Source organism: Papio anubis, chromosome 1, assembly GCF_008728515.1.
Source record: "Papio anubis isolate 15944 chromosome 1, Panubis1.0, whole genome shotgun sequence".
NCBI classification, from domain to species: domain Eukaryota; kingdom Metazoa; phylum Chordata; class Mammalia; order Primates; family Cercopithecidae; genus Papio; species Papio anubis.
Genome location: NC_044976.1, coordinates 217,420,640 through 217,678,884, shown reverse-complemented (window position 1 = coordinate 217,678,884; position 258,245 = coordinate 217,420,640). Strand labels below are relative to the sequence as shown.

General features: G+C 37.3%; 7 protein-coding genes and 7 pseudogenes across 7 annotated transcripts; 3 read left to right on the top strand and 11 right to left on the bottom strand.

Annotated features, from left to right (window-relative positions):
- Window positions 1-14,929: 14,929 nt before the first annotated feature.
- On the bottom strand, window positions 14,930-17,896 carry LOC103880215 (olfactory receptor 2T33). Its single transcript, XM_009195425.4, is given in 2 exon segments — window positions 14,930-15,781; window positions 15,783-17,896. Coding segments are annotated over 2 exon segments (960 nt in total). The 5' UTR covers window positions 16,385-17,896; the 3' UTR covers window positions 14,930-15,423.
- Window positions 17,897-29,376: 11,480 nt separating this feature from the next.
- Window positions 29,377-38,750, top strand: LOC110740357 (olfactory receptor 2L13-like). Its single transcript, XM_021932304.2, has one exon. It carries the CDS (start codon window positions 33,226-33,228, stop codon window positions 34,222-34,224), a length of 999 nt encoding a protein of 332 aa, XP_021787996.1. The 5' UTR covers window positions 29,377-33,225; the 3' UTR covers window positions 34,225-38,750.
- A 12,787-nt stretch (window positions 38,751-51,537) lies between these two features.
- On the bottom strand, window positions 51,538-58,550 carry LOC100999750 (olfactory receptor 2L8). The gene has a single exon (XM_031660452.1). The coding sequence runs from the start codon at window positions 57,924-57,926 to the stop codon at window positions 56,988-56,990; it is 939 nt and encodes a 312-aa protein (XP_031516312.1). The 5' UTR covers window positions 57,927-58,550; the 3' UTR covers window positions 51,538-56,987.
- Window positions 58,551-84,277: 25,727 nt separating this feature from the next.
- LOC101000084 lies at window positions 84,278-248,024 on the bottom strand (annotated as a pseudogene).
- On the bottom strand, window positions 95,135-97,111 carry LOC101001822 (annotated as a pseudogene).
- On the bottom strand, window positions 114,286-120,180 carry LOC101000442 (olfactory receptor 2L8-like). The gene has a single exon (XM_021932329.2). The coding sequence runs from the start codon at window positions 119,929-119,931 to the stop codon at window positions 118,993-118,995; it is 939 nt and encodes a 312-aa protein (XP_021788021.2). The 5' UTR covers window positions 119,932-120,180; the 3' UTR covers window positions 114,286-118,992.
- Window positions 131,392-135,138, bottom strand: LOC101000779 (olfactory receptor 2L2). The gene has a single exon (XM_003893639.5). It carries the CDS (start codon window positions 133,261-133,263, stop codon window positions 132,325-132,327), a length of 939 nt encoding a protein of 312 aa, XP_003893688.3. The 5' UTR covers window positions 133,264-135,138; the 3' UTR covers window positions 131,392-132,324.
- On the bottom strand, window positions 144,250-149,311 carry LOC101001126 (annotated as a pseudogene).
- LOC100998290 (olfactory receptor 2AK2-like) lies at window positions 166,784-171,489 on the bottom strand. The gene has a single exon (XM_009198660.4). It carries the CDS (start codon window positions 168,077-168,079, stop codon window positions 167,159-167,161), a length of 921 nt encoding a protein of 306 aa, XP_009196924.1. The 5' UTR covers window positions 168,080-171,489; the 3' UTR covers window positions 166,784-167,158.
- On the bottom strand, window positions 171,631-176,360 carry LOC116271799 (annotated as a pseudogene).
- On the top strand, window positions 193,059-194,706 carry LOC116275702 (annotated as a pseudogene).
- Window positions 202,539-203,477, top strand: LOC101002531 (olfactory receptor 2L13). The gene has a single exon (XM_031660460.1). It carries the CDS (start codon window positions 202,539-202,541, stop codon window positions 203,475-203,477), a length of 939 nt encoding a protein of 312 aa, XP_031516320.1.
- On the bottom strand, window positions 222,326-224,081 carry LOC101001484 (annotated as a pseudogene).
- On the bottom strand, window positions 245,514-248,852 carry LOC101002881 (annotated as a pseudogene).
- Window positions 248,853-258,245: the final 9,393 nt, after the last annotated feature.

Sequence of the window (258,245 nt, the reverse complement as noted above, 5' to 3'; positions counted from 1 at the left end):
CTTTCTGAAGTGAGAATCTCTTATCTGCTGAAATTCATGAGAAAGAAATACTAGGTAACATTTTATAATATTCATTCCTTACAGCTCCCACAGCTAGTCATTGTCTTTACAGTGAAATCGGAAAACTTCACCAGCTCTTGTGAAATATTATCCTGTTTGCATATGTAGTGCTTAGATAAAACCTCTTCCTTTCCTCTTACCTTGTTTAAGTGAAAACAGAATCAGGCATTTTACACTTAATTCCCTCAGATTCTACCGCTGGAAGACAGAAGGATGAATGGCTATATTTTATATGCAGAACCTTAAGTCACTAACCCTTAGATATTCCTCATTCTCCTCTAATTGATCTCCAGTGTCCAAGTTCCATGGGGGCTAAAACCTTGGTCACTTCACTTTACTTTGGCTGATTTGAGGATCATCTCAAATTCTGAACTTAAAGCAAATCAACAAACCCAATCAACTTTGCTGCATTCAGCTGCTACCCAGAATCAGACTAAAGAGGGGTGTATTTATGCAGCCAACAGACACATGAAACAATGCTCATCATCACTAGCCATCAGAGAAATGCAATTCAAAACCATCTCACACCAGTTAGAATGGCAATCATTAAAAAGTCAGGAAACAACAGGTGCTGGAGAGGATGTGGAGAAATAGGAACACTTTTACATTGTTGGTGGGACTGTAAACTAGTTCAACCATTGTGGAAGATAGTGTGGCGATTCCTCAAGGATCTAGAACTAGAAATACCATTTGACCCAGCCATCCCATTACTGGGTATATACCCAAAGGATTATACATCATGCTGCTATAAAGACACATGCACACGTATGTTTACTGTGGCATTATTCACAATAGCAAAGACTTGGAACCAACCCAAATGTCCATCACTGACAGACTGGATTAAGCAAATGTGGCACATATACACCATGGAATACTATGCAGCCATAAAAAAGGATGAGTTTGTGTCCTTTGTAGGGACATGGATGCAGCTGGAAACCATCATTCTCAGCAAACTATCGCAAGAACAGAAAACCAAACACCACATGTTCTCACTCATAGGTGGGAACTGAACAATGAGATCACTTGGACTCGGGAAGGGGAACATCACACACTGGGGCCTATTATGGGGCTATATAACTGGGTAGAATGAAGCATGGAAATAAGGAAAATGCTACACTCACTATTATAGTTTATTATAAAAGATATAAACGAAGAGTCAGATGAAGAGGTACATCTGGGAAGCTCCAGAAGAATCCCAAGCATACGAGCTGTGTCTGTGGAGATGGGGTCTGCCGTCCTCTGGGCAGGCAAATGTGTTTGCTAACTCAGAAGGTCCCTGAACCGTGTTGTTATGGGTTTTATTGTGGTTTCATTATATATAGATTAATGTGGCTGTTGGTAATTGAGTCAATCTCCAGCCTCCACCTCACCAGAAGTTGGGTCATGGGGCTTGAGATGGAGCAGGGACCCCTCTTAGTGACCTGCAAGTTCCTGCAAGTACAAAGATAAATGATAAGCTTAAGTTCTTTCAGAGAAATTCCAGGCACCTAGCTAGTCCTGTGAAATAAACACGCAACTTCATAAGTAAGAAGGTAATAATTGCCTAATACAGTAGTCAAGGAAGTTAAAAATCACAGGATGTTTAGTTCCATTAGAAAAACTAAAATAACATCTTCCATATGTTTATGAGTTGTTTTTCAGAAACATGGAACCCCACTAAATAGATCTACCGGCACATAGACCTCAGATAAAGGGAAACTGAGGACAGAACTCAGACCACCATGTTTTCTTCTGAATTTCTTCCTGAGAGGCCTGGAGAAAGTCACACCCATGGATGAGAGCTAACATTCTTTTCTGCTGACTTCAATTTTTTAGACAAAACTTTGCCTCATTAACCAAACACAAATCAGAAAATGTTTGACTCTAACTATGATGTGTGGGCCCCCACTTTGAGATGTCCCATTTTTTCAGGTAGAGCCCATATATAATGTCCATATACTGATTTATGACATTGCCTGTAACCTCTGTCTCCCTGTCTTTAAAAACTTACTGTAAACCATCCATCAGAGAGTTCAGATCTTAAACATTAGTTGGCCGTTTCTCCTAGGTTGGCCCCCTGTAATAAATTCCTCGTGTTCTCTTGCTGCAATCTGCATGTCAGCATTTGACTTTGCAGTATCAGGCAGGCTGACATACATTTAGTTTGGTAACATCTCTGTGGACTTGAGGTGTGCCGCTCTCAGGGTACATAAATGTGTTTGCTAACACAGAAGCTCCCTGAACCCTATTGTTTATTGAGTTTTTTAATTTTTTTTACTTCTAGTTTCTGGGGTACATGTGTATGTTTTTCATACAGGTATGACACGGGGGTTTGATATACCCAGGTAATAAGCATAGTACCCAATAGCTGGTTTCTCATTCTCTCTCACCTTCCACCCTCAAGTAGGCCCTGGTATCTGTTGTTCCCTTCTTTGTGTCCATGTGTACTTAATGTTTAGCTCCCACTTATAAGTGCGAACGTGCCGTATTTGGTTTGTATCTCCTTTGTTGGTTTGTTTAGACTAATGGCGTCCACTTCGTGTTGCTGCAAAGGACATAATCTCAGTCTTTTTATGGCTGCATAGTATTTCATGGTGTATATGTACTACATTTTCTTTATCCAGTCTACTATTGATGGGCATGTAGGTTGATTCCATGTCTTTGCTACTGTGAATTGTGCTGGAATGAACATACATGTGCAGGTTATTTTACTGTAGAACAATGTATACTCCTTTGGGTATACAAGTAATATTGAGATGGGTGGCTTGAGTGGTAGTTCTGTTTTAAGTTCTTTGAGAAATAACAAAGCTACTTTCCACAATGGTTGAACTAATTCACATTCCTACCAAGGGTGTGTAAGTGTTCCCTTTTCTCTGCAACCTCACCATCATTTGTTATTTTTAGATTTTTTAATAATATCGATTCTGACTGGTATGAGATGGTATCTCATTGTGGTTTTGTTGTGCATTTCTCTAATGATTAGTGATATTGAGCACTTTTCCATATGCTTATTGGCAACATGAATGTCATCTTTTGAAAAGGGTCTATTCACGTCTTTTGACCACTTTTTATTGGGTTGTTTGTTTTCTGTTAATTTGATTAAATTTCTTATAGATTCTGGATAGTAAGTGTTGTTGGATGCATATTTGCAAATATTTTATCCCATTCTCTAGTTTGTTGGTTTTCTCCTTTGATAATTTGTTTTGTGCTGCAACAGCTCTTTAATTTAATTAGGCTCCACTTGTTAATTTGTGTTTTTTGTTGTTGCAATCAATTCTGGCATCTTTGTTGTAAAATCTTTGCCAGGTCCTACGTCCAGAGTGGCATATTTCCTAAATTAGTTTTCAGAGTATTTATAGTTTTATGTTTTACATTTAACTCTTTAGTCCATCTAAAGTTGATTTTTGTATGTGATGTGAGGAAGCGTTCCAGTTACAATCTTCTGCATTTGACTAGACAGTTATCCCAGCACCATTTATTAAACAGGAAGTCATTTCCCCATTGATTATTTTGGTTGACTTTGTCGAAAAGTCAGATGGCTGTAGGTGTACAGCATTATTTCTGGGTTCTCCATTCTGTTCCATTGGTCTATGTGTCTGTTGTTGTACCATTAACATGCTGTTTTGATTATTGTAGCCTTGTAGTATAGTTTGAAGTCAGGTAATGCAATGCCTCTAGCTTTGTTCTTTTGGCTTAGGATTGCCTTGGCTATTTGGGTTCCTTTTTAATTCCATAGGAATTTTAAAATTGTTTTCTCTAATTTTATGAGGAATGCCATTGGCAGTTTGACCTAGGAATAGTATTGAATCTGTAAATTGCTTTGGGCAGCATGGCCATTTTAACAATATTGAATTTTCCTAACCATGAACATGGAAAGATTTTCCATTTGTGTGTCATCTCTAATTACTTTGATCTGTGTTTTAATCTCTTATTGTAGAGACCTTTCACCACCCTGGTTAGCTGTATTCTTTTCATGGTCATTGTGAATAGGATTGAGTTCCTGGTTTGACTCTTACCTTAGCTGCTATTGGTGTATAGAAATGCCACTGTTTTTTGTACATTGATTTTGTATGCTGAAACTTTGCTGAAGTTTATCAGATCAGGGAGATTTTGGACAAAGACTATGGGGTTTTCCAGATATAGAATGTTACCATCTATGAAGAGAGATATTTTGACTTCCTGTCTTCTTGTTTAAATGCTTTTCATTTTTCTCTCTTGCCTAATTGCTCTGGCTAGGACTTCCAGAATTATGTTGAATAAATGTGATGAGAAAGGGTATCCTTGTCTTAAGTTTTCAAAGAGAATGCTTCCAGATTTTGCCTATCTAGTATGATGTTGGCTATGGAGTTGTTATATGTGGCTCTTATTATTTTTGAATATGTTTCTTTAATGCCCAGTTTGCTGAGCGGTTTTAACATGGAGGTATGTTATGCTTAATATCCAAGGCCTTTTTTTGCCTTTTTTGCATCTATTGAGATGACTATGTGACTTTTATGTGTTGAATCAAATGTATTGATTTTCTGCTTATGTGATGAATCACATTTATTGATTTGTGTATACTGAACCAATCTTGCATCCCAGGAATAACCCTACTTGATTGTGGTGGATTAGTTATTTAATGTTCTGGTAGATTTGGTTTGCTGGTATTCTGTTGAGGATTTTTGCATTTATGTTTATCCAGATACTGGCCTGAATTTCTCTCTTTTGTCTGTGTCTGTGAGGTTTTGGTATTAGAATGATTTGGGTCTCATAGAGTGAGTTAGAGAGAAGTTCTTTCTCCTCAATTATTTTGCAATAGTTTCAGTTGGATTGCTACTAGCTCTTCTTTTACATCTGATATAATTTGACTGTAAATCTTTCTGCTCCTGGGCTTTTTCTAGCTGGTAGGCCTTTTAGTATTGATTCAATTTGGAACTCAATATTGGTCTGTTCAGGATTTCCATTTCTTCCTGGCTCAATCTTGGGAGGTTGCATTTTTCCAGGAATGTATAAATTTATTGTAGGTTTTCTAATTTGTGTGTATATAGGTATTCATAATTATCTCTGGGTTTTTTTTTAATATCTTTGGGTTTGGTTGTAATGCACCCCTTGTTATTTCTAATTTTGTTTATTTGAATTTTCTCTTTTAGTCTAACTAGCATTCTATCAATCTTATTTATTCTTTCAACAAAACAATATCTGGATTCATTGGTCTTTTGTATAATTTTTTGCATCTCAACTTCATTTGGTTCAACTCTGATTTTAGTTATCTCTTGTCTTTTGCTAGCTCTGGTTTTGGTTTGCTCTTGTTTCTCTAGTTCCTGTAGGTGTAATGTTAGGTTGTTAATTCAAGATCTTTCTAATTTTTTATATGGGCATTTCACACTATAAACTTGCCTTTTAACAGTGCTTTAGTTGTGTTCCAGGGATTCTGGTTTGTTATAATTTTGTAATGAATGTCTTTGAACATTCTTTGTTTTTTGGAGGGGTGATATCTGTAGATGTTTATTAGGTCCATTTAGCCAAGTATCAAGTTCAGGTCCCAAATATATTTGTCAGTTTTCTGCCTGGATGATCTGTCTAACGCTGTCAATGGGGTGTTGAAGTCGTCCCCTGTTATGTGGTTATCTAAGTCTCTTCCTAGGTCTCTAAGAACTTGCTTTATGAATCTGGATGGTTCTGTGTTGGGTCCATATATATTTAAGATGATTAGGTCTTGATGACCTGAAACCTTTACCATTATGTCTCCTCCTTCTTTGTTTTTTTGTTTGCTTGTTTTTTAATCTTTGTTGGATTGAAATGTCTGTTTTGTCTGATTTTAAGATGGTGATCTCTGCTTTTTTGTTTTGTTTTGTTTTCCATTTGCTTGGTAGATTTTTCTTCCACCCCATTATGCTGAGCCTATGGGTGTCATGGCACGTGAGATGGATCTCTTGAAGACAGCATATGGTTGGTTTTTGCTTCTTTATCCAACTTGCCACTCTGTTCCTTTTATTTTGGGGCATTTAGCCCATTTGAATTTGGTGTTTATATTGAGATGTGGGTATTTGATCCTGTCATTGTATTGTTAGCAGCTTATTATGCAGACTTGTTTGTGTGGTTGCTTTATAGTGTCAATGGTCTCTACTTATGTGTGTGTGGTTTCTTTGTTTGTTTTGGTGGTCAGTAATCATTTTTCTTTTCCATATTCTTGCATATTTAGCACTCACTTCAGGACCTCTTGCAAGGCAGGAGGTGACAAATTCCGTTTAGCCCAGACAGTAATTTTTTTTAAATTTTGGGTGATGTATCTTGCAGTTCTAAAATATCCATTTCATTCTTTTTTCAATGTTTTATTTATTTATTGTGATGCTTTATTTCTTTGTTGAGTATTCTTATTTATTTATTTCAGCTGTGTTTAAACTTACCTGCTTTGTCATTTTTATGATATCTCTACTAAAATCTTTGTGAGAGAAATTGAACACCTATATTTTCACCATCAATCTCTTGTTAGTCATGATTTTCAGGATGTCATTTTCTCATTTATTTGTATAATAAGCTATTTTCAATTGTATTCTGGGCATTTCGATCATTGCGCTTTCAACTTTGGATCTTATTTAAACCATCTATTTTACTCAGTCTTCTCTGACACCTTACTGCTGGAAGAAGAGAGCTGTCGCATGGTTACAGCCCGGCAGGAATGCAAGCCAAGGTTTTCCACATAGTCTCTTTTGACATCTTGTGGCAGAGAGGCATCTCACTACTGGCCCCAGATGGTCTCCACTCACACTTCTAGAGGTAGCCTTTGTACCAACCAGAGGGTAGTGATGCATGTATATTAATAATGGACACTGATATATATTATTTAGTGTAATTTCTCATATCATGGTATCAATGTTTTGTTAAACAACATGAGTCAGGACACGTTCCTTCCTATTCTATGTTATTAAATGGTTGTGTAATATTAGTAGTGTTATTTTTCCCTTATAAAATTGATTGAGTATACTGCTGAAACCATATGGACTGAGATTTTTTGTTACTAAATAATTTGATAAATTACATGCTTATCATCATTATTTTAGATTTGTTTTTGAAGACTTTTCATTGTGATTTTTTCTTTTACCCTTCTTTTTATCTAGAAGTTTTTAGCCTAATTGAAAAAATACAAACCTCAAATATAATATAAAAAGTAAAAACGTCTGGAAAAGTAGCAGAAGACAGAGTACAGTTCAAAACAAAATGCATTGCATTCATTTCTACAATTATATTTAAAAGTTTAAAAATAAACATTTTGATTAAACCAAATAAACAAAAAAATTTTAAATAAACATTTTGGTTAAATGAAATAACAAAATGCATAAAAATAAATATATGAAAATCTATGCAAGATGTTTCTGTTTGATTCCATAAAAAGTTGCTTAGAAATATTATAGAAAAATTAATATGTAGATAACATGTTTTGACTAAAATATGGTACACTTAAAAGCCACAAATCTCTCTCAATTGATCTATGGACTAATATAAATAATAAATCTACAAAGCTCTAAAAAATAAGATGCTACCCGTTAATTCTTGAAGTGTATAGTTTTTTGTAGAGAAAATACATAAGAAAAGCCCACTAATTCTATAGAACAAAATTATACATTGGACTTTACAAAAATTAAAACTTCTACTGTGCAAAATATGCCATTGAAATAATAAACAGGCTAGCCAAAAGGAAGGAAAAAGTATTTATAGTACAGATGTTTGACAATGTAGTTTTGTCCGGAATAAATAAAAAATTTAAAACTGAATGAAATAATAAAAACAAAAATATTTTGGCCAAATATATAAAGATACTCTTCTTAAAATAGCATATATCGATGACAGGTAAGCATCTAAGAAGGTGCCGAACTTCATTATTCTCCAGGTAATGGAATATTTTTAAATGACATAAAGAACCACAACTAGAAGGATTAAAATTAAAAATATTCAAATGCCAAATGCTAGTGGTGATGGAGAGTAATACGAGCTCTCTGTCATCACTCACACTAGTGGGGAAGAGGTAAAATGTTTTAAAAAAGGAAGAAGTCAAATTATCTTTCTTTGTTAATGATATGATTCTATACCTAGAAAACCCCAAAGACACAGCCAAAAGGCTCCTAGAACTGATAAACAACTTCAGCAAAGTTTCAGAATACAAAATGAACATACAAAAATCAATAGCATTTCTATACACCAATAACGTTCAAGCTGAGAGCAGGAACAGAAAACTAAATAGTGAATGTTCTCACTTACAAGGGCAAGCTAAACATTGAGTACAGTAGGATACAAGCATGGGAACAAAAGACACTGAAGACTACTAAAGAGGCTAAGGAGGGGGAAACATGGGGTGAAATATTACCTATTGGTGCTATGCTCACTATCTGGATGACAGAATTTGTACCCCAAAGTTAGGTATCATGCAATATAACATTTAACAAAACTGCACATGAACCCCCTTGAATCTAAAATAAAAGTTGAAGTTATAAATAAAAATAAAAATTTTAGAAGACATAGAAGAAAAATCTTTATGACTTGGGGTTAGGCAAATAATTCTTGGGCATGACAGCAATGACATGAACCATTAAGAAAAACTGTCTAAGTAGGACTTCATGAAAATTAAAAGCTTTTGGTGTGTTAAAGAGAGATTAGGAGAAAATATTTACAAATCACATCTCAGTCAAAAGACCTATAGAAAATATACAGATAACTATATATTTCACAGTAAATAAAAACTAAATCCAATCAGACTATGAGTAAAAGAGTTAGACAACTCATGAATGAAATATATGTATGTCAATACATGCAAGTCATAAATGTGACAAAGGGCTATTCTCTAGAATGCTCAAAGAACACTAAAAGTCAACAGTGAAAATAAATGATAAAAACATTAAGAGACATTTCATTAAATAGGATAAACAGCTAAATAAGCAAAATAAACAAAAACACTAAAATGATTTCCAATATGTTTTAATAATGAAAATTAAATCTGTGATAAAATAAACTACATACTTATCAGAATAAAAATATTGATAATACCAAGTGCTAAAGAAGATGCAATGCAACTGGGTATTTCAAAAATTGCTGACGGGAATAAAAAATGGTACAGCTGGCCAGGTGCGGTGCCTCCCTCCTGTAATCCCAGCATTTTGAGAGTCCGAGGTGAGTGGATCACGAGGTCAGGAGATCGAAATCATCCCAGGCAATATGATGAAACCCCATCTCTACTAAAAATACAAAAATTAAATACACATTTATTATACAACACAAGGATGGCAATGATTCATTTTACAACCCCATGTTCCTGCATAGTAATCCTAGAGAAATAAAAACTTCATTCAAAAACCTGACATGAATGTCCATAGCAGCTTCACTTGTAATAGCAAAACCTGTAAATAACACAAATGTCCTTCAATACAAATGCATAAACAAACTTTGGTACAATTAGATACTAGAATGCTATTCAGGAATTAAAAAGAAGAAATTATTGACACATATAATAACCTGGATAGAGCTCAAGGGCATTGTACTTTGTAAAAAAAGAAAAATCGATCTCAAACATTCACATATTGTGTGTTTTATAACTATATCTGTATCTGTGCAGTGAAATTATAGTGATGTAGAACAGATCTTTGGTCTCCAGAGGTTAGGAGGTTTGGGGAGAGGGTATGACTGACTATTGAGAAATAACAAGAGGAAGTTTCTTTGTGGTAATAAAACAGTTCTATATCCTGATTGGGATGACAGTTACATAAATCTACACATGTGTAAAATTTCATAGAATTCTACAAACACACACACACAAAAAATACACGTAACAACTGGTGAAATTTGAATGAGTTAATAGTAGTTACCAATGTGAATTTTCTGGGTTTGATAATGTACTATGGTTATATAACATAGTATCATTGGGACAAGTTGAGTGAAGGGTATACAGGAATTTTGTGTACTTTTTAAAAATGTCCCAAAACTCAAACACAAATAATGGCAACAAAAAAATCCAATGCAAAAATTGTAATAATAAAGAAAAAAGTAATCTTTAAGTTATATATTTTCCCTAAATTGAACTAAATACTTACTGAATTTCAATTTTAAAAGTACAGCACTTTTGTTTGTGAAATTACAAGCAGAATCTAAAATTTCTACAAGAATGCAAACAATCAAAAACAGAAAACTTGAAAACAAAAAGAAAGACAAAAAATAAGATAGGATGATTATTCTACCTAATATCAAAACATTTTTTAAGGCTACAAAAGTTAATATACTGTGATATCTGTTCAGTAATAGAAATATAGACAAAGGGTAAAAATGGTCAGTCTATTAATTGTCCCACAGAGATACATAATTAATAATAATACCTAATCTGCCACTGAGGCCTTTTCAATAAATAATGCTGGGTCAGTATGTAACGATCCAACAACACATATGCAAAAACTAATTTGAAAAGAATTATAATGTTAGCATAGTAGACTATCTTTATGACTTGGATTAGGCCAAGATTTCTTAAAGAAAACCAAAAGAAAAACCACGAAATAAAAGACTGATGAATTTATCTTCATACAACTAAAACTTTCTGCTCATAAAACATCTCCGTTGTAAAAGAGATGCAAGCCATACATTGGAAGATATTGGGCAAAATATTGATATCCAACATGCACAAGGAATTCTTAACAAATCAGCCAGAAGAGTCAGCTCTCCCTCCCCACCAATATGTTAGGATGATGATTTCCTTTGTGAAGGCATCGACTTGGAAGAGACAAAAGGAAGACATAAAGGGAACTAGATGATCTTTTTGTTGTAGTTACGCAGATACATACGATTTTTACATATGTAAAAAATTTACCAGCTGTACAATTAAGATTTGCATGAACGGTATTAAATAAATCTGTATTAATGTAAATAAATTGCACTTTGAAGATGAACGAATTCTTTTTTATTGTATTAGGTATTTATTTTAATTTATTAAAATTATACTTTAACTTCTGGGGTACATGTGCAGAACGTGCAGGTTTGTTACATAGGTATACATGTGCCGTGGTGGTTTGTTGGACCCATCAACCCATCATCTACATTAGATATTTCTCCTAATGCTATCCCTCCCCTAGCCCCCCACCCCTCAATAGGCCTCAGGGGTAATGTTTCCCTCCCTGTGTCCATGTACTCTCATTGTTCAACTTCCACTTATGAATGAGAATATGCAGTGTTTGGTTTACTGTTCTTGTGTTAGTCTCCTGAGAATGATGGTTTCCAGCTTCATCCATGTCCCTGCAAAGGACATAAACTCCTCCTTTCTAATGGCTGTATAGTCCTGTGGTGTATATGTGCCATACTGTCTTTAGCTAGTCTATCATTGATGGGCATTTGTGTTGGATTCAAGTCTTTACTATTGGAAATAGCTGCAATAAACATATGTGTGCATGTGTCTTTATAGTAGAATGGTTTCTAATCCTTTGGGTATATACTCAGAAATGAGATTGCAGGGTCAAATCGTATTTCTGGTCCTAGATCCTTGAGGAATCACCACACTGTCTTCCACAATGGTTGAACTAATTTACACTCCCAGCAACAGTGTAAAAACGTTCCTATTTTTCGACATCCTCACCAGCATCTGTTGTTTCCTGACTTTTTAGTGATGGCCATTCTAACTGGCATGACATGGTATGTTATTGTGGTTTCGATTTGCATTTCTATAAGGACCAGTGATGATGAGCTTTTTTCATATGTTTCTTGGCCACATAAATGTTTTTGTTTGAGAAGTGTCTGTTCATATACTTTGCCCACTTTTTGATGGGATTTTTTTTTTCTTGTAAGTATGTTTAACTTCCTGGTAGATTCTTGCTATTAGCTCTTTGTCAGATGGATAAATTGCAAAAATTTTCTCCCAGTCTGTAAGTAGCCTGTTCACTCTGATGATTCCAATAGGAAGAGAGGAAGTCAAATTGTCTCCGTTTGCAGATTACATGATTGCATACTTAGAAAACCCCATCGTCTCAGCCCAAAATCTCTTTAAGCTGACAGGCAACTTCACCAAAGTCTCAGGATACAAAATCAATATGTAAAAATCACAAGGATTCCTACACACCAATGATAGACAGAGAGCCAAACCATGAGTTATCGCCCATTCAGAATTGCTGCAAAGGGAATAAAACACCTAGGAATACAACTTACAAAGGATATGAAGGACCTCTTCAAGGAGAACTACAAACCACTGCTCAAGGAAATAAGAGAGGACACAAACAAATGAAAAAATATTCCATGCTCATGGATAGGAAGAATCAAAACCATGAAAATGGCCATACTGCTCAAAGTAATTTATACATTAATTGCTATCCCCATCAAGCTGCCATTGACTTTCTTCTCAGAATTAGAGAAAACTACTTTAAATTTCATATGAAACCAAAAAAGAGCCCATTTAGCCAAGACAATCCTAAGCAAAAAGGACAAAGCTGGAGGCATCACGCCACCTGACTTCAAACTATACTACAAGACTACAGTAAACAAAACAGCGTGGTACTGGTACCAAAACAGATATATAGAGCAATAAACAGAAGAGAGGCCTCAGAATTAATGCCACACATCTACAACCATCTGTTCTTTGACAAACCTGACAAAAACAAGCAATAGGGAAAGGATTCCCTATTTAATAAATGGTGCTAGGAAATCTAGCTAGCCATATAGAGAAAACTGAAACTGGACCTCTTCCTTACACTTTATACAAAACTTCACTCAAGATGGATTAAGGACTTAAGCATAAAACATAAAACCATAAAAACCCTAGAGGAAAACCTAGGCAATACCATTCAGGACACAGACATGAGAAAAGACGTCATGACAATCACCAAAAGCAATGGCAACAAAACCAGAATTGACAAATGGGATCTAATTAAACTAAAGAGCTTCTGCACAGCAGAAGATGAATAAATTCCAGTTGGAGCTGCAACATTATGTTTCTTAATGACTTAAAAATTACACATTAAAGAAAATATATAGGCAGTGTAAAAGAAACAGCCAGAAGGATTGAAGATAGCCGGTAATATCCAAGATCAGTTCAATGCCTCATCTTGCTTCTATGTCTCTGGGTGCTAGAGCCTCGTATATTTTAAGTAACTCCTCATTCAAAATTTTGTTTCTACCATTCATGCTCTTGTATAATCTGTCTCTATCAAGTACTCCTTCTTTAACTTTAGAGATTCATGAGAACCATATCAGCTCATTTTAAAACACACAATGGGAAATCACTAAGAGCTTCCAGAGACAATGTATCTTCAATATAAGTGTCTGAAAGTTAACCCACCATTTTGAAGATTTTGGAGATTTTGAAGATTTTCTATGGAAACCTTTATTAAGAAATTAAGAGTAGAAACATCTGCAAATTTAAAATGCAATAAGAAATGAACATATAATTTCTGAAATTATTTAAAATTGTTATTTTATATTTAATTTCACTGTGGTCAGATAACAAGTCTGAAATACCACTTCTTTGAAACATATTTCTATTTTTATAGGTATTTTGTGCATTTTTATTCATGTCTTACATTTGCTTGGAGATAATGTTCATTCTGTGTTTTTGTTGTTGTTGTCATTGCTTTAGCTTTCTCCTGTATATTAGGCTTAATTTTCTGGTTAGAATTTTTTATTCTTCCAAAATTTTATAGGACTAGTTTACCATTTTTTAGCTCAACATGTTTTAAAATAATTTCTCTGATGGTGAATGAAGCTGGTATGAGTAATGAAATTTCCACGACTACATGTGCTTGTGTAATTTTCATCCATTCTAAGAGAAGAGTTTTTAGGTGGTATAAAGGACAGAAATTATGTAGTTCTGTTCCTTTCTCACCCTAACACTGGGTAAGGAGATAATTAACAAGAGTAGCAAACTCTTAGTCTTAAACAGGTGATGCTCTCTCCTGTCATCCTCAAGTCTTCCAAGGAGACAAGAGTTTACTGAACAACCTTCTCTCGAGACATGGGCTCAGGATTTACATGCACTGGTGAAGGTATTATCTTAAATACATTACTGCTTTGGAAACTGAAGCTCTAGATGAAGAAGGAAACTCCTCTCACTTGTTCTAAAACAAGCCCCTTTTGAAATTCAGGATGGTCTGAAATGGCGGATTAACTTTCAGACACTTATATTGAAGATACATTGTCCCTGGAAGCTCTTAGTTATTTCCCATTGTGTGCTTAAAACTTATATTATTTCTTAAGTGTGTTTTACATAAAGAAAATATAGTCTTTATCATAAAACTCTCTAAGACAATGTGATATCCAGTCTCTGATTACAATTTGGCTTTGATAACCACAGCTTTCTGCCATCATTATCTAGCTTGTGTCTTTATAAATAAAACAATCTTTTTTTGTTTTGCAAACCCCAGACCTTTAGAAGGTGTCTCAAGTTTTTCATCAGAAATATCTCTACTCACCTATGCCTTGACAGAAGTAAGGTGACCCAATAATGTATAATGTTGTTGAGTGTTACTCAGCTTTGATAACTCACTGTTAGTAACTGTTAAGATTCAGCCTGATTATGCAATTCAGAGTTCATATCCATGGACCTACGTCCATAAGTCAAGGTAACCTTAAAACATGTGAAGAAAAGAGAACTTAGTTGTAATTTAAAGCAATTTTATAACACAATTACAGTGAGACTCTGGGAAAAGATAAATATTACTTAAATGAAAAATTACATAAATTTGAAAAGGTTTGCCTTTAAACACCAAATAAAAATGGACTGTGGAATAAATACAAAAGAAACGTGACAATATAGCAGTTACATTTTAGTTGTGGACTTCCCCTTTTTTCGTGCAACTATATTTTAAAATATAATTTTAAAATAATGTTATTTGTCTTTGGTAGATTCCTCTTATTTAGTTTTTTTTTTAATTTTATTATTATTATACTTTAAGTTCTAGGGTACATGTACATAACATGCAGGTTTGTTACATATGTATACTTGTGCCATGTTGGTGTGCTGCACTTATTTATCGTAGAGCATACACATCGAAAATAACACTCAAAATACATTATTGAACAGAAATAAACTATTCCAAGTTACAATACAAGCTCTGGGGTCACTTTTTAATATTTCCTTGCTGTGTGAAATTGGGAACAATATTTCCATGTGTTAATTTTTTTTTTTTAGAAAGTAGGAGATATTGTAAACAGTACTTATATCATGGGGTTGTTTTAGGATACAAAGTAATATATAGATTTTACTTCACTTGAAGAAAAGTACATAAATGCTCAAAAATGGTTTCTCTCAATACAATTGTCTCACTTCCTTCAAAATATCTTATTATATAAATGCATAAACTTAATTTTCTCTTCATGAATTATTGAAGGGAGAGATTACAATGTGTTAAAATGTTAATGAATTCAGGAACTTAAGACTCATTTGACACTAGATCATCTTGATCTGTGGGCCTCATTTTGCTGGTGTTTTATGTTTACACACGTCCCCAGCCACCATTTCAGGGCTCCCTTGACCTCACTGTTCCTCACACTGTAGATGAGGGGGTTTAGCAGAGGGGTGAACACAGTATAGAAGGCTGACACAACCTTATCGTGGTTCGTGGACCTATGAGATTTGGGTCTCAGGTAGGTAAAAATGGCAGCTCCATAAAAGAGTCCCACCACAGCCACATGTGAAGAGCAGGTGGCAAAGGCCTTCTTGCGGGCTTCTGGAGAGCGCATGTGGAGAACAGCGGCGAGGATGAGACCATAGGAGGACAGGATGAGGGACAAGGGCACCAGGAGCATTAACACAGCAGATGTACATGGCGTTTTCGAAGACTGAAGTGTCAGCACAAGCCAAACGCACCAGCACGGGGGCCTCGCAGAAGAAATGATCGATCTCGTGCGCCCCACAATACGGGAAGCTCAGGGAAGCAGCAGCCTGCAGGAGCCCGTCAGCTGCACCCAGGAGCCAACACGACATGGTCATCCTCAGGCACAGCTGCCAGCTCATGAGCATGGGATATCGGAGTGGGTGGCAGACAGCCGCGCAGCGGTCATAGGCCACGGCTGCTAAGAGGAAGCACTCTCCGCCCCCCAGCGTGGGGAGGAAGAAGATCTGCGCACCGCAGCCGGCGCGGGAGATGGCCTTATTTCCGGTCAGGTAGTCAGCCGCCATTTTGGGCACAGTGGTGGAAACCAGCATCATGTCCATGAGGGAGAGCTGGCTCAGGAGGAAGTACATGGGCGTGTGGAGCCGGCGGTCCCGGTGAATCAGGAGAATCATGAGGGCATTGCCAAACAGGGAGGTCAAAACAATGGCTAGAAGCATCATGAAGAGGACTTGGTGGGCTGTGCTGTGGTTAAAGAGTCCTAGGAGAATAAAGTCTGAGGTAGTATTTCTCATCTCCATAATTTCCACGGGTGTGATGGTGCAAATGGAAAAGTAGAGAAGGAAGAGGCTTTTATCATCTGAATAACGAGCTAATTTCCCTCTTTGATTCGTAGAAAATTCACAAATGTCATGGTTTGCATATTTGCAGGATTGTAGACCTCATCTCAGAAACAGATGGTCTCATTCAGGGACCTCCAGAAAGGCAGGGCCAAGGACTCATTAAATTACTACATCCACCATGTGAGCGTTCAGATGTGAGCAGACACAAACACACAGAAACATGAGCATCTTTGAGATGATACCTTGTCTGTGACTAATAACAACACTTCATAGATATGAAACCATTTTTAAGTTGTTTCCTGTTTTATACTTACTCCAAGTACTACTTACTCATTATAGTTACTGTTACTCTCTCCCAACATCTACCAACATCAAATATTCTCTCATTCTCTTATTCTCTCAGGGAAATAAGCAGAGATTATAGGACAATAAAACCAGCAAAATAGGCAAGGATTCTACCTAATCAAGCTGTGCCAAGCCTTGTCAGTTGCATTACTGTACTCCTATGTAGTGTATGCACTCCCCTTATTTTACATACTATTTAAAGTATTTCTCATGTGATTGCCACAGCCCACTGACTCCTTGACTGCAGACCTCCACTGCCTCCATTATAACTGTAAACCACTCTCAGACTCATTTTATTAATGCAGAATGCATGGATAAAAGAGCACTGGACATGGCATTAAAAAGTCCATGTCAAAAAATCACTACTCTCCAAACCACCATCGCCCATGTATACCTATGTAACAAACCTGCATGTTTGGCACATGTATCCCAGGACTCAAAATAAAATAAAAAAGTGTGCAGAGAAGCACCAAGAAAAAAAAAATCACTACTGTCTAGTCAGCTTTTTCCAGATTACAGTAGGTGTACCACTGCTAGTATGTGTCGTGATTTTAGGAAGGATGTGAAATAACATTTCTACCTGCAAAGTTACGTAACTTGTATTTGTGGTAAGAAAAAAAGTAAACATGAAATCATGGGAAAAAAAGAATCATTTCTGTCATTTTACATTATAAGGAGAAAGTTATATAACATTTTTGTTTCGTTTTGTTTACTTATATGTTTTAAACCAGTGGTCCCCAACCTTTTCCACCAATGGAGGTTGTGGGAGAGGGGATGTTTTCGGGATGATACTGTTTCAGCTCAGATCATCAGGCATTAGATTCTCATAAGGAGCATACGATCTAGATCCCTCACACGCGCAGTTCACAATAGGGCTGACACTCCTATGAGAACCTAATGCTGCTGATGATCTGAAGGAGGCAGAACTCAGTGGGTAATGCTCGCTCACCTGCTGCTCACCTCCTGTGCAGCCCAGGTCCTAACAGGCCACAGACTGGCACTGAACTTTCTAAAAAGGTTACTACAAAAAATTACATGAGTTTTGCACATAAAAGACTTTGAAAATAGTTTTTTAAGTCATATTGCATACTGAAACAAAATTTTTATTTTTAATTTAATTTTTTAGTTTAGATCATTTTATGTTGTCATTTATTCATATATTCAGACGCTTAAAAATCACAGCATAAAACATTAATTAGATTAGTGAGCTGAATACTATGTTGACATGACAGTGAAAGTCTAAGATTTGAAAATTCGTAGACTTTCTAAATGCTTATACTTTTTCATTCTAAATGGTTATACTTCTTCAGAATTGAATTCTCTTCTCTACAGGTGGAGGCAAAGAGTAAACATCTCTTTAATTTGGAACCATTGCTCTTTTATTTAACATTAAAATGTAACAAAAATCAATAAACCTGTATTATCCTAAGCTGTGAAAAATTATGATGTATAATATTGTTAGAGATTAGACTTTTCAGCACATTGTATCAGTCAGATAATTTAATAGAAAATTAGTTTTACTGCATTAATTCTTCTTTCAGGTATACAAAGGTATTCCAGCTTGATTGTTTTTACTAATTATCATTTTTGAATAAAGGATTTTTTGGCACTTTAAATATACAGCTATATTTATTTCTCAAGTGGAATATTTATCTCTCAATTAAAGGCTATATTAACTCAGCAAATTATAAGAATGTGAAAAAATGCTGATAAATATTTCTTCTTTAAGTCAATTTGTGAGCTGATATTAATTCTAAGCTACTAAATAGGGTACCTGGACTTTAAAAAAAAAATTTTTAATACTTTTATATTTTTATGTATAAAATACATATTTTTAATATATTTTTCCGCATATTTATATATACATTTCTATCATATATATTTATATTTATTTCTATTTGTCTTTCTTATCTCCTCAAGGCACTTTATTTAGAAATAGCTGAGGAATGTTGTGTCTATTAATTTCAAAACCTCGCCCTTTCTGAAGTTGGTAGGTAAACTGATTTTCATCCCCTTCCCCACATTCATACTTACTTGAAAACACCACAGGTCACTGTTCTGTACCATTAGAGTTCCACTCAACAGCCTCCTTCTCTCTTCTTTCTGACATCCTACCCTCCACAAAGGCAGTGTCTCTATGTCCACAAGCTATTGATATAACATGGAGAAATTATTGAAACAGCCATACTGTTCAGAGAAAAAAAAATCCTCTAATACAAGTTCAATCATTTGACCTAATTAACTACTTTATTCAATAATTTTTGACTTGTTGTTTCTGGGTGGACACAGACTGCTTCTTACATTTTCAAAACACCCTGTGGATGACAGGAAAACATTTAATTTGTGTGATTTGTGCCTGCAACTTTACAAAGGTTGCTTTGCAATTCAAAATTCATGTATAAAATGCCGAATACATAATAAATGAGTAATTTGAAATCACTACCTAAAATTAAAGAAAAATAATTATCAAACAAATTGACTCACGTTTGTAGTAGAGAATCACAGCCAGTGTGACATATATATAGGACTGAATCTTTCTGATGGGTTGAGTACAAATGTTTGCTTAACCTTAGTATTATGAATACTGCTTTGTACTTCTGGTCTCATGCTCTATTTAGTTAAAAATCTTGTGTGGTCACTGAAAGTTTCCAACAACCAAATACCTTCCCTGGAGCTATGCCACTTGGAAAGGTAAATCACCTTTGGGAAGGGAATACAGATTAAAGTGTTTCCTAAGGGTAAATGAATGTAATGAATTAATTTGGCACCCAAGTTTTGCTAAAAGCAAGAACAATCTGAATGGGAATGTGAACAGATATGTCCCTCTTAAGGATAGCAAGCACAATGAATTAGTGAAAAGAAAGTCTAGAACTCTGATCATTGATAATCCCTGAATATATGTGACTTAATTACCTGAAATAAATTTTTAAATTTTCTGAAATTGTATCATGACAATAATAATACATTTTATTTATTGACCATTTCTACATGCTGGTGAATATGCTCAGCATTTTACATGTATTTACATACATGTTATTTAATCTTTTAATTGTTTGTTCTATGAACTTTTACATTAATATAGCAATGTAAACAATGTTAATGGTTTTAAATACCATACTTATATTTAACTATCACAGGGTAGCAGAGTGGAAGAACTTTAATGTTCAAATCATAGATTTGTGGTTCTTAAAGGTTGAGGAACATCTGAATCACTCAGAATACTTAGGAATTACACTTTGAGAAATATTGGCTTTTATTAAAAAAAAAATCTGAAGGTGAATTTTGACTATTTTGAACTGGGCCACAATGCTTTGATATCCTGTAAACTAATTAATTCCCAACTTTACATGTTTAAATGTTTTTGTGTTTTGTTTTTAATCTCACTTCTATTTCTTACCCATTTCATGATTTTGGACAAAATGATCTTCATGTTCCCTTCATATAAAAGGTGCACAATAAAAATTGCTTACTTTGTAGCATTATTGGAAGGAATAAATAAAATATTGGTAAACCATCTGGGAGAGTATCTGGCCCACAGTATATTCTGTATCCATGTTCATTGATATCATTATTGTAATTGTTCTGAAATAAAAAACAGTCCCTGTAAGGCAGAGTAATGTTGATTCTGGCCTACATATTATGAAAAGTTATCTAAAATAAGGTAAGGGCAGGGTAGCCTGTTCTTTGGTGTTTAACAGTTCTGCTCAAAGACTATTTAGTGCTCTGGGTGAGTGCTTCTGTGTTTGATTCGCCATTTACCATAAATTAGGGTCCAGAATCTGTGAAGTTGTTATGTCAAGCAGACATGTAAATAATTTCTGACCATGCCATGTTAGATATCAACCAGTTTTATACTAATTGGAAACAAAACAAAAATAATGAATTTTTTTTGAAATCAAATTCACAGTGGCTTTTCCAATACCACTTCTCCAACTCTCACACCAACTAGGTGTCTTACTATTCAAGTTAATCCTGACACTGACTGGAGTCTGGAGCATCAAACTCCAGATGCTGCAGGAGTCAATCCCACAAGACTCCTTCCCTTCAGATGCCAGTCTTAAGTAGCGGGTATCCAGGTTACTTCCACCTGATTTGGATACAAACTTGGAGGATCCCACAACCACTCTGCTTCAGGTTATACAACTGGCTAGAACGAAGCATGGAAATGAGGAAAATGCTACACTCACTATTATAGTTTATTATAAAGAACGCAAATGAAGACTCAAATGAAGAGGTACATCTGGGAAGCTCCGGAAGGGTCCCAAGCACAGGAGCTCCTGTGCCACCCACTGGGCAAGTAAATGTGTTTGCGAACTCAAAAGCTCCCTGAACCCTGTCATTATGGGTTTTGTGGTGGTTTCATTATATAGACAGTAATGTGGCTGTTGGTAATTGACTCAATCTCCAGCCCCCACCTCCCCAGAAGTTGGGTCATGGGGCTTGAGATGGAGCAGGGAGCCCTCTTAGTGACCTGCAAGTTCCTCCAAGTACAGAGAAAGCTTAAGTTCCTTCAGGGAAATTCCAGGCACCTAGCTAGTCCTGAGAAATAAATGAGCAACTTGATAAGTAAGAAGATAATAACAGTCTAGTATAATTGCCGAGGAAGTTAAAATCACAGGATGCTTAGTTCCTTTATCAAAACTAGAGATAACATCATAAAATATGTCCATGAGTTGTTTTTCAGACCTTTGGAATCCCACTAGATAGATCTACTGGCACATAGACCTCAGATAAGAAGGAACTGAGGACAGAACTCAGACCACCATCTTTTCTTCTGAATTTCTTCCTGAAGGTCCTGGAGGAAGTCACACCCACGAATGAGAGCAAACATTCTTTTCTGCTGACTCCAATTTTTTAGACAAAGCTTTACCTCAACGAATCACAAATCGGAAAATTTTTTAATCTCCCTATGATGTGTGGGTCCCCCACTTTGAGATATCCCATTTTTTCAGGTTAAACTCATGTATAACCTCCATATATTGATTTATGACTTTGCCTGTAACATTTGACCTCCTGCCTTTAAAAACTTACCTGTAAGCCATCCATCAGAGAGTTCAGGTCTTAAGCATTAGCTGCCCACTTCTCCTTGCTTGGTCCCCTGTAATAAATTCCTCCCATTCTCTTGCTGCAATCCACATGTGAGCATTTAACTTTGCTCTATCAGGCAGGCTGACTTGAGTTTCATTTGGTAACATATCTGTGGAATTGGGGTGTGCCACTATCAGGGTGTGTTTGCTAACACAGAAGCTCCCTGAACCCTTCCATTTAGTTTTCTTTGAATTTCTAGTTTTTGGTGTACATGTGCAAGTCTGTCATACAGGTAAATTGTATGTCACAGAGGTTTGATATACAGATTATTTTGTCACGCAGGAAATAAGCATAGTACCCAATAGGCGGTTTCTCATTCTCTCTCACCTTCCACCCGCAAGTAGGCCCGGTATCTGTTGTTCCCTTCTTTGTGTCCATGTGTGCTTAATGTTTAGATTCCACTTATAATGAAAACATGCAGTATTTGGTTTGTAGTTCCTTTGTTGGTTTGCTTAGGCTAATGGCCTCCACTTCATCCATGATGCTGCAAATGCATTATTTCAGTCTTTTTATGGATGCATAATGTTTCATGGTGTATATGTACTACATTCTCTTTGTCCAGTCTACTATTGATGGGAATGGAGGTTGATTCCATGTCTTTGCTATTGTGAATAGTGCTGGAATGAACATACATGTGCAGGTTATTTTATTGTAGAACAATGTATACTCCTTTGGGTATACAAGTAATATTGAGATGAGTGGCTTGAGTGGTAGTTCTGTTTTAAGTTCTTTGAGAAATCACAAAACTGCTTTCCACAATAGTTGAACTTATTTATATTCCCACCAATAGTATATAAGCATTCCCTTTTCTCTGCAACCTCACCATCATCTGTTATTTTTAGATTTTTTTAGTAATAGCCATTCTGACTGGTATGAGATGGTATCTCATTGTGGTTTTGATGTGCGTTTCTCTAATGATTAGTAATGTTGAGTACTTTTTCATATGTTTATTGGCAACATGGATGTCATCTTTTGAAAAGAGTCTACTGATGTTCTTTGCCCACTTTTTAATGGAGTTGTTTGTTTTCTGCTTAATTTGTTTAAATTTCTTTATAGATTCTGGATAGTAAACTTTTGTTGCATGAATATTCGCAAATATTTTATCCCATTCTGCAGTTCGTCAGTTTATTCTTTTGATAATTTCTTTTGCTATGCAAGAACTCTTTAATTTGATTAGGTTCCACTTGTTTATGTTTTTGTCACAATCAATTTTAGCATCTTCATTGTAAAATCTTTGCCAGGTCCTATGTCCAGAATGGCATTTCCTAAGTTATTTTTCAGAGTACTTATAGTTTTAGGTTTTATGTAGAAGTCTTTAATTCATCTGAAGTTGATTTTTGTATGTGATATAAAGAAGGGTTCCAGTTACAATCTTCTGCATTTGACTAGCTAGTTATCCCAGCACCATTTATTGAACAGGAAGTCATTTCTCCATTGATTATTTTTGTTGGCTTTGTCGAAAATCAGATGGCTCTGGGTGTACGGCATTATTTCTGGGCTCTCCATTCTGTTCCATTGGTCTATGTGTCTGTTGTTGTACCAGTAACATGCTGTTTTGATTATTGTAGCCTTGTAGTATAGTTTGAAGTCAGGTAATGCAATGCCTCCAGCTTTGTTCTTTTGGCTTAGGATTGCCTTGGTTATATGCATTCTTTTTTGTTTCCATATGAATTTTAAAATTGTTTTCTCTAATCCTGTGAGGAATGTCATTGGTAGTTTGATCTAGGAATAGCATTGAATCTGTAAATTGCTTTGGGCAGTATGGCCATTGTAAGAATATTGATTTTTCCTATCCACGAACATGGAAAGTTTTTCTATTTGTTGGTGTCTCTCCAATTTCTTTGATCTGTGGTTTATATTTCTCATTGTAGAGATCTTTCACCACCTTGGTTAGCTGTACTCTTTTCATGGCCATTGTGAATAGGATTGAGTTCCTGATTTGGCGCTTACCTTGGCTCCTATTGGTGTATAGAAATACCACTGACTTTTGTATGTTGATTTTGTATGTTGAAACTTTGCTGAAGTTATTTATCAAATCAGGGAGCTTTTGGACAGAGACTATGGGGTTTTCCAGATACAGAATGATATCATCTATGAAGAGAGATATGTTGGCTTCCTTCCTTTCTGTTTAAATGCTTTTTGTTTTTCTCTCTTGCCTAATTGCTCTGGCTAAGACTTCCTACATAATACATAATAATACTTAATGTGTATGCACCTAACAACAGAGTGTCAAAATAGATGAGACAAAAACATATAGGACAACAAAAGAGAAATACATAAATCTGCAATTAAAGTTGGATACTCTTTTAGTAATTGATAGATCCAGCAGGCAGGAAAACAGTAAGAATATAACTGAACTAAACAGCACCATCAACCAACTGGATCTATTTCACATCTATGGACTACTCCATTCAACAACATTAGAATACATATTCACAAGGTACACCACATTCTGGTCTATAAAACAGACTTTCACAAATTATACCTGCCTCATAGTCTTCTTAGAAGGGTTACACTGGTTAAACCAAAACTTTATTGTCACTAAGAAATTGCAAAGAATCTCTCAACCCATTCTAAGCTCTCAGGGTTCATGGAGACACCATCACAGAGTAATTCATTACATCCTGGATTTTTTTTTTTAAATTGACCGCACCTACTGAAACCCCTTATCTATAATATCCATCACCACTCCAACTTGATAATGAGCAACTACCATCTCTGCAGAAAGAAAAAGATGCTCAATCTTTGGTCAGAGCCTCCAATTTTTCTATAGTTTGAAGAGTATGATTGAATCTTTGACAGCCATACTTTTCCTCTAAAGAATTTATGTTTCTGTGCAGATGAAGATGGAAATGGAAATGTAAAGAGGAGACACTGAGAGGGGCTGAGCCTTGTGCAAAAGTAGAGGGTGGGTTTAGACAGAAGCATGGTCACTTCATACACTGTCATAGGAAACAAGGCTGAGTATATGGAACAGAAGGAGGGAGGCTGATACAGTTCATGGAAGAAAAGTTTGAAATCTGATTGACTGTTTTATTAACAGGTTTGTTTATTTTTCCCAGAGGAGTCTAAGAGATGTGGAAGTGGGGTGAGGTTTGGGGAAAGCAGGAGGAGTCATGGATCACTAGTTTTTAGAGAAAGTCTGCAGAGAACAAGAACATACTGTGACGTGGCAAAAGGGCTGTGAGATTTGTGTTCATAAATCTGAGATGTGTTGTCATAAATTTGAGGTGAGATGCCTCATCGTGTATTGAGCTTTCCTCTAGTCACGATTCACTGCTGTGTGTGGATCTTACAGGGATGGTAACAGGCTGAGAATAGGGTTTGCCTGGGTTTGAGTTTTGCCAGGTAAATGCAAACAGCACCACATTGCAGCAGGGAAAAACATAGAAGTTACCAATCAAAGACTAACAAGAGCAATAAAAAATCTAGATGTAATCATAACTGATCCACTCTTCTTATTTAAAGCACTCGAATAGCTTCGTCCAGTTTTATACTTCGTCGTATTTGCATCTAGTATTTATTGAGTCTCATCTCATCGTCTTCTCCTAGGACAAAGGGTGCCAAGATAATTCAAGAATCCGGCATTACTTTAGTTCCAGTTCCCTTCATGTTGTTGCAAACGAAACTATTTCATTCTTTTGTTTTTATGGTTGAATAGTGTTCTATTCTGTGTATCTACTAAATTTTCGTTATCCATTATATTACGTGAAATAAGCCAGGCACAGAAAGACAAACTTTGAGCATTCTTACTCATATGTGGGAGCTAAAATTGAAAATTAAAAAATAATAAATATATTCGAATGACTATTATCAGAGGCTCGGTAGAGTAGAGTGGGGAATAAGCTGAAGATGGTTAATGGGTTCAAAAATACAGTTAGGATGAATAAGATTTAGAATGTAGTAGCACAATAGAATGACTATAGTTAACAATAATTTATTGTATATTTCAACATAACTAAGAGTGGAATTGGAATGTTTCTAACAGAAAAAGGTAATAAATGCTTGAGGTAATAGATACCCCAAATACCCTGATTTGCTGATTACACATTGTATGCCTATATTGAAACATCACATGTACCTCATGAATATATGCAACCATTAGATAACCACAATAATTCTAAAAATTAAAGGAAAAAAAAATGTGCACATTAATTTTATAGTACTGATTTCTTTTTTTTTTTTTGAGATGGAGTCTCGCTCTGTCGCCCAGGCTGGAATGCAGTGGTGCCATCTCGGCTCATTGCAAGCTCCACCTCCCAGGTTCAAGCAATTCTCCTGCCTCAGCCTCCCGAGTAGCTGTGACCACAGGCGCCTGCCACCATGCCCAGCTAATTGTTTGTGTTTTTAGTAGAGACGGGGTTTCACCGTGTTAGCCAGGATGGTCTCATTCTCCTAACCTCGTGATCAGCCCACCTCGGCCTCCCAAAGTACTGATTATTTCTAATTTCTGACATAAAATATAGCACAATTAGTGTCTTCAAAGATTAAAAAAAGAGAACAATAGAACACCAAAAATGTGCACTTTTCTAGTTAACCAATGTATGGATTAAAGTGGATAAGATATTCAAAAGTTTATTGAGCCTTTCCTCTGCAACAGACACTATGTAAACACTTGGCATACATCATTCTATTTAATTATAGAATGTCCCTCAAATTAGTCCACTTGTAAAGATTTGGTAACAGGCTGAAATCTTACGTAAGTTTCCCAACTTAGCTTCCTAATTAGTGGCATACCTGTCAGACTAGACTATTCTCTCTGACTCTAAATGCTCATTTTGTCACAGTATCTCTAAGAGTCAACTTTCACTTTAGTAGAATAGCTGAATGGATAAATATTTTCAGGTATCAGTTATCTATCCCCATCTAACAAGTAGAAGAGAGTGTTTTATCATAGCATAATTTAATTAATCACAATAATCAGTCATTCACCCTGGAAACTCACTAGACAGTAGACAAGAAACTGCCCCAGGACTAGTTCTGCTATTACTGAGTCGAGTACTTGTAAGTGGTTCCTGTACTTTTTAAATCCTGAGTTCTCTAACTTATATAATGAGAAAATTTCCATAAACAAAATTTAACATATTCTATAGCTTTGAAATCACATACTGGAATATTAAATATACCCCTCTTTTTTTGTATTATACTTTATGTTCTAGGGTACATGTGCACAACTGGCCTTGAGTTTGTTACATATGTATACATATTGCCATGTTGGTGCTGCGCATTAACTTCGTCATTTATTAGGTATATCTCCTCAATGCTATCCCTCCCCCCTCCCCACCCACGACAGGCCCCAGTGTGTGATGTTCTCCTTCTGTGTCCAAATGTTCTCATTGTTCAGTTCCCACCTATGAGTGAGAACATCACGGTGTTTCAGTTTTCTGTTCTTGTGATAGTTTGCTGAGGAATGATGGTTTCCAGTTGCATCCATGTCTAAAGGACGCTGAACTCATCCTTTTATGGCTGCTTAGTATTCCATGGTGTATATGTGCCACATTTGCTTAATCAGTCTGTCAGTGATGGACATTTGGGTTGGTTCAAGTCTTTGCTATTGTGAATAATGCCACAGTAAACATCGTGTGCATGTGTGCTTTATAGCAGCATGATGTATATAATCCCTTTGGGTATATACCCAGTAATGGGATGGCTGGGTCAAATGGGTATTTCTAGTTCTAGATCCTTGAGGAATCGCCACACTATCTTCACAATGGTTGAACTAGTTTGCAGTCCCACCAACAATGTAAAAGTGTTCTATTTCTCCACATCTCTCAGCACCTGTTGTTTCCTGACTTTTTAATGATTGCCATTCCTAACTGGTGGGAGATGGTTTTGGATGCATTTCTCTGATGGCTAGTGATGATGAGCATTGTTTCATGTGTCTGTTGGCTGCATAAATGCACCCCTCTTTAGTCTGATTCTGGGTAGCAGCTGAATGCAGCAAAGTTGATTGGGTTTGTTGATTTGCTTTAGTTCAGAATTTGAGATGATCCTCAAATCAGCCAAAGTAAAAGTGAAGTGACCAAAGGTTTAGCCCCATGGAACTTGGACACTGGAGATCCAATTAGAGAATGAGGAATATCTAGGGTTAGTGACTTGGGTTTCTGCATATAAGAAATATAGCCATTCATCCATGCCTTCCAGCGGTAGAATCTGAGGAATTAAGTGTAAAATGCCACAGTTCTGTTTTCACTTAAACAAGGTAAGAGGAAAGGAGAGGGTTTTATCTAAGCATGGCGGATAATATTTCACAAAGAGCTGGTGAAGTTTTCCAGTTTCACTGTAAAGACAATGACTAGCTGTGGGAGCTGTAAGGAATGAATATTATAAAAATGTTACCTAGTATTTCTTTCTCATGAATTTCAGCAGATAAGAGATTCTCACTTCAGAAAGAGTTTTGGTTTAATGTAGGGCCTGTTGATCAGCGACATAATCTTATTGATAGCCTGATATACTATCAGAATATAGTTTCATGCCTACATGCTTTAAATAATGATGTCACTGTAAAGCTGCTGCTTTTTTTTTTTTTTTTTTTTTTTTTTTTGAGATGGAGTCTTGCTGTGTCACCCAGGCTGGAGTGCAGGGTCACAGTCTCGACTCACAGCAACCTCCACCCCCCAGGTTCAATTGTGTTCTGCCTCAGTCTCCCAAGTAGCTGGGATTACAGGCACGTGCCACCACGCCTGACTAATTTTTGTGTTTTTGGTAGAGATGGGGTGTCACCATATTGGCCAGGCTGGTCCTGAACTCCTGACCTCATGATCCGCTCACCTTGGCCTCCCAAAGTGCTGGGCTTACAGATGTGAGCCACCATGCCTGGCCATAAAGCTGCTTTTTCTCCCAATATACAAATTGAAGAACTTCAGACAAGGTGAGTCATAGTAATATAATTGAATTGAGTTGATTTGGGTTAGCTTTATCCTAGAAAGCTACTTTGGAAATGTTGCTTTCCTATCATTAGGAAATGCTCTGCTGCACATGGAATAGACGGTTCCATCACAAATTGAAAAAGAAGAGTCAACTAAAAATGTAAAAGAAGGTAACATGAATTTGTTAGAGTTACACTATGTGCAGCTCTCAAACAATGTGACATTAATAAAGTAAACTTCTCCGGGCCTGAGGCCTCTCCATGGTTAACACAGGAATGGGCAAAGGACAGTGACAGTTACTAAGGACCTACTATGTGCTGAACACATAGAACTCTCTGAATTCTGTTTACAGTTGTCCTATACATTGTTGAGATTGAGGTAGCTGAGTCTATGACAGTTTACTATTGGTCTCCTGCTGATTGTCTATAAGAGTTGTTTTTTTTTTTTCCTTTTTTTTTTTAAAAATTTATTTATTATTATTATACTTTAAGTTCTAGGGTACATGTGCATAACGTGCAGGTTTTGTTACATATGTATACTTATTGCCATGTTGGTGTGCTGCACCCATCAATCGTCAGCACCCATCAACTTGTCATTTACATCAGGTATAACTCCCAATGCAATCCCTCCCCCCTCCCCCCTCCCATGATAGGCCCCGGTGTGTGATGTTCCCCTTCCCGAGTCCAAGAGTTTTAAGAAGTGTTCACTACTCATAACATTTGCAAAATAAATTCAGGACCCTACACTTGCTACACTTAGATTATTAGTTCCTGAGAAATGATATGCTTTTTAACTCCATAAATTTCAGCAACCTATCTTTTAGAATGAGAAAGAAAAGAAACTTTTTACCTGAGGAATAAGTAGCCTTTAAATTATCAGGCCCAGAGAGACATTGAAATGTGGCCACAGTCACATCTCACTCTTTCTTGAGCTAGGTAATCATCTCTTGAATCCACGTGCTATGGGGACTCTAGACTGACTTGTGGCAACCAACCATGAATTAACCTATCAATGCCTATACCACATATCCTATAGTTAAATAATGCATAACCAATCACTGATCAATGTTGTTTCTGAAACCAATGAGACTTACTGACAAACAACTTTAGAATTTGTCTCCTCTCCTGATTCCTCTCTTTCTTTACCTTAAAAACTTGGGTCTCTTCTTGTTCTCCAGGGTACTTCCCAAGGAAGTATTTCTGGGCTGAAGCCCTCAATCTTGGCCGAAATAAACTTTCTGTATTAGTTTTGCCTCAGTGTCATCCTTTAAGTCAACAAGAATGGCCAAGGCAGTCACTAATCTTAGATTCACCTGGTAGCTGCAGGAACAATATTTTCCCAGCTATAATGTAACCGATAGAGTGATGCTTCATGTAATTCTGGTGCATTAAATAAGGTCCCATGTCTAACAAGGAAAGCTGCTGGACATCAATAGAAATAGATCCTAAACTCAAACTCCAATATCCCATGACCTAAAAGCTTCAAGTCCCAGATTCACAGGATCCTAAAAGTAACTATTCTCTTCTATTGCCCAACAACATGCCACCTTTCCATTTTTGGAAACAAAATCATTACTGTAGTAACTACCATAGAACAATCTTTATAATACTCTGAGCTATAGTCGATGCAAGAAAGAATCAAAATGTCTCCCTTCAAAACAACTCCAGGATGGAACACATAAACTTAGACCCAAGTCAGCCTGTTCAGGGCTTGGTATTGGACACACCTCATGGGATCCTGCTGGCAGCTTTCTTCCCCTGGATTTAAACCTGGATTAAACAAAGGAATTCAGAAAGTACTCCAAAAGGCTTTTCCAATTTCCAGGGTGTGTTGGGCATCCCCTAAGGCCTGGGCACATCAGGACAGTTGGTCGCCCTCTTGGGGATGGGACAGCACCTGGTGAATCATTCTATCTCTACTGCCTCACTCAGTGACTACTGCATCAAAGACTCTCAACACATTAATCTGATAAAATTAATCAAATATTTGCTTGGAACTAAATTACTAGGACAGTTCTTACTGATAGAATGAAGCCACATTAGTTACAAAATCAATCTTTATCATGCATACCCTGGAAGTTAGAAAAGTCGTTTGGAGTACTTTTGAATTCCTTTGTTTAATCCAATGATCTCTCTGCTCTTTTATTTTTCTATATAATAGTAATCACTACATAACATCACACTGTATGTTTGAGTTTGTTGTTCTATTGTTTGTATAATCAACTCAATTTTAATTTCATATTCTAAAATCTTTTGTGTTTTCATCACCAAAGCACATCAGTAGCTAGCAGCACTGTCATAAAACATAAACTCAGTGAACACTTTTTGAGGAAATGAATGCATCATAACGATGGTTTTTGTATGTTTTTTCTGATCACTTTTTATTTCTAAGGCACGATAAGAAGCAGAGAATGCCTATGATCCCATTTGGCATCCAACTCCAATGCTACTGTGCACCTGTCATGTTCCCAACTTGTCATTGTTAGCGTTTGTTCCTTAGAGAGCTATAGAAATGAATTTCCATTTTGTTCTGTGGCAGGCTCTCTTTCACAATTGTATTCATGCCAGCCACGGTTATATGAAGTAACAGTTGAGTTTAAGTTCCTAAATGTGAATAATTGCAACAAACTGTGATTTGCTTTTGAACAGCAAAAGTTGAAAAATAAATAACCCAAGATGACTAATCAAATCAATATGCTGGGCAGGATGTGACATCAGTGTCTGCCTCAGACAGAAGAGCATACACAAAACATGGCCTCTCACTCCAAGCCCAGGTAAAGGAAGAAGTCACACAGATGTTGGAAATATAATTAGAGTTTATGCATACTTGGGAATCTGCATGAAGAGAAAAACAAACTGCCAGATTTGAGGTTGTGTAAAGAGAAAAAGAGAGACTCTAAAAGTTTGAGCCATAAATAAAAATTCCCAAGGAAAAGCCTAGGCATTAAAAAGCTAGACAAACTTTCTAGAAAGGGAAAATTATTTATTTTGGGTTGCTTGATTTCTTTATTCTCAATTATTAACATTTAATTTTGTTGTTTTATCTAATTAAATTGGAAGACATACTTAAGCCATAAATCACAATTATTCTGGTGCTCACACTGGCCTTTGCAGTTGAATAGACTTGCAGTTGCTTGACTCTGTTGTCATCTACAGTAATGAAAATCAGTCTATAATAACAGAATGTGAACATCCTCTCTAATCTCCATATGCTTCAAACTAGTCTGAAAATTGAAGTAGGCTTGATCTTTTACAGAAGAAAAATAATTACACAATTTAAGTTGAATGAGGTATTATACACATAGGAAGCCATTTGCCAAATAATTACTAAATTTGGGGTATTTAAATGACTAGAAATTTGAAGCAGCTACACGGGATCAAAATATAATTTCAACACTAACATTATATGAGAAGGTTATTGCTTACATCTCTAAATACTACTTTAAATATTTGAAAAAATGAAGATACTAATGCCTAAATTCACAGACTTTGTGTGGTAGAAGGGGTATAATAAATAATGTGAAAAATAGTTGAAATAATTTGTGGCACCTCAAAGACTCCTATATATAGTATAGATAGATAATAGGTAGATATTAACATACACACACAGACACACACACATATTTACATTTTGTAATATTTATTTCTCTGTTACATTTCCATTATGAGACTAGTTATTGCTTGCAACTGTGGCAAATACGATTTTTTTTAAAAAACCTATTATGGAATCTGTGGCCTTTATTATGTGCAATTTACTTACATGAAGAAAATAATATTGTTTGTGAATATCAGTGCATTTGATTTTGAGTTCTGTAGGTCTTCAAAACATGAAAACATCATTAGGGAAGAGAGAATATTTAAATAATATTTTACAAGTAAGGTGGATCTCATCGGACATACAAACCCTTACAGTTCAAGGAGTGATTTGGAGGCTGTGCACATTTTCAAGAAAGGCACAGAAGTGCCTTTCAGGAACATGAAAGGCAGATATCAAGGAGAGGAACAAGGTTTATCTGGCTAGAGTAGTGTCAGCTGAGGAGGAAAGACCAGAAATTAAAGATGAAGAAGAGGGCTAGGTAATTCAGTACTTACAATTTAAGCATATAGAAAGTTTCTGAGTCCTACATGCCAGTTTCTATTGTAATTATGCCCTATTAGATTAAAACATTGGGGAATGTAGGTATTCCTGCCTTCCTCAGTTCCTGTGACTTGTTGATAACTCATGAGTGATTTGGCTGGCCAGGAGTTATCTAGAAAGGAATGCTTTAGTTATTGTCCCTATCTTTGCTGCCTGAAGAGGTAGACTTTGTACTGAAAGACAACATATATATGTATGACATGCTGAGATGCTTACCAGAAACAACTGGAAAGGTAACATTCCATTCAGATATAAAAATTGATTTTAAAAAAACCCTGCAGTGTTAGTGAAGAAACAACTCATTCTAAACAAACATTGATAAACTCAGTTCCTTTTTGTTTTTCTGTTGTGTTTTATTTCATGTTTTCTGCTTTGCTTTTGTTTCTATTTCTCTTTCAACCATTACAGCAGAACGTTTTCATGGAGAAATGGAATCACACTTCAAATGATTTCATTTTGTTGGGTCTGCTTCCCCCAAATCAAACTGGCATATTCCTCTTGTGCCTTATCATCCTCATATTCTTTCTGGCCTTGGTGGGTAACTCGGCCATGATTCACCTCATCCACATGGATCCTCGTCTCCACACACCCATGTACTTTCTTCTCAGCCAGCTCTCCCTCATGGACCTGATGCACATCTCCACCACCGTCCCCAAGATGGCGCACGACTTCCTGTCCGGCCAGAAAGGCATCTCCTTCCTGGGATGCGGTGTGCAAAGCTTCTTCTTCCTGACTATGGCGTGTTCTGAAGGCTTACTGCTGACCTCCATGGCCTACGACCGTTATGTGGCCATCTGCCACCCTCTCCATTATCCCATCCGCATGAGTAAAACGATGTGTGTGAAGACGATCGTAGGCTCTTGGACCCTGGGGTCCATCAACTCCTTGGCACACACAGTCTATGCCCTTCATATTCCTTACTGCAGGTCTAGAGCTATTGACCATTTCTTCTGCGATGTCCCAGCCATGCTGCTTCTTGCCTGTACCGATACTTGGGTCTATGAATATATGGTTTTTGTAAGTACAAGCCTCTATCTCCTTTTTCCTTTCATTGGCATCACTGCTTCCTATGGCCGAGTCCTATCTGCTGTCTATCATATGCGTTCAAAGGAGGGAAGAATAAAGGCCTTCACCACCATATCGACACATTTAACTGTTGTGGTCTTTTACTATGCACCTTTTGTCTACACCTATCTTCGGCCAAGGAATCTCCGCTCACCAGCTGAAGACAAGATCCTGGCAGTTTTCTACACCATCCTTACCCCCATGCTCAATCCCATTATCTACAGCCTGAGGAATAAGGAAGTCCTGGGGGCCATGACAAGAGTGTTTGGGATATTCTTTTTCCTGAAAGAATAATCATGGCTTTCCCTATTCCCTTCATATTTCCTCTTTCCAAGTTGATTTGAACACGCTAGAGCAGGGTTGTCCTATAGAAATACAACATAATTTAAAATTTTCTAATAGGTACATTTAAGCAGTCAAATAAATTTAAATAATATATTTAATTCAAAAGAATGTTATAATTAATATTAACAATATTGATGTTAATTACATAGCATACTATTTCAAGAAATTATATGCAAATATGTTATACTGTATGTTTGTACCTATATTACTATTACTGTGATAATATTTATACTCATATATTGACATAGAATTTCTTCAGGTAATAACACAAATTTGTTAATGTTGCCTTTTACTCTGTTTGCATTCTAAGTCTTCAGTCTTGTGTTTGTTTTATGCTAGAGTGCAGTGTAGCTTGGACAAAGCATATCTCAAGTGCCTAGTCAGTGTCTACAGTGTTGGACAGCACAGCCTTAGAGCATCCCCAATCAGTAGTTTTCAGAAGTTATATATGCGTGTGTGTGTGCATGTATGGTGTATGCAAACATATTTTTGGTATATACAATATTGCTGATGAACTGAAAATTAACAAGTAAAACACTCATGCTAAGGTAGTGTTTATGTGTTTCTTTATCTGTTGGCTCATTTTTAGCACATGCATATTTATTGCAATTAACATTTGGAGTCCAGTTTATCCTAACATCCTTTAATAAAACTATTCAGGGAGAGCTTATCTGACTTACGATTTTGCTGATTTCAATAAAAACACTGAGATTAAATAACCTGAATATGAATATAAGAAGACCCCACATTTATATATACATACAAATTAATAAAATCACTATATAATAACTTTATCAAAGTTGTACTTAAAGAAATTATTTACATAAAGGCATGGAGACAGTGACAGGGTACAGACAACATGCAACATATAAAATGGATACTGGGACCTCAGGCTTCAGCTTTGATTTGTAAAATATATACATGACTTTGCACAGGATGAAATCCTATGTTACTATATGTTACTAAATGGAACGTTGTGTTTAACAAAAGTTTTACTACGGTTGTGTTACTAATTCACTTAAGTGACTTCAAATCTATCAATAGTTGGAGTTATAGAAGGGTTCTGATTTTTGTGGAAAAAAAATTGAAACTTATATTAATATACCCCTTTCATTTATTGCCCAAATTCAAGCTCCCAATATCCTTTTCTAGTTTCTTACTACCTTAAGTGTTTTCATGTCTTGAGTCCAGTTCTTCCTGAGAATATAGTGTACTCTTTGCCATTCGAGTTATTTCCCTAAACATACATTTGATCTTATCATTCTGTAATCTATGATTCCTGTTGGATTATCTAAATTTTGGAACCTTAAACTCATATCCCCGTGCTTTTAAAGCGTGCATTATGTCTCCCTTTACCTGTTTCTATCACTCACACTCAATACCACAGTCACTCTAGACCTCCCGCTTTTCTCTATAGCCCTCTATTTCCCTGCCCATCTGAACCTTATTACAGACCATTTCTCACTTCTGGAAAGTTCTGCTTTATATAGCTCATGACTATCAATCTGAATCCCACATAATCAGTAAACATAACTCAAAATTTACATCCCATCTTCTCTTATGCACAGTTGAGATCTCTTTCCCCCACACTTCTACTCCTGTTGTACTTATGATCACATTTTATTAACACTTATTCACATCTGTGTCTGTGTCTTATTTTAAATTGAAGCTCATAGAATATTTTAAAAATTATAATAATTAGAATTATAAGGCTAACCAATATTTAGTAATTGTAAATGCATTTCCCACATATATAACTTAACCTTCACTACAACACTATGATTCTGATATTTATTCCATGTTGAGTGAGCACTTTGAGGCTTGGTGAGGCAAAACAAACAAACAAGAAAAATGTCTTAGGTCAGAGAGCCAGGAAGGGAAGAACACAACTTAGAAGCCAGTTTTCTTTGAATCAGGCTTTGATTCATGTCACCCAGTCTCTGAACAAGATCCTCATCATTTTGGCCTGGATGTCCCCACAGAATGAAGTGCTATGGCATGCAATACAGGGGACATTTATTTGTGGTAATTTATTTATGTTTATTGGTATGCAATGCAAGTTTAAGGAACTAGTGTTCATGCCACATTACAGATCCAGGGAAAATATTAGCAGATAGTAGTTAACAGATCATTACTTAGAATTTCCTTTTACTGCTTCAAATGGGTTGTTGCTCATTCCGGGAGGCAGATTCTTCAGTCTGTGATGCATCTCACTCATTTTTTCCACTAGTATCAGGTTTTCTCCTTGAATTTAAAAAAAAACTATAATTTTTTTCTGCTCTGAATATGAGCACTAAAATTAATTTTTGTGGCTTGGTTTTGATTTTTTTTTTTGGAGATTCTACCATTACTTTGATATTAAGCAATCATCGATGCAGTAAATCCTTATTTACTAGAAAATATAATATGACCTAGTATATTCTGCAGAAATTAAACACATTGATCAATCTTTGTACAAAAACAACAGACCACAATTGTGAAAAGAAAACACCAAGCTAAAAGAAATAGCCTCCAGAATTTCTGCAAGAAAAGGCATTTGGAAAATTTTCTCCAAGCAAAAGCAATTAGAAGGCTGCTGAAGTTGATTCACCTTAATTAACAAGAACCATATCATATAGGAAGGGTTCAATACATACCATATTAATTTAAGGTATGTATTAATTAAAACTAACTTGATTTTAATTGATTTAATTAAATAAATTAATTATTAATTAACTTAAGGGATGTATCAAACCCTTCCTATGTGATATGGTTCTTGTTACATCAGGTGAAATGATGGACAAGCAGGTATAATCTTTTACCCTGTGGAGCCCACATGCTGGTGTGAGCCATAAAAACATTAGTACACACTATCTGGTCAGATAGTGGGCAGTGATGAATTCAGGGAGAAAAGTAGTAAATGAGTTATCACACAGAGTCACCAGGCCCCTCTGACATGACGAAGGGGCTGGCCCTGTCAACCTGATGGATAAAACCCACAAAGCCCTCCAATGACAGACAGGAGCACAGCAGGAGGCAGTGAGCAGAGAGGAGTAGGAGACATAGATCAGAGCCTTCTCAGGGCCAGGTGAAGGCAAAGAATCTGGACTTTATTCTAAATGTAGCAGAAGCCTTGCAGGGAAATATTTTCTCAAATACTAACACCCACAGCTACTTGACCAGTCAGTTGGTGTGAACTCTGGGAAAATACCTGAACATGTGGCAAAATGGGCCATGTAACAGTCAATACTTCCAAAGAGACACTCTGAGCTTTTAAAGGAGTCATTTGTTTTATTTCAAGGTTTAGTTTGATTCTTGGAGAGATACTAAACCTTAGGTGGCTCTAAAGAACCATTATTATTTACATCTCTCATTGTTCTCTTGACATATTTTTCTATGACATAGGAGGATAACTAGAATAAATGCTAATGTATCGCGTATTTCAAAATAGCTAGAAGAGAGGTTTTTGAATGTCCTCATCACAAAGAAATGATAAATGTTTAAGGTGATGATATGCTAATCATCCTGGTTTGATCATTACATAGTGTATACGAGCATCAAAATACCACATTGTACTCCACAAATATGTATGAATAACATTTTAAAGTGAATAAATAAAAGAAGCCCTTCTTGTCAAGAGGCCAAATACTACACTTTTCTGTTACTGTTCTTTCTTGATTCCTCTTCCAATTCCAAGAACAGATCAGTGACATCATCACAGAGGGAAACAGGAATGGGATCTTTTCTTGACACATCTTCATGAAGTGTCCAATGGCATTGAAGTTTTGATTTCTTTCAACTAAAAGATCCTAGCCCAAGAGAGAAAAATGATGTTGAAAAATTATATACTGCTACTTCTCCCAGACCAAAAACTATTGCAAGAAATTTTGTTAATTTTATTATTGGCTCCATTGTGTGCAATAGATCAGTAATACTTATTCCTCCTATCTAACTAAAACTTTCTATTCTTTGATCAACATCTCTTTTCCCACCCATTCTTATCCCCATACCTCTGGTAACCATCATTCTACTCTCTACTTCTATGAGTTCAACTTTTCTAGATTCCACATATAAGTGAGATCACTTAGTATTTGTCTTTTTTGAGCCTAGCTTACTGACTTAGTGTTATGTTGTTCAGGTTGATCCATGTTGTCAAAAATGAAAATATTTCCCCCATTCTTGAGGGCTGAATAGCATTCCATTGTGAATACATACTACATTTTCTTTATCCATTCATCTGAAGATGGATACCTAGGTTCCTTTATAAATTTGTTTTGTCCAAATTCCCCGTGTGTGTGTGTGTGTGTGTGTGTGTGTGTGTATGTGTATGTGTAAGTTCTGGGATACATGTGCAGAACCTGCAGGTTTGTTACATATGTACACATGTGCCATGGTGGTTGGCCGCTCCCATTAATGCACTGTCCAGGTTTTAAGCCCCGCATGTATTAGGTACTTCTCCTAATGCTTTCCCTCCCCTTGCCCCCACTCCCTGGCAGATGCTGGTGTATGATGTTCCCCTCCCTGGGTCCATGTGTTCCCATTGTTCAACTCCCACTTATGAGTGAGAACGTGCAGTGTTTGGTTTTCTGTTCCAGTGTTAGTTTGCTGAGGATAATGTCTTTCAGCGTCATCCATGTCCCTGCAAAAGACATTAACTCATTCCTTTTAATGGTTGCGTAGTATTCCATGATGTATATGTGCCACATTTTCTTTATCCAGTCTGTTGGGGCGATCAGACCCAACACCAGGCCATGGGGGCTATGAAGTCCAGCAGAGTCAAAGGAATGAGACAAGATAAGAGTGCATAAAGTAGGACCACAGGGCCAACGTTCGTATGAAGGCTGTGAAAACCCGAGCTCTGGAAGCCCGCACTATTTATAGGTGATCAAACAAAGAAGCAGGTGGTGAGGATGTAGGGGTTGAAAGGAAGTGGTGTGTTAAGCGCGTGATCTACAGCTGTGATGGTTTAGCATTTTCTTTGAAGCATATGGAACATGTCCTGCTATTAGAGACAATAGGAAACATGTTCTTCTCATTTCAGATACAATTGATCTTTGAACCTGGAAATGCTAGAAGCAAGGAGCCAGCAGGTTTAGACACATTCCAGAGGCTATGAGGTGTTTTATGCCCTGAGCCCTGGATTCCATCCACGCCACAAGGGGTTTTATGCCCTGGGCTTAGATTGTGGTGCAGCAGGACAGCCTTCTGCACACCACCCTTTGGCACTGAGTTTGGTGTTCCAAAGACCATGAGGGGTTTTAGACCCTGGACCCCAGACATGTTCCAAGACTCTTTTACATTATGTCAGACAGGCAAGCCCTGCCTCAGCTTTTTCCCCACCCTCAGCTTTTCCCCAAAACAATCTATCACTGATGGGCATTTGGGTTGGTTCCGAGTCTTTCCTATTGTAATTAGTGCTGCAATAAGCATATGTGTGCATCTGTCTTTATAATAGAATCATTTATAATCCTTTGGGTAGATATCCAGGAATGGGATTTCTGGATCAAATGGTATTTCTGGTTCTAAATCCATGAGGAATCACCACACTGTCTTCCAGTGGCTGAATTAATTTAAACTCCCACCAACAATGAAAAAGTGTTCCTATTTCTCCACATCGTCTCCAGTATCTGTTGTTTCCTGACTTCTTAATGATTGTCATTCTAACTGGTGTGAGATGGTAGCTCTTTGTCGTTTTGATTTGCATTTCTCTAGTGACCAGTGATGATGAGCTTTTTAAAATATTTTGTTGACTGCATAAATGTCTTATTTTGAGAAGTGTCTGCACATATCCTTCACTCACTTTTTGAAGGACTCGGTTTTTTTTTGTTTTTTTCTTGTAAATTTGTTTAAGTTCATTGTAGATTCTGGATATTAGCCCTTTGTCAAGTGGATAGATTGCAAAACTTTTCTCCCATTCTGTAAGTTGTCTGTTCACTCTGATGTCAATTTATTTTGCTGTGCAGAAGCTCTTTAGTTTAGTTAGATCCCATTTGTCAATTTTGGCTTTTGTTGCCATTGCTTTTGGTGTTTTAGTCACGAAGCCTTGCCAATGCCTATGTCCTGAATGGTATTGCCTAGGTTTTCTTCTAGGGTTTTTATGGTTTTGGGTCTTATATTTCACTCGTTAATTCATCTTGGGTTAATTTTTGTGTAAAGAGTAGGGAAGGGGTCCAGTTTCAGTTTTCTGCATATGGCTAGACTGTTTTCCCAACACCATTTATTAAATAGAGAATCCTTTACCCATTGCTTGTTTTGTCTGGTTTGTCAAAGATCAGATGGTTGTAGATGTGTGGTGTTATTTCTGAGGCCTCTGTTCTGTTCCATTGGTCTATATATCTGTTCTGGTACCAGTACCATGCTGTTTTGGTTACTGTAGCCTTGTTGTATAGTTTGAAGTCAGGTAGCACAATCCCTCCAGCTTTGTTCTTTTTGATTAGGATTGTCTTGGCTATATGGGCTCTTTTTGGTTCCATATGAAATTTAAAGTAGTTTTTTCTAATTCTATGAAGAAAGTCAATGGTAGCTTAATGGGAATAACATTGAATCTATACATTACTTTCAGCAGTATGGCCATTTTCATGATATTGATTCTTCCAATCTATGAGCATGGAATGTTTTTCCATTTGTTTGTGTTCTCTCTTATTCCTTGAGCAGTGGTTTGTAGTTCTCCTTGAAGAGGTCCTTCATATTCCTTGTAAGTTGTATTCCTAGGTGTTTTATTCTCTTTGTAGCAATTGCGAATGGCAGTTCACTCATGATTTGGCTCTCTCTTTGTCTATTATTGATGTATAAGAATGCTTGCTATTTTTGCACACTGACTTTGTATCCTGAGACTTTGCTGAAGTTGCTTATCACCTTAATGAGTTTTGGGGTGAGATGATGGGGTTTTCTAAATATCCAATCATGTCATTTGCAAACAGAGACAATTTGACTTCCTTTCTTCCTTTCTCTTGCCTAATTGCACTGACTAGAACCTTCAATACTATGTTGAATAGGAGTCGTGAGAGAGGGCATCCTTGTCTTGCGCCTGTTTCAAAGGGAATGCTTCCAGCATTTGCCCATTCAGTATCATATTGGCCATGGATCTGTCATAAATAGCTCTTATTATTTTGAGAAATGTTCCATCAATACCTAGCTTATTGAGTGTTTTTAGCATGAAGGGGTGTTGAATTTTATCAACGGCCTTTTCTGCATCTATTGAGATAATTATGTGGTTTTTGTCATTGGTTCTGTTTACATGATAGATTATGATTAATGATTGGTGTATGTTGAACCAGTCTTGCATCTCAGGATGAAGCCGACTTGATCGTGTTGGATACGCTTTTTGATGTGCTGCTGGATTGGGTTTGCCAGTGTTTTATTGTGAATTTTCACATCGAGGTTTATCAGGGATATTGGCCTGAAAATTTTTGTTGTTGTGTCTTTGCCAGGTTTTGATATCATGATGATGCTGACCCCATAAAATGAGTTAGGAATGAGTCCCTGTTTTTCTATGGATTGCAATAGTTTCAGAAGGAATGGTACCAGATCCTCTTTGTACCTCTTGTAGAATTCGGCTTTGAATCTGTTTGGTCCTGGGCTTTATTATTATTATTTGGTTGGTAGGCTATTAATTACTGCCTCAATCAGGACTTGTTATTGGTATATTCAGAAATTCAACTTCGTCCTGGTTTAGTCTTGGGAGTGTGTATATGTCCAGGAACTTATCCATTTCTTCTTGGTTTTCTAGTTTATTTGCATAGAAGTGTTTATTCTCTGATGGTAATCTGTATTTCTGTGGGATCAGTGTTCATATCCCCTTTATCATTTTTTATTGTGTCTATTTGATTCTTCTCTCTTTTCTTCTTTATTAATCTGGCTGGTGCTCTATTTTGTTAATCTCAAAAAAAAAAAAAACAGCTGCTGTATTTACTGATTTTTGAAGGGTTTTTCATGTCTCTATCTCCTTCAGTTCTGCTCTGATCTTAGTTATCTCCTGTCTTCTGCTAGCTTTTGAATTTGTTTGCACTTGCTTCTCTAGTTCTTTTAATTGTGATGTTAGTGTGTGAATTTTAGATGTTTCTCAGTTTCTGATGTGGTCACTTGGTGCTATAAATTTCCCTCTAAACACCGCTTTAGCTGTATCCCAGAGATTCTGGTATGTTGTGTCTTTGTTCTCATTGACTTCAAAGAATGTATATATTTCTGCCTTAATTTTGTTCCATTATTTCTTAACTAATGTAAATAACACTGCAATGAATATAGGAATGCAGATATCTCTTCAAAGTACTGATTTCGATTCCTTTGGTTATAGAGATTGTATGGTACTACTGTTTACAACTTTCTGAGGAATTGCCATATGGTTTAGCTTACATCACAACCAAGAGTGCACAAGGGTCTTTTTTACTCCACCCCTTCATCAACACTTGTTATATTGTATGTTTTTGATAATACCCATTATTATAATTGTGAGACAATATCTCATTGTGGTTTTATGTTTTCCCGATCATCAGTGATGATGAGCATTTTCTCATATATCTGATGGTCATTTGTATGTCTTCTTTTGAGAAGTGTCTATTTAAGTACTTTGCCTATTTTTTGATTGGGTTATTTGTTTACTTGCTTTTGAGTTGTTTGAGTTTCTTATGTATTTTGGATAATAAACCCCTAAAAAAGTGTAGTTTGCAAATATTTTCTCCCAACCTGTGGGATGTCTCTTTACTGTATTGTCTCTTTTGCTATGTGAAGCTTTTTAGTTTGAAACAATTCCTTTTTTTCTTTTTTTTGCTTTGTCACCTGTGCTTTGGGCGTCATATCCAAGAAATCATTGTCCAAACCGATGCTGTGGAGCAGCTCCCCTGTGTTTTCTTCTAGAGGTTTTACAGTTTCAGGTCTTACACTCAAATTTTAAATCCATATTGAGTTGATTTTTATATATGGTATGAAATAAGGATCCAATTATATACTTCTGCACGTGGATATATAATTTTCCCAACACCATTTGTTGAAGAAACTGTTCTTTTTCCATTGTATTTTTGGCACCTTTGTCAAAAATCAGTGTTCACAAGTGTGTGGGTTTTTACAATACATTATAACATGCATGTCAGACCTTTTATAATAGGTCTTGGGCCAAAGTGACCATTATTCTCTGACTGAGAAGTCCACTCACTCAAAGCACATAAAAGTGGGCCCATTCAGCATAATTATTCCTCACATAAGGTTAGCAAAGAGTGTTCTAGCTCCCTGAAGAATTATTGATTTTCACAGTCATATCTCACACATTCCATTTCCTAAGATTTTTGTTTTATTGCCACTTTCTTGAAGAGATATTCTTAGGCTAACTACTTAAAGAAGCAATCGCTCCTCAAACCCTCATTCCATAACTTTATTAACTGCATTAATTTTCCACAAGGCACATTTATCTCTCCAAACCACAGTATTTGTTAATCCACTTTATTGTCTATTTTTACCACAACATTTATTCATAGTTTATTTCACCAGTGCTTGCATCTAGCAAATAGTACAAACTCAATAAAATAGTTAATGAATCACATCATTCTGATCTAAGTAATTAACTGATAAATGGGCATGTATCCCATTTGGCTAACAACTATAATCATCAGGGTTTCTGACATTGGGAAATACATATGGTGACTGCTAGGTTGCTGAGAAGGGAAAAACATAAGCAAGAGCTTTTCTAATAATTGATCTGAAAAGAGATAATCAGAGTTAAGACACACATATATTTACGTACATGAAACAAAGATTTAGGCTGAGCACCATGAGTCACATGTGTTATCCCAGCAATTTGGGAGGCAAAGATGGGTGGATCACTTGAGTCCATGAGTCTGAGACCAGCCTGGGCAACCTGTCAAGACATGGTATGTTAGTCTTTTCTCACACTGCTATAAAGAACTTTCCTGAGACTGGGTAATTTGTAAAGGAAGAAGATTTAATTGACTCACAGTTCCTTATGCTGACAGAAAGAGAAGGGAAAGCAAGCACCTTCTTTACAAAGCAGCAGGAGAGAGAGAGTAAAGGGGAAAGAGACCATTATAACACCATCAGACCTCATGGGAACTCACTATCACGAGAGCAACATGGGGGAAACTGCCCTATGATCCAATTACTTCCCATTAGATCTCTCCTTCAACACCTGGGGATTACAATTTGAGATGAGATTTGGGTGGGGACAGAAAGCCAAGCCATATAAAACGGTCTCTACAAAAAAAAAAAATAACCATGCATTGTGGCACATGCCCATAGTCCCAACTACTCAGGAGGTGGAGATTGGGGGATCAGCTGAGCTTGGGAGGTTGAAGCTGCAATGAACCATGTTGGATACAGTGAGTTCCTCTTCAAAGATTCTGTTTGTTCACCTCCCTCATCCTTTGTCCTCTATTTTCAAAGCCTAACTTCCTTGCCACCTTGACCCTGGTTATGGTAAAAAACCTTCCAGCCATTCCCAATCTGTAATCCACTTCCATTCCCAGTCTGTAACAACCCACATCTGTTCCTTATTTGGCACCCTTAGTTGCAAAACCGCTCCTCCTGCTGCTGTAGCTCCCACCCCTGCTCCATATGAAGTAGCCAATTGGGATCAGCTTAGATTGTGCTGTCTGACTGCAGCCAATGGGGACTGGACACAGTAGCAGGAACTGACTGTGTTAGGGATAAAAACCCCTTCCCTTCTTTGTTCTGTGTGCTCTCACAGCGACCAGAAAAGCGAGCAGTACCCTTCTGCAAAAGTAAATTTGCCTTGCTGAGAAATCCTTTATTTGAGTGCTCATTTTCTTTGCACATCCGAGCTCTTCTTTCCAACAATTTTGAGGCTCGTCCAGGATTCCCATTCTCCTCTGGGAAAGGGTTTCTGATCCCCTCTCATGAAAAGACACATCCCACTGCCTTGCTGCAGTGGCTTCAGGAGGAATCAGGACCCACTCAGTGTGACGAATAAACCCGGACTCTCAGCAACACGGACAGAAAGGGTCTTCACATACCACAGGCGACCATGTAACTCTATGCACAGATCAATGTAAGAAACATCATGGGGGTGACAAAGTAATAAATACAGATAATATATCTATTTTATATATTATATATATGAAGAAATAGATCATTTTGGACTTGCAAATGTTCTAGTCAGAATATCACAGGGCAAACCCCAAAATTGGAGCTCGGCTCGGGAGACCACTTGGTTTCTTGCCTTCATGGAGGAACGAATTCAAGAGCAAGCCAGCAAAGTGAAATCAAGTTTATTGAAAAGTAAAGGAATAAAAAGGTGGCTACTCCACAGGCAGAGTAGCAGCATGAGCTTACCACATAGTTGTGGTTATTATTTTTTTATTATATGCTAATCAGGGAGTGAATTATTCATGAGTATTCTGGGATGGTGTGGGGAGTTCCAGAACTGAGGGGTCTTCACCTTTTCAGATGTTATAGGGTAACTTCTGGACATTGTCATGGCCTTTTTGAACTGTCATGGGGCTGGTGAGAGTTTCCTTTGGTATGCTAATGTATTCTAATTTTAATGAGTAGTGAGGACAACCAGAGGTTGCTTTTATTGCCATGTTGGTTTTAGTAGTTTGTGGCCAGCTTATTTACCACATCCTGTTTTATCAGTGCAGTCTATGTTACTTGTATCTTGTGAAACAAGTCCTGCCGAATTCTTATCTCAGGAATATTCAAGGACATTTTGAAAAATATATATGCTTGGACTGCGAGTCCAGATTTCAGATTTTTAGCATAACTGAGATATGCCTTTTTCTTATGTCTATGTTTTAGTTAATTTTTGCATAGTTATAAGTAATTAATATATGGCAATAGCATTAGCATAAAATTAGAAAAATATTTATAATGTGGGATGATTTTATTTCCAACCCCCATTCTTCAAATATGTACTCTGTCCTCTCTCTAGTATAAAAGGAGTTTTCAGTTCATTGTCTATCATTCCACAGAGACGTACATATATGACCATATATTATTTTTATTAATTGCTACACTGCATCTTACTTTTAAAAATGTTGTTATGGTGAAATGTAAAACACATACACACACAAAGCCATAGCCAAGATAACCACAAGGAAACAAGGTATTATAAATTGAACACCTGTGTAACCACTTGCCAGTTCAAGATACAGAACAAAGTCAGCACTCTCAGAAGACCTTTGCATTCTCATTTCCAAACAAAAAGTCCTCTTTCCATCTGTATGTAATTACCAGCATATCTGGTAGTAATATTGTTCATATTTTCATTTATTTTTAAGTTCCAAATAAATCTGTAAACATCATACATTAATTTTAAACTGCTTATTCTACTGACTTTGGCCTCTGGTGAGTTTTACGTTAGTGGGACACATTTGTGTCTCTCTTTCATTTTTATTATAATAAAAACATTTCATGTTATCTTCTTATTGCAATGCATTTAGCCATTTCAGGGTTGATGGGTACCTATTTGGATTCTATCACATCTTATGTTGTAACCCAGATTGCTGTAGAAATCTACTGGTTGTTCTGTGCAAGAGCTCTAATTGATTATATACTCAGGAACTGCTGGGTTACAGCACTAGTAAATTTCCAAATTTAATAGAAAATACCACACTACTTCCAAACAGTATGAAATTTGCACTCTATAGGAAGACATTGGAAGTCATAATAGCCAAATTTATCATCCACACAATTTTTGTGTATTTCTTTTATTATTTTTAATAATTCAGATACATGTAGTAATGTTGAATAGTGGTATTACTTTTCATCTCTCTAGTTTTTACAGTAAGGTTTAATACTCTGTTTTATATTAACATATCATCATTCATTAATCCATTCTACTCTAGGAATTTTCAGTTTCTGACTATATTGAATAATGCTGCCATGAATTTTCTTTTACATGCCTTTGGTACATGTGCTTAAACTTTCTCTTTTTACTAAGTTTATACATATATGTATACATATGTATATGTATAGCTGTATACTTATATAAGCACATATGTTACATATAAGCGTATATAATATACAATATATAGAAGGGCATATGTACATATACTTATTGAAGTGTATATATATACTTATTGAAGTATATATGTATATATGCTTATTGAAGTATATGTAGAAGTTATACATGTTTTATATATGATATACATAAGTTAATAGATAAATATTATCTATAAAAGGTTAATAGATAAGTATATTTAACATATGTGAGTATATTTAAAAGATATATACTTATAAGTATATATCATTCGTATATACCTAAATAAGTGTACATAAATATATATTTACATATATTTATATTATATGTAAGCATATTTAAGTGTTATATATGTACATATATATAAATAATTCATATAATTTAAATTACTTAGTGTGTGTAGATATATAATCTGTCTATCCATTAGGTAATTCTTCCAAAACATTATACAAATTTGCATCCCAGTAACAATATGTGAGAATGTGTTTGCCATTTTGTACTGAAAAACAGATTGTGCCCTAAAACATTTTGATAGTTTGCAAACATATAACTGAATATTTATTTCTGAGTGCCATTTACATTTTCATAAATGAGACAGAACATCTTTTTCTATTTTTTAGAGCTGTTTGTGTTTTATTGTCTGGGAAATGTTACCTATTTCACTATTGAGTTATTGGTTTTGTTTATACATATATATAGATAGATAGATAGATGTTTGGAACCCTTTATAATTCCAGTATAAATCTGTGTCTGTGCTGTGCAATATAATTCCATATTGTTTTAAGTTTTATGTATCTTTTGTTTTTCTTTATAATAATGACTACAATCAAGGATTGTTTAGAAATACTCAAATTTATAAATAAACCTTTTTTCAATGATAGATTTTGTATTATATTTTTAAAGATTTTTGAGCTCCAGAATTTTTTTTTTCTGATTTTTTTGAAAAGGTTGTCTTTTTATTAACAAGTCTAATGCCTATTTGGAGTTTATTTTCTTCTAAATCTTAATGTAAGCATTAACTTCATTTTGGTTGTTGTTGTTACTGGTTAACTGGTTGTCCCAACATGGTCAGCTGAACAAGTACTCTTCTCTGGCCGTTACAAATGTTAGTAAATGGTATATAATTTTAATTTTGATTACTTTGTAATATATTAAAATATATTTTCAATTCAGTAATAGTCTAATGTTTTTTACAGGACTTTTCTGACAATTTTTGCATGTTAATTATGCTTGTGATGAACTTTAGAAACAGCTTGACTACTTCTTGAAGTTATATATTCATATATTATTGTAATCAGATTAAATTTTTAAAGTAATTTTAATTTTAAAATCAAATTTATTCATATGCACTGTGTTAGTACATACAACTGAATAAAAAATTATGCCTCATTAAGTAGCACACATAGCCACACTGGCAATGGCTTTCTTCTAGCACCTTATCAACTTTTCACTCTATGTCTTTCTTCTTCTTTCTTTTCCGTTTTTTTCTATCCCTTTTTTTTAGAGACAAGGTCTTACTCGTGTTCCCCAGGCTGGAGTGCAATGGCTCAATCACTGTTGTTGGAAATAAGAGCTTGGAGTTGCAAAGAAAACGAGCACTCAAATAAAGCATTTCTCAGTAAGGCAAATTTACTTCTGCAGAGGGTGCTGCTTGCTCTTCTGGTTGCTGTTGACAGCACACAGAACAAAAGAGGGAAGGGTTTTTTTAAATCCCTAACACAGTCAGTCCGTTACTGTGTCTGGTTCCCATTGGCTGGAGTTGGACAGCGCAATCTAAGGTGATCCCGAGTGGCTACTTCAAATGGAGCAGGGGTCGGGGCTACAGCAGCGGCGGGAAGAGAAGTTTGGGAACCAAGGGTGCCAAATAAGGAATATATGTGGGTTGTTACAGATTGGGAATGGATGTGGGTTACAGATTGGGAATGGCTAGAAGCTTGTTTACCGTAACTAGGGGCAAGGAGGCAAGGAAGTTAGGCATTGAAAATAGAGGGCAAAGAAAGAGGGAGTTGAACAAGTGGAACCTTGGAAGAGGAGCTCACTGTATCCAACAATTTCCCCCTCTTTATTTTTATAATTCTTCCTCTTCAAATTTTTTAGCATGTCTTGACTCTGCTGTTCTGCTTGGTTTTCTTAAACTAGGAGCTTATCTGAATAAGAGGGGGGAGAATGAAAGGTTTTGGTGAGAGCTGTTTCCATAGTCTCTGCACTAATCCATGAATACAAGGTATAATGTAGCATCCTACAAGAACAAGTACACCTGTAACAATTGCAAGAAGTAAGGCCTTAAGGCCTTTTTATTTGTTCCATCAGAGGCTGTGTTATTAGGGATGGAATAAGGACAGACTGGTTGGTAAGCTCTTGGAAGGGCTGAAGCTCACTGCATCCTGTTAGGTCTCCAAGGAAGGCTAAATTTTCCCCCTGCCGTGAGAAACATGAGGTAAAATTGGCATCAGGAGACGGAGGCTGGATGCCCCTCGGGGGCTGACCTGCAGGGTGTCGAACTTCAGGGAATAGCAGAGAGAGAGAGAGAGAGAGCTCAGCAGAATTCATTACCCCAGGCTGTGGGGTCTTGGAAGAGCTACCATACAGCCCATGCCCAGTCAGCTGGAAGACAATCCGAGTAGTCATTGGGTATGGAAGGGGTAAAGGAGATATAAGAGGGTTCAATTTTTCTTAGCTTTAGTTTGGTAGGACTCTCCCCCAGAACAATGGTCCGTGGCTCTGGAGGTGGTGATGCCTTCTTGACTCGGATATGATAAGCCCATCCTCTTTATGCTGCAGTCTCGGTGGTTAGAAGCACTAGGTAAGGTCCTTCCCAAGCAGGTTTGAGTTTTCCTTCTTTGCAACTTTTGATGAGGACATTATCCCCAGGCTGATGCTGGTATGCTGGAAACTCTAGGGGTAGTGCCTGTGCTAAAAGACCTTTAGTTCTGAGGGAAGAGAAAGTGGTAGACCAAGTATGAATGTCAGCAGTGGGTTGTAAATAGGACAACCCATATAGCATCTCATAAGGAGCTAAACCATCTTTCTGAGGGGGCAGTTTGGATTCTTAACAAGGCAATGGGAAGGCATTTAGTCCATGGAACCATGTGTCTAAGACTAATTTGGTCAAGCGGCTCTTCAAAGTTTGGTTCATTTTCTCCACTCTTCCTGATGAAGGTGGGTGCCAGGGAGTATGGTATTCCCAGTTATGTCTAGTGTTTGGGTTAATTTCTTAATGACATGCGCAGTGAAATGAGTCCCATTATCTGAATCAATATTTTCTAGTCAAAATTTCTAGTCCAAATTTTTCCGCAGGTGTGAGCTACCCCGAAGGCGTACTTGGAGTCAGTATAAATAGCCCGTTCCTGGTTCTGCAAGTGTTTCAAAGCCTGATTTAATGCAAACAATTCACAAATTTGGGCAGACCAATTATTAGGCAATCTTCCTGACTTGATTTCTGCGAGAGCTTCCCCTTCAACTACTGAATAACCTTTGTGTCTTTTCCCTTCAATTACCTGGGAAGAGCCATCTAAAATAAGTGCTGCCCTGTTTTGAAAGGGGTCTCTATTAAATCAGACCTTCCTTTTGTGTGATAATCAATTAAATCTAAACACTGATGCTCAGGTCCTTTTAGATTTGGATTCCCTGTTAGGAAACCTGCTGGGTTAAGTGAATTATCAGTGGTTAGGGTTAAATCATCTCTTTCTCATAGGATAGCTTCATACTTTAAATCCTTGAGCCACTGATACTTTTAAATCAGTGAGCCATCTTCCTGCTTTCTGGTTTAAAATAGTTCTAACTTGATGGGGTGTGCTTACAACCAAATTTCCCCAAAGGTCAGCTGTCTGCTTTCTTCAGTTAACAAGGTGGTGGCTGCAATAGATGGAACACATTCGGGCCATCCACAGGTTACAGAGTCTAAAACCTTTGATAGGAAGGCTACAGGTTGCCGGTGGCCCCCATGTTCTTGGGCAAGTACCCCTAAAGCTACCCCTTATTTACATTATCTTGTCCCCCAGTCTGGAGTGCAATGGCGTGATCTCGGCTCACTGCAACCTCCACCTCCCAGGTTCAAGCGATTCTCCTGCCTCAGCCTCCCTAGTAACTGGGATTACAGGTGCGCCCCACCATGCCCAGCTAATTTTTTGTATTTTTTAAGTAGAGATGGGGTTTCACCATGTTTGCCAGGCTGGTCTCAAACTCCTGACCTCAGTTAATCCACCCGCCTTGGCCTCCCAAAGTGTTGGGATTACAGGTGTGAGCTACTGTGCCCGGTCGACTTTGACTCTTATTCTTAAAAATAAAATACATATATTATTTAGATATTAAAGAAAATTAATCTACAAAAAGAATAATATGAGCAAATAATTGCACTAAATATTTTTATTATACTTAGGAGTTTTTCCTGGGTTTTTTAAAAACATGCAACTATCTAGGAACAATCAAACTCAGCAATTCAGAGGAAGCCAATTAAAACTACCAGTGAAGATACAGTATAACTATATTTCTAACAAATCAGTTTATTAGGGGGCTGAATAGATATTTTAGTTGATAATGTGTAAAAGAAGACAATTCTGCTATGATACTGAGAGTTTCAGTACACTTTATGCTGGTAAAATTGCACGTTGAAAAGGTAAATAGGGCTAAACCATTCAAAACTTACAAGATGTTTAATCAGGAAATTAACTCTAACTTGTGAGAAAATTCGTAGCCCTGCTGAATTACTTGTTGCACTTTAAATCAGTGTCACATAGCCAGTGACTGCTCCCTGACATTAAGCCCTTCTTCTTCTCCTGGAGTTAATGCTTCTTCCTGCAAATTGTAGATACTTGTATTCATTTACTTTTAATAAAGTCTGTTGAATCAGTATTTCGCATCTGATCCCTGGTAGGGGATCTTCATTAATTAAGTTTTAGCACCAGGGAAATATCTTTGCAACTATCTAATTGGCCCTTCTAGCTTCACCAGACAGCTCACAATTATAGAATGCATAGAGGATACTGAAGGTAAATAACACACTACTTGTGGTAAAGACAAAATTTCTGTGAAATTTTAAGTTTCCTTAGGGAAAACCCTATCAAAAGTAAGGGCAGTGAATAGAGGGATGGAGGAAGACAAATGTATTTTAAAATATTTATCAGATAAAATTAAAAGGATCATATGATTGAATTTGTGGCAGTGAGACAAAATAGCTGAGATTAAGTCCCAAATGTCAAATTGACCTCAATCCAACATGTGTGATCCATGTATTCATCTTTGTATTCTCCTCAAACGCTATAAGTACCAAATAAGTATTCAGTGATTTATAAGATATTTCATCTGTAAAATAATTGTCTATTTTTTCTCCAGATTTTAAAGGCAAGTAAAAAAAATAGTTAGTAGTGGGGTTGAGGTAAATCTTACAAAAGAAAGCCAATTATTACTTCTATAGAAACCAAGGGATCACCTCCACCTTGCCCACTTTATATCCCCTGTGAGCCTTTCGCCAAGGTCTAGGAAACAAATAGATACGAGACAGATTAACGAGGGAAAAGCATATAAGTTTAATTCATTTTACATGTATATGGGAATCTTCACAAGAGTGTGAAGTCCAAATAAATGGTCAAAGCAAGATTTTTTTTATAATTTTAGCAAAAGAATGATAAATTGCAGAAAAAAGTACAGAAAAAAAGAGAAACTAGCTCAAAGCCATACATTCCAAGGGAGTCACTGGGAGGTATATGGGGGTGTAAAGATAGTAAAAAATGAGGGTTAATTCTGGTAGTTTATTTATTCAGGCCCACTGCATTCCTCCGGCTGTCAGGCTCTGGTGAAGGGCAGTTTTCTATTCTGATACAGAAAGGGTACTGGAAGAGTATCAGAACGTACCAGAGGCTCCTGGAGGAATCTTCAGAACTTGCTGTATGCTGAAAAGACAGGTGAGATAACCTTTCTCTCCAATGTTAACCAAAATTTCTCAAATGTTTTCAGCTCAAACTAATAAATATGCTGACTCAGCATATTTGTGGATGGTGTGTCATTCACTCCTTCACTCTACTCAATTATTTCACTATTGAACCACAGCTTGTTGTGATGTGAAAGATACTGTCCTTTATAGTAGAAAGAATACTCATGTCCCTTTCTATAAATCAAACTTTGCTAATGTAATACATAAGAAATTTCTAAATGCACACAGTGTGGTATGAAATGCTAATAGATACCGCATGCTGTAAAATTTGCATCTTCTAGCCTGAGGACATGAAACAATTAAAGAATGACTGTGAAGTGAAAAATAACCACAGCATAACATTTGGAGGGAAAGAAAACTGGCTAAAACCAGGCACAATGAACAGTGAGCCAAGGACTCTGTGAGGCAATGAATTCATTAATTTCCCCAAGAGGGATTATTATCCAACTTTCAAAATTATCAGGACTACATTCTCATAAACAATGTAGCAAGTGACAGTATATTTGGAAAATTTGACTTTTCTCCAGTATTCTTAATGACCATAAGGGGGAAGGAGTGGCCTCTGAGTGCAGATACTATGCCAGCGGGGAGGGGCTTATTGCTTCCCTGAACCAGAGCCTATGGGGGTAAAAGAATTTTGAAGTCATTTCTGATAGCCTTGAAATGCTCAGCATTCATTGGTGACCTCTTTATCCATTCACAGAGACATTGGCATGAAAAATAGGATTACCGTTGCCTATACAGGAATGTCAGTAGGTGGGACTTCAGTGATGCCATTTACCAACAAGGTAAAGCCATCCATATTGTTTTTCAGTAAACTAACTTCAGAGAGATGGAATGATTTCCCCAAGGCCATGGTACGTCACAGAAAATCACAGAGCTAGGTCTCCTGCTTCCCTCCATGAATCACCACCTGGAATGGGTAAAGGGTCTGAACTGGGCACCACTGCTCAATTCAGTCCTCCCTCAGGCTCTTTCCAGTAATAACAACTAACAAAAACAGCCGGCATTGTATCTCGGTCTATTCAAGCTTCTATGACAAAAATATCTTAAACTGAGTAACCTATAAACAAGAGAAATGTATTTCTCAGAGTTGCAGAAGCTGGGAAGTTTAAGACACAGTGACTGAATATTCAGTGTCTGGAGAAATCTTGCTTTCTGGTTCATAGATGGTGCCTTCTATGACACCATACATGGTACCATCTGCTGTGACCCCACATGGTAGAAGGGACAAATAAGCTCCCTTGATCCTCCTTTAGAAAGGCATTAATCTTATTCAAGAGGGTGCCATCCTCATGACCTAATCATTTCCCAAAAGGCCCCAACTCTTAATACTATGACATTAAGGGTTAAGATTTAAGCATATGGATTTTGGGAGAATACAAACACCCAGACCGTCTCACATTCCCACCACTATCCTAGACTGCATGATGTCATTCACTTCGTGCTCACTGTTTCCATCCTTCTCGGGACTGGCCTCATGGGCATATGCACAGGATTCCACACTCAAAGGGCTCCATGCATAGTTTCATGCTCTGCAGTTATCATTGGAATATTTAATAATTTCATCTCTGAGTATGCATGTGACAGAAGAGCTGGACAGATTGGTCACATTTGCAAGCAGTTTTGGTCCAGTAGTAGTGTGTACACAAGGGGGCACACACACACACACACACACATCTTGTAATACTTCCCAGCACCACAGGATTCCAAGGAGTGGCTGGGGTATGGCTGGGCTCAGATTGGTGGTGATGACAGAAGCAGTGGCACAGGTGGCCGTAGGGTACAAGTGTCTCTAACGGGGAAGGAAGGAGGTGATCTCCCTGGAAGCAGCGAGTGACTCATGATGGGAGGCCTATTTCCCCTCTGTTCCAGAGCCCCTCCCCATTGTATTCATGGAATATGACCTATCTGAGTGAATATCAGGACAGGAAATGCCAGGAAGCTAAGGCAGTAAACTTTGTTAGTAAATCATTACAAAATAAAAATACACACTGCTCATTGCAACAAAGCACAACAAAGACTTAGTCTGATTTGTAAAACAAGTTCAAAATTTATGTTTTAACTGCTACAATATGGCAAAACAAATATCCACAGCTTAGAAATAGAAATGAAATTTAAAGAGCATTGAACTGTGTAATACTTTACTGTTAACTGTAATCATGGAAGAGAACACTAGAATGTGTTTGTACAAATCACTGGTGAAAGAAAATGAAGAGGAATACAAATGAATGGAAAGAAATCTAATGCTCATGGATTGGAAGAACTAATATTATTTAAATGACCAAACTACAGATTCAATGCAATGTCTATCAAAATACTAATGACATTCTGTACATAAATAGTAAAAACCATTATTAAAGATTTCTATCGAACTATTGTATGGAACCCAAATAGTCAAAGCATTCTAGAATGAAAAGAAAAAAACTGGAGCCATAATAGTACCAAACTTCAACTATACTACAAACAAGTAATAACCAAAACAGAATGGCAATGGCATAAAAACAGACACATAAAACAGTGAAACAGAACAGAGAACGCAGAAATAAATCCATGTATCTACAGCTAACTGATTTTTTTATTTTAATTACTATGGATACTTAATAGTAATACATAATTGTGGAGTATATATGATGTTTTGATAAAGACATACAATGCATAATGATCAAATTGGGGTAATTGGGGTAACCACCTCAAATATGTCTTGTTTCTTTGTGTTGGGAACATTCTAATTGCACACTTTCAGTTATTCTTTAATACGTACAATAAATTCTACAATAATTATTGTTTACTATAGTTACTCTATTGTGCTACCAAATACTGATTCTTATTCATTCTATCTAATTATATTTTTGCAACTATAACCATCCCCACTTTATCACCCCTCACCTGTACCGTTCCTACCCTCTGGTGACCATCAGTCTTTTATCTATTTCCACTAGTTCAGGTTTTTAAAATTTTAGATCCCGCATAGGAGTAAGAACACACAAAACCTTTCTGTGTAACTGATTTTTGACAGCAGTACCAAGAACATTCATTGGGAAAAAGACAGTGTCTTCAATATACGGTGCTGGGAAAACTGGATATTTTTAGACAGAAAAATCAAACTAAACTCCCCGTCCTTACACTATACCAAAATCAACCCAAAACAGGTTAAAGACCTAAATGTAACCATTTTTATTACTGCTGGCACATTCCAGTCCTTGTTGTTGATCAAAATATACCTAATGTTAAATCATTTCCCGGGATTCATTCCCCTATAAAGAACATAATCTTGTCATAGGCCATCCAGAGTGGTATCAGGACTTAAGAATCCCTGATGAGCTCTCTGCTAAATTGCGTAAAAACAACTTCCCTAAATTGAAAGAATGGGTAACTGGTATGTTAAGTGTCTAAGATAAGAAAGATAAGACATCTTACAGCTTTCAATTAGATACACCAAGTCAAGAGACTTATTTTTTGTTTTGTTTTAGACATAAACAAAAAAGTAAATTTAAAATTACTGGAAAACAAATTGACCATAATGAAATTGTTATGCTGAGTGCCAAATTTAGACAAATTTCATTTCCATTTCTGCATGACCAAAACCAAAAATTCTCATTGACAACATATTAGCAAAAGTAGATGCTTTCAAAATTTATGGAAACAATGCCATGAAGAAAAAAGGTTGTTTAGAATTATGTGTGTGTGTGTGTGTGTGTGTGTGTAACAATTTTGTCCAGAAATCAGTGATTTTTTTTTCCTCTTACCTTGATTACTTTTAGCTCCTGAACTCTAGGATTGAAATAATGTTTTAATTACTATACACTGCTGGATGGATGTGTATCTGAGTCCTGGGGCCTTAAATAGAAAATGTTTCTACATTTTCACAGAGCAGAGTCTCTGACTCACTCGTGTCAGGGCCCCCATCACCTCCTTGTTTCTCAGGCTGTAGATGATGGGGTTGAGCATTGGGGTGAGGATGGTGTAGAAAACAGCCAGAACCTTGTCCTCTGTTGGAGATCGCAGGGATCTTGGACGCAGATAGGTGTAGACAAAAGGTGCATAGTAGAAAGTTACTACAGTGAGGTGGGTGCTGCAGGTCAGGTAGGCCTTCTTCCTCCCTTCTGCAGATTTCATGCGGTAGACAGCAAGGAGAACCCGGCCATAGGAACATGAAATACCAATGAAGGGAAACACCAGAAAGATGGTGGTGCTCAAAAACACTGTGCCCTCATAAACCCAGGTGTCCGTGCAGGCCAGAGTCACCATGGCCGGGACATCACAGAAGAAATGATTGATGGCCCTGGATTGGCAATAAGGAATATGGAGAATATATACAGTGTGAGCACAAGCATTGATAGAGCCTATGATCCAAGATCCTGTTATCATCAGCACACACACTCTTTTGCTCATGCGGATGAGATAGTGGAGAGGAAAGCAAACAGCAATGTAACGATCGTAGGCCATAGATGCCAAAAGTAGTGCTTCTGCACCTCCTAATGCCAAGAAGAAGAAACTCTGAATCCCACACCCAGTGAAGGAGATAGACTTGTTTCCATACAGAAAATCAGAAGCCATCTTAGGAACAATGGTGGAGATGTAACTTAGGTCAATGAGGGAGAGCTGACTAAGTAGGAAATACATGGGTGTGTGGAGGTGGGTGTCCAAAAAGATGAGAAGAATCATGGATAGGTTTCCAAATAGAGCCATTAGGAAAATGAGAACAATGAGGATGAAGAGCAAAAGGCCAATTCTTGATGGCAGGAACAACCCCAATAAGATGAAATCAGTTGATGTTTGATTGTAATTTTCCATGGGGATTTTATATGCTCTTTCCTGAAGGGAGACACAAGGATAAGTTAAGCACAGAAATCCATCTTTATCTGCAGCGGATGCATTTGAAGCCCCCCAGTAAATTCTCGAGACTGGGGTTGACACTGAGCCCTATATATATTATTTTGTGTCCATACATACTTCTGATAAAGTTTAATTTTTAAATAAGACAAGTAAGAGATAAACAAGAGTAACTTATAATAAAATAGAACGAGTATACAGTATAGTATAATACAAATTATCTGAATATGGTCTCTTTCTCTCTCAAAATGTTTTATTGTACTCAGCCTTCTTTGATCTGATTTTGTACCTGTTTTGAAAAAGAAATCTTGTTTTTTTACCCAGAGTTTCACATTTGATGAGACCAACATTTGTTACCAGATTTTTTTCTGAGAAATATATAAACTTATAAGAAAGATATCTCTATTACAACTTCAATAGAATAATATTTTACTGCCTGACACTAACTCAGATATAATCAAAATCAGATGTTATATTGAATACATATGCATAGAAAGTCAATATAAATGCATACATTTAGATTTATATTTGAAAAAAATAGTATTATCTTTATAGGAAGATATATTATCTTTATAGGAAGATATATTATCTTTCCATATTTATACTTTTATTTTTTTGAGTGACAGGGTCTCTTTCTGTTACCCAGGAGGGAGTGAAGTGGCAATATCATTGCTCACTGCATCCTTGACATTCTGGCTCAAGCGATCCACCTGCCTCAGCCTCCTGAGTAGCTGAGACTACAACCACGTGCCACCATACCTAGTTAACCTTTTTTTTTGTAGACATGAAGTCTTGCTATGTTGCCCAGGCTGGTTTTGAACTCAGCCTCACCAATACTCCTGTCTCGGCTTTGCAAATGCTAGAAGTGCAATCATGAGTTGCCTCACCCAACCCATGTTTATTCTGCCAGATTTACTTCTAAAACTGCAGCAGCCTCTCCGTCATTTTGAGAAACTTGAATGATGTTTGCACAATAATGCCAATTATCAATTATTTCATCAGTTATCATTATTTGGTTCATTTATTTAGAAATCCAGAATAAATCCTTATTGCTATGTCCCTTTAACCAAAGCCATGTTAATTCACACTCTTGATTTTCAACAGTCATCATTATCCATTCTCTTTTGCCTCCTTGCCTAATTTCAAAATGCTCTAGTGAAAGCAGACCCCTTACCAAATAGGTTACACATTTTGTCTTTTCCTTCTCTAGTGCTTAGATAACATTATAGATTGCTTTATGGATCCTTCAAAAGAATGAATTTTGAGGAAAGTTCTATCTCCTAAATAAAAACAGAAACTAGAATTCTGGCAAACTTCTGGGTAGAGGTGCGTTAGAAACTCTGCTCCAGATAGAAGACATCAGAGAACAACTTTGCACAGTATGCCTAAAAGGACTGGAGATTTTTAGCTTAAATATTAGCCTAGAGCCAAATACCACCAGAATTTTGAGCTAGTATAGCCACATATACGACTAACATTCACACAGCATGCATACACACAGAAATATGCATAATCACACATGATCATACTCATAAATACACTGAGATTATGATGATTAAAAAATGCAGAAGAATTGTTGTGATCAGAATTCATTATCTTCAGAGACGTATGATATGCTATGAAATCCATGAAATAAATATCATTTGCTATCTAAAAGGATGCAACAGGTAACAATAATGGACCATTGAAAAGTAAAAATATAATAAATGATAAAAAAAATTAAGTGAAAGTTTCGAAAGGCAAAGTAAGAAAAATGTATTAGAAGGTAAACAAAAGCAACAACAATATGAAAATATTGTTATTGAGGAAAGATTTTAAAAAGTAGGGAAATCATATTGGAGGAACAATATGTGCTTAAGGACTTTCTTAGAAATGCATTCAGTAAAATAATGAAGTTAATATTCTTAAAAAAAATTTCTCTGAAATGAAATATGTTAACTATCATATTCAAATGCCATGCAAATTCACAAAAATAAGTGAGAAATACTTTCCTGAAAAATATTATTTAAAAATGCTATTTCCTTGGAAAAATTTCCTAAAAATTCTAAATATTACACGCAAGACAAAATTGTAAAGCTTTTGAAATGAAAGTAATAAATATCAGAAGAAATATAGATAGATATAGAGATATCTATATATATCTCAAACCAGGTTTTACAATAGTTTATATTTTTTTGTATTGTAGCAATAAATTCTATAACATTAAATGATGTTGTCAACCCCTCAGTGCAGACATAAAGTGGAATGCAGTTCTGCTGTGACAGTGGGAGGAGTGTAAGGAACCTGGGGGTGATGATGGAGGAGGGAGCAGGCCACTATCCGTGGGAGCCTGTATCATGGATCAAGGAATGGAATTTGAGATATAGAAAATCAAGCATTAACAGATGAATGTATTGTCTGAAAATACATGGACAAATATGAGGGAAAACTGGAAAGATAATTTGATGTCCTTGTCTTTGGGGTCAGCAAGAGTTTGTTATGTTTCTAACATTTTACCCTGTGGTCTGTTGAGACCATGTCTATTCATTTGTTGCATAAAACATTAAAGTGATGTAAAAATTATGTCACAGATGGAATTTTAACCCACAGCTTCATCATAATAATGAAAGACTGGCAGTTTTGACTCTAAGATTTGCAACAAGATACGGAAGTCCACTTTCTCTGCATCTACTTAACACATTACTGAAAGTTCAGTCAAAACAATTAAACAAGAAAAGAAATAAAAATTATCTTAATTCAAAAGAAAGAACTAAAATTATTTCTATTTGCATATGACATAATTATATATGTAGAAAACTTAAGATAAATAATAAAATTAGCAAAATTACAGGATGCAGCATTAACAACGAGAACGTGTTGTAATTCTATACACTAACAAAGAACAATCTGAAAATTATACTCTGATTTTATTTACAGTAGTAACACAAAGAAATAAAACACTTAAGAATAAACCTGACCAAGGAGTTAAAAACTTTATACATTGAAGATGAGAAAATGCTGACTAGAGCTATTAAAAAAGACAAAAATAAATGGGAATGCATCCTATCTATTTATCAATTGGAAGGCTTAATACTGTTAAGGTGTCAACAATGCCCAAAGTCACCCATCAGTGTGCTGTATTCAAGAGACATGTCTCATGTGCAAAAACGCACATAGACTCAAAATAAAGGAATAGAGAAAAAGTTACCAAGCAAAAGGAAAAAAGGAAAAAGCAGGGGTAGCAATCCTAGTGTCTGACAAAATAGACTTTAAACCAACAAAGGTCAAAAAAGACAAAGAAGGGCATTACATAAGGTAAAAGAGTTCAATTCAACAAAAATTTCTAACCATTGTAAATATTTATGAAACCAATACAGAAGCATCCAGATTCATAAAACAAGTTCCTAGAGACCTACAAAGAGACTTCGACCCCCAAACAATAATAGTGGGAGACTTTAATACCCCACCATCACTATTAGATAATTGAGACAGAAAATTAACAAAGATATTCAGGACTTGAACTCAGCTCTGTATCAGGTAGACCTGATAGATATCTACAGAACTCTCCATCCCAAAACAACAAAATACACATTTTTTTCTTGGCATCATAAGGCATTTACTCTAAAACCGATCACATAATTGGAAGTAAAACTCTCCTCAGCAAATACAAAAGAACTGAAATCATAACAAACAGTCTCTCCAACCAATCAAATTATAACTCAAGGTTAAATCCCCCTTAAGGCCGGGCATGGTGGCTAATAACTGTAATCCCAGCACTTTGGGAGGCCGAGGTGGGCAGATTGCCTGAGCTCAGGAGTTTCTGACCAGCCTAGGCAACATGGTGAAACCCTGTGTCTACTAAAATCCAAAAAAATTTAGCCAAGCATGTTGGCATGCACCTGCAGTCCCAGATACTTGGGAGGCTGAGGCAGAAGAATTGCTTGAACCCAGGAGGCAGAGGTTGCAGTGAGGAGAGATCACACCATTGCACTCCAGCCATCAAAAAAAAAAAAAAAAAGCCCCTTGAAACCACACAATTACAGGGAAATAGAACAACCTGCTCCTGCTTCTGAATGACTCCTGGGTAAATAATGAAATTAAGGCAGAAATCAGGAAGTTCTTTGAGACCAAAGAAAGCAAACAGACAACTCATCAGAATCTCTGGGACGCAGATAAATCAATGTTAAGAGGGAACTTTATAGTACTAAAGGCACAAAGCAGAAAGCTAGAATGATCTCAAATTGACACCCTAACATCACAACTAAAAGAACTAGAGAACCAAGAGCAAACAAACCCAATAGCTAACAGAAGATAAGAAATAACCAAGATTGGAGTGGAAATGAAGGAGATGCAGACTCAAAAAACCCTTCAAAAAATTAACGAATCCAGGAGCTGGTTTTTGAATAAAATTCAATAAGCTTGATAGATTGTTATCAAGAAAAATAAAGGAGAAAAGAGAGAAGATTCCAATGAACACAATCAGAAACAATAAGGTAAATACTACTACTAACCCCACAGAAATATAAACAACCATCAGAGAATACTAACAGCACCTCTATGCAAATAAACTGGAAAATCTAGAAGAAATTGATAAATTTCTGGACACATAAACCCTCCCAAGACTGAACTAGGAAGAATTTGAAACCCTGGATAGACCAGTAACAAATTCTGGGCCGGGCGCGGTGGCTCAAGCCTGTAATCCCAGCACTTTGGGAGGCCGAGACGGGCGGATCACGAGGTCAGGAGATCGAGACCATCCTGGCTAACACGGTGAAACCCCGTCTCTATTAAGAAATACAAAAAACTAGCTGGGCGAGGTGGCGGGCGCCTGTAGTCCCAGCTACTCTGGAGGCTGAGGCCAGAGAATGGCGTGAACCCGGGAGGCGGAGCTTGCAGTGAGCTGAGATCCGGCCACTGCACTCCAGCCTGGGCGACAGAGCGAGACTCCGTCTCAAAAAAAAAAAAACAAATTCTGAAATTGAGGCAATAATAGCCTACCAACCCAAAAAAGCCCAGGCCCAGATGGATTACAGCTGAATTCTACCAGAGGTACAAGTGGAGCTGTTACCATTTTTTCTGAAACTGTTCCAAACAATTGAAAAGAAAGGACTCCACCCTAACTTTTTTTTTTTTTCTTTTTTGAGATGGAGTCTCACTGTCACCTAGGTTGGAGTACAGTGGCACAATCTCAGCTCGCTGCAACTTTCACCTCCCAGGTTGAAGTGATTCTCATGCCTCAGCCTCCAGAGTAGCTGGGACAACAGGTGCGCAACACCACACCTGGCTAACTTTTTGTACTTTTAGTAGAGATGGGGTTTCACCATGTTGGCCCGGCAGGTCTCGAACGCCTCACCTCTGGTGATCCACCTGCCTCGGCCTTCCAAAGTGCTGGGATTACAGGTGTTAGCCAACATGCCCAGCCTAGGCTAACTCATTATATGAGGCCAGCATCATCCCAATACCAAAACCTGGCAGAGACACAACAAAAAAAGAAAACTTCCTGTAATATCCCTGATGAACAATGTGATGCAAACATACTCAATATAATACTGACAAATTGCATCCAGCAGCACATCAAAAAGCTTATCCACCACAATCAAGTCAGCTTCATCCCCTGGATACAGAACTGGTTGTACATACACAAATCAATGAATGCAATCAGTCACATAAACAGAACTAAAGACAAAAACTACATGATTATCTCAATAGACACAGAAAAGGCTTTCAATAAAATTCAACTTCCCTTCATGTTAAAAACTCTCAATAAACTAGGTATTGAAGGAACATACTTCAAAGTAATAGCCATTTATGACAAATCCATAACTAATATCATACTGAATGGGCAAAAGCTGGAAACATTCCCCTTGAAAACGAGCACAAGACAAGAAGTCCATCTCTCATGACTGTTATTCAACGTAGTGTTGAAAGGTATGACCAGGGCAACCAATCAAGAGAAAAAAAGAAAAGGTATTCAATTAGGAAGAAAGGAAGTCAAATTATCTTTGGTTTCAGATAACATTATTCTATCCAGAAAACCCAATTAACTCTTCCCAATGCCTTCTTAAGCTGATAAGCAAATTCATCAAACCCTCAGGATACAAAATCAATGTGCAGAAATCTCAAGCAATCCTACATTCCAGCAACAGACAGGCAGAAAGCCCAATCACGAATGGGCTACAAATCATTGCTCAAGGAAATCACAGAGGACACAACCAGAGGGGAAAACATTCCATACTCATGGATAGGAAGAATCAATATTGTGAAAATGGCCATATTGCCCAAAGCAATTTAGAGATACAATACTATTCCACTTAAACTACCATTGATATTCTCCACAAAATTAGAAAAAAAAATAACTATTTAAAAATGATATGGAACCAAAAAATGGCTTGCATAACCAAAGAACAAAGCTGGAGACATCAGGCTACCTGACTGCAAACTATACTACAAAGCTACAGTAACAGAAACATATGGTACTGGTACAAAAACAAGCACATAGACCTATGGAACAGAATGAAAAACTCAGAAATAAGACTGCACATCTACAACCATCTGATCTTCAACAAACCAGACAAAAACAATCAATGGGGAAAGGATTCCCTATTTAATAAATGGTGCTGGGAGAACTGGCTAGCCACATGCAGAAAATTGAAACTGGATTCCTTCCTTACACATTATACAAAAATTAACTCAAGATGGATTAAAGACTGGAATGTAAAACTCAAAACTATAAAAGCCCTAAAAGAAAATATAGGCAGTATCATTCGGGAAATAGGCATGGGCAAGGATTTTATGACAAACACTCCAAAAGCAATTGCAACAATAGCAAAAATTGACAAATGGGATCTAACTAAACTAAAGAGCTTCTACACAACAATCAAAGCTATCAGCAGAATGAACAGACAACCTACAGAATGGGAGAAAATTATTACAATCTATCCATCTGACAATGGTGTAATATCCTGAATCTACAAGGAACTTAAGCAAATTTACAAGGAAAAAACAACCCCATTAAAAAGTGGGGAAAGGATATGAACAGACGTTTCTCAAAAAAAGACATACGTGCAGCCAACAAACATATTTTAAAAAGCACAACATCACTGATCATTAGAGAAATGCAAATCAAAACCATAATTAGATACCATCTCCTGCCAATCAGAATGTCAATTATTAAAAAGTCAAGAAACAACAGATGCTGGTGAGGCTTTGAAATAGGAATAGGAATACTTTTACGCCGTTGGTGGGAATGTAAATTAGTTCACCTATCATGGAAGACAGTGTGGCAATTCTTCAGAGACTTAGAACTGGAAATACCATTTGATCCAGCATTCCCATTACTGGGTGTATACCCAAAGGAATATAAATTACCCTATTATAAAGGTACCAGCATGTGTATGTTCATTGCAGCACTATCCACAATAGCAAAAACATGGAATCATCCCAAATGCCTATTAATGATAGACTGGATAAAGAAACTGTGGTACATATACACAGTGGAATACTATATAGCCATAAAAAAGAACAATATCATGTCCTTTGCAAGGACATGGATGAAACTGGAAAGCATTATCCTCAGCAAACTAATGCAGGAACAAAAAACTAAATACTGCGTATTTTCACACAGAAGTGGGAGCTGAACAATGAGAACACATTGACACAGGAAGGGAACACCACTTACTGGGGCCCGTTGTGGAGGGCAGTGGAGGGGAGAGCATTAGGGTGAAGAGATAATGCATGCTGGGTTTAATACCTAGGTGATGGATTGATAGGTGCAGCAAACCACCATGGCACACATTTACCCATGAAACAAAACCGCTCTTCCTGCACATACACCCTGGAACTTAAAAACAAACAGTAAAATAATTATTAAAAATAATAATAATAAAGTACACAAAGCCAAAAAAAAGTGGAATCTCTATCAAAATTAAAATGATAAATTTTTTTTTTTTTCAGAAACAGGAAAGCACATTCTAAAATTTACATGAATCTTAAAGGATCTTCAGTAGTCAAAAAATCTTGATTTTTTTTGGAAAAAGAACAAAATTTAAAGACTCACACAATCTGATTTTTTTTTCTTTTGAGATGGAGTCTTGCTCTTGTCACCCAGGCTGGAGTGCAGTGGCACTATCTCAGATGACTGCAAGCTCCACCTCCCGGATTCACGCCATTCTTCTTCATCAGGCTCCTGGGTAGCTGGGACTACAGGCACCCGCCACCACGCCCAGCTAAATTTTTTTGTACTTTTAGTAGAGACAGGGTTTCATCATGTTAGCCAGGATGGTCTCAATGTCCTTACTTCGGTATCCGCCCACCTCATCCTCCCAAAGTGCTGGGATTACGGAGGTGAGCCGCTGCGCCCAGACATACACTTTCTGATTTTAAAACTTACTTAAAGCTATAGTAATCAAAACAATGTGGCAATGGCACAAAGCCAGACATACGCTCAACGGGATAAAATAAGTCAAGAAATAACCTCTCACATACATGGTAACCTTTTTTCAAAAAGGAACTAAGTCCACTCAGTGGAGATGGAACAGTCTTTTCAATAAACGGTGTTTGGAAAAATGGATATTTACATTCAACATATTGAATTTGGATGTTTACACCATATTGAAAAATTAAGTCAAAATGAATAAAAAACCTAAATGCAAGAGATAGAAGTATAAAGAATAGTTGGTGAAAATGTCGAATAATAAAGGCACTCTGGAAAATGAGTGCTTCTCAATTTGCAGTGGAGTTTCACCTTTATAAACCCACCGTAAGTTGAAAAAATTGTAAGTAAAAATGCATCTAGTATCCGGATAAACTCATCATAATGTCAAAAATTGTAAGTCAAAGCATGTATGTCCAGGTATTCCTCAACTTACAATATGGTTATGTTCCCTATAAACTCATCATAAAGTCCAAAATCATCAAATTATTGTAAATCTGGAACCATCTGCATAGTAATTCCTCCAAAATTTAAACAAAGAATGAGTATATGATCCAACAATTTCAGTTCTGAATGAAATAAATAAAATAATAAATAAATTAATAAAATAAATAAAAGCAGACACCTTAACAGATATTTTTGGATTTTTTTTTTTTTTATTCAGGAAGTACATTCGTGGTTTGTTACATGGATATCCTGTGTGATGCTGAGGTTTGGACTTCTGTTGAATCCTTCTCCAAAATAATGAACACAGCATAGATAGGTAGCTTTTCAACCCTTGCCTCCTCCCTCACTCTCATCTTTTGGAGTCCCCAGTGTCTACTGTTCCCATCTTTATATCCGTGTGTACCCAATGCTTAGCTCCCACTTATACCTGAGAACATGCAGTATTTGTTATTCTGTTTTTGCATCAAACAAATATTTCTATTCCCATGTTCATAGCAACACTATTCACAATAGCCCAAAGGCAGAAGCAAAGCAAGTGATCATCTACAGAGAAATCAATATAAATATAGTATGTATATACAGTTTTTAAAAGTGAAGAAACTTTGACACATGCTACAACATAGATGAAACTTGAATACATTATGCTAAGAGAAATAAGCCCATCACAAAAAGACAAATATTGTATGAATTCACTTACATGAAGTACCCAGAGTAGTGAAATTCACAGAGACAGAAGTGGAATGGTGAACTCTGGAGGATGGGGGAAGGGAGACAAGGAGATTAATTGTTTAACAAGAACAAAGTGTTAGTTGGAGACAATGAAATGGTTTTGGAGATAGGTGCATGGTAGTGATGGTTACACAACAATATATGTACTTAATGACACAGAATTCTACACTTAAAAAGGTTAAAATGGTGTTTCTCTTATGCATATTTAAATCACTTAATAAAATCACCTAATAAAAAAATCACTTACATGTACTGAAACTATTCCAGTTTGGATTTCCAAATAAATTTTTTAAACATCTTGGCAGGTTTCTAAGCCACAGCACAGCAATTTATTTTCAATTATTTTATGACACCGGTAATTTTTGAAAGAAAATCTAGAAGAGCAAATTATTTTCATAAATGTCATTTGGAATCAAGAGGAGATTGGCATTAAGACTATTCCAATACTTAATAATTGGATTAAGACTAATCCAATACTCTGTAATATATATTACTAGGGTAGTTATTGGTAAGTAGAACATGTAATATTTGAAATTATTAACACAATTAACATTTCAAACATTTGTATCATTTGTGTTCTACATAGGACTCTCTATGACAAACTGTCCAAGAGATAGTTAACATTATTCTAATTTTAAAGAGAAGAAAAAATAACATAGAACAGCATAATAAATGGCACATCAGATCTGATAGTTAATGCCATGTTTTATGACTGCCAATGTATCATCTTTTTATTATCCATGTTCCAGGGTTCTAATATTCTAATGTCCTATTATATAATATTTAAATAAAATTAGGGGCTGGTTCCTGGCAGGAAAGCAGCCTCAGCCATGATGCTCCCGTTTCAATAATGTGAAGAAGATATTTTTTTCTTATGTACAAATAAATACAAATGGATTATTTCTGGCTCTTTCATTTTTGTATTAACAGAAATAGCTATAAGGAAGGTATTTTAGCCTACTAAGAAACATCTTCACTTGCTTTTACTTTTTTTTTCACTAAAAGTTCTGTATGCAGTCATCAGCATTAATGACAGAATACACAGGAGGAAAGAACAAGCAGAAAAATTTCTGGTCAAGATTTCAGAGTTAGTAGGACCCACAAACCTCAAACTTGAATTACGTCTCACATGAAAGGAAGGAGGGAGGCATGAACTTTCACGGACTATCTCCACACATTGGCACCTAGAATGTCACAGGATTCATTCCTTGATTCTGCTGGAGTTCATCAAACTAACTCTTCAGATTGGTATCGCCACTGGTATTTTATAGATATCAAAACTGAGATTCAGAGATTTTCAGTAAACTTCTCTAGATTCACAAACACACATACATATATGCATATATACATATGTACACACATATCTACTACAAATAAATGTGACATCTAGATAAATAAACATGCATTAATATAAACCTTTTAAAAATGTGTAGTGTAATTCATTCCTCAAAAATTTTTGGCAGTAAATTTGAAATAAGGCTGGTTCAGTTTTTATTCAGCCAAGACAAAAATAAAAAAATTAAATGTATTAAAACAAAAACTCCATATAAATGTTAAATTGAGAAAGTATAAGAAATGTAAAACAAGAAGTAGGATTTTGTAATAATTAATATTTACTCATTACAAATCTTTTTCTGTTTCCTCGTATCACCCAGTTTTACTGTACTTTCACTTTACCTGGCAACTATTATGTAAATTCACAGAAAAAATGGTTTCTCAGAAACTCTAAATGAAAGACATTTTCTATCTTGCTCCCAATGTAAAAGTTTCCCTACTGGAAGAATTCAGTTACCAAAAAACACCCATATACTCTCCTGTGTAAATCAATTTGAGGATGTACATATTCAGCATAATAATTACAATTCTCCAAATGCTGTCCAAGTTTCAAATGAATTACCTATTACTAACTATTGAAGTCAAAAAGCATCATTGCGTTGCATGGATCTCTTTCCTATCCTTCAATTTAGAGTTGAAAGTGAGATGAAGACAGTAGCGTAATTTAGTGATTCATATATTCAGAGAAGACAAAGACTTTTCAAACATAGTCTCATTATCACAAGGAAGAAAAACTGAATCACAAGATTTGAAGAGAGTTATTCATGACTGTGTAACGACCTAGTGACAGACTTGGGAACCAAGGAGGATGGTCCTCTTGAGTCCAGATACTGCAGTTTTCCACAGAGGCACAGATTTTACTCCCTATACTTTCCTCAGCTTTGATCAAAGCTATTCTCAAAGAAAAATCATTATTCATCACAAAATAAGGCTGGTCTCCTTAAAGTTGGTATGATCATTTGCATAGGTGCAGAAAACGTGAAGATTTACCAAAAACAAAAAACAAAAAAAGAGAAAAGAAAAGAAAAAGCTGGGGAAGCAGGGGCACAAGTTGGCTTTGCTTGAAGTTTTATAAGAAATCAGATTGAAGTTTTAAAAGTCTTCAATATCCAAGACACTCTTTATGGAGTTTTCCAGAATCTGGATTACTTCCTCTCTTCTGAAGCGATATCTGAAATATACTAAAGTTCTGAATCTCTGAAAATTCCAGAAAGTGATCTCCCTTACACATAGGGCTGGGAAACGGTAACACAGGTGATGGTCAGTTTCACTGCAACGGCTGAGAACTCATTGACTCCATGAGTCAGCCTGAATTCCTTAACACAAGCTGTCTGTACCTGAATCTGCATGTCTGTAGTAGGAATTATTTCACATTGATAACACTTGTCTAGAATGTCAATCAGATGACACAGAAGAGAGTCCTCTGGAGTCTAGACAAGGACGGCTCTCCACAGCATCCTGGCATGGAATCCTAAAGGAGATTCCTCCTTCCTTCAAGTTCCTCCACAATGGATTCTCCTAAGAAGAGACTCAGTACATAATGTTGTACTTAACTGACTTAGGAATAACTGATCTTATTTAATATTTACGCAATGTGTATTTGTAATTGTTGAGAAGGGTATGAAGTTGCAGAACCATAACTCTTTGAGGTGTAAAGGAGTAAAGAATGCAAAGTGAGTATTTGCTTGTGTGTACGTGTGCTTCCAAGTCACAACCTGCCATTGAGGTCCACGATGGTGCGTCAGCTCTCATAGATACACAGGTAAGTGGGCAGACAGACATTGCCGTGGCTAGACAGAAAGTGATTATGAAAGTGAGGATGAAGTATCCTTTGACGGTTGTTTTGGAATGAGGATGTGCTTACTCTGCTTCACTGTGTAAGTTCAAGGGACAGAGGCTCCATTTAAAAGTAAATCGAATTCTACCTCTTACAGTTACTAGAAATGTAAGCTTTTGTTGATGAACATCTGGCCCTGTATGTTATAATTACAACAGGGAGAAGAATCCATGGGTTGTTAGGAACTGTCTGTGAGATAGTGACTGTGTATTACTTGACTGGGTGTGTCACTGAAGAGAACCTGCAGGTTTCAGCATCTTCATCATTATCATTTCCCTCATCATCAACATAATCACTATGGCTTACATTCACACACTTGTTATCTGCCATGACTGTAGAGTAATATAGCCTGCACATTGTCTCCACATACTATGCTCATTGGCTTCTCACAAAAACTCTGCATGGTTGTTAAGGCAGATAGTTCTATAATTTCACTGGAAGTTTACCTTGTGTCCCGACAGAAAATAAATACATTGTAAAAGTTGAAAGCACAAAAAACTACAATTTGACACAAATTGGCTGTAAAAACAAAATCTGGATAACCACAGCACAGCTACTAATTATACGGTTACCTTCATTATTGCTTTCCAGAAGAACGTCCTCCTTTTAAAAAAATGTATCATTGCACTGCAGACCGGTGATTTTTAAAAAAATTATACTTTATGTTCTAGGGTACATGTGCACAACGTGAAGGTTTGTTACATATGTATATATGTGCCATGTTGGTGTGCTGCACCCATTAACTCGTCATTTACATTAGGTATATCTCCTAATGCTATCCTCCCCCCCTCCCCCTCCCCACAACAGGCCCAGGTGTGTGATGTTCCCCTTACCAGACCAGTGATTTTAACCATTCTCATTGTACCTTTACTTTAATGATCCTTTAACATTTTTATGCAAAAACAACACTAATACTTTCCAGGTATTTCATTAAAAACATGGGATTCATATAAGGTAAAATACCAAGTGAGAAGCAGCGATAAGATTATAATGAGCATCATATAATCACTCATCATTCATGGCAAAAGAAATCAAACCAAAATAGCACAAGACACCAGCCAAGTAGGAACGAGGAAATGCTGCCTCCTACGATCATTATTGTGAATGTGGGTTCTTTAATTTCACTGGAGCCCATAAAAGTATAGTCTAATATAATCTATCCCTGTCTCTTCCATTGACCATCATTTCCCTTCCCGTCCAGAAAACACATTTATGAATTAGCTTCAAAATCACTTTTGGTTGTCTGCATTTCATACTCCAAGATTTCTCTGAATGGTGTTACAGAAAGTACAGTCATTAGTGCTGAAATTCACCTCAATTATATTTCTGAACAAAGTTATCTCAAGCACTTGCCAGAGTTCCTTCTTCCCTGTTATCAATAAAAATTTAAAAATACAGTTATAATTAGTACCTTTATTATTTCCTCATTTCCAAACATTCACTGCCTTTGCTTAGCTGACAGCAGTCCTACAGTCATCATAGAAACAAATTCATGGTTTTTAAAGAAATGTATACATTGGTTTTTCATCCCTACATGTGAGATTTCAGAGACCTCCATGGGGATTCAGCAGCAATCATGCATGCACTCCTTCTTTACCTGGAGAATGAGATTAACAGTTGTTTTGCTGGTATTCACTGGAGACTGTCCAGTGAGACTTTGGACATTCTAGGCTGAGTCACTGATACAGAGGATGGCCTTAGTCCAACGTTCAGAAATGAATTCTGATCATGTATTTAGATGTTTCAATGCATGTCAAGGGTAAACTCAGTGGAGAAGGAAACAAATATATTTATTCATATTATGTCAATGTTACTGTGTTTCTAAATTTTATGAAACCCTAAAGTTTGAATGCTTTTATTCAGGCATCGACAATAACAATATGTCTGCCTACATTAATTTCTTTCTCAGTTTGGTTTATATTGGGAATTAGATTTAAACCACTAAAATAGAATGAGGTTAATTTAATAGAAACACATACGTGGTAATTATTAAAATATCACATACATGGGAGATATCTTTTAACACATTTTGGGTAATTATACGTGTTCGAATTGTTTCATTTGGAAATGCTCATTAAATTATAAAGCTATTTTATCCTATTAGATGACCTAATGATATTACTACTCTGTTTTTTAATATTTAGAAAATATTTATTAATTGAATTTTTATTCAGTAGAGTGCTTTAAATGTTCTCAAATTTCTTACTGTTTCTAGCAAATGAATTAATTATACCATCTACCTGAGAAAAGTGATATTGGTTCGTTTTAATTTTTTTGAGTTTTAAAAATATTTTTTAAAATATATATTAATTGACAAATTATACTTTGACATATATTGATATATATTTTGACTTATATTTATTGTGATATATATTTTGATATGTATAGGCTAGTCAGGTGAAGCAGTGGGAGTGGAGAAGGATCCAAGAAACCTGTAACTGGTTGTGATCAATTAGTTGTAAACACCACTACACTCCGACCAGACAATTAAATTTACTGATGCATGTATATGTTTTATAATTATCCAGTCAGCATAGTTAGTGTACAGTCCTGGCAAGGACAATTTCCTGAAAGTCAAAGTGTGCAGGTGTTTCAATATTCCTGCATTTGAAAAGCTGAAGAATTCCTTTATTAAGTTTACAACCATGACTTTTAACATAATAGGAGGAGCCATATCTAGTGCAAGCAGCGAACTATTTTCACATCTTCAAAAGACAGAAGACAAAACTTATTTGTGCTGAAAGAGGAGGTAACACTCCTTATTTGATGTGGTAAGACAGACTTCAAGGGAATTTCTGTGAAAGGAAAGACTTTTAGGTTTACCTGAAAACTACCCACTAGGGTCAAGTACGCAAATATGGTGGATGTGAGTCAGCAACTTCCTCTTGAAATACCCCAGATCTCCCTGAGAGTGTTCGGGAAGCAGGAATTGACTATTTCACACTTCTCCAGTAGAAAGCACAAAACCAAGCATAGAGTAGGTCAAAACTTGGTTATTCTGAAAGAAGAGATAGAATGAGGAACGTAAATAAAACTGAGCTGCTTATTTTACATTTTTGAATGTCTGTGTTCAGCGTATTTGAATTATTCATGAAATCACATAGATCTTTAATTTCATAATCATATTTACTTAATAAGAAGCCCCATTCTATATCCCAAAGATACAAGATTCAGATGATAAGCATTTATGTCAAATCTTTTGTAAAAGAGCAAGAGACAGTGGCACAGGCCTGTAATTCCACCTATGGGGAGACTGAGGCAGGAGGATTGTCACAGGCTCACAGGGTTCAATTGCCCATGGAGTGTTATCAGACCAAAACACCAAAACAGCAGGGGTTGCAGCGGAGAAAGTTAATAATCATAGGTCAGCTGAAGGAGGAAGAGAAAGGGAGCCTCAAATCAGCCTTCTGGAGACGCTTCAGGATGGCATTTTTAAGGGGTCTGGATGCGTGATGAGCTAAAGTGTGGGGCTTGCTGATTGGTGGAGAAGTGGGTGGTGACGTCATGAGAGAGGGAGATGAGGACGCTGCATCCTGTACTGAGTCCGTTTCTTAGACAAGTTAACTTTGAGCAACCACCGTTCTACTCTCTGTTTCTATGTATTCCATTTATTTTTAGGCCCAATATATAGGTGAGATCAGGTAGTATTTTTCTTTTTGTGTCTGAAAGCCAGTCTAGATTGAAGGACAGAAAAAAGAGAAACTGAGATTTGCACTGGGAGGCTACAATCTTGGTAACATAATTATTGTCCGCTCGTTTTGTCAGAGGCTTTTGAACCACAGCGACTCCACCTTGAGCGAGGGCTGGAAAATTAGCCTGGGACTTGCTGGGCTGCATTCCCAGAAAGATTGGTATTCCTAGAAAGTTTGGTATTTCTGGCCTCTAGATGTTTACGGTTAAGGAAACAGGTTGGCAATGTTTACTAAACAGACCCAGACTTGGGAGTGCCCAGATATCCCGATATTTTAAGAACAAAGGCCCAGACGGGTGGATCACGAGGTGAGGAGATTGAGACTATCCTGGCCTACACGGTGAAACCCCCTCTCTACTAAAAAAAATACAAAACACTAGCCGGGCGAGGTGGCGGCGCCTGTAGTCCCAGCTACTCGGGAGGCTGAGGCAGGAGAATGGCGGGAACCGGGAGGCAGAGCTTGCAGTGAGCTGAGATCCGGCCACTGCACTCCAGCCTGGGCGACAGAGCGAGACTCCGTCTCAAAAAAAAAAGAAAAAGAAAAATGAACAAAGGCATTCTTAATTTTTCTTTAAAGATAATAATTTTGATTCTTGAAAAATATACTAATTAAGAAAATTAATCATTTAACACAAACACTTGTAGCAGAGCACATCTCCCCACGATATTTTTTATTCTGTATTTAAACAAGTATTGTACCCAGGGTGGACACGTTCCTCCTCTTACTTTCGGGAATGCCCTACTCTGTCTATGGCGTTGCTGTTCTTTCACCACTTTTCCTTCTTAATAAACTTGATTTTGCTTTGCCCTGCGGACCTGCCCTGAATTCTTCCTGGCGCGAGATCCACGACCCTTCTTTTGGGGTCTGGATCGGGACCCCTTTGCAGCAAGTTTCACTCTTCACAGAAGAGTTTCTTCCATGTCAAGTCTATCTGCCTCTCTTGAGACTCCATTCAATGTCTGTCCAAATAGGGCCACCGGAATTTGTTGGCCTACTTGAGAAATACAAAACAAATCATGTCTACTCTTTTCTTCTCCCCTGGATATTTCTCCAAGTATCATGCATATAACAAACTTCTCACATATTCTATATCTCCTTCATATTGGCCCAAGTAAATAGATAAATTTCTGGCCGTGAGACTGTTGGCTCAACATATAGTGTAGAATTTATTTACCCGTCTTTATGTATCTGAACTCTCTTTTGACATGTCTCAGACAGCAAACATTTCACTGTCTCTGCTAGAACTCAAACACTTACTTCCCTACCTGACTTTCAGCTATGGCTACGGTATATAGGTGGAGAGTCTACATTGGATTTTTTGATCCCAGATTTTAACATGGGAATGGGTAGCTCAAAGCAGCAGGGCAGGTGCAAATCCTGTAAGGCTACAAAGACACCACAGAAACAAATTCACCAAGTTTGTAGGGCTATGAATGGCACCCAGAAGGAGCAAGAGTCGTGACCTCACAGAACTCATTATCAAGCACATTGGAAACTGCTCATGCTGGCAGATTTTCAGACCTTACTCACGTCCATTTTTTGGATATTTGGCAATCCTTCACTTTTTAAAAAAATATTGTATTTTCAGTTTAAATTACACTGATTTTGTTGTTTTTAGTTAAGAATCTTAGCCGGTAATATCAAATTTCAAATTCTATTTTGATTTAGTTTGAAAAACTTTAGTGAAGAGAAGATGAGGAGCTGGAGTAAGGTGGTGATTATAAAATATGGGAAAGAGAGCTTTAAAATATTAATGTAGACAAGATTGATAAAATATTATGATTAGTTGTACAATAAAAGAACAAAAGGCCTAAGTTAACTTGTAGTTACCATATTGTCTCATCATTTTATGTGACATGTGATTGTGTCTCTCACAGTGGAGTAAGTGCTTTGTAAGTACTTATCTTTTATTTTATTTTCTTTTATTTATGTGACATTAGGAAAATCTTTCAACATCAGGCAACTACTACCCTTTCTCATATTATTATGACATGCTCATGCAGTCCTAATGATAAGAAAATTCTATTTAATTTAAATTAGGGGAGAAGAAAAGTCATATACATTTGCCATTCTGTAAGTCAAAATTTAAATTATTCAGTACTCTAGTAAACTTTAAATGCTTAATTGGTATGAGTATATCCAGATCCATATTTGTACCTCCTATTCAAATGTTAACGTTCTTGTTTGAAAATGATTATTCCAATTGTAATACAGATGACTCTAGGACAACATAGAAATTAGGGTCACTGACCCCCATGCAGTAGAATATGCACATAACTTTGAACTTCCCAAAACCCAACTACTGATATCCTACTGTGGACAGGAAGCCTTATAAATAACATAAGCATTCAATTAACTCATATTTTGTATCTTATATGTCTTATATACTCTATTCTTACAGTAAAGTGAGCTAGAAAAAGAATATCTTATTGAGAAAATCATCAGAAAGAGAAAACATGTTTACTATTTAGGGAAAGAAGTTTGTCATAAAGTTCTTCATCATTGTTGTCTTCACGTTGAGTGGGCTGAGAAGAAGGAAGAGGAGGAGAGGTTGTTTTTGTTGTCTCAGGAGTGGTGGAGGCAGAACAAAATCCACAAGTAAGTGGACCTGAACAGTGCAAATCTGTGTTGCTGAAGGACCAACTGCATATCAGTCATTCACCACTGCTATCACTTGGATAATATGAGGCTCTTCTTACTTGCTCATTCTACCTTCCTTCTTGCCTCTTCTCCTCAGCGACAAAAGAGTTTCTCAGGAATGGGCTCTTCTGGAGAGCAATGGCCTTTCACTCAGAGAATGGACCTAAGCAGATAACCTTTATGAAATAATGGTGATCCTTTTAGGCACATGCCTAAGCAGGTATAAAAATAGTGGAGCAGAGGAGCTGATCCCAATCCAAGCTGAATAGCCCTGTTGATTTATGAGAAGAGTAAGTGGAAATAAAATTGTACAGAAGACAATGTCTTGCATGAAAATACCCATGGCTCCAGAGGAGGCAAATCTTGAGTGTGTTGTCATGTGACTGGGGAATGGTTCAAATAACCTACTCCACAATCAACTAAGTCTATTATAGTCTAAGAGGGTCTATAGACTGTAACTTCTATATAACTTCTGATAGAGAAACTCTCGTTTTTCTAAAGCCAAATTGGCTGCTCCACAAACATAACTATTTATCCTCAGGTAAACTTATTAGTAAAACATTAGGAAAAAGAAGAAGACATACACACCAGCTGAGAGTAAATAAAGACTATTTGATATTCAATGAGATTCAGTAATCGTAAATAATTTGTTATATTTGTCTTCTTTTAATACTAAGGAGATTAACAACTATATATAATTATTATGCTGAATAATATTATTAGTTTGGATCTTCATTGTTTTGATTTCTACATGTTAATGAAACCTTGTTGCCTACATTTGGTAGAGAAAACAGCATTCCATACCAAAACAGGATCTATGCCTCCAACCAACCCGCAGTTTCGAAAGTCAAGCCTGGAACCCGGAGCGAAAGCAAACAAGTATTTGACGTCATGTCGCGCCCCAAAGCCTTCCAAACGGGTCAGAAAACCCATTAAAAACAAAAACAAAACACACACACAAAAATAGATGTCTTTAGAATATGCTGCATTGCAATGCCGTCAAGATTCAAATTAAAGGGCGGAGCAACGCCGTATCAGGAACAGCTCCAGTCTCCAACACCCAGCCGCCGGGCTACCAGAAGACCGGGTGATTTCTGGTATTTTCAACTGATACTGTCTACTAGGAGTGATTCGATGACCGGTGCTGGTCAGCTGCCAGCCCGACCAGTGAGAAGTTGAAACAGGGCTGCAGGCATCACCACCTGGGAAGCACAAGGGGAAAGGGAATCCTCTTCCCAGCCAGGGAACTGGCATCACAACACCTGGAAAATCGGGTAACTCCCACCTCAATACCGCGCTTTAAGCAAACAGGCACACCTGGAGATAATATCCCACACCTGGCCGGGGAGGGTCCCACCATGGAGCCCCCTCATGGCTAGCACAGCAGTTCGGGCGACAGCCTCAGCAAGGCAGCAGGGAGGTTGGGGGAGGGGCCTGCCATTGCTGAGGCTTAAGTAGGGGTAAAACAGCCTGCAGCTCGAACTGGGTGGAGCCTACAGCAGCTCAAGGAAACCTGCCTGTCTCCCTGTAGACTCCACCCTGGGGACAGGGCACAGATAACAACAAAAAGCAGCAGAAACCTCCTTCTGCAGATCTAAAACCCACTCTGTCTGACAGCTTTGAAGAGAGCAGGATCTCCCAACACGGGAGGTTGAGATCTGGAGAAGGGGACAGACGCAGCCCCTTGCCTGGCGCGGGTCCCTGACCCCGAGTAGCCTAACTGAGACATCCCCACTAGGGGCAGTCTGACACCCTGCCACCACAGGGTGGGAGTACACCCTGAGAGGAAGCCTCCAAAGCAAGAATCAGACAGGTGCATACCCCGCTGTTCAGCAATATTCTATCTTCTGCAGCCTCTGCTGCTGACACTCCAGGCAAACAGGGTCTGGAGTGGACCCTCAAGCACCTCCAACAGACTCCACAGCTGAGGGTCCTGACTGTCAGAAGGAAAACTATCAAACAGGAAGGACACTCCACACCAAAAACCCCATCAGTAATGCCACCATCATCAAAGACCATGCAGATAAAACCACAAAGATGGGGAAAAAGCAGGGCAGAAAAAGCTTTTAAAATTCAAAAAATAAGAAGATTTCCCCGCAAAGAGCTACAGCTCATCGCCAGCAATGGATCAAAAAAGCTGACGAGAAACACTTTGACGAGATGAGAGAAGAAGGCTTCAGTCCATCAAACTTCAGAGCTAAAGGAGGAATTATGTACCCAGCACAAAAGAAACTAAAAATCTTGAAAAAAAAGTGGAAGAATTGATGGCTAGAGTAATTAATGCAGAGAAGGTCATAAACGAAATGAAAGAGATGAAACCATGACACGAGAAATAATGCGGACAGATGCAGTAAGTAATGCTTCTCAGTAACCTGACTCGACCAACTGGAAGAAAGAGTATCACGATTGAGGATCAAATGAATGAAATGAAGCGAAGAGAAACCAAAAGAAAAAAAGAAGAAAAAAGAAATGAACAAAGCCTGCAAGAAGTATGGGATTATGTAAAAGACCAAATCTACGTCTGATTGGGGGTGGTGCCTGGAAAGTGAGGGGGGAAAATGGAACCAAGTTGGAAAACACTTCAGAATATCATCCAGGAGAACTTCCCCAACCTAGTAGGCAGGCCAACATTCAAATCCAGGAAATACAGAGAACGCCACAAAGATACTCCTCGAGAAGAGCAACTCCAAGACACATAATTGCCAGATTCACCAAAGTTGAAATGAAGGAAAAAATCTTTAAGGGCAGCCAGAGAGAAAGGTCGGGTTACCCACAAAGGAAGCCCATCAGACTAACAGCAGATCTCTCTCGCAGAAACTCTCCAAGCCAGAAGAGAGTGGGGCCAATATCAACATTCTTAAAGAAAAAGAATTTTAAACCCAGAATTTCCTATCCAGCCAAACTAAGTTTCATAAGTGAAGGAGAAATAAAATCCTTACAGATAAGCAAAATGCTTAGGAGATTTTGTCACCACTAGGCCTGCCTTACAAGAGACCCTGAAGGGAAGCACAAACATGGAAAGGAACAAATCGGCACTAAAGCTATGGCAAAACATGCCAAAATGTAAAGACCATCGAGGCTAGGAAGAAACTGCACAACCTAATGAGCAGTAAAATAACCAGTTAATATCATAATGGTAGGATCAAGTTCACACATAACAATATAACCTTAAATGTAAATAGACCAAATGTCCAATTAAAAGACAGACTGGCAAACTGATAAAGAGTCAAGACTCCATCAGTCTGCTGTATTCAGGAGACCCATCTCAATAATGAGACATACATAGCTCCAAAATAAAGGATGGATAGATTTTACCGGGCAAATGGCAAACAAAGCAGCAGGGTTGCAATACTAGTCTCTGATAAAATAGACTTTAAACCATCAAAGATCAAAGAGACAAAGAAGGCCATTACATAATGGTAAAGGGATCAATTCAACAGGAAGAACTAACTATCCTAAATATATATGCACCCAATACAGGAGCACCTAGATTCATAAAGCAAGTCCTTAGAGACTTGCAAAGAGATTCTAGACTCCCATACAATAATAATGGGAGACTTCAACACTCCACCGTCAACATTGGTGATGCATCAACGGTGACAAGGGTGCGAACAAGGATATCCAGGAATTGAACTCATCTCTGCAGCAAGCAGACCTAATAGACATCTATAAACTCTCCGCACCCCAAATCAACAGAATATACATTCTCAGCACCACATCGCACTCCATAAAATTGACCACATAATTGGAAGTAAAAGCACCCTCAGCAAATGTACAAGAACAGGAAATTATAACAAACTGTCTCTCTCAGACCACAGTGCAATCAAACTAGAACTCAGGACTAAGAAACTCAATCAAAACCGGCCAACTACATGGAAACTGAACAACCTGCCCTGAATGACTACTGGGTACAATCTAAATGAAGGCAGAAATAAAGATGTCTCTTTCTTTGAAACCAATGAGAACAAAGATACAACATACCGTGAATCTCTGGGACACATTTAAAGCAGTGTGTAGAGGGAAATTTATAGCACTAAATGCCCACAAGAGAAAGCAGGAAAGATCTAAAATTGACACCTTAACATCACAATTAAGCAACTAGAGAAGCAAGAGCAAACATATTCCAAAGCTAGCAGAAGGCAAGAAATAACTAAGATCAGAGCAGAACTGAAGGAGATAGACACACAAAAACCCTCCAAAAAAAATCAATGAATCCAGGAGTTGGTTTTTTGAAAAGATCAACAAAATTCGACAGACCGCTAGCAAGACTAATAAAGAAGAAAAGAGAGAAGAATCAAAATACATGCAATAAAAATGATAAAGGGATATCACCACCTAATCAAGTATTGCAGAAATACAAACTACCATCAGAGAATACTATAAACACCTCTACTAAAGTAAATCCAAAAATCTAGAAGAAATGGATACTCTGACACTTACACTCTTCCAAGACTAAACCAGGAAGCAGTTGAATCCCTGAATAGACCAATAGCAGGCTCTGAATTGAGTGCGAATAATTAATAGCCTACCAACCAAAAAAGTCCAGGACCAGATGGATTCGCCAGCTGAATTCTACCAGAGGTACAAGGAGGAGCTGGAATTCATTCCTTCTGAAACTATTCCAATCAATAGAAAAAGAGGGAATCCTCCCTAATTCATTTTTGAGGCCAACATCATCCTGATACCAAAAGCCTTGGCAGAGACATTGGTCGAAAAAAGGGTGGAAATTTTGTAATCAATATCCCCCGATGAACATCGGATGCAAAAATCCTCAATAAAATACTGTGGCAAACCGATTCAGCAGCACATCAAAAAGCTATCCACCGCATGATCAACTGGGCTTCATCCCTGGGATGGTAAGGCTGGTTCAACATATGTAAATCAATAAAACATAATCCGCATATAAACAGAACCAAAGACAAGAACCACATGATTATCTCAATAGATGCAGAAAAGGCTTTTGACAAAAATTCAACAGCACTTCAGGCTAAAAACGCCAATAAATTCGTATTGTGGAACGTATTCTCAAAATAATAAGAGCTATTTATGACAAAACCCACAGCCAATATCATACTGAATGGGCAAAACTGGAAAAATTCCTTTGAAAACTGGTAATAAGATGGATGCCCCCTGTCACTCCCATTTCAACATAGTGTTGGAAGTTCTGGCTAGGGCAATCAGGCAAGAGAGAAATCAAGGGTATTCAGTTAGAAAGAAGAAGTCAAATTGTCCCTGTTTGCAGATGACATGATTGTATATTTAGAAAATCCCATCGCTCAGCCTCAAAATCTCCTTAAGCTGATAAGCAACTTCAGCAAAGTCTCAGGATGCAATTAATGTGCAAAAATCACAAGCATTCTTATACACCAGTAACAGACAAACAGAGAGCTAAAATCAGAATGAACTTCCATCCGCCAAATTGCTTCCTCAAAGAGAATAAAATACCTAGGAATCCAACTTACAAGGGATGTATGACCTCTTCAAGCAGAACTACAAACCACACTGCTCAGTGAAATAAAAGAGGACACAAACAAAATGGAAGAACATACCATGCTCATGGATAGGAAGAATCAATATCGCGGAAAATGGCCATACTGCCCAAGGTAATTTATAGATTCAATGCCATCCCTCATCAAGCTACCAATGACTTTCTTCACAGAATTGGAAAAACTGCTTTTAAAGTTCATATGGAACCAAAAAGAGCCCGATTCCAAGCATATTAGACAATCCTAAGTCAAAAAAGAACAAAGCTGAGGCATCACACTATCTGACTTCAAACTATACTCACAAGGCTACCAGTAACCAAAACAGCATGGTACTGGTACCAAACAGATATAGACTAATGGAACAGAACAGAGTCCTCAGAAATAATACACACATCTACAGCCATCTGATCTTTCACAAACCTGAGAGAAAACCAGAAATGGGGGTGCATATCTCACCACGCATGAAAAAGCTGGGAAAATTGGCTGCAGCCATAAGTAGAAAGCTGAAACTGGATCCTTTCCTTACCCTTATAAGCAGTGTTCACCCCTACATGGATTAGAGACTTAAATGTTAGACCTAATACCATAAAAATCCTAGAAGAAAACCTAGGGAATACCATTCAGGACATAGGCATGGGCAAGACTTCATGTCTAAAACACCAAAAGCAATGGCAAGAAAAGCCAAATTGACAAATGGGATCTAATTAAACTAAAGAGCTTCTCTGCACAGCAAAAAAGAAACTACCATCAGAGTGAACAGGCAACCCACAGAATGGGGAGAAAAATTTTGCAATGTACTCATCTGACAAAGGGCTAATATCCAGAACTTACAAAGAACTCAAAACAAATTCTACATAAGAAAAACAACCCCATCAAAAAGTGGGCAAAGGATATGAACAGACATTTCTCAAAAAGAAGACATGCATACAGCCAACAGAGACATATGAAAAATGCTCATCATCACTGGCCATCAGAGAAATGCAAACAGTTCACAATGAGATACCATCTCACACCAGTTAGAATGGCGATCATTAAAAAGTCAGGGAAACAACAGGTGCTGGAGAGGATGTGGGAGAAATAGGAACACCCTTTACACTGTTGGTGGATTGTAAACTAGTTCAACCATTATGGAAACAGTATGGCTTATCTCCTCAAGGATCTAGGAACTAGATGTACCATATGACCCAGCCATCCCAACACTGGGGATATAATCAAAGTGATTATAAATCATGCTGCTATAAAGACACATGCACACGATGTTCATTGCAGCACTATTCACAATAGCAAAGACTTGAATCAACCCAAATGTCCACCAGTGACAGACTGGATTAAGAAAATGGGCACATATACACCATGGAATACTATGCAGCCATAAAAAGGATGAGCTTGGGTTCCTTAGGGACATGGATGAAGGAAATTATTCTGTGAAGTGGAATTGAAGAATGAAAACTGGATAAATGGAATGGAACAATGGACTGGAAGGGGGACACATTGAATGGGGGGATGGAAGGAATGGATGGATGGAAGAATAGTAATGGTAATAATGGAAGGAATGGAAAAAGATAAAAATAAATAAATAAATGGAATAAAATAAAAGATCTGATAAAAGACAAATGTTCTAGATTAATTCCTTTGACATACTGCATGTAATAATGTTTTTCTTCACTGCTGTACATGGCTAAGATGATATGAACTTAGGTAAGCTTTGACTCTAAGACAGAACGCCATTCCTATTTTCAATCGGTGATTTTCCTAATCACTGTGGTCAGGGCCCCCATCACCTCCTTGTTTCTCGGCTGTAGATGATGGGGTTGAGCATTGGGTAAGGATGGCAGAAAACAGCCAGAACCCTTGTCCTCTGTTGGAGATCTAGGGATCTTGACGATAGTATAAGCAAAGGGGTGCATAGTAGAAAGTCACTACAGTGAGGTGGGTGCTGCAGGTCGAATAGGCCTTCTTCCTCCCTTCTGCAGAGTGCATGCAGTAGACAAAAGCAAGGAGAACCCAGCCAGGAACACGCACAACAATGAAAGGGAAACACAAGAAAGATGGTGCTGCTCAAAAACACTGTGCTCTCATAGACCCATGGAAAAATCGCAGGCTAGGGTCAACATAGTAGGAACATCACAGAAAAAATGATTGATGGCTCTAACCTGGTAATATGGGATACCGGAATGCATATACCGTGAGCACAAGAGTTGACGGGAGCCTATCATCCAAGATCCTGTTATCATCAGCACACACATTCGCTTGCTCATAATGCGGATGGGATAGTGGAGAGGAAAACAAATGGCCACATAACGGCATCGTGAGGCCATTGATGTCAGGAGCAGCTTTCTGCACTCCGCAAACGCCATGAAGAAGAAACTGAGTCCCAATAATCCAATGAAGCGATAGTCTTGTTTTCACGCAGAAAATCAGAAGCCATCTTAGGTCACGGTGTGGAGATGTAATTTTAGGTCGATGAGGGAGAGCTGACTAAGTAGGGAAATACATGGGTGTGTGGAGATGGGTGTCCAAGAAGATGAGAAGAATCATGGATAGGTTTCCAATTAGAGCCATTAGAAAAATGAGGACAATGAGAATGAAGAGGAAGAGGCCAAATTTCGTCGGTGGAAACAGCCCCAATAAGATGAAATCAGTTAACATTTGATTGTAATTTTCCATGGGGCATTCATACGATCCTTCCTGAAGGGAGACAAAAGGGTAAGTCAAGTACAGTAGTTCTCCATTATCCACAGGGGCTGCATTCCAAGGCCCCCAGTGAATGCCTGAAATTGCGGTTGACACTGAATCCTATATATACTATTTTTTATATCCATCAATACATGTTATAAATTTTAACTTATAAATTAGATGAGATTAACAAAAATAACTACAAATAAAATAGAACAATTATAACTACATAATGTAATAAAACTTATGTGAATGCAATCTATATTTTTCTTTCAAACCATCTTATTGAAAAAGTACTCATTTTTCTTGTGATGACAAAATGCTTCATGGGAAGACAAAATGTCTACATGATGAGATACAGTGAGGGGAATAATGTAGGCACTGTGATGCAACATTGGGCTATGACTGAAAACCAATTTAAAATTTATGAACTGTTCATTTGTGGACTTTTCCATGCAATATTGTCAGACCGCATTTGATCACAGGAGAAACCATGGAAAGCAAAACAGTGGATAAGGGGGGACTACTTATAGAATAGTAAGCCAATTGTTTTTAAAAATCCTTACTTTAGTTAGACTATGAATTAATTATACAATTTTATAACTCTTAAATGATGAACTAATCTTTCTTTTTAGAAAATAATCATATTTTCTATCCAGAGATTAATATTTGATGAGACAAATATTTATAACCAAAATTTTTTCTAAGAAATATATACATTTATGGGAAAAATCACTTGTCTTACAACTTCAAAAGGATATGAATGTTTGATGCCCAACACAAACTCAGATGCCATTAAGATCATATGCTATGCTTAAAACATACACATGGAAAGGTAAATTAAATGCATATGCTATGAATCTGTATTATAAATAAATTAGCATTATTTTTTCTGGATAATTGGTTTTTCTAAATGTATTTTTTAAGACTTACTTCTAAAACTGCCGCATCCTATGACTCATTTGGAGGAACTTATGTTTCCTTCTTGAATTGTCTTTGCATAATTCCAATTCAAACTTTCTCTAAGTCAGACATCATTATTTGGTTCTCCTATTTGAAAATGTAAAATGAATTGTTATTTTAAGTACCTTTTTCATGAAATGTAATTCATAGCCTTGATTTTGAATGTCCACCACCATCAAATGTCCATTTTCTTTTGCCTCCTCATCCAATTTCTGAATTCTCAAGTTAATGTAGACACTCTATCTCAATATCTATATGCCAAGTTCATTTTAGCTTCCATGTCTCTGCTCAAGGTCTCCCTAGATATGATGTATATTCTGTGTCTTTGCTTCCCTCATGTTTAGATTTCGTAGACTTTATGCATCCTCCCATTCATATGAAGGGATTATAAGTATATTTATCAATTTTTTGGAAGGATCCATAAAGTGTAATGTAATATAAGCATTAGGGAAGCAAAGACAATAAATCACTTTATGTCTTCAAAAGACAGGATTTGGAGAAATGACCATTCACTGAAATGGAAAAAAGGAAACAGCAACCTGACAGTTTTCTGGGTAGAGGTGGTTTGAGCATTCTTCTCCAGATAGAAGACATCAGTGGACAACTTTGCACAGGATGCATAAGAGGAATGAAGTTTTTAGGCTTGAAAAATATGTTAGAGCCAAAAGTCAGCAGACCTTTGAGGAAGTGTAACAATATGAAAGAGTAAGAGCCACACAGTGTGCAAACTCACATCTATACACACACACACACAAAGATGCACACTCACTTAAGGATCAATACACATATATGCACACTGAGTTAAAACTATCACAAACCTGCAAAAAGAATGAGTTTTTAAAATTAAGAATTCCTATCTTCAGGAATGAAGATGTCTATGACATGTTACAAAGTCCACCAAATAAATATCATTAGCTATATACAAGGATGTGAAATGCAACAATAAATGACTCTTGGAAATTAAAGATACAATAATTCTACCTATCCGTTAGCATGATATGTGTTTCCATAGGTTTGTTTCGTCTATGATTTCTTTCAGCAGTGTTTTGTAGTTTTCCTTATAGAGTTCTCTTACCTCCTTGGTTAGGTATATTCCTAAGTGGTTTAATATTTGCAGCTGATTTGTGTACATTAATTTTGTATCATGAAACTTTGCTGAATTCTTTTATCAGTTTTAGAAGTTTTCTGGAGAAAGCTTTAGAGTTTTCTAGGTAAACAATCATATAATCAGCAAAGAGGGACAGTTTGGCTTCCTCTTTACTGATGTGGATAACCTTTATTTCTTTTTCTGACTGCTCTAGCCAGGACTTCAAATACTATGTTGAAGAGGTGAGAATGGGCATCCTTGAATTTTTCCAATTCCAAAAACTACAGAAACCAAAACAGTATGGCACTGGTATAAAGCCAAACATGTATACCAATAGAAGAAAGAGAGGACAGGTGTGGTGGCTCACACCTGTAATCCCAGCACTTTAGGAGGTTGAGGCAGGCAGATTGCTTGAGCTCAGAACATTGAGACCAGCCAGTGAAACATGGTAAAATCCTGTCTCTACAAAAATAAAAAATAAAAAATAATTAGCCAGGTGTGGTGGCTCACACCAGTAGTCCCATCTACTTGGGGGCTTGAGGTGGGAGGGTTGCTTGAGCCCAGGAGGCAAAGGTTGCAGTGAGCCAAGATCACACCAGCACATTCCAAGCTGTGTGACAGAGTGAGATCCTGTTTCAAAAAAAAAAGGAAGGACAAGAAGAAGAAAGAGGAAACAGAGTAACAGTGTCAAGAAATAGATTGTCATATACACAGCAGTATTTTTTTTGGCAAGCAAACCAAGTTTACTCAATGTGGAAGGGACAGTCTTTTCAATAAATAGAGTTTGAAAAACTAGATACCTACATTCGAAATGTTGAAATTGGATGCCCACTTTACACCATATAGAAAAATTAAGTCAAATTAAATCAAAGACCTAAGTGTAAGGGGTAAAACCATGAAAGTATAGTCAGCGGCAAAATGAGATTGTATAGACTCTGTGGAAAATGATTGAGAGGCTTCTCAATTTATGATGGGTTTCATCCTGAAAAACCCATTATGAGTTGAAAATATTGTAAGTAAAATACACATTTACTATTGTGAAAAAGTTATCTCAATGTTAAAATATTGTTTAAGTCAAACCATTGTAATTTCAGATGCTCCTTGACTTACAATAGAGTTTTATGTTTTTATAAATGCATAGTAGAGACAAAAAATGGTCAAATTATTGTGTTTCTGGACCATCTGAATAGTAATGTCTTCAAAAATTAAACAGAATTAGTATAGGTTCCAACTATTTCACTTCTGAACATGAACTCAAAGAAACGAGACACACAAAAATCTACTTCTATGCCCACGTTCACAGCAGCAGTATTCATAACACCCCAAAGGCAGAGACAACGTCAGTGTCCATCCACAGAGAAATCAATAAAAAATGTAGTGAGTACACACAATGGAATATTATTCAGTTTTTAAAATGAAAGAAATTTTGACATATGCCACAACATAGACGAAACTTGATTACATTATACAAAGTGAAATAAGCCAGGAACAGGCAAATATTGCATGAATTTACTTTCACGAAGTACCCAGAGTAGTCAAATTCACAGAGACAGAAAGTGGAATGCTGGACCCTGGGGGACGGGGGAAGGGAGTCAAGGAGAATAATTGTGTAGAGAACAAAATTTTAGTTGGAGACAATGAAACTATTCTGGAGATGAATGGTGGGGATGGTTGCAGAATAATATAAATATACTTAGTGCCACAGACCTGAACAGTTAAAATAGTTTAAGTGGTGCAGTTAATCTTATGTATATTTAATACATGAGATAATATGTAGTATCTCATGTATGAAATAAGAAATAAAAATAATAAAAACATTTAAATGTACTGAAATTATTTCATATTTGGATGTCCAAATACATTTTAAGAAAATTCTGGCAAGTTTCTGAGCCTCTACAGAGCAATTTATTTTCAATTATTTTATGACCTCTGTTTATTTGTGAAGGACAATTTAGAAGGACAAATTATTTTTTATATGTATCATTTGGAAACAAGATGAGATCAGCATTAAGACTGATGCAACAGTTTGTAATTTATATTAGTAGTTTAAGTATTGGCAATTAGAACATGTACCATTTGAAATTACTAACACAATTAACATTCCAAACATTTCTATTATTTGTATTTTATATAGGGCAGTCAATGATAAACTTTCCATGAGAGTTATTATCCTAATTTTAAAAAGAGGAAAAGTAACATACATCAGAATATTAAATGGCACATCAGACCTCATATGTAATGCCATGTTGTAACTGAGTACCCTATTTTTTTTTTTTTTCCCCCAATCTCCCCTACCTTCTGCTTAACTGTTTAGGAATGGAAATCTATCCTTTACACTCTCCACCAGACACGTTCTACAAGGCAAGCTTATATGACTTTGCATTTGCTTAAAAGTTCTAGAGACGGAACCTTGAAGAAAATCAGGCACCCCCAAAACTCCCTCCCACTAGGAGCTTGCCTCAATTTACAACCAAGCTCTGCCTGTGATGGTGCCAGCCAGACCACCAGGTGGAAAATACATCAGAAGCTATAAATGACGAGTTGATGGGTGCTGACAAGTTGATGGGTGCAGCACGCCAACATGGCAGAAGTATACATATGTAACAAACCTGCACGTTATGCACATGTACCCTAGAACTTAAAGTATAATAATAATAAAAGAAAAAGAAAAAAAAAAGAAAATACATCAGAAGCAAGTCATTGGACCCCCATCTCCTCACCCCCTGCATGCCATTCAAGCTAAGACCCCTTTAAAAGACCCTGTCTACTGCCCTGAAAGGGGAAGCACTTCCCGTTCCGTCAGAAGCTTGTCCTGCTTCCCCTCAGCTAAGCTTGGAATAAAAAGTCTCTTTCTTTCTACCAGACTTTGCTCTTAATAGGACTTTGCAAGTGGTGAGGGGCAGGAGTGTGTTCTGTGACTGTAGTTACAATATCTCATGAACACCAATGTAGCATCTCTTTAATAATTCATTTTCCAGGGTTCTAATTCTATCATATAATATTGTTTTTAAAAAATAGAGCCCTGTCCCTAACGAGAAAGCAGTCTCAGCCATTATATATCTGTTTCAGTAATGTGAAGAGGATATGTTTTTCTTATGCAAAAATAAATCCACATGGGTTCTGTCCCTTAGTTTTTTATCCACCCAAATAGCAATAAATATTTTAAGCCTATTTAAAAACATTTCCACTTGCTTTTATTTTTGTAACTCTCCTAAAATATATATACCTAGGCATTAGCATTAATGGTGTTATACACAGGAGGAAAAAGTGAGCAGAAAAATTTCTGATGATATTTTCATTGCAAGTAGAAAAACCAACCTTCAACCCCAGTGATGTCCTGCATGAAAGGAAGGATACCGGCATGAACTTTTATTGACTATCTCCACATACTGGCACTTGCAATATGTCGGGATTTGTTCTGTGATTTCATTGGTTTTAATCCTAGTAAAAAGCTCTTTATATGGACATCACCACCAACATCTTAGATGACAAACATTGAGATTCAGAGGTTGTAAGTGAACTTCTCTAGATCACAAAGTAAGAAGCAGCATTAAGATTATAATGAGCATCATACAATCACTCATCACTCATGGCAAAATAAATCAAACCAAAACAAAACAAAACAAAACACCAACCAAGTAGGTACAAGGAAATGTTGCCCCCTACAATCATTATTGTGAATTTGGGTTCTTTAATTTCACTTGAGCCCATAAAAGCATAGTCTAATATAGTCTATCCTTGTCTCTTCCATTGACCATCATTTCCCTTCCCGACCAGAAAACACATTTATGAATTAACTGCAAAACCACTTTAGGTTGTCTGCATTTCATACTCCAAGATTTCCACTGAATAGTGTTACAGAAAGTACAGTCACTCGTGCTTAGATTCACCTGAATTGTATGAGTCCTCTTAAGCCCTTGCCGGAGTCCCTTCTTCCCTGTGATCAATAAAAATTTTAAAATACAATTATAATTAGTACCTTTCTTATTTCCTCATTTCCAAATATTCACAACCTTTGCTTAGCTGACAGCAGTCCTACAGTCATCATAGAAACAAATTCATTTTTCTGAGTAAGCCTAAAGAATATTGTTTAAAGAAATGCATATATTCATTTTTCTTCCCTATAGGAGATTTCAGAGACCTTCATGGGGATTCAGTAGCGACCATGATTCCACTCCCTCTTTACCTGGAGAATGAGATTAACAGTTGTTTTGCGGGTATTCACTGGGGATTGTCCACTGAGACTTTGAACATTCTAGGCTGAGTCACTAATAACAGAGGATGGCCTTAGTGCAAGGGTCAGAAATTAGTTCTGATTATGTATTTAGATGTTTCAAGGCATGTCAAAGGTAAACTCAATGGAGGAAGAAACAAACAGATTTATTCACATTATGTCAATGTTTTTATGTTTCTAAACTTTATGAAAACCTATAGTTTGAATGTTGTTATTCAGGCATCAACAGTAATAATGAATCTGCATACATTAATTTCTTTCTGAGTTTGATTTATATTGGCAATAAGATTTAAGCCACTAAAATAGAATGAGGTTAATTTAATAAAAACACATAAGTACAAATTATTAAGCTATCACATACTTGGGAGTTATCTTTTAACATATTTTAGGTGCTATGCATGTTCACATTGGTTCTTTACATTTGGAAATGGTCATTAAATTATACAGCGATTTTCTCCCATTAAAACAGATAATAAAATGTTGTTACTACTCTCTTTGGTTTATTAATATTTAGAAAATATTTATATTTATTTTAAGTAATTTAATTAAATTCTTATTCAGTAGAGTGCTTTAAATGTTATCAAATTTATTTTTTTACTAAATGAATTAATAATACAATCTACCTGAGAAAACTAATATTTCTTCATTTTTAATTCTGTTGAGTTTTAAAAGTATTTGAAGCAGTGAGAGTGGAGAAGGAACCAAGAAACATGTAACTGGTTGTGCTCAATTAGTTGTAAACACCACTGCACTTGGACCAGCCAATTTGATGTACTGACGTATATGTATGTTGTATAATGATCCAGTCAGGGTAGTCAGTGTACATTCCTGGCAAGGACAATTTCCTGAAAGTCCAAGTGTAGAGATGTTTCAATATCCCTGCATTTGAAAAGATGAAGAATTTTTTTGTCAAGTTTAAAACTTTGGCTGTTAACATAATAGTAGGTGCCATGTCTAGTGCAACCAGGGAACTGTTTTCACATCTTCAAAAGACAGAAGACAAAACCTATTTGAGCTGAGAGATGAGGTAACACTCCTTATTTGATGTGGGAAGACAGACTTCAAGGGAATTTCTGTAAAAGAGAAAGACTTTTAGGTATACCTCAAAAATACCCACTAGGGTCACATCACATATGCAAACATGGGGGATATGAGTCAACAACTTACTCCTGAAATACCCCAGATCTCCTGAGAGTTTTCGTGACGTAGAAATTGACTATTTCACACTTCTGCAGTAGAAACGACAAAACTAAGCAGACAGTAGGCCACGACTTGGTTTATTCTGAAAGAAGAGATTAGAATAAGAAATATAAATAAAACTGAGCTGCTTATTTTACATTTTTCCATGTCTGTATTCAGTCCATTTGAATTATTCATTAAATCACATAGTTCTTTAAATCCATAATCATATTTACTTAATAAGAAACCCCACTCTATATCCCAAAGATACAAGATTCAGATGATAACCATTTATGTCAAATCTTTTGTAAAAGAGCAAGAGACAGTGGCACAGGCCGGTAATTCCACCTATGGGGAGACTGAGGCAGGAGGATTGTCACAGGCCCACAGGGTTCAATTGCCCATGGAGTGTTATCAGACCAAAACACCAAAACAGCGGGAGTTGCAGGAGAGGAAGTTTAATAATCGTAGGCCAGCTGAAGGAGGAAGAGAAAGAGAGCCTCAAATCAGCCTTCTGGAGACGCTTGGGGATGGCATTTTTAAGGAGTCCGGTTGCCTGACGAGCTAACGTGTGGCGATTGCTGATTGGTGGAGAGTGAGTGGTGACCTCATGAGACAGGGAGATGAGGACACTGCATCCTGCACCCAGTCAGTTTCTCAGACAAGCTAACTTTGAGTAACCACCATTCTACTCTCTGTTTCTTTGCATTCAGTTTATTTTTAGGCCCAATATATAAGTGAGATCATGACGTATTTTTCTTTTTTGTCTGAAAGCCAGTCTGGATTGAACTACAGAAAGAAATGAAACTGGGACTTTCACTGGAAGGCTACAATCATAGTAACATAATCATTCCCAGTTTTTCTCAGCTTGTGAGAACCAATGTGAACCATGCTTGGGATTCTCTCCAGGAAAGTTCCACGTGAAAAAATATGAAACATTCAGGACCTCTGAATGACCTTCGAAGAGGAGGAGAGGTTGGTCTTGCTGTCTCAGGAGTGGCGGAGGCAGAAGGAAATCCATGTGTAAGTGGCCTGCACAGTTCAAGTCTGCATTGTTCAAGGGTCAACTGCAGATCAGGCATTCATCACCGCTGTGGTTTGGACAATCTGGGGCTTTTCTTTTTAAAACAATGTTAGATTTACAGAGGTAAACACGTTTATAATCTACTTTTTACATAGACACACTTATATTTGTCAAATGACTTTTAATGGATACACAGTGTATTTTAATTAAAATGCATTTTATAAAAGTAAAGACAAAACATAGTTTTATATTATTTACAATGAAAAGATAAGTTCAATGTTGTAAATATTGAATACATATTTTCTTGTATTTAACAGTCATTGTAATCTATCATCTATCATCTATTTTATTTTACATTGCTATAATAGCATTTTAGTTACATAATATTAAAGCCTACAGTTTTCTTTTTCGAATCAGATATAAAATTTTCTACATTGAGATTTTAATGGCTATCATTACAAATTCCTGGGCAAGGGGAGGGAGGGCATTAGGACAAATAACTAAAGCATACGGGGCTTAAAACCTAGATGGTGGGTTGACAGGTGCAGCAAAGCACAACGGCACGTGTAAACCTATGTAACAAACCTGCACGTTCTGCTCACATATGCCAGAACTTAAAGTGACATAAAAAATAAACAAAATAAATAAAATTAATACTAAATGAAAATATATTTTCTGATCACGTGATGTTACTCTTCAAATAAATACTTTTTATGCATTTTAATTATATTTCCAGAGTGAAGATTATTCTATTTGAGAGCAACAGAAAGAACTTTGGAAAAATAATTATAGAAAAATGTTACATTATGGAAAATTGTAAAATGCAGGGCTTTTCTCTTACTTGTTCATTCTACCTTCCTTCTTCCTCCTCTCCTCAGAGATTAAAGAGTTTCTCAGGAATGGGCTCTTCTGAAGAGCAATGGCCTTTCACTCAGAGAATGGACGTAAGCAGATAACTTTTATGAAAATAATGTTGATCCTTTTAGGCATATGCCTAAGCAAGTATAAAAATAGTGCAGCAGAGGAGCTGATCCCAATCCAAGATCTACCGACTTGTTGATTTAGAAGAAGAGTAAGTAGAAAAAAATTTGTTCAGGATAGAATGTCTTGCATGAGAATACCCGTGGCTACTCAAGAGACAAACATTGAGTGTGTTGTGATGTGACTGGGGAATGGTTCAAATAACCTACTCCACACTCAACTAAGTCTAAGTTAACTGTAATCTAAGAGGTTCTAGAGAAGGTAACTTCTGTAGAATCTCTTATAAAGAAATTGTTGTTTTACTAAAGCCAAATTGACTTCACCCCAGACATAAGTATTTATCCTGAGGTAAATTTCTTTATAAATCATTACTTTAGCAAAAAGAGGAGACACCAGTTGAGAGTAAATAAAATATTATTTGATATTCAATTAGATTCAGTAGTCTTAAATAATTTATTGTTATTTTGTCTTATTTTAATAATAATGGGAAATAATCAACATATAACTATTATGCTTAATGATATGATTCCTTTGGACAGTTATTGTTTTGATTTCTACATGATAATGAAATTCTATGCCCTTACAATTTAGTGGAAAATATATGATCTGTCTTTTGATAAAAAGAAACACAAATAAAAACAAAATAAATGTCTTAGAATATGCAACTATAATGTCAAGACTAAATTAAAAGGCAAATCTAGATTAACCTCTGTTTGACACACTGGACATGTAATAATGTTTTTCTTAACTGCTGTACATAGCTAAGATGATATGAACCTAGTGCTTTGACTCTAAGACAGAACGTATGTCTACATTTTCACCGAGAAGATTTTCTGAATCACTCGTGTCAGGGCCCCCATCACCTCCTTGTTTCTCAGGCTGTAGATGATGGGCGATATTAGATAGATAAGACAGCCACAGAACCTTTGTCCCTTCTGTTGGAGATCGCAGGGATCTTGGACGCAGATAGGCAAGCAAAGGGTGCATAGTAGAAAAGTCACTACAGGAGGTGGGTGCTGCAGGTCGAATAGGCTCTTCTTCCTCCCTTCTGCAGAGTGCATGCGGTAGACAGCAAGGAGAACCCGGCCATAGGAACACGCAATGCCAGTGAAGGGAAACACAAGAAAGATGGTGCTGCTCAGAAACACTGTATACTCATAGACCCAGGTATCCGTGCAGGCTAGGGTCAACATAGTTGGAACATCACAGAAAAAATGATTGATGGCTCTGGACTTGCAATATGGGATACGGAATGCATATACCGTGTGAGCACAAGAGTTGACGTAGCCTATCATCCAAGATCCTGAGCTATCATCAAAGCACAATAATATTCTTTGCTCCATACAGATGGGATAGTGGGAGAAAACAAATGGCCACATAATCCATCACAGGTCCATTGATGTCAGGGAGTAGCTTCTTGCACTGGCAAACGTCATGAAGAAGAAACTCTGAGTCCCACACCCAATGAAGGAGATAGTCTTGTTTCTACGCAGAAAATCAGAAGCCATCTTAGGAACAATGGTGGAGATGTAATTTAGGTCGATGAGGGGAGAGCTGACTAAGTAGGAAATATACAAGTGTAGTGGAGATGGGTGTCCAAGAAGATGAGAAGAATCATGGATAGGTTTCCAATTAGAGCCATTAGGAAAATGAGGACAATGAGAATGAAGAGGAAGAGGCCAAATTTCGTCGGTGGAAACAGCCCCAATAAGATGAAATCAGTTAACGTTTGATTGTAATTTTCCATGGGGCATTCATACGATCCTTCCTGAAGGGAGACACAAGGGTAAGTCAAGTACAGTAGTTCCCCATTATCCGCAGGAGCTGCATTCCAAGGCCCTCAGTGAATGCCTGAAATTGCGGTTGACACTGAATCCTATATACACTATTTTTTACATCCATCAATACATGTTATAAATTTTAACTTATAAATTAGATGAGATTAACAAAAATAACTACAAATAAAATAGAACAATTATAACTATATACTGTAATAAAAGTTATGCAAATGCAGGTCCTTTTTCTCAATACCTCGTTGTACTGTGCTCATTTTTTTTGTGATGACAAAATGCTTCATGGGAAGACAAAATGTCTACACGATGAAATAAAGTGAGGGGAACAATGTAGGCACTATGAGGCAACACTGGGCTATGACTGAAAACCAATTCATAATTTATGAAGTGTTCATTTGTGGACTTTTCCACACAATATTTTCAGACTGCAGTTGATCACAGGAGAAACCATGGAAAGCAAAACAGTGGATAAGAGGGGACTGCTTATGGAATAGTAAGCCAATTATTTTAAAAATCCTTAGTTTAGTTAGACTGTGAATTATTTATACAACTTTATAACTCTTAAATGACAAACTAATCTTTCGTATTTAGAAAAAAAATCATATTTTCTATCCAGAGATTAATATTTGGTGAGACAAATATTTATAACCAAAATTTTTTCTAGGAAATATATACATTTATGGGAAAAATAATTTGTCTTACAACTTCAAAAGGATAGGAATATTTTATGTCGAACACAGACTCAGATGTAATCAAGATTATATGTTATGCTTAAAACAAATGCATGGAAAGGTAAGTTAAATGCATGTTTGGATCTTATTATGAATAAATTAGCATTACGGTTTCTGGATGATATTTTTCTACACTTATTGTGTAAGACTTACTTCTAAAGCTGCAGCAGCCTGTCACTCATTTGGAGGAACTTTTACTTCCTTCTTGAATTGTCTTTGCATAATAATTCCAAGTCAAACTTTCTCTAAGTCAGACATCATTATTTGGTTCTTCTATTTTGAAATGTAGAATGAATTATTATTTTAGGTACCCTTTTCACAAAATGTAACTCACAGTCTTGGCTTTTAATGTCTGCCACCACTAAATGTTCATTCTCTTTTGCCTCCTCATTCAGTTTCACAATTCTCAAGTTACCACAGACCCTAGATATAGATATCTGAATATCTATATGCCAATTTCATTTTAGCTTCCATGCCTCTGCTCAAGCTCTCACCAGTAGGATGTGTATTCTGTGTCTTTGCTTCCCTAATGCTTAGAATCTCTGCTTGGCTGCTGTTGGTGAATAGGAGAGCTACTGATTTATGTAAATTAATTTTGTATCCTGAAACTTGGCTGAATTCCTTTATTCTAGGAGCTTTCTGGGGGAGTCTTTAGGGTTTTCTAGGTAAACAATCATATCATCAGCAAACAGCAACAGTTTGACTTCCTGTTTACCAATATGGATGCCCTTTATTTCTTTCTCTTGTCTGATTGCTCTGGCTGGGAATGGTGAGAGTGGGCATCCTTGTCTTGTTCCACTTCCAAAATCTACAGTAATCAAAACAGTATGGCATTGTTATAAAACCAGGCATGTTTTATAGAAGAAAGGAGAGGTCAAGTGTGTTTGTTCACACCTGTAATCCCAGCTCGTTGGGAGGCTGAGACAGGCAGACTGCTTGAGCTCAGAACATTGAGACCAACCAAAATGGAAAAATCCTGTTTCTACAAAAAATACAAAAATTAGCCAGGGGAGGTGGTTCACACCAGTAGTCCCAGCTACTTGGGGAGACTGAGGTGGGAGGATTGCTTGAGCCCAGGAGGCCAAGGTTGCAGTGAGCCAAGATTGTAGCCCCACATTCCCACTTGGGTGACAGAGTGAGACTGTGTCTCAAACAAGAAGAGGAGGAGGAAGAGGAAGAAGAAGAACAAGAAGAAGAAGGAGGAGGAGGAGGAGGGGGAGGAGGGGAGGAGGAGGAAGAAAATAGAGTCAAGAAATAGACTCTCCTATAAAGAGCAATATATTTTTGGAAAGGGAACTGAGTTTACTCAATTGGGAAGGGACAGTGTTTTCAATAAACAGTGTTTGAAAAACTGGATAACTACATTCAAAACATTGAAATTGGATGCTTACTTTACAGCACGATTAAGTCAAAATAAATCAATGACCTAAGTGTAAGAGCTAAAATGATAAAAGTATAGCCAGAGCCAAAATGAAATTGTATAGCCTCTGAGGAAAATGATTGAGAGGCTTCTCGATTTATGATGGATTTCAGCCTGATAAAATCATTATGAGTCGAAAATATCATAAGTAAAATATACATTTACTATCCTGAAAAAGTCATCTCAATGTTAAAATATGGTAAGTCAAACCATTGTAATTCCAGATGCTCCTTAACTTACAATAGGATTATATGTTCCTATAAATGCATATTAAAGTCAAAAAATCATCAAAATATTGTGTTTCTGGACCATCTGTATAGTAATTTCTTCAAAAATTAAACAGAATTAGTATATGCTCCAGCTATTTCACTTCGGAATGTGGACCCAAAGAAATAAGACCCTCAAAAAGATACTTCTATGCCCACGTTCACAGCAGCATTATTCACAACATCCCAAAGGCAGAAATATCTTAAGTGTCCGTCCACAGAGAAATCAATAAAAAATGTAGTGAGTACATACAATGGACTATTATTCATTTTAATCATGAAATAAATTGTGACACATGCTATAGCACAGATGAACTTTGATGACATTATGCAAAGTGAAATAAGCCACAAAGAGGCAAATATTGTATGAATTCACCTACATGAAGTACCCAGAGTTGTCAAATTCATAGAGACAGAAAGTGGAATGCTGGACCCCGGGGGACCGGGGAAGGGAGACAGGAGAATAATTGTGTGGAGAACATAATTTTAGTTGGAGACGATGAAACTGCTCTGGAGATGCATGGTGGGGGCGGTTGCACAACAATATAAATGTCCTTAATGCCACAGAACTGTACACTTAAAAGAGTTAAAATGATGCAGTTTATCTTAAGTATATTCACCCTAATTAAAAACATTTAAATGTACTGAAATTATTCCCTATTTGGAATTCCAAATACATTTTAAGAAAATTCCTACAAGTTTCTGGGCCTCTACAGAGCAATTATTTTATGACCTCTGGTAATTTGTGAAGGGCAATATAGAGGAATAAATTATTTTCATGTAAGTCATTTGGAAACAGTATGGGATCAGCACCAAGACTGAGCAGTAGTATATAATTTGTATTAGTAATTTAATTATTGGCAGATAGAGTAAGTACTATTTGTAATTACTAACACAACATTCCAAACATTTCTATCATTTGTATTTTATATAGGGCAATCTATGATAAACTTTCCATGAGACTTTTTTTTTTTTTTTTTAAGACGGAGTCGCCCTGTGGCCCAGGCTGGAGTGCAGTGGTGTGATCTCGGCTCACTGCAAGCTCCGCCTCCCGGGTTCATGCCATTCTCCTGCCTCAGCCTCCCGAGTAGCTGGGACTATAGGCGCCACCACCACACCCGGCTAATCTAATATATATATATATTTACTTTTAGTAGGGGTGGGGTTTCGCAGTGTTAGCCAGGATGGTCTCGATATGAATTTATTTTTTCCTTCTCCCTCACCTCCTTCTTGGCTGGTTAGGAATAAAATATATCCTTTACTGTCTCCACCAGACACATTCTACAAGGCAACTTTATGACTTTGTGTTTACCTAGCAGTTCTAGAGAAGGAATCTTGAAGCAAATCAGGCACCCACAGAACTCCCTCCCACTAGGAGATTGCCTCAATTTACAACCCAGCTCTGCCTGCGATGGTGCCAGCCAGACCACCGGGTAGAAAAGACATCAGAAGCAAGTCACTGGACCCCCATCTCCTCACCCCCTGCATGTCATTACTGCCAAGACCCCCTTAAAAGACCCTGTCTACTGCCCTGAAAGGGGAAGGACTTCCCATTAAGACAGAAGCCTATCCCGCTTCCCCTCAGCTAAGCTTGGAAGAAAAAGTCTCTTTCTACCAGACCTTGCTCTTGGTAATAGGACTTTCCAAGTGGTGAGTGGCAGGATATGCTCTGTGACGTTACAATATCTCCTGGACACCAGTGTAGCATCTCTTTGATTATTCATGTTCCAAGGTTCTAATCCATCACATAACATTATTTAAATAAAATTAGATCCTTGTCTCTAATGAGGAAGCAGTCTCAGCCATTATACATCTGTTTCAGTAATGTGAAGAGGACATTTTTTTTCTTATGTAAAAACAAATCCAAACAGGTTACTTGTGTCCCTTAATTTTTTATCAACAGAATTAGCTGTAAATATTTTAAGCCCATTTAAAAACATTTCCACTTGCTTTTATTCTTATAACTCTCCTAAAATGTATATACCTGGGCATCAGTATTAATGCTGTCATACAAAAGAGGAAAAAGCAAGGAGAAAAAATTCCGATGATTGTTTCACAGCGATTAGGAAAACTAAACCTTCAATCCAGGTGGCATCCTACATGAAAGGAACAATAACAGCATGAACTTTTATTGGCTATCTCCACACACTGGCACTTGCAATTTGTCAGGATTTCTTCCGTGATTCCATTAGATTTAATCCTAATAACAAGCTCTTCACATTGACATCACCACCGACATTTTATAGATGACAAAATTGAGATTCAGAGGTTTTAAATGAACTTCTCTAGATCACACACATACATAAACACATATGCACATATATACACAAACCCACACATACATACATAAGTTTATATACACACATACATACCTGTGCAAACATGTAAATAAATATATATGTTACATATATAAATATACATTTATGTACATGTTTTAAAAAATGTGTGGTTTAGTTTATCCAAATATTTTTAGGCAGTACACCTGAAATAAGGCTGACTCACTTTTTAATTATCCAAAACAAAAATAAAAGCCAGAGGTTAAATTTACAGAAATACATAATCATTATAAAAGCTAAGTAAATGAGAAATAATAAGATTTTTTATGTCACAAATAAGATTATTTTAATGGCTAAAATTTAAACTTCTGTTTCCTCATATTATCTGGTTTTACTCTACTTTCACTTGACCTGGCAACAATCATACATATTTTCAGAGAAAGAAGATTTCTCAGAAAATCTAAAAGAAGTGCAATTTCCACCATGTTCCCAACGTAAAAGTTTACCTATTGGAATAATTCACTTACCAAAAACACCCTGTATAATCTCCTGTGTAAATCAAGTTGAGGATGCACATATTCAGCATGATAATTACAATTCTACAAATGGTGCCCAATTTCCAAATGAATTACATATTACTATCTTTTGAAGTCAAAATGCATCATTAAATTGCATAGATCTTTTTCTTATCCTTCAATTTAGAGTTGAACATGAGCTAACGAAAATAGCCTAATTTAAGTAATTCAGATATTCATAGAAGACAAAGATTTTTCAATGATAGTCTCATTATCACAAGGAAGAATAGCTGAATCACAGGATTTGAAGAGAGTTATTCATGACTGTCCAGTGACCTAGTGACAGAGTTGGGAACCAAGGAGGACGGTTCTCTTGAGTCTAGATACTGCAGTTTTCCCTTGGGGCACTGATTTATTTTCCCTATACTTTCCTCAGATTTGATTTCTCAAAGAGAAATCATTATACATTACAAAATATGGCTGATCCTCTTAAAGTTGGTCTGATCATTTGCATAGCTCCAGAGAATGTGTGAATTTACCAAAAAAAAAAAAAAAAAAAAGAAGAAAAAGAAAAAGGAAGGGAGATAAGGGCACAAGTTGGCTTACTGGAAGTTTTATAAGAAATCAGATTGAACTTTTAAAAGCCTCCAACACCCAAGCCACCCTTTACCAGGTTTTGCAAAAATCTGGGTTGCTTCCTGTCTTCTGAAGCAATACCTGAAATATTCTAAAGTTCTGAAACTCTGAAACTTCCAGAAAGTGATCTTTCTTACTAACAGATAAGGCTAAGAAACGGTAAAACACGTGACAGGTTCAGTTTCGCTGGAACGGCTGTGAAGTCATTGACTTAATAAGTCAGCCTGAATTCCTTAAAACAAGCTGTCTGTACCTAATTGTGCATGTCTATAGTAAGAATTATCTCACGTTGACAACACTTGTGTAGAATGTCAATCAGATGACACAGAAGAGAGTCCTCTGGAGTCTAGACAAGGACGGCTCTCCACAGCATCCTGACATGGAATCCTAAAGGAGATTCCTCCTTCCTTCAAGTTCCTCCACAATAGTTTCTCCTAAGAAGAGACACAGTACCTAATGTTATATTTAACCGACGTAGGAATAACTGATCTTATGTAATATTTACACAATGTGTATTTGTAATTGTTGAGAAGGGTATGAAGTTGGAGAACCATAACTCTTTAAGGTGTAAAGGAGTAAATAATATAAAGTGAATATTTGCTTGTGTGTATGTGTGCTTCCAAGTCACAACCTGCCATTGAGGTGTATCTCTCATAGATAGATACACAGGTAAGCGGGCAGACAGACATTTCCGTGGCTAGACAGAAAGTGAGTATGAAAGTGAGTATGAAGTATCCTTTGAGTGCTCTTTTGGAATAATGATGTGCTTACTTGGCTTCACTGTGTAAGTTCACGGGAGAGAGACTCGGTTTAGTACAAAATCGAATCCTAGCTCTTACAATTACTAGAAATGTAACCTTTTGTTGATGAATATCTGACCCTGTATTTTATAATTACAACAGGGGGGAATAATCCAGGGGTTGTTAGGAGCTGTCTGTGACATAGAGACCATGTATTACTCGACTGGGTGTCTCATTGAAGAGAACCTGCAGGTTTCAGCATCTTCATCATTATCATTGCCCTCATCATCAACATAATCACTATCACTGACATTCACACACTTGTTTTCCACTATGACTGTAGAGCAATATAGCCTTCACATTGTTTCCACATACTATGCTCATTTGCTTCTCACAAAACCACTGCATGACTGTTAAAGCAGAAATAATATTTCTATTGTTTCACTGGAAGTTTATCTTGTGTACCAAAAGAAAAAATAAATATATTGCAAAATTTAAAAGCACAAAGCATGACAATTTGTCGCAAATTGGGTGTAAAAACAAAATTTGGATACCCATAGCACAGCTACTAATCATATGGTTTCCTTAATTATTTATAAGAGGGTCCTTTATTTTAAAAACTATATTGTTGCTCTAGAGACTGGCAATTTTAACCCCTCTGATTTTGTCTTAACTTTAATGGCCTTTTAATACTTTTAAACAACACGAGTTGTTTCTAGGTATTTCCTTGGAAAGACTGGATTCATATGAGGTGAAATAGCAAGTAAGAAACAGCAATAAGATTACTATAAGCATCATATAATTAATCATCACTTGTGGCAAAAGAAATCAAACCCAAACCAACAAAACACCAACCAAGTATGAATGAGGAAATGCTACCCTCTATGATAATTATTGTGAATATGGTGTTTTTTTAATTTCACTTGCGCCCAAAACAGCACCGTTTAATATAATTTAGCCCCATCTCTTCCATTGATCATCACTTCCCTTCCAATCCGGGAAACACTTTATGAATTAGCAGCAAAAAACACTTTGGTTGTCTGTATTCTATACTCCAAAATTTCTGCTGAATTTTCTTAACAGAAAGTACAGTTACTAGTGCTTAAACTTCACTTCAGTTCGATTTCTGAAATAAAGTTCTCTTAAGCACTTGCCAGAGTCCCTTCTTCCCTATGATCAATAAAAACTGTAAAATACAAATATAACCAGTACCTTTTATTAACTCCTCAGTTTCAAACACGCACCGCCTTGGTTGGCTGCCAGCAGTCTTACAGCCACCATATGAACAAAGTCATTTTTCTCAGCAAGATTTCTGAATGGTTTTTAAAGAAAGGTATATATTCATTGATCATCCCTACACATGAGATTTCAGAGACCTTCGTGGGGATTCCATAGAAACCATGAATCCAGTCCTTCTTTACTTGGAGAACGAGATTACCAGTTGTTTTGCTGATATTCACTTGGGATTGTCCACTGAGACTTTGGACATTTTAGGCTGAGTCACTAATAACAGAGGATGGCCTTAGTCCAAGGTTCAGAAATGAGTTCTCATCATGTATTTAGATGTTTCAAGGGATGTCAAGGGGAAACTCAGTGGTGAAAGAAATAAGTATATTTATTCAGATTGTGAAATGCAATTGTGTCTCTAATACTTTATGAAATCCTACACTTTTTATGTTGTTTTTCACCACATTTATAGCAAGGATGTGTCTGTATATATTAATTTCTTTCCCAATATAGCTTATTTTAGCAATAAATTTTAGAACATGAAAATGGAACAAGGTTAATTTAATTAAAACATGTAAGTAAAAGTTATTAAAATATCACATATTGGAGTTATCTTTAACATATTTTAAGTATATGTTTTATTGTTTCTTTTCTTCTGGAAATACTCATTAAATTTTAAAACAATTTTCTCTTATGAAAATAGATAATAAAAATGATGTTACTACTGACTGTGGTATAATACTATCTAGAATATATTCAATAATTAAATTTTAAAGAGTACCTTAAAGGTATGCAAATTTTTCATGGTTTCCAGTAAATAAAATATGCCTTCTGTCTTGAAAAAGTAGCATTAGTCCTTTTAAAATATTTGGAGGTTTATAAATGTTTAAATGTTTTTAATAATTATTTATTTATTTAATTGACACATTATTATTGTATGTATTTATGGGTTTCAATTTAATATTTTTATTTAAGTGTATGTTGCATAATGATCTAATCAGGGTAGGTAGTGTATATTACTAGCAAAAATAATTTCCTGAAAGTCAAATACAGATGTTTTGACATTCTTGCATTTGAAAATCTAAAGAATTTCTTTACCTCTAAAACCCTGCTTTGAACATAAAAGCAGATGCTATATCTAGTGCACACTGGGCACTGTTGTTTTATCTTCTTTAGAAGACAAAACACCTTTGTGCTGAATGAGGAGGGAAGAATCCTTATTTTATGTGGGAAGAGGTGCTTTGAGAGGATTTCTGTATGAAAGAAAGACTTTAAGGGTCATGACTGAAGACGGTAATCCTGTAAACATGTGTGGGGGATATGAGACAGAAAGTAACATGGACTTGGGCATATGAAACAAAGGAAACCTGTAATCTGGATCTCAGCACAGAATCCTCTTCAGGGGACCACCAGGACTGTGGGTGGGTGGCCTGTGTCAGAGAAGCACTGTGGCCATCCCTTACAGATCCTCCCCAACAAGTCCAGAGAAGGAGGAGACCCTGAAATACCCCTGTTCTCCCTGACCATGGTCTGGAAGTAGAAATGGAGTATTTCACACTAACTCAGCAGAAGCCACAAAACTAAGCATAGAGTAGGCCACAACTTGATTTCTTCTAGAAGAAGTGATTTGAATAAGGAAAATAAGTAAAACTGAGCTGTTTGTTTTACATTTTTAAATGTCTGTGTTCAGTCCATTTAAATTATTCATTAAATCACATAGATCTTAAATGCATAATAATAATTACCTAAAAAGAAAGCCCATCCTATGTCCCAAAGATACAAAATTCAGGTGATAACCATTTATGTCAAATCTTTTGTAAAAGAGCAGGACACAGTGGTACAGGCCTGTCATTCCACCTGCAGGGAGACTGAGGCAGGAGGATTGATACAGGCCCACAGGGTTCAATTGCCCATGGAGTGGTAACAGACCAAAATGCCAAAACAGCAGGAATTGAAGCAGAGAAACAGTTTAATAATCATAGCTCTGCTCAGTTTCTCAGACATGCTCTGCAGACGCCCTGGGTCAATGGACCCACTGGAATTCAAGATCTGGAAAACATTTTAATTAGAAAACTTGAGGTTTCCTAAAATTAAAGATGATATCTAAAGAAGCAATTAAGGGTAGTTAGGACCTGGTGACAAGGGCCACATGACTTTTAAGCCATAAGCAGCCATGCAGAAGTGGGCTATCGGGCAAGCTGGTTCATGCTTAGTTTATGTTTCTACTAAAAAGTTATGCTTTTGGTTAAACACCCGGCAATTAGTTTTATTCATTTTATGAGAATGGTTTCAGGATGACTTGCACCCATGTGTTTCAGATGAACCTGGGCAACACAATAACATAGGGTCTCAAAAAAAAAAAGAAAGAAAGAAAGAAAGAAACTAATCATAATTAAATCGTTCCCATCAACAGTGGCTGAGATATGGATGGGTTTCTGCTCTACATAAATAGACATATATGTAGTAAAATACGTTTCATTAATGAATCAAGAGATTTGATATAGAAAACATTTTATGATTCCACAAATTATGCTCTAGATTGTATGAAATCACATTGAAACACAATTTTTTTTTTTCCTGCAAACACTTTGCAGGCTGACTCTAATTATTATATGAAAATGCAATGGGCTAAGAATAGCTAAACATGCTTTGAGGTATGAATAGTTTAATGTAGAACAGGTACTCAAGAGCAAGATCTGGGCAGGTGAAGAGGAAAAGAGCAAGCCACTGATGGTAACAGATAATAGTCTGTGGAGCTATAGAGAAAAGCGATTTTTATAATACATTGTGATGACACATGTTATCATTAGGAATAGTGGGATGTATGAGAGCAGAAGAGAAAGATAAAGTTGAACAAGTACATTCAACATGCTTCCTTATACAGATGATACCTAATGTTCACATTGAGAAAAGGGAGAAATGGGGATTCATGCAGTTAAATGTGTATGAGGATAGAGAACAATGTATTAAAGTTACAAGCAATTGTACCTAATGTCATGAAGGACTAACTTTTCACAACTTCTTCATAGAACTACATTCAATGTAGCATGAAGAGCATAAAAATTTCCATGTAGAGTGTGATCCTGCAGATGTAGGAGTGAATTAGCCAATTGAGAGAATCACATGACATACTAAGGAAAGTGACATCATCAAAATATTTTTTGATTAGATAATTCTAAGAACAATTCAAGCCAGTCTGGATTGATTGATTCGTTATTGATTTCATTAAAGCAGTATCACATAATATTCTTTATTAAAAATGTACAATATGATGTTTGACATCCATCTACATATTGAAATGATTACTACACTCAAACAAATTATACAGCACTTTCCATAGCTCTGATCTTTATAGTAAGAGGACTTAAAACCCATTCTCTTAGCAAATTTTCAATATATAATGCAATATTAGTAACCATTAGCTATCAAGACTTACTCATCCTACCTAACTGCAAGTTTGTACCATTTGGCCTACACTTTTATTTTCTCTCCCTCCCCGCTCCTGTAACCACCGTTTTACTCTCTTTTTCTATGTATTTCACTTATTTTTGGGCCCAATATATCAGTGAGATCAGGCAGTATTTTTCTTTGTGTGTCTGGAAGCCAGTCTGGAATGAAGGACAGAAAGAAGAGAAACTAACAGTTGTACTGGGAGGCTCCAGTCATAGTAACATAATCATTCGCAGTATTTCCCAGCCTGTGAGACCAAATGGGAATCAATCATGTTTGGGATTCTCCCTGGGAAAGCTCCATGCCACAAAATCTGAAATATACAGGACCTTTAAGATGCCAAAGAGAATAAGAGACATTCCTGCATCCCTGCCACACATTGTTTCCATTAACAAAATGAACAGATGACCTTTCTACACAGTTCTGAGTCACACTCCATCACTATGTCCCATAGGTACCAATGGTTGTCCATTCGTTTCACAAACACTTTCCTAAGAAGGTTTCTCTCTCTCTCTTTCTCTCTCTCACCTCCCTCTCTCTCTTTCTCTTTCTGTCTCTTTCCATTCAGTGTCTGTCCAAATAGCACTGCAGGAATTTGTTGGCTCAATTGACGAATCAAGACTAAATCATAAATACTTTTTTAATCTCCCATGTCTGTTTCACCAAGTATCATGCATATAACAAACTTCTTACATATTCCATATCTCCCTTATAATGACCATGTAAATAAATTAATGAGAGGCATGGTACTCCTGGTTCAGCAGAAACTCTAGAATCAATTTACCATTCACTACACATCTGAACTCTCTTTTGACATGCCTCAGAGAGCAAACATTTCAGTGTCTATGATAGAACCCAAATACTTACTACTCTACCTGCCTTACAAGTCTCCAAAAGCAGTGGCAACAAAACAGAATTGACAAGTGGGACCTAATGAAATGAAAGAGCTTCTGCACAGCAAAAGAAACTGTCAAGAGAGTAAACAGCCAACCTACAGAATAGGAAGTAATATTTGCAAACTATGCATATGACAAAGATGTAATGTCCATAATCTATACGGAAGCTGAATACACCTACAAGCAAAAAACAAATGACCCTATTAAAAATGGACAAAGTACATGAACAGACACATTGCTGAAGAAGACATACAAGTTGTCAACAAACATAGGGAAAAATATTCAGCATAACAAATCATGAGAGAAATGCAAAACAAAACCACAATGAGATACTATTTTATAGCAGTCAGAATGAATATTACTAAAAAGTCAAAAAGAGCAGATACGGGTGAAGCTACAGACCAAAGGGAATTCTTATACACTGTTGATAGGAATGTAAATTAGTCCAGCCAGTATGGAAAACAGTCTGTAGATTTCTCAAAAAACTTAAACAGAGATTCCTTTTGACCAGGAAATTCCAGTGCTCAGTACACACACACACACACACACAGACACTCACACACACACACTCACACATACACACACACACACACACACAAAATCATTCTACCAAAAAGACACATGCATTTATATGCTCATTGCTGCACTACTCATAATAGTGAAGACATACTGCCAACCTATGTGCCCATCAAGAGTGACTTATATAAAGAAAATATGGTACATATACAACATGAAATACAACACAGCTATAAAAGAAAAGCATGAGAGCATGGTCTGTGCAAGTGAAATAGATGGAGTTGGAGGCCATAATTCTAAGCAAATTGACTCAGCGATAGTGAACCAAGTGTTGAATGTTTTCACTTGTAACTGGGAACTAAGCATATAACCATATGTGTATATAAATATGGTAACAAGAGACATCGTGCACTGCTAGAGGATAGGGGGTGGGATTAAAAACTACCAATTGGGTACCACATTCATTACCAGGGTGACAGGTTCTAAATCTAAGCAACAAGCAAAATTCCCATCTAACATATCTGCACATGTATGCACATATCTAAAAGAGAAGTTGACATAGAGCACCTGGCGGGGAAGGGTGGCTGTGGGTGCAGCTTCAGTAAATTTAAACATCCCTGTCTCCCAGCTCTCTGCAGTGGATCTCCCAGCACAGCATTCTAGCTCTGCTAAGGGTCAGACTGCCTCCTCAAATGGGTCCCTGACTCTTGTGTCTCCAGACGGAGACACACCTCCCAGTTGGGTTGACAGACACCTCATACAGGAGAGCTCCAGCTGGCATCTGGTGGGTGCCCCTCTGGGACAAAGTTTCCTGAGAAAGGAATAGGCAGCAATCTTTGCTGTTCTGCAGTCTCCATGGGTAATTCTCAGGCAAACAGGGTCTGGAGTGGACCTCCAGCAAACTCCAGCAGACCTGCAGCAGAGGAGCCTGACGGTTAGAAGGAAAACTAACAAACAGAAAGGAATAGCATCAACATCAACATCAACATCCACAGGAAGGACGTACACTCAGAAACCCCAACTAAAGGTCACCAACATCAAAGAACAAAGGTAGATAAATCCATGTAGATGCGGAGAAACCAGTACAAAAAGCCTGAAAATTCTAAAAACCAGAATGCTGCTTCTCCTCCAAAGGATCACAACTCGTCACCAGCAAGGGACCAAAGCAGGACAGAGAATGAGTTCCACAAATGGACAAAAGTAGGTTTCAGAAGGTGGGTAATAACAAACTCCTCCAAGCTAAAGGAAAATGTTCTAACCCAATGCGAGGAAGCTAAGTATCGGGGGGACCTGCCCCTAATATTTCAATGTAGGTTCTTTCTATTTTCCATAAGGGAAAGAGCACAGAGAGAGGAATTTTACAGCTGGATCGCCAGGGGTGACATCACATATCGGTAGGACTGTGGTGCCCACCTGAGACACAAAACCAGCAAGTTTTATTAAGGATTTCAAAAGAGGAGGGGGTGCAAGAACAGGGAGTAGGTCACAAGATCACATGTTTCAAAGGGCAAAAAGGAGAACAAAGATCACAAAGCAAAGGGCAAAAGGAAAGATCACAAGGCAAAGGGCAAAAGCGGAATTACTGATAAGGGTCTATGTTCAGTGGTGAACATATTGTCTTGATAAACATCTTCAATAACAGAAATCAGGGTTTGAGAGCAGAGAACTGGTCTGACCGCAAAATTACCAAGGTGGGGTTTTACCCACCCTGGTAAGCCTGAGGGTACTTCAGGAGACCAGGGAGTATTTCAGTCCTTATCTCAACCACATAAGATAGACACTACCAGAGCGGCCATTTATAGACCTCCCCCCAGGAATGCATTCCTTCCCCCAGGATATTAATATTTCTTGCTAGGAAAAGAATATATCCTTCCCCCAGGATCTTTCCCCCAGGATATTAATATTTTTGCTAGGAAAAGAATTTAGAGATATCTTCCCTACTTGCACATCTGTTTATAGGCTCTCTGCAAGAAGAAATATATGTCTTTACTTTGCCTGACCCTGCAGGCAGTCAGAACTTATGGTTGTCTTCCCTTGTTCCCTGAAAATCGCTGTTATTCTGTTCTTTTTCAAGGTGCACTGATTTCATATTGTTCAAACGCACATGTTTTACAATCAATTTGTACAGTTAACACAATTGTCATAGTGGTCCTGAGGTGACATACATCCTCAGTTTACAAAGATAACAGGATTAAGAGATTAAAGTAAGACAGGCATAATAAATTATGAAAGTATTATTTGGGAACTGGTAAATGTCCATGTTCCCAAATCTTCACAATTTATGTTCCTTTGCTGTAGCTCCAGCCGGTCCCTCCATTCAGGGTTCCTGACTTTTTAGCAACAGCTAAAAACCTTGAAAAAAGGTTAGAGGAATTGATAACTAGAGTAACCAGTTTAGAGAAGAACATAAACCACCTGATGAAGCTGAAAAACACAGCAAGAAAACTTCATGAAGTTCTCCAGCCAAACTAAGCTTCATATGTGAAGGAGAAAAAATCCTTTACAGACAGGCAAATGCTGTGAGATTTTGTCACCACCAGGCCTACCTTACAAGAGTTCCTGAAGGAAGCACTAAACATGGAATGAAACAACCAGTACCAGCCACTGCAAAAACATACCAAATTGTAAAGACCATCGACACTATGAAGAAACTGCATCAACTAACAGACAAAGTAACCAAATAGCATCATAATGACAGGATCAAATTCACACACAACAATATTAACCTTAAATGTAAATGGGCTAAATTCCCCAATTCAAAAACATAGACTGGCAAATTGGATAAAGAGTCAAGACTCAATGGTGTGCTGTATTCAGGAGACCCATCTCACATGCAAAGACACCCATAGGCTCAAAATAAAGGGATGGAAGAAGACTTACTAAGCAAATGGAAAGTAAAAAAAAAAGCAGGAGTTGCAATCCTAGTCTCTGATAAAGTAGACTTTAAACCAACAAAGAGCAAAAGAGACAAAGAAGGGCATTACGTAGTGGTAAAGGAATCAATACAACAAGAAGAGCTAACTATTCTAAACATATAGGCACCCAATACAGGAGCACCCATATTCATAAAGTAAGTTCTTAGAGACCTACTAAGAGACTTAGACTCCCACACAATAATAATGGGAGATTTTAACACCCCACTGTCACTATTAGACAGAGCAATGAGACAGAAAATTCACAAGGATATTTAGGACTAGAGCTCAGTTCTGCACCAAGAAGACCTAATAGAAAACCAAACACCACATGTTCTCACTCATAGGTGGGAACTGAACAATGAGAACAGTTGGACACAGGAAGGGGAACATCACACACCAGGGCCTGTCATGGGGTGAGGGGAGTGGAGAGTGATAGCATTAGGAGATATACCTAATGTAAATGACGAGTTAACGGGTGCAGCACACCAACATGGCACATGTATGCATATGTAACAAAACTTGCATGTAGTGCAAATGTACCCTAGAATTTAAAGTATAATAAAAAATAATAAAAAAGAAAACAATAATAAAAAGAAATCTACAGAACTCTCCACCCCAAATCAACAGAATACACATTCTTCTCAGCACTACATTGTACTTATTCTTAAACTGACCACATAATTGGAAATAAAACACTCCTCAGCAAATGCAAAAGACAGAAATCATAACAAACAGATTTTGGGCTGAGACTATGGGGTTCCCTAAATATACAATCATGTCATCTGCAAACAAAGACAATTTGAGTTCCTCTCTTCCTATGTGAATACCCTTTATTTCTTTCTCTTGCCTGATTGCCTTGCCCAGTACTTCCAATACTATGTTGAATAGGAGTGGTGAGAGAGGGTATCCTTGTCTTGCGCCGGTTTTCATAGGGAATGCTTCCACCTTTTGCCCATTCAGTATCGTATTGGTTGTGGGTTTGTCATGAATAGCTCTTAATATTTTGAGTTAAGTTCTATGAATACCTAGTTTATTGAGAGTTTTTAGCATGCAGGAGTATTGAATTTTATTGAAGGTTTTTTCTGCATCTATAAAGACAATCATATGGTTTTGTTATGAGTTCTGTTTATGTGATGCATTACGTTTATTGATTTGCTTATGTTGAACCATCCTTGTGTTCCAGGGGTGAAGCCAACTTGATCGTGATGGATAAGTTTTGTAATATGCTGTTGGATTCGGTTTGCCAGTATTTTATTGAGTATTTTTGCATCAATATTCGTTAAGAATATTGCCCTGAAATTTTCTTTTTCTGTTTTGTCTCTGACAGGTTTTGGTATTGGGGTGATGCTGTCCTCATAAAGGGGAGGAGTTCCTCTTTTTCTATTGTTTGAAATTGTTTCAGAAGGAATGGTACCAGCTCCACTTTGTACCTCTGGTAGAATTCAGCTGTGAATCCATCTGGTCCTGGGCTTGTTTTGGTTATTAGGCTATTAATTACTCCCTTAATTTCAGAACTTGTTATCGTTTTGTTCAGGGATTCAACTTCTTCCTGGTTTAGATTTCAGAGAGTGTATCTGTCCAGGAATTTGCTCATTTCTTCTAGATTTTCTAGTTTATTTGTGTAGAGGTCTTTACAGTATTCTCTGATGATAGTTGGTATTTCTGTGGGATCAGTGGTGATATCCCCTTTATCATTTTTTACTGTCTATTTTGTTCTTCTCTCTTTTCTTCTTTATTAATCTGACTAGCAGTCTATTTTGTTAATCTTTTCAAAAAACCAGCTCCTGGGTTCACTGATGTTTTGAAAGGTTTTTTGAGTCTCTGTCCCTTCTGATCTTAGATATTTCTTGTTTTGTGCTTGATTCTCTGTTTGCTTTAATTGTGATGTTAGTGTGTCTATTTTAGATTTTTCCTGCTTTCTGATGTGGGCATTTAGTGCAATACCTTTTCCTCTAAACACTGCATTAGCTGTGTCCCAGAGATTCTGATACATTGAGTCTTTGTTCTCATTGGCTTCAAACAACTTATTTATTCCTGCCTTAATTTCATTATTTACCCAGTAGTCATTCAGGAGCAGGTTGTTCAGTTTCCATGTAGTTGTGTGGTTTTGAGTGAGTTTCTTAATCTTGAGTTCTAATTTGATTGCACTGTGGTCTGAGAGACTGTTTGTTATGATTTCCAATCTTTTGCATTTGCTGAGGAGTGTTTGACTTCCAATTATGTGGTCAATTTTAGAACAAGGGTGATATGTTGCTAAGAAGAATATATATTTTATTGATTTGGGGTGGATAGTTCTGTAGATGCCTACTAGGTCTGCTTGGTCGAGAGCTGAGTTACAGTCCTGAATATTGTTGTTAATTTTCTGTCTCAACAATCTCTCTAATATTGACAGTGGGGTGTTAAAGTCTCTAACTATTATTTTGTGGGAGTCTAAGCCTCTTTGTAAGTACAAAAGGAAGTTAATTGTTACTTCTGTAGAAACATGAGAGATCACCTACTTCATCTCCTATATGAGCTTTTTGCCCAAGTCTAGGAAACAAATTGATACAACACAGATTAATGAGGAAAAAGCATGTAAGTTTTATTAACATTACATGCACATGTGAATCTTCACAAGAGTGTGAAGTCCAAATAAATGATCAATGCAAGATATTTTTATACATTTAGACAAAGAATGATAAATTATAGAAAACTCCAAAGAATAGAGAAACTGACTTGAAGCCATAAATTCTAGGGGTGTCACTAGGAGGTATATGGGGGTGTAAAGCTAGTGGAAATTAAGGGTTAATTTTTAAAGTTTATTTATTCAGGTCCACTGCATTCCTCCAATTCTCAGGCGCTGGTTTAAGTGCTATTTTCTATTGTGATACAGGGAGAGTACCAGAAAAGTATAAGAATGTACCAAAGATTCCTGTATGAATCTTTATAGCTTGCTGCATGCAGAAAAAGACAGCTCAGATAATCTTTTCTTCTCATGTTAACCAAAATTTCTCCAATGTTTTCAGTTCAAACTAATAAATATGCCAAGTCAGCATATTTGTGGATGGTACGCCACTCATTCCTTTACTTTACTCTAATTATTTCACTACTGAACCACAATTTGTTTTAATGAGAAATATACTCATCCTTCAAAGTAGAAAGAGTACTCATGTCCCTTTCCATAAATCAAACTTTGCTAATGGAATACATAAGATATTTCTAATTGCACACAGTGTATGTTATGAAATCCAGATAGATACCATGTGCTATAAAATTTGCATCTTCTATTTCCAAGACAGGAAATAATTAAAGAACGACCATGTAGTGCAAAATAATAACTATAGCATAACATTTGGATGGAAAGAAAAATGGCTAAAACAAGGCAGAGGCAAAATTAACAATGAACCAAGAATGCTGTGAGGTAAAGAATTAACTTCCCCACCAAGAGGAACTATTGTCCAACCTTCAAAATTATCTGGATACATGCTCATAAACAATGTAGTAAATGACAGTAGATTTGAATAATTTGACTTCATTTTATGTTGTTCTTCTTAATGACTGTAAGGGGAAAGGAGTGGCCTCTGAGTACAGACACCACGTCAAAGGGGACTAGCTTATTGCTTTCCTGAGCCAGAGCCTCCTGGCATAAAAGAATTTTGAAAAGTCATTTATGATAGCCTTGGAAGGCTCAGTATTCACTGGTGACCTCTTCATCTCCACCACCAGAGTCATTGGCATGAAAAATAGGATTACCATTGCTTATACAGGAATGTCAGTAGGAGTGATTTCAATGATGCCATTTACTGATAAGGTACAAGGCATCCATATTGTTTTTCAGTAAACTAATTTCAGAGAGATGGAATGATTTCCCCAAGGCCATGGTACGTCACAGAAAATCACAGAGCCAGGTCTCCTGATTCCCTCCATGAATCACTACCACCTGAAACGGATAAAGGGTCTGAACTGGGCACCTCTGCTTAATTCAGTCCTCCCTCAGGTTCTTTCCAATGATAATAAATAATAAAAACAGCAGACATTCCATCTTAGTGTATTCAATCTGCTATAACAATTGTATCTTAAACGAGGTAACCTATAAGCAAGAGAAATGTATTCTCAGAGTTGTGGAACCTGGGAAGTTTAAGACAAAGTAACTGAAGATTCAGTGTCTGGAGAAATCTTGCTTTCTGGTTCATAGACGGTGGCTTGTATGACACCATAGTTGGAATCGTCTGCTGTGACCTCACATGGCAGATGGCACAAACAAGCTCTCTCAAGCCTCCTTTAGAAAGGCATTCATCTTACTCAAGAGGGTGCTACCCTCATGACCTAATCATTTCCCAATGGGCCCCAACTCCTAATACTATCACATTGAGGGTTAAGATGTAAGCATATGGATTTGGGGAGGATACAAACACTCAGACCATCGTACATTCCCACCACTATCCTAGGCTGCATGATCTCATTCACTTCATGTTCACTCTTTCCATCCTTCTTGGGACTGGCCTCATGGACCCGTGCACAGGGTCCCACACTCAAAGGGCTCCATGCCTGGTTTCATGCTCTGCTGTTATTACTGGAATTTTTAATCATTTCATCTTGAAGTATGCATGTGACAGAGGAGCTGGAGAGGTTGGCAGCGTTTGCACACAGTTTTGGTTCAGTAGCAGTGACTACACAAGTGGGCTCAGGCAACACCCACATGAGGCAACTGGCCTGGCATTCTTATGCACGCACATGCACGCGCACACAGACACACAGACACACACACACACACATCTTGCAATATTTCACAGCACCACAGGACCCCAAGCAGTGGCTAGAGTATGACCGGGCTCAGATTGGTAGTGATGACACAAACAGTGTCACAGGTGACAGTTGGATACAAGCATCCCTAACAGGGAAGAGAGGAGGTGCTCTCCATGGCAGGAGCAAGTGATCGCGGATGGGAGGGCTATTTTCCCTCTGCCCCAGAGCCCATCTCTGTTGTATTCATGGATTATGACCTATCTGACTGAGTTCAGGACAGGAAATGGCAAGAAGCTTAGGCAGTAAACTTTGTTCGTAAATCATCACAAAACAAAAATATATGCTGCTCATTGCAACAAAGCACAACGAAGACTTACTCTGATTCATAAAACAAGTTCAAAATATATGTTTTAACTGTTACAACATTGTAAACCAAATATCCACAGGTTTTGAAATAGAAATGACGTTTAAAGAGCATTGAAAGAATTTTAACTATGTAATACTTTACTGTTAACTGTAGTCATGGAAGAGAACACTAGAATGATTTGTACAAAACACTGGTGAAAGAAAATGAAGAGGAATACAAACAAATGGGAAGACATCCAATGCTCATGGATCGAAAGAATTAATATTATTTAAATGACCAAACTACAGATTCAATGCAATGTCTATCAAAACACCAATGACATTCTGCACACAAACAGTAAAAAACATTCTAAGATTTGTATGGAACTATAAAAGACCCCAAATAGTTAAAGCAACCTTGAACAAAAAGAACAAACCTGGAGGCATAACAGCACCAAACTTCAAACTATACTACAAACATGGAATAACCAAAACAGAATGGTACCGGTGTAGAAAAGACGCATAGAACAATGAAACAGAACAGAGAACCCAGAAATAAATCCACACATCTACAGCTAACTGATTTTTTTTATTGTTAATTACTATAATAGTAATATAGAATTGTGGAGTGTATGTGATGTTTAGATAAAGGCATACAATGCGTAATGATCAAATCGGGGTAACTGGGGTAACCAGCACCTCAAATATGTATTATTTCTTTGTGTTGAGAACATTCCAATTCCACACTTTCAGTTATTCTTTAAGATGTACAATAAATTCTACAATAATTTATTGTTTACTATAGTCACTCTGTTGTGCTACTAATTACTGGCTCTTATTCATTATATCTAATTATATTTTTGCAACTATTAATCATCCCCACTTTATCACCCCTCCCCAGCACCCTTCCCGCTCTCTGGTGACCATCAGTCTATTCTCTATTTCCACTAGTTCCATTTTTAAGAATTTTAGCTCCCACAGATGAGTGACAACATGCAAAATCTTTCTGTGCCTGATGTGGTCAACTGATTTTTGACAACAGAGCCAAGAATGTTCATTGGGAAGCAGACAGTGTCTTCAATATACTGTGCAGGGAAAACTGGATATTTTTAAGCAGAAAAATGAAACTAAACTCCCAATCCTTATACCATACCAAAATCAACTCAAAATGGGTTAAAGACCTAAATGTAACCATTTTTATTACTGCTGGCACATTCCAGTCCTTGTTGTTGACCTACAATATACCTGATGTTAAATCATTTCCTGGGATTAATTCCCCTATAAAACACATAAACTTGTCATAGGCCATCCAGAGTGGTATCAGGACTTAAGAATCCCTGTTGAGCTCTCTGCTAAATTGTGTAAAAATAACTTCCCTAGGTTGAAAGAAACAGTAACTGGTACATTAAGTGTCTAAATAAGAAAGACATTTTACAGTTTTCAATTGGATCCACCAAGTCAAGAGACTTTTTTGTTTGTTTGTTTTAGACATAAAAAGGTAAATTTAAAATTGCTGGAAAATAAATTGACAATAATAGAATTGCTATACTAAGTGCCAACTTCAGTTAGAGAAATTTCACTTCCATTTCTGTATAACTAAAAACAAACATTCTCATTGACAATATTTTGGCAAAAGTATGTGCTTTCAAAAATTATGGGGAAAATGCGATGAAGAAAAAGGTTGTTTAGAATTATATACATCTTTGTAAAACAATTTCGTACAGAAATCAGTGAGGTTTTTTCTTCTGTTGATTACTTTTTGCTCCTGCACTCTAGGAATGAAACAATATTTTAATTACTATACACTGCTGAATGGATGTATATCTGAGCCCTGAGACCTTAGGCAGAAAGTGTGTCTACATTTTCACAGAGCAGAGTCTCTGGCTCACTCGTGTCAGGGCCCCCATCACCTCCTTGTTTCTCAGGCTGTAGATGATGGGGTTGAGCATTGGGGTGAGGATGGTGTAGAAAACAGCCAGAACCTTGTCCTCTGTTGGAGATCGCAGGGATCTCGGACGTAGATAGGTGTAGACAAAAGGTGCATAGTAGAAAGTCACTACAGTGAGGTGGGTGCTGCAGGTCAGGTAGGCCTTCTTCCTCCCTTCTGCAGATTTCATGCGGTAGACAGCAAGAAGAACCCGGCCATAGGAACATGAAATACCAATGAAGGGAAACACCAGAAAGATGGTGGTGCTCAAAAACACTGTGCCCTCATAGACCCAGGTGTCCGTGCAGGCCAGAGTCACCATGGCCGGGACATCACAGAAGAAATGATTGATGGCCCTGGATTGGCAATAAGGAATATGGAGAATATATACAGTGTGAGCACAAGCATTGATAGAGCCTATGATCCAAGATCCTGTTATCATCAGCACACACACTCTTTTGCTCATGCGGATGAGATAGTGAAGAGGAAAGCAAATAGCAATGTAACGATCATAGGCCATTGATGTCAGGAGTAGCGCTTCTACAACGGCTAAAGTCGTGAAGAAGAAACTCTGAATCACACAGCCAGTGAAGGAGATAGACTTGTTTCCATGCAGAAAATCAGAAGCCATCTTAGGAACAATGGTGGAGATGTAATTTAGGTCAATGAGGGAGAGCTGACTAAGTAGGAAATACATGGGTGTGTGGAGATGGGTGTCCAAGAAGATGAGAAGAATCATGGATAGGTTTCCAATTAGAGCCATCAGGAAAATGAGGACAATGAGAATGAAGAGAAAAAGGCCAATTCTTGATGGTGGGAACAACCCCAACAAGATGAAATCAGTTGATGTTTGATTGTAATTTTCCATGGGGCTTTCACATGATCCTTCCTGAAGGGAGACACAAGGGTAAGTGAAGTACAGAAATTCGTCCTTGTCGGCAGAATTTCAATCCCTGAATAGACCAATAACAAGTTCTGAAATTGAGGCAATAACAAATAGCCTACCAACCAAAGAAAAGGCCCGGGTTCTGATGGATTATAGCTGAATTCTATCAGAGGTACAAAGTGGAGCTGGTACAATTTCTTCTGAAACTGTTCCAAACAATTGAAAAGAAGGAAATCCACCATAATTCTTTTTTTTTTTTTTTTTTTTTTTTTTGAGACGGAGTCTCGCTCTGTGGCCCAGGCTGGAGTGAGGGGCGCCATCTTGGCTCACTGCAAGCTCCGCCTCCCAGGTTCCCGCCATTCTCCTGCCTCAGCCTCCGCGTAGCTGGGACTACAGGCGCCGCCACCGCCCCCGATAATTTTCTGTATTTTTAGTAGAGATGGGGTTTCACTGTGTTAGCCAGGATGGTCTCGATTTCCTGACCTCGTGATCCGCCCACCTTGGCCTCCCAAAGTGCTGGGATTACAGGCGTGAGCCACAGTGCCCGGCCTGTATACAGTATTTAAAACAGCACAAATTTTGACACATGCTACAACGTGGATGAAGCTGGAATACATTATGCGAAGTGAAATAAGCCTGTCACAGAAAGACAAATATTGTGCGAATTCACCTACATGAAGTACCCACAGTAGTGAAATTCATAGACGGAAAGTGGTATGTTGGACCCCAGAGGATGGGGGGAAGGAAGAGAAGGAGAGTAATTGTTTGACAAGAACAAAGTGTGAGTTGGAGACAATGAAATTGTTTTGGAGACAGGTTCATGGTAGTGATGGTTGCACAACAATATATGTACTTAATGACACAGAACTCTACACTTAAAACAGTTAAAACTGTGTTTCTGTTATGTATATTTACCCTAACAAAAAATCACTTAAATGTACTGAAACTATTCCAATTAGGATTTGCAAATACATTTTTTAAAAATCTTGGCAGGTTTTTAAGCCTCTGCAGAGCAATTTATTTTCAGGTATTTTATGATATTGGTAATTTTTGAAAAAAAATTTAGAAGAGAAAATTGTTTTCATAAATGTCATTTGTAATCAATAGGAGATTGGCATTAAGACAAATCCAATACTATATACAAAACCAATACTATAGAATTTATATTATTGGTTAATTATTGGTAAGTAGAAGAGGTAATATTTGAAATTGTTAATCCAATTTACATTTCAAACATTTGTATCATTTGTATTTTACGTAGGGCTTTCTATGACAAACTGTCCAAGAGATAGTTTACATTATCCTAATTTTAAACAGAGGAAAAAAGAATAAAAAATAGCTTAATAAATGACACATCAGATCTGATAGTTAATGCCATGTTTTATGACTGCCAATGTATCATCTTTTTATTATCCATGTTCCAGGGTTCTAATATTCTAATGCCCCATTACATAATATTATTTAAATAAAATTAGAAGCTGGTTCCTGACAGGAAAGCAGCCTCAGCCATGATGTTCCCGTTTCAATAATGTGAAGAAGATATTTTTTCTTATGTAAAAATAAAATCCAAATTGATTATTTCTGACCCTTTTATTTTTTTATTTACAGAAATAGCTATAAGGAAGGCAAACTAAGAAACATCTTTTTTTTAAGCAAACTAAGAAACATCTTTACTTGCTTTTACTTTCTTTTCACTAAAAATTCAGTATGCAGGGGTCAACGTTACTGAAATAATACACAGGAGGAAAGAACAAGCAGAAAAAGTTCTGGTCAAGATTTCAGAGTCAGTAGGAACCACAAACCTTAAACCTGAACTGCCTCTCACATGAAAGGAAGGAGGGAGGCATGAACTTTCACGCACTCTCTTCACACATTGGCACCTGGAACGTCACAGGATTCATTCCTTGATTCTTTTGGAGTTCATCAAAATACCTCTTCAGATTGGTATCACCATTCATATTTTATAGATGACAAAACTGAGATTCAGAGATTTTCAGTAAACTTCTCTAGATCCACAAACACACATACATATATGCATATGTATATACACACACACAAACCTATGAGTAAATGGCACACCTACATAACACCATGGAATACTATGCAGCCATAAAAAAGGATGAGTTTGCGTCCTTTGTAGGGACATGGATGCAGCTGGAAACCATCATTCTTAGCAAACTATCACAAGAAATGGTGAAAAAACCAACACCGCATAAGTCCCCACCATAGGTGGAACTCGGAACAAATCCAGATCACTTGACCCAGGAAGGGAACATCACACACCGGGCCATCATGGGGTGGAGGGGGAGGGAGGGATTGCATTGGGAGTTATACCTGATAAATGACGAAGTTGATGGGCGCAGACTAACATGTCACAAGCTACATTATGTGGAACCTTGCAATAAGAAGTGCACACCTACAACTTAAAGTATAATAATAATAAATAAATTTAAAAAAAAAAAAAAAAAAAACATACATTAATGTAAATCTTTTAAAAATGTGTGGTGTCGTTCATCCCTCAAAAATTTTTGGCAGTAAATCTGAAATAAGGGCGGCTCACTTTTTAATCACCCAAAACAAAAAGAAAAGAAAAAACGGTAAATTTATTAAATCAAAAACTCCATATAAGTGGTAAATAATTGAGAAAATATAAAAAATTTAAAACAACAACTAGGATTATTTTAATGATTAAACTTTACTCATTACAATTCTTCTTCTGTTTCCTCATATCACCTGTTTTTAATGTACTTTCACTTCACCTGGCAACAGTTACATATCTTCACAGAAAATTGGTTTCTCAGAAACTCTAAATGAAAGACATTTTCTATCTTGTTCCCAGTGTAAAAGTTTCCCTACTGGAAGAATTCAGTTACAGAAAAACACCCGTATAAACTCCTGTGTAAATCATGTTGAGGATGAACATATTCAGCATAATAATTACAATTCTCCAAACGCTGCCCAAGTTTCAAATAAAGTACCTATTACTAATTTTGAAGTCAAAAACGTCATTGCATTGCATGAATCTCTTTCCTATCCTTCAATTTAGAATTGAAAGTAAGATGAAGAAAGTAGCCTAATTTTAGTGATTCATATATTCACAGAAGACAAAGATTGTTCACCTATAGTCTACTTATCACATGGAAGAATCACGGAATCACAGGATTTGAAGAGAGTTACTCATGACCGTGCAGTGACCTTGTGACCAAGTTGGGAACCAAGGAGGATGGTCTTCTTGAGTCTAGATACTGCAGTTTTCCACTGAGGCACAGATTTTCCTTCCTATACTTTCCTCAACTTTGATCAAACAGAAAAACCATTATTCATCACAAAATAAGTCTGGTCTCCTTAAAATTGACAGGATCATTTGCATAGGTGCAGAAAACTGGATTTACAAAAAAAATAGAAAGAAAGAATAAAGAAGAAAGAAAGAAAGAAAAGAAAAGAAAAGAAAAGAAAAGCAAGCTAGGAAGGCAGGGGCACACGTTGGCTTTCCTAGAAGTTTTATAAGAAATCAGATTGAACTTTTAAAAGTCTGCAAAATCCAAGGCCGGGCGCGGTGGCTCACGCCTGTAATCCCAGCACTTTGGGAGGCCGAGGCGGGCGGATCACAAGGTCAGGAGATCGAGACCACGGTGAAACCTCGTCTCTACTAAAAATACAAAAAATTAGCCGGGCGCGGTTGTGGGCGCCTGTAGTCCCAGCTACTTGGGAGGCTGAGGCAGGAGAATGGCGGGAACCCGGGAGGCGGAGCTTGCAGTGAGCTGAGATCCGGCCACTGCACTCCAGCCTGGGCGACAGAGCGAGACTCCCTCTCAAAAAAAAATAAATAAAAAAAAATAAAAAATAAAAAAATAAAAGTCTGCAAAATCCAAGACACTCGTCATGGGATTTTCCAGAATCTGGATTACTCTCTTTCTTCTGAAGTGATATCTGTAATATCCTAAAGTTCTGAATCTTTGAAAGTTCCAGAAAGTGATCTCCCTACTAACACATAGGGCTGGGAAATGGTAAAACCGGAAGCAGCATCAGTTTCACTGAAAGGGCAGTGAAGTCATTGCCTCCATGAGTCAGCCTGAATTCCTTAACACAAGCTGTCTGTACCTGAATCTGCATGTCTGTAGTAGGAATTATTTCATATTGATAACACTTGTCTCGAATGTCAATCAGATGACACAGAAGAGTGTCCTCTGGGGTCTAGACAAGGACAGCTCTCCACAGCATCCTGACATGGAATCCTGAAGGAGATTCCTCCTTCCTTCAAGTTCCTCCACAATGGATTCTCCTAAGAAGAGACAGAGTACATAATGTTGTATATAACTGACTTAGGAATAACTGATCTTATTCATATTTATGCAATGTGTATTTGTAATTGTTGAGAAGGGTATGAAGTTGGAGAACCATAACTATTTAAGCTGTAAAGGAGTAAAGAATGTAAAGTGAATATTTGCTTGTGTGTATGTGGGCTTCCAAGTCACAACCTGCAGTGAGGCCCACAACAGTGCATCAGCTCTCACAGATAGATGCACAGGTAATTAGGTAGACAGACATTTTCATGGATATATGGAAACTGATTATGAAAGTATATCCTTTGACTGTAGTTTTGGAATGAGGGTGTGCTTACTCTGCTTCACTGGGTAAATTCAAGGGACAGAGACTCCATTTCAAACTAAATAAAATTCTATCTCTTACAATTACTAGAAATGTAAGCTTTTGTTGATGAATATCTGATCCTGTATTTTATAATTACAACAGGGAGAAGAATCCATGGGTTTCCGGGAGCTGTCTGTGAGCTAGTGAATGTGTCTTGACTGGGTGTATCACTGAAGCTGCAGGTTTCAGCATTTTCCTCATTACCATTGCCCTCACCATCAAGATAATCACTATCACTTACATTCACACACTTGTTATCCACTATGACTGTAGAATAATATAGCCTTCACATTGTTTCCACATACTCTGCTCATTTGCTTCTCACAAAAACTTTGAGTGGTTGTTAAGGCAGATATTTATATTATTTCACTGGAACTTTACATTATGTACCAAAAGAAAAAATTAATACATTGTAAAAATTAAAAGCACAAAGCACTACAATTTGGCACAAATTGGGTGTAAAAACAAAATCTGGATACCCATAGCACAGTTACTAATCATGCGGTTACCTTCATTATTTATTTCCAGAAGAAGGTCCTTCTTTTAAGAAAATATATCATTGCACTAGAGACTGGCAATTTCAACCATTCTTATTGTGCCTTTATTTAATGCTCTTTTAACATGTTTATGCAAAAACAACACTAGTACTTTCCAGGAATTTCATTAGACAGACTGGATTCAAATAAGGTAAAATACAAAGTGAGAAGCAGTGATACGTTTATAATGAGCGTCACATAATCACTGATCATTCAGGGCAAAATAAATCAAATGAAAAAAAAATCACCAGCCAGGCAGGAATGAGGAAACGTTGCCACCTACAATAATTATTGTGAATATGGGTTATTTAGTTTCACTGGATCCCATAAAAGCATAGTCTAGTATCATTTATCCCTATCTCTTCCATTGACCATCATTTCCCTTCCCCTCCAGATAACACATTTATGAACTGGCTGCAAAACCACTTTTGGTTGTCTGCATTTCATACTCCAAGATGTCTGCTGAATGGTGTTACAGAAAGCACAGTCACTCGTGCTGAAATTCACCTCAATTCTATGTCTGAAACAAAGTCCTCTTAAGCACTTGCCAGAGTCCCTTCTTCCCTGTGATCAATAAAAATTTAAAAATACAATTATAATTAGTACCTTTATTATTTCCTCATTTTCAAACACTCATGCCTTGCTTAGCTGACGGCAGTCCTACAGTCATCATAGGAACAAAGTCATTTTTCTGAGTAAGCATTAAGAATATTTTTTAAAGAAATGTATATATTCACTCATCATCCCTACACATGAGATTTCAGAGACCTTCATGGGGATTCAGTAGCGACCATGATTCCACTCCTTCTTTACCTGGAGAATGAGATTAACAGTTGTTTTGCTGGTATTCACTGGGGACTGTCCACTGAGACTTTGGACATTTTAGGCTGAGTCACTAATAACAGAAGATGGCCTTAGTCCAAGGTTCAGAAATGAGTTCTGATCATGTTTTTAGATGTTTCAAGGCATGTCAAGGGTAAACACAGTGAAGAAAGAAACAAGCATATTTATTCACATTATTTCAAATTTGTTTTTGTTTCTAAACTTTATGAAACCCTATAGTTTGAATGTTGTTATTCGGGCATCAACAGTAACAATGTGTCTGCATTCATTAGTTTCTTTCTCACTTTGATTTATATTGGCAATAAGATTTAAACCACTAAAACAGAATAAGGTTAATTTAATAAAAATACATAAGTAGAAATTATTAAGCTATCACATACATGGGAGTTATCTTTTAACATATTTTATGTATTATACACATTCAAATTGTTTCGTTTCATTTGGAAATGCTCATTAAATTATAAAGTGATTTTCTCCTGTTAAATCAGATGATAAAATGATGTTACTACTCTCTTTGTTTTATTAATATTTAGAAAATATTTAGTAATTGAATAAATTTTTATTCAGTAGAGTGCCTTAAATGTTCTCAAATTTCTTGTTTCTAGTAAATGAATAAATTATACCACCTATATGGGAAAAGAGGTATTCATTCATTTTAATTTTTTTGAATGTTAAAAGTATTTGAGTTTTTCCACATGTATTTAATAAATTATTTGACACATTTTGATATTTATTTTTATTTATATTTGTTGTGATACATATTTTGATATGTATAGGCTAGTCAGATGAAGCAGTGGGAGTGGAGAAGGAACCAAGAAACCTGTAACTGGTTGTGATCAATTAGTTGTAAACACCACTGCACTCGGACCAGCCAATTTGATATATTAATGCATGTATATGCTGTATAGCAATCCAGACAGGGTAGTTGGTGTACATTCTTGGAAATGACATTTTCCTGAAAGTAAATATACAGTGTGTATATATATATATACACATACACAGACACACATACACACACACAAATATACATCTGTTAAATATACAGATGTTTCAAAATTCCTGCATTTGAAAAGCTGAAGAATTTTTTTGTCAAGTTTAAAACCTTGGCTGTTAACATAATAGTAGATGCCATGTCTAGTGCAAGCAGGGAACTGTTTTCACATCTTCAAAAGACAGAAGACAAAACCTATTTGTGCTGAAACACGAGGTAAGAATCCTCATCTGATGTGGGAAGACAGACTTTAAGGGAATTTCTGTAAAAAAGAAAGACGTTTAGGTTTACCTCTCAACTACTCACAAGGGTCATGTATGCAAATATGGGGGATACAAGTCAGCAACTTACTCCTGAAATACCCAGAACTCCCTAGAGTAGGCCACACTTGCTTTATTCTGAAAGAAGAGTTTAGAAAAAGGAATGTAAATAAAACTGAGCTTTAATTTTAGATTTTAAGATGTCTGTGTTCAGTGCATTTGAACTATTCATTAAATCACATAGATCTTTAAATGCATAATCGTATTTATCAATTTGGAAAAGAAGTCCCATTCTACGTCCCAAAGATACAAGATTCAGGTGATAACCATTTATGTTAAATGTTTGTAAAAGAGCGGGAGACAGTGGCACAGGCCTGTCATTGCACCTATGGGGAGACTGAGGCAGGAGGATTAGTTTAGCCCCACAGGGTTCAATGGTCCATGGAGTGGTAGCTGACCAAAACACCAAAGCAGTGGGAGTTGAGCGGAGAAAGTTTAACAATAATAGGTCAGCTGAAGGAGGAAGAGGAAGGATGCCTCAAATCAGCCTTCTGGAGAGGCTTGGGGATGGCGTTTTTAAGGAGTTCAGATGCCTGATGAGCTAAAGTGTGGGGATTGCTGATTGGTGGAGAAGTGAGTGGTGAAGTCATGAGACAGGGAGATGAAGATGCTGCATCCTGCACTGAGTCAGTTTCTCAGACAAGCTCTGCAGACCCACTGCGTCAATGGATCCATTGTAATTCAGGATCTGGAAAACATTCTAAATGGAAAACATTCTAAATAGAAAACTTGAAGTTTCCTAAAATTAAAGGTGATATCTAAAGAAGCAATTAAGGGAAGTGAGGACCTGGTGACAGGGACCAGCCTGGGCAACACAATGACATCATGTCTCAAAAAAGTAAACAAAAAATAAATTCTAAAGGAATTACAAAAAAAAAAAAAAAAAAAAAAAAACCATTCTGATGAATATTGACTGAGATGTGGATAGGTTTCTGCTCTTCATAAATAGACATATGTATAGTAAAATATGTCTCATTAATGAATCAAGAGATCTGATACAGAAAATATTTTATTAATCCACTAATTATGCTCTAGATTGTACAAAATCACACTGAAACACAAAAATTTTTTCTGTAAACACTTTGCAGGCTGACTTTAATTATTACGTGAAAATTCAATGGGCTGAGAATAAGTAAACATGCTTTGAGCTATGAAGAGGTTGAATGTAGAACAGGTACTCAAGTGCAACATCTGGGCATGTGAAGAGGAAAAGAGCAAACCACTGATGGTAACAGAGAGTCTGTGGAGCCATAGAGAAAAGAGATTGTTGCAATACATCTTGATGACTCATGTTATTATTAGAAATAGTGGGATGCATGAGAGTGTAATAGAAAGATAATGTTGAACAAGCACATTCAGCATGCTTCCTTGTGTAGATGATACCTGATGTTTACACTGAGAAAAGGGAGTGTTGGGGATTCATGCAGTGAAAGAACTTGATGAGAATAGAGAACAATGCATTAAAGATACAAGCTATTGGACCTAATGTCACGAGGACTGGCTTTTCAAAACTTGTTCAGAGAACTGCATTCAATTTAGCATGAAGAGAACATTCAGTTCCAGGTAGAGTCAGATGTAGAAGGGAATTAGCCAATGGAGAGAATCACATACCATACTAAGGAAAGTGACATCATCAAAATATATTTTAATTAGATAATTCCAGGAACAATTCAAGCCAGTCTGTATGATTGTTGATTCTATTAAAGATGTACCAGACAATGTTTTATTTTATTAAAGATATACAACATGGTGTTTGACATCCATATACATATTGAAATGATTACCACACTCAACTTATACAGCATGTTCCAGTTATGATTTTTATACGAAGAACACTTAAAACTCACTGTCTTAGCAAAATTTCAATATATAATACAATAGTATTAACCATAGTCTTCATTAGCTATCTAGACTTACTCATCCTGCATAACTTCAAGTTTGTACCATTTGACCTAAACTCTTTCTCTCCCTCCCCACTGCTAGTAACCACCAATTTCCTCTCTGTTTCTATCTATTCCACTTATTTTTAGACCCAAAATGTAAGTGAGATCATGTAGTATTTCTGTGTGTGTTTCTGGAAGCCAGTCTGGATTGAAGGACAGAAAGAAGAGAAACCAAGACTTGTACTGGGAGGCTACAGTCACAGTAACAATCATTCCCGATTTTTCCCAGCTTCTGAGACCAAATGGGAATCAACTGTGGTTGGGATTCTCCCTAGGAAAGCTCCATGCCACAAAATCTGAAACATACAAGACCTTTAAGATGCCAAAGAGAATAAGAGACATTCCTGCATCCCTGCCACACATTGTGTTCATTAACGAAATGAAGACAGCCTTTCTACACAGCTCGGAGTCACACTCCATCACTAGGTCCTATAGGTGCCAATGCATGTCCATTGGTTTTACAAACTCTTTCATGACAAGTTCCCTCTCTCTCTCTCTCTCTCTCTCTCTCTCTCTCATCTCTTTGTCTCTCTCCATTCAGTCATTCAGTGTCTGTCCAAATAGCATCACAGGAATTTGTTGGCTTAACTGAGGAATCAAGACCAAATCATATCTACTTTTTCACCTCCCATATCTGTTTCTCTAAGTATCATGCATACAACAAACTTCTTACATATTCCATATCTCCCTTACAATGATGATGTAAATAAATAAATGAGAGGCATGGTACTCCTGGTTCAGCAGGAAGTCTAGATTCCATTTACTATCCTTTATATATATGAACTCTCTTTTGACATGCCTCAGAGAGCAAACCTTTCAATATCCATGAGAGAACCTATACACTTATTCCTCTACCTGAGGAGTAACAATAGCAACAAAATAAAATTGACAAGAGACACCTAATTAAATGAAAGAGCTTCTGTACAGAAAAAAACTCTCAATGAGGAAACAGCCAACCTACAGAAGAGGAAATAATATTTGCACAGTATGCATCTGACAAAGATTAAATGTCCACAATCTATAGGGAAGTTAAATAAATCAAGAAGCATAAAATTAACCCCATTAAAAAATGCAGAAAGTACATGAACAATGGAAAGACACATCTGTGAAGGCATACAAGTGGCCAACAAACAAGAAACAGTACTCAGCATCACCAATCATCAGAGAAATACGAATCAGAGCCACAATGAGAGACCATTTTACACCAGTAACTATGGCTATAATTAAAATAAAACAAAAAACACCAGATGCTGGTGAAGCTGGAGAGAAAAGGGAATTCTTACACGCTGTTGCTGGGAATGTAAATTAGCCCAGTCACTATGGAAAGCAGTCTGCAGAGTTCTTAAAATACTTAAACAGAGATATCATTTGACCCAGAAATTCCAGTGCTCTGTACACACACACACACACACACACACACACACACACAAAATCATTCTACCAAAAAGACACATGCATTCATATGCTCATTGCTGCACTATTCACAACAGCAAAAACCTACAATCAACCGAGGTGCCCATCAATAGTGAATTGGAATAAGAAAATATGCTACACATATACCATGAAACACTACACAACTATAAAAAACAATAAGAGCACACTGTTTGCAAGCAACATGGACAGAGCTAGGGGCCATAATCCTAAGCAAATTGACTAAGGAAGAGCAAACCAAATATAGAATGTTCTCACTTGTAAGTGGGAACTTAGCATTGGCCCACACATGGACATAAATATGGTGACAATAGACACTGTGCACTGCTAGAGGGAGGGGGTGGGATTAAAAACTACTAATGGGGTACTATGTTCACTACCAGGTGACGGGATCCACACTCTAAGGAACATGCAATATTCCCATGTAAAAATATCCACATGTACTCTCATACCTAAAATAGAAGTTGAAATAAAACGTATCTGCATATAACTTCAAACTCCCCCCATAACATAACTAATGATAGCCTACTGTTGACAGGAAGCCTTAAAAAATAACATAAATACTTAATTAACTCACACTTGGTATCTTACATGTATTATATACTGTATCCTTACAGTAGAGTAAGCTAGAAAAGGAAAATCTTATTAAGAAAATCATCAGAAAGAGAAAGTATATTTACTACTTATTTTGTGAATGTAGTTTGTCATAAAGATCTTCATCCATGTTGTCCTTATATTGAGTAGGCTGAGTAGGAGGAAGAAGAAGAGAGGTTGGTCTTGCTGTCTCAGGAGTGGCACAGGCAGAAAAAAAGCCACATGTAAGTGGACCTGCACAGTTCAAATTTGTGTTGTTCAAGGACCAACTGCATGTCAGTCATTCACCACTGCTGTCACTTGGATAATTCGGGGCTTTTCTTACTTGCTCATTCTACCTCCCTTCTTGCCTTCTCTCCTCAGAGATTAAAGAATTTCTCAGGAATGGGCTCTTCTGGAGAGCCATGACCTTTCACTCAGAGAAAGGACCTAAGCAGATAACTTTTATGAAAATAACGTTGATCCTTTCGGGCACAAGCCTAAACATGTATAAAAATAGTGGAGCAGAGGAGATGATCCCAACTCACGCTAAATAGACCCATTGATTTATGAGAAGAGTAAGTAGAAATAAAATTGTACAGCAGAGAATGTCTTGCATGAGAATACCAGTGGCTACTCAGGAGGAAAACGTAGAGTGTGTTGTGATGTGACTGGGAATGTTTTCAGTAACCTACTTGACACCCAACTGAGTCTAAGTCAGCTACAGTCTAAGAGGTTCTATAGAAGGTAACCGTATAGAACCTCTTATAGGGAAACTCTTGTTTATCTAAAGCCAAGTAGACTGCTCCCCGGACATAATTATTTATCCTGAGGTAAACATTTAATAAATCATTACTTTAGGAAAAAAAATGAATATATGATCTATCTTTTGATAAAAAGAAACAAATACAAGACCAAAATAGATGTCTTAGAATATGCAATTGAAATGTCAAGACTAAATTGAAATACAAATATTTTAGATTAATTTCCATTTGACACAATGGGCATATAATAATATTTTCCTTAACTCCTGTACACTGCTGAGTTGATATGAACCTAGAGCTTTGACTCTAAGGCAGAAAGCATGTCTACATTTTCACAGAAAAGATTCTCTGAATCACTCGTGTCAGGGCCCCCATCACCTCCTTGTTTCTCAGGCTGTAGATGATGGGGTTGAGCATTGGGGTGAGGATGGTGTAGAAAACAGCCAGAACCTTGTCCTCTGTCGGAGATCGCAGGGATCTTGGACGTAGATAGGTATAAGCAAAGGGTGCATAGTAGAAAGTCACTACAGTGAGGTGGGTGCTGCAGGTCGAATAGGCCTTCTTCCTCCCTTCTGCAGACTGCATGCGGTAGACAGCAAGGAGAACCCGGCCATAAGAACATGCAATACAAATGAAGGGAAACACAAGAAAGATGGTGGTGCTCAAAAACACTGTGCACTCATAGACCCAGGTATCCGTGCAGGCTAGGGTCAACATAGCTGGAACATCACAGAAAAAATGATTGATGGCTCTGGACTTGCAATATGGGATACGGAGTGCATATACCGTGTGAGCACAAGAGTTGACGGAGCCTATCATCCAAGATCCTGTTATCATCAGCACACACACTCTTTTGCTCATACGGGCAGGATAGTGGAGAGGAAAACAAATGGCCACATAACGATCATAGGCCATTGATGTCAGGAGCAGTGCTTCTGCACCTGCTAAAGTTAAGAAGAAGAAGCTCTGAATCCCACATCCAATGAAGGAGATAGATTTGTTTCCATACAGAAAATCATAAACCATCTTAGGAACAATGGTGGAGATGTAATTTAGGTCGATGAGGGAGAGCTGACTAAGTAGGAAATACATGGGTGTGTGGAGATGGATGTCCAAGAAGATGAGAAGAATCATGGATAGGTTTCCAATTAAAGCCATTAGGAAAACGAAATCAATGAGAATGAAGATGAAATGGCCAATTTTTGGTGGTGGGGACAATCCCAACAAGATGAAATCAGTTGATGTTTGATTGTAATTTTCCATGGAACATTCATACGATCCTTCCTGAAGGGAGACACAAGGGTTAGTGAAGTACAGTAGCTCCCCCTTATCTGCAGGGGATGCATTTCAAGCCCTCCAGTGGATGCCTGAAGTTGGGGTTTACACTGAACCCTATAGACACTATTTTTGTATCAATAAATGCATATTATAAAGTTTAATTTATAAATTAGGCAAGGAAGAGATTAACAGAAATAACTAAAAATAAAATAGAAAAATTATAATTATATACTGTAATAAAAGTTATGTGGATGCAGTTTTTCTTTCTCTCAAAACATCTTATTGAACAGTGTTCACTTTTCTTCTGATGATAAAATGCTTCAGGGGAAGATAAAATATCTACATGATGAGACAAAGTGAAGGGAACAATGTAGGCACAGTGATGCAACATTGGGCTATGACTGACAACAAATTTAAAGTTTATGAAGTGCTCATTTGTGGAATTTTCCATGCAATCTCAGATGACAGTTGATTGCAGGAGAAACCATGAAAAGCGAAGCAGTGGATAAGGGGGACTAGTTATAGAACAGTAAGCCAATGGTTTTAAAAAATCCTTAGTTTAGTCAGACTATGAATTATTTATACAATTTTACAACTCGTAAATGATGAATTAATCTTTCCTATTTAGAAAAAAATCTTATTTTCTTACCCAGAAATTATATTTTGTGAGACAAATATTTATAACCACAATTTTTAATAATAAATATATACATTCATAGGAAAAAAATTTCTCTACAACTTCAACAGGATATGAATGTTTGCTGCCCAACACAAACTATGTTTAACAAATTTAAACATAATTTGTTATGTTTAAAACATATGCATGAAACGGTAAATTTTATGCATATGTTATGAATCCATATTATGAACAATTAAACACTACTTTTTCAGGATGATTTTTTTCTACATTTATTTTTTAAAACTTACTTTTAAAACTGCAGCAGTCTATGGCTCATTTGGAGTAAGTTATATTTCCTTCTTGAATGGTCTTTGCATGATAATTCCAAGTTAAACATCATTATTTGGTTCTTCTATTTAGACATGTAGAATACATCCTTATTTTAAGTACTTTTTTCATGAAATGTAATTCATATAGTTCATCTCTAATGTCCACCACCATCCATTCTTTTTTGCCTTCTCATCCAATTTCAGAATTCTCAAGTTAGTGCAGACCCTCATCTGAATATCTATATGCCAAGTTCATTTTACCTTCCATGTCTCTGCTCATGCTCTCCCCAATAGGATGTGTATTCTGTATCTTTGCTTCCCTAATGCTTAGATTATATAGACTTTGTGGATTCTTCAATTCTTATGAAAGGATCATAAGAATATTTATCAATTATTTAGAAGGATTCATAAAGTGTAATCTAATCTAAGCATTAGGGAAGCAAAGACAATAAATTACTTTATGATCCTTCAAAAGAAGGGGTTTGGAGAAATGATCATTCACTTAAATGGAAAAAGGAAGCAGCAACTTGACAGTTTTCTGGGTATAGGTGAATCGAGCATTCTCCTCCAGATAGAAAACATCAGTGGCCGACTTTGCACTGAATGCCTGAAAGGACTGAAGTCTTTAGGCTTAAATATTATTTTGGAACCAAAGGTCAGCAGACCTTTAAGGAAGTGTAGCAATGTGAAAGAGTAAGATCCACACAGTGTGCAAACACACATCTATACACACACACAAAGATGCATACTCACTTAAGCATCAATACACATGTATATATACCCTGAGTTAAAATTATCGGAAACCTGCAAAAAGAATGATTTTTAAAAAATAAGAATTCCTATCTTTAGGAAGGAAGATATGTATGATATGCTATGAAATTCACAAAATAAATATCATTATCTTTATAAAAGGATGTGACAGGTAATGATAAATGACTCTTGGAAATTAAAAGTTTAATAATTGATAAAATTTTAAATGAAAGTTTCAAAAGACAAATTGGGAAAATTCTATCAGAAGGAAAAAAGAAAACAACCTGAAAGGCTTGATAATTAAAGAGAGAGAAATATTAGAAAATTAATATAACAGGACAAACATATACTTACAGGCATTCCCAGAAATGCACATAGCAAATAATAATAAACTCAATATTATTTTAAAAATTCTCCAAACTGAAATATATTAGCCACCATACTCAAATGGTGTGTTAAATCACAAAGTGAGAAATCTTTTCCTAAAAAAATTTCACGAAAATTGTGTCTCCTTGAAAACACTTCTAAAAATTTTAATTATCTAGAGATAAAATATTAAGTTTTTGAGAGGAACAGTAATAATAATCAGAAGAAATATATGCACATATGTATTACCATCAGGTTTTACAAGAGTATATATTTTTTGTATTTAATCAATAGATTCTTTTTTTTAAATTATACTTTAAGTTCTAGGGTACATGTGCACAACGGCAGGTTTGTTACATATGTATACTTGTGCCATGTTGGTGTGCTGCACCCATCAACTCGTCAGCACCCATCAACTCGTCATTTACATCAGGTATAAGATGAGACGATGCTGTCAACCCCTTGCTGCAGACGTAAATTAGAATGTATTTATGTTGACAAAGTGGGAGAAGGGTAATGAGTGTGGGGGTAGTGATGCTGGGGGGAGCAGGTAACTATTGACAGTGGCCTGTGTCATGAGTCAAGGGCTGGTATTTGGGATATTGAAATCAAGCATTAACAGATAAGGATATTGTTTGAAAATACATGGGCGAAAACAGGGCAAGACCGGTAAGAAATTTTGAAGTCCTTATCTTTAGGGTCAGGAAGACTTTGTTATGGGTCCAATATTTTCGCCTGTGGACTGTGGACACCATGTCTATGCATTACTTGAATAAAACATTAAAGTGATGTAAAAATTCTATCACAGTTAAGAATTTAACCCACAACTTCATGATAATAATGAGAATGACAATTTTAACTCTAGGATTTGGAACAAGACACAAATGTCCAATTTCACTGCATCTATTCAACATATTATTGGAAGTTCAACCAAAGCAATAGAACAAAAGAAGAAAAATAGTTACCTTAATTAAAAGGAAGGAAGCATGATAATTTCTATTTGCATACGACATAACTATATATGTAGAAAACCATAGGATTCTACACACTAAAAACTGTTACAAATAATTAGCAAAATTGCAGCATACAACAACAGCCAAAACCTATTGACTTCTATACACTAACAATTTGCTGTGATTCATTGAATGTGTCAGAAGCAAAACTGTGTCTGTTCTGAGCCTAGGCTTCGAGTGGCTATACACTAACAATAAACAATCTGTAAAAGAGATTGTGATTTTATTTACAATAGTATCAAAAAAATGAAACACTTAGGAATAAACATAACCAAGAAGGTAAAAGGCTTATACAATGAAAAATGACAAAATGTTGATTATAACAATGAAAGAAGACACAAATAAATGGAAATATATCCTGTATGTATAGATTGGAAGGCTTAACACTGTTAAGATGTCAATAATATCCAAAGTTACTTAAAGATTCAATGGAATCTCTATGAAAATTCTCATGATAAATCATTTTTTCAAAAAGAGAAAAACCCATGCTCAAATTTACATGGAATTACAAGGGACCTTGATTAGTCAAAAAGTCTTGAATACATTATTGTTTTTAAGAACAAAAGTGAAAGACTGATACTTTCTGATTTTAAAACTTACCAAAAGCCTCCAGATTTGTTCCTTTTGCTTAGTCTTGCTTTGGGTATGCGTGCTTTTTTTGGTTCCATATGAATTTTATAATTGTTTTTTCTACTTCTGTGAAGAATGATGGTGGCATTTTGATGGGAATTGCATTGAATTTGTAGATTGCTTTTGGCAGTATGGTCATTTTCACAATATTGATTCTGCCTATCCATGAGCATGGTATGTGTTTTCACTTGTTTGTGTCATCTATGATTTCTTTCAGAAGTGTTTTGTAGTTTTCCTTGTAGAGGTCTTTCACTTCCTTGGTTAGATGTATTCCTAAGTATTTTATTTTACTTTATTTTATTTTATTTTATTTTTATTTTTGCACCTATTGTAAAAGGGGCTAAGCTCTTGATTTGATTCTTAGCTGGGTTGCTGTTGATATGTAGGAGAACTACTGATTAGTGTACACTAGTTTTGTATGAGGAAACATTGCTGAATTCTTTTATCAGTTCTAGGAGCCTTCTGGAAGAGTCTTTAGGGTTTTCTAGGTAAACAATCATATCATCAGCAAACAGTGAGAGTCTGAATTCCTCTTTACTGATTTGGATGTCCTTTATTTCTTTCACTTGTCTGATAGCTCTGGCTAGGACTTCCAGTACTATGTTGAAGAGGAGTGGTGAGAGTGAACATCCTTGCTTGCTCCAGTTCCAAAAGCTACAGTAATTTTATAAAAAGTATGGCATTGGTATAAAGCCAGACACGTATACCAATATAAGAAAACAGAGGTCAGGTGCTGTGGCTCACACCTGTTATCCTAGTACTTTGGGAGGCTGAGGCACACAGATTGCTTGAGATCACAACATTGAGACCATACAGGGTAACATGGTAAAATCCTGTCTCTACAAAAAATACAAAAATTAGCCAGGGGTGGTGGCTTGCTCCAGTAGTACCAGCTACTTGGGGGCTGAGGTGGGAGGTTTGCTTGAGCCGGGGAGGCAGAGGTTGCAGTGAGCCCAGTTCTCACTGGCACATTCCATCCTGGGTGAAAGAGTGAGACCCTGTCTAAAAAAGAAGAAGATGAAGACAAAGACTAAGAAGGAGGAGGAGGAGGAGGAGGAGGAGGAGGAGGAAATAGAGTCAAGAAATAGACTTTCATATACATAGCAATTTTTTTTTTTTTTTTTTTTTTGGCAAGGGAACCAGGTTTACTCAATGGGGAAGGGATAGTCTTTTCAATAAACAGTGTCTGAAAAACTACATATCTGCAGTCAAAATATTGAAATTGGATGCTAACTGTAAACCATACGAAAACTTAAGTCAAGATAAATTAAAGACCTAAGTGTAAGAGCTAAAATCATAAAAGTATAGTCAGTGGCAATGTGAAATTGTACAGCCTCTATGGAAAATGATCGAAGTTCCTCCATTTATGATGGGGTTTCCTCCTGAAAAACCCATTATGAGTTTAAAATATTGTAAGTATTATACATTTACTATCTTGAAAAAGTCATCCCAATGTTAAAATATTGCAACTCAAATCACTGTAATTCCAGATGCTCCTTTACTTACAATAGTATTATGTTCCTATAAATGCACAGTAACGTCAAAAAGTCATCAAATTATTGTGTTTCTGGACCATCTGTATAGTAATTTCTTCAAAAACTAAATTGGTATATGCTCCAGCAATTCCACTTCTGAATGTGGACCCAAAGAAATAAGACCCTCAAAAGAGATACTGACATGCCCACATTCATAGCAGTATTATTCACAATAACCAAAAGGCAGAAACAACTTAAATGTTCATCCACAGAAAAATCAATAAAAAATGTAGTAAGTACATATTCAGTTTTAAAAGTGAATGAAGTTTTGACACATGCTACAACATAGATAAATCTTGAATACATTATGCTCAGTGAAATAAACCATGAACAGGCAAATATTGTATGAATTCACCTATATTAAGTACCCAGAGTAGTCAAATTAATACAGACAGAAAGAATGCTGGACCCCGGAGGATAGGGGAAGGGAAACAAGGAGAATAATTGTGTAGGGAACAAAATTCCAGTTGGAGACAATGAAACTGTTCTGGAGACCCATGGTGGGGATGGTTGCACAACAACATAAATGTACTTAGTGCCACCGAACCCACAATTAAAATTGTTAAAATGGTGCAGTTTACCTTAAGTATATTTACCCTAATAAAAACATTAAAATGTACTGAAATTATTGCATATTTGGATTTCCAAATACATTTTAAGAAAATTCTGGCAAGTTTCTCAGCCTCTACAGAGCAAATTATTTTCAATTATTTTATGACCTCTGGTAATTTATGAAGGACAATTTAGAAGAACAAATTATTTTCATATATGTCATTTAGAAACCGTACAAGATCAGCATTAATTCTGATACAATAGTATGTAATTTATATTAGTAGTTTAGTTATTGGCAAGTAGAATATGTACTATTTGAAATTACTAACATAATTAACATTTCAAATATTTCCATCACTTATATTTTATATAGGGCAGTCTATGATAAACTTTCCATGAGATAGTTACAGTCCTAATTTTAAAAAGAGAAAATGTAACATAGGACAGAATCCTAAATGGCATGTGAGATCTCATATTTAATGCCTTGTTGTAACTGACTACCTCATTTTTAAAAAGAAAAATCATGACTTATTTTCTCCTCCTCCCCCAACCTTCTACTTAACTGTTTAGGAATGTAAATATATCCTTTACTGTCTCCACCAGACACGTTCTGCAAGGCAAGTTTATATGACTTTGTGTTTACTTAGAAGTTCTAGAGACGGAACCTTGAAGCAAATCAGGCACCCACAGAACTCCCTCCCGCTAGGAGCTTGCCTCAGTTTACAACCCAGCTCTGCCTGTGATGGTGCCAGCCAGACCACTGGATAGAAAAGACATCAGAAGAAAACCACTGGACCCCCTATGTCCTCACTCCCTGAATGTCATTCATGCCAAGACCCCTTCAAAAGACCCTACCTACTGCCCTGAAAGGGGAAGCATTTCCCATTAAGACAGAAGCCTCTCCTTCCTCTCAGCTAAGTTTAGAAGAAAAAGTCACTTTCTTTCTACCAGACCTTGTTCTCATTAATTGGACTTTGCAAGTGGTGGTGGCAGGAGATATGTTCGGTTTTGTGACGTTACAATATCTCTTGGACACCAATGTAGTGTCTCTTTGATTATTCATGTTCCAGGGTTCTAATTCTGTCATATAACATTGTTTATATAAAATTAGAGCTCTGTCTGTAATGAGGAAGCCGTCTCAGCCGTTATATATCTAAGTAGTGTGAAGAGGACATTTTTTTTCTTAGATAAAAATAAATCCAAATGGGTTACTTCTGTCCCTTAGTTTTTTATCTACCAAAATAGCTATAAGTATTTTAAGCCCATTTTAAAACATTTACACTTGCTTTTATTTTTCTAATTCTCATAAAATGTATATATCTAGGCGTCAGCATTAATGATGTTATACACTGGAGTAAAAAGCGAGCAGACAAAATTCCAATGATGGTTTCACAGTGAGTAGCAAAACCAAACCTTCAACCTGGGCATCATCTGGAATGAAAGGAAGGATAATGGCATGAACTATTATTGACTGTCTCCACACACTGGCACTTGCAATATGTCAGGATTTGTTCTGTGATTCCATTAGATTTAAACCTAATAACAAGCTCTTCACATGGACATCGCCACTGACATTTCATAGATGATGAAATTGAGATTCAGAGATTTTAGGTGAATGTATCCAGATTACACACAAACACACATACATATATGCATATATACATACACATACAAACACATACATATATGAGTTGATATACACATATACATATTTATGCAAACATAAGTAAATATACATTATATATAAATAAACAAACATTTACATAAACTTTTTAAAATGCGTGGACTATTTTATCCTTCAAATTTTTTAGGCAGTAAGTCTGAAATAAGACTGGCTCACTTTTTAATTACCCAAAACAAAAATATAAGAGGTTAAATTTATTAAAATAAAAAAATCATTATAGATGATAAATAACTGCAAAATAATAAAAATTTTTAAATCACAAATGAGATTATTGTAATGATTAAAATTTAATCATTTCAACTTCTTCTGTTTCCTCATATCACCTGGTTTCACTGGACTTTCACTTGATCCAGCAACAACCACTCATACCTTATAGAAAAATGGTTTCTCAGAAACTCTAAAAGAAATGCAATTTCTATCTTGTTCCCAATATAAAAGTTTCCCTACTGGAAGAATTCACTTACTAAAAAATACACATACAATATATTTCATAAATCAATTTGAGGATGAACATATTCAGCATAATAATTAAAATTCTCCAAACGGTGCCCAAGTTTCAAATGAATTACATATTACCATCTTTTAAAGTCAGAATGCATCACTGCATTGCAGAGATAACCTAATTGTAGTGATTCATATATTCAGAGAAGACAAAGATTTTTCAACTATATTCTCATTATCAGAAGGAAGAATAACTGAATCACAAGGATTTGAAGAGAGTTATTCATGGCTGTGCAATGACCTAGTGATAGAGTTTGGGAACCAAGGAGGATGGTCCTCTTGAGTCTAGATACTGCAGTTTTCCACTAAGGCACAGATTTGTGAAACCTACACTGTCCTCAGTTTTGATCAAAACTATTTTCAAAGAAAAATTATTATCCCAAAATAAGGCTGCTCTACTTAAAATTGTTATTATGAGCAGTCTGTGACACAGTGAACGTGTATTACTTGACTGGGGGTATCATTGAAGAGAAGCTGTGAGTTTCAGCATCTTCATCATTATCATTGCCCTCATCATCAGCATAATCACTATCACATTCACACATTGTTATCCGCTATGACTGTAGAATAATATAGCCTTCACATTGTTTCCACGTACTATGCTCATTGGCTTCTCACAAAAACTCTGCATTGCTGTTAAAGCAGATATTTCTATTATTTTGCTGGAAGTTTATGTTGTGCCCTGAAGAAAAAATAAATACAATATAAAAATTAAAAGCACAACGCAGTACAGTTTTGCACAAATTGGGTATAAAAACAAAATATGGATAACTATATCCCAGCTATCAATCATATGGTTACCTGCATTATTTATTTCCAGAAGAGGGTCCTTTGTTTAAAAATGTATATATTATTGCTTTACAGATGGTAGTTTTAACCATTCTCATTTTGCCTTTACCTTAATGTCATTTTAATATTTTTATGCAAAAACAACACTAGTACTTTCCAGGTATTTTACTAGAAAGACTGGATTATTATATGTGGATTCATTAATTTCACTTGAGCCCATAAAAGCATGTTCTAATATAATTTAGCCCCATCTCTTCCATGACCGTCATTTAGCTTCCCATTCAGAAAACACATTTATGAATTAGCAGCAAAATCGCTGTTGGTTATCTGTATTCTATACTCCAAGATTTCTGCAGAATTTTGTTAACAGAAATTACAGCCACTAGTGCTCAAACTTACAATTCTATTTCTGAAACAGTTCTCTTAAGCAGTTGCCAGAGTCCCTTCTTCCCTGTGACCAATAAAAATTTAAAAATACAAATATAATTAGTACCTTTTATTATCTCCTCAATTTCAAACACGCACTGCCTCGGTTAGCTGTAAGCAGTCATACAGTAATCATGTGAACAAAGTCATTTTTCTGAGCAAGATTTCTGAATGCTTTTTAAAGAAAGGTATGTATTCATTTCCATCCCAACACTTGAGATTTTAGAGACCTTCATGGTGATTCAGTAGCAACCATGACTCTAGTGTTTCTTTACCGGAAGAACAAGTTTAATGATGGTTTTGCTAGGATTCACTGGGGAATGTCTACTGAGAGTTTGGACATTCTAGGCTGAGTCACTAATAACATAGGATGGCCTTAGTCCAAGGTTTAGAAATGAGTTCTGATAATGTATTTAGATGTTTCAAATCACGTCAAAGGTAAACTCAGTGGGAAAAGAAACAATTATGTTTATTCAGGTTTTACTAATGCATTTGTGTCTCTAATACTTTATGAAATCCTACATTTTATATGTTGTTATTCACTGCATTCATACCAATGATGTGTCTGTATATATTAATTTCTTTCTCAATTTAGTTTATATTGGCAATAAGTTTTAGAACATAAAAGTGGAACTATGTTAATTTACTTAAAACACATAAGTAGACGGTATTAAAATATCACATATTGGAGTTATCTTTAACATATTTTAAGCATATGTTTACATTGTTTCTTTTCTTCTGGAAATGCCCATTAAATTTTAAAACAATTTTCTGTTATTAAAATTGATGATAAAAATCATGTAACTACTAACTGTGGCATAATACTATCTAGGGTATATTTAGTAATTAAATTTTTATGCCAAAGAGTACCTTAAATGTACTCAAATTTTCCGCAGTTTCCAATAAATTAATTATGCCTCCCATCTTAAAAAAGTAACATTAGTCCATTTTATATATTTGGAATTTTATAAATGTTTTTAAGAAATGTTTATTTATTTAGTTGATACACTGTTATTGTGTGAATTTATGGGTTACAATTTGATGTTTTCATACAAGCATATGTTATATAATGGTCTAATCAGGGTAGGTAGCAAAGATAATTTCCTGAAAATCAAACACAGATGTTTCAATATTCTTGCATTTGAAAATCTAAAGAATTTCTTCACCTTTTAAACCCTGCCTTTGAACATAATAGTAGATGCCATATCTAGGAGTCATTTCCAAGATGGCCGAATAGGAACAACACCGGTCTACATCTCCCAGAGAGACCAGCAGAGAAGATGGGTGATTTCTGGATTTCCAATTGAGGTACCTGATTCATCTCATTGGGACAGGTTGGACAGTGGGTGCAGCCCATGGAGGGCAAGCTGAAGACACATGCACATGTATGTTTATTGCAGCACTATTCACAGTAGCAAAGACTTCGAACCAACCCAAATGTCCATCAATAATAGACTAGATAAAGAAAATGTGGCACATATACACCATGGAATACTACACCGCTATAAAAAAGGGTGAGTTCATGTCCTTTGCAGGGACATGGATGAAGCTGGAAACCATCATTCTCAGTAAAATATCACAAGGACAGAAAACCAAACACCACATATTCTCACTCATAAGTGGGAGTTGAACAATGAGAACACATGAACACAGGGAGGGGAACATCACACACCGGGGCCTTTTGGGGGGTGGGGTTTGAGGGAGGGATAGTGTTAGGAGAAATACCTAATGCAAATGCCAAGTTGATAGGTGCAGCAAACCAACATGGCACATGTATAACGATGTAACAAACCTGCACATTGTGCACATGTACCCTAGAACTTAAAGTATAATAATAAAAAATCTAGATGCCACATCTACCGTACATTGCACACTGTTTTTATATCTTCTTTAGTAGACAAAACACATTTGTGCTGAATAAGGAGGGAAGAATCCTTATTTGATGTGGGAAAAGGTGATTTGAGAGGATTTCTGTATGAAATAAAGACTTTATTGGTCATGACTCAAGACTACCCACTGGGATCCTGTAAACAAGTCTGGGGGATATGAGACAGAAACTAACCTGGACTTGGGCATATGAAACAAAGGAAGCCTGCAGTCTGGATCTCAGGACAGAATCATCTTCAGGGGACCACCAAGACTGGCAGAGTGCCCAGGACAGTAGACGGGTCCAAGTGGCCTGTATCAGAGAAGCACTGTGGCAGTCCCTTACAGCTCCTACCCAACATGAGGAAGCCCAGAGGAGGAGGGGATCCTGAAGTACCCCTGGCTCTCCCTGAGAATGTTCTGGAAGTAGGAATTGAGTATTTCCCACTTCCTCAGTAGAAACCACTAAAGCAAGCATAGAGTAGCCACAACTTGGTTTATACTGAAGGAAGAAATGAGAGCAAGGAACGTAAATAAAAGCGACCTGTTTATTTTATATTTTTAAATGTCTGTGTTCAGTCCATTTGAATTATTCATTAAACAACATAGTTCTTTAAATGCATAATTACATTTACTTAAAAAGAAGCCCAAATACAAATGTCCCAAAGATCCAAGATTCAAGTGATAACCATTTATGCCAAATCTTTTGTTAAAGAGGAGGGCAGGGTGACACAGGCCTGTAATTCCACCTATGGGGAGACGGAGGGAGGAGGATTGTTACACGCCCACGGGGTTCAATTGCCCATTGAGTGGTAGCCAACCAAAATAGTGGGAGTTGTAGCAGAGAAAGAGTTAAATAATCATAGGTCAGCTGAAGTGTGTCTGGAGTTTGTTCCTTCTGGTGGGTTCCTGGTCTCACTGACTTCAAGAACGAACCCACGGACCCTGGCATGATTGTTACAGTTCTTAAAGGTGGTGTGGACCCAAAGACTGAGCAGCAGCAAGATTTATTGTGAAGAGGTAAAGAACAAAGCTTCCACAGCCTGGAAGGGAACCTGAGCTGGGGTTGCCACTGCTGGCTGGGGTGGCCAGCTTTTATTCCCTTATTTGTTCCTGCCCACGTCCTGCAGTTCAGTCCATTTTACAGAGGTCTGATTGGTCCATTTTACAGAATGCTGATTGGTGCACTTACAATCTTCTAGCTAGGCACAGAGCACTAATTGGTGCATTTTTACAGAGAGCTGATTGGTACATTTACAATCTTCTTGTAAGACAGAAAAGTTCTCTAAGTCCCCACCTGACCCAGGAAGTCCAGCTGGCTTCATCTCTCAGAAGAAGAGAAAGAAGCCTCAAAACAGTCTTCTGGAGAGACTTAGAGATGACATTTTTAAGGAGTCTGGTTGGGTGATGAGCTGAAGTGTGGGGACTGCTGATTGGTCCAGAAGTGTGTGGTGGAGTCACTAGACAGCAAGATGAAGACGCTGCATCCTGCACTGAGTCAGTTTCTCAGACAAGCTCTGCAGACCCCCTGCGTCAGTGGGTCCACTAGAATTCAAGATCCGGAAATCATTTTAAATAGATAACCTGAGGTTTCCTAAAATTAAAGATGAAATCTAAAGAAACAATTAAGGGTAGTTAGGCCCCTGTGACAGGGGCTACGTGACTTTTAAGCAGTAAGCAGCCATATGGAAGCGGGCTATCAGACAAGCTGGTTTATGCTTAGTGTATGCTTCTACTAAAAAATTATGCTTTTGGTTAAAAACCCAGCAATTTAGTTTTATTCACTTTATGAGAATAGTTTTAGCATGACTTGCACCGAGGTGTTTGAGACCAGCCTAGGCAACACAGTAACACGGTATCTAAAAATAATAATAATAATAATAATTTACAGGAATCATTCCCATGACTATTGCCTAGAAATGGATGGATTTCTCCTCTTTATAAGCAGATATATATGTAGTAAAATATGTTTCATTAATGAATCAAGAGATTTAATATAGAAAATATTTCCTTTTTCCACAAATTATGCTCTAGACTGTAAGAATTCACACTGAGACACAAAACTTTTTTCCTATAGACATTTTGCTGGCTGACTCTAATTATTATGTGAAAATGCAATGGGCTAAGATTACGTAAACACGCTTTGAGGTGTGAACAATAATTTGAAGGTAGAACAGGTACTCAAGAGCAACATCTGGGCATTTGAAGAGGAAACGAGCAAGCCGCTGATGGTTAAAAGATAATAGTCTGTGGAGCCATAGAGAAAAGAGATTATTACAATCCATCGTGATGACACATGTTATTACTAGAAATAGTAGGATGTATGAGAGTAGAATATAATGTTGAACAAGCACATTCAACATGCTTCCTTATGTAGATGATACCTGATGTTTACCTTGAGAAAAGGGAGAAATGGGGATTCATGCAGTGAAAGAAACTTGGGAGGATATAGAACAATGCATTAAAGGTAAAACCAATTGTATCCTTCATGTAATGAAGGACTGACTTTTCAAAACTTGTTCAGAAAACTACATTCAATTTAAGATGAAAAGAACATAAAGTTCCAGGTACAGTGTGATCCTGCCAATGTAGGAGTGAATTAGCCAGTGGAGAGAATCACATACCATGCTAAGGAAAGTGACATCATCAAAATATATTTTAATTAGATAATTCTAGGAACATTTCAAGCCAGTCTGTATCGATTATTGATTTCATTAAAGATGTGCCACATAACATTTTATTTTATTAAAAATGTACAACAGGATGTTTGACTTCCATCTACATGTTGAAATGATTACTACACTTAAGTTTTACAGCACTTTCCATAGTTATGATCTTTATAAAGAGGACTTAAAACCCAGTCTTGGCAAATTTTCAATATATAATACAGTATAACTTTTACGGAAATAATGTTGATGCTTTTAGGCACATGCCTAAGCAGGCATAAAAATAGTGGAGCAGAGAAGCTGACCCCAACCCAAGCTGTATAGATGTGTTGATATATGAGAAAAATAAGTAGAAATAAAATTGACCAGGCAGAATGTCTTGTATGAGAATACCAGTGGCAATGAAGGAGGCAGAAATTGAGTGTGTTGTGATGTGACTGGGGAGTGGTTCAAATAATCTACTTGACACTCACTAGACTGTAACTTCTATAGAATCTGTTGTAAAGAAACTTTTGTTTTTCTAAAGACAAATTGGCTTATCCCCCAAAATAATTATTTATCCTGAGGTAAATTTATCAATAAATCATTACTTTAGGAAAAAGAAGAAGCTATACCCACCATTTGAGAGAAAATACAATACTATCTTATGTTCAATTAGATTCAGTCATCTTAAATAATTATTCTTTCATCTTAATAATAATGAGAGATGAATGACATATAACTATTATGCAGAATGCTATGATTAGTTTGGACATTTATTATTTTAATGTTAATGAAACCCTACTGCCCACAATTTAGTGGAAAATAAATGATCTATATTTTGATAAAAAGAAACAAAAACAAAACAACATGGATGTCTTAGAATATGCAATTAAAATGTCAAGACTAAATTTTAAATAACTTTCTAGAGTAATTTTTGTTCCACACTCCTGGCATGGAATATTATTATCCATAACTGCTGTACACTGCTAAGTTGACGTGAAGTTAGTGCTTGGACTCTAAGGCAGAACATATGTCTACATTTTCACAGGGAAGATTGTCTGACTCACTCGTGTCAGGGCCCCCATCACCTCCTTGTTTCTCAGGCTGTAGATGATGGCATTGAGCATTGAGGTGGAGGTGAGGATGGTGTAGAAGACAGCCAGAACCTTGTCCTCTGTTGGAGATTGCAGGTATCTCGAATATAGAGAGGTATAAGCAAAGTTTGCATAGTAGAAAATTACTACAGTGAGGTGGGTGCTACAGGTCAAATAGGCCTTCTTCCTCCCTTCTGCAGATTTCATGTGGTAGACAGTAAGGAGAACCTGGCCATAGGAACCTGCAATATCAATAAAAGTAAACACGAGAAAGAGGATTGTGCTCAAAAACACTGCGCACTGATAGACCCAGGTGTCCAAGAAGGCCAGAGTCACCATGGCTGGGACATCACAGCCCTTGCTGAGCAACAGGGATATGGGGCATATATGAAATGTGAGCAAAAGTGTCAATAGAGCCCATTATCCAAGATCCTATTATCATCACCACATACTCTTTTGCTCATATGTATGGGATAGTGGAGAGGAAAGCAAACGGCCACATAATGATCACAGGCCATTTATGTCAGGAGCAGCACTTCTGCACCTGCTAAAGTCACAAAGAAGAAACTCTGAATCCCACACCCAGTGAAGGAAATAGACTTGTTTCCAAACAGAAAATCAGAAAACATTTGGGGGCAATAGTGGAGATGTAATTTAGGTCAATGAGGTAGAGCTGACCAAGTAAGAAATACATGGGCATGTGGAGATGAGTGTCCAAGAAGATGAGAAAGATTATGGACTGATTGCCAATTAGAGCCAATAACAAAATGAGAATGAGGATGAAGAGGAAAAGGCCAATTCTGGATGGTGGGAAGATTCCCAATAAGATGAAATCAGTTGGTGTTTGATTGTATTTTTCCATGGGGCATTCATACAATCCTTCCTGCAGGGCAGCAGAAGGATAAGTGAATTAGTTCCCCCCATCCACAGGGGATGCATTCCAAGACCCCCAGGGGATGCCTGAAACTGAGGATAATACTGAGTCTCATATACACTATTTACACGATTTCTTTGGATCCGTATATACTTACGATAACATTCAGTTTATAAGTTAGGCAAGCAAGAGATCAACAAAAATAATAATAAAATAGAACAATTATAAAAATACACCATAGTAAATAAACATTATGTAAATGTGGTCCCTTTTTTCTCTCTCACAAAATAACTTCATTTTTTTATATACTTTAAGTTCTGGGATACATGTGCTGAATGTGCAGGTTTACTACATAGGTATACATGTACCATGGTGGTTTGCTGCATCCATCAACCCATCATCTAGGTTTTAAGTCCCGCATGCATTAGGTATTTGTCCTAATGCTTTACCTCCTCTTGGCCCCCATTTCCCAAAAGGCTCTGGTGTGTGATGTTCTCCTCCCTGTGTCCACGTGTTCTCACTGTTCAACTCCCACTTATGAGTGAGAATATGCGGTGCTTAGTTTTCTGTCCCTGTGTTAGTTGGCTAGAGAATGATGGTTTCCAGCTTCATCTGTATCCCTGCAAAGGAGATGAACTCACTCTTTTTCATGAATGCAGAGTATTCGAAGATGTCTATGTGCCACATTTTCTTTATCCAGTCTATCACTGATGGGCATTTGTGTTGGTTCCCAGTCTTAGCTATTGTAAATAGTGTTGCTATAAACATACATGTGTCTGTGTCTTTATACTAGAGTGATTTATAATCCTTTGTGTCTTTATACTAGAGTGATTTATAATCCTTTGCATATATACCCAGGAATGGGATTGCTAGAGCAAATGGTATTTCTGGTTCTAAATCCTTGAGCAATTGCCACACTGTCTTCTACAATGGTTGAACTAATTTACACTCCCACTAATAGTGTAAAAGCTTTCCTATTTCTCCACTTACTCACCAGCATCTGTTGTTTCCCGACTTTTTAATGATCACCATTCTCACTAGCATGAGATGATATCTTATTGTGGTTTTGACTGACATTTCTCTAATGACTAGTGATGATAAGCTTTTTTTCAAATGTTTGTTGGCCACATAAATATCTTCTTTTGAGAAGTGTCTGTTCAAACACTTCACCCACTTTTTGATGAGGTTGTTTGCTTCTCTCTTGTAAATTCGTTTAAGTTCTTTGCAGATTCTGGACATTAGATCTTTGTCAGACGGATACATTGCAAAAAATTTCTCCCATTCTCTTGGTTGTGTGTTCACTCTGATAATAGTTTCTTTTTCTGTGCAGAAGTTCTTTAGTTTAATTAGATCCCATTTGTCTATTTTGGCTTTTGTTGCCATTGTTTTTGGAGTTTTAGTCATGAAGTCTTTGCCCATTCGTATGTCCTAAATGGTATTGCCTACGTTTTCTTCTAGGGTTTTAACGGTTTTAGGTCTTACATTTAAGCCTTTAATCCATCTTGAGATAATTTTTGTATGAAGTGTAAGGAATGAGTCCAGTTTCAGTTTTCTCCATACAGCTAGCCAGTTTTCCCAGCACCATTTATTAAGTAGTGAATCATTTTCCCATTGCTTGCTCTTGTAAGGTTTGTCAAAGATCAGATGGTTGTAGATGCGTGGTGTTACTCTGAGGCCTCTGTTCTGTTCTATTGGTCTATATATCCGTTTTGGCACCAGTACCATGCTGTTTTGAGTACTGTAGACTTTCAGTATAGTTTGAATTCAGGTAGCTTGATGCTTCCAGCTTTTTTCTTTTTGCTTAGGGTTGTCTTGACTATACAGGCTCTTTTTTGGTTCTATATGAAATTTAAAGTAGTTTTATCTAATTCTGTAAAGAAAGTCAATGGTAGCTTCATGGGAATAGCATTGAATCTATAAATTACTTTGAGCAGTATGGCCATTTTTATGATATTGCTTCTTTGTATCCATGAGCATGGAATTTTTTTCTATTTGTTTGGGTCCTGTCTTATTTCCGTGAGCGGTGGTTTGTAGTTCTCCTTTAACAGGCCCTGCACATTGCTTGTGAGTTATATTCCTAGGTACTTTATTTTCTCTGTACCAATTGTAAACGGGAGTTCACTCATGATTTGGCTCTCTGTCTATTATTGATGTATAAGAATGCTAGTGATTTTTGTACATTGATTTTGTATCCTGAGACATTGTTGAAGTTGCTTATCAGCTAAAGGAGTTTTGGGGTGGACATGATAGGGATTTCTAAGTATACAATTATGTCATCTGCAAACAGGGCAATTGGACTTCCTCCCTTCCTATTTGAATATCCCTTATTTCTTTCTCTCGCCTAATTGCCGTAGTCAGAACTTCCAATACTAGTTGCTTCAGAGTGGTGAGAGAGGGCATTTTTTGTCTTGTGACGGTTTTCAAAGGGAATGCTTCCAGATTTTGCCCATTCAGTGTAACACTGTGTATGTGTTTGTCATAAATAGCTTTTATTAATTTGAGATATATTCCATCAACACCTAATTTATTTAGTGTTTTTAGCATGAAGGGGTGTTGAATTTTATTGAAAGCCTTTCCTGCATCTATTGACATAATCATGTGGTTTTTGTCATTGATTCTGTTTATTTGATGGATTGCATTTATTTATTTGCATAGGTTGAACCAACCATGCATACCAGGGATGAAGCCAACTTGATCGTGATGGATAAGCTTTTTGATGTGCTGCTGGATTCGGTTTTCCAGTATTTTATTGAGGATTTTCGCATCGATGTTCATTAGGGATATTGGCCTGAAATTTTATTTTTTTGTTGTGTCTCTGCCCAGTTTTGGAATCAGGATGATGCTTGCCTCATAAAATGAGTTAAGGAGGAGTTCCTCTTTTTCTATTGTTTGGAATCATTTCAGAATGAATGGTACCAACTCCTCTTTGTACCTCTGGTTGAATTTGGCTGTGAATCTGTCTGGTCCTGGGTTTGTTTTTGTTTTTGTTTTTGTTTTGTGTGTGTGTTGCGGGGGGTAGGCTATTAATTACTGCCTCAATTTCAGAACTTGTTATTGGTCTATTCAGGGATTCAACTTCTTCCTGGTTTAGTCTTGGGAGAGTGTATGTGCCCAGGAATTTATCCATTTCTTCCAGGTTTTCTAGTTTATTTGCATAGAGATGTGTATAGTATTCTCTGATGCTAGTTTGTATTTCTGTGGGATCAGTGGTGATATCACCTTTATCATTTTTTATTGTGTCTATTTGATTCTTCTCTCTTTTCTTCTTTATTTGTCTGCTAGTTGTCTATTTTGTTAATCTTTTCAAAAAACCAGCTCCTGGATTCACTGATTTTTTTAAGGGTTTTTCATGTCTCTGTCTCCTTCAGTTAAACTCTGATCTTGGTTATTTCTTGTCTTCTGCTATCATTTGAATTTGTTTGCTCTTGCTTCTCTATTTCTTTTAATTGTGATGTTAGTGTCGATTTTAGATTTTCCCCCTTTCTAATGTGGGCATTTAGCGCCATAAATTTTCCTCTAAACACCACTTTAGCTGTGTCCCAGAGATTCTGGTATGTTATGTCTTTGTTCTCACCGGTTTCAAATAACTTACTTATTTAAGCCTCAATTTCGTTATTTACCCAGTATTCATTCAGGAGCAGGTTGTTCAGTTTCCATGTAGTTGTACAGTTTTGAGTGAGTCTCTTAATCCTGAGTTCTAATTTGATTGCACTGTGGTCTCAAAGGCTGTTTGTTATTATTTTTGTCCTTTTGAATTTGCTAAGGAGTGTTTGACTTCCAATTATGTGGTCGATTTTAGAATAAGGGTTATGTGGTGCTGAAAAGAATGTATATTCTGTTGATTTGGCATGGAGAGTTCTATAGATGTCTATTCGGTCCGCTTGGTCTAGAGCTGAGTTCCAGTTCTGAATATCCTTGTAAATTTTCTGTCTCATTGATCTGTGTAATATTGACAGTGGGGTGTTAAAATCTCCCACTATTATAGCTTGGAAGTTTAAGTCTAGTCATGTGCAGAAAACTGAAACTGGACCCCTTTCTTACACCTTATACAAGAAGTTATACTCTTTTTACTTTATCTAGATGAGGGTTAAACCAATTCACTTAATGTGTCTGAAAGAGAATATGGAAGTAGAATATTGATGAAATTACCCTATCATCAAATTATGTCAATGTTTATGGGAACAAAACAGGTTTAAATTATAACAAATTGGCTGAGTTCTGTTAGATACCTGAGAGCACAACCTGCAGGCTCAGGATAAATACCTCAACCAGCCTTTTTTCCACAATCCCTAGGTGCTGCCACTTCCAAAGTACTGCAGGGACCTGCCAACCTGGATCTCAATGGCTGGTGCTCACTAATAGTGTCTGCTCTACATTCTTCTTCTCCTTATTTGAAGAAAAGAAAAGATTAAGACTAAAAAAAAGGCAAAGTAAAAAAACAGTCTCCAGGTATGTGAAACTACTATATCACAGTTAATTTTTGGATTGAAATTTTTATCTTTGGAGATTACATGAGTGTATATTTACAAATAAGTTGATACAGAAATAAATATATGCTTATATTTGTTTCCTTGGTAAAATCAACAGTTCCTTTAAAGATGTCAAATTTCTTGCCTGAAAATTATTATATCTATATAATCATTTCTCAGTAAAGGACTGAAGGACATGCCATCCCCCAAACACCAAATTGGAATATTGATTACTTCGAGTTAAATACATAGGAACAATGGTTGTTTCAGAAAGGGCCAGCTGCCCTGTCCCCTACTGCATGCACGAAGCCATAAAGATTCCTCGGTGATAAAATAGCTCCATGTACCAGGGTGATAAAATAGCTCTTACACCAGAGCCTGAGATCTGGGTCTGCAGTGGATTTGGCTGAATATAGTTACATGAGTAACTCTCCTACAAGTTTTACATCCCTTTGTATATCTCCTAGTGACTCACCTAGAAATTTATGTGTTTCTTTATAATATGCTCTGCCGGTTGGAATATAGTGAAGATTAATTGTAGAGTAAAAATTAAAAATCTTTATAAAATCAGGTTGACAATACAGGATGAAAACTGTAGAGTTAGCCTTGTCCCTTGGTACCATTGATATATGATCCAAGTTGCATTCTAAGAAGTAACCCAAAAGAAAGGGGGGAACCTAAGATTCTTTGTAATGCATAACAAGAAAAACTATTACAAAACTATTACATTGTTGCCATGGAATACAATATGAAAGTAAGGGTGATCTCAGAGACCATGTTAATTGACAGGCAAATGTCATGTTTTACAAATTTTATAAAATGTATATGAGAGACAATAAAATGGATGTTATTAAATTATTAAGGAAGATCCAGATACTCTGTTTACAAAATGCTATTAATTGTGAGGAAATCCTTAAAATTATGGAAATAATTTTGGAAATAAAAAAAAAAAGTCCTCTCTGACAACAAAGGTTTTCTTAATTCTGGCAGATTATTACAATGCTATAGAACATGACCAAAACATAAGCATTCAGTAACTGACTGAAGTATAGCTCTGCATAGGAGCTGGCCGGGAAGTGAAAAACCTGGTGGAATTACCCCAAAAGCTTCAGAGAACACCATCCCATGTTGTATGCACTCAGTCTCAGTCTTAGCACTAACCTGCAACAGGAGCAGCCGCCATGTAGAAAGTTCCTAGTATTCCATGGCTCTGGCCCCCTGGATCACCAAGTAGATCTCAGTGGTGCTTTTCCTGCTGGTATAAAATGCAAGGCACCTGAATAAAGTCCTTATCTTCAGGCTCTGAAAATGCCAGTTGGATCACATTTAGGAGAAAAAAGATTACCACATACTTTCTACATTTCATGCAGATTATTTTCAAATCTGGAGATATTTAATCCCGTCAGGAAATGGCCTGTATTGCTAATATACTGCTAACATCAGGATATGACTAATTTGAAAGTGAGGTCTGCATTAAACTATTGTTAAATGAGACAGCATTTGTAAAGTAATTATCTCCTTCTTGGGAAAGCATCCAATCCTGCTAGCCTACACTTTGTTAATAGCCAATGTGTCAAGAAAGAGCTGGTAATTACATAGGGGAAAGTGTGTTATAAAAATGCCTTGTTCCATGAGGACTTTATAACTGAAACACCAAAAGCAATGGCAACAAAAGCCAAAAATGACAAATAGTATCTAATTAAACTAAAGAGTTTCTGCATGGCAAAAGAAAATACCATCAGAGTGAACAGTCAACCTACAGAATGGGAGAAAAGTTTTGAAATCTACCCATCTGACAAAGGGCTAATATCCAGAATCTACAAAGAACTTAAACAAATTTACAAGAAAAAAACCAAACAACCACATCAAAGTGGGCAAGGGATATGAACAGACACTTCTCAAAAGAAGACATTTATGCAGCCAACAGACATAAGAAAAAATGCTCATCATCACTGGCCATCAGGGAAATGCAAATCAAAACCACAATGAGATACCATCTCATGCTACTTAGTATGGCGATCATTAAAAAGTCAGGAAGCAACAGATGTTGGAGAGGATGTGGAGAAATAGGAACACTTTTACACTGTTGGTGGGACTGTGAACTAGTTCAACCATTGTGGAAAACAGTGTGGTGATTCCTCAAGGATCTAGAACTAGAAATACCATTTGACCCAGCCATCCCATTACTGTGTATGTACCCAAAGGATTATAAATCATGCTACTATAAATACATATGCACACATATGTTTACTGCAGCACCATTCAAAATAGCAAATACTTGGAACCAATCCAAATGTCCATCAGTGATAGACTGGATTAAGAAAATGTGGCACATATACACCATGGAATACTTTGCGGCCATAAAAAAGGATGAGTTCATGTCCTTTGCAGGGACAGGAATAGGGCTGGAAACCATCATTCTCAGCAAACTATCACAAGGATGGAAAACCAAACACCACATGTTCTCACTCATAGGTTGGAATTGAACAATGAGAACACTTGGACACAGGGCGGGGAACATCACACACCTGGGCCTGTTGGGAGGTGGGGGACTGGGGGAGGGATAGCACTAGGAGAAATACCGAGTTGATGGGTGCAGCGAATCAACATGGTACATGTATACATATGTAACAAAGCTGCACATTGTGCACATGTACTCTAGAACTTAAAGTATACTAAAAAATAAATTTAAAAAATGTCTTGTCCCAAAAGGTATTCTTCCAAAAAGAGGATGGCTCCGTTGAACTCTTCTAATCTTAAAACTTGTTAGTTTTATGTTTTAGGGTAAATTACATAAACTCTCTGACATTCAGTTTAATTATCTATAAAAGTGGAGTCATATTCTCTTTTTATATTTTAAAGTTTATGATTATTTATAATTATCATGATTATTCATGGTTTACTTTATGTGATGTATAAAAAGCAGCACATACATGTGTTTTACATACAAACAAATGTTTGTTCCTCTTTCTCCTTTCTACTGTCTGTAACAGAAAGTCTTGATTTCTGATATGACACACAGTAATGAGAAGAGATTTAAAAAGAAGAAACAGAAGGAGAGGGGAAGGAGGAGGAGGAGGAAGGAGGAAGAGGGGGAAGGAGGAGGAGGGGGAAGGAGGAGGAGGAGGAGGAGAAGGAAGAAGAAGAAAAGAAGAAGAAGAAGAAGAAGAGGGAGGAGGAGGAGGAAAGAAGAAGGAGGAGGAGGAGGAGAAGGAAAAAGAAGAAGAAGGAAGAAGGCAGAAGACGAAGGAGGAGGAGAAGGAGAAAGAAGACAAAGGAATAAGAAGAGGAAGAAAAAGAAGAAGGAGGAAGAGGAAAGAAGGAGGAGGAGGAGAAGGAGAAAGAAGAAGGAAGAAAGAAGAAGAAGAAGGAGGAGGAGGAGGAGGAGGAGGAAAGAAAAAGAGAAAGAAAGAGAGAGAGAAGAAAGAAAGAAAAAGAAAGAAAGAAAAAGAAATCAAAGGAGGAGGAGAAGAAGGAGTAGGAGGAGATGGAGGAAATGGAGGAGGAGGAGGAGGAGGAGAAGAAGGAAGAAGGAGGAGGAGGAGAAGGAGGAGGAGGAGGAAAGAAGCAGGAGGAAAGGAGAAGGAGGAGAAATTCTTTTCTGACAACCAAGGTTTTCTTAAGTCTGGCAGATTATTACCATATTAAAAAAAAGTACCATATAAAAAAAAAGTAAGCATTCAGGAATTGATTGAAGTATAGTTCTGTATATGAACTGTATGAAAGCTGATCATAAGAACTGGATTATTCTTGCCATACCCAACTAACACGGAGTTAACAAACCAGGAATACAAAGCACTCAGGGTACAAAATATTCCCAGAGAATATAATTCTCTGCAACTCCGACTGCTGAAACTGCTATTGTAACTAGAAGCCAGATCTATCTACAGCTTCTGAGATAACTTGCTGTGATTTTAGGGATAATTTTGCCCACCACAGTTGTTCACCAGTCAGAGCTGGCTAGCTCCCCAAACTCTTACTAGTGCCAATAAACTTTTTTCAAAGAGTAATATGTAAAATTTCTTCTCTTTCATAAAATGTCTAACCTCTTGGTCCTTTGGGCATACTGATGACCACCGGTCTGCTCCAAATTGTAATTATTTTTTTATTATTATATCTCAAGTTCTAGGGTACATGTGCACAACGTGCAGGTTTGTTACATATGTATACACGTGCCATGTTGGTGTGCTGCACCCATTAACTCGTCATTTACATTAGGTATATCTCCTAATGCTACCCATCCCCTCTCACCCCACCCCATGACAGGCCCCAGTATGTGGTGTCCCCCTTCCTGTGTCCAAGTGTTCTAATTGTTCAGTTCCCACTATGAGTGAGAACATGCGGTGTTTGGTTTTCTGTCCTCGCGATAGTTTGCTGAGAATGATGGTTTCCAGCTGCATCCATGTCCCTACAAAGGAGACGAACCCATCCTTTTTTAGGGTTGCATAGTATTCCATAGTGTATATGTGTCACACTTTCTTAATCCAGTCTATCATTGATGGACATTTGGGTTGGTACTAAGTCTTTGCTATTGTGAATGGTGCTGCAGTAAACATACGTGTGCATGTGTCTTTATAGCAGCATGATTTATAATCCTTTGGGTGTATCCCCAGTAATGGGATGGCTGGGTCAAATGGTATTTCTAGTTCTAGATCCTTGAGGAATCACCACACTGTTTTCCACAATGGTTGAACTAGTTCACAGTCCCACCAACAGTGTAAAACTGTTCCTATTTCTCCACATCCTCTCCAGCACCTGTTGGATCCTGATTTTTTAATGATTGCCATTCTAACAGGTGTGAGATGGTATCTCATTGTGGTTTTTTTGACTTGCATTTCTCTGATGGTGAGTGATGATGAGCATTTTTTCATGTGTCTGTAGGCTGTATGAATGTCTTCTTTTGAGAAGTGTCTGTTCATATCCTTGGCCCACTTTTTGATGGGGTTGCTTTTTTCTTGTAAATTTGTTTGAGTTCTTTATAGGTTCTGGATATTAGCCCTTTGTCAGATGAGTAGACTGCAAAAATTTTGGCTTAGGATTAAATTCTCCCATTATTATTGTGTGGGAGTCTAAGTCTCTTTGTAGGTCTCTAAGGACTTGCTTTATGAATCTGGGTACTCCTGTATTGGGTGCACATATATTTAGCATAGTTAGCTCTTCTTGTTGATTTGATCACATTACCATTATGTAATGGCCTTCTTTGTCTCTTTTGATGTTTGTTGGTTTAAAGTCTGTTTTATCAGAGACTAGGATTGCAACCCCTGCCTTTTTTGTTTTCCATTTGCTTGGTAGATCTTCCTCCATCCCTTTATTTTGAGCCTATGTTTCTCTCTGCACGTGAGATGGGTCTCCTGAGTACACACTCTGCAGGATATTATCCAGGAGAACTTCCCCAACCTAGCAACGCAGGCTAACATTCAAATTCAGGAAATACGGAGAATGCCATATTTCCTTGATACTCCTTGAGAAGTTACTCCTTGAGAAGAGTAACTCCAAGACACATAATTGTTAGATTCATCAAAGTTGAAATGAAGGAAAAAAATGTTACGGGCAGCCAGAGAGAAAGGTTCTGTTCCCCACAAAGGGAAGCCCATCAGACTAACAGTGGATCTCTTGGCAGAAACTCTACAAGCCAGAAGACAGTGGGGGCCAATATTCAACATTCTTAAAGATTGTCCCACCCAGAATTTCATATCCCCAAACTAAGCTTCATAAGTGAAGGAGAAATAAAATCCTTTACAGAAAACAAATGCTGAGAGATTTTGTCACCACCAGGCCCACCTTACAAGAGCTCCTGAAGGAAGCACTAAACATGGAAAGGAACAACTAGTACCAGCCATTTCAAAAAACATGCCAAATTGTAAAGACCATCAATGCTAGGAAGCAACTGCATCAACTAATGAGCAAAATAACAGGATCAAATTCACATATAACAATATTAACCTTAAATGTAAATGGGCTAAATATTCCAATTAAAAGACACAGACTAGCAAATTGGAAAAAGAGTCAAGACCCATCAGTTTGCTGTAATTCTTTCTTCCCAAAGAAAATATTAAATTTAGAGACTTGTCTCTACATTTTCATTTTGTCTTACAACTGGTTAGGCAGTAAAAGACATTGTGGAATTATTTTTAATAATAATACTATGATTCTCAAAAATAGTATCTAAAGTGCTATTTGAGATTCGTATTCAAATATGTAGGTAATTATAGGAGGTCAATGAATTAAGAGAGGGGAGGAAAAAGAAAAAATAGAAATCAAAAGCTGGTATTTCTGGACAAATTGATTAAACAAAAAATAACCAAATTTTTAATAATGGAATATTGATAATATTAAAAAATATTAATAGTATCAATAACAACAATTTGATATATTAATTTTGCATTAATAAATGACTAAGGCTTGGCGCAGTGGCTTACGCTTGCAATCCCAGCACTTTGGGAGGCCAAGACAGAAGGATCACTTGAGATCAGGAGTTCGAAACCAGCCCAAGCAACATGATGAAACCCAGTCTCAACTAAAAATACAAAAATTAGCCAGTTGTGGCGGCAGGCGCCTGTAATCTCAACTACTTGGGAGGCTGAGGCAGGAGAATCGCTTGAACCCAGGAGGCAGAAGTTGTGGTGAGCTGAGCTCAAGCCACTGCACTCCAGACTGCGCGAGAGAGCAAGACTCTATCTCAAAAAAAAAAAAAAAAGAAAAGAAAAGAAAAGAGGAAAGAAAACAAAGAAAGAAATGACTGGATGATGTGTATTGTGTCTTAAGAGAATATTTTCTGAAACAGAGGAAGAGGGAAAAGCAGTTGTGTAATCCCCCTTAAAGGAACTTGGCAGAAGTGCCTGGATGGCCCTGGGTGGTGTGCACCTCCTGTGTGTGTGCCTGTGGTGTGTGTGGCGTGTTTGCATGCACAAAAGGTGTTATGGTACAGAACGGAAAGAGTCACGTCAACAGATACTCTTGTCTTTTTTTCACCCCACTCTCTTCTCTACCACCACCTGTCATGATTTTCCCTTCAGATGCTGTAACTTTTGACTCTTCTCTTCCTCAAGATAAGAAAACACCAATTGCTTTCCTATTAATACATCATTCAATATTAATAAATTTCAGTCACTGAATTTTCTTAAAGAAACTTTATTAATCAATCAAGCATGGAAACCACTAAAGAAAAACAGAAACAGAAATTAAGTTTGCCCATCAGCAGAGATATCTGTCAGCTTTTATTTTTGTTTACTCTCACATGACCAGTGTCTGTAACAGTGTCACACACAAAGTACAGCCTTAAAACCCTTGAGTGAAAGAAGGAATAAATGAATTATGCATTTTTCTCTCTGTTTTTTTTTTTTTTAATTTATTTATTATTATTATACTTTTAAGTTAGGGTACATGTGCATAACGTAGGTTTGTTACATATGTATATTTGTGCCATGTTGGTGTGCTGCACCCATCAACTCGCTATTTACATCAGGTATAACTCCTAATGCAATCCTCCCCTCCCATGATAGGCCCCGTGTGTGATGTCTCTCTCCTGAGTCCAAGTGGATCTCATTGTCTGTTCCCACCTATGAGTGAGAACATGCGTGTTTGGTTTTCAGTTCTGTGATAGTTTGCCGGGAACATTATTTCCAGCTGCATCCATGTCCCTACAAAGGGACACAAACTCATCCTTTATGGCTGCATAGTATTCCATGGTGTATATGTGCTACATTTTCTTAATCCAATCTGTCATTGATGGACATTTGGGTTGATTCCAAGTCTTGTTGTTATAGTGCCGCAATAAACATAATGCGGTGGCATGTGTTCCTATAGCAGCATAATTTATAATCCCTGTATATCCCCAGTAATGGGATGGTTGGGTCATATGGTACATCTAATTCTAGATCCTTGAGGAATCGCCATACTGTTTCTCCATAATGGTTGAACTAGTTTATAATCACACCAACAGTGTAAAAGCTGCCCTATTTCCACATCCCTTCCAGCACCTGCTGTTTCCTGACTTTTAATGATTGCCATTCTAACTGGTGAGATGGTATCTCATTGTGGTTTTGATTTTACTTCTCTGATGGCCAAAGTGATGATGAGCATTTTTTTCATGTGTCTGTTGGCTCTATGGGAATGTCTTCTTGAGGTGTCGTCTGTTCATATCCTTAGCTCCACTTTTGATGGTTGTTTGTTTTTTCTTTGTAAATTTGTTTGAGTTCTTTGTAGGTTCTGGATATTAGCCCTTTGTCAGATGAGTAGATTGCAAAATTTTCTCCCATTCTGTAGGTTGCCTGTTCACTGATGGTAGTTTCTCTTTGCTGTGCAGAAGCTCTTTTTAGTTTAATTAGATCCCATTTGTCAATTTTAGCTTTTGCTGTCAAGCAGCTTTTGGTGTTTTAGACATGAAGTCTGTGCCTATGCCTATGTCCTGAATGTGGTACTGTCACCTAGGTTTTCTCTCTTAGGATTTTTATGGTATTAGGTCTAACATTTAAGTCTCTAATCCATCTTGAATTAATTTTCGTATGTATGAGGCAAGGAAAGGATCCAGATTCAGCTTTCTACTTAATGTACAAAATAATTTTCCTAGCACTATTTATTAAAATAGGGAATCCTTTTCCCATTTCTTGTTTCTCTCTAGGTTTGTCAAAGATCAGATGGCTGTAGATGTGTGGTATTATTTCTGAGGACTCTGTTCTGTTCCATTGGTCTATATCTCTGTTTCTTTGGTACCAGTACCATGCTGCTGTTTTGTTACTGTAGCCTTGTAGAGTAGTTTGAAGTCAGGGTAAGGCCATGCCTCCAGCTTTGTTCTTTGACTTAGGGATTGTCTGGAGATGGCTCTTTTGGTTCCATATGAACTTTAGAGCAGTTTTTCCACCCTGTGAAGAACCCATTGGTATTTGATGGGATGGCATTGAATCTATAAATTACCTTGGGCAGTATGGCCATTTTCAATGCATATTGATTCTTCCTGTCCATGAGCATGGTATGTTCTTCCCATTTGTTTGTGTCCCTTTGATTTCACTGAGCAGTGGTTTGTAGTTCCCTCTTGAAGAGGTCCTTACATCCCTTGTGTTGGATTCCCTAGGTATTTTATTCTCTTTTGAAGCAATTGTGAATTTAGAGTTCATTCCTGATTTGGCTCTCTGTTTGTCTGTTACTGTGTATAAGAATGCTTGTGATTTTTGCATTACTAATTTTGTATCCTGAGATCTCTTTTGCTGAAGCTGCTTATCAGCTTAAGGAGATTTTGGGCTGAGACAATGGGTTTTCTAAATATACACCATGTCATCTGCAAACAGGGACAATTCTGACTTCTTCTTTCTAACTGAATACTTTGATTTCTTTTCTCTGGCTCTAATTGTTCTAGCCAGAACTTCCAACACTATGTTGAATAGGAGTGGGTAGGAGAGGCATCCCCTGTTCAGCCAGTTTTCAAAGGGAATGCTTCCAGTTTTGCCCATTCAGTATGATATTACTGTGGGTTTGCCATTGCAATAGCTCTTATTATTTTGAGGTATCGCCCATCACCGTAATTTATTGAGCGCTTTTTAGCATGAAGGCTGTTGAATTTGTCAAAAGCCTTTTCTGCATCTATTGAGATAATCATGTGGTTCTTGTCTTTGGTTCTGTTTATATGCTGGATTATGTTTATTTGCGAATGTTGAACCAGCCTTGCATCCCAGGGATGAAGCCCACTTGATCATGGTGGATAAGCTTTTTGATGTGTTGCTGAACTGGGTTTGCCAGTATTTTATTGAGGATTTTGCATCGACAGTTCATCAGGGATATTGGTCTAAAATTTTTGTTGTGTCTCTGCCAGGTGGGCTTTGTATCAGGGATGATGCTGCTGGCCCCATAAAATGAGTTAGAGGATTCCCCTCTTTTTCTATTGATTGGAATAGTTCAGAAGGAATGGTACCAACTCCTCCTTGTACCTCTGTAGAATTCAGCTGTGGTCCATCTGGTCCTGACTTTTTGGTTGGTAGGCTATTAATTATTGCTTTTCCCCAACTCTTTAGAGCCTGCTATTGGTGTATTCAGGGATTCAACTCTTCCTGGTTTAGTCTTGGAAGAGGTGGTGTCCAGGAAATTATCCATTTCTTTCTAGATTTTCCAGCGCCATTTTAAGTGAGGTTTATAGTATTCCTCTGACGGTAGTTTGTATTTCTGTGGGTCGGGTGGTGATATCCCTTTATCATTTTTTATTGTGCATCGATTTGATTCTTTCTCTTTCTTCTCTTTTATTAGTCTTGCTAGTGGTCTGTCAATTTGTTGATCTTTTTCAAAACCAACTCCCATCTATTGATTTTTGAGGGTTTTTTGTGTCTCTATCTCCTTTCAGTTCTGCTCTGATCTTAGTTATTTCTGCCTTCTGCTAGCTTTAATGTGTTTGCTCTTGCTTTCTAGCTCTTTTAATTGCTATGCTAGAGTGTCAATTTTGATCTTTCCCTGCTTTCTCTTGTGGGCATTTAGTGCTATAAATTTCCCTCTACACACTGCTTAAATGTGTCCCAGAGATTCTGGTATGTTGTATCTTTGTTCTCATTGGTTTCAAAGAACATCTTTATTTCTGCCTTCATTTCGTTAAAAATCTACCAGTCATTCAGGAGCAGGTTGTCTAGTTTCCATGTAGCTGAGCTGTTTGATTGAGTTGCTTAGTCCTGAGTTCAGTTTTGATTGCACTGTGGTCTGAGAGACAGTTTGTTATAATTTCTGCTCTTTGTACATTTGCTGAGGAGTGATTTACTTCCAATTACGTGTCAATTTTGGGTAAGTAATATGGGAAGCAGTTGAGAAGAATGTGTATTCTGTTGATTTGGGGTGAGAGTTCTATAGATGTTCATTAGGTCTGCTTTATGCAGAGATGAGTTCAATTCTGGATATCCTTGTTAACTTTCTTAACTCAAGCAATCTGTCTAATGTTGACAGTGGAGTGCTGGAAGTCTCCCATTATTATTGTATGGGAGTCTAAGTCTCTTTGTAAGTCTCTAAGGACTCTGCTTTTATGAATCTTAAAGTGCTCCTGTATTGGGTGCATATATTTAGGGATAAGGCTCTTCCGTTGAATTGATCCCTCACACATGTAATGGCCTTCTTGTCTCCTTTTGATCTTTGATGGTTTAAAGTCTGTTTTATCAGAGACTAGTATTGCAACCCCCGGGCTTTTTTGTTCTCCATTTGCTTGGTAAATCTCCATCCCTTTATTTTGAGCCTATGTATGTCTCTCATGCAGGAGATGGGTCTCTGGAATACAGCAGACTGATAGGGTCTTGACTTCTTTATCCAGTTTGCCAGTCTGTGTCTTTTAATTGGACCATTTAGTCCATTTACATTTAAGGTTATGATTGTTATGTGAACTTGATCCTGCCATGATATTAACTGGTTATTTTGCCTAGTTGATGCAGCTTCTTCCTACTGGATGGTCTTTACATTTTGGCATGTTTTTGCAATGGCTGGTACCGTTGTTCCTTTCCATGTTTAGTGCTTCCTCTCAGGGTCTCTTGTAAGGCAGGTCTAGTGGTGACAAAATCACATTTGCTTATCTGTAGCTGATTTTATTTCTCCTCTCACTCTATGAAATTCTAGTTTGGCTGATATGAAATTCGGGTTGAAAATTCTTTTCTTTAAGAATGTTGAATATTGGCCCCACTCTTCTGGCTTGTAGGTTTCTGCCGAGGTCTGCTGTGAGTCTGATGGGCTTCCTTTGTGGGTAACCCTCGGACCTTCTCTGGCTGCCCTAAGATTTTTCTCCTTCATTTCAACTTTGGTGAATCTGGCAATTATGTGTCTTGAGTTGCTCTTCTCGAGGAGTATCTTTGTGGCGCTCTGTATTTCTGGATTTGAATGTTGGCCTGCCCAATAGGTTGTGTGCTCCTCTCCTGGATGATATCCCGAAGAGTGTTTTCCAACTTGGTTCCATTTTCCCCACTTTCAGGCACCCCAATCAGACGTGATTTCCATTCTTTTACATAAATCCCATACTTTGCAGGCTTTGTTCATTTTTCTTCTTTTTCTTTTTGGTTTCTTCTCTCGCCGGCTCTATTCATTTGATCCTCAATCGCTGATACTCTTCTTCCAGTTGATCGAAGTCGGTTACTGAAGCTTGTGCATTTGTCAATGATTTCTCGTGGTCATGGTTTTCTGTCTCTTTCTATTTCGCTTTATGACCTCTCTGCATTAATTACTCTAGTCATCAATTCTCTTCCACTTTTTTTTCAAGATTTTAGTTTCTTTATGTTTCTTGGCACGAATTCCTCCTTTAGCTCTGAGGAAATTTGATGGACTGAAGCCTCTTCTCTCTTCATCTCATCAAAGTCATTCTCCGTCCAGGCTTTGATCCTATGTTGGGCGACATTTCGCGCCCTTTGCCGAGGACCCTTATTTTTGAATTTCCAGCTTTTCTGCCCTGCTTTTTCCCCATATCTGTGGTTTTATCTGCCTCTGGTCTTGATGATGGTGATGTACTGATGCATGCTTTTGTAGGTGTCCTTCCTGTTTGATAGTTTTCCTTCTAACAGTCAGGGACCTCAGCTGTAGGTCTGCTTGGAGATTGCTTGAGGTCCACTCCAGACCCTGTTTCCTGTATCAGCAGCAGAGGCTGCAAGATAGAATATTTCTGAACAGCGAAAGTGTACCTTGTCTGATTCTGTTTTGAAGCTTCCTCCTCAGGGGTACTCCACCCCCTGTGAGGTGTGTGGGTGTCAGACTGCCCCTAGTGGGGATGTCTCCCAGTTAGGCTACTCAGGGGTCAGGGACCCACTTGAGCAAGGAGTCTGTCCCTTCTCAGATCTCAACCCTGCAGCTGGGAGATCCACTCTCTCTTCAAAGCTGTCAGACAGAGTCGCTTATGCCTGCAGAGGCTTCTGCTGCGTGTTTATTTTTTACTGTGCCCTGTCCCCAGAGGTGAGTCTACAGAGACAGGCAGAGTTTCTTTGAGCTGCTGTGAGCTCCACCCAGTTCGAGCTTTCCCAGCAGCTTTGTTTACCTACTTAAGCCTCAGCAATGGCGTGGCTCTCCCCAGCCCTCAGCTGCTGCCTTGCCGGTAGATCACAGACTGCTGTGTTAGCAATGAGGAGGCCTCGCGGGCGCGGGACCCTCCCGCCAGGTGTGGGATATGATCTCCTGTGTGCCTGTTTGCTTAAAGCGCAGTATTGGGGTGGAGTTACCCGATTTTCCAGGTGTTGTGTGTGTCTCAGTTCCTGGCTAGGAAAAAAGGGATTCCCTTCCCCTTGCGCTCCCCAGGTGAGGCAATGCCTCAGCCCTGCTTCAGCTCGCTGCGGGGTTGCAGCAGCTGACCAGCACCGACGTCCGCACTCCCCTGCGAGATGAACCCAGTACCTCAGCGAGCGCCGAAATCACCGGTCTTCTGTGTCGCTCGCGCTGGGAGTTGGAGACTGGAGCTGTTCCTATTCGGCCATCTTGCTCAAAAACCATTTTTCTCTCTGTTAACTTTGGTTGTTATGTAGATTATCTTGATGTTAAATGTTTAAGTAGATTTTATTATTATGGTTCACATTTCAGATTATTCAAGAGGACAAGTCAAAGTATTAATGCCAAGGGAACATAGATTTGAGAAGGCTGACTTCTATTGCTTTACAAGTTAAACAAGATTGATAAACACTGTTTTTGTGACTTCTATACAGAAAATAAGTATTTACATCTTTCTAGATAGTTTTCAGGAACAGCTTTTTATGTTGTTAATCCTCAATGAACACAGAGATCTGAAGTCATATTTTCTATAGCATATCCATTATCCCAACAGTCTCCTCACTGCCCCCGTGACTTCCTTATTTCGCAGGCTATAGATAAATGGGTTCAGTAGAGGTGTGATAATTGTGTAAAATACTGCCACCACCTTGTCCTGTGAAGGGGAATGCAAGGAGTGTGGCCTCGTGTAGGTAAAGAGAGCGGTCGCATAGAACAGGCTTGCCACAATCAGGTGGGAGGAACAAGTGGAAACAGCTTTTGCCTGTCCTTTTCCCGAGCTCATCTGGAATACCACAATAAGCACACGAGCATAGGAAGCCAGAATGGCCAGGAATGGTAGCAGCAGAATAGTAAGTCCACTCAGGACGACTGTATACTCATAATGGGAGGTGTCCTGACACACCAATGACAGTAGAGCTGGAACTTCACAGAAAAAGTGGTTTATGAGCCGAGACCTACAGAATGGAAGTTGAAACACATGCAATGTATGTATGATAGCGCTGACAGAACTACTGGCCCATGCACATGCAACCATGAGGCAGCAGATATTCTTGCTCATAAGTACCAGATAATGTAAAGGATGACAGATAGCTACATAGCGATCATAAGACATAAAGCCAAGGAGAAGGGCTTCAGTTCCACCAAGAGCCAAGAACACATACGCTTGAATCTCACAGCCCATAAATGTAATGGTCTTACTCTGTGAGAGGAAGTTGACCGCCATCTTGGGCACGGTGGTAGAGATGTACATGAGGTCAATGATGGAGAGCTGACTGAGCAGAAAGTACATTGGAGTGTGGAGTCTGGTGTCCAACCAAATGAGGTGGATCAGCATGATATTTCCTGTCAGAGCAACTGTAAAGAGGGTGGCAATGACAACAAAGAGAAGAGAGTTTATCTGGCCGTATTGGAAAAGACCAACAAGTAGAAAATCTGTCCCAAAACTTTGATTTCCTGTTTTCATGGCTGAAATCAAAATATCAAAAAGGAGAGGACATCTGAAACGTTCGTGTAATGTTGGCTGCCCTTAAGAGAAAGCAAAATGACAATATTAAACACAGTTGAATTTTCTGGATGCTCTTTGGATGAATACATCTCTCTCCTATTCAATACATGGAGTTCACCCACAGAAAAATTTCCATTTTATAAATGATGATATGAAAATAAGGATGTTTACAAACCGCAGAATAACATATAAAGTGAAAATAACATAGAGTATTTAGATGATTTGTTTGAACAAGTTATATTTCTCCTTTATAAGTATTATAAGTTCACTCTCTGACTCAATTTTCTTATATATGTGACATAACAGAATTAGTCAAATATATAATTTCAAGGACTCTTCATTTCTCTTTTGATTACATTAGTCATAAATAGGAATATATAAATATAAATACTTTATAAATGTAGTGACATTTATATGAAAGTGCCATTACAGACCTTATTATTTAATTAGTATTTCTTTCTTTCTGTGAATGTAGACACAATTTTATAAACTTGGGGGAAAAGGTAAACCAAACATTAGGAAGAGCTTGAGAATGAATCATGGAAATACAAAAATATTTATTGGTCTTAATACCAAAATATACACGTCATTATTCTCAAATACCATGTAAAGAATGGGAAATTCACCACCAGGACTTAATTTTTATTACTCCTTCTTCCTGACAAACAGCCTAGCTTATACACACTGCCATAGCAAATAATGTCTTATTAACTACACGTCCCATGTTCTAAAAGTATTTGGTGAAATTATCTGAAACAATATTAAATGCTCTCAGGATTTATGGGGCCTAAACTATGAGCACAATATAGTGATAATCTCTGGAACTCATATTACATTTAGGCTGAAAAGCTTGACTATGTTTGAAAAATTAAAAACAATACAAATAGTTGCTGAAAGTATTATGTATAAGTTCATTTTAAAAGTTAGAATTATATAAAACTAGCAATATTCAATAATCTTTCTTTTTGTACTGGTCTAAAATATTGTCACATAGCTAATTATAATTACTCAATGATATTTAAATAATATTTTAGTAATATACTAAAAGACATATTTTAAAGCATGTATACAATAGAAAATATGGAAAGTCATGGAATTGTTAGAATAAATATCATCAGATGGTAATTCTTAGTAAACAAATTCATAAAAATTCAACCAAAACTTTAAGATTATGTATTTCAGAGATGACATAATTATTTTAATAAAACCTAGGAAGAAGACATCTAACCTAAAACAAGAGTGAAAATTGTTTACCAAAAGCTAACAGGAAGGAAATATTGTTTGTACAGAGGTAGATGTATAAAATACTGGGTATAATTGAGTATGATAGAGAAAGAATATGATAGCTATAACAAAATTTATGTAATAGAATAAATTACTATACAAAATATAGGAATATATCTCATATATTATCAATCATTTGTGCAGGATAGGGAAATTGCTTAAGAAAATGAGCAAAAGTTTTGGAATTATTGGAATGATCATTTCATCATACGACGATCATTTTTCAAACTTATTAGTGTTTACTTCTCAAAAAATTGTATGGAGAAAAATATAGATTTTAACAAGAACGCAGAGAAAATTCTTAGGGCGATAAAGTGAATTATTTACTGTTTTAAATATAAAGGTTCCAATAAATTGGGGGGGATGGGGAAAGGACCTGACTGAATAACCTGGAAAAAGAAATAAAGAGGTGATTCATAAAACAAGATAGAAGGTTTAAGATAGGGTAATTACCTATCTAAGCCTAAATCAATGTCATGCAAACAAAGCAACCTTATTAAGGTAATTTTTAAAAAGTCAAGAATGTAGTTCACTGTACACTAGTACATTTTTGGTAACACATGGTAGTTTTTTAAAATTATTTTTTATTAATTATCTTTTCCATACATTTTGGACTAACAGTTTTATTATTGGCAATTTGGCTTGAGTAATATATGAAATGCATCTTTGGTACAAACATGATAAAGATGGTATTTTTCTAAGAACCATTTAGAATTATGAACACATGGTAAAAAAAGTTTTGAAATGATTCATCTGATGACATGTCACATATTCAAAATTAGCTATGAAAACTGGACAAATAAGAGATTTTACACACAAACATAAACACATACACACACAAATAAACAGTGTCTATTGATCATAATTCAGTCACCAACAGCAATTGATCCACGTGTTTCCATCCATTTTGCCAGTGCTGAACCTTTGCCTCATTATGATGCCACTACTTTAGGTTGTCAAGGGTGGACGGTTATTCTTTGAACATAGCTGGCTGAGTAGAAGACAAGTTATTTCTCCTTTATAGCACTTGTCAATTTCCGTTCCAAAGACTGTTCTTTGTATATGATTTTCTCTAATGATCAGAGCTTTTGTAGATTTTGCCGGTATTTTAAATTTCCCATCACTTTCTTCTCTTTCCATGCCACTAATAAACTGCAGGAACCAACTAATTGTTGTGTACCATCCAGAAAAACTTACACTATAACCATGAAGTGGTAGCCAGTATAAATGTGCTAGAGACATCATTATCAGAAAGTAGGGTTTTCTGATGGACACATTTTTTATTTGGAATCTCACTTTGCCAGTTATAGGCTCATGATTTTAGTCTGCTTACATTCTGAGACTTTGCTGTGCTTTCTCAAAAACTGGGATTACAATCCCCACCTTGAAAGAAAAACACATTTACATATGATGTTTATTTAGGAAAATGGGTGGGCCAGAGTTAACACTAATAAACATTTATATGATTTCTATCTGCCTTCACTATGAATTCTAAATTTCTGGGAAGTTTGCTCACACTACTTCTCTCCTCCCATCCTTTTCTTTTCTTTTTCTTTCCTTCTGTCTTTTCTCCTCCTCTCCTCCATTTCTCTCTCTTCATTTTTTCTTCTTTCCTCCTTCTCTTCCTCTTTGCATTCCATTGTGTCTTCAAAAGTGCTAGATTTAATTTCAAAGTTTTTTTTTTCTAGTAATTTTCCTTTTGGTAAGCAAATAAGTCTGTATTAAAATGGAGATGGTCCCTAAATTTCCTGCCTGACATAGTGTGAAAGGAAACTAAGATAATAACAAAAGTTTAAAATGTCACTTATTCATTTATCTATTGAATACCTGTGCCATATATTTTACTTAGCACATTAAATAATAAGTGTTAAATATTGATGCTAGTATTTTGGTGTTAATATTTAAAAATATAATAGAGACACTATAAAATGAAGGTTAGGATTTCAAAAAGATTGGGTTTCAAAAGTAGGACACAGGCCGGTGCAGTAGCTCAACCCTATAATCCCAAGCAGTTTGGGAGGCTGAGGCAGGTGGATCACCTGAGGTCAGGAGTTTGAGACCAGCCTGGCCAACATGGTGAAACCCTGACCCTACTAAAAATAAAAATAAAAAACAAAAAATAAAAAAAAATAGCCAGCTGTGGTGGCAGCTACTCAGGAGGCCGAGGCAGCTTGAACCCAGGAGGCGTAGGTTGCAATGAGCCAAGATCACGCCACTGCATTCCACCCTGGGCAACAGGAGCAAGACTTTGTCTCAAAAAAAAAAATAAAGTAGAATATAGATAATCAATCAAAATGTAAAACATGTTAATAGAAGGAACTTAGATTGCTTTCACAAAGAAGTTTAAAATAGAATAATGTAAATTTGATTAGACAATAACTTGGCATTGAGGTAACTTTCGGTAACTGCTTGTTCCACAAGTTCTAGACAATGATTAGTCACGTTCATGATTTGTCTTTTCTAGCCACCTTATCCATCTTAGGGTGATAAGATTCTATTACCTTATCACTACTTGGAGGAAATTTCCCATATGTAATGAAAATGTAAGAAGCTGAAAAATTAGGTAAAAATTAGAAATAAGTTTTAATTTTATCTTCGATTGATATTAATGCAATTAAAATTCAATTAAAATGATTATTTCCATAGCCCTTTGTAGATATAGTCAGGTTAGAAAGATGACTTGTCCATGTAACAGAATCATCATTATCTGCACGATCTTACAAATAGAAGATTCTCTAACACCTTGGCCAGTGGTATGTCTCTGAAATTTAGGCATTGAGATGTTCTATAGAAATTTAAATATTGAGATGCTCCAAACATGTGCATTTGAAATTATGAGTTCAGAATCATCCATTTGTTATAGCTACTTACCCCTCCTGGTGATTAATTCTTTCCGGAAAAAGACGAGGAAACTTATCAAACACAGTTTCGTCTCCCTTCACTGGGAGCCAAATATAAGTGGAATGATTAAAATGACAAAATCTGTCCTTAAATAAGAAATATCTTCCATGTTTAAGCACTTGAATATGACACTAGAAAATAAATACAAAACAAAGTAACTTAAATCCAACAATATATAAACATGGGGATTTTATTTTCCCATGGTAATTGCATCATTTGGAATCCTCTCAAGTAGGACGTTCATTACAGAGAAAGGATTCCGGTGGGGGAAATGCCTAATTGGAGACTACTGTGGAAGGCTTCTAATTCCCTCACCACGCTTACTTTCCCCAGAGAAAGAATTACATGGGTTTAACATGACTTGTGTAAACCATGATATAATGGAATATGTTTACAGAGATCCACACAGTTATTTGCAAAATCTTTAGATATCGAATGAATTATTTGGTGAGAAAGGCTAAACAGCCTTAAAGTTTGTCTAAAATACAAAGGTAGAATGCAATTAGGTTGATTAAAACTGTAAATAAAAGTTATCAAAAATTCCTTAGTGGGATCATTACACAGATAATGATAAACATCAGCAAAGCCAGGTGCAGTGGAGTGGGCCTGTAATCCCAGCTACTCAGGAGGTTGAGGAAGGAGGACCACTTGGGTACAGGAGTTTGACCCCATCTTGGGCAACATAGTGAAATACAATATTAAAAAAAAAAAATCAATAGAGGGAGGGCTGAGCAAGATGATGAAATAGAAAGCTCCACCAACCATTCCCCTGCAAGGACACCAAGTCAACAACTCTCTACACACAAAACAACACCTTTCTAAGAATGAGAAATCAGGTGAGCACTCACAGCACCTGGTTTCATATCACTGAAAGAGGCCCTGAAGGGATTACAAACAGTCCTGAATCGTGGACATCGGCCCTCCCCACCTGCCATCAGCGTGGCATGATGCGGATATCATCTCTGGGTGCTGGGGGAAGGAGAACACACCAATTGTGAGGCAGTGAACTCACACCTGTCCCGTTGGAGCAAAAAGGAAAACTGGACAAAACTCAACTGACACCTGCCCACAGAGGGAGCATTTAAAGCAGTCCCAGCCAGAGGGGAAGCAATCCCAGTGGTCTAAACTTGAGTGTCTGCCAACCTCCCCACCAAGGACTACGGCACTCTGTGTCTCCAAGCAAACTTGAAAGGCCATCTAGGCCATAAGGACAGCAATTCGTAGGTGAGTCCTGATGCAGAACTAGGTCCAAAGACAGCAGACTGAGGGGCACGTGATGTACTGAGACAATAGCTGGGACGGCGAAGCGAGTGCTGACATCACCCCTCCCCTAACCTCAGGCTGCTGAGCTCAAAGCTCCGAAAGAAACTCCTTCCTTCTGCTTGAGGAGAGGAGAGGGAAGATTTGGGAGGATTTTGTCTTGTGTCTAGAATACCAGCCAAGCCACAGCAGGAGAGAGGACAGGTCAGAGTTCTGAGGCCCCCATTCCAGGCCCTACCTCCCAGATGACACTTCTAGACACACCCTGGGCCAGAAAGGAACCCGTTGCCTTCAAAGGAAGGACCCAGTTCTGGGAACATTCAGCACCTATTAACTAAAGAGCCCCTGGGCCCTGAATAATGAGCAGCAATACCCAGATACCACATCGAGGGTGTGAGGGTTAACACTGAGTATCACCTTGATTGGATTGAAGGACGCAAAGCATTGTTCCTGGGTGTGTCTGTGAGGGTGTTACGAAAGATTAACATCGAGTCGGTGGATTGGGAGAGGCAGACCCAGCCTCAGTCTGGGTGGGCATCATCTAAGCAGCTGCCAGCATGGCTGGGATCAAAGCAGGCCAAGGAACATGGAAGGACTGGACTGGCCCAAGTCTTCTGGCCTCCGTCTGTCTCCCGTGCTGGATGCTTCCTGCCCTCAAATACTGGACTCTAAGTTTCTCAGCTTTTGGGCTCTTGGACCTACACCAGTGGTTTGCCAGCGTTCTGTAGCCAAACAAGCAGATGACAGGCGCAGGCCACCGCGTGAGGAGAGCAGAACTTGGCTTCCCAGCCCCCTTTCTTCAGCCCCTACCACCAGGTCCCGGGACCAGAACCACCCAGTGAGCAGTGCAATGTGAAGGAAGGCAGCAGCCTGCAGGGGAGCAGACGTGGTGCCCAGCTGCCAGAAGGCAGATTTGACCCAGGCTCTTTGTATGTTGGAAAGTTACAAAGTGCGTCTTATTGTTTGTAAAAAACAAAAAAAAAATAAACGAATTCTCAATAGAAATATGATCATCTTTGAAAAAAATTTTAGGATGAATTGCTAGAAGAGTTTGTAAAATATAATACTATATGCATAAATGAAATTAGACAATTTTTATAATCTTATCTGATATTATAGAGTTGCTTCTAACATATGAGTAATTCAGTTTTAACACAAATTATATATGTATATAGGTATATATATAAAACTTTACTAAATAAAGGTGTTGACAAACCAGGCAAAGAATAATGGAGATTTCATGTGGAATTTGTGGATTTTTCATAAATGTTAGCAATATAATTTACAAAGTTTTATGAAAATAGACATTATATGGATTTGTGTTTGTTATACAATGCATGAGGGATTGTATTTTTAAAGACATTCTTATAAAGTCTTACAATTTTAGTGTTAGGGAGTAGGACGCCTTGGGTAATTTTTACTTCCTGTAACCGTTGCATGATTATAATTGGTACCACAGAAGGAACAATACATTTCTACAGGTATATGTTTACAACACAAACACAGGTTATTATTTACTATTAACAAGGTTTCTGAAATATTCACTTCTTATATGTGCAAGATAGAAGCATTGGTTTCTTTCTAGAAAATCTATCATGAGTATCCTTCAGGTACTTAATGTAGAAATAGAATGCACGTTCAGGAATTTTCCTATTCATTTTTTATGCAGACACTTACTTTTGAGCATATTTTTTATCACCACCAGAACATCTTTATTCCTAAAGCTGTAGATGAAACAGTTGAGTGTGGGTGTGAGGATCGTATAGAATATTGCCAGGAACTTATCCTGGCCTGGAGTGTGGTATGATTTAGGTCTCATATACATAAAAATAAATGACCCATAGTACATCATGACCACAATCATGTGGAAGGAACAAGTGGAAAATGACTTTTTCCTTGCCTCTGACGATTTCATCTGGAGGACAGTAAGAATAATTTGGCCATAAGAAGCAGAGATCAAGAAGGCAGGGATCGCCAGGAAGATGACAGCACTTACATGAACCCCTCGTTCATAGTTCGTTGTGTCTGCACAGGACAACTTCAACATGGCAGGGACTTCACAGAAAAAGTGATCGATTGCCCTAGAGCCGCAGAAGGGGAACTGCAGTGCGTAAGCTGTGTGGACTGTGGAGTTGAAAACCCCAATGAGCCAGGAGCCTCCAGCCATGAGAGTGCTGGCATACTCCTTCATAAGAATCGGATAGTGCAGCGGGTGACAGATAGCCACACAGCAATCATAGGACATTGCAGCCAGGAGAAGGCACTCACCACCAGAAACACCTGGAACCCACAATCTGCAAGTGAAATAGTTCTGCTGCCTGACAGGAAGTCAGTGACCATTTTGGGAACAATGTTGGAAACATGCAAGATATCCATAAAGGAGAGATGGCTGAGCAGAAAATACATTGGAGTGTGGAGTGGTGAGTCACTGCGAATGAGGATCATGAGTGTATTTCCTGTTACACTCATAATGAAAATGGCAAATATAAATAAGAAGAAAACCAGCCTTGTTGGGGAAGAAGAGAACAGTCCCAAAAGTATGAAATCGCTGTGCAAAGTGTGATTCTGATGGCCCATCATGAATTCACTTTTTTTAACCTAAAAAGAAATAATAAATAAATAATAAAGAAGAAAAACTAGTGTAAAACTTAACCTTATAATAACATATCTGCAAAATAAAATGAGAGTTAGTGATGCATGTTTTGTAATCAGCACCAAAGGACTCCTTTTTTTTTGAGATGGAGTCTTACGCTGTTGCTCAGGCTAGAGGGCAGTGGCGTGATCTCAGCTCACTGTAACCTCTACCTCCCGGGTGTCCAAGCGATTCTCCTGCCTCAGTCTCTTGAGTAGCTGTGATTACAGGAACCTGCCACCACGCCTGGCTAATTTTCCTATTTTTAGTTGAGACAGGTTTTACCATGTTAGCCAGGCTGGTCTCAAACTCCTGGCCTAAGGTGTTCCACACGCCTCGGCCTCCCAAAGTGCTGGGATTACAGGCGTGAGCCACCACACCTGGCCCAACAAAGTACTCTTAGCCAGTTTTTGAAGTTGGCTTATTTTACAAGATGGACATTTGTTTGCTCAAACCAACTGACAGTATTCAGTATATTGAGTTGGGCCCTTGGCTCCATGTTGAGTCTTGTCATCTTAATTAATTCCATATAATTTACTCAAATCAACTCTTTTCTCATATGTCACCTTCTCAAGGAGGCCTTTCATTGCACATCCTTTAAAAAATTGTGTAAGGCTCCCACTTGAACCCCAATTTCCTGGTCCTCCTTACTCTTCTCCATTTTCACATGTTTGCAAATCACTTTTCACCTTCTACTACATTAAATAATAAACACATTGGTTGTATTTACTGTTTATTTTCATTCTGTGCCAGAATTTTCCCTTCACAATGAGAGACCCTTGTTCTGTTCACTGGAATAACCAACTGCCTGGAAGACAGCCTAGTGCATAGCAGTTATTCAATAATGTTCGTTGAATATTTGAATGAAATGAATGAACCGGGGAACTTAATTTTCTGTCTAATGCATTTATTATTTATATTAAACTTATAGAAAATAAAATGGGTAATTCTAAGACTTTCCAATTAACAAGTAATGAAATATTGTCTCAAAACCGAGTTTCTTTGTAATTTGAAACACTATATTTTAAATGTAAAAAATAGAAGTATCATTTAGTCAACATCAACAGTGTATCTTTAGGAATATATTCTACATTTACCTCTTTTGCCAACTTGTACAAATTGAATTATAATTTATTAATTCTAATGTGGAAAATAGTAGGTGTTGATATTATTTATTTATATTTTGATAGAGGTTACTTAAATGTTTACATTATACTTATCTGTGCACCTTCTGTATGTATATTTCCCTCAACATAAATACATATACACATGCATATATTAATATATAAATTATAAAACTTATGAATACATCAGTCTAGTTTCAATAAATGGTATGATCATCAAAACAAATAACAAACATTAAAAAAAAATTGTTTTCCATCTGATTAACAACTACTTAAGTTTGAATAAATAAGCTTAGATTTTCCCTTTTGTAAAGTAAATGCAGAACTATGTCACTGACAATATATAAATGATTTTAATTTTTGTGAATATTCAGATTTTACATAAATAACAGATGCCTTAATCCTATTTTAATTACTGTGAATAACAACAGTGGTGTGCTATGACTTTAAGAGTTAGAAATGATAAGCACCTCAATGAGGTGTACAGATGTATGGGTAACTAGTCCTGCCTATTTTTTGTGTTTTCTGTTTGTTCGTTTTTGAGACAGAGTCTTGCTCTGTTGCCCTGGTTGGAGTGCAGTGGTGTGATCTCAACTCACTGCAACCTCAGCGTCCTGTGGTCAAGCAATTCTCGAGCCTCAGCCTCTGAGTAGCTGGGACTACAGGCACCACTAGTATGCCTGGCTAAGTTCTGTACGTTAGTAGAGACTGGGTTTCACCATGTTGGTCAGGCTGGTCTCAAATTCCTGGCTTCAAGTGATCCACCCGGTTTGGCCTCTCAAAGTGCTGGGATTACAGTCCCAAACCACTGCACCCGGCCAGTCCTGCCTGTTTTGACTGTTTTGACCCAAGGCTTTGTAAAATTTGATGATACACATAGATTCAGACATAAGGGCAGTGGTGCCTTGCCTGAGTTTATCAGAAATAAATGTACAAAATCAGTAAATATTGCTGACAACTCAAAATCAACATACCTGTATCCGATGTTGTTAATGTTTACCCACTTCCTAGAGTCATATCATCTTTCCGGTTTTACTTGTTTAATTAATGATTTACTTTATTATTGTCATTCCATGTCCTGTTGAATCCTCAACTCTTAGCAGACCTCCTGGCCCATTTTAGGTCTCATTAATTCCTTTTTACAAGAATGACTTACTTTTTTTAGCGGCCTTTGATGTAAAAGTATTTTCAACTATGCATAAATTCTCCTTCTCTGTATTTCATACTGGCTTTTACATTTTTTAGAGTTCATATCATCTGCACAATAATGCCTATATTTTTCTTCAGAAATTGGAAGCAATCCACAACTTATTTCTTATTTCCCTCATCATCCTACTTCTAACACCTTATGTCCACTACCAGGAGTCACCTGAAATTTATGCAACTTTTCTTCATGTTGCTTGGCATAACCAGTCAATCAGGAATCTCAAATATATTCCCATGATGCTGGAATGATTAAGGAAAGCATATCTTCTATGTTATCCAGGAGTATTTTGGATGAAATCTGCCATTGTAGGCAAAGAGGAATGCTCTAGTAGTGAGCTTATCAATTCCATGTTTGAAAGTGGAGAAAACGTGTCACCTATCCTGCAGCTTGTTCCCCACACATGCAACTCTTTGCCAAGTTAAAGTTCATTTCTCGCCCATCTAGCTCCAAGTATACCTTGTCAATAATGCTAAATGTTGGAGGAAAAAAAGTCACACACACTATATGACAATATCTATAAGCTTGGAGATTAATCAGAGAACTGCTCTCCTAGGGATTTTGTCTGAAGTTTTTCAGATTTTTGGATTGCTATTTCTTAGGAAATTCTTATGTTTTCCAAAAATCTGTTCACATCTCTATATATACTTAAAGTTCTATCATTTCGAAGAGACACTCAGCCGGTCCAGTCTAAAATTTAATCAATGGACATTGTACTTCACATAAACCGAGCAAAAGAGAGCCACTTTGATTTGAGGAAACAAAGGTCATGATTATAGAGAAAGAAATATAAAGTGACACCAGCATAAATCATGCACATAATTTCATTCTAAGTTTTATACTAACAAAAGAATAGACCACAGTTTTTTTCCAGACACATCATACTTCTTTCAGATGATAACTGCATGTGATTAAATGTCTGTGTGTGGGTGTGTGTGGGTGTGGGTGTGTGTGTGTGAGACCTTATCACATCTAAAAATGTCTTCATTTAGGAACAATAATTTAGGCTCCTTAAATTGTTTAGCCAACTATTCCAAATATTTGTATATGTAGCCAGATTGTTTAATTTTGCCAATGGAACTACTTCAGAGTTCATATGTTTATTCCCATTAGTGAATCAAACTGTTCCTATCTGATTACTGTGCAAATGTTCCACTGAATTTACTCCTGCTTGGAAATTATTTTCTAGGGACAGACACCATCATACCCCAGTCTCCTTTTGTACTCCTCACTCATTGACTCATTACACTCAAATCCTTCTGAGCATTTCATATTTAGGAAGATTGTTAAAACACACTACATATTCATTAATTTAGACTTAATTGAACTAAAAAATGCTTTTTCATTTATCTATGAGATCTCTCATTACAGCGATAAAGCGTACCACAGATTTCTTTAAATTTTTATCTATCTAGAGGTTAATTATTCACTAATACTGATATGATTATACATTCAAATATTAAGCAGTTATTTATTTGCTCCTACATTATTTCCTTACATTAAATGTCCTGTGCTGCAAGACAAGCACAAGACAAAAAAAAATCACCAAATCTATTCTGTCTGAAAAATACTTATCTTGAAAAGTATATGAAATGGAACTACTTGGGAATAGTAAATATGTTTGCATATTTATATGTTATACTCTATAAGAATGATGTTTTTATCTTTTGAACTTTCTATAAACCCATAATGTGAATGTTCTACTTGCTATTATAACTATAAGCTTTATCATAAAAGCTTCAAATGTCAGACTTAATGGGTCATGACTGACTAATGAAAAACAATGGTCACTGGTGATTCCCTGAACAACAGTTGAATTTCATAGAAGAGGCAAAAGTCAAGTAGTAAATTCACCTAAACAGGTATGAAATTTAACTATTACTTTATCTAGAGCACATATGGGTAGAATAGAAATATAATGGATGTCACCCAGCCCAGGAATTAGTATGCTATTGGTTCAAATATTTTATTAAGAAAATAGCAATATAATCAATATCCTAGTGCTTTGAAAAGATATAAACAAGAAAATTTAATGCAAATACAATATCCCAAGAATATTCTATTTTCTGTCTGTCTTACATGAAACACAAATCAGATATGAAATTATACCTGAAATAAATATACTATAATTATATCTGAAATGAATTTCTATTCAATGCAGATCATGACAGCACCTGCCTGATAAAGTTGTTTTGAATCTTAGATGAGACTCATTAAATACCCCCACCACAAACACACACAGATACACACACACACCCCGAGTGAAGGGGAGAATAGAGCCTGACACACAGGCAATACTCAGAATGATTATTGTTACTACTATTATTACTGTATCAGTATTTCTGTAGTTAGTATAGTCTTATTATTTCTGTGTTTCTTAAATACACATGTGCGTGGTTATGTACCACGGAGAGGGAGAAAATGGGAAAGCTAGGGACAGGAAAAGAGCGGCAGGAAGGGAAGGTGTGAAAGAAGAGAGATTCAGGGTATGATAGAACATATATAACTCTATAAAGCAAAGTACAATTTAATGCAGTGAATCAGAAGCATATTTTGTACTCACTGTCCAGAAAATTGACTCATTAAGCTGGGGAGAAAGAAACTCACCACACTGAATGAGAATGTTTAGGTTGGCTTCCTCGCCCACATGCACACATGAAATTGCATGTGCAAGAGCAAATCGAGGCTTTGAAATCAAATAACCTGAGCTGCTTACAATCTCATTTTATACCAGCCATTTGATGTTTTAATTCACCATTTTTTTTTTTGCCCTTCTAACTTTTCAGTTCCATACAATCATTACAGAGTGAGTGACCACGTGTCTTCTCCTCGTTACTGCCACCCAATTTAAGGGAATCTTATAATTAATGTCTCAAGGTGACATCAAATACATCATGTCATGCACTAAAGTGCTCAAGTAAAAACTACCATACACAATTGCCCAAGCCAGAAATCACACAGTCATTCCTGAATTCTCTTTATCTCTGCCCCCTTCCATACACATGTCACCATCTCCTACATGTTCTGCCTACGTAAGTGCCTCTCAGGGGTTATTCCTTCTCATCGACTGGGTTCCATGTGTGGTCATGGTGGCTCTACAGCATCCATTCTATCCTTCTCTTTCAATTGACAGAACCTATATGGGCTCAGCACCATCCACATATAATCACACACTACTCATCACTTCTCGAAGCCAGTAGAGTGTGGCCAACTGATTAAATTCTGGACAACTACAACACATGAGTGGTGGGGACTGAAGATTCAGACCCTTCTTGTTTCCTTCATCCTGTTTCCTTAGCATATGGGTATAATGATGTATGTTCCTGAAATGTTCCTGTAACCGTTTCATGGGGACAAAAACCCAAGGAATTAAGGAGCAGAAGACTGTGTGCTACCAGGCAATTTCCTGTTGATCACTAATCACAAAAGCTGCCCTGATCTGCCAAAATAAACACTTGCTTCTTATGGACAAATTAAAAATGACGCTTGTTTTAAGAGAAATGCTTCAAGGTTGGTCTCGGAAAAGATTTTAACTATAAGACCTCAAAGGCACAAGCAACAAAACAAAAACAGACAAATAGGGCTATATTAAACTAAAATCATTCTGCACAACAAAAAACATTCAACAGAATGAAAAGACAACCTGCAAAACGGAAGAAAATATTTGGAAACAATTCATCTGACGAAAGATTAGTATACGGTATTTGCAAGGAACACAAACAACTCAATTGCAAGAAAACACCATAGTCTGATTAAAACTGGGTAAATGATCTAAATACACATTTCTCAAAAGAAGACATAAAAATAGCCAAGTATTTGAAAAAATGTTCGATATCACTAATCATAAGGGAAATACAAATCAAAACCACAATGACACATCATCTTACTATTATCAAAAAAGACAAAATAATAACAAATGCTGGTGAGGGGGTAGAGAAAGAGAAGTCTTATACATTGTTGATGGGAATGTAAATTAGTATAGCTATTATAAATCGTATTATAGGTCTATCATATGATCCAGCAATTCCACTACAGGGCATATATCTAAAGGAAAGGAAATTGACCCACTTAAGAGACATCTGCACCTCAATGTTTAGTGCAGCACTATTCAAAATATCCAAGATAGGGAATCAAACTACGTGTTCATCAACCAGTGAACAGATAAAGAAAATGTGGTCTATATACACAACGTAATACTATTCAGTCATTAAAAAAATGAAATCTTGTCATTTGTGGCAACAGGATGAGCTTGGATGACATTATGTTAAGTGATATAAACCAGCCACAGAAAGATAAATACTCCATGTTCTCATTCACATACAGAAGGTAAAAAATCCAATCTAATAGAAGTAGAGAGTAGAATACTGGTTACTAGCGGCTGGGAAACATGGGGGGATAAGGAGCAGAGAGGGAAGTTGCTCAATGAGGACAAAATTATAACTATATTGGAGGAATAATATTAAATTTGCTTTATTGAATACATTTGTAAAAATCAAAACTACCAGAGGCATATTTTAAAGTCCTTTTTAAATTCACTTTAGTACATCATGTATGTATGCAGATTACCTTAGAATGTTATGCATTTGGTGGTCAGAATTTATAGCAGAAATATATTGATGAGAAAGAATCATTGAAGAGGGCAAATGAGTCAATGTGGGAATACAAAAACTAGTACAGTAGTCTGTGATAATCATTTGCTACCACTAAAACATCTATTAGATTTTCTATTGAGGGAATCTTTACTATAATTCCAACATGTTTCACTCCAAATATTTAGCACTTGATTTCAGAGGACAGAAACACCAAATATTACATTAAAATAACAATTCAGTTAATTGCTTGCCTCAAATTTCTCCCCATATACATACATTTCAATCCTAATACTAGGTTATTCTTTCTGGAACATGAGTTTTGAGTTTGCAGACATTCTGCTAGGTCAAAATCTTTTAAATTACAAGAAAAATTGTAAACTGTGGTACGTTTAGTTTACATTTCAGGTGAAACTGAACTATTTATATTTACACAAATTGAGCTACCTTGCATCTTTTTCGTAACTTGGGTTCTTTCTTGCACATACACACTCTTCCCCAGCACTTCTAAAAGCTTCCATTTCCTCCGTTCTCCCAAGATTTTACATGGAAATCATCCCTCCATGGAGACTTTCCTGTTCTCTTAAAGAGGATGACTCTCGAGAGGTGGCGCCCAAGATGGCTGAATAGTAACAGCTCCAGCCTCCAGCTCCCAGCATGAGCGACACAGAAGACAGGTGATTTCTGCATTTTCAACTGAGATACCAGGTTCATCTCACTGGGGCATGGCGGACAGTTGATGCTGGTCCGCGGGTGCAGCTCGACCAACGAGAGCTGAAGCAGGGCGAGGAGTCACCTCACCTGGGAAGGGCAAGGGGGAAGGGAATTCCTTTTCCTAGCTAAGGGAAATTGAGACACACAACACCTGGAAAATCAGGTAACTCCCACTCTAATACTGCATTTTACCAAGGGTCTTAGCAAACGGCACACCAGGAGATTATATCCCATACCTGGCCTGGGGGGTCCAATGCCCACGGAGCCTCCCTCATTGCTAGCACAGCAATCTGAGATCTAACTGCAAGGCAGCACTGAGGATGGAGGAGAGGTGCCCGCCATTGCTGAGGCTTAAGTAGATAAAGCCACCAGGAAGCTCGAATTGGGTGGAGCCCAAGCAGCTCAAGGAGGCCTGCCTGCCTCTGTAGACTTCACCTCTGGGGACAGGGCATAGCAAAACAAAAAGCAGCAGAAACCTTGGCAGATGTAAAAGTCCCTGTCTGACAGCTTTGAAGAGAACAGTGGTTCTCCCAGCATGGAGGTTGAGATCTGAGAATGGACAGACTGCCTGCTCAAGTGGGTCCCTGACCTCTGAGTAGCCTAACTGGGAGACATCCCGAACTAGGTGGAGACTGACACATCACACCTCACACAGCTGGGTACACCCTGAGATGAAGCTTCCAGAGCAAGAATCAGACAGCAACACTCACTGTTCAGCAATATTCTATCTTCAGAAGCCTCTGCTGCTGATACCCAGGCAAACAGGGTCTGGAGTGGACCTCAAGCAAACTCCAACAGACCTGCAGCTGAGGGTCCTGACTGTTAGAACAAAACTAACAAATAGAAAGGACACCCATATCAAAACCCTGTCAGTACATCACCATCATCAAAGACCAAAGGCAGATAAAACCACAAAGATGGTGAAAGAGCAGTGCAGAAAAGCTGGAAATTCAAAAAATCCGAGTGCATCTCCCCCTCCAAAGGAACGCAGCTAATCGCCAGCAACGGAACAAAGCTGGACAGAGAATGATTTTGATGAGTTGAGAGAAGAAGGCTTCAGTCGATCAAACTTCTCAGATCTAAAGGATGAACTACGTAACCAGCTCAAAGAAACCAAAACCCTTGAAAAAAGAATGGATGAACGGATAACTAGAATAATCAATGTAGAGAAGACCTTAAAAGAACTGATAGAAATGAAAACCATGACACGTGAACTACGTGAAAAATGCACAAGCTTCATTAACCGACTCGATCAACTGGAAGAAAGAGTATCAATGATTGAAGATCAAATGAATGAAACGAAGTGAGAAGAGAAGTCTAGAGAAAAAGGAGGAAAAAGAAATGAACAAAGCCTCCAAGAAATATGGGATTATGTGAAAAGACCAAATCTACGTCTGATTGGTGTGCCTAAAAGTGACGGGGAAAATGGAACCAAGTTGGAAAACACTCTGCAAGATATCATCCAGGAGAACTTCCCCAATCTAGTAGGGCAGACCAACATTCAAATTCAGGAAATACAGAGAACGCCACAAAGATACTCCTCAAGAAGAGCAACTCCAAGACACATAATTGTCAGATTCACCAAAGTTCAAATGAAGGAAAAAATGTTAAGGGCAGCCAGAAAGAAAGGTTGGGTTACCCACAAAGGGAAGCCCATCAGACTAACAGCAGATCTCTCGGCGGACACCCTCCAAGCCAGAAGAGAGTAGGGGCCAATATTCAACATTCTTAAAGAAAAGAATTTTCAACCCAGAATTTCATATCCAGCCACACTACGTTCCATAAGTGAAGGAGAAATAAAATTCTTTACAGATAAGCAAATGCTTTGAGATTTTGACACCACCAGGCCTGCCCTACAAGAGCTCCTGAAGGAAGCACTAAACATGGAAAGGAGCAACTGGTATCACCATTGCAAAAATATGCCCAAATGTAAAGTCCATCGATGCTAGGAAGAAACTGCATCAGCTAACGAGCAAAATAACCAGCTAATATTATAATGACAGGATCAAGTTCACACATAACAATATTAACCTTAAATGTAAATGGACTAAATGGTCCAATTAAAAGACACAGACTGGCAAACTGGATAAAGAGTCAAGAACCATGAGTTTACTGTATTCAGGAGACCCATCTCACATGCAGAGACACACATAGGCTCAAAATAAAGGGATGGAGGAGGATCTACCAAGCAAATGGAAAACAAAAAAAGCAGGGGTTACAATCCTAGTCTCTGATAAAACAGACTTTAAACCATCAAACATCAAAAGAGACAAAGAAGGTCATTACATAATGGTAAAGGGATCAATTCATCAGGAAGAGCTAACTATCCTAAATATATATGCACCCAATACAGAAGCACCCAGATTCATAAAGCAAGTCCTTAGAGACTTACAAACAGACTTAGACTCCCATACAATAATAACGGGAGACGTTAACACCCCACTGTCAACATTAGACAGATCAATGAGACAGAAAGTTAACAAAGATATCCAGGAATTGAACTCAACTCGGCACTAAGCAGACCCAATAGACATCTACAGAGCTCTCCACCCCAAATAGACAGAATATACATTCTTCTCAGCACCACATCACACTTATTCCAAAATTGACCACATAGTTGGAAGTAAAGCACTCTTCAGCAAATGTAAAAGAACAGAAATTATAACAAACTGTCTCTCAGACCACAGTGCAATCAAACTAGAACTCAGGACTAAGAAACTCAATCAAAACCGCTCAACTATGTGGAAACTGAAAAACCTGCTCCTGAATGACTGCTGGTTACATAACAAAATGAAGGCAGAAATAAGATGTTCTTTGAAATAAATGAGAACAAAGATACAACATACCGGAATCTCTGGGACACATTTAAAACAGTGTGTAAAGGGAAATTTATAGAACTAAATGCCCACAAGAGAAAGCAGGAAAGATCTAAAATTGACACCTTAACATCACAATTAAAAGAACTAGAGAAGCAAGAGCAAACACATTCAAAAGCTAGCAGAAGGCAAGAAATAACTTAGATCAGAGCAAAACTGAAGGAGATAGAGACACAAAAAACCTTCCAAAAAATCAATGAATCCAGGAGTTGGTTTTTTGAAAAGATCAACAAAATTCACAGACCGCTAGCAAGACTAATGAAGAAGAAAAGAGAGAAGAATCAAATAGATGCAATAAAAAATGATAAAGGGGATATCACCACCGACCCCACAGAAATACAAACTACCATCAGAAAATGCACTATAAAACACCTCTGTCACAAAAACTAGAAACCCAGAAGAATGGATAATTTCCTGGACACTGACACTCCCACAACTAAACCAGGAAGAAGTTGAATCCTGAATAGACCAATAGCAGGCTCTGAAATTGAGGCAATAGTGAAAATAGCCTACCAACAAAAGGCCTGAACCAGAGGGATTCACAATCAGATTCTACCAGAGGTACAAGAAAGAGCTAGTACCATTCCTTCTGAAACTATTCCAATCAATAGAAAAGAGAATCCTCCTAACTCATTTTATGGGAGGCCAACATCATCCTGATACCAAGAAAGCCTGGCAGAGACACAACAAAAGAGAATTTTTAGACCAATATCCTGATGAACATCGATGCAAAAATCCTCAATAAAATACTGGCAAACCGAATCCAGCAGCACATCAAAAGCTTATCCTACGATCAAGTTGGCTTCATCCCTGGGATGCAAGGCTGGTTCCACATACACAAATCAATAAACGTAATCCAGCATATAAACAGAACCAAGACAAAACCACATGATTATCTCGTAGAGCAGAAAAGGCCTTTGACAAAATTCAACAGCTCTTCAGGCTAAAAACTCTCAATAAATTCGGTATTGATGGAACATATCTCAAAACAATAAGAGCTATTTATGAGCAAACCCACAGCCAATATCATACTGAATGGGCAAATACTGGAAGCATTCCTTTTGAAAACTGGCAAAAGAGACAGGATGCCCTCTCCTCACCCTCCTATTCAACACAGTGTTGGAAGTTCTGGCTAGGGCAATCAGGCAAGAGAAAGAAACCAAAATTCAGTTAGGAAAAGAAGTCAAATTGTCCCTGTTTGCAGATGACATGATTTATATATTTGAAAATCCCATCGTCTCAGCCCAAAATCTCATGGCTGATAAGCAACTTCAGCAAAATCTCAGGATACAAAATTAATGTGCAAAAATCACAAGCATTCTTATACACCAGTAACAGACAAACAGAAGCCAAATCATGAGACTGAGCTTCATTCTAGTGCTTCAAGAGAATAAAATACCTAGGAATCCAACGTACAAGGGATGTAAAGGACCTCTTCAAGGAGAACTACAAATCACTGCTCGGTGAAATAAAGAGACACAAACAAATGGAAGAACATACCATGCTCACGGATACAGAAGAATCAATATCATGAAATGGCCATACTGCCCAAGGTAATTTATACATTCAATGCCATCCCCATCAAGCTACCAATGAGTTTCTTCACAGAATTGGAAAAAACTGCTTTAAAGTTCATATGGAACCAAAAAAGAGCCTGCATTGCCAACACAATCCTAAGTCAAAAGAAAAAGCTGGAGGCATCATGCTACCTGACTTCAAACTATACTACAAGGCTACAGTAACCAAATCAGCATGGTACTTGTACCAAAACAGAGATATAGACAAATGGAACAGAACAGAGCCCTCAGAAATAATACCACACATCTACAGCCATCTGATCTTTGACAAATCTGACAAAAACAAGAAATGGGGAAAGGATTCCCTATTTAATAAATGCTGCTGGGAAAACTGGCTAGCCATAAGTAGAAAGCTGAAACTGGATCCTTTCCTTACTCCTTATACGAAAATTAATTCAAGATGGATTAGAGACTTAAATGTTAGACCTAATACCATAAAAACTCTAGAAGAAAACCTAGGTAATACCATTCAGGACATAGGCATGGGCAAGGACTTCATGTCTAAAACACCAAAAGCAACAGCAACAACAGCCAAAATTGACAAATGGGATCTAATTAAGCTAAAGAGATTCTGCACAGCAAAAGAAACTACCATCCAGAACAGGCAACCTACAGAATGGAAGAAAATTTTTGCAATTTACTCTACATCTGACAAAGGGCTAATATCCAGAACCTACAAAGAACTCCAAACAAATTTACAAGAAAAACAACCCCATCAAAAGTAGGCTGGGATGAACAGACACTTCTCAAAGGAACTTATTCATACAATACAGACACATGAAAATGCTCATCATCACTGGCCATCGGAAATGCAAATCAAAACCACAATGGATACCATCTCACCAGTTAGAATGGCGATCATTAAAGTCAGGAAACAACAGGTGCTGGAGAGGGATGTGGAAAATAGGAACACTTTTACACATTTGGTGGGATTGTAAACTGGATTCAACCATTAGCAAATGATGGCGATTCCTCGGATCCCTAGAACTAAGTACCATATATGACCCAACCATCCCATTACTGGGTATATACCCAAAAGGATTATAAATCATGCTGCTAAAAGACACATGCACATGTATGATGTTTATTAACGGCGCCATTATAATATAAAGACTTGGAATCAACCCAAATGTCCATCAGTGACAGACTGGATTAAATGTGGCACATATACACCACGGAATACTATGCAGCCATAAAAGGATGAGTTTGTGTCCTTTGTAGGGACATGGATGCAGCTGGAAACCATCATTCTCAGCAAACTATCACAGAACAGAAACCAAACACCACATGTTCTCTCACTCATAGGTGGGGAACTGAACAATGAGATCACTTGGACTCTGGAAGGGGAACATCACACACGGGGCCTATTATGGGGAGGAAGGGGGAGGTTGCATTGCAGAGTTATACCTGATGTAAATGACGAGTTGATGGGTGCTGACAAGTTGATGGGTGCAGCACACCAACATGGCACAAGTATACATATAACAAATCTGCGTTATGCGTATACCCTAGAATTTAAAATTATAATAATTTCAAAAAAGAAACTTGGGTCTCTTCTTTGTTCTCCGGTGCTTCCCAAAAGTGTTTCTGGAAGCAGTCCGAGCATTGGTAAAATAACTTTCTGCGGTAATTTTTCCCTCAACGTCATTCTTTAAGTCAACATGAATGGTCAAGGCAGTCACTAATGTTAGACTCACCTGGCAGCCACAGGAACAATATTTTCCCAGCTATAATGTAACCGACAGAGTGATGCTTCATGTAATTCTGGTGCATTAAATAAGGTCCCATGTCTAACAAGGAAAGCTGCTGGACATCAATGGAAATACATCCTATACTCAAATTACAATGTCCCATGACCTAAACGCTTCCAGTCCCAGGTTCACAGGACCCTAAAAGTAGCTATTCTCTTCCATTGTCTAACAACATGCCAGGTTTCCATTTTTGGAAATAAAATGATTATTGTAGTAACTACGATAAAACAATCTTTATAATACTCTCAGCTGTGGTCTATGCAAGAAAGTATCAAAATGTCTCCCTTCAAAACAACTCCAGGATGCCACACATAAACTTAGACCCAAGTCAGCCTGTTCAGGGCTTGGTATTGGACACACCTCATGGGATCCTGCTGCCACATTTCTTCCCCTGGATTTAAATCTCGATTAAGCAAAGGAATTCAGAAAGTACTCCAAAAGGCTTTTCCAATTTCCAGGGCATGCTGGGGATCCCTAAGGCCTGGGCACATCAGGACAGTTGGTCACCCACTTGGGGATGTGACAGTACCTGATGAATTATTCTATCTCCACTGCCTCACTCAGTGACTACTGCATAGAAGACTCTCAATACATTAATCTGATAAAATGAATCAAATATTTGTTTGGAACTAAATGAGTAGGATAGTTCTTACTGATAAACTGTGGCCAGATCAGTTACAAAGTCAATCTTTATCATACATGGCCTGGAGATTAGAAAAGTCTCTTGTAGTACTTTCTGAATCTCTTTGTTTAGTCCAATGATCCCTCTGCTCCTTTAGTTTTCTTTAGAATTCTAATCACTACACAACATCAAACTTCATGTTTGAGTTTGTTGGTCTATTGTTTGTATAATCACCTATATTTTAATTACATATTGTAAAATCTTTTGTGTTTTAATTATCAAAGCATGCCAGTAGCTAGTAGCACTGTCATAAAACAGAAACTCATTGAACATTTTTTGAAGAAATGAATGTATCATAATGATGGTTTTTAGATGTTCTATCTGATCAGTTTTTATTTCTAAAGATCTACAAGAAGCAGAGGATGCCTGTGATCCCATCTGGCATCCACGTCCAATGCTACACTGCACCTGTCATGCTCCCGGCTTTTCACTGTGACTGTCCCTTAGGCAGCCATAAAAATACATTTGCATTTTTCTGTGGCAGGCTCTCTTTCACAATTGTATTAATGCTACTCAAGCTTATATGGAGTAAAAGTTGAGTTTCAGTTACTACATGTAAATAATGGCAACAAACTAATAATTTTTTTTTGATGTAAAAGTTGAAAAATAAATAACCCAAGATGTCTATCCAAATCAATATGCTGAGCAGGATGTGGCATCAATAGCTCCCTCAGACAGAAGATCACTCACAAAACATGACATCTCACCCCAAGCCTAAGTAGAGGAAGAAGTCACCCAGGTATTGGGAATATAAGAATTGCCACAATGATAATTAATGCCACTTGGAAGACTGCATGAAGAAAAAAACAAATTGCCAGATTCGAGGTGGTGTAAAGCGAGAGAGACTATAAAAGTGTGAGCCATAAATTAAAATCCCAAGGAAAGGCCTAGGCATAAAAAGCTAGACAAACTTTCCAGAAAGGGAACATTATTTATTTTTATACTTTTGATTTCTTTATTCTCAATTATTAACATTTAACCTGACTTTTGTTGTTTTACCTAATTAAATAGGAAGAAATACTTAAGCCATAAATCACAAATGCCCTAGTGCTCACACTTACTTTTCCTGTTGAATAGCATTGCAGGTGCTTGACTCTGCGGTCATCTACAGTAATGAAAACCAACCCACAAGAACAGAAAGTGAACATCCTCTCTAATCTCTGTATACTTCAAACAAGTCTGAAAATTGAAGTAGGCTTGATCTTTTGCAGAAGAGCAACAATCACACAATTTAAGTTGAATAAGATATTGTACACACAGGAAGGCATTTACCAAATAACTACTAAACTAGTGGTATTGAAATGACTAGAAATTTGAAACAGCTACAAGTGTTCAAAATCTTATTCCATTACTAACAGTATTAGAGAAGGTTATTCTTTACATCTCTAAATAATATTTTAAATATTTGAAAAAATGAAGATTCTAATGCCTAAATGATGAGTCCAGCTCAGTCGGGGAGACCCTAACCCAGCAGCGCTAGAGGAATTAAAGACAAACACACAGAAATACAGTGGTGTGAAGTGGGAAATCAGGGGTCTCACAGACTTCAGAGCTGAGAGCCCTGAACAGAGATTTACCCACCTATTTATTAACAACAAACCAGTCATTAGCATTGTTTCTATAGATATTCAATTAACTAAAAGTATCCCTTATGGGAAACGAAGGGATGGGCTTAATTAAATGAATAGGTTGGGCTAATTAACCGCAGCAGGAACATGCCCTTAACGCATAAATCGTTCATGCTATTGTTTGTGACTTAAGAATGCCTTTAAGTGGTTTTCTGCCCTGGGCGGGCCAGGTGTTCCTTGCCCTCATTCCTGTAAACCCACAACCTTCCAGCTTGGGCGTTAGGGACATTATGAATATATTACAGTGCTGCAGAGATTTTGTTTATGGCCAGTCTTGTGGCCAGATTATGGCCAGATTTAGGGGGGCTTGCTCCCAACACCTAAATATGTAGAATTTGTTTTGTGGAAATATTATAATAAATAATGTAAAGAACAGTTGGAATAATTTGTGGCACCTTAAAGACTCCTATATACAGTATAGATAGAGAGATAATGGGTAGATATGTACATACACACACACATGTAATTTTATAATAGTTATTCATCTTTTACATTTCCATTATGATACTAGTTATTGCTTGCAGCTGTGGCAAACATAATTTTTTAAAAAAGCCTATTATATAATCTGTGACCTTTATTATGTATAATTTATTTACATGAAGAAAAGAATATTGTATGCGAATGTCTGTGCATTTGATTTTGAGTTCTGTAGGCCTTCAAATCTGAAAACATTATTAGGAAACAGAGAATATTTAAATAATATTTTATAATGAACATGGATCTTATCAGACATACCAAACACTTACAGTTCAAAAGGTGATTTCACTGGTGGGCACATTTTCAGGAAAGGCACAGAAGTGCCTGTCAGGAACACAAAAGGCAGAGTATCAATGGGAGGATCCAGGTTTGTCTGGCTGGAGTAGTGTCAGCTGGGGAGGAAAGATGAGAAATTAAAGATGAAGAAGAGGGCTAGGTAATTCTGTACTTATAATTTAAGCATATAGAAAGTTTATGAGTCACATATCCCCGCTTCTATTGTAATTACGCCCTATTAAATTAAAACTTTGTGGAATGTAGGTATTCCTGTCTTCCTCAGTTCCTGTGACTTGTTGATAACTCATGCGTGATTTGGCTGGCCAGGAGTTATCTAGAAAGTAATACTTTAGTTATTGTCTTAATCTTTGCTGCCTACAGAGTTAGACTTTGTACTGAAAGAACTCACATGTATCTATGACTTCCAGAGAGGCTTACCAGAAACAACTAGAAAGCTAACATTGCATCCGGATGTAGAAGTTGATTTAACAAAACCTGCAGTATTAGAGGAGAAACAACTTATTCTAAACAAACATTCATAAAGTCAGTTCCTTTTTGTTTTTCTGTTGTGTTTCATTTCATGTTTTCTGCTTTGCTTTTGTTTTTATTTCTCTTTCGACACAGTTACAGCAGAAAGTTTTCATGGAGAAATCACACTTCAAATGATTTCATTTTGTTGGGTCTTCTTCCGCCAAATCAAACTGGAATATTCCTCTTGTGCCTTATCAGCCTCATATTCTTTCAGGCCTCGGTGGGTAACTCGGCCATGATTCACCTTATCCACATGGATCCTCGTCTCCACACACCCATGTACTTTCTTTTCAGCCAGCTCTCCCTCATGGACCTGATGCACATCTCCACCACCGTCCCCAAGATGGCGCACGACTTCCTGTCCGGCCAGAAAGGCATCTCCTTCCTGGGATGTGGTGTGCAAAGCTTCTTCTTCCTGACCATGGTGGGTTCTGAAGGCTTACTGCTGACCTCCATGGCCTACGACCGTTATGTGGCCATCTGCCACCCTCTCCATTATCCCATCCGTATGAGTAAAATGATGTGTGTGAAGATGATCCTAGGTTTTTGAACACTGGCATCCATCAACTCCTTGGCACACACAGTCTGTGCCCTCCATATTCCCTACTGCAGGTCTAGGGCCATTGATCATTTCTTCTGCGATGTCCCAGCCATGTTGCTTATTGCCTGTATGGGTACTTGGGTCTATGAATATATGGTTTTTGTAAGTATAAGCTTCTTTCTCCTCTTTCCTTTCGTTGGTGTCACTGCTTCCTATGGCCGAGTCCTATTTGCTGTCTATCATATGCACTCAAAGGAGGGGAGAAAAAAGGCCTTCACCACCATTTCAAACATTTAACTGTTGTGATGTTTTACGACATATCTTCTGCCTACGCCTATCTTTGGCCCAGGAATCTCTGCTCACCAACCGAAGACAAGATCCTGGCAGTCTTCTACACCATCTTTACCCCCATGCTCAATCCCATTATCTACAGCCTGAGGAATAAAGAAGTCCTGAGGTCCAAGACAAGAGTGTTTGGGATACTCTCTTTCATGAAAGAATAATAATGGCCGTCCCAATTCCCTTTTTTTTCTTTCCTCTTTCCAAGTTGATTTGAACACCCTAGTGCAGGACTGTCCAATAGAAACATAACATAATTAAAATTTTTCTAGCAGGTACCTTCTTTTCTGGTAGGTACATTCATTTCTAGTAGGTACACTCTTTTAAAAAATTGTAAAGCTCCCACTTGAACCCCAGTTTTCTGGTCCTCCTTACTCTGCTACATTTTCACATTTTTGTTTACCACTTTTCACCTTCTAGTACGTGAAATAATAAGCACATTGGTTGTATTTACTGTTTATTTTCATTCTATGACAGAATTTTCACTTCACAATGAGAGATCCTTGTTCTGCTCACTGGTGTAATCAACTGTATGGAACACAGCCTAGTGCATAGCAGTTGCTCAATAATGCTGGTTGAATATTTGAGTGAAATAATGAACCATGGAACTTAATTTTCTAATGCTTTTCTTAATTAGATTAAACTTACAGAAAATAAAATGTATAATTCTAAGACTTTCAAAAATAACAATTAATGAAATATTGTCACAAACTCAATATGTCTGTAATTTAAAATGCTATATTTTAAATGTAAAAAATAGAAGTATCATTTAGTCAGCATCAACCATGTGTCTTTAAGGATATATTTTACATTTACCTGTTTCGGTAACTTGTAGAAATTCAATTATAATTTATTAATTCTATATGTGGGGAATAGTAGGTGTTGATCTTATTTATTTATATTTTGATAGTGGTTTTTAAATGGTTACAATATAGTTATTTGTGCACCTCCTGTATGTGTAAAATTTCCCTCAACATAAATACATACATATATACATGCAAAGATTAATATGTAAATTATAAAATTTATGAATACATCAGTCCAGGTTTCTGTCTTTCAATAAATGGAATGATCATCAAAACAAATAACAAACATTGAAAAATTATTTTCCATCTTATTAACAACTACTTAAGTTTAAATAAAATGAGCTAAGATTTTCCCTTTTGTAAAATAAATGTAAAAGTATGTCATTGACAAAATATAAATGATTTTTTATTTTAATATTTGTGAATATTGGGATTCTTCATAAATAAGAGATCCTTTAATCTTATTTTAATTCCTTTGAATAACAACAGTGGTGTGCTATAACTTTAAGAGTTAGAAAAGATAAGAACCTTAATGAGGTTTACAGATGTATTTGTAATTAGTCCTGTCTGGGTTTTTTTTAGTTTTTGAGACAGAGACTTGCTCTGTCGCCCAGGATGGAGTGCTGGGGCATGATCTCAGCTCACTGCAACCTCAGCCTCCCAGGTTCAAGCAATTCTCAAGCTTCAGCCTCCAAGTAGCTGATACTACAGGTGGCACTACAACGTTAGGCTAATTTTTGTATTTTATTAGAGGCAGGGTTTCACCATGTTTGTCAGGCTGGTCTTGAGCTCCTGACTTCAAGTGATCTGCCTGCCTCAGACTCCCAAAGTGCAGGGATTACAGGCGTGAGCCACCCCACCTGGCCAGTCTTGACTGTTTTGATCCATGGTCTTGTAAAATTTCATGACACACATAGATTCAGACTTAAGGTCAGTGGTGCCTTGCATGAGCTGATCATAAATAAATTTACGAAATCAATAAATATTGCTGACAACTCAAAATCAACATGTGTGTATCCGAAGTTTTAACTTTTACCCACTCTCTGGAGTCATATCATTCTTCTGGTTTTGTTCTTTTAATTAATGACTTACTTTATTATTTTAATCCCATGTCCTACTGAATCCTCAATTCTTAGCAGACCTCCTGGCCCATTTTAGGTCTCATTAATTACTTTTTATAAGAATGATTTACTTTTTTTAGTGGCCTTTGATGTAAAAATATTTTCAACTATGCACAAATTATCTTTCTCTGTTTTTCATACTGGCTTTTAGATTTTTGAAAGTTCATATCATCTACACAATAATACCTATATTTTTTCTTCAGAAAAAGCAATCCACGATTTATGTCTTACCTCCCTCATCATCTTACTTCTAATGCCTTATGTCCACTATCATGAAGCACCTGAAATTTCTGCAACTCTTCTTAATGTCTCTTGGCCAACACTCCCATGATGATGGAATGATTATAGAAAGTATATCTTCTAATTTACCCAGGGGTATTTCAATCTTGGGTGAAATCTGCCATTGTATGCAAAGAGGAATGCTCCAGTAATGAGTTTCTTAATTCCATGTTTGAAAGTGGAGAAAACATGTGTCACCTATCCTGTAGCTTATTCCCCACATATGCAACTCTTTGCCAAGGTAAAGTTCATTTCTCACCCATCTAGCTCCAATGATACCTTGTTAAGAATGCTAAATGTTGGCGAAAAAAAATGTAACATACACTCTACATCCATCTCTTTTCTATAAGCTTGAAGATTAATCAGAGACCATACTGTCCTCAGGATTTTGTCTTAAGGCTTTCAGTTTTTTGGATCTGTAGATTTTAGAAAATTCTTATGTTTTCCAAAAATCTGTTCACATGTTTATACATACTTAAAGTTTTATCATTTGGAAGAAGCAGTCACGTAGTCCAGCCTAAAATTTAACCAGCAGACATTATACTTCATGTAAACTGAGCATAAGAGAGCCAATCTGATTTGAGGAAACACAAGTTATGATTATAGAGAAAGAAATACAGAGTGACACCAGCATAAATCATGTATTTAATTTCCTACTAAGTTTAACACAAACAAAAGAATAGACCGCATTTTTTTCTAGATATATCATACTTATTTCAAATGATAACTGTCTGTGATTAAATGTCTGTGTGTGGGTGTGGGTATGTGTGTTTGAGACCTTAACATGTCTAAAAATGTCTTCATTTAGGAACTATCATTTAGGTTTCTTAAATTATTTAGCCAATTATTCTCTAACTTACAAAAAGCAGGTGCTAAATATTCTGAGTAAAAAAAGAATTCTCTAACTTACAAAATGAGATAATTTCCATAAACATAATTTAACATCTCTTACAGTTCTGAGGTCATGTTCTGGAATATTAAATACACCCCTCTTCAATCTGATTCTTAGTAACAGCTGAATGCAGCAAAGTTTATTGGGTTGGTTGATTTGCCCTAATTCATAACTGAGTTGATCCTGAAATCAGCAAAGTGAAGTGAAGTGACCAAGGTTTTGGCCCCCATGGACTTGGACACTGGAGATCAATTAGAGGAGAAAGAGGAATATCTAAGGGTTAGTGACTTAAGGTTCTACATATGAAGTATAGCAGTTCATCCTTCTGTCTTCTGACGGTAGAACCTGAGGAAATTAAGTATAAAATGTCTTATTCTGTTTTCACTGAAACGAGGTAATAGAAAAGGAAGAGGTCTTATCTAAGCACTACTTATGCAAACAGAAAAATATTTCACAAGAGTTGGTGAAGTTGTTTTCTGATTTCACCGTAAAGAGGATGACTAGCTGCAGGAGCTGTAAGGAACGAATATTGTAAAGTGTTATCTGCTATTTCTTCCTCATAAATTCTGGCACATAAAGAAGAGATTCTCATTTCAGAAAGAGTTCTGGTTTAATGCAGGGACTACTGATCAGTGACATAATGTTATTGAAAGTCTGATAGACTATCAGAACACAGTTTGATGTTTACATGTTTTCTGTAATATATGGAATGTTAGCAGAGGATGGTGTCACTATAAAGCTGCTTTTTCTCCCACTATACAAACTGAAGAACTTTGGACAAGGTGAGTCATAGTAATAGAATTAATATGAGTTGATTTGGGTTTTTTTTAACCTAGAAAGCTATTTTGGAAATGTTGTTTTCCCATCATAAGGAAACTCTCTGCTGCACAGGGAATAGACAGTTCCACAACAAATTGGAAAAGCAAATGTAAATATAAAAATGTAAAACAAGGTAACATGTACTTGTTACCATTGCTACTATGTGCAGCTCTCAAACAATGTGACATTAATAAAGACAATTTCTCTGGGTCTGAGGACTCTCCATAGTTTACACAGGGACTGGGCAAATTACAGTGACACTAAGGACCTGCTATGTGCTGAACACACAGAACTCTGAATTCTCTTTACAGCTGCCCTATACATTGTTGACGTTGAGGTAGCTGAGTCTATGACAATATGCTATTGGTCTCCTGCTGATTCTCTAAAGGAGTTTTAAAAATGTTACGAGTTAACTATTCATAACATTTGCAAAATAAATTCAGGACCCTATAGTTGCTACATTTACGCTATTAGTTCCTATGAAATGAGGGCTTTTTTTTAACTCTATAAATTTCATCAATGTATCTTTTAGAATGAGAAAGAAAAAATTTTTTTTTCCTGAGGAATGCAAGCCCCCTTTAAACTATCAGGCCCAGAGAGACATTGAAAATGTGGCCGCAGTCACATCTCACTCTTCCTTGAGCAAGGTAATCGTCTTCTGAAGCTACGTGCTATGGGGGCTGTAGACTGACTTGTGTCCACGAGCCATGAATTAACCTATCAATGCCCTATACTGCATATCCTATAGTTAAATAATGCATAACCAATCACTGATCAATGTTGTTTCTGAAATCAGTGAGACTTTGTGACTAACAAGTTTAGAATTTGTCTCCTCTCCTGATTCCTCCCTTTCTTTACCTTAGAAACTTGGGTCTCTTCTTTGTTCTCCAGGGCACTTCCCAAGGAAGTGTTTCTGGGCTGCAGCCCTCAAACTTGGCCCAGATGCACTTTCTATATTAATTTGTCTCAGTGCCATTCTTTAAATCAACAAGAATGACCAAGGCAGTCACTAATCTTAGACTCACCTGGTAGCTACAGGAACAATATTTACCCAGCAATAATGTAACCAACAGAGTGATGCTTCATGTAATTCTGGTGCATTAAATAAGGTCCCATGTCTAACAAGGAAAGCTGCTGGACATCAATGGAAACAGATCCTAAACTCAAACTCCAATATTTCATGACCTAAAAGTTTCAAGTTTCAGATTCACAGGATCCTAAAAGTAGCTATTCTCTTCCATTGCCCAACAACATGCCACCTTTCCATTTTTGGAAACAAAATCGTTATTGTAGTAAGTGCCATAAAACAATCTTTATCATACTCGGAGGCTGTGGTCTATGCAAGAAAGTATCAAAATGTCTCCCTTCAAAACAACTCCAGGATGCCACACATAAACTTAGACCCAAGTCAGCCTGTTCAGGGCTTGGTACTGGACACACCTCATGGGATCCTGCTGCCACATTTCTTCCCCTGGATTTAAACCTGGATTAAGTAAAGGAATTCAGAAAGGAAGACATACTTAAGTCATAAATCACAAATGTCCTCCTACTCACACTGGCGTTTCCAGTTGAATAGATTTGCAGGTGCTTGACTCTACTGTCATCTATGGTACTGAAAATCAGACTACAAGAACAAAGAGCGAACATCCTCTCTAATCTCCGTATGCTTCAAACAAGTCTGAAAATTTAAGTAGGCTTGATCTTTTGCAGCACAGCAATAATTACAGAATTTAAGTTGACTGAAGTGTTTTACACACAGGAAGGCATTTATCAAATAATTACTAAATTGGGGGTACTGAAATGACTGAAAATTTGAAGCTGCTACACAGGATCAAAATGTGATTCTATCACTAACAGTATTTGAGAAGGTTATTATTTACATCTATAAATACGACTTTAAATACTTGAAAACTGAAGATAAAATGCCTAAATTCACAGAATTTATGTTGTGGAAAGGTTGTAATAAATAACGTGAAGAAGAGTTGAAATAATTTATGGTACCTCAAAGACTCCTATATATAGTATAGATAAATAGACAATAGATAGGTAGATATGTACATACACACATACATGTGTATATGTGTGTGTGTGTATATATATATTTTATATAATTTACTGATCTGTTATATTTCCATTATGACACTACTTTTTGCTTCCAGCTGTGGCAAATACAATTAAAAAAAATAAAATAAACCTACTATGCAATCTGTGAGGTTTAGTATGTATAATTTACTTACATGAAGACAAGAATATTGTATGCAAATATCCATGCATTTGATATAGAGTTCTGTAGGTCTTCAACATCTGAAAACCTTATTAGGGAAGAGAGAATGTTTAAATAATATTTTAAAATTAATGTGAATCTTATCAGACTTACAAAACCTTTATAGTTCGAGGAGCGATTTGCATTGTGGGTACATTTTCAGGAAAGGCACAGAAGTGCCTGTCAGGAACATGAAAAGCAGAGTATCAAGGAGAGGATTGAGATTTATCTTGCTGGAATAGTGTCAGCTGGGGAGGAATGACCAGAAATTAAAGATGAAGAAGAGGGCTAGGTAATTCAGTACTTATAATTTAAGCCTATAGAAAGTTTCTGAGTCATACATGACAGTTTCTATTGTAATTATGCCCTATTAGATAAAAACATTGGGGAATGTAGGTATTCCTGCCTTCCTCAGTTCCTGTGACTTGCCAATAACTCATAAGTGATGTGACTGGTTGTTGCGGAAAGTCAGGGACCCCGAACAGAGGGACCAGCTGAAGACATGGCAGAAGAACATAAATTGTGAAGATTTCATGGACATTTATCAGTTCCCCAAAATAATACTTTTATAATTTCTTACAGCTGTCTTTAATGCAATCTCTGAACATAAATTGTGAAGATTTCATGGACATTTATCATTTCCCCAGTCAATACTCTTGTGATTTCCTATGCCTGTCTTTAATTTCTTAATCCCGTCATCTTTGTAAGCTGAGGATGTATGTCACCTCAGGATCCTGTGATGATTGTGTTAACTGCACAAATTGTTCATAAAGCCTGTGTGTTTAAACAATATGAAATACGGGCACACCTTGAAAAAAGAACAGGATAACAGCGATGTTCAGGGAACAAGGGAGATAACCATTAGGTCTGAACGCCTGAGAGCCGGGCGGAACAGAGCCGTATTTCTCTTCTTACAAAAGTGAATAGGAGAAATATCACTGAATTCTTTTTCTCAGCAAGGAACAGCCCTGAGAAAGAGAATGCATTCCTAGGGGGAGGTCTCTAAAATGTCCACTCTAGGTATGTCTGTCTTTTATGGTTGCAGATAAGGGATGAAATAAGCCCCAGTCTCCTGTAGTGCTCCCAGGCCTATTCGGATGAGGAAATTCCTACCTAGTAAATTTTAGTCAGACAGGTTGTCTGCTCTCAAACCCTGTCTCCTGATAAGATGTTATCAATGACAATGCATTCCCAAAACTTCATTAGCAATTTTAATTTCGCCCCAGTCCTGTGATCTCGCTCTGCCCCCATTTGCTTTGTGATATTTTATTGCCTTGTGAAGCATGTGATCTCTGTGACCCACACCCTATTTGTACACTCCCTTCCCTTTGAAAATCACTAATAAAAACTTGCTGGTTTTGTGGCTTGAGGGGCATCACACAACCTGCCGACATGTGGTGTCTCCCCCGACACCCAGCTTTAAAATTTCTCTCTTTTGTACTCTTTCCCTTTATTTCTCAGACCAGCTGACACTTAGGGAAAATAGAAAAGAAGCTATGTTGAATTATTGGGGGTGGTTCCTCCAATAACTGGCGAGGAGTTATCTAGAAAGGAATGCTTTAATTATCTTCTTTATCTTGCCACCTACAGGGCTAGACTTTCTACTGAAAGACCTCACATGTATCTGTGACTTGCTGAGATGCTTACCAGAAACAATTGGGTAGGGAACATTCCATTCAGATATAAAAATTGATTCAACAAAACCTGCAGTGTTAGTGAAGAAACAACTCATTCTAAACAAACATTGAAAAACTCAGTTCCTTTTTGTTTTTCTGTTGTGTTTTATTTCATGTTTTCTGCTTTGCTTTTGTTTCTATTTCTCTTTCAACACAGTTACAGCAGAAAGTTTTCATGGAGAAATGGAATCACACTTCAAATGATTTCATTTTGTTGGGTCTGCTTCCCCCAAATCAAACTGGAATATTCCTCTTGTGCCTTATCATCCTCATATTCTTTCTGGCCTCGGTGGGTAACTCGGCCATGATTCACCTCATCCACGTGGATCCTCGTCTCCACACACCCATGTACTTTCTTCTCAGCCAGCTCTCCCTCATGGACCTGATGCACATCTCCACCACCGTCCCCAAGATGGCGCACGACTTCCTGTCCGGCCAGAAAGGCATCTCCTTCCTGGGATGTGGTGTGCAAAGCTTCTTCTTCCTCACCATGGCAGGTTCTGAAGGCTTACTCCTGACCTCCATGGCCTACGACCGTTATGTGGCCATCTGCCATCCTCTGCATTACCCCCTCCGCATGAGTAAAATGATGTGTATGAAGATGATTGGAGGCTCTTGGACACTGGGTTCCATCAACTCCTTGGCACACACAGTCTATGCCCTCCATATTCCCTACTGCAGGACTAGGGCCATTGACCATTTCTTCTGCGATGTCCCAGCCATGTTGCTTATTGCCTGTACAGATACTTGGGTCTATGAATATATGGTTTTTGTAAGTACAAGCCTCTATCTGCTCTTTCCTTTCATTGGCATCACTGCTTCTTACGGCCGAGTCCTATTTGCTGTCTATCATATGCACTCAAAGGAGGGAAGAAAAAAGGCCTTAAGTACCATTTCGACACATTTAACTGTTGTGATCTTTTACTATGCACCTTTTCTCTACACCTATCTTCGGCCAAGGAATCTCCGCTCACCAGCTGAAGACAAGATCCTGGCAGTCTTCTACACCATCCTTACCCCCATACTTAATCCCATTATCTACAGCCTGAGGAATAAGGAAGTCCTGGGGGCCATGACAAGAGTGTTTGGGATATTCTCTTTCCTGAAAGAATAATCATGGCCTTCCCTACTCCCTTCATATTTCCTCTTTCCAAGTTGATTTGAACACCCTAGAGCAGGGTTGTCCTATAGAAATACAACATAATTTAAAATTTTCTAATAGGTACATTTAAGCAGTCAAATAAATTTAAATAATATATTTAATTCAAAACAATGCTATAATTAATATTAATTTTAACAACATAGATGTTAATTACATAGCATACATTGTCAGTATGTTATATGCAATATATTATAGTACATGTCTGTACATATATTACCATTAATGTAATAATGCTTATACTCATATATTGACATAATTTCTACATGTAACAACACAAAATAATTAGTGTGCTTTTACTTTGTTTTCATTCCAAGTCTTCAAAGTCTTGTGTTTATTTTATACTAGAGTGCAGTACAGCGTGGGCAAAACACATTTGAAATGCCCAGTAGTCACATGGCGCCAGTGTCTACAGTGTTGGACAGCACGGCCTTAGAGTATCCAATCAAAAGTTTTCAGAGTTTTTTATATGTGTGTGTGGGTGTGTGTATGGTGTATAAAAATGTGTCTTTAGTATATACAGTTTTGCTGATGGGCTGAAAAGTAACAAGCAAAACTCACACGCTAAAGTAGTGGTTATGTGTTTCTCTATCTGTTGGCTCATTTTCAGAATGTACACATTTATTGTAATTGCCATCTGGAGTCTATTTTATCCTAACATTCTTTAATAAAACTATTCAGGGAGACCTTATCTAAGTTATGATTTTGCTGATTTCAATAAAAATATTGAGATCAAATAATCTGAAGAAGAATATAGGAACAGTTTACATTCGTGTATACATACCAATTAATAAAATTATTTAAATAAAGTTATCAAAGTTATTTGTACTTAAACAAATTATTTACATAAAGGCAGGGAGGCAATGACAGGGTAGAGACAACATGCAACATATAAAATGGAAATTGGGATGTCAGGCTTCAGCTATGATTTGTAAAATATATACATGACTTTGCACAGGATGAAATCCTATGTTACTGTATCGAACATTGTGTTTAACAAAAGTTTTACTACTGTTATTTTACTAATTCACTTAAGTTACTTCAAGTCTATCAATGGTTGGAGTTATGGAGGGGTTTTATTTTTGTGGAAAACATTGAGACTTATAGTAATACATCCCTCTCATTTATTGCCCAAATTCAAGCTCCTAATATCTTTCTCTAATTTCTGACTACCTTCTTACATATTTTCATGTCTTGAGTCCAGTTCTTACTTAGAATATAATCTACTCATTGCCATTTGAGTTATTTGTCTAAACATAGAGTTGATCTTGTCATTCTATAATCTATGATTCCTGCTGGATTATCTAAATTTTGGAACCTTACTTTTTTAATCTCATATCCTATGTTTTTAAGGTGTGCATTGTGTCTCCCTTTACCTGTTTCTAGGACTCACACTCACTACCACAGTCACTCTATACCTCCTGCGTTTCTCTGTAGCCCTCCATTTCCCTGCCTATCTGAACCTTATCACAGAGCATTTCTCACTTCTGGAAAGTTCTATTTTACGTAGCTTATGACTATCAATCTGAATCCCACATAATCAGTAAACATAATTCAAATTTTACATCCCATCTTCTCTTATGCATAGCTGATATCTCTTCCCCCACACTTCTACTCCTGTTGTGCTTATAACATTTTATTAACACTTATTCATTTCTGTCTGTGTCTTCTTTTAAATTGAAGCTCATGGAATATTTTAAAATTATAATAATTATGATTAGAAGGCCAACTAATATTTAATTACTGTAAATGCATTTCCTGCATATATAACTTAATCTTCACAACACTATGGGGTTCTGATATTAGTTCCATGTTGAGTGAGCACTTCGAGGCTTGGTGAGGCAAAACAAAGAAACAAGAAAAATCCTGCCTTAGGTCAGAGAACTTGGAAGGGAAGAACACAACTTAGAAACCAGTTTTCTTTGAATCAGAGATTTGGCTCTTAGTCTCCATGTCACCCAGTCTCTGCGTGAACAAGACCCTCATCATTCTGGTCTGAATATCCCCACAGAATGAAGCACTATGACATGCAATGAGGGGTGCATTTATCTGTGGTATGTTATTTATGTTTATTGGTATACAATGCAAGTTTAAGGGACTTGTGATCATGCCACCTTACAGATCTAGGAAAAATATAAACAGATAGTTTCTCTACACAGAGTTAGAGTTCATTATTTCGAATTTTCTTTTACTTCTTTAAATGGGCTGTCGCTCATTCAGGGAGATACATTCCTCACTCCATGATACATCTTACTCCTTTTTTCTAAATTCAAGAAGAAAACCTAAATTTTTCTGCTCTGAATATGACCGCTAGGAATAATTTTTGTGTTTTGATTTTGACTTTTTTTTGGAGATTCTACCACTGCTTTGATGTTAAAGAATCACCAATGTTATAAATCCTTATTTAGTAAAAAGTATAATATATCCTCATGTATTCTGGAGAAATTAAACATTTTGATCAGGCTTTGTACAAAAACAATAAACCACAATTGTGATATAACACTGAGCATAAAAAATGGCTCCAGAATTTCTGCAAGAAAAGGCAAATGGAAGAACTTCTCCAAGCAAAAGCAATTGGAAGGCTGGTGAAGTTCATTCAAGTTAATTAACAAGAACCATATCACATAGGAAGGGTTCAGTATGTACAGTATATTATACTATTGTATATCATATACAATATTATATACCATTATATTATATAGTACATATTAATTTATTATATTAAAATAATAATTCAATTAATAATTTATTGATTAATTTATTGTTAATTAATTAATAAGGTATATATTGGACCCTTCCTATGTAATTTGGTTCTCGTTCCATCAGGTAAAATGATGGACAAACAGGTATAGTCTTTTACCTTGTGGAGACCACATGCTGATGTGAGCCATAAAAATATTAGTATATATTATCTGGTCAAACTGGGCAGTGATGAATTCAGGGAGAAAAGTAGTAAATGAGTTATCACACGGAGTCATCAGGTCCCTCTAACATGATGAAGGGGCTGGCCATGCCAACCTGATGGATAAAACCCACAAAGCCCTCCGATGATTGAGATAGGAGGCAGTGAGCAGAAAGGAGTAGGAGACATAGATCAGGGCCTTCTCAGGGCCAGGTGAAGGCAAATAATCTGGATTTTATTCTAAATGTAGCAGAAGAATGCAGGGAAATATTTTCTCAAATACTAACATCCACAGCTACTTGGCCAGTCACTTGGTGTGAACTCTGGGAAAATATCTGAACACGTGGCAAAATGGGCAACATCACAGCCAATGCTTCCAAACAGACATTCTGAGTTTTAAAGGAGTCATTTGTTTTATATCAAGGCTTAGTTTGATTCTTGGAGAGATATTAAACCTGAGGTGGCGCTAAAGAACCACAATTATTTACATCTGTAATTGTTCTCAGCATGTTCTTCTATGGCATAGGAGGATAACTAGAGTAAACGATAATGTATTGCATATTTCAAAATTGCTAGATGAGAGGTTTTTGAATATTCTCATCACAAATAAATGATAAATGTTTAAGGTGATGAATATACTAATCATCCTGACTTGATCATTACGCAGTGTATACGAATATCAAAACATTACATTGTCCTCCACAAATATGGTGATTGGTATTCAATGCAAGTTTAAGTCAATTGTGATTATGCCACATTTCAGAGCCAGGAAAAATATAAACAGATACTTTCTCTACACAGAGACATAAATAACAATTTTAAAGTGAATAAATAAAAGAAGCTCTTCCTGGGAGGAGTCCAGATACTACACTTCTCTGTTATTGTTCTTTCTCAATTCCCCTTCCAATTCCAAGAACAGATCAGTGGCATAATCACAGAGGGAAACAGGAATGGGATATTATCATGACACATCCTAATGAAGTGGCCAATGACACTGAGGCTGTGACTTTCTTGCAACTAAAAGATCCTAGCCCAGGACAGAAAAATGATGTTGAAAAATTGCATTTTGCTACTTTTCCCAGAGCAGAAACTACCACAAGAAAATGTGTGAAGTTTTTTGAATTGACCAATAATTTTATATATATTGGGGGTACAATACGAGGTTTTATATATGTTTATAATGTAAAATGATTACATTAGGCTAATCAACAACCCCATTACTTCCCATATTTTTTTGTGTGTGTAGTAAAAACTTTTAAAATCCACTTTGAGTAATTTTGAAATATATAATGCACTATTATTCATTATAGGCATCATGCTATACGATAGATCAATAACATATATAATGCACTATTATTCATTATAGGCATCATGCTGTACAATAGATCAATAACACTTATTCCTCCCGTCTAACTAAAACTTTATATTCTTTGATCAACAACTCTTTTCCCATACACTCTTATCCTCTGCCTCTTGTAACCAACATTCTACTCTCTACTTCTGAGTTCAACTTTTCTAGATTCCACATATAAGTGGGATCACTTAGTATTTGTCTTTTTTGAGCCTAGCTTATCGACATAGTATTTTGTTGTTCGGGTTGATCCATGTTGTCAAAAATGACAAGGTTTCCCCCATTTTTGAGGGCTGAATGAAATTCCATTGTGAATACTTACTATATTTTCTATATCCATTCATCTTAAGATGGATATCTAGGTTTCTTCATATCCTTACTAATGTAAACAACACTGCAGTGAACATAGGAGTGCAGATATCTCTTCAACATACTGATTTCAATTTCTTTGGTTATGGAAATTGTATGGTAATACTATTTATAATTTTCTGAGGAATCGCCTTAGCTTTAGCTTACATCACAACCAACAGTGCACAAGGGTTTCTTTTCCTCCACCCCTTCACCAACACTTGTTATGTTATATCTTTCTGAAAATACCCATTATGACAATTGTGAGGTGATATCTCATTGTAGCTTTAATTTGTGTTTTCCTGATGATCAGTGATATGAGCGTTTTCTCATATATCTGGTGGTCATTTGAATGTCTTCTGTTGAGAAGTGTCTATTTAAGTCCTTCGACTATTTTTTGATTGTATTATTTGTTTTCTTGCTTTTGAGCTGTGTGAGTTCCTAATATATTTTGGATAATAAACCCTTAAATATTAAAATATTAAAATAAATTTGCAAAAATGTCCTCCCAATCTGTGGGTTGTCTCTTCACTCTACTGTCTCTTTTGCTGTGTGAAGTTTTTTAGTTTGACACAATCCCTTTTGGTTTGTTTTTGCTTTTGCCACCTGTGCTTTGGGGGCCATATCCAGGAAATCACTGTCGAAACCAATTCTGTGGAGTAGTTCTCCTATGTTTTAATCTAGTGGTTTTATAGTTTCAGGTCTTACACTCCAATCTGTAGTCCATATTGAGTTGATGTTTGTATACGGTATGAGATGATGATCCAATTCTATTTTTCCGCATGTGGATATACAATTTTCCCAACACCATTTGTTGAAGAGGCTGTTCTTTCTCCATTGTGTTTTTGGTACCTTTGCCAATAATCAAGTGATCACAAGTGTGTGGGTTTATACAATACATTATAATAGGCATGTGAGACTTTTTATAACAGGTTGTGGACCAAAGTGACCATGAGTCTCTGAAGGAGAAGTCCACTCATTCAAAGTACATGGAAGTGGGCCCATTCGACATTATTATTTCTCATGTAAGTTTAACCAAAGAGTGTTGTAGCTCCCTGAAGAGTTAACAATTTTCACACATTCCTTTTGCTCAGGTTTTTTATTGTCACCTTCTTAAAGAGACACTCTTAAGCTAGCTCCTGAAAGAGGCAATCACTTCTCACATCCGCATTTCATACCTATCTTAACTGCATTAATTTTCCACAAGACACATTTATCTTTCCAACACACTGTATTTGTTACCACTTTATTATCTATTTTTCCCATAACTTTTATTCATAGTTTTTTCACCAGTGCTTGCATCTGGCAAAGAGGATGAACTCAATAAAATAGTTAATGAATCACATCATTCTGATCCAAGTAATTAACTGATAGATGGGCATATAGCTCATTTGGCTAATGGCTATGATCCTCACAGGTTCTGACGTTGGGAAATACATATGGTCAATGCCAGGTTCCTGAGAAGGGAAAATAGCAAGAGCTTTTTGAAGAACTGAGGTGAAAGGGGATAATCAGAGTTAAGACACATATATATTTAAATACATGAAATAAAGGTTGGCCGGGCACCATGGGTCACACCTGTTATCCCAGCACTTTGGGAGGCAAAGGCAGGTGGATCAGTGGAGTCCAGAAGTCTGAGACCAGCCTGGGCGACCTGGCAAGACATGATGTATTAGTCCGTTCTCACACTGCTATAAAGAACTTTCCTAAGACTGGGTAATTTATAAAGGAAGAAGGTTTAACTGCCTCACAGTTCTGCATGCTGGCAGAAGGTGAAGGGGAAGGAAGCACCTTCTTTACAAAGCAGCAAGAGAGACAGAGAGAGAGTGAAGGGGAAAGAGACCATTATAAAACCAGTAGACCTCATGAGAACTCACTCACTATCATGAGAACTGGGGAAACTGCCCCTATGATCTGATCACCTCCCACAAGGTCCTTCCCTCAACACCTGGGGATTACAATTTGAGATGAGATTTGGGTGGGCACACAAGGCCAAAACATATTATACGGTCCTTACCAAAAAAAAAAAAAGATTAGCAAGGCAGGTTGGTGCACGTCTGTAGTCCCAGCTACTCAGGAGACAGAGGTGGGAGGATCAGCTGAACCTGGGAGGTCAAAGCTGCAGTGAACAGTGATTGAGCCATTGCACACCAGCCTGGGAAAGAGAGTCAGACCATGTCTCTAAAAAAGGAAAAGAAAAAAACTAAAAAGAAAGAAAAAGAAAAACAAAGGAAGAAAACTTGATATGATGCTAGAAGAAAGCTATTGCTGATGAGGATATGTGTGGTAATTAATGAGGCATTTTTTAAAATTATATGTGTTAATATAGTGAATATGAATCAATTTGATTTAAAATTAAACTTATTTTAAATATTAAATCAGATTCCCAAATAGACGCAATAAAAATGATAAAGGGGATATCACCACTGACCCCACAGAAATACAAACTACCATCAGAGAATACTATAAACACCTCTACGCAAATAAACTAGAAAACCTAGAAAAAATGGATAATTCTCTGGACACTTACACTCTCCCAAGACTAAACCAGGAAGAAGTTGAATCCCTGAATAGACCAATAGCAGGCTCTGAAATTGAGGCAATAATTAATAGCCTACCAATCAAAAAAAGTCCAGGACCAGACGGATTCACAGCCAAATTCTACCAGAGGTACAAGGAGGAGTTGGTACCATTCCTTCTGAAATTATTCCAATCAATAGAAAAACAGGGAATCCTCCCTAACTCATTTTATGAGGCCAACATCATCCTGATACCAAAGCCTGGCAGAGACACAACAAAAAAAGAGAATTTTAGATCAATATCCCTGATGAACATTGATGCAAAAATCTTCAATAAAATACTGGCAAACCGAATCCAGCAGCACATCAAAAAGCTTATCCACCATGATCAAGTGGGCTTCATCCCACTTGGGATGTAAGGCTGGTTCAACATATGCAAATCAATAAACATAATCCAGCATATAAACAGAACCAAAGACAAAAAACACACGATTATCTCAACAGACGCAGAAAAGGCCTTTGACAAAATTCAACAGCCCTTCAGGCTAAAAACTCTCAATAAATTCGGTATTGATGGAACATATTTCAAAATAATAAGTGCTATTTATGACAAACCCACAGCCAATATCATACTGAATGGGCAAAAACTGGAAGCATTCCCTTTGAAAAGTGGCACAAGACAGGGATGCCCTCTCTCACCACTCCTATTCAACACAGTGTTGCAAGTTCTTGCTAGGGCAATCAGGCAAGAGAAAGAAATAAACGGTATTCAATTAGGAAAAGAGGAAGTCAAATTGTCCCTGTCTGCAGATGACATGATTGTATATTTAGAAAACCCCATCGTCTCAGCACACAATCACCTTAAGCTGATAAGAAACTTCAGCAAAGTCTCAGGATACAAAATTAATGTGCAAAAATCACAAGCATTCTTATACACCAGTAACAGACAAACAGAGCCAAATCATGAATGAACTTCCATTCACAATAGCTTCAAAGAGAATAAAATACCTAGGAATCCAACTTACAAGGGATGTAAAGGACCTCTTCAAGGAGAACTACAAACCACTGCTCAGTGAAATAAAAGAGGACACAAACAAATGGAAGAACATACCATGCTCATGGATAGGAAGAATCAATATTGTGAAAATGGCCATACTGCCCAAGGTAATTTATAGATTCAATGCCATCCCCATCAAGCTACCAATGACTTCCTTCACAGAATTGGAAAAAAAAAAATGCTTTAAAGTTCATATGGAACCAAAAAAGTGCCCGCATTGCCATGACAATCCTAAGCCTAAAGAGCAAAGCTGGAGGCATCACGCTACCTCACTTCAAACTATACTACAAGGCTACAGTAACCAAAACAGCATGGTACTGGTACCAAAACAGAGATATAGACCAGTGGAACAGAACACAGCCCTCAGAAATAATACCACACATCTACAGCCATCTGATCTTTGACAAACCTGACAAAAACAAGGAATGGGGAAAGGATTCCCTATTTAATAAATGCAGCTGGGAAAATTGGCTAGCCATAAGTAGAAAGCTGAAACTGGATCCTTTCCTTACTCCTTATACGAAAATTAATTCAAGATGGATTAGAGACTTAAATGTTAGACCTAAAACCATAAAAACCCTAGAAGAAAACCTAGGTAATACCATTCAGGACATAGGCATGGGCAAGGACTTCATGTCTAAAACACCAAAAGCAACAGCAACAAAAGCCAAAACTGACAAATGGGATCTAATTAAACTAAAGAGCTTCTGCACAGCAAAAGAAACTACCATCAGAGTGAACAGGCAACCTACAGAATGGGAGAAAAGTTTTGCAATCTACTCACCTGACAAAGGGCGAATATCCAGAACCTATAAGGAACTTCAACAAATTTACAAGAAAAAAACAAACAACCCCATTAAAAAGTGGGCAAAGGATATGAACAGATACTTCTCAAAAGAAGACATTCATACAGCCAACAGACAAATGAAAAAATGCTCATTATCACTCGCCATCAAAGAAATGCAAATCAAAACCACAATGAGATACCATCTCACACCAATTAGAATGGCAATCATTAAAAAAATCAGGAAACAACAGGTTCTGGAGAGGATGTGGAGAAATAGGAACACTTTTACACAGTTGGTGGGACTGTAAACTAGTTCAACCATTGTGGAAGACAGTGTGGCGATTCCTCAAGGATCTAGAACTAGAAATAGCATTTGACCCAACCATCCCATTACTGGGTATATACCCAAAGGATTATAAGCCACGCTGCTATAAAGACACATGCACACGTATGTTTATTGCGGCACTATTCACAATAGCAAAGACTTGGAATCAACCCAAATGTCCATCAGTGACAGACTGGATTAAGAAAATGTGGCACGTATACACCATGGAATACTATACAGCCATAAAAAAAGATGAGTTTGATTCCTTAGTAGGGACATGGATGCAGCTGGAAACCATCATTCTCAGCAAACTATCGCAAGAACAGAAAACCAAATACCACATGTTCCGTCTCATTTATGCCAATATAAATGGCATTCAGAAATAAACATTCACTTATATATTTGGCAACTATCTACATGTTTAGAGCACAGAGTGGTTTTCGGTACAAAATGGCAAACACATTCTCACATACTGTTACTGGGATGTAAATTTTTATAACTTTTTGGAAGAATTACCTAATGTATAGACAGATTATATATGCACACATACATGAGATAACTTAAATTATATGTAAGTATATGTACATATACATATATAATACTTCAATATACTTACATATAGTAATACAAATATATGTAAATAGATATTTACATACACTTATTTAAGTATATGTGAATGATATCTACTCATAGTTACATATCTTAAATACACATATATTTTATATGCACTTATCTATAAACATATTAATTATATGTATTTATTTATGAATATTATATAAAATATATGTAATTTCTATATATTATATATTACATATATGTTGATATATAACATGTATGCTTGTGTAAGTGTACAGCAATACATATACACATATACACATATATACATATATACATACAAACCTATAAAAAAGATAAAAGTTTAAGCACATGTATCATCGATGTGTAGAAGAAAATTCATACCAGCATTACTCAAAATACTAAGAAACTGAAAATGTCCCAAAGTAGAATGGATTAATGAAGTATGCTATGTTAATATAGAGTATTAAATATTACACTAAAAACCAGAGAAATGTAAAGTAATACCACCATGCGACATTACTACATGTATCAGAATTGTGAAACTTTAAAAATAATAAAAAATGCACAGAAAAATTGTGTGGATGATAAATTTGATCATTATGACCTCCAAAGTCTTCCTATAGAGTGCAAATTTCATACTCTTTGGAAGTAGTGTGGTATTTTCTAGCAAATTTGGAAATTTACTTGTGCTACAACCCAGCAATTCCTGGGTTATAGTGATATATATTTATATTCAGTTATGTAGTTATAATCAGTTAGAGCCCTTGCACAGAAAGACCAGTAGATTTCTATAGCAATCTCCATTACAGCATCAGATGTGATAGAATCCAAATAGGTGCCCATCAACCCTGAAATGGCTAAATACATTGCAATAAGATGATATAATGAAATACTATATGTCAATAAAAAATGAGAGACAGGAAAGTGTCCTGCAAACATAAAACTCACTGGAGGCCAAACTCAGTAGAATAAGTGGTTTAAAATTAATGTATGCTGTTTACAGATTTCTTTAGAACTTACAAATAAATGAAAGTATGAACAGTATTACTACAAGAGAATATAGTAATTACATTCAGGTGGAAGGAGGACTTTTTGTTTGGAAATGGAAATGCAAAGGGCTTCTGAGAGTGCTGACATTGGTCTGTATCCTGAACTGGCAAGTGGTCACACAGGTGTTCCATTTATGATACCTTGTTTCCTTGTGGTTATCTTGCCTATGGCTGTGTGTGTATGTGTTTTAAATTTTACCATAACAACATTTTTATAAGTAAGATGCAGAATAGAATAGTAATTAATAAAAATAATATATGGTCATATATGTATCTACCTGTGGAATGATACACAATGAACTGGAAACCCTTTTTATACTAGAGAGAAGACAGAGAATGTATATGAGGAATGGGGACTGTAAAGAAAATCAGCCAAATTCTAAACGTTTTCCTAAGTTTATGCTTATGTTATTGTCATATATTACTTATACCTATGATAAAATTAACTAAAACATAGACATAAGAAAAAGGCATATCTCAATTATACTAAAAATCTGAAATCTGGAGCTTCAACCCAAGCATGTGTGTTTTTTAAAATGCCCTTGAATATTCTGGAGACAGGAATTCAGCTGGACTTGTTTCACAGGATACAAGTAACAAAGACTCCACTGATAAAACAGGATGTGGTAAATAAGCTGACCGAAACCTACCAAAACCATCATGGCAATGAAACCCACCTCTGGTGGTCCTCACTGCTCGTTATAATTAGAATACATTAGCATACCAAAGGAAACTCCCAACAGTACCATGACAGTTTACAAATGCCATGGCAAGGTCCAGAAGTTACCCTATATGGTCTCAAAACGTGAAGACCCCTCAGTTCCTGGAACTTCCGTCACCTTTCCCAGAAAACTCATGAATAATTCACTCCTTGTTGAGCATATAATCAAGAAATAACAACCCCAAGTATGTGGTAAGCTCCTGCTGCTATTCTGTCTATGGGGGAGGCACCTTTTTATTCCTTGACTTTTCAATAGACTTGCTTTCACTTTACTCTGTTGGCTTGCTCTTGAATTCCTTCCTGCATGAAGGCAAGAACCCACGTGGCATCCCGGGCTGAGCCCCAATTTTGCGGTTTGCCCTGTGATAATCTGACTAGAACATCTGCAAGTCCAAAATTATCTATTTCTTCAATTTGTTGTATATTGAACTTTGGGTCTTATTCTTAAAAAAAAAAAAAAGAAAATACATGTATTATTTAGAAATTAAAGAAAAATAATTTACAAGAATAATAATATGAGCAAGGAATTGCACCAAATATTTTTATCATATTTAGGAGTATTTTTCTGGATTTCTTTAAAACATGCAACTATCTAGGAACAATTAAATTTGGCGATTCATAGAAAGTCAGTTAAAACTACCTGGGAAGATACAATGCAACAATATTTCTAACAAAAGTTTATTAGGAGGCCAAAAAGACCTGTTAGTTGATAATAGTAAAAGTAGACATTTCTGCTATAATATGATACTTAGATTTTCAAAAAAACTTTATGCTGGTAACACTGCACATTGAAAAGGTAAAATTTGTAGGGCAAATAGGGATAAACCATTCAATACTTATGAGATAATCAGGTCATTAACTCTAACTTGTGATAAAATTAGTAGCCCTAATGAATTTCTTCTTGCATTTTAAATCAGTGTCACACAGCCAGTGTCTGCTTCCTGACATTAAGCCCTTCTCCTTCTCCTGGAGTTAATGCTTTCTTCTGTGAATGGTAGATACTTGTATTCATTTACTTTCTATAAAGTCTATTGAATCAGTAGTTAGCATCTGATCCCTGTTAGCTGTCTCCACTAATTACGTTTTAGCACCAGGGAAATATCTTTGCAACTAGCTAATTGGCACTTCTAATTTCACCAGAAAGCTTACAATTATAGAATGCATAGAGGATACTGAAGGTAAATAACCCATTACTTCTGGTAAAGGCAAAACTTCTAAGAAATTTTTAAGTTTCCTGAGTATATTTATATATTTCTTAGACTTTCTCCTGTGGGCCAAAACAAAAAAATTGGATTCCATTCTGAAAATCCTGAAATCTGAGATGGAGGAGGGGAGGGTTCATACCAACACACTGGAAGCAGGGACGAAAACAGGTTCTCCCTGACCAATCGGCCCCCTTCCAATACCCGTTCTTATCTTTACAAGTAAGATTCTGAATTTTTGATGAGTCAATATGGCCTTTGCCAAAGTGTGTAATACTGAGCTCTGCTAGCTACCAAATATCTAAATATGTAAACTGCATTTTATCCATGAACGTATTTAAACACTGTCCAGAAAGACACCCCAAAGTTCTACCCAGTCATTGTCTCCCAACAAAAACACAGGCAGTCCTCCCCTTCGGGTCCAGACATGGCTTCTTTCTCAGGCTGTGGATCCTGATCTTGGGACAAATTTCTGGCCCAATATTGTCCATGATCCCTGAATCTACTAGGAGATTTGTCCTTGTATATTACCATCAATGGTCCATCTGAACCGGACATTGGAGTCTTTGCCTTCCTTGAATCCGGGAGTTCAATTAGCCTGCTTCCCGGAGGGCACCTTACCTTACCATCACAAGCCTTACAAACAGGCTTGTAGATTACTTATTATATTCCCATCCTTTCTCATCTATCTGCCTCAAGTCAATTTCATGAGCCATAGACCACATGTCCCGTTCCTTCCTAGACCCAATTCTCAATAATATTTTCTTCCAAATAATTCCTCAAACCTATGCAATGTGATCTTCCTTGAGGTTACTTGATCTGACAGTTCTAGGCTGGAAATTATGCCCGTGTATCTACTCTGTGATCTGGTGATGTCTGGAATTTATTCCAGGCTCATATTGGGCATTGTGTATAATGTGTATATACCAAGCCTGATTCTTCTGTGTTTCTGAAGATTTATGGGCCAACAGATTTTTTAAAATATGTTTCTTTTATGTCTCAATGAAAATAATTTTTATATTTCACTGTCCATTAAGGACTTCAATTGATACAATCAGATTTTTAATGTCAGTTTAAATTTAACTAGAAAATTCTATGAAAAGTAAGGGCAGTGATCACAGGGATTTAGGAATATAAATGTATTTAAAAATATTTAGCAGACAAAATTAAAAGGATCTTATGTTGAATTTGTGGTAATGAGACAAAATGGCAGAGATTAAGTCCCAAATGTCAAATTGACCTCCATCCAGTTTGTGGAATCCATGTATATATCTTTGCATTTTCTTACCATGCTATAATTACTGAATAATTATTCAGTGATTAAAAAGATATTTAGCCTTTAAAGTCATTGTCTATTTTTTTTCCAGATTTTAAAGGCAAGTAAAAAAATTAGTACTGGTGATTGACATAAATCTTACAAAAAGAAGGTACTTATTCTGTGGAAACATGAGGGATCACCTCCACCTCACCCACTTTATCTCTTATGTGAGGTTTTTGCCCAGGTCTAGGAAACAAATTGATACAAGATGGATTAATAAGGGAAAAGCATGTAAGTTTTATGCATTTCACATGTTCATGGGAATCCTCACAAGAGTGTGAAATCTAAATAAATTGTCAAAGCAAGATGTTTTTATACTTTTAGAAAAAGAATGATAAATTGCAGAAAAAATTACAAAAAAAAAAAGAGAAACTGGCTCGAAGCCATAAATTCCAGGGGAGTCCCTAGGAGGTATATGGGGTTGTAAAGATAGTGAAAAACAAGAGTTAATTCTGGTAGTTTATTTATTCAGGTCCACTGCATTCCCCCAATTCCCAGGCTCTAGTGATAAGGGCTATTTTCTATTCCATTACAGGGAGGGTACCGGAAGAGTATCCGAATGTACCAAAGATTCCTGAAGGAATCTTTAGAGCTTGCTGCATGCTGAAAAAGACAGGTCAGATAACCTTTTCCTCTACTGTCAACAAAATGTCTTCGATGTTTTCAGTTCAAACTAATAAATATGCCAACTCAGCATATTTGTCGATGGCATATCATTCACTCCTTCAATTTACTCTATTTCACTGTTGAAGGACAACTTCTTGTGATGAGAAAGATACTCGTCCTTTAAAATAGAAAGAATACTCACGTCCTTTTCCATAAATCAAATTTTGCTAATGTAACATATAAGAAATCTCTAAATGCACACAATCTATGTTATGAAATCCACATAGATAGCATGTGATATAAAATTTGCATCTCCTAATCTAAGGACATGAAACAAAGAATGACTGTGAAGTGCAAAATAATAACCACAGCATAACATTTGGAGGGAAAGAAAAATGGCTAAAACCAGGCACAATGAACAGTGAGCCAAGGATTCTGTGAGGTAATGAATTCGTTAATTTCCCCACCAAGAGGAATTATTATCCAACTTTCAAAATTATCTGTAGTACATTCTCATAAACAATGCAGCAATTGACAGTAGATTTGAATAATTGGACTTTTTATGTTGTTCTTCTTCTTTTTTTTTTTTTTTGAGACGGAGTCTCGCTGTGCTCCCAGGCTGGAGTGCAGTGGCGTGATCTCGGCTCACTGCAAGCTCCGCCTCCCGGGTTCACGCCATTCTCCCGCCTCAGCCTCCCGAGTAGCTGAGACTACAGGCGCCTGCCACCGCGCCCGGCTAGTTTTTTGTATTTTTAGTAGAGACGGGGTTTCACCATGTTAGCCAGGATAGTCTCGATCTCCTGACCTCGTGATCCACCCGCCTCGGCCTCCCAAAGTGCTGGGATTACAGGCTTGAGCCACCGCGCCCGGCCTATGTTGTTCTTCTTAATGACCTTAAGGGGAAAGGAGTGGCCTTTAAGTGCAGACAGCATGTCAGAGGGGTGACCTCTTTATCTCCAATCCCAGGGTCATTGACATGAAAAAATCCCAGGGTCATTGGCAAGGATTCACCTTGCCTCTACAGGAATGTCAGTAGGAGGGACTTCAATGATGCCATTTACTGAAAAGGTAAAGCCATCCATATTGTTTTTCAGTAAACTAACTTCACAGAGATGGAATGATTTCCCCAAGACATGGTATGTCACAGAAAATCATAAAGCTAGGTCTCCTGATTCCCTCCATGAATCACCACCTGGAATGGGTAAAGAGACTGAACTGGGCACCACTGCTTAATTCAGTCCTCCCTCAGGCTCTTTCCAGTAATAACAACTAACAAAAACAGCAGACATTCCATCTTAGTGTATTCAAGCTTCTATGAAAAAATATCTTAAACTGGATGAACTATAAACAAGACAAATGTATTTTTCAGAGCTGTGGAAGCTGGGAAGTACAAGACAAGGTGCCTGAAGATTCAGTGCCTGGAGAAACGTTGCTTTCTGGTTCACAGACGGTGGCTTCTATGACACCATAGATGGCACCATCTGCTGTGACCCCACATGGTAGAAGGGACAAACAAGTTATCTTGAGTCTCCTTTAGAAAGGCATTCATCTTATTCAAGAGGGTGCTACCCTCAGGACCTAATCATTTCCCAAAAGGCCCCTACTCCTAATACTGTCATTTTAGGGGTTTAGATTTAAACATGTAGATTTGGGGAGGATACAAACACTCAGACCATCGCACATTCCCACCACTAGCCCAGACTGCATGATGTTATTCACTTCCTGTCCACTCTTCCCATCCTTCTCAGGACGGGCCTCATGGGCATATTCACAGGGTTCCACACTCGAAGGGCTCCATGCGTGCTTTCATGCTCTGCTGTTGTCATTGAAATATTTTATAATTTCATCTCTGAGTATGAATGTGATAGAGGAGCTAGACAGGCTGGCAGCATGTGCACACAGTTTGGGTCTACTGGTAGTGACTACACAAGTGGGCTCAGGCAAGAACCATGTGGGGCAACTGGCCTGGTCTTCTCATGCACACACACACACACACACACACACACACACACACACACCTTGTAATACTTCACAGCACCACAGGACCCAAGCAGTGTCTGGGGTATGACTGGGCTCATGTTGGTGGTGATGACAGAAGCAGCAGCACAGGTGGCAGTAGGGTATGAGTGTCCCTAGCTTGGAAGAGAGGAGGTGCTTGCCCTGGCAGCAGCAAGTGACTGCTGATGGGATGCCTATTTTCCCTCTGTCCCAGAGCCCATGCCTGTTGTGTTCATTGAATATCAGAAAAGGAAAAGCCAGGAAGATTAGGCAATAAACATTGTTAGCAAATTATTACAAAATAAAAATATACACTGCTCATTGCAACAAAGCACAAAAAGGACTTACTCTGATTCATAAAACAAGTTCAAAATGTATGTTTTAACTGCAACAACATGGCAAAACAAATATTCACAGGCTTCAAAATAGAAATGATATTAAAGAGCATTTCAAGAATTTTAACTGTGTAATACTTTACTGTTAACTTTAGTCATGGAAGAGAACAATTGAATTTATTTGTACAAAATACTGATGAAAGGAAATAAAGAAGAATACAAACAAATGGAAAGACATCCAATGCTTGTGGATTGGAAGAATTAATATTATTTAAATGACCAAACCTCAGATTCAATGCAATGTCTGTCAAAATACCAATGGCATTCTGCACATAAATAGTTAAAACAATTCTATGATTTGTATGGAACTATGAAAGACCCCAAATAGCCAGATCATTCCTGAAAAAAAAGAGCAAAGCTGGAGGCATAACAGTAGCAAATTTCAAACTATACTACAAAGATGTAGTAATCAAAACAGAATAGTACTAGCATAAAAACAGACACATAGAACAATGACACAGAACAGAGAATCCAGAAATAAATCCACATATCCATAGCTAACTGATTTAATTTTTTTATTTTTCATCACTATGGATACATAATAGTAATATATAATGATAGAGTGTACGTGATGTTTTGATAAAGACCAGCACCCCAAATATGTATCATTTCTTTCTGTTGGGAGCATTCCAATTCCAAACTTTCAGTTATTTTTTAATATATACAATATATTCTACAATGAATTATTGTTTACTACACTCTATTGTGCTACCAAATACTGGCTTTTATTCATTCTATCTATATTTTTGCAACCATTAACCATCTCCACTTTATCCCCCCTCCCCTATACCCTTCTGACCCTCTGGTGACCATCAGTCTATTATCTATTTCTATTAGTTCAATTTTTAAAAACTTTAGCTCCTAGGTAGGAGTGAGAACATGCAAAATCTGTTTTTCTGTGCCTGACATTGTTAACCGATATTTGACAACAGTGCCAAGAGCATTTATTGGGAAACTGACAGTCTCTTCAATCAAGGTGCCTGTAAAACTGGATACCTATATGCAGAAAAATGAAACTAAATTCCCAATTCTTACACTATACCAAAATCAACATAAAATGGGTTAAAGACCTAAGTGTAATCATTCTTGATCACTGATGGCACCTTCCAGTCTTTGTTATTGATCTAAAATTTACCTGATGTTAAATCATTTCCCTGGGTTTCATTTCAGTACAAAAAGCATAAACTTGTCATAGGTCAACCAGAGTGATATCAGGACTTAAGAACCACTGATAAGCCCTCTGCTAAATCTCAGTAATAATAAGTCCCCCTAAATTGAAAGAAAGAGTAACTGGTACGTTAAGTGTCTAAGATAAGAAAGAGAAAACATCTTACAGAATTAGACCCACCAAGTCAAGAGATTTTTGCTTTTGTTTTAGACATAACCAAAAACAATTACTGGAAAATAAATTGACAATAATAAAATTGTTATGCTGAGTGCCACCTTCAGTTATGCCATTTTCATTTTCATTTCTGCATGAACAAAAAAAAATTCTACTTGACAACATATTAGCAAAAATATGTACATTCAAAATTTATGGAAAAATGTCATGAAGAAAAAAGGTTGTTTAGAATTATATATATATAAAATATATGTATTTGTAAAATATATATTTGTAAAAATATATATATTTTATATATATTTTATACATATATATGTGTGTGTGTGTGTAAAACAATTTTGTCCAGATATCAGTGATTTTCTTCTTCCCTTGGTTACTTTTACTCCTGCACTCTAGGAATGAAATAATATTTTAATTAGTATACACTGCTGAATGGATGTGTATCTGATTCCTGAAACCTTAGGCAGAAAGTGTGTCTACATTTTCACAGAGCAGATTCTCTGACTCACTCGTGTCAGGGCCCCCATCACCTCCTTGTTTCTCAGGCTGTAGATGATGGGGTTGAGCATTGGGGTGAGGATGGTGTAGAAAACAGCCAGAACCTTGTCTTCTATTGGAGATCGCAGGGATCTTGGACGTAGATTAGTGTAGAGAAAAGGTGCATAGTAGAAAGTTACTACAGTGAGGTGGGTGCTGCACCCGGGTCGGTAGGCCTTCTTCCTCCCCTTCTGCAGATTTCATCTGATGAACAGCAAGGAGAGAACCCGGCCATAGGAACATGAAATACCAATGAAGGAAACACCAGAAAGATGGTGAGGTGCTCAAAACACTGTGCCCTCAGACCCAGGTGTCGTGCAGGCCAGAGTCCTGCATGGCTGAGACATCACAGAAGAATGATTGATGGCCCTGGATCGTAATAAGGAATATGGAGAATATATACAGTGTGAGCACAAGCATTGATAGGAGCTATGATCCAAAGATCTATTATCATCAGCACACACACACTCTTTTGCTCATGCGGATGAGATAGTGGAAACAAACAACAAATGTAACGATCATAGGCCATAGATGCCAAAGTAGTGCTTCTGCACCTCCCTAATGCCAAGAAGAAGAAACTCTAGATCCCGCAGTGAAGGGAGATAGACTTGTTTCCATACAGAAAATCAGAAGCCATCTTAGGAACAATGGTAGAGATGTAATTTAGGTCAATGAGGGAGAGCTGACTAAGTAGGAAATACATGGGTGTGTGGAGGTGGGTGTCCAAGAAGATGAGAAGAATCATGGATAGGTTTCCAATTAGAGCCATCAGAAAAATGAAAACAATGAGAATGAAGAGGAAAAGGCCAATTCTTGATGGTGGGAACAGCCCCAATAAGATGAAATCAGTTGATGTTTGATTGTAATTTTCCATGGGGCTTTCCTACAACCCATCCTGAAGGGAGACAGAAGGGTAAGTGAAGTACAGAAATTTGCTCTTATCTGCAGGGGATGCATTCCAAGCCGCCCAGTGGATGTTTGAAACTGCGGTTGATACTGAACCCTAAATACACTATTATTTTGTGTCTATACAAACTTCTGATAAAGTTTTTAGGCAAGTAAGAGATTAACAAGAGTAACTGATAATCAAATAAAACAATTATACAGTATACTATAATACAAATATGTGAATGTGATCTCTATCTTTCTCAAAATCTTTTATTGTACTGTGCTCAGACTTCTTTGTTCTGATTTTTACCTATTTTGGAAAAGAAATCTTATTTTCTTACCCAGAGTTTCACATTTGATGAGATCAACATTTGTTACCAGATTTTTTTCTGAGAAATATGCAAATTTATAAGAAAGATATCTCTATTACAACTTCAATAGAATATGAATGTTTTACTGCCTGACACAAACTCAGATATAATCAAAGTCAGATGTCATATCGAATGCCTATGCATAGAAAGTCAATATAAATGCACACATTACAGATTTACATTTGAATAAATTAGTCTTTATAGAATGATTTGTTATATTTCCACATGTATTCTTTTTCTTTTTTTTTTAAGTGACAGGGTCTTTCTCTGTTACCCAGGCTGGAGTGCAGTGGCAAGATCATAGCTTACTGCAGCCTTGAACTTCTGGGCTCAAGTGATCCTTCTGCCTCAGCCTCCTGAGTAGCTGAGAAAACAGTCACGTGCCACCATGCCTAGTTAAATTTATATTTTTGTAGACATGAAGTGTCACTGTGTTGCTCAGGTTGGTTTTGAACTCTTGGCATCAGTAATCCCCCTGTCTCGGCCTTGCAAAGTGCTGCGATTGCAGGCATGAGCTCCCCACCCAACCCATGTTTATTCTGTCAGATTTACTTCTAAAACTGCAGCAGCTTGTCTCTCATTTTGAGAAACTTGAATGATCTTTGTGCAATAATGCCAAGTCAAACTTCTTTTGTTAGTTATCATAATTTGGTCCTCCTATTTAGAAACCTAGAATAAATAATTATTGCTATGTCCCTTTTATGGAATGTCATATTAATTCACACTCTTGATTTTCAATATTCATCATCATCCATTCTCTTTTGTCTCCTTGCCTAATTTCAGAATACTCTATTTAAGGCGGACCCCTTACCAAATAGGTTACAGATTTTGTCTTTTGCCTCTCTAGTGCTTAGATAACATTATATGTTGCTCTATGAATCCTTCAAAAGAATGCACTTGGAGGAATGTTCAATTCCCTAAATAAAAAAAAGAAGCTAAAATCCTGACAGACTTCTAAGTAGAGGTGTGTTAAAAATACCACTCCAGATGTAAGACATCAGTAAACAGCTTGGCACAGTATGCCTAAAAGAACCAGAGTTTTTAGGCTTAAATATTAGTCTAGAGCCAAAGATCACCAGAATCTGGAGCAAGCATAACATGCACGAGGAAGATTCCCAGTGTGCAAACACACACAAATATGCACAATCACACACAGTCATATGCATAAATACACTGACTTTAAAATGATCAAAATATGCAGAAACAATAATTTTTTGTGATCAAAATTCGTATCTTCAGAGATGTATGATAAGTATGAAATCCATAAAATAAATATCATTTCCTATATGAAAGGATGTGAAAGGTAACATTAAAGGACTTTTGAAAACTAAAATTATAATAATTGATAAAACTATGTAGCGGAAGTTTCAAAAGACAAAGTAAGAAAACTCTATTTGAAGGTAAACAAAAGCAACAACAACATGAAAAGATTGCTATTTAGGAAAGGTAGAAAAATTAGGGAATTCATACAGGACGGCCAATATGTGCTTTAGGACATTCCTAGAAAGGGATATAGCAAAATAATAGTGAAGTTAATATTCTTTAAAAAATTTCTCTCAACTGAGATATATTAACTATCATGTTCAAATGCAATAGTTTTTTTTTTTTGTATCGCAGCAATAAATTCTATGAGATGAAATGATGTTGTCAACTCCTCATTGCAGACATAAAGTGGAATGTAATTCTGCTGCGACAATGGGAGAAGAGTAAGGAACCTGGGGGTGATTATGGAGGAGGGAGCAGGTCACTATCCATGTTAGCCTATATCATGGGTCAAGGAATGGTATTTAGGATACAGAAATCAGGCATTAGCAGATGAATGTGTTGTCTACAAATACATGGGCAAATACGGAGAAAAACTGGAAAGATACATTGAAATCCTTGACTTTGGGGTCAGCAAGAGTTTGTTATGTTTCTAACATTTTACCCTGCTGAGACCATGTCTACGGATTACTTGAATAAAATATTAAAGTGATGCAAAATTTATGTCACAATTGAGAATTTAACCTGCAGCTTCATCATAATAATGAAAGACTGGTAGCTTTTACTCTGAGATTTGGAACAAGACACTAAAGTTCACCTTCACTGCATCTACTCAACAAATTACTGGAAGTTCAGTCAACACAATTAGATAAGAAAAGAAATAAAAATATCTTAATTCAAAAGAAAAGTAAAATTATTTCTGTTTGCATATGACATAATTATATACGTAGAAAACTTAGGATAAGTAATAAACAAAATCAGGAAAATTATGGGATGCAACATCAACAACAGCCAAAACCTGTTATACTTCTATATACTAACAATAGACAATCTGAAAATTGCACTCTGATTTTATTAACAATAGTATCAAAAACAAATGAAACATTTAGAATAAACCAAATCCAGGAGGTGAAAACTTTACACATTGAAAATGGCAAAATGCTGATTATAGTGATTAAAGACACAAATAAATGGAAATGCATCCTACATATTTATTTATTAGAAGGCTAATACTGTTAAGATGTCAACAATACCCAAAGTCACCCATTGGTGTGCTGTATTCAAGAGACACATCTCATGTGCAAAAATGCACATAGACTCAAAGTAAAGGGATAGAGGAAAATTTACCAAGAAAATGGAAAGAAAGAAAAAGCAGGGGTAGCAATCCTAGTTTCTGACAAAATAGACTCCAAACCAACAAAGGTCAAAAAAGACAAAGAAGGGCATTAGGTAATGTTAAAGAATTCAATTCAACAAGAAGAACTAACCATTTTAAATGTATATGCACCCAATCCAGGAGCACCCGCATTCATAAAACAAGTTCCTAGAGACATATAAAGAGACTTAGACTCCCACACAATAATAGTGGGAGACTTTAATACCTCACTGTCACTATTAGATCTTGAGAGAGAGAATTAACAAAGATATTCAGCTCTAGTTCAGCTTGAACTCAGCTCTAGACAAAGTGGACCTGATAGATATCTACAGAACTCTTCATCCAAAAACAATATACATTTTTTCACCACCATAAGGCACTTATTCCAAAACTGATCACATAATTGGAAACTCCTCAGCAAATACAAAATAAATGAAACCATAACAAATAGTCTTTCAGACCACAGCCCAATCAAATTAGAACTCAAGATTAAAATCTTCCCCAAAACCACACAACTACATGGAAATTGAACAACCTGCTCCTGAGTGACTCCTGGGTAAATAATAAAATTAAAGCGAAATCAAGAAGTTCTTTGAAACCAATGAAAACAAAGAGACAACTTATCAGAATTTCTGGGATGCAGCTAAATCAGTGTTAAAGGGAAATTTATAGCACTAAATGCCCACAGCAAAAAGCTAAAAAGATCTCAAATCGACACCCTAACATCATAACTAAAAGAACTGGAGAACCAGAACAAACATTTGAGGCTAGCAAAGACAAAATAGGGGAACATCATGCAGGGGGCCTATCAGGGAGGGGGAGGGAGGTTGCATTGGGAGTTATACCTGATGTAAATGACGAGTTGACAGGTACTGACGAGTTGATGGGTGCAGCACACCAACATGGTACAGGTATACATATGTAACAAACCTGCACGTTATGCACATGTACCCTAGAACTTAAAAATGCATAAATAATAAAAAAAAAGGAAATTAAAAAAAAAAGACAAGAAATAACCAAGATCAGAGAGAAACTGAAGGAGATGGAGACACAAAAAAACCCTTCAAAAACTTAATGAATCCAGGAGCTGGTTTTTGAAAAAAAAAAAAAATCAATAAAATCAATAGACCATTAGCAAGACAAATACAGAACAAAATAGATAATATTCAAATAAACACAATCAGAAACCATAAGGGAAATATCACTGTTGATCCCACAGAAATAAAATCATCAGAGAATACTAATATTAATTATTCTATTATAAAGGTACATGCACGTGTATCTTCATTGCAGCACTATGCTCAATAGCAAAGATGTGGAATCAACACAAATGCCCATTAACGATAGACTGGATAAAGACATTGTGGTACATATACACCATGGAATACTGTGCAGCCATACAAAGGAACAAGATCACGTCCTTTGCAGGGACATGGATGAAGCTGGAAGCCATTATCCTCAGCAAACTAATGCAAGAATAGAAAACCAAACACTGCATGTTCTCACTTGTAAGTGGGTGCTGAACAATGAGAAGACATTGACATAGGGAGGAGAACCACACTTACTGGGGCCTGTCGGGGGAGGACAGTTTGGGGGAGAGCATTAGCTAATGCATGCTGGGCCTAATAAATAGGTGAGGAATTAATAAGTGCAGCAAACCACCATGCCACACGGTTACCTATGTAACAAAACTGCACATTCTGCACATGTACCCTGAAACTTAAAAATAAACAATAAAAAAATTGTTAAAATAATAATAAAGCATACAACACACAAAAAAATGATTCAATGGAGTCTCCATCAAAATTCAAATAAATATTTTTTCTCACAAACAGAAAGCCCATCCTGAAATTTATATGAATCTTAAAGGATGCTCAACAGTCAAAAAATTTTGACTCTTTTTGAAAAAGAACAAAATTTAAAGACTCATACTTCCTGATTTTAAAACTTACTCAAAGCTATAGTCATCAAAACAATGTGGCACTGGCACAAAGCCAGACATATAGCCCAACAGGGGAAAACAGAGTCAAGAAATAGACTCTCATATACATGGCAACCTTTTTTCAAAAAGGGAACTAAGTCCACTCAGTGGTGAAGGGACAGTCTTTTCAATAAACGGTGTTTAGAAAAGTGGATATCTACATTCAAGATACTGAAGTTGGTTGTTTACTTTATAATATATAGAAAAATTAAGTCAAAATGAATCAAAAAATCTAAATGAAAGAGATAAAATTATGAAAGAAGCTGGGGGGAAATGTCAAATAATGAAGGCACTGTGGAAAATGACACAGATGCTTCTCAACTTACAGTGGAGTTTCACCCTGATAAACCCATCACAAGTTGAAAATACTGTAAGTAAAAAGTTAATATCCTTATAAACTCATCATAACATCAAAAGTTGCAAGTCAAACCATCATATGTCCAGGTGCTCCTCTAATTACACTGGGGTTATGTTTCTATAAATTCATCATAAAGTCAAAAAACATCAAATTATTGTAAATCTGGAACCGTATGTGTAGGAATTCCTCAAAATTTGAACATAGAGTTAGTATACAATCCAATGATTTCAGTTCTGAATGTATACCCAATAAATAAAAGCAGACACCTGAAGAGATATTTTTGGATTTTTTTTTTATTCAGGGAGTACATTTATGGTTTGTTACATGGTTATATTGTGTGATGCTGAGGTTTGGGCTTCTGTTGAACCCTTCACCGAAATAATGAACATAGTACAAATAAGTAGCTTTTCAACCCTTGCCTCCTCCCTCACTCCCCTCTTTTAGAGTTCCCAGTGTCTACTGTTCCCATCTTTATGTCTATGTGTACCCAATGTTTAGCTCCCACTTATACCTGAGAACATGTAGCATTTGTTATTCTGTTTTTGCATCAAACAAATATTTCTATGTCAATGTTTATAGCAACATTATTCACAATAGCCCAAAGGCAAAAAGAACGAAAGTATTCATCTACAGAGGAATCAATAAAAATATATAGTTTTAAAAATAGAAGACATTTTGACATATGCTACAACATGGATGAACCTTGAATATATTATGCTAAGTGAAATAAGTCCATCACAAAAAGACAAATATTGTATGAATTCACGTACAAAGTACCCAGAGTAGTGAAATTCATAGAGACAGGAAGTGGAATGGTGGACCCCAGGGAATCGGGGAAAGGAGAGAAGGAGAGTAATTGTTTAACAAGAACAAAGTGTTAGTTGAGACAATGAAACTGTTTTGAATATGCATGATAGGGATGACTGCACAACAATATAAATATACTTAATGACACAGAACTCTACACTTAAAATGGTTAAAATGGTGTTTCTCTTATGTATATTTACCCTAATAAAAATCATTTAAATGCACTGAAGCTATTCCAATTTAATTTCCAAATACATTTTTTTTTAAATCCTGGCAGGTTTCTGCTCTCTGCAGAGCAATTAATTTTCAGTTACTTTATGACCTCTGGCAACTTTTAAAAGAAAATTTAGAAGAGCAAATTATTTTCATAAATATCATTAATAATCAATAAGAGATTGAGATTAAGACTATTCCAATATTATATAATTTATATTACTAGTTTAATTATTGGCAAATAGAACATGTAGTATTTGAAATAACTAACACAACAAACAATCCAAACATCTCTATCACTTGTATTTCACATAGGGCTCTCTATGACACACTCTCCAGGAGATAGTTAACACTATCCTAATTTTAAAGAGAGGAAAAAAGAACATAGAACAGCATAATAAATGGCACATCAGGTCTAATATTCAATACCATGTTTTATGACTGCCAATGTAGCATCTTTTTTATTGCCCATGTTCCAGGGTTCCAATATTCTAATATCCTATTATATCATATTATTTAATAAAATTAGAGCCTGGTTCCTGATAGGAAAGCAGCATCAACCATGATATTCCTGCTCCAATAAACAGGACATTTTTTCTCAGGTAAAAATAAAAATAAATAAATAAATAAATAATAAATCCAAATGGATTATTTATGTCTCTTTTTTTATCCACAGAAATAGCTATAAGGAAGGTATTTTAGCCTACTAAGAAACATCTTCACCTGCTTTTACTTTTTTTTTCACTAAAAATTCTGTATGCAGGCATCAGCATTAGTGACATAACACACAGGAGGAAAAAACAAGCAGGAAAAGTTCCGGTCATTATTTCAGAGTGAGTAGGACCCGCAAACCTTAAACCTGAACTACGTCTCACGTGAAAGGAAGGAGGGAGGCATGAACTTTCACCGACTCATCACACATTGGCACCTGGAACGTCACGGGATTCGTTCCGTGATTCTAATGGGTTTAATCAAAGTAACTCTTCAGATTGGTATCACCATTGATATTTTATAGATGACAAAACTCAGATTCAGGGATTTTCAGTAAACTTCTGTAGACAGACACACACATACATATCTATGCATATGTGTGACATATAAATAAACATACATTAATATAGACCTTTTAAAACTGTGTGGTCTAGTTTATCCCTCAAAAATTTTTGGCAGTAAATCTGAAATAAGGGTGGCTCACTTTTTAATCACCCCAAACAAAAATAAAATTAAAAAGTAATTAAATTTAGTAATATAAAACTCCATATAAGTGGTAAATAATTGAGAAACTACAAAAATTTTAAAAACAACAAATAGAATTATTTTAATGATTAAAATTTACTCCTTACAAATCTTCTTCTGTTTCCTTGTGTCACCCGGTTTTACTGTACTTTCACTTGACCTGGCAACAATTACATATCTTCACAGAAAAATGGTCTCTCAGAAACTCTAAATGAAAGACATTTTCTATCTTGCTTCCAATGTAAAAGTTTCCCTACTGGAGGAATTCACTTACAAGAAAAACCCATATAATCTGTGTAAATCCAACTGGGGATGTACATATTCAACACAATAATTAAAATTCTCCAAATGGTGCCCAAGTTTCAAATGAATTACGCATTACTATCTTTTGAAGTCTAAATGCATCATTGCATTGCATAGATCTCTTTTTCCTAACCTTCGATTTAGAGTTGAAAATGAGTTAATGAAAATAGCCTAATTTTGTGATTCATACATTCACAGAAGACACAGATTTTTCAACTATAGTCTCATTATTAAAAGGAAGAATAATTGAATCAGAGAGATTTGAAGCGAGTTATTCATGGCTGTGCAGTGACCTAGGACAGAGTTGGGAACCAAGGAGGACGGTCCTCTTGAGTCCAGAATCTGCCACTTTCCACTGAGGCACAGATTTATTAAACCTACACTTTCCTCAGTTTTGATCAAAACTATTCTTGAAGAAAAATCACTATTCATCACAACATAAGGCTGCTCTGCTTAAACTTCGTCAGAATATTGGCATAGGTGCAGAAAAAATCTGGATTTACCAAAAAAAAAAATGCTGGGGAGGCAGGGGCACAAATTGACTGCGGGAACTTTTATAAGAAATCAGATTGAACTTTGAAAAGTCACCAAAACTCAAGACATTATTTACAGGGTTTTGCAGAAATCTGGATTACTTCCTCTCTTCTGAAGCAATATCTGAAATATACTAAAGTTCTGAACCTCTGAAACTTCCAGAAACTGATCTCCGTTACTTACATGTAGGGCTGGGAAATGGTAAAACAGGCATTTCATTAGAAAGACTGGATTCCCATAAGGTAAAATAGCAAGTAAGAAGCAGGAGTAAGATTATAATGAGCATCATACAATCACTCATCACTCATGGCAAAATAACCAAACCAAACTAAAACAAAACACCGACCAAGTAGGAACGAGGGAAATGCTGCCTCCTACAATAATTTGTGTGAATGTGGGTTCTTTCATTTCAGCATAGTCTAATATAATTTATCCCTATCTCTTCCACTGACCATCATTTTCCCTTTGCATCCAGATAACACATTTATGAATTAGCTGCAAAACCACTTTTGGTTGTCTGCATTTCATACTCCAAGATTTCTGCTGAATGATGTTAGAGAAAGCACAGTCACTCGTGCTGAAATTCACCTCAATTCTATGTCTGAAACAAAGTTCTCTTAAGCACTTGCCAGAGTCCCTTCTTCCCTGTGATCAATACAAATTTTAAAATACAATTATAAGTAGTACCTTTATTGTTTCCTCATTTCCACTCACTCACTGCCTTGCTTAGCTGACGGCAGTCCTACAGTCATCATAGGAACAAAGTCATTTTTCTGAGTAAGTGTTAAGAATACTTTTTAAGAAATGTATATATTCATTTTGCATCCTTACACATGAGATTTCAGAGACCTTCATGGGGATTCAGTAGCGACCATGATTCCACTCCTTCTTTACCTGGAGAATGAGATTAACAGTTGTTTTGCTGGTATTCACTAGGGACTGTCCACTGAGACTTTGGACATTCCAGGCTGAGTCACTAATAACAGAAGATGGCCTTAGTCCAAGGTTCAGAAATGAGTTCTGATCATGTGTTTAGATGTTTCAAGGCATGTCAAGGGTAAACTCAGTGGAGAAATATCTATTTATTTATTCACATTATGTCTATGTTATTGTGTTTCTAAACTTTATGAAAACCTATAGTTTGAATGTTGTTATTCAGGCATTCACAGTAACAATGAGTATGCATAGATTCATTTCTTTCTGAGTTTGATTTACATTGGCAATAAGATTTAAACCACTAAAATAGATTGAGGTTAATTTAGTAAAAACACATAAGTAGAAATCATTAAGATATCACATACCTGTGAGTTATCTTTTAACATATTTTAGGTATCATACATGTTCAAATTGTTTACATTTGAAAATGCTCATTAAATTATAAAGTGATTTTCTCCTATTAAAACATAATGAAATGATGTTACTACTCTCTTTGGTTATTAACATTTAGAAAATATTTAGTAATTTAAGTTTTATTCAGTAGAGTACTTTAAATATTCTGAAATTTCTTATAGTTTCTACTAAATGAACTAATTGTACAATCTACCTGGGAAATGATATTGGTTCAGTTTTAATTTTGCTGAGTTTTAAAATTATTTGTATTTTTTACACACACTTTTTAAATTAATAATATTAATAATTAATAATTTTGACACATTTTGATATATATTTTGACTCATATTTATTGTGACATATATATATTAATATGTATAGGCTAGTAACATGAAGCAGTGGGAGTGGAAAAGGAACCAATAAACCTGTAACTGGTTGTGATCAATTAGTTGTAAACACCACTACAGTCCAACCAGCTAATCTGATGTACTCATGCATGTATATGTTTTATGATCATCCAGTCACCATAGTTAGTGCACAGTCCTGGCAAGGACAAATTCCTGAAAGCCAAAGTGTACAGATGTTTCAATATTACTACATTTGAAAAGCTGAAGGATTTTTTTTTCTCAAGTTTAAAACCTTGGCTGTTAACATAATAGTAGGTGCCATGTCTAATGCAACCAGGGAACTGTTTTCACATCTTCAAAAGACAAACCTAGTTGTGCCGAAATATGAAGTAAGAATATTTGATGTGGGAAGACAGACTTCAAGGGAATTGCTGTAAAAAGAGAGACGTTTAGGTTTGCCTGGAAACTACCCACTAGGGTCACATATGCAAATATGAGGGATATGAGTCAACAACTTCCTCCTGAAATACCCCAGGTCTCCTGAGAGTTTTCTGGAAGTAGAAATTGACTATTTCACCCTTCTGCAGTAGAAACCACAAAACTAAGCACAGAGTAGTCCACAACTTAGTTTACTCTGAAAGAAGAGACTAGAACAAGGAATATAAATAAAACTCCAGCCTTCTGGAGAGACCTTATTTTACATTTTTACATGCCTGTGTTCAGTCCATTTGAATTATTCATTAAATCACACAGATCTTTAAATGCATAATCATATTTACTTAAAAAGAAGCCCCAATCTATGTCCCAAAGAGACTCCAAGATTTCTGCTGAATTTTGTTAACAGAAAGTACAGTCATTAGTGCTAAAACTTCACTTCAATTATTTTTCTGAAATACAGTTCTATTAAGCACTTGCCAGAGTCCCTTCTTCCCTGTGATTAATAAAAATTTAAAAATACAAATACAATTAGTGCTTTTTATTATCTCCTCAATTTCAAACACTTGCTGCCTCGGTTAGCTGTCAGCAGTCCTACAGTCATCATATGAACAAAGTCATGTTTCTGAACAAGCTTTCTCAATGTTTTTTAAAGAAATTCCTTTTTTTTAAATTTATTTATTATTATTATACTTTAAGTTATGCACATGTACCCTACAACTTAAAGTATAATAATAATAAATAAATTTAAAAAAAAAAAAAAAAAAAGAAATTCCTGAAGGAGGAAGAGAAAGGAAGCCTCAAATCAGCCTTCTGGAGAGACCTGTGGATGACGTTTTTAAGGAGTTCAGATGCCCGATGAGCTAAAGTGTGGGGACTGCTGATTGGTGGAGAGTGAGTGGTGAAGTCATGAGACAGGGAGATGAAGACGCTGCATCCTGCACTGAGTCAGTTTCTCAGACAAGCTCTGCAGACCCCCTGGTTCGGTGGACCCACTGCAATTCAGGATCTGGAAAACATTTTATGTAGAAACCTTGAGGTTTCCTAAAATTAAAGATGAAATCTAAAGAAGGAATTAAGGGAAATGAGGACCTTGTGACAGAGGCTGCATGACTTTTAAGCAGTAAGCAGTCATGAAAGTGGTCTATTGGGCAAGCTGGTTCATGCTTAGTGTATGCTTCTACTAAAAGTTTATGCTTTTGGTTAAAAACCCAGAATGTCGTTTTATTCATTTTGTGAGGATGGTTCCAGGACGACTTGCACCCATGTGTTTGAGAACTGTCTGGGCAACTTATTCCACTTACTTTTAGGCCCAATATATAAGTGAGATCATGTAGTATTTGTGTGTGTGTGTGTATCTGAAAGCCAGTCTGATTTGAAGGACAGAAAGAAAGGAAACCAAGACTGGTACTGGGAGGCTACAGTCATAGTAACATAATGATTCCCAGTTTTTATCAGTTTGTGAGACCAAATGGGAATTAATCATGATTGGGATTCTCACTAGGAAGGCTCCAGGCCACAAAAACTGAAACATACAGAAACTTTAAGATGCAAAAGAGAACAAGAGACATTCCTGCATCCCTGCCACACATTGTGTTCATTAACGAAATGAAGAGACAGCCTTTGTACACAGCTCTGAGTCACACTCCATCACTAGGTTCTATAGGCACCAATGCTTGTCCATTGGTTTCACAAATTCTTTCACGACAAGGTCTCTCTTTCATGACAAGGTCTCTCTCTCTCTCTCTCTCTCTCTCTGTCTCTCCCCATTCAGCGTCTGTCCAAATAGCACCACAGGAATTTGTTGGTTTAATTGAGGAATCAAGACCAAAACCTATCTACTTTTTTCTTCTTCCATGTCTGTTTCTCCAAGTATCATGCATACAACAAACTTCTTACATATTCCATATCTCCTTTAAAAGGACCATGTAAATAAATAAATGAGAGGCTTGGTAATACTGGTTCAGCAGAAAGTCTAGTATCCATTTACCATTCTTTATATATCTAAACTCTCTTTTGACATGCCTCAGAGAGCAAACCTTTCAATATCTATGATATAACCCAAATACTTACTCTTCTACCTGACTTACAAGTCTCCAAAATTAACAGCAACAAAATAAAATTGACAAGCGGGACCTAATTAAATGAAAGAACTTCTATGCAGCAAAAGAAACTATCAAGAGAGGAAACAGTCAACCTACAGAATAGGAAATAATATTTGCAAACTAAGCATCTGACAAAGATCTAAAGCCCAGAATATACAGGGAAGTTAAATAAATCAACAAGCAAAAAACAACCCCATTAAAAAATGCACAAAGTACATGAACAGATACATCTCTGAAGAAGACACACAAGTGGCCAAAAAGCATATGAAAAAATACTCAGCATCGCTAATCATCACAGAAATGCAAATCAAAACCACAATGAGATACCATTGCATACAAGTCACAATGACTACTACTAAAAATTCAAAAAAACGCAGATGTTGATGAAGCTGCAGAGAAAAGAGAATTCTTGTACGCTGTTGGTGGGAATGTAATTAGTCCAGCAGCTATGAAAAGCAGTCTGGAGATTTCTCAAAAAATTTAAAAAGAATACCATTTGACCCAGCAATTCCAATGCTCAGTACACACAAACACACACACACACACAAAATCATTCTATCAAAAAGGCACATGCATTCATATCTTCATTGCTGCACTATTCACAATAGCAAAGACACACATTCAACCTAGGTGCTCATCAACAGTGAACTGGATAAGGAAAATATGGTACATATACATCATGAAATACTACACAGCTATAAAAAAGGATGGGATCATGCCATTTGCAATCAACCTGGATGGATGGAGCTGGAGGCCATAAGTCTAAGTAAATTGACTCAGGAAAGGCAAACCCAATATGGAATATTCTCACTTATAAGTGGGAACTAAGCATTGGCCCACATGAAGGGGTGGCCTGCCCCTCCACACCTGTGGGTATATCTCATCAGGTGGGATGAGAGACTGAGAAAAGAAATAAGACACAGAGGCAAAGTATAGAGAAACAACAGTGGGCCCAGGAGACCGGCACTCAGCATACCAAGGACCTGCACTGGCACCGGTCTCTGAGTTCTCTCAATTTTTATTGATTATTATTTTCACTATCTCAGCAAGAGGAATGCGGTGGAGAAGCAGGGTGATAATAGGGAGAAAGTCAGCAAGAAAACATGTGAGCAAAAGAGTCTATGTCATAATTAAGTTCAAGGGGAGGCACTATGCCTGGATGTGCACGAAGGCCAGATTTACGTTTCTCTCTGTCCACATGTCTCTCTGGCTGCCAACACGTCTCGCCTCCCGCCATAGGGCGGTTTTTCTCCTATCTCAGAATTGAACAAATGTACAATCAGGTTTTATACCAAGACATTCAGCTCCCAGGGGCAGGCGGGAGACAGTCGCCTTCCTGTATCTCAGCTGCAAGAGGATTTCCTCTTTTACTAACCCACCTCAGCACAGACCACTTACGGGTGTCGGGCTGGGGGATGGTCAGGTCTTTCTCATCCCACGAGGCCATATTTCAGACTATCACATGGGGAGAAACCTTGGACAATAGCCGGCTTTCCAAGGCAGAGGTCCCTGAGGCTTTTCGCAGTGCATTGTGCCCCTGGTTTATTGAGACTAGAGAATGGCAATGACTTTTACCAAGCATACTGCTTGTAAATATTTTGTTAATAAGGCACGTCCCGCACAGCCCTAGATCCCTTAAATCTTGATTTCATACAACACGTGTTTCTGTGAGCACAAAGTGGCTGGGGCAAAGTAGCTGGGGTAAAGTTATAAATTAACAGCACCTCAGCAAAGCAATTTTTCAAGGTACAGGTCAAAATTGAATTTCTTACGTCTTCCCTTTATACATAGACACAGTAACACTAACAGTCTTTCTTTCTAAAACTGCATCCAAAGGTCATCAGCCTCAAAGATCACAGGTAGATAAATCTAAGAAGATGAGGAAAAACCAGTGCAAATACACTGAAAATTCCAAAAACCAGATTGCCTCTTATCCTCCAAATGATCGCAACTTCTCTCCAGCAAGGGCACAAAACTAGATTGAGAATGAGTTTGAGAAATTGACAGAAGTAGGCTTCAGAAGATGAGTAATGACAAACTCCTCTGACTTAAAGGTTTATGTACAAATCCAAAGCAAGAAAGCTAAGAACCTTGATAAAAGGTTATAGGAACTGCTAACTAGAATAATCAGTTTAGAGAGCAACATAAATGACCTGATGCAGCTGAAAAACACAGCACAAGAACTTCGTGAAGCACACACAAGTATCAACAGCTGAATCGATCAAAGAAAGAAAGGGTATCAGAGGTTGAAGATCAACTTACTATAAAAAGGCATGAAGACAAGAGTTGATTAAACAAGAATGAAAAGCAGTGAGCAAAACCTCCAAGAAATATGGGACTGTGTGAACAGACCAAACCTAATATTGATTGGTGTACCTGAAAGTGATGGGGAGAATGGAACCAAGTTGGAAAACACACTTCAGGATATTATCTAGGAGAACTTCCCCAAACTAGAAAGACAGGCCAGCATTCAAAGTCAGGAAATACAGAGAACACCACTAAGATACTCCTGGAGAAGACCAACCCCAAGACACATAATCATCAGATTTTCCAAGGTTGAAATGAGGGAAAAAATGTTTAGGGCAGCCAGAGAGAAAGGTCAGGTTACCCACAAAGAGAAGCCCATCAGACTAAGGGCAGATCTCTCTGCAGAAACCCTACAAACCAGAAGACAGTGAGGGCCAATATTCAACATTCTTAAAGAAAAGAATTTTCAACCCGGAATTATATATCCAGGGAAACAAAGCTTCATAAGCAAAGGAGAAATAAAATCCTTTCCAGACAATCAAATGCTGAGGGATTTTGTCACCACCAGGCCTCCCTTAAAGGAGCTTCTGGAGGAAGCACTAAGTATGGAAAGGAAAAACCGGTACCAGCCATTACAAAAACAAACCAAAATAAAAAGACCAATGACACTATAAAGAAACTGCATCAACTAATGGCAAAATAACCAGCTAGCATCATGATGACAGGATCAAATTCACACATAACAATATTAACCTTAAATGTAAATGAGCAAAATGCCCCCAATTAAAAGACACAGACTGGCAGATTAGATAACAAGGCAAGACCCATTGGTGTGCTGTATTCAGGAGACCCAACTCACATACAAAGACACACATAGGCTAAAAATATAGGGATGGAGGAACACTTACCAAGCAAATGGAAAGCAAAAAAAAAAAAAAAAAAAAAATGCAAGGGTTGCCGTCCCGTCTCCGATAAAACAGACTTTAAACCAACAAGGATCAAAAAAGACGAAGAAGGGCATTACACAATGGCAAATGGATCAATGCAACAAGTAGAGTTAACTATCCTATATATACATATATATATATATGCACCTAATACAGGAACACCCCCCAGATTCATAAAACAAATTATAGAGACATATGAAGAGAATTAAACTCCCACACAATAATAGAAAACTTTATCGACTGAATGTCAATATTAGACAGATCAACAAGACAGAATATTAGCAAGGATATTCAGGACTCGAACACATCTCTGGGACCAAGAGGACCTAATATACGGCTACAAAACTCTCCACCCCAAATCAAAAGAATATACATTCTTCTCACCACTACATAGCACTTATTCTAAAATTGACCACATAGGCCGGGCGCGGTGGCTCACGCCTGTAATCCCAGCACTTTGGAAGGCCGAGGCGGGCGGATCACAAGGTCAGGAGATCGAGACCATGGTGAAACCCCGTCTCTACTAAAAATAGAAAAAATTAGCCGGGCGCAGTGGCGGGCGCCTGTAGTCCCAGCTACTCGGGAGGCTGAGGCAGGAGAATGGCGTGAACCCGGGAGGCGGAGCTTGCAGTGAGCCGAGATTGCGCCACTGCACTCCAGCTTGGGCGACAGAGCGAGACTCCGTCTCAAAAAAAAAAAAAAATTGACCACATAATTGGAAGTAAAATAACCCTTGGCTAATGCAAAAGGATAGAAATCATCAACAGCCTCTCAGACAACAGTGCAATCACATTAAACTCAGGATTAAGAAGCTCACTCAAAAGCACACAACAACATGGAAACTGAACAACCTGCTCCTGAATGACTACTGGGTTAACAGAGAAATGAAGGCAGAAATAAGGAAGTTCTTTGAAACCAATGAGAACAGAGACAACATACCAGACTCTGGGACACAGCTAAGTCAGCGTTAAGAGGGAAATTTATAGCAATAAATGCCCACAAGGAAAAGCAGGAAAGATCTAAAATTGACACTCTAACATCACAATTAAAAGAACTAGAGAAGCAAGAGCAAACAAATTGAAAAGCTAGCAGAAGACAAGAAATAACTAAAATCAGAGCAGAACTGAAGGAGAGAGACAAGAAAAAAAAAAAATTCAAAAAAATCAATGAATCCAGGAGCTTGTTTTTGAAAAGATTAACAAAATAGATAGACTGGAGCCAGAGTAATAAAGAACAAAAGAGAGAAGAATCAAATAAACTTAGTAAAGAAAATGATAAAGTGGGTAACACCACCGATCACACAGAAATACAAACTAACATCAGAGAAATACTATAAACACCTATATGCAAATAAATGAGAAAACCTAAAAACAATGGATAAATTTCTGGACACATACACCCTCCTAAGACGAAACCAGGAAGAAGTCAAATCCCTGAATAGACCAATAACAAGTTCTGAAATTGAGGCAGTAATTAATAGCCTACCCACCAAAAAAAAAGCCCAGTACCAGATGGATTCACAGCAGAATTCTACCAGAGGTACAAAGAGGAGCTGGTACCATTCTTTCTGAAACTATTCCAAACACTTGAAAAAGAGAGACATTTCCCTAACTCCTATTGTGAGGCCAGCATCATCCTGATACCAAAACCTGTCAGAGACACACACAAAAAAAGGAAATTTCAGGCCAATATCCCAAATGAACATCGATGCAAAAATTCTTAATAAAATACTGCCAAGCCAAATCCAGCAGCACATCAAAAAGCTTATGCACCACAACAAAGTCAGCTTCATCCCTGGGATGTAAGGCTGGTTCACCATACGCAAATCAATAAACATAATCCATCACATAAACAGAACCAATGACAAAAACCACATGATTATCTCAATAGATGCAAAAAAGGCCATAGATAAAATTAAACACCCATTCATTCTAAAACCTCTCAATAAAGTAGGTATTCATGGAACTTACCTCAAAATAATGAGAGCTATCAATGACAAATCCACAGCCAATATCATACTGAAAAGGCAAAAGCTAGAATCATTCCCTTTGAAAATCGGCCCAAGACAAGGATGCCCTCTCTCGCCATTCCTATTCAACATAGTATTGAAAGTTCTGGCAAGGGCAATCAGCAAACAGAAAGAAATAAAGGATATTCAAATAGGAAGACAGGAAGTCAAATTATCTGTTTGAAGATGACATAATTGTATATTTAGAAAACCCCATCATCTCCACTCAAAAAATTCTTAAGCTGATAAGCAACCTCAGCAAAGTCTCAGGATACAAAATCAATGTGCAAAAATCACAAGCATTTCTACACACCAATAATAGACAAGCAGAGAGCCAAATCATAAGTGAACTCCCATTCACAGTTGCTACGAAGAAAATGGAATACGTGGACTATAACTTGCAAGGGACGTGAAGGAACTCTTCAAGGAGAACTACAAACCACTGCTCAAGGAAATAAGAGAGGACACAAACAAATGGGAGGAAAAAAAAATCCATTCTCATGGATAGGAAGAGTCAATATTGTGACACTGGCCATATTGCCCACAGTAATTTATAGATTCAATGCTATTCTCAACAAGCTACGGTTGACTTTCTTCGGCTAATTATAAAAACATAGTTTAAATTTCATATGGAACCAAAAAAGAGCGCATTTAGCCAAGACAATCCTAGGCAAAAAGAACAAGACTGGAGGCATCATGCTACCTGACTTCAAACTGTACTACAAGCATACAGTAACCAAAACAGCATGGTACAGATACAAAAACAGATGTAATGTAACAGAACAGAGGCCTCAGAAATAACATGATACATCTGCAACCATCTGATCTTTGATAAACCTGACAAAAACAAGCAATGGGGAAAGGATTTCCTATTTAATAAATGGTGTTGTGAAAACTGGGTAGCCATATGCAGAAAACAGAAACTGGACCCCTTCCTTATACCTTACACAAAAATTAACTCCAGATAAATTAAAGACTTAAACATAAAACCTAAAACCATAAAAACCCTAGAAGAAAACCTAGGTAATACCATTCAGGACACAGGCATGGGCAAAGACTTCATGACTAAAACACCAAAAGCAATGGCAACAAAAGCCGAAATTGAAAAATGTGATCTAATTAAACTACAGAGTTTCTGAAAAGCAATAGAAACTATCATCATAGTGAACAGGCAACCTATGGAATGGAAGAATATTTTTGCAATCTATCCTTCTGATGGAGGTCTAATATCCACAATTTATGACGAACTTAAACAAATTTGCAAGAAAAAAACAAACAACTCCAACAAAATGTGGGTGAAAGATATGAACAGACACTTCTCAAAAGTAGACATTTATGTGGCCAACAAGCATATGAAAAAAAAAAAAAAGCTCATCATCACTAGTCATTAAAGAAATGCAATTCAAAACCACAATGAGATACTATCTCACATCAATTAGAAAGGCAACCATTAAAAAGTCAAGAAACAACAGATGCTGGTGAGGTTGTGGAGAAATACGAACACTTTTACACTGTTGGTGGAAGTGTAAATTAGTTCAACCATTGTGGAAGACAGTGTGGCAATTCCTCAAAGATCTAGAATTAGAAATACCATTTGACCCAGCAAACCCATCGTTGGGTATGCACCCAAAGGATTATATTATTCTACTATAAAGACACATGCACACGTATCTTTACTGCAGCACTATTTACAATAGCAAGGACTTGGAACAAACCCAAATGCCCAAAAATGATAGACTGGATAAAGAAAATGTGGCAAATATACACCACGGAATAGTATGCTGCCATAAAAAAGAATTAGTTCATGTTCTTTACAGAGACATGGAAGAAGTTGGAAACCTTCATTTTCAGCAAACTAACAAAGGAACAGGGAAAAAAATCACCAAATGTCCTCACTTATAAGTGGGAGATGAACAATGAGAACACATGGACACAGGGAGTGGAATATCAAACACTAGGGCCTGTCAGGATTGGGAAGCAAGGGGAGGGAGAACATTAGGACAAATGCTTAGCATATGTGGGGCTTAAAACCTAGATGATAGATTAATAGGGCAGGAAACCACCATGGCACACATATACCTATGTAACAAAGCTGCACATTCTGCATATATATTTCAAAACTTACAGTAAAATTAAAAAAAAAAAGAATTTTGTTTACTTTTTTGCATTGCCATTGTTGAGTTGGTGCAGTTACTTATATACTTTGGATATTTATCCCATATCAGACACATGATTTTCTAATATTTTCCAAATCCAAGGGTTGTTTTTTCACTCTATTAAAAGTGTTCTTTGATGCACAAAATCTTTTAATTTTGATGAAGCACAACTTACCTATTTTTTCTGTTGTTACCTATAATTTTGGTGTCATATCCAATAAATCATTGCTAAAGCCAGTGCAATAAAGATTTTCCCCTATATTTCTGCAAGTAATTTTATAGTCTCAGCTGTTATATTTAGGTCTTTGATTCAGGTTCAGTTAATTGTTATTAATGATGTAGGCAATGGTTCAACCGAATTATTTTCATGCAGCTATGAAGTTCTCCCAGTATGCTTTGTTGAAAATACTGTCGTTTCCCCATGGAATGGTGATGGCTCTTTTTGGAAAATTATATGGTCAATCAGGAGAAGATTTTGTTTTTCTTTTTTTTTTCTGGGCTCTATATTCTACTCATTTGGTCTTCCTGTCATTTTGTCAGTACTACACTCTTGATTACTGTTGCTTTACAGTTCACTTTGAAATCAGGAAGGATGAGTCCTCCCACTTCTGTTTCAAGGAAGGCTATTTTAATGCTTCAAGTTTAATGAGATTTAATATTAATTTGGGAAGTGTTTTTCAATTTTTGCAAAAAAAAAAAAAATACCATTGGAATTATAATACGAATTACATTGAATCTGAAGATGACTTCAATTAGTATGGTCATCTTAATACTATGAAGTCTTCCAATCCATGAATCCTGTTTGTGTTTCTATTACTTTGTGTCCTCTTTATTTCAACAATGTTTTGTAGATCTCATTATACAAAACATTCACCTCTTTGCTTTCCTACTCTGAAAAAGAAATTCCATTCTGTTATCCCAAATCAAAAGATGAGGTGGTAAGCATTTCCATACTAAAATATTTTTGTAAAAGATTCAAAAATGTTTTAAAAATATTCTGGAGGCATCAAGTTACCTGACTTCAAACTATAATGCTACAGTAAACAATACAGCATGGTATTGGTACAAAGAGACACATATACCAATGGAACAGAACGGAGAGCCCAGAAATAAAGTCTCACAACTACAACAATCTCATCTTCAACAAAGTCAACAGAAACAAAAAATGGAAAAAGGACTCTCTATTCAATAAATAGTGCTGGGAAAACTGACTAGCCATATGTAGAAGATTAAAGTTGGACCTTTTCCTCACACAATATACAAAAACCAATTGAAGATGGATTAAACATTTAAATGTAAAACCTAAAACTATAAAAACCCTGGGAAAATATTTTTCCAAAATATTTGGACATAGGACTATTCTGGACATTGGCATGGGCAAAGATTTCATGATGAAGATGTCAGAAGCAATTGCAACAAAAACAAAAATTGACAAATGAGACCTGAATAAACTAAAGAGTTGCACAGCAAAGAAACTAATAGAATAAACAGACAACCTACATAATTGGAGGAAATATTTGCAAACTATTCATCCAACAAATATCTAATATCTTGAATCTATAAGAAACTTAAACAAATTAACAGACAAAAAATAAAGAACCCCATTCAAAAGTGGGCAAATAACATGAATAGATGCTTTTCAAAAGAAGACATATATGTGGCCAACAAGCATATTAAAAAATGCTCAATATCACTAACCATTAGATAAACTCAAATAAAAACCTCAGTGAGATACCAACTCACCCCAGTCAGAATGCCTACTATTAAAAAATCTAAATATAACAGATGCTGGCAACGTTTCAGAGGAAAGGGATTGCTTATACACTGCTGGTGGGGATGTGAATTAGTCCAGACATTGTGTAAAGCTGTGTGGTAATTTATCAAAAACCTTAAAACAGAAGTAGCATTCAACCCAGCAATCCCATTATTGGCTATGTACCCAAAGAAATATAAATTTTTCTACCATAAAGACACATTACACATTTGTTCACTGCAGCATTATTCACAATAGCAAAGACATGGAATCAACCTAAATGCCCATCAGTAGTAGACTGGATAAAGGAAATGTGGTATATATACACCATGTAATACTACGCAGCCATAAAAAAAGAAGAAGATAACGTCCTTTGTAGTAACATGGATAGACCTGGAGGCCACTATCCTGACTGAACTAATACAGGAACAGAAAGCCAAATACCACATGCTCTCACTTATAAGTGGTAGCTAATCATTTAGTACACAAGAACACAAGGAAGGGAACAGACACCAGGGCCTACTTGAGGGTGAAGGCTAGGAGAAGTGAGAGGATCAAAAGACTACCTATCAGGTGCTATGCTTATTACCTGAGTGATGATGTAGTCTGTACACCAAACCCCCATGACATACCCGTATAACAAACCTGCACATGTACCCATGAACCTGTATAACAAATCTGCAGATGTATTCATGAACCTAAAAGTTGAAAAAAATTAAAATTTGAAAAAAATGAACAAAAGAATATATCCACACATATTTGAATGAATAGAGATGACTGCCTGCCCTTCATAATTCATGTCTCAATAATATTTAAAAATGTATTTGCCCTGCCCCAGTCATTTTGAATGGGGGGCTCTGTGTTCCAAGAGATCACTCCCCAATGGGGCTGGGGATTCAATATTATTTTGTCCATGTCCCTCCTTCAGTAAATGTCCCTGCATCCCTCCCTGACTGCAGAGCCAGCTCTCCTAGTGGGGGGCAAGGGGGTGAGATGAAGAAGTGTCACAGCAAAGGAGGAAAGGGGCGTGTGGGACAGGGTGGTCTAGGGGTCCCGTCCTGTGGAGCCTTCCTGCCCTATCTGACCTGACCCCTTAGCCTGAGTCTGAATCACTGGTGTCTGAAGAAGGGGACGATGAGGAGGAGGAGCTGGAATCTGAACTGGAGCTAAGGCATGACACTGCTACTTGCTGTGCAGAGGATGACTCTGTTTTCTCACTCACTTTCTTTGGGGGACTTTTTAGGGGAATTGAGTTGTCCGCTGACATCTTGTAACCACTTTTCTAATTCCTGCTTTTTCTCCAAAGCGAGTTCCTCCTTTGTCCGTCCCACAGACTTCTTAATGGTATAGGGCCTCTGGGGTTTCTTATGTATGCAGGAAAGGATATAGAGCTCAAGCTTTCTAAGTGTGGATGGCTTGAGTGTTTCAGAACCAATCTCAATCTCTTCTGAGTTTCAACCACGTAAAGAGGGCTCCCTGGCTTGGATTATATGCACAACTCAGCCCAGCTTCTCCCCAGGTAATTCGTTGATGTCCAGGCTCAGCTGCCGCTTCTCATTGTAAGTCATGGGACTGCTCTCTTCCTCCTCCTCTGAATCATAACCCTTAGGCAGGGCAGGTGGGGTTGACTTTGTGGCCTTTTTGGGGAGCTTGGTGCCACTTCCTCCAGAAGGTCCAAAGCCAGGAGGGCCTAAAGCAGCACTGCCACCCCCACTACCACTTGCTTTCTTGGACTTCTTGGGCTAAGGTGGGCGGGATGCCCAAGGCCCCTTGTCATCTTCATCAGCCCCAGCTCCGTCTCAATGCTTCCCTGCCTTTTGTTTCTTATTTTTCTCTTTTTTCTCTCTTTTGCTCTTGGGCTTGGATATTGGATCCTGACACAGACCAACCAGTTGTTCATGTACTGCCCAAAGCTGTTCCTGTAGTTCTGCTAAGCCATGAGCCCTTTCTTCCCTTAAGTCTGAGCTTTAGCTCTCTTCTTCTTCCTCCTCCTCTTCCTCAGAGGAGCTCTCACTGCTACTTTCCTCACTGGAGGACTCTGAAGATGATTTGGCCAAGCCAAGGGGCAAGGCAGTAGAGACTGGTAAAGGCCCTGGTTCCAGTGGTTCATCTGGCATCTTGGCATAACGGAAACAAATACATCCTGTAGCTTTCGTGCCACTGCCACGAAATCTGGGGGTGATCTAGGGGGCTGTACTTATAGCAGTTGGAAAACATAAGCAGTACATCAGCAGCAAACTCCTGTGCATCTGGGTAATCAGGGTTCTCCATTTTCTGCCACAGGAGGAGGCAGCATCAGAAGCTGCACAGGCAGGAAGACTCACCTTTCCCTGCTAACCTCAGACACCACAAAGAGGAGCCCTCTCTTGAGAGCACAGTGGGGATGACCTTAAGGATCTGTGCCCTGGGGTTCAAGTTTGAGGTCAAAGGAATTTGGGTGGGTTAAAGAAATATTTATGTCTAGAAAACGAAGTAATTTCTAAGCAACAAGGGAAGAGGGGAGGTCTATGACTGTTTTTCCACCCCATAACTTCCTTAACCCAACACTGCCACATCATTAGTACTTAATTGTAGATAGATAGTATTGTTCTCAAGACAAAGAAACCCCACCCTATTGTTTCAAACTCCAGGAAATATGAATTCTCAAACACCAGACCTTCTGTCCCACTACTATTTTATAAAAGTAAAATACCAAGAACCAAAGACTGCTGTGTGCCTACATGAGACTTACTGTTTTGCACCTAGGTTCCCATCACTGCCTGAGCATCCCATCTGCCCCATGCAGCGGGTACCTTGACATTGCTGAGGTCCATGGGGTGCCTCATGATGTCGTGGTAGTTACGCAGGCCAAGTGCAGAAGCATCCACTGGTTTATACAAAGGCCAAGCATAGGCTGCATGCTTCTTAGAGAGTAACTCCTTCAATATGCCATTGCAATGTTTTAATTGTTCTGAAAGCTTTCCTTTCTTAGAGCTCTGGTCTTGTTGCTGATATGTCAGGCAAGTCTTTGCGTGCGGGCTTGATGGGGGCATGCGGGAAGCCGTGCTACCTTATGCTCAAGACTCCCAGGATGGCTAGCTGGGGAACCAGGAGCCAGGATGGCTGTAGGTGTAGGGGTGGTAGTAACTGCTTTCCGCTTTATACCTTTTTCCTTGGCAAGGGGTTGAGCTGGAGGAGCTGCAGTAACAGCAAGGAGAGGGGTTTCAGCAGAGTGCAGGGACTTGAAAAGTGGAGAGGAAATGACTGATGAGTGGGGAATGTTGAGGACCATGGTAGGTATCTCAGGTGGGGGAGTATACAGGGCTGTGTGTGACACAGAAGAGATGGCAGGCACCTGATGAGCACGAGTAACACTGTCCTGGAGTGCTGCCAACTTGGCCCCCTTCTTGTGGCTGTTATTAGGGATGGTCACCACCAGTTCTTGTTCTTCTTGTGGCATTGATGGAACTTTCTATAGGAAGATCTTTTCCAGCGTTTGTGCCATTAGCACAATATTATCAGTGGGCTTGTTGTAAATGTAACAGTTGAGGAACATGGTATTTAAATCTTCCATACACTCTGAGGTAGCCCAATAATAACTGTTTTCAAGTCTCCTCTTAATAGTACCCATGTCCATAGGCTGTTTTATAATTTTGTGATAATCCTCTGGGGCTGGCTATCCATGGGCTGCATGAGGGAAAGGAAAAAGCTAAGAATTTTGGCCAGGTGGTCCTCTCCCAGCCCAAGGTGGGAATTGGTAGACCCAGTTTCACAGCATCCACAGGCTGCCGGAACTGTGTGAACTGATGTTTCCACAGAGCCTCCATCACTACCTTGTGTAGGTATTGCAGCTGGTTGGTAACTCCTTCTGGCTTTTTGGGATTGGGCAAATCCTGGGGTAGCGGGTTGGCAGGTGTCAGTTGCAAAGCAGGTACCAAAGCTATTGTGTGGCTCTCAAATCATTCACACAAGAGGGAGAGTTTTCGAATCCTTTTCCCTGGTGCTACTGCTTCTGGGCCCAGCCCCAGCAACCCTCTTCCCCAGGGAGTTTGTTGTGCGGAGCCGTGTTTTGCAGCATCTTGATCGCACGGAACCGGCGCTGCTCTCAGCAGTGGAACGTCTGGGTGGCCTCGACTTCCCTCACCGCAGCTCCAGCATAACCCGGTAAGCAGGGGGAGGCCCTTGCTCTTGGGCCTCCAAGCCACAAACCCCCTGCCCTGCCGGAACAAAAGCAGTCTCTTCCGGGACCTCCTGGAGAGCTCCGGGAAGGTTGGCTCTGCAGATGGCGGACAGCAAGAAAATGGCGGCGGCCTCAGCTGAGGAGGGCGACTGAGGAGGGACTGACTCTGCAAACCAAAAGACGGTCCCTGATCTCAGACACCGTCATCAATATAGCCTGCTGTTGGTCTGCAGGGATCCCCTCTTCTTGTTGGGGACCCTACAGAGTGGAGGAGGTTCCGTTTAGATCTCGGACGGAGGCGGATGCACACGAAAACTGGTTTCAGAAGCCCCGGCTTCCATTTCTGAAATCCTCTTGTGGGCAGAGTAGACAGGGTGGACAGACTCCGAGGACTGGGTGGGCCCAGAACACGGGAGCTTAAAGGGCTTCTATGGGGTCTGTACTGTCCACTGGGAGCTGTCACAGGCCGGCAGGAAGGCCGTTTCCAAGCAGATGGAAGGGGATTGCAATGGCGCCCGGACTACTCCAAGGCTCTGTATAGGTAGGCAGAATTCTCCAGCTCACTCTAGAGGATGCTCCACTGCAGCGCGAAATGGCGCCCCGAGCCCCCGCCAGCCCTTTATATATAAGCGGAGAGGAGGAGCTTCCCCTCATGCTACACGGGGCTCCAGATTTCCCTCATCCCCTCTGCGACCGCCGCTCGCTGGTGCGTTACGAAGCTGAGGCTAAGGGGGAGGAACACCGCCCCACGGGAGCTTTTTCTATTGGCCAGCCACAGCGATGACGTCATAAACTTCATTTCCAAGGTGACAGTCCCCTGGCAGAAGAGTGCAACAGAGACCCACAGAGAAGTGCCAGCCCGCCACATCTCCAAGCCAGTTGGCTGAGCTATGGTTCTGGACTCCAGGGAAAGAGGGCGGTTGGAAGGGGTGCAGAAGCCTCCAGCACCCTCTCCCCGCCTCCCCTTCCAACAAAGTCTTCCCAGGCTTCCATGCACAAGGCAACTGGAGACTGCCAAGCTTGGCCAAGTCGTTCCATTCGTAGCTCCTCTGTTGGCCAGACCAGTAGGGAAACGGGAGGGGTCAGGTGGGGCCCCTGCCTGGGACCCGCCAGGGGTGTGGCTGCAAGACGCTGGACTGGTGGTGGTTCTGGGAGGTAAGGCGGCTGCAGCAAAGAATTCTTAAATCTGGCCGGGCGCGGTGGCTCAAGCCTGTAATCCCAGCACTTTGGGAGGCAGAAGCGGGCGGATCACAAGGTCAGGAGATTGAGACCATCCTGGCTAACACGGTGAAACCCCATCTCTACTAAAAATACAAAAAATTAGCCGGGCATGGTGGCGGCACCTGTAGTCCCAGCTTCTCCGGAGGCTGAGGCAGGAGAACAGTTTGAACCCAGAAGGCGGAGCTTGCAGTGAGCCAAGATTGCACCACTGCACTCCAGGCTGGGTGAAAGTGCAAGACTCTGTCTCAAAAAAAAAAAAAAAAAAGAATTCCTAAGTCTTCCTCGTAATTTGGTTATCTAAATAAGGGTGCAGACTCTGGATCCTAAAGCCTTCCAGGGGGCCTCCAAAATTGCCCTCGGTTTGGTACTGGGTGTGTAATTCCGGGTGTCAACCCCCCGCCCCAAAGCGAAGCCGTGTTGAGGGAGGGGGCATAGCCCCAGCCCCTCTCTTCCCGACTGGGCTAGGGGAATGGGGAGAGCATCGGGCGTGCGGCCACATCAGCAGCACCCAGACTGGGTGACTAGGGTCACGTCCCTGCTGCTCCTGCCCTTTCCCCCAGCTGGAGAACCAGTTTTCCAAACGTTCCTGAGGGTTGCTAAAGGGGCCAAGGGGGCCGCATGGCCCCAGCCTATGTCCCAAAACCCAGAGCGCTAAAATGCTGCTGCTCCTCCATATCCCCAGCTTCCTATCCCACAGTCGTCACTCTGTCCCGCTACCTCACCTCTCCCTACGGGTTCAGCAGGGCTGCTGTGGTGCTCATTTTTATCTAAAAAGAATAGAAAGTCCAGATGGGAAGAAATATCAGATGAAGAATTTCAGCACATTGTTTGATGATGGTATTTGGATGGTGGAATAGTTTTTCAATTAATGGGGGAAAGGTCTGGAAATCTTTAGAGCCCATGGGAGTAAGAAGAAATTCTATTTTAAAGGAAGGTGTATCAGCGACAAATTTTGACATCCTGCCACATCAGTGGGCTGTCAAATGTCCTGGTATGCCATAACTAAAAGGGTTCCTGGAATATGGCTCTTTCAGTTTTAAGTCCAGAAAGGACAAACTTGAAGGAGCTAACTAGCCTATGACTCAAATAAAATGCTAAAGCCATCGGTTACTCGAATTTTAGGAAGGTACCATAAATGAGGATGAGATTCAAATTCGCATATAGAAAACACTGAGGAAGAAAATGAAAAATATAGTTTAAAATAAGTAACATCTTCAGAGATACATTAGATATTAAATCCACAAAAGTAAGAAGTGCTGTTGCATATGAAAAGTTTTAATATAATGTTAATATAAATGATGCATTCAGAATGTTAAAAAACAAATCTCAAAAAATGACCCAATAAGTATAATTGACCTTAACTAAAAGTCAAATAAGCAATAGAAAGTATAACCAAAAGTAAAAAAAAAAAAAAAAAAAAAAAAAAAAAAAAAAAAAATTAAAAAAAAAAAGACAGGAAACTGGGAAATTGAGGCAAGAATACCAATGTACGTTTAGGGTAGTTTCTACAAATATGTAGTTTCTACAAATATGTAGAAAAGATAGAGAAGATGAAATTGTTAAATTATTTCTCAACGAGACAGAAAGTTAATAAGGATATCCAGGAATTGAACTCAACTCTGCAAAAAGCGGACCTAACAGACATCTAGAGAACTCTCCACCCCAAATCAACAGAATATACATTATTTTCAGCACCACATCAGACTTATTCCAAAATTGACCACATAGTTGGAAGTAAAGCACTCCTCAGCAAATATAAAAGAACAGAAATTATAACAAACTGTCTCTCAGACCACACAATCAAACGAGAACTCAGGACTAAGAAACTCAGTCAAAACCGCTCAACTACGTGGAAACTGAACAACCTGCTCCTGAATGACTACTGGGTACATAACAAAATGAAGGTAGAAATAAAGATGTTCTTTGAAACCAATGAGAACAAAGATACAACATACCAGAATCTCTGGGACATTTAAAGCTGTGTGTAGAGGGAAATTTATAGCACTAAATGCCTTGCTAAAGAGAAAAGCAGGCAGGAAAGATCTAAAATTGACAATCTCTAACATCACAATTAAAAGAACTAGAGAAGCAAGTGCAAACACATTCATAAGCTAGCAGAAGGCAAGAAATAACTTAGATCAGAGCAAAACTGAAGGAGATAGACACACAAAAACCTTCCAAAAATCGTAATGAATCCAGGAGCTGGTTTTTGAAAAGATCAACAAAATTGATAGACCACTAGCAAGACTAATAAAGAAGAAAAGAGAGAAGAATCAACAGACGCTAATAAAAATGATAAAGGATATCACCACCGACCCCACAGAAATACTACCATCAGAGAATAATATAAACACCTCTACAAATAAACTAGAAAACCTATAAGAAAATGGATACCTCCTGGACACTGACACTTCAAGACTAAACCAGGAAGAAGTTGAACTCCCTGAATAGACCAATAGCAGGCTCTGAAATTGAGGCAATAATTAGCAGCCTACCACCAAAAAGTCCAACTGCATGGATCTCATTGTTTCTAATTCCTCTCACCAGAGGCCAAGGATGGAGTTGGTACCATTCCTTCTGAAACTATCTCCCAATCAATAGAAAAAAGAGGGAATCCCTAACTCATTTTATGAGGCCAACATCATCCTGATACAAAAGCCTGGCAGAGACACAACAAAAAGAGAATGACCAATATCCCCTGATGAACAGCGGAAAAATACTCACAAAATATCGCAAACCAAATCCAGCAGCACATCAAAAGCTTATTCACCATGATCAAGTGGGCTTCATCCCTGGGATGCAAGACTGGTTCAACATACGCAAATCAATAAAACGAATCCAGCATATAAACAGAACTAAAGACAAAACCACAAGATTATCTCTAATAGATGCAGAAAAAAGACCTTTTGACAAAATCTCAACAGCCCTTCGCTAAACTGTCAATAAATTCGGTATTGATGGAACGTATCTCAAAATAATAAGAGCTATTTATGACAAAACCCACAGTCAATATCATACTGAATGGGAAAACTGGAAGTATCTCCCTTGGAAAAACTGGCACAAGACAGGGATGCCCTCACCACCCTATTCAACACAGTGCTGGAAGTCTCTGGCTTAGGGGCAATCAGGTAAGAGAAAGAAATCAAGGGTGGCCCAGTTAGGAAAAGAGGGAAGTCATTGTCCCTGCTCGCAGATGACATGATTGTATATTTAGAAACCCCATTGGCTCTCAGCCCCAAATCTCCTTAAGCTGATAAGAAACTTCAGCAAAGTCTCAGGATACAAAATCAATGTGCAAAAAAATCACAAGCATTCTATACACACCACAGTAACAGACAAACAGAGAGCCAAATCATGAATGAACCTCATTCACAATAGCTTCCAAAGAGAATAAAATACCTAGGAATCCAACTTACAAGGGATGTAAAGGACTTCTTCAAGGAGAACTACAAACCACGCCAAATCTAAATAAAAAGAGGACACAAACAAATGGAAGAGCATACTCATGCCTGGGCGGATATTAGGAAGAATCAATATTGTGAAAATGGCCATACTGCCCAAGGTAATTTATACATTCAATGCCATCCCCAGTAAGTGCCACCAATGACTTTCTTCACAGAATTGAAAACCGCTTAAAGTTCATATGGAACCAAAACCGCATTGCCAAGACCATCTTAAGCCAAAAGAACAAAGCTAGAGGCATCATACTACCTGACTTCCCCCAAACTACATTACAAGGCTACAGTAGTCCAAAACAGCATGGTACTGCAAATTAAAACAGAGATATAGACCAATGGAACAGAACACAGCCCCTTGTGAAATAATACCACACATCTACAGCCATCTGATCTTGGACAAACCTGAGAGAAACAAGAAATGGGGGAAAGCGATTCCCATTTAATAAATGCTGCTGGGAAATTGGCTAGCCATAAGTAGAAAGCTGAAACTGGATCCATTCCCTACCCTATAATGAAAAATTAATTCAAGATGGATTAGAGACTAAATGTTAGACCTAAAACCATAAAACCCTAGGAAGAAAACCTAGGTAATACCCATCATTCAGGACATAGGCATGGGCAAGGACTTCATGTCTAAAACACCAAAGCAACGGCAACAGAAGCCAAAAATTGACAAATGGGATCTAATTAAACTAAAAGAGCTTCTTCACAGCAAAAGAAACTACCATCAGAGTGAACAGGCAACCTACAGTGAATGGGAGAAAATTTTGCAATCTACTCATCTGACAAAGGGCTAATATCCAGAACCTATTAAGAACTCAATCATATTTATAAGAAAAAAACAAACAACCCCATCAAAAAGCAGGCAAAGGATATGAACAGACACTTCTCAAAAGAAGACATTCATACAGCCAACAGGACATTGCCACGAAAAATGGTCATCATCATCGCCATCAGAGAAATGCAAGTCAAAACCACAATGAGAGATACCATCTCACACCAGTTAGAATGGCTACCATTAAAAAGTCAGGAAACAACCGGTGCTGGAGAGGATGTGGGAGAAATAGGAACACTTTACACTGTTGGAGGGACTCATAAACTAGTTCAAACGCATTGGTGGAAAAACAGTGTAAGGATTCCTCAAGGATCTAGAACTAGAAATACCATTTGACCCAGCCATCCCATTACTGGGGACATACCCAAAGGATTACAAGTCATGCTGCTATAAAGACACATGCACACATATGTTTACTGCGGCACTATTCACAATAGCAAAGACTTGGAATCAACCCAAATGTCCATCAGTGACAGACTGGATTAAGAAAATGTGGCACATATACACCACGGAATACCGTGTAGCCATAAAAAAAGGATGAGTTCGTGTCCTCTGTAGGGACATGGATGCAGCTGGAAACCATCATTCTCGGCAAACTATCGCAAGAACAGAAAACCAAATACCGCATGTTCTCACTCATAGGTGGGAACTGAACAATGAGATCACTTGGACACAGTAAGGGGAACATCACACTTCAGGTCCTATTGTGGGGAAGGGGGAGAGGGGAAGGATAGCATGAGGAGATATACCTAATGTAAATGACGAGTTAATGGGTGCAGCACACCAATATGGCACATGTATACATATGTAACAAACCTGCACGTTGTGCACATGTACCCTAGAACTTAAAGTATAATAAAGAAAAAAAGAAAAGAAAAAAAAAAGAAAAACAAAGAAAAAACAACAATAACAAAAACCCCACAAAAACCTCATCCAAAAGCCAGCAACCTCAAAGATCGAAGGTAGATAAGCCCACAAAGATGAGAAAGAATCAATGCAAAAACGCTGAAAACTCAAAAAGCCAGAGTGCCCCTTTTGCTCCAGATGACCACAGCACCTTTCCAGCAAGGGCTCAGAACTCAGCTGATTGTGAGATGACTAAAATGTCAGAAGTAGGCTTCAGAAGGTGGGTAATAACAAACTTTACTGTGCTAAAGGATCATGTTATAACCCAATGTAAAGAAGCTAAGAATCATGATAAAATAGTACAGGAGCTGACAGCCAAATAGCCAGTTTACAGAGGAACATAACCAACCCATTAGAACTGAAAAACACACTATAATAAATCCAAAATGCAATGACAAGTGTTAATGCAAATTAACAATGATATTCAGGACCTGAACTCAGCTCTGGATCAAGTGGACCTGATAGATATCTACAGAACTCTCCACCAGGAAACAAGAGAATATATATTCTTTTCATACATTCTATTCATTAATAGCAGAATAGACTAAGTGGAGAAAAGAATCTTAGAGCTTGAAGACTACTTTCTGAAATAAGACAGGCAGATGAGAATGGAGAAAAAACTGAAAAAAAAATGAAAAAAATGTCTAAAAAATTAGGAATTATATAAAGAGACTGAATCTATGACTGATTTGGGTACCTGAAACATATGGGGAAAATGGAACCAAATTGAAAAACATATTTCAGGATATTATGCAGAAGAAATTCCCCAACCTCTCAAGACAGGCCAACATTCAAATTCAAGAAATGCAGAGAACTGCAGTATGATACTCCACAAGAAGAACATCCCCAAGATCACTTGGACATGGGAAGGGGAACATCACACACTGGGGCCTATTACGGGGAGTGGGGAGAGGGGAGGGATGGCATTGGGAGTTATAACTGATGTAAATGACGAGTTGATGGGTGCTGACAAGTTGATGGGTGCAGCACACCAACATGGCACATGTATACATATGTAACAAACCTGCACGTTGTGCACAGGTACCCTAGAACTTAAAGTATAAAAAAAAAAAAAAGAAAGAAAAAAAAAAAAAAAAAAGAACATCCCCAAGACACATAATCTTCAGATTCTACAAGGTCAAAATAAAAGAAAAAAATGTTAAATGCAGCCAGAGAGAAAGGGCAGGTCACCTACAAAAAGAAACCCATTAGACTAACACTGGAACTCTCAGTGGAAACACTACAAGCCAGAAGAGATTGGGAGCCAATGATCAACATTCTTAAAGAATTTCCAGCCCAGAATTTTATATCCTTCCAAACTAAGTTTCATAAGCGAAGGAGCAATAAGATCATTTTCAGACAAGCAAATGCTGAGCAAATTCTTTACCACCAGACCTGAATTGCAAGAGCTCCCAAAGAAAACACTAAATATGGAAAGGAAAAAAATGTTACAGCCTCTACAAAAACACACTGAAGTACACAAACCAGTGACACTACAGAGCAACCACATAAACAAGTCTACAAAGTAACTAGCTAGTGTCACGATGACAGGATCAATTTCACACATAACAATACTATCCTTAAATGTAAATGAGCTAAATGCTCCAATTAAAAGACATAATATGGCAAGCCAGATAAAGAGCCAAGACCCACCAGTATGCTGTCTTCCAGAGACCCCTTTCACATGCAAAGACACTCTTAGGCTCAAAATAAAGGAATGGAGGAAAATTAACCAAGCAAATGAAAAACAGAAAAAAAAAAGCAAGGGTTGAAATCCGAGTTTCTGACCAAACATACTTTAAATCAACAAAGACAAAGAAGGGCATTACATATTGGTAAAAGATTCAATTAACAAGAAGAGCTAACTATCCTAAATATCTATGCAACAAATAGGCACGAAGATTTATAAAGCAAGTACTTAGAGACCGTCAAAGAGATGTAGACTCCCAGACAGTAATAGTGGGAGACTTTAATACCCCACTGACAATATTAGGCAGATCATGGAGACAGAAAATTAACAGGAGGTAGAGGTTGCAGTGAGCTGAGATCATGCCACTGCACTCTAGCATGGGCTGGGAGACAGAGTGAGACTGCATCTCAAAACAAAAACAAAAACAAAAAATAATACTGTAAATAGCTCTATGCACATAAGCTAGAAAATCTAGAAGAAACAGATAAAGAAAAGCCATTTTTTTACATGAGAAAACAAACTAGTATTAAATTATTTTACTACTTTTTTTTCTGTTTCTCACCACTGAAATAACAATTAACTTATGTATAGTCCATTCACCAAAGCTTCCCCCTGCAATACTTTCAGTCCTCTGTAAACATAAAGTATCAGCATTAATTTTACTACAAACAGGAAAAATTATAACAGAAAACTATTTGTTTACTGTTACTTAATGAGAGAGAGAAAGCAAGCATTGCTCCTGGGTCATTTTCATATAGGGGA

Bases quoted from the DNA above. Each gene is read 5' to 3' on its own strand.
- LOC101000442 (XM_021932329.2), bottom strand. From the start codon at position 119,931: ATGGAAAATTACAATCAAACATCAACTGATTTCATCTTGTTGGGGTTG.
- LOC100998290 (XM_009198660.4), bottom strand. From the start codon at position 168,079: ATGAAAACAGGAAATCAAAGTTTTGGGACAGATTTTCTACTTGTTGGT.
- LOC110740357 (XM_021932304.2), top strand. From the start codon at position 33,226: ATGTTTTCTGCTTTGCTTTTGTTTCTATTTCTCTTTCAACCATTACAG.
- LOC101000779 (XM_003893639.5), bottom strand. From the start codon at position 133,263: ATGGAAAATTACAATCAAACATCAACTGATTTCATCTTGTTGGGATTG.
- LOC100999750 (XM_031660452.1), bottom strand. From the start codon at position 57,926: ATGGAAAATTACAATCAAACATCAACTGATTTCATCTTATTGGGGTTG.
- LOC101002531 (XM_031660460.1), top strand. From the start codon at position 202,539: ATGGAGAAATGGAATCACACTTCAAATGATTTCATTTTGTTGGGTCTG.